General features: G+C 38.8%; 4 protein-coding genes and 2 pseudogenes across 9 annotated transcripts; 2 read left to right on the top strand and 4 right to left on the bottom strand.

Annotated features, from left to right (window-relative positions):
* Window positions 1–3,411, bottom strand: part of LOC129088117 (nucleobindin-1-like) — a 10,527-nt pseudogene extending 7,116 nt beyond the window's left edge.
* A 2,859-nt stretch (window positions 3,412–6,270) lies between these two features.
* FOXL2 (forkhead box L2) lies at window positions 6,271–7,401 on the top strand. The gene has a single exon (XM_054595110.1). It carries the CDS (start codon window positions 6,271–6,273, stop codon window positions 7,399–7,401), a length of 1,131 nt encoding a protein of 376 aa, XP_054451085.1.
* An 80,825-nt stretch (window positions 7,402–88,226) lies between these two features.
* LOC129088116 (uncharacterized) lies at window positions 88,227–90,781 on the bottom strand. The gene is made up of 2 exons (XM_054595267.1): window positions 90,776–90,781; window positions 88,227–88,928 (listed from the first exon to the last, which is right to left on the bottom strand). The coding sequence occupies exons 1-2, from the start codon at window positions 90,779–90,781 to the stop codon at window positions 88,227–88,229; spliced, it is 708 nt and encodes a 235-aa protein (XP_054451242.1).
* On the top strand, window positions 88,388–253,994 carry PIK3CB (phosphatidylinositol-4,5-bisphosphate 3-kinase catalytic subunit beta). Its single transcript, XM_054595555.1, has 24 exons — window positions 88,388–88,616; window positions 124,010–124,113; window positions 162,739–162,925; window positions 166,091–166,316; window positions 176,631–176,854; window positions 182,587–182,766; window positions 185,269–185,439; window positions 186,222–186,299; window positions 195,544–195,795; window positions 197,424–197,520; window positions 200,499–200,629; window positions 202,832–202,882; window positions 213,975–214,163; window positions 220,020–220,141; window positions 222,112–222,255; window positions 223,465–223,564; window positions 228,355–228,533; window positions 229,561–229,670; window positions 230,821–230,899; window positions 245,736–245,903; window positions 246,895–247,018; window positions 250,719–250,864; window positions 252,042–252,174; window positions 252,547–253,994. Exons 3-24 carry the CDS (start codon window positions 162,755–162,757, stop codon window positions 252,682–252,684), a joined length of 3,213 nt encoding a protein of 1,070 aa, XP_054451530.1. The 5' UTR covers window positions 88,388–88,616; window positions 124,010–124,113; window positions 162,739–162,754; the 3' UTR covers window positions 252,685–253,994.
* On the bottom strand, window positions 116,282–117,585 carry LOC129088292 (bifunctional phosphoribosylaminoimidazole carboxylase/phosphoribosylaminoimidazole succinocarboxamide synthetase-like; annotated as a pseudogene).
* A 4,746-nt stretch (window positions 253,995–258,740) lies between the features above and the next one.
* On the bottom strand, window positions 258,741–278,325 carry FAIM (Fas apoptotic inhibitory molecule). Of its 6 annotated transcripts, none has more exons than XM_054595208.1 (6): window positions 278,205–278,325; window positions 277,487–277,617; window positions 272,717–272,849; window positions 272,131–272,359; window positions 263,342–263,391; window positions 258,741–259,135 (listed from the first exon to the last, which is right to left on the bottom strand). In XM_054595208.1, the coding sequence occupies exons 3-6, from the start codon at window positions 272,825–272,827 to the stop codon at window positions 258,989–258,991; spliced, it is 537 nt and encodes a 178-aa protein (XP_054451183.1). In that variant the 5' UTR covers window positions 272,828–272,849; window positions 277,487–277,617; window positions 278,205–278,325; the 3' UTR covers window positions 258,741–258,988. The 6 variants fall into 6 exon arrangements, with proteins under 6 accessions (XP_054451183.1, XP_054451184.1, XP_054451185.1 ...); XM_054595209.1 differs by lacking the exon at window positions 278,205–278,325 and adding an exon at window positions 277,785–278,121; XM_054595212.1 differs by lacking the exons at window positions 277,487–277,617; window positions 278,205–278,325 and adding exons at window positions 265,644–265,716; window positions 274,286–274,334 and having other exon boundaries at window positions 259,000–259,135.
* Between the last annotated feature and the right edge of the window lie 10,033 nt (window positions 278,326–288,358).

Genomic DNA, 288,358 nt, shown 5'->3' with positions numbered 1-288,358 from the left:
TGGCATGTGTGTCTGTCCATCATCTGTCTGTCTAGCACTGTAGTTTGTTCTGCCACTCTGAAAAATTGTTTGGCAATATCTACTAAAACTAAACATATGCCTACTCTCTTAGGTACCTGCTCAAGAGTAAAGAAATGCCCTTGCCTGAGTTAGTGTGGCTCAGTTAGTTGGAGCATCATCCTGTGGACTGAAGGGTCACGGGTTCAATTCTTAGTCAGGGCACGTGCTCGGATTGCATGTTCAATCTCGGTTGGGGTGCATACAAGAAGGCAGCCAATTGATGTTTCTCTCTCTCTCCCCCCACCCAAAACCAATGGGGAAAAAGTGCCCTCCGATGAGGTTTTAAAAAAAAGAAATGCCCTTGACAAAAAGACATGTACAAAAATGTTGACAGCAGCTTTATTTATGATATCCTCAAACTGAAAACAACACACATGTCCATCAGATGAGATAGGCAAAGGGGTAAGTATATTGTGGAATATTACATAGCAATAAAAGGAAATGAATATCTGTCACATGTAACAAGATGGATGACTATCAAAAACATGTTCTTCAGAAGTCAGGCACATAAGTATACATCCCATTGAGTATCATATATGCCCCATTTATATGATACTCAAAGCAGGCAGGAAAAGTTAATCATTGGTCATAGAAATCAGAATATGCATTATCTTTGGTTCAGGTATTGATGAGGAAAAAACATAAAGGAAACTTTTGAGGTGACAGAAATGTTAATGTTTCATATCTGGATCGAGGTGGTGGTTACATGGTGCATTATATGTAAAAATACATCAAGCTCTATGTTTGAGATGTATATTGTTTATCATATATGAATTATGCAGCATATACATACACATACATCATTTTGGTATTTGTTATGAGGGAAATCTTCAGGAGGCCAGCAATACGAAATACAAAACTCAACCCTTCTCCCTCCCTTCCTCTGCCCTTCATCAAAGCTGCATCTAAAACTGCCCTCCTGCATGGAGGCTCTTTAGATGGTGCACATTTATGGAGAGAACATTGAGGTGGGATGATGACCAAGGGGAAGGGCTCTCTCAGGCATCCCCTCATGGGCCCACTTGGAGCTCCAGACAGCAGGTCTTACGCCTCGCAAGCCAGCTGCCACAGATGCAGAGGCCTCTCTACTTGTAAGAAGTTTAGTTTGAGTGAAATTTCAGACAGGTCCTCACCATAATTAAGGAACCAAGGTGTCCTGTGTCCTTGCCTAGAGTTCAGCAGCATGGCTGTGCAGCCATAATGACGAGAGAGCCCCAAACAGCAGAGGACTCTCAAATCCTGAGCTGGCCCTCCGTGGTCTAGCCACTGTGTTCCACCTGCAGTTCCGTTCTTGGAAATTCCAGCTTCATTACAAGGAAAGCGGCATCTCTCAAGTCTCTCTGTGGAACAGGGCCATTTTCCAATCCCACTAGAATGTATTGAGCCCACCGTGGTGGGAAGCACTGAGAAGTGGAGGACAGAGTCTCACCTGCCAAGGCTTACAGTCTAGGTGTGGAGAAAGGCAACAAGGCAACTCTAAACAACAACACATCGCACTCTTGAGTGTGTGTTGGGGCCTAGTGGTAGGGTATTCACTGTTTAAGAATGAACAAAATGGCTTTGGACTATTTCGGAATCATAGCCATGGGATACCAAAGGAAGCTGGCCAGCAGCTCCTGCCATCCTAGAATTCTCTCTTTTGGAGCATCCGAGAGGTCTTTAGAAAGGGGAGGACCTCACATGGCCCAGAAACCAGCCTCCTCTGCCTTTTTCCCTGAGTTAGGCTCAGCCAGGAGAAAGGCCTACAACTGCCCTGCAGTCTGCCTTGCAGAGGGTAGGGCACACACTCCTTAGGACAGAGGGGCTGGTGGAACCCAGTATCAGCAAAGGAAAGAGGAGCCCAGAACTCTGACCTACTGCCTCCCAGCCCAGCTACAACAAGGTCAGGGGTGTGGGATTTAAAAAGATACTTACCAACTGGAAACAGCTGTCATCTGTGAGTTCTTCCCCAGAATGGGCAATGCCATTGCCTGCCTCTGTGCCTCTCTCTCTCTCTCTTTCTCTCTCTCCCCCCTTCCCCTCTCTCTCCCCCCCTTCCCTTCTCTCTCTCTCTCTCTCTCTCTCACTCTCTCTCTCTAGCACATATTTGGGTAAGTGACTCTGCTAATCCCATCCAGGCAGAATAATTCCGGCTGGCCTAGGGCCTGGAGCTGTGTGGGTGTGTGCAGAAGAACTGTGCAACCATCTCAGCCTGCAGACTGACAGTGCAGCAGCTAGCTCAGCTACAAAACAGAGACGAAGCCTGCGTGAGTGGCCTGTGTGTGTTAAAGCACATCAGGGGTATGATCTGTGCCTAAGCTTCTAAAATGAACTCAGAGCAGTAACCTCATCATGGCAATATCCAGGTGGCCACCCAGTCACCCTAACCACAGACCAAGGACATCAGAGAGACAACATGTTCTGGGACTCAGACTCGCAGACATGGAGCCAAGAGGTGACTCTGTGTCATGAGATAGCTGGGTGACCAGTGTGTGAAGAAACGTAGAGTCCGGGAATTACACTGACATATTTTACACCAAGATGTGCAGGATCTGAACTAATATGTATTGTATAACAGGTGAGTGTGAGAGAGTAGTGGGGAAAAGAAGGGGAGGGGATCCTGGGTTGACTGGAAGAAATGGATGGACGGATGTGACCTGAGGAGAAGGCCCTGGAGTTCGTGGGGGTGGGGGTGGGGGTGGGGTGAGGGGTGGGAGTGGCGGGGAGGAATTGGGGTAGTGCTGACAGTTGAGGTGTGGAGTTGTGCGGGAATGTACTAAGAAACACAGTCCGGCTTCCCGTTTCCCGCGTGCGTGCCACAGAGGCCATGCCCACAAGAGAGGCCTGCAGAGGGCTCGGTGCCTCACCTACCCGGAATGCTTCAGAGCTCCGCCAGGAAAGGGGGCCGCAGGGCTTGGTTCAGGCGGGCGGCGGCGGTGCGGGACGAGTGGAGCCGCGGCAGGTCAGCGCTGCCTGCCTCCAGGCCGCGGGCCGCTCGCCGCTCACCTGGCGATGCGCCGTCAGGACTCCGGCCGCGGCGACAGAAGCGTCTCCCTCCATCCGAGCCGAGTGCTGTGCTCGCGCCGGCTGCCGGGGCGTCGGAGCCAGGGGGGCCGGTGAGGGGCCTCGGAGGCGCCGGAGAGGAGACCGCGCTCCGTCGGCGGGTCTCTGTCTGGCCCGGGGTCCACAGAAGGCGCTCCGGCGGCTCCTGAGCGGCAGCTGCAGGCCCCGCGAAACCAGGCGGTAGAGGCGAGGAGCTCCGCCCGGTCCTTGGAGGTGGGCACCACCCGAGGTCACTGAGTCGGGGCCCTGGGTCGCCGAGGCCCCGCGGGAAGAGGGGTCAGCCCTGGAGTCCCACATAAACCTCCGCATGGTTTGCCCCGCGAGGCGGGATCCCGACCTCCCCGGGAAGCGGGACCCTCCCCAGCCTGCCCAAGAGGGTTGAGAAGTAAACTAAGGCGCGCCCCGCTGCTTCCTGGAGAGATCAATACCTGGGGAGAGCAGGACTCCTCTTTTCCCACTCAGAAAAATCCCTTAGAGGCACTCCTTCCTTTGCCCCCATCCCCTAGACACACACACACACACACACACACACACACACACACACACTCCTTAAAAGGCTGAAAAGGGAGCCGAGTTTGGAATTCGGGGAAGTGATGACACACACAACAATGCTGTTACACCTGGCTGCTGCCGGCCAGAAGCGGAAATGCCTGCAAGGGGGAGAGAGGGACGGAGAGCCAGCCTGGGTGGTCAGAAAAAAAGAGCAGAAGAGATGGCAGCACCCCAAGGTGGGGCCAGCTCAAGCTGTTTTTTTTCCCTTGCCCAGGCCCTGGGGGACGAGGGGCACTGCAGTTAATCGGCAGCAGCCCAAACAGAACTCCCACCCATAGCCTGGGCACCCATCAAGTGAGGATAAAGAAAAACACCTGCACTCCTGCTCAGGAAGCGGGCACAGAGGATGTGAAGAAGTGCTGCTTTGCCCCGCTGTATGTTGGGAGCGGTCGGAGAAAACCACCAAGCTACTATGAGATATTTTCAATGGTGGGTGGAAGAGGGTATTTACTGAGATGAGTTTAGGAGAGCCCTGCACCCTCTTACTGAAGTGATCAGACCAAGCTTTTCTGCTGAACTCTCTGGAGTCATCTTCAGGATGCTGAATTCCAAGAGCCTCATCACCCTCTCCGCCTTTCCTTTAACCTCAGAATGCAGATCATAGGCCCGCGTGGGAAGAAGCAGCACGTGCAGGTGGGCTGTGACTTCCTCAGAGGCTGGACAGCCTGGGAGGACGAGGTGGTGACAGGCATTAGGCCAACCACTCCAGACATGCCAATCACTGACACACACCTGCAGGACATCCATTCAGTCCACCTTCCTCTACAAAGGATCCCTGCCCCCTCAGCACCACAGAGTTTAAAGCATGGGGACTCAAAACATGAGCCATCTCTCTCACACTTTGACTACAGAATTTTTGTAAGTCTGTTAACTGTTAAAAGGCACACCTGACTTCTTCTTTCCCTTTTTTTTTTTTTTTTTTGGCCGTCATTGACTTCCCCTGAGGCAATGTTTGTTCATGCACATGTAACTGGGTCCCAATCAGAATTCTGCTGAAGGTAGGTAAGAACTCACCCCTCAGTCCTGGAGAGAGATCAGAACAAATGGCTTGTCATGAGAGAGATTTGGAAAAGTGCCTCCCTCACAGCATGTTGTTCTTCCTCGTCTGTAGCAGAAATATATACACTGGCAGCGATGGAGGCGGGAAGAATTGAGAAAGAAAAGAAAGCAGGGAAAGGACATAGGGAAGGGAAGAATAAAGAAAGAGAGCGGAGGACAGAGGAAATAATAAGAAGAGGTAAAAACCCTGAGCGACATTTACTCTGATACATGACGTGATACATATATCATTACCCACATATGAGTGTAAATATTTTACCTCGTAAATCTCAAACCTTCTACATGCGTTTAAACGTGCACGTGGGCAGCCAGTCTCTCAAGTGTCGCAAGGCCAGAAGACTCGCCCTGACTTCTAGATGTACTACCGGTGCCCTTAGACACACAGTCACCCAAAGCTCCACGGGGGCAACCTTCTCGCCTGTGTCGGAGCAGGAGCAAAACGGGGTCTACTTGGTATTAAAGCACACATCCAACCGGTAGGCTACGCACACATTCTGAGGAAGGGTCTGGTGCCTAGGTCCTGGGCAGCTCAAGAAAGGGAGGAAGCCCTGGATGCCTCTTCCCAGCGATCCTCTCCCTAGCCCCAACCCGGCCCAGTCACACCGAGAGCGCGAGGAACAGGCCAAGCCGAAGTTTCTTCCTTCAGGGACACGCGTTTCTGGGCTGATTTTCCCAAAGCCACCGCGCGGCTCTCTCCACCCCACCCCCGTCCAGCCCCCTCGCCCTCCCGCCCCTCCCCCAGCCCTGAGCTAGAGGCTTAGTCCCAAGATAGCAGCAAAGGGCCGAGCGAAGGAGTCGATTTTCTTTCACCTGAAAGCTGCGAGGAGACTTGGCGCGCCTCTCCTCGCTAGGGCCCAAGCTCCCTGGACACGGGGTCGAGTGCGGACGGACCCGCAGAGCGGACGGACCCGCAGAGCGATCGGACCCGCAGAACGAACACCGCCAGACTTCCAGGGCTTGTGAGAGCGTGAGCCCGGCTATCCGCCGGGCCCCCAGGCTCGCTGGGAGGGGGAAGGCGAGTCCAGGCTGTGCGGAGCGTTTACAAAAAGTGACTTGGAGATGAACTCGCCCGTGCACGACTGGCCGCCCAGCTATAGGGGCGAAGGCGCCTGACGCAAGCGGAACTCGGCGGAGCCCATACGAATCAGAACAGAGCGAGGCTCCTGGCGCACTAGGGACTCCGGGAGGCAGCTCCGCCAGAGACGCGGGTCGTGCTTCGAAAACCGGAGCGTGGGGGAGGGGAAGAGAGCGGTGAAGAAAACCCGCCGAGGCGGGGACTGGCCTGGCGGGGAGGGGCGGCGAGGCCGGAGCCCCTTTCTGTTGGGCGGACTCCCCATGGCCAGAGGCTGAGCACTGCTCCCGCCGACTGCTCCCCAGGGGAACGGAAAGAAGAGTGGAGAGGGGCGAGAGGCCGCCAGCGAGCGAGCGCCGCGGCATCGGCAGGCTCCAGAAGTTTGAGATTCGGCTGAGAGTGGACTTGTGCGCCCAGGCTCTTCGCCGCGCCAGCGCTAGCAAAGAAGAGCAAGGGCTGCCTGGCCGCTGCGCGCCGGCTTTGTCATGATGGCCAGCTACCCCGAGCCCGAGGACGCCGCGGGGGCCCTGCTGGCCCCGGAGACTGGCCGCGCAGCCAAGGAGCCCGAGGCACCGCCGCCGCCGAGCCCAAGCAAGAGCGGCAGTGGCGCCGGGACAGCTCCGGAGAAGCCCGACCCGGCGCAAAAGCCCCCGTACTCGTACGTGGCGCTCATCGCCATGGCGATCCGTGAGAGCGCTGAAAAGAGACTCACGCTGTCCGGCATCTACCAGTACATTATCGCCAAGTTTCCGTTCTACGAAAAGAACAAGAAGGGCTGGCAGAATAGCATCCGCCACAACCTCAGCCTCAACGAGTGCTTCATCAAGGTGCCGCGCGAGGGCGGCGGCGAGCGCAAGGGCAACTACTGGACGCTGGACCCGGCCTGCGAGGACATGTTCGAGAAGGGCAACTACCGGCGCCGCCGCCGCATGAAGCGGCCCTTCCGGCCGCCCCCCGCGCACTTCCAGCCCGGCAAGGGGCTCTTTGGGGCCGGAGGTGCGGCGAGTGGCTGTGGCGTGGCGGGCGCGGGAGCCGACGGCTACGGCTACCTGGCACCCCCTAAATACCTGCAGTCCGGCTTCCTCAACAATTCGTGGCCGCTCCCGCAGCCGCCCTCACCCATGCCCTACGCCTCCTGCCAGATGGCGGCGGCTGCAGCGGCGGCCGCAGCGGCGGCGGCGGCGGCGGGCCCGGGCAGTCCGGGCGCTGCCGCGGTGGTCAAGGGGCTGGCAGGCCCGGCCGCCTCTTACGGGCCGTACTCACGCGTGCAGAGCATGGCGCTGCCAGCCGGCGTGGTGAACTCGTACAACGGCCTTGGGGGCCCGCCAGCCGCGCCCCCGCCGCCGCCGCACTCCCACTCACACCCGCACGCACACCATCTACACGCGGCCGCCGCACCCCCGCCAGTCCCGCCGCACCACGGGGCCACCGCACCGCCCCCGAGCCAGCTCAGCCCTGCCAGCCCGGCTACAGCCGCGCCCCCGGCGCCCGCGCCCACCAACGCCCCTGGCCTGCAGTTCGCCTGCGCCCGGCAGCCCGAGCTCGCCATGATGCATTGCTCTTACTGGGACCACGACAGCAAGACCGGCGCGCTGCACTCGCGCCTCGATCTCTGAGAGTCCAGCAGCGCACGCCGGATGCGAGGATGCAGGGACGCACGACGCCGGCCTTGGGCGCAGCCACTGCAGCCAAACAGTCCGCGCGCCCGTAGGGGCTGCCTCCTGAGCCAGCGCCCGCGGCCCCTCTTCGCCTCCTCGCGCCTCTTGGCTCCTCTCGCTCCTCTTGCTCCTCTTTGTCTCCTCCGCTTCTCCTCCTGTGCTCGCCTCCCTGCCTTCTATGCCCTTTCTCTCCTCCCTCCTGCAGGCCGCCTTTCTGCGCACTTTTTCTGCAGGCCTCGTCTTCTCCGGGCGCCGCAGCGTCCGGGCCGGACACCCCATGCCAAAATTCAAGGTGGAGAGAAGTGCCCGGGCTGAGGCGCAGCCAGGCGTCAGCGGCGCAGACCGCTTGGCAATCTCACACAGGTCTGTGCGCTCGCGCTCAGCTTTGCCCGTCCGGCTGCCGCGCCATCCTTGTCTAGAAGAGCGGGTCTGGGCCGACATCGAGCCCCGAGCCGCCGGGAAAAGGAACGAACGAGTATTTGCTCCGTACCCTCTTGAAGCTGTTCAGAAGTCGCTCGCCAGGTCCCACTGGGCTGAATGGGGGTTGGGCCCGAGCAGGAAGCCGGGCTGCCTCGCTGGGCGGCCTACGCCCGGGTTTACACCACATCCCGGCTCGGAGAAAGGCTGCGTTTCCTTCGCTCTGCATCCCGGCGCCTCGGGCTCCTCCAGGCCGGGCTGCTGGCTAGGTTTTGCTACAAAGATCCGGAGCGCTATTTTAGATAATGCTTAAAAATATATTTGTTAAAGAAAATAACTCACCGGGAAAACCGGTGAAGTATTGTGGTCGTGGAGTTTGCTAGAGCAAAACCTGAAAATCTCTTGCAGGAAACTTGAAGTAGAATTCCTGTCAGGCCTGCAAAAAGCTGTCTTCAAAGAGGTAGGAGAATATGCTCAGTAAAAGATGGTTTCCTCTACAAATGAGGGGATTTTCCCCCCTCTTCCTATTAAAACAAAAATCAAAAACAAAATTTCCCGGATCTTCCGATGCAAGCCCAGAGTACCGGGAGATCACAGCCTGCCTGGAGGACGCTGCAGGGACGGCTCGTCCCTGATTTTTGTTTTTCAAACGTCTTGCTTCTCGCACCTTGGGCAGCAGTCGGACCTAACGGGCTTTTGAGCCGGCCTGCCCGAAATTCCTAGACCTGGTTGTTCTGTAGTGTGTCGTTTGGAGGACCAAATTTTCTAGAGAGAAACTAGAGCACTTTTGTTGTTTTGTCAATTCTCGAATAAATTTCTTGTTCTTTCTTTTAACACGGACTTATATTATTTCCGTCGCGCCTGTTTGTGCAGCAGCTAGTTAAAAGAGAGAAATTTTCAGCAAAATGTTATCCTTTTCCAGATAAACACGAGAGAAGGGCAGCCGGACAGGGGGGCATTTGTGGTTGCTGCTGCGGCTTTATTTTGTCAGGGATTGTTTGTTTTCTGCGTCATCGCTAGTGTGTTGCGGCTGTTTAAACTCATCAGAGACTTTCCCGCGGTTTGTTCACAAGGCGCGACTGTAGGTAGGGTTCGTGGTGGTTTTTGCACCCATGAAAGTTTGTATTTCACCTCTCACACAGAGGGACTAGATGTGTGGGCTCTTTCCGTTTATAGTTCCCATACTTTAAAATTTTACCAGTCAGCTATAACAGCTAGAAAAGTATATTCCAAATATATAAAAATCCTGTTTGGGAAAACGCTCTGAAAGATGAAAACTTCTGTACAAATGTAACGAATGGCTTATTATTTTTAATAATCATAATTCACTTATCTTGAGCTGTATAAGAGATTTGGGACTATCAGAAAGGGGTGACCATACTGCATGGCTGTAGAAATCTAATTTTTTTTTCTTTCTTTTCCTTCACTGAGACTCCTCAAATAACGAATTAAGAACGGTGCTTCAGTACTTCAGCTCAGGGACACAGGCATTCCACCGGGTTGCAGTCCACAGCCCAGAGGCAGGATTAGGGGTGGTCCACCTTCAGTCCTCCTATGGGATAACAGATATCATCCTGCTCTTGCTAAGACTTGGTGCATCTTGGGCTGGACCCTATACCCAGCAAACTGTCCCTTGCTGCCCCCCACTTTGAACCTCCTAACAGTGGCTGCAGGTCCAGGCGGACTAATGCTCCCAAGGCAGCTGCACTCCTCATAAGGACTGAGCCTATACCTCCCACTTCAGCCTATACTGGTGGTCCTGCCATGGGAATGTCAGGGTGGGATCCTTGTTAGAGTAGCTGGGCCCAAAGGAAAGTGACTCCCACTCAGGGTGGCCCCCTTCTCCCTCAAGCATCCCTGGGAGGCTGGAAGGTAGAAGATGAAGCCATGTAGATTTTGAGGAGCATCACCCTGAGACAGGGATTGGAGCCTGCTTGGGCCAGGGGAGCTGGAAAGAATAGGCTGGAGAGAGAGGCTCAACTGGTGTGGGAAGCCCAAGAGGCTGGTCAGGGCTAGTGTCTGATCACTTCTGGCAACCTGCTGCGCCTTTGTCTGGATGACTAAGGGGAGTTTCAGAAAAAAAGTGGACTGCTCTGGGCTTGTTTGTTTGTGCTTTCTGTGGCTCGAACTGTATCCCATGGACAGTTGGGTAGTCTATGCTTGCTGCAAATGTGTGCATACAGTGTAAGTCAGTATCCTAGTGACAGGGTGGGCAGTGTATATCTTTGGACAGAGCATATGGCTCGTACTCAAAGTGCTTACTGAAACCCCAGTGTATGTTGTGTTCATAAATCATTGGCGAGGTGTGCAGTTATGTTCTGGGTATATAATCCTGGCTTGCTGAATGATAACAGAGAATACATAGAGTCTTTCCTTCAACTGGCTGAGGCTCTCTGTTCTAAGGCTGGCTCTCAGCACCTCCCAACTGCTATCCCCAGCAGATAAAGCAGAGGAGGCAGAACCTTCAGTGAGGTGGAGTTTGACCAGGCCAGCACTGGAGGACAGAACCTCTCTCTGCACCCAGTAACTGAAAGGCAAGAGGCACTCTTGGCTGTGGAGAGCAACAGCCTTACCAAGTACTGAAATTAAGGAATCGGTGTGCAATTCCTGGTCTACACAGTGACAGGGAGGTGAGAGAAGGGAGACAAGTCATACCCCACCTCCCCATGGTTGCCCACAAAAAGACATCTCTCTCTAATCCCAGCTCTCGGGGTTTCTCAGAACCCTATAGTTTCCTCATTTTCCCCCAGTGCTAAAAGTTCAGGACAATGGCTGACTTTCTTCATCTCTCATTTTCTTTCTCTCCTCTCCCTCTTTGCACTTTTGAGTTTCTGTTAGAGAAGATGAATCAAGGAGTTCCCTAAGTGAGGGCAAAAAGTATTCAAGAAGTTCCTGATATTGAACAGTTATGCCTTAGCTTATACAGTCTGGTCTAGATGGTCAGACCGCATGGGGGGGGTGTGTGTGTGTGTGTGTGTGTGTGTGTGTGTTTGCCAGGGTATACTGTAAATATAACATAAATAGAGTTTGATACAAATACCCTGCCACCTTCTGCATGTCCTGGATAAAGAGTAGCTACACACGGTATTGAATGAGGAGTATGTATGTGCTTGTATATATATAAACATCCTCACCACTGACAAGATGAGCCCCCCTCCTCACATTTACACACCAATTCTTGGTCACCCCTGCTCCCTAAGACTGACCAGAAAGAATACTTGGGTTGTGTTTGGAGGGGTGTCCTGTTTTCAGGGGGCCTCTGGAGAAATCTTTGCCAGTGCAGTACATGCACCAAGAGATTGTGGGATGTAAACCTAGGGGATTCTCTGGGATGACCCCACAACCTGCTCCAGAGGATATCCAGGGCCTGCTTCCTCTTTGCATAAGTAGAGTTCACTGCCCTGCATGTCCAGTTTGGGTGGGCATGAAGCCTGGCACCTTTCACTTGAGATTAGATGCCCTTGGCCCTTGCCTGGGCCTCCCACTAGCAGAGGATTGAGCTTCGGGATGCAAGGAGCCCCCTGGTGGTAGGTGGAAATCAGGGGAGGACCAGGGCTTCTTGCAGCCGGGGAGGCAGGAGAGGATGGGCCAGACCCAAGAAATTAGGTCAGACTCAGTAAAGTCTGCCCAAGAATGAGCTCTTTCCTTAATGGAGGCTTGGAGCACCCGAATCACTGGGCCAGGCTCCGGAGACCTGCAGTGCCCCCATTCTGTGGAGCTAAGCTCGTTGTAACCGTGCCTTGTCATTCCCCCTGCTTCCATAGGGCAGCCTCTGGTTCTTGGAGTAGCATGTGGAATCTATAGGAAGGGGTGGAATCTATAGGGAGGGATTGAACCAGGATCCCACACTTTCCTTGTGTGATAGGAACCAGAGACACGGAGCAGCTGGGATCCTTCATGTCCCCAGTTCTGCCTTAGGGACAACCAGAAATTAAGGATTCTTGAAACTAAGCAGTCTTGTCAACATTCTGCTTTCTGGAGAGAGGGTGCCATTCTGTCACAAAAAAAGAGTCTGGGCCTCCGATCTCTTCATTTACATTTAAGGAAACTGGAGTCCTGAGAAGAGAAGGAGACAGCCAGAGGTCATGTAACTCCCTGTGGGGCAAACAGCCTCAGAAATGTTAAGGAGAGACTGAAAGTGCTGGGCCCAGCTGCCCACTTTGGCTCTCCAAATGACACAGGCCCTGCCACCCAATGTTTGGGGAGCTCAGTGGGTAAAGTGGGAGCCAGCCAAAGGGGAAGGGAGAACAGGGGTGGGCAAGAACAGGAAGAACAGGAGCTTCTGTGATGGCTGCTGCACAGTCCCAGCTCGGCAATAAGTTCTGACAAGCTAGTCCTGGGACCATGTCACCCCAGGGATGTGGCCAGTGTGGGATAGGGCATGGACAGGGCCTTGTTCAGCTGAAAAGAACTAGTATGGAGCTCAGCAACCTCTTTTAATAACTCTGTGGCCTTGGGCAAAGCACCCCTGCTGAATTTTCGTTTTCTCATCTATAAAATACAACAAATTATAATACCGTGAAGCTTATTACAATAATTACATGTTCTGATGTCAAAACGCCTGGTTTATAGTAGGTGGTTTTCCTTCCCCTATAGAAAGAAGGAAGAAAGGAAAGAAAGAAGGAACCAAGGAAGGAACCGTTGATAGTACGAACCCCGCAGGGTCTGACATTCTAACCGAGCAGCCATGCATTTGTGCCCCAAGAGCCCAGACCCCCGATTACCTTCCCAAGTCGGAACCTAGGCATTTGCGTCCACCGTGCCCAGCCCCTTGACCTAGGAGTAAGGTACATCCTGTCGCCATCCTGGTGAATACCCCAGCCCGGGGCTCCTCCTCCAACCGCCCTCTCTCGCTTCTCCTAAGGCAATCTTCACCGAGAAAGGCCTGGCTGACCTGCAAAGTGACTCCGACCCAGGCCCTTGAGGGGCGGGGCACCTCTCTAGGCCCCGGAGCTGCGGTCTCCCGCCCTCCGGAGCCCCCCTCCCTGGAACGCGGGGCTGTTTAAACTCCCTCCCCACCACCACCACCACCTTTTCAGAAAAGCAGTAAGTAGCCACCGGGCGGGAGGTTTCGGAGGTCAGCTTGTGGGACAGGCGGCCCTCTGTCTTCGTGGAGAAACGGGAAACGTGAGGGGCAAACGCAGGAAGCGGGTTGGGCCGAGATGAAGCGGGCAGAGGCGCCGACCGAGGGTGGGAGCCGGGCGGCGTGGGGCCAGCGGCTGGGAAGACCCGGCCTGAGCCGCCAGAATCGCCAGATGCAGGCGCAACCGGCCTTTGGGTGGCGCTACAAGAGAAGATCGTCAGGCGCGGACGGGGAGCCTCTTGGCAGCTCTAAACCAAATTCGGGGTGAATAACTGTCCTGTCTGAGCACAGGGTGCTGCTCCCCACGGCGGGGCAGAGGAAGCGCAGGAGGCCAAGGTCATTCCCAAAGGTGCTGAGCGCACGCGGCACCGAATCGCTGCCACGTTGGGAAGCCAACTCTGGCTCGCCTAGTTGGGAACTCAGCCTGACTTGTCTTTAGTAATAATACTACTAAACCGAATAAAACAAAACCTTTCCCTGATTTTCCTCTCTGTACAAAGGAAAATGACTTCTGTAGGCAAGCAAAGGTCAGGATCCCAGGAAAATTTTATCTCTAGGGATAAGGAGAGAAGGGGAATATGCTTTTTGCTTTTGTGTGTGTTCGCGCGTATCTAACTGGGGGGTGGGAGGAAATTAACACATATTTTTAAAAATCTCCCCGCAACAACGGCTAAAGGCAGTGAGTGTGAGCAGAGAGTCAGGAAACCGAGCCCCCGCCCGCAGTGACATCGGGCCTTTGTCTTCTTTCCTGAAGCCCCCACGACTGCTGACCTCGCCGAGATAAAGGCCAGGTCACAGCCCTGTGGATTCCCGAGGGAGGGGGCAGCGGGGCTGTCCCACCGCCGTTTCCAACAGGCCGGTCTTGTTAGAATGGGGCAGCGGGGGCGGGGCGCGCGGGAAGGTGGCTACAAAGCCAGGGGCTGCTCCCCCCTCACCCTGCCCCAGACCCAACTGAGGAACCGATCCACATGTCCCTATTTGGCCTGAGAGTCTTCTGTCTCTAAATTCCTTGGACCCAGTTCCCACCAGCGTTACGTTCCTAGTTAAAGGCTCTGGGGTCGTGAGGAGACGTGGCTCCCCGCCGGACCACGCCTGACTTGATCCTCAGAAGTGGAACTGTGCGCAAATTTTGCTGCGACTCGCGTTCGCAGCTTCTGGGCTCGGTTGGCCAACAGGATCCGAACTCGTGCCATGTCTGTCGCAGCTGCGCCTCTGTGCCTTCTCGCGGAGATTCCTCCAACGCTTGGCATCATACTGTCTGCGTAATACTCACCTGTTGGCGGAACGGGTCTGCCGAGATAGCGGGAGAGATTCAGCAAGCCGATCCTATCGCTTTCTGTCACTTAGAAACCCGGCACTGCCTTTGCCTGGCGGTGTCCTTGGATTTCCCAGGGTACATATGGAGCTCTTTCCTCCTCAGATGCACCCAGGTGATGCGAGTGCTGTCCGCGCTCAGAATCCTTCCCAAGGAAAGGAGGGAAGACCAGTCCGGCCTCCTGCCGATGCCGAGACACAGAATCTTCCAGCAGCCAAACTGCGCACCTCCCAGGCACACCATGTGGTGCTCTGGGGTCCCTAGCCCCGGCAGCAGACGGGTATTTTCCCAAGCCGAGGGTGAATGCTCGGTTCGCCAGCCTTCATGATTGTTTTTGAGGATAGGGGACCCGGGCCGCCTTCCCCGAGCTGGTCAGGGCCCCTCTTCCTTGAGGACGCGACCTAGGGATGTAAAGAAACAACGACAGACCTAGGGAGTAAGGCACTGAAGCCTCGCGTGCCGGGATCGCCCTCCATCTCTTCCTTCTCTCCCCTTTGCCTCCACTAGCTGACAGGGGATGGTGGTACCCACTGTAACTGGAGCAGCCCGTCGGCCGGCAGATGAGAGATAAAGGAACCCAGCGGTGCCCAGGCGCTGACCGGATCCGGGCTTCCCCGCACCCTGGAGCAGCATGTAAGAACCTGCTTCCAAAGTGGTGGCACTGACCCAGCTAGAAAGAAATGGGTCGGCTGAGTAGCGTGTACACTCCACCTTCAGGCACAAACATGTTTGCTTGCAGAGCGTGCATACACACATCAGCACGAGGGTGTCACGTATCCGTGTGCATGTACATGCATAGGTGTGTGCATTTGTCATATGTCTAAGGAGACAGGCACACACATTTATACACGTATAACATGCATGTGCACACATTTTACACTGTTCTTGCATCTGTCCTGTTCCCACGCTGTTCGGGGACTGATGGAGCCAGCGGCTCCACATTTACACCGTTTTCAATCACGATTTTCACACTACGCTGGGAAATGCTCTTTTGGAATTTTAGAAGGTGGAAACAAACTAAGGGCAGCTAACGGGTGCTCATTTGCATACAGTTTGTGAGAGACCCAGTCCTGCCAACGACCCCGCCGACTGTTGAACGTGGATGTGCTTGCCGATGTGCTTGCCGATGTGCTCCGAGGTTGGCCTGTTAAGCGGCCCAAGCGACCCCACGTCCGTCCGGCGGGACTTGGCCCTTAGCCAGGCTTCCCTGGAGACCTAACGCGCCGAGTGCCAGGTTTCAATTCGTTCGCTGATAAGTGCACTCTTCCGGAGCTCGGTGACCCGGTTGCCCAGGGCAAGGGAGCTCCGGACTCGACCAATGACACGAAAGAGCACCGGAAGGTTCCAGGGCTGAGGCCCGCCTGGCACAACTCGGTCCCAAAGCCTGGCGGGCCTGCGTCTCCAAGACAGCTACGTCAGTCAGTCAAACGCGGGCGACAGGAACCTTTTACCCTAGTAACACACCCAGGAGCCCGGTGTCCTGCCAAAGGAATGATGAAACTTGAATTCATTGAACTTCTGTCTGGAATCTCTAAGAGACTGGAGCTCAACATGCCCATTTTACAGAAGTTATTAGTCGGAGGCGACAGTAGAACAGTGAGTTGCCCCAAATTCAACATCAAGGAAGTGCCCAGGGTTGGGGCTGCAATCCCCAGCTAGCTGTGTCTGGATCCCTAGCACTTGGTCCCTCTGCCCCCAACACGGATGGCCAGGTCCCTGCTTGCACAACATCATCTCTGTGCTGACCAGAGCTATCAGCTCCTACCCTCTGCCTTCCCTTGCCAAAGACACGAAGATGATCCTAGCTCTCACCAGCATCATTAAAAAGGTTCGATTCTGGGCATGGCACATGCATGAGTTGCAGGTCTGGCTGGTGAAACAACTCACTGATGTTTCTCTTCCTCTCTCCCTCCTGCTCTAAATAAATGAATGTATTTTTTTAAAGGTTCTTCTGTTGTTTAAATTCTCTCTCTCTCTCTCTCTCTCCCTCTCTCCCCCTCCCCTCCCCCTCCCCTCCCCTCCCCTCCCCTCCCCTCCCCTCCCCTCCCCTCTCCTCTCCTCTCCTCTCCTCTTCTCTTCTCTTCTCTCGTCCGTTGGGTTTTGCCTCTTGCTTCCTCTGCCTAAGCCCCCACTCTTCGAGACTGAGGTTGCTAAAGGGCTGTGGCTTGACTGCATCTCACCAGATGCTTTTGGGCCTCAAAGCCCGACTCCTGCAGACTGAGGTCATTGGTCTCTGGACTCCAAAGCCGCCCCCAACCGGCTGGGATCCCTCCGCTTGGAGAGGTCGACTTGCGGCTGCGCACCCTCGAGGCTGCCCTCTGCTGGCGCCAAACGACATTATCACTGTCTCCCTCCGGGGCCCAGGAGCTGCGCCCACGAGAGACGCTTGCACAGGCAGAGTGGGTGACCTCATTCTTGCTGGATAGGAGTGGCAGCTGGACCTTCAACCACTGCCGAGACCCTCTGGTACTTCTCAATCTCCGGCTCCCACCCCGCACCCGCCCGCAAGCTCTGGAGATTCCGGGCTCTCAGACTAAGGGCTGCTCAGAGTCAAAGCTCTGCGCTGGTCATCCAGCTACTCTGCGGCTTCTCCTGGATTCCCCGCTGACCTGCGCTCGTGTGAAGAAACGGGGCGGAACGTGGGCAGACGCTACCCGCAGGCATCCTCCAGGCGTCTCCCCTCAGGCGGCCGGAGGACTCTGGGGACCCCAGGGAGAGTCCGAGGCTGTACTCAGGCCCCTTTACTCTAAACACCATAGCCTTGATTGGCACCCCATTGGCCATGGCTTAGCCCAGAAAACCCTGCCTTCCAACCCTACTTAATAGTTGGCTTGGAGCTAGGCTCTCTCTGTTTCAATGCTCGTCTCCCCAGCCAAATGAAAAGCGCCTCAAGGTCCAGAAGGGGCCGGTTCCCTTCACGCACCGCATAGGGCCCCGCTCAGGGTCTGTCTGGTGGTGACAGTACTGGTTCAAGACGTTTCCATTCTCGCTCTTGAGAGAGGCCTTAACAGTGAGGCCAGAAGATATTTCGACATGCAAAAATCCAAGGTGGAGTAAAAACAAGTAATCATACCTGTGCACTTTCAGTGCTATATATTAAGACTTTGTACATGTTCACCTTTTTCCCCATTTACAAAGACAATTCAAATTGAAGAAAACTGAGTAAAAACTTTATGAAAAAAATTACAAGTAATCTCATCAAGTTACCACAGTTTTAACATTTTGGTGACTTTCCTCTGCTCTTTTACTTATACTCACATATTTTAATGAAAGTAAGTCTAATTTCCTTAAGTAAAAGAATATATTTTATATAGAATTTGCAATTTTGTATCCTGCTTCTTTTAACCTTACACTACGATGGTTTCTCCATATTTTATTCTTTGAAACATGATTTTCGGTGAATGCTTAAAAATCCATCATATGGGTGAAGCATATTTTTTTTTTCTATAGCAGCACAATTCTCTTTGTTTCAGGTCCAGGAAAGTCTCTGAGTCACCAAATATATAATCTGTAGTTAATCAATAAATCTTGAGTACTTTGTGAGTCCCCAAAGGAAAGTCATGGTCCCACTCTCGGGGATTGCTTTGAGCTAGGAGAAGGCCTTCCAGCCCCTGCTGACAGCTCTGTCCTTTTGTTGGAGACCAGTGGAGCCAGGTGCTGAGAGAAATGTCTTGAAAGAAAGCAGGGAGCAGCAAAGTGTCTGGCCTGCTCCCAGGAACAAAGTCCTGTATTCCCAGCTTCACACAAAATGGTGTCTGTGACTTGGGATTGCATGTGCTGAATCTTATAATAGTTAGGAGTCAAACATGCCTTCTTTTGAATCCTGGATCTTCCCTTAGAAGCTGTGTGACCTCAGAAAAGCTGCTAAGCCTCTCTGAACCTCATTCTAAAAATTGGAATTATAATGCTACCACAATGAGCTTTTTTTAAGTATTCAAATAAATAATTACATCACTTAGCCTGGTGCCTGTACAAAGAAATCCTCAATTCATAGCAGCTACTGCTCCTACTGCCTCTGCAGCTGCTACTGCTGTAGCTTCTGGCATTAGCTTTGGTCTTGGTGAACGCTGCAATTGCCCTTTCCCTCAACTCCTGACCCCATTGCTGCTGTTAAACACAAGCCTGAATCCTGGCACTAAGCCGGATCCAGGTTCTCAGAACTGAAAGGGTCATTTCCAGCACTCCAGTTGGACTGCTCAGGACCTACCAACAATCAGGCCTGGGCTTGGGCTGTTTATGCTAGAACCGTTAAAACAGGAAAATATGCAAACCCTTCATTCACAGGGATCCGGCTATTGTTGGATCAGATACGATATTTTTGTTTCTAAAATAAAAGGTACATTTGCTGCTTCACACACACTTTTTGGGGGGAGGGTGGAAGGGGGCTGTGCCTGAAGCTGAAAAGGCAAAGCAAATGATCTGGTTCATTTGACCACCTCAAGCAACCAACCTGGAAAGTTCCCTTTGGCTTGCTTGTTTGTTTATGTGTGTTCCAGCAAGCCCGAAGTTCACTGGGTTCTATTTTTTGTGTCCACAGACTATGCTTTTATCCAGACTTGATAAGAGCATCACCTCCATCTAAAAAACAGGCTAAAGAGGAATTTCATAAATTACATTAGTTCAGCCAGTCTTATCCCAGAAAAGTCAACTGTACATAAAAATCTCATACAGAGAGTTGTTAAAGCACAGATTTCAAAATTCTCTTCAAACTGGATAGATTTTGCCTCTCTGGGTCTGGTGCTTGCCAATCTATGTATGATCTGTAAGTCAGTTCCTCCAGGTGATTCTGATGAAGCCATGGAGCCACATTAGGGAACCACTGCTGTTCCCAATTGAATTGAAAGCTGAGGTTTCTCCAAGTGGATTCCGGAAAATACAGCTTCCAAAGAATCTTCCATTGGGACCACATGGGGTTACAAAGAGCCTGGTTCAAACACCGGATGTGTGTGTGAGTGTGTGTGCATGGGGGTGAATACATGTTTATTTTTGTGTGCTTTTGTTGTGCTGTGGTCTGTACACATGTCAGGCCTCTTTGGTCACAAGTATCATAAATCCACTCGAGCTGGCTTAAAAACAAACAGTGGAGTTAGGGGAGATCATTATAAGGATCTGCAGATGACCCCTGAAGCCTGGAAGCCCCAGCAGGGTGGCAGCCAGACTCCCAGAAGAGCTGGAACAGGAGCTGGGGGGATGGCAAGAACCCTGATAGCTTCCCTCTGCACACTAACTTTTGTTGCTGGTCTGACTAGGTCTCTCCTCTGCTGCGTTCAAAGGAGGAGCCCAGTTATAGCTATAATCTCTGGGTCCCAATTCCATTTTCCTGTGAGAGAGAAATTGGTCCACCTGGGTCAGGTACCCACCCCTGGTCCTGTATAATAGAGCTACTGGTTAAGAAGAGGGTCTAGTAGTGCTTTCTGATGGTCTCTGTGTGTGTGGAAAGAGCAGTCAAGTCTATGCAGACTCCCCCCAAAAAAGTCTGATTTGCTTCATTTTGGCACCTCCAAACCCTTAATCAGTAGCTCAGAGGAACTTGATGCTAGCTGTACTCCAAAAATCACCTGGGGAGTTTTTTAAAATATTGTGCCCAACTCCACATCTTGGATGTATCAAAAGTATTGGGATTTTTTCAAAGCAACCCTGGTATTTTCAATATACAACTAGAGTTGAGAATCATCGCAATAACCAAATAGGGAAGCTACAGTCAATTTAGTCATTTCCCAAATACACAGTCTCAAAGTACAACCAATTAAAAAGAAAATTATGAAAACCTAATGGGTTACACATGGTTTATTTTCATCTAATTTGGAGACTGACATCCTAATCCAAAAGAAATTGCGTAATTATTCACATTTGACATTTTCTAAACCTCTTGGTGTAAACATTCAGTTAAATTCCTAAAGAAATTTGCCTTTTCTAGGGATCCTGAGGCACTAAAACAAAGGATGGTTCGCCATGGTCCTGGTTGACCCTAGCCCCCACAGACCACCTGCCCTGTCTTTTCTAAGGTCTCCAACTTGTTGGGGCAGTCTCAGAGTTCCCAACACTAAATGACACTGACCTTACTTTCTCACACCCACAGAGGTTCCCACCGAGGAGCCTTGGACACATGAGACCAAAGAGGAAAGACTCTGCCTCCCCAGCCAGGCTGGCCAACACTGATCAAAATCTTGCCCTAGGCCATGGCAGCCTTAAGGAATATCTTCATTTTGTCTTGTTCTGTTTTCCCTCCTGGTAGTTTTCCCCAGATACTTAGCCAATCAGCAAATATTTCATAAATAGCAATGATGTGCAAATGCAAGGCACAGAATAAAGAGAAGCATTACCCCGGAGAGATCATCACGGGCAGAAGTGCAACAGCAACCCCACTAGGCCTGGCCTTGTATGGATCCTAAGGAGCATATTAAAGGGATTCCCTTCCCAGGCCTGAGATGCAAAGCACACCTAGAGGATGAGGGATGACAGGAAGGAGAAGGGAGTTGCATGCAGGAATGGAGATTAGGGGTTGGTAGATGCTGTTTTCCCAAGCCTGAACCACCCTGAGAGCTGTTCCTTTCTCTCAGAACCAAGTAGCACAGACAGCATTGTGTTCTGAAAGGTGGGAAGGGCAGTCAACACAAAGGCCAGTAACTGTATGAAGAAGGTTCAGAGGGTAGGTTGGGTACACATACCATGATCACTTTGAGGCTACAGCAAGGGCTTGGAGATGCCCAATAAAGCCTAGGTTGGGGCTTTCAAAGTTTGGAACCCAGACCATCACCTTGTTAGTAATGCAAATTCTCAGCCCCATCTCAGACCCACTAAATCAGTAGCTCTGGGTGTGGGGACAGCACTCCAAGGCCTCCAGGTGATTCTGATGCACACTCAAGTTTGTGAACCCACGGTCTACTCTAGGGAATGCAAGAAGGGAAGGCACTCGTCCCAGACATCCCACACCTAAAACTCATAGTAAGTCTAACTCTTCTAGGTTCTTAGATCTCTGAGCAAGTTCCTTGGACCTTAGATGTCACCTCAGCAAGAATTACTACTACTGTCTTCCACCCTGCCCTCCCCCTACACCTCTACAAACATACACATGCTCCCTGCCAGGAATGACTTCTGGCTCAGGCAGGGTGACGCAGAGCCAGGAACCTCTTTAGAGTCCAGGGATCTAGAAAAAATCATCACCTACAGGGGCTACCTTGGCACAGCCAGTGTGGTCCCAAGGCCTTTGGCAGTTGCCAGCTCACCTGCACAAGATGCTGGGAAATTCCAGTCCCTGAGCTTTGGAGTGAGACTGGGTTGGCTATCAGACAGAGGTAATCAATCAAAAAACAGGCTCCATATATAAAAAGGTAGACATATCCATCAGTTGATGGGGGCTTTGAGCAGTTACTGGTTAGCTTACCACCTGCAGACTTCTCTGGGACTCAGCCCATGGAATGTCAGGACAAGGAGACCAAGCTTGCTCCTGCTCCTTGTTTGTCAGGTAGTTTGTCAGGTAGAACTACTCAAAAGTGTATTCCTGAACCAGCAGCACAAGCATTAGCATTACTGAGGGAATATAAATGATCAGGTCCCACCCCATCTCAACAGAAAAAAAATTCAGTGGGGGGCACTCAACAATTTGTACTTTAACAAGTTCTCGGGGAGATTCTGAGGCTCCCTCACCCAAGTTCGAGAACCACTGGCATGGAAGTGACCGGCTAAGCCACAAGCCTGGAGAGCAGCGGAGTACCCGACTGACTTAAAGGATTAGGGCGCCGTGGCTAGTTGGCCCAGAGTCTGGAAACTCCAGCTCCCGGCCCCAGTGAGCATGCTGACCCCAGTGCATCATCCTTGCCAAGTGTCGCGGGGTCGGCAGGCCTGGGGCCGCCGGCAGAGGCCTTGCGGGGAGGCATGACGGCCGTGCGACTTCACTCTGACTTATTTTGTTCCATTCCGGGAGTAATAATTTGTTTCGTATTGGAATCAAAGCGCCTCTCGCGGCGCTTCCGTTTTATCTCCACCGCTCTCGGGCCCAGTGGGAGGACGAGGCTGGACGGGGCGCGGCGGCTGCTTCCCATTAGTGCGGGCATGGTCCCCATTACGCGCCCGTCCCGCGCAGGGCCTGTCCGGGCTAACGGGACGCAGCTGACCTGGCTCTGCGCTGCGGCACCCAGAGACCCACACCTCCCCCCGCCCCCCGCCCCCGCTCCTCCCGCGCCCCGCCCCCCTCCGCCGCCCCGTTACAGATAGTCCCAGAGAAAAGTGGGACTGGATCGCTGGAACTGGCCCCTGGCGATCCCAAGAGCTCATCTCCATTACTTGGCCGTCACAGTGCCTGCCATTATAGCGTTGGTGGCACTCCTTGGTCGGGGTCACGCTCTATCCCCTAAGGGCACTTACTGGCCCTATCTCTTCCGGGGAAGTTCACAGGGCTCTGGCTTTAGGACCTGGGCCACCAAAAGCAGCGCCTAAGGAGGAAAGCATCACAGGGACTCTCTAGAACCAGAGAGGAAAACGTTTACCTGTTTACACAGCACCTGAGCCAAGCCCCGCTCAGCGGCACAGGGAATCCTGGTACACCTGTTTTTCTCCTAGTTTGGTATCCATTTCACAAATAGTATAAAATGTTAATAAAGAGAATATTTTTAAAAGAAATCCACACCCAGTCCCCATGCTTGGTATCCCCCTGGTTAAGAACCACAGCTCTGAGACCTTGAACCAGAACTCACATAGGACAAGATCATAGATGATTCACAAGCACGTTAAAATATGAGAAGGCTCGCTCCATGACAACTCCAATCTAAACATTCACTCTATCCCCTGAACTCTCACAGCGCTTGCTGTCTGCACCTTTCATCTGACTGGTCCTCACAGCCCGTCTGTCCAGGCATTTAGCTGTAGTTGGGCTCCCAGCTTGAGCCTCACTTGTTCTCAATGCAGGGATGTGGGTGTGCCTGGATGTAGCAGGTACCTGAAGTTTTGTTCCTTCCTGGCATCTATTCTCCTTTCTCCCTCTAAGAGAACTTTGATTTTCTTTAGGGGAACTACCTTTCCTTCAATCTCATTCTAGTAGTTCAGATGAAGCTACAAATACCCCCATCTCTACACTCATGGGAGGGGATATACATTTTGTCCCCCATATTTCCTTGGCATTGCTTCTATAACAGGCAAGTGAATTAAGCCAAAGAGACCCAATTCTAGAACTTTCATAGGGACTAAAGGCAAAGAGAAACCCTTTTTCCACCCAGACTGATAGGTGTAGGGAAGTCAGAAGCCTGGATGTTTTGAGGGCACCAAGCGGAGAAAGCCTGCCTGAGAGTGAAGCCAACCCAAAGGAAAGCAGGACAGGAGAGAGGCTGGGTTCTGACTACATTGTTTGAGCTCCTGGTTCCAGCCATACATGGAGACTTACCATGAATTTTCAGTGATACAAACCAATAAATTTCCTTTAAAAAAAAATCACAGGCAACTTAAGTTGAATTTTTATCACCTGCAAACACCATACTTCTAATATGTGAGGTCCATCTAAAGAGTTAGATAATCATGGATGCATGTCAGAGTCATATGGAATCATAGGCTGAGGCAGAAGAGTCCTCCTCCGAAAGGCCCCAGAGCCCTGAGGAAGGCTCTACATCTGTGCCTAAAACACCAGATGCAATCCCGAGCTAGGGAGGGGGCATCCTGCCTCTTCTGCTGAGGTAGAAGCCTGGTTCCAGGGAGACCACCACTGTGTGGCCCCTCTGAATACTTGAGAACTGCAGCTTTGAGGGTCTGGCAAATGCCCCCTGGGCAGAAGACAGCCTCATAGCCTTCACAGTCCTGGGCAGCAATGGCTGTGAAGAGTCCCCACGCTCAAGTGGCTTCACAGGCAGCCAAATTCCACAAGGGGGCGGGGCAGTCCAGAGTAGAAGCTGAGAGAAATGTTTGTGAGCTTTCGCTAAACATTCCTGGAAATTCCAGAAGCACTGGGGTGGGCATGTTGGGGGACGGGGGACGGGGCGGGGGGGGGGGGGGGCGGGGAAGAGGCAGTTTTGCAGCGAGTTGAAGTCTTGCATTCCGCAGATGGAAACTGAAGCCACTGAAGTTAGGGTTAGAGCTGGATACACTTAGCACCCACAGACAGGAAAGCCTTAATGTATCTAAGTTTCAAAAAGTTTTCCAGAAGGTGCCCTGGGGAGGTGGCAGATGCTCAAAGGGGAAGACTGCCAGCTACATGAGTGATCTGGACACTGAGGTCCCAGCTTCACCAGCCTGGCACTGAAACAGCAGAGATGACAGACCCAAAGGGACCATGCAGTCTGGGACAGTGAACAATTTGGCAGTAATGTCTGAGGACTAATATCCCCAGGCCCCTGACATCAGACAGGATAGGAAAACAGTCAGAATGATGGTCATTTGAAGAGGACCACAGCTTGTGCTATTTCTTTCACACCTGAGTAGCATGAAGTCCTCCATGTGTGGTGTCTGCTCTTTCCTGGGCAAGCTGACAGGGAAGGAAAGGTCCCCACGTGCCTGAGGAGATTGAGAAGGGTATCCCAGCAGCAGAGACCTGTAGTAGCCTGGATTTTTCCATGCCCCAGGGCCTCTGTCCCTAGGAGCCTGGGTACAGCTGGGGATGAGGTCTGAGGCATCTTCTCAAGCCAGGGGGTCAGGGGCAGCGACCATTCAGCCATGTGGCCTCTCTCCTGAGCATAAATACAAGTGTCCGAACCTGCAGCCACTTGGGAAGCAGAAACCAAACTCCAGCAAGTGAACAGACTGGTGGGAAACCTGTTTTGCAAGTGGAAGCACCAGAGGAAACTCTAAACTGAGAGGTTCTGAGATGAAAAGTTCCTCATACATCACCCAGCGCAACCCCTTAGGAAGCCAAAAACCAGAGAAGGCAGGGAGTTGCCCAAGATCACACAGTGACATGGTGACACAGCCAGAAGCCAAAGCCAGGCCTCCCAACCCCAGGTCTAGGGGGGCTCTGTGCCCAGTGCTACAGAGCCCCTGTTCTGAGGGAAATCTCCATGTTTCCGATGAAGAAAGGGACAAAGATTTCTGTGCCATGCAATTATCTTTGCACCTGGACTTCACACTCTGGAATTTCATAGTGGGATCTCATCCTTATCATGTGCACAATGGGATGATGCCCATTGCCCTGACCCATAAAGCTGCAGCCTTATTTATTGCCCTAAACAGCCCCATTACTTCTGAGATAGATGGTAACAACAGTAGCCATCATTTATTGAGCACTGCATTAGTCAGGGTTTTCCAAAGAAACAGAAGAGAAAAAGAGAGAGAGATTTATTTTAAGGAATTGGCTCAACATGGTTATGGGGACTGGCAAGTCTGAAATTCTGAAACCTTCAAGACCTGCTGGCGGGCTGGAAATTCCAGCAGGAGTGTATGTTATGGTCTTGAATTCAAAGGCAGTCTAGAGGCAGAATTCCTTCCGCTTCAGGGGACCTCAGTCTTCCTCTGAGACCTTCAACTATTTGGTTGAGGCCCACTCACATTATTGGAAGATAATCTGCTTTACTCAAAGTCTACTGATTGAAATATTAATTATATCTGAGGGGAAACATGGCTTGCCACCCCAAAATATGCCTTTTGGGATATTGATTTTAAGCTGATTATTTTCAAAGAAAAAAATTACTCAGGAAAAAACTTTAACCTTCCTCCTACCTGCCTAAAAGAATTTAGAAAGAGAACCTGCTCAAGGAAGCTATTATCATCAATAACCATAGTTTAATAGGAACTAGTGTGTGATAGACAGGGAAGAACCTCACAAGGCCCACTTGACCAAAGAACTCTCTGTATCCCATTGCTAAAGATGGCCCAGCAAAATGTATCTATCAAACATTTGCTTTTCCTTCTCCATGTCAGTTGCCTTCTTCCCCTTTGAATTCCCAAACCACTACTCCTTTGCTCAAGATGGCATTGAAGCCTTATCTGCCAGACCTGTCCTGGAGTCCCATACTCTTGTAGAACTCTTGTATGTACATATATAATAGTTTTGGTCATTTTCTCCTATTAATCTGTCTCATGTTTATTTGATTATTAGTCCATCCAGAGAACTTAAAAAGGTTGGAGAAAGATTGTTTTCTCTCCCACACGTCTAAAAAAATAACTTCATATCAACATCTAGACTGGTGTTTGACCAATTAACTGAGTACCATAACCTAGACAAGCAACACATGAAACTAACCATCACAAGCACTTGCTTTGTGCCAGGCACTCAGGTAATCTCAGCAACACCGTATGAGGCAGTCATTATCAACCCAGTCTTACAGAAGACAAAACCACGGGCTTAAGCCCACAGAGGGTTGTAAACCAAGCCTAGAACCTCAGTCTCCCCTCCTGTTCATGACTTCCCACTACCTACTTTCTCTTCCTCAGTTGCTAGAACAAATAAAAGTGCTTCTAGGATATAGGTTCTTGGTCACTGATGCCCATTAGAATCACAGAGAAAAACATTTAAAAACAAACAAACAAACAAACAAACAAACATCAGTGTTCAGACCCCACTCCCAGAGGTGGATCTTTCAGCATCAGTATCAGTATCGCAACCTCCCCCAAGTGATTCTAGTGTATAATAAGGCGGAGAGAATCCCTGTTCTAGAAGGCAGGGCAGTGAAAAGCTTGAGTTCTTCTTACTGGTGTGTGAATTGCCTTACAGAACATACGCAACCAAAAGGAAATTAAGTAGCAATAAAATAGCCTGTGAGAAAACTAGCAAATATATTTTCTTTCTCAGCATGGAATTAGCCATTTTCCTCTCATTCTGAAGTAGCTTACAGTGAGTACTTCCTTAATGATTTAATTAGAAATACAAACGAGTGAAGCTGCGTATAATTCATTCAGGCAATAAGCATTTGGTGAACACCTGCTGAGTGTTGGGCACAGTGCCGGGCAACCAGCAGCAGATCTAATGAGGTTCCTGTCTTTAGTCAGCCAGTCATTCAGTGGGCAGTCAGAACCACCAAACAATGTGGAGACTGCAATGACAGAGATCTGCCCAAGGCCCCATAGCCTAGAGATGATGACCAGCCACAGACTGGGCAGGTAAAGTGGGTTTGATACTGCGAAGCCTGTGTTTTCAGAGACTTACCCCCTGAATGCCTATCCCCTCTTGGTCATCAAGGCCTCAGGATGCTTATGGCAGCCAGCTCCCTGTTAAGGGAATCAGCCAGGGCTCCCAGATGCCCTCTGGGACCCATTTCTTCTTCCCCTAGTCCTTGGTGAAATGAGAAAACTTCCATTTAGAGACTTTTGGTGTTAAAATGTCTCTTCTGATCTGATCATAGAATTTGGTCTTGCTAATGTCTAGATGTGTCAAAGCAACGATTGACAAGTATGTTGTTTTCCCATTAACTGTGGGGACTACTTTATGGGTTCATGAACTCCAAAAGCCTAAGAACCACCATAATAGACAATGGCCTGGGGCTTCTTATGAGCAGGAATCTCTGGGAACCTCAGCTTCTGCACCCAGATTTGTCCATCCATGGGCTGCCTGAATAAACCACATGATGCACACAGATTGTCAGCTCTTTGAAGAGGGTATCTATGTTTTGGAGCATGATATCAGCAGAATAATTGAACTGGGTATTTCCAGGTATTTATTAGGAACAAATAAATACAATTTTGTATTAATTAAGGTAGAAAATGAGGAAAACTTAACTTTGCTTCTGCTAGAACCTGGACTTCGGGGACTGCACATCCCTGACTAAATTGGAAGAGTAGACTACAAACCTTGTTTTCTGTCACTCAGACCTGGGGATACTGGTTCATCATTGATGTGGCCTTTTGTAAGATTAGATCAACTGAGAAAAGGTCTCACCTATGGTAAGAGGGGCTACTAAACATCAAGGAAAATCTCCTACAATAAAATTGTCTTTGAGTGGGCAATAACCTAACAAGGACCAAAACAAAACTACAATCAAGGTACGCAACAAGAAAAGTGAGAAACCTTGGGTGGGGGGAGGGGTGCCCCTTGCTTCCTCTCTGCTTTCAGACTCTACCAGTTCAAGAGCAGCCTCCGGCGTGGATGTAGCTCTGGAGGTGGATGGGCCAGTCCCACCAACATCAGGAAGGGAATGGACTTGACCATGGTCCTGCCAGGGTCAAGGAAAAAGAATCAGCAAACCTGCACTTTCAAGGAGCACAGACCTAATTTCCAGTGAAGGGGAGGACTTCCAACATAAGGTATTTTCTCCCTTAAAAAAAAAAATAATAAATTTTATAACACAGTGACTAAGCATTCTTTTTATAGTCACACAACATGCATTATCAAAACCAGAATAAAAAGAACAATATAGATGGTGTGGGGGTAGTAGAAAGAAAGAAAGGAAGACCACTTGGAGCCCTTATATCACTCAGGAAAACAGGAAATTTGAAAGTGCTACAAAGAAGAATCATCCTATTTTTGTCATTCCTCAACTCTGCAAAACCTGATTGCATTTCACCCTGAGTATTTTCAATGATAAAGGATTCCATTTCATAACTACCCAGTGAAATGGGCCGGGATCCCGCATTAAGGACAGGGCCTGGGAAGAGACCCCCCCCAACACCTGAAGAACGTCTGGGCTACCAGCCGCGACCGCCAGGAGGCGCCCTGACTTCAGCTCGCGCGGCCGCCAGCTTTTCCCTCGCAAGGGGGTCCACCTATACCTTGCCCAGGAGGACGCGCCTAGCGCCCGCGGACCGTAGAGAAGCTGGACCTCAACACAGAAGTACTGCCTGCTTTGACCCCCAAATACCTAGTGGAGGGCCCAGGGGAATACAGATTCCAGAGAAGACATTGGCACGGCCCTCGCCTCCTTAAGACCTCGCAACCCGAAAGGGCGTAAGGGGGCGCCGTAGGTGACGCTGGAGTTAGGCCGGTGGAAAGCAAGACTGTCTAAAAATGAGGGGACCTCGCACTGGAAAAAGCATGTGTTGTAGGAGAATGCTCCAGGACGCCAACCTTCTTCCCCCTTCCCCACCGACCTTGCCCTCCTCTCCTCCCTCCCACAACCCTCCTTCCTCTACCCGCCCGGGGCAAAAGCAGAAGTGTGCCTGAGCCCGGAGGAAACCAACGGGCCCGGAGCTCCCAGGGTTCCCAACGCCCGCAGGAGGGAGGGCCCGCCAACGCGGCGCCGACTTGGCCGCAGGGAAACGCGAGGCTCGCCAGAGGTCGCTGTGGGGCGGGCTGGCCACGCCGCGGAAAACCGCACGCTGTCGGGTTTAGATTTCCCAGAGAGGGGCCAAACGAGCTGGAGCCCAGGGGCGAGAGAGGCTCTCCCGGCTCCTACACCTGGGCAGGTTCTCTCTCCTGGCAGCTGCTACACCCCCAACTCCTCGAACAGTGAATAAATAGGTACCACAGTCATCAAATTTTTAAATATTTTTTTCATTGAATTTATGGGAACGACATTGGTTAATAAAATTATGTAAATTTAAGGTGTACGATTCTACAATATATTACATTATCTGTATATTGTATCGTGTGTTCACCGCCCCAAGTCAAGTCTCCTTCCATAATCATTTATCCCCCTTATACCCTCTTCAACCTCCCACCACCCCCCTTTTCCTTCTAGCAGTCACCATCCTGTTGTCTGAGTTCTGTTTGGTTTTGCTTAATCTCTTAACCTTTTTTACCCATACTCCAATCATCAAATATTGATGAAGCAGCCGCTAAGGCTAGGAAATGTCTTTGACACTGGGGAGAAATAAGAAACCAAAACAAAACCCCTGTGCTGGTGAGATATATATTATTGTTTTTTTCTTTTCTTTTAAGATTTTTATTTATATATTTATTTTTAGAAAAAGGAAGTGATAAAGAGAGGTAGAGACATCAGTGTGTGGTTGCCTCTCACGTGCCCACAACCCAGGCATGTGCCCTGACTGGGAATCAAACCTGAAACCCTTTGGTTTACAAGACAGCTGTCAATCAATCCACTGAGCTACACTAGCCAGGGATTTTTTTTTTTTTTTTAAAGAGTAGAAATCTAGAATGACAGAAAGCAGATCACTGGTTGCCTGGAAGGTATGGGCTGTAAAGGGGCATAAGGGAACTTGTGGAAGGACAGAAATATCCCATATCTTTATTGCGGCAGTGGTTTTGCAGGTGTGTACAACTGTCAAACTCACTGGATTGGGCATTTTATTTTTTCTTTAGGACTAAGTTGTATTCCAATTTAATGCTTCTATAGAGTTGACAATACTGTGCTCATTTTTCTGAATGTATGAGCCTATCCTTTCTCCTATTTATTCTATTAAACTTTTTCATTAATGTATTTATTCATTTTATATTATTTATTTATTTTCCCAACCTTCCCCACCTCCCTCCCCTTTAGCAACTGTCAGCTTGTTCTCTCTATATATGGGTCTGTTTCTGTTTTGTTTTGTTTATTCATTCATTTTGTTTTTTTAGATTCCACTTACAAGTGAAATTGCAAAATACTTGTCTTTGTCTAACTTATCTCTCTTAGGATAATACCCTCTATGTCCATCCATGTTGTCACAAGTGGCAAGCTTTCATTCTTTTTTATTGCTAAATAATATTCCATTTGTGTATATAGACCACATTTTCTTTATCCTTTCATCTACTGATGGACAGCTAGCTTGCCTCCACATCTTGGCTATTACTAGTAACACTGCAGTGAACATAAGGGTGCATATAAAGTCTGTCCAGAAAAAGTCAAACCATTGTTAATATAATGAGAACAGTTGGTACAATATCAATATAACCTAGCAGCCAAGGAGAGTGGCCTGGAATGCACACATGTGAACAATGACAACTTCATTGTACTAGTCAGTGGGTATGGTAGATGCTATTGAGTGCGCCTGTATGCTGTGTGGCCGTGGCATTCCAAATGACTGAGCAAGTAGAGCAACAAATCTGCATCAAATTTTTCATCAAGCTTGAACATTCCTCTGTGGAAACTAGTTGGATGATTCAGAAGGGCACAGCTATGGGCAACTAGTGATTGGCAGCCTCATCATGACAACGCACCTGCTCATGCATCACATCTCTTGCAGAGTTTTTTGGTGAAACATCAAATCATCCAGGTGACTCATCCCCACTACAGCATAGATTTGGCACCCTGAGACTTCTGGCTTTTCCCAAAACTAAAATCACCTTTGAAAAGAGATTTCAGACCATCAATGACATTGAAGAAAATAGGACAGGACAGCTGATAGCACTGGGAGAATTGTGAAGTCCCAAGGTGCCTACTTTGAAGGGGACTGAGGAGTCATTATCCTATGTACAATGTTTGTTGTATCTTGTATCTTCAGTAAATGTCTCTGTCTTTTTTATTACATGGCTGGATACTTTCTGGATAGGCCTCATATATCTTTTTGAACTACTGTTTTTGTTTTCTTTGGATAAATGCCCAGAGGTAGATGGATTGTATGATCATTCTTTTTATTTTTTGAGGAACCTCCATACTGTTTTCCATAGTGGTTGCACTAATTTACAATTCCACCAATAGTGTATGAGAGTTTCCTTTTCTCCACATGCTTGCCAAAACTTGTTTGTTGATTTATTGATGATAGCCATTCTGACAGGTGTGAGGTATCAATAATAGTTCATTATGGTTTTAACTTGCATTTCTCTGATGATTAGTGATGTTGAGCATCTTTTCATATGTCTGTTGGCCATCAGTATATCCTCTTTGGAGAAGTGCCTGTTCAGGTCCACTGTCCATTTTTTAATTGAATTGTTTGTTTGGTGTTAAGTTGTATTAGTTCCTTATATATCTTTGATATTAGGTCCCTATTGGATATATCATTGGTGAATATCTTCTCTCAATCAGTAGGTTGTCTTTTCATTTTGTTGATGGTTTCTTCACTATGCATTGAATTTTTAATTCAATGTAGTCCTATTTGTTTATATTTTACTTTGTTTTCCTTGCTCAGGAAAACATATCCAAAAAGATATCAGTAAGGACAATATCAAAGACTCTACTGACTGTTTTCTTCTAGGAGTTTTATGGTTGCAGGTCTTACAATTAAAGTCTTTAATCTGAGATTTATATTCTGTTGTGGGGGCGGTGAGCGGCGGCAAGGGAGATGGGAAATAAACAAATTGAAGTAGTAAAAAATAGTAAGTAGATATCAGAATGGAATAGATGGTATGAACCAAAACAAAGCAGAGTTATTACTTTATACAGGGTGTCAGTCAAGGCCTGTCTTATCGGAGGGATATACTGCAGCAGATACCTGAAGGAAGGGGTGAAGGCGGTCAAGCAGCTATTTGATGTAAGAGCAGGAAAATAAGGAACACTTCACATTTGTATTAAATTAATGAGGTTTTTTTTTTTAAGATTTTATTTATTTATTTATTTTAGGGGAAGGGAGGGAGAAAGAGAGGGAGAGAAATCGATGCAATCAGGTTGCCTCTCATACACACTCTGAACCCACATCCCAGATATGTGCCCTGACTGGGAATCGAACTAGTGACCTTTTTCACTTTGTACAACAATGCCCAACCAACTGAGCCACACCAATGAGGGATGAATGCATTTTTAAGACAAGACACCACACTGGGTAATGGGCCCTCCGATGCAGCCTAAGCGCCCTCTCTTCACAAGTGTTTGTCCCCCTTTATCCATCCATGCATTTCAACCATCCCTTTAGTCAGCAGTCCTCAGGTACCTACCTGCTCTATGCTGGACTTTATGCTGGGTGTATTTCACTCCCATATCCCCTACAATCAGGGTTTGGAAATGAAAAAGACATATTCCTTAGAAGGAAAAAGGGCCTTTACACTCACTCTGTTGGAGCCAGAGAATGGAACAGCACACAGTTTAAATGTGAGCACCCTCTGAGTCAAAGCCTCAGTCTGGGACTTCAGACCAGGCATTTGGGTATGGCGGTCAGGACCACTGACTGGAGCTGAATTAACTGGGTTTTAACCAGCCCCATCCTTTATCAGCTCTATGACTCTGAGGATAGTATTTACCTGTGTGCCCAAACTTTCACATCTGTGAAATTAAGCTAATAATGATAGTACCTAACACCTAGGGCTCACCAGGGAATTTTCTGTGGTGACTGAAATACTCTATGTCTCAATTATTTGGGTTATAAAGGTGTATGTGTCACCAAGAATCAGAAAACTCAGTATCTTTGTATTTTACTGTATGTAAAATATTCCTCAATTAAAAAAAAAAAAAAAAAAAAGAGGGAAAAGCATAGGTCTTCACAATAAGTGTCCTGAAGAATTTGAAGGAGGAAAAAAAAAGAATTTGAGAGGGGAGGGGACTGCTCTGGGAACCCCAGGAGGAGATGTAGTCTCGTAGCAGTGAGCTCCAGGAGGCAGAACCCCACTGGACTTTGCTTTGTTCTTCTCTCCACCTCAGTGCCCAGTACAGTACAGAGCGTAACAAGCTTTGCTGAGCACCACAGGGAAAGAGGAGACGATGGGACAGTCTCCTCTGAAGCTCACAACAAACAGGAAGGACAAAATGTGACCGAGCAAATCCTGAAGTGATGCCAAGTCACAGCTCAGGAGGGTGAGCTCCGTGGGCCTGCGAGACTGTTGAATATGCAGAACTCCAGACTCCAGTCATTTGGTCCCTGCTAGTGCTCCAGGCTGAGCTGAAGGAGCTTGTTCTGGGAGATTTAGGGCACAAGAGTTTGAAGCTGGCCTAGTGAGACCTACTGATTATCTCATGGCTCACTGAGCCCAAGGGCTTCCTGGTTTTGTCCCATCACACCTACCTTTTTAGGCTTCTTATCTGGTTCCTATAAATCTTGGCCCCCAGCCCATCTTTATGCAGAGGATCACCCTTATCTTAAACACCAGATGCTCCCCGCTTGATATCCTAAAGTCCATGGAGTTTAAATGAAGAAAGGCAGATACCTTGCTGCTGAGGTTTTCATTCCCAGAGCAGCCCATTCCTGAAATGACTAATAGCAGACCTGACCCCAACCATTATACCTGTCCTACTATGAGAAGAAATCACAAGATTCCTATATAACCTTGGAGAAGAAAAAAGAAGGCATTTCCAGCTATGGCCTAAATCCAGGAGTCATAAAATAAGACTGGTGAATCCAACTAAATAAAAATTTTTAAATAGTTGATTATAAACACCACTGTGAGCAAATTCAGAGGACAACAAGCTGGGAAAAGATTTTTCAATCCATTTACCGGAATAAGAGCTTAATTTCTCCTATAAATCAACAAAGACTAAACCCCAAATTAAAAAAAAAAAAAAGCACTGAAAACAAAGTTATAGGTAAATGACTCTTAAGATTAAAAAATTCTCAGTTTCACAATGAGTGGAAAAAAACACATAAAATTGCTGATATTCAACAATTAATTTTACCTAAGAAAACAGTAAGTTCATATAGCAAATGTTAATACAAATTAAAATATTGAGCTACTAGTTTTATCATTTTGTATCAGCAAAGATTAAAAGGTTTGTTAACACCTTGTGTTGGCAAAACTCTGGGGAAACGGGGACACTGAGAGCAGAAGGCAAATTAGTACCATCTATATTGAAGGTGATTCGGCAATTGTTTCTCAAATGACAAATGTAAATATGCTTTGATCCAGCTATTCTGCCTCAAAATTATTCTATAGATGTACTCACATACCCAGATGTACGTAGTTATTTATCACAACAATGCAATCTCAACAAACAGGAAAAACACAAAATGTCCATCTATTGGTACACTGGTTAAATAAAGTATGGTACATTCACACACACATACACACAACAAAGCATTAGTAAAAATGGAATGAGGAGTCTCCTTAGATATTTATTTAAAATGATCTTTAAGATACACTGACAGATTTTTTAAAACCATACACACAAGGTTCAGAACATGTGTATAGTATGTTACTATCTGGATGACCAAATATACCAAATATAAATGTGTATGTTACGATATCTGGAAAAACTGACAAAATTTGTGGTGCCTCAAAAGGGGAACTTGGGTGACTGGAAAATAGAGGTAGGAGGAAAACATTTCTTGAATCCTGTTTTTATGTCTTTTGAATTTTGAACTCTGTGAATAATTACCCATTCAAGGCAAACAACAAATGAAGCAGCCAGCCCTGGCTGACCTCTCAGTATATCCTATCAAAATGTCACACTCTAACCAAACATTAGCAGAAAAAGATTAGACAGATGGATAAACTCAGCGGTGAGGGTCCCTCCTCAAAAAGTCTGCCCTGTTCTTGTGATGTGTATTGTCCACAACATTTTGTCTGAGCAAAGACCTGTGGAAGCATTTGATAACAATAGACTTAAGGTCCTAGACAGGTGCTGGTCTGAACTTCCTGAACTCCTGCTGGGTGGGTTCTGGCCCTGAAGAACCAACGAGACTTCCCAAAGTAGGAAGACAGGGACCTGGTGACAGGAGCTTAGAGGCAACTGGAGGAGACAAAACTAATTCAAGCAGGAGACTGAGTTGAGAGACAAGGCAGGAGAGCTGCAAAGTGAGACTGGGGTGCTGATTGTCAAGAGACAATAGGTAGCTAAGCCAGAGAAGAAGGTTGTCTACAGTGGGTCAGGAAGTCAGCCTGGGTCTGGGAACCAGAGGGGCAGGAGGCCCATCTGCCATTGCTCCCATGATCCATTTTTGTGCTTTCAGTGTCTGCAACTGAGTTCTGCAAGTTTGGGGATTCTGGTCCCCAAGGGGGCTGCACTCTTGCCAGGGGATACAAGGGTCCATTGAACTACAAGCCACAGCTCTTTATCAAGGTCCTGTTGACAAAAGGCAAGAGTAATTGACCCTGGGTGCCCTGACTGGTGTGGCTAAGTTGGTTGGACGTTGTCTCGAAAAGTGAAAGGTTTGATTTCTGGTCAGGGCACATTCCTGGGCTGCAGATTTGGTCCCCAGTCATGGTACAAGAGTAATTGACCCTGACCAGAAAGAGGTAGAGCTGCATTTACATAGTGGACAAGGGGGACACATGTAAAACCCAGGCGATCCACTTAGATGCCCCCTGACACTCCCTTGCCTCATAACTATGAATGGACATGTGTAGGAATCCCCACTTGAAACAGATATGATCAAACCGCCAGGTAAGCCACAACCTGCAGAAGTAATCCATGAGGGGCATTTAGAGTAAGTAGTAAAGAAGGGAGAAGATGGTACCAGTCGCAACCCAGAGATCAGCTGCAGCCATGTCCAATAACCTCCTTTTACTGTTTCCTTTCAGAAAGAGGGGCATCAGGATCCATGGAGGGGCTGCTCCCTGGCTCTGTGTGGAAAAGCACGTTTGTGCAGTGCAAGAGGGTGGGCTGAAGTGACCACAAGAACGTGCCCCTCAAATCTCCATCTGTGGGAGTATTTGCCCATCATGACTTCCCACATGCAGCTGAGCTCAACAGGATCACTAAGGCAGGCCCATATCCAGGAGATTGGGACTCCTCTAACAGGTGACTTTGGCTCAAGAACCTCTCGTCAGCATAGCCAGAACTTCCTCAGAAATGTACTGCACTCTAAGACTTCCTCACTAACTTCCGTTCCTCTCCTCTCCTCCATGTAGGTAAGACCTACAACACAGCATGAAGATCTCCCAACCTCCTTCGGTTTCTAAATCATTTTCCTGCCAGGTCTTCTCCCTGTAAATTTCTTGGTCTCTAACCCCAGCCATTGCCATTGTGTATAAAACTTAGTTATGAGCTTCCTGGCATCAAAAGAAAAATACTGGATTATTGTATGGTAGTCATTAGTGAGCTTCATCAAATACTTTTAGTTTCCCCACTTCTGTGCACATTGTTAAGATTACTTCCTTGAACTGAGTTGCTCTAAGTCAATAAGATTTGGGGGATCCTTTTTATAACCTTAACCCAGCCTTTCCTAGCTAATATACATTGATTCTTTTTCTCTAATTCAGTGTTTGCCAATAGCAGCTCTATTGGTGTTCCGGAGCAGATAATTCTTTGCTGTGGAAGACAGTATTATGCACTGGAGGATGTTTAGCAGCATCACTGGCCTCTACCTACTAGATACCAGTAATACTCCCACAGTGTGACAACCAAAATGTCTACAGACGTCGCCAGATGTCACCGAGGTAGCAAAACCTCTTTCAGTTGAGAACCACTAATGTAAACAATAGCAGCAAAATTTTTCCTCAAAAAGAAATCAGATGTAAAATGGCATCATAGAAATGCTCCATTTCATTTCAGGGAAGGGCCCTGGTCAGGTAGCTCAGCTGGTTAGTGTTGTCCCAACAGATATGCCAAGGTTGCAGGTTCCACCCCTGGTCAGGGCACATACAAAAATCAACCAATGGATTCATAAATAAGTGAAACAACAAACGTTTTCTCTCTCTCTCTTCCTTCTTTCCTGTCTCTCTAAAATCGATGAGTAAAAATAAAAATAAATAATTTTTTTAAAAAACAGAAGGTAGAAAGAAGAGGGACAAAAAAATGAAGAATGTATATAGCAAATAGAAAACAGTTACAAGTGTGGTGGATAATAATCCAATGATATCATTAATCACTTTGCTTTCTGTATTTATTCAGTAATCAAGTTGTTGACAAAATATCAACAAAGCTCTTTGAGACCTGGCTGCGGTGGCTCAGTGCGTTGAGCATTGGTCTATGAACCGAAAGGTCTCTGGTTAGATTGCCGGTCAGGGCACAGGTCTGGGTGCAGGCCAGGTCCATGGGGGCATGTGAGAGGCAACTGACTGATGTTTTTCTCTCACATCAACGTTTCTCTCCGTCTCTTTCTCCCTCCCTTCTCCTCTTTCTAAAAAAAAAAAAAGAAGAAGAATGATAAAATCTTAAAAAAAAAAGTTCTTGGAAAACACTCTAACTTCTTTGTTCCCTGGACTGTGGTGAAACGGTCCAATTGGTATTCCAGGGAAAATTCTCTGCTGTTGCAGGGACCTACGGAGGACAAAGACCCTCCACACATCTCGCCGTCAAGGGCTTTGTCCAGAGATAAAGCACCTGAGAGAGTGTGGGTCCTAGTCGTCCACTACAGTGTAAGCAAAGCCATTCCTTAAGAGGTATTTATTGTCTATCAGCACTTTCAAATAATCTGCCTGTTTCTTTTTCATGAGTTCAAGATAAATCCAAGCTCTGTCTCTTCCCACAGCTGTCTTTAATTCTGGCAGATTTCTGACACTACTAGCTGTATCTGTTGTTGATGGACAAAGTTTCTCCACCAGCTCCAAAGGACCAAAGATTTCTTTTGGCCAATAAAAGTCTTAACTTTCAGCCCATGTTTGAGACACTGCTCTATCACCACGAAGAACTGCCGCAAGGGGGCATGGTCCACATCCAGGCTGAGGCCCAGGCCCAGGGCACACTGGAGCAAGACCTTGAGGCTGTGTCATCATGTGCATCAGGCTAGCATGCGCCTCTGTCATCCGGCACTTGGAAGCTGTGGTGCAGAAGCAGGGACAGCTTTGTCAGTGGACTGAATGTGTTCCCAAGCAAGGAGGTTGGACGCAGAGCAAGGGAGCTAGATAACTAGGAGTCCACAATCACCTGGCCCCTGATCCCTGGAGGTCACAGTTGCCCATGGACTGCCTGGGCATTGGATCAGACTCCAGAGCCCTCCTCAGTAATAACTTAAATGTGAACTGTCTCATGAGAATGAAAGAACAAGCCACAAACTTGGAGAAAATATCTGGGAACTCTGTACTTTCTGCTCAATGTTGCTGTAATTCTAAAACTTCTCTAAATAATAAGTATATTTTTAAAATAGTTTAAAAATCTTAACGGCCTCACCCTGACTGGTGTGACTCAGTCTGCTGGACGTCATCCCACAAATTGAAAGGTCACCGGTTGAATTCCCAGCCAGGGCACAGGCCTGGGTTGTGGGCCAGGTCCCCTGTTGGGGGCATGCGAGAGGTAACCAATTGATGTTTCTCTGTACATCAATGTTTCTCTTGCACATTGATGTTTCTCTTCCTCTCTGCCTCCCTTCCCCCTCTCTAAAAATAAATAAATAAACTTTTATTTAAAAGATAAATATAAATAAATAAAATCTTTTTAAAAATAAAAATCTGAATGGTCTAAATACAAAGACTAAAAGAGAAAGCAAGGATGTCTTCTCTCAACACTTTTATTCAACATTGTACTAAGACTTTTAGCTGCTACACTAAGATAAGAAAAAGAAATAAAAGGTAAATGATGTGGGAAGGAGTTACAGATTACGTGATTATCTACATAGAAAATGCCAAAACAACTTCCAGAGCTAATAAACAAGTATAGCAAAGTGGCAGTTCATACTGATATAAATAATAGCTAAAGTAAATAAATAAATAAATAAATAGGGAAGAATAATAAATATCCTATGCAGAAGAATTTCTAATAATTTATGTTAAAATCCTGAACCCTGTTTCTTGGGACCCTATTTGGAAACAGCATCTTTGCAGAAGGAATCAAGTTAAGAAAAGATCATTAGGTTCCAACTGGTGTTCTTCCAAGAAGAAAAGGGCACAGAGAACGACAACAGAAGAACAGTTATACTGATGGAGATAGAAATTAGCGTGATACATCAACAAGCCAAAGAACACCAAAGCAGTACCATAAGCTAGGACAGAGGCATGGATCAAATCCTCCCCTAGCACCTTCAGAGAGAACATCTCCCTGCTAACCCCTTGATTTCAGACTTCTAGCCTCCACAACTCTGAGAGAATAAATGCCTGTCATTTGAAGTCATCCAATGTGGTACCTTGGTATACAACCCTAGGAAAACAAGTACCTCCTCAAAGATCTAGAACATAACTCCTTACATGTGTGTTGGGCATAGTGACTTCCTTCCTTCCAAAGAGTATAGTACAGAAAGGACTGGGAGGAGAAAGAGTAACTTTACAGTGGAGAGACTACCTCAGCCAGGTGATCAAGGTCAGTATCAACAATGACCACTCATGTTTATAATAGGTCCCTTGATATGATGTGATGAATATAGGAATTCATTTTTGTGGTTGTCCTCCAAAAAACCTCTAACTCCTGCCTAAGCATGAGAAAAACATCAGACAAATTCCAATAGAAAAGCATTGTACAAAAGGGGCTAGTACTTCTCAAAACTGTCAAAGTCATCAAAACCGAGGAAAGTCCGACAAACTCTCACAGCGAAGAAGATCCTAAGGAGACCTGACAACCCAATGTAATGTGGTAGTGGTATCCTGACGGGATCCCAGATCAGAAAAAGAACATTAGGTAAAAATTAAGGATATCTGGATAAAGCATGGACTTTAGTTAATGATTATTTATAAATATTAATTCAGTAATTGGAACAAATGAACTAACTTAAGCTAATAATAGAGGGAAGTGGGAGTGGAGTATATGGGAACTCTTTATATGTCTAAAACTATTCTGAAAAATAGCCTACTTGAAATAATAATTTCAAAGATTTTATTTATTTATTTTTAGAGAGGGGAAGGGAGGGATGAAGAGAGGGAGAGAAACATATGGTTGCCTGTCACACACACCCTACTGGGGACCTGGCTTGCAACCCAGGCATGTGCCCTAGACTGTGAATCAAACCAGCAACCCTTTTGTTCACAAACCGGCACTCAATCCACTGAGCCACACCAGCCAGAGCTATTTGAAAAATTTTTAAAGATGACAAAATTCCAGTGCTGCAAAGATGTCAATATTCTCCCAAAAGTGCTATAAAAGTTAACAGAATTTTTTCACAAAGAGATCAAGTTTATTCTGGTACTTATGCTAAGAAAATTTGACACTGGATCTTTACACCAATGCTGGTGTTCACTATAATAGGCCATTTTGTCTTCTACTGAAGTTTTATGTTCTTTGTGGGAGAATTGTTCCCTGTGTGACTACTTTACTTGGTGATGATAAATGAAAGAGGAGGACCAGAAAGCTAACCGGCCAGGTGATCCCTTAGGAATACACAGAAATAATAATAATCCTGGCTAAACCATAGCACTTGCTATGTGAGCATTTCAATGATTAAAAAACATCTTTATGGGGTTAATACTATTACTTCCTCACATTATATTATGGAAACTGAGACACAGAACTTTAATAACTTGTTCAAATCATATAGCAAGTAAACAGCCTCGCTGGGATTTGAACCCAAGACAGCTAGCTCCAGACTCTATATCTAGACACTATGGCATAGTGTGAGAAGCCATAGTGTGGCAAATTGTGATAGAGAATTTCATGATACCTTATGAAATCAGGGGAAAATGGAAGCTGGAGAGATGTTTCATGCCGCCAGTCATAATAAGGTGTCCCAACCCCATGACTTAGTGCATTTGTAGAAGCATAACGTAGGGATTAAAAATGTGGGCCCTGGAACCAGGCTGCCAGAGCCCAAATTCAAACTCTGCTGCTGATTTGCTGTGTGATAAAGGCAGGTTACCTCCAGTGGTAGACAGAAAGAATAATGACCTCTCCAAAGATGTCCTTGTCCTAATCCCCAGAACCTGTGGATATATTAGGTTACAAAACAAGGGAGAATTAAGGTTCTAATCAGCTGACCTTAAAGGGAGATTGTTCTGGGTTATCCAGGTAGGTCTAATGTAATCACAAGGGTCCTTACAAGTGGGTCAGGGAGGCAGAAAAGAGGTTCATTCAGTTAGATTCAGAGGAGGAAACGTGACAATAGAAGCAAGGATCAATGTGATGTTACGTGAGGAGAACTCCACCCATCATTATTGACTTTGAAGCCTGAAGGTGACCATGAGCCCAGGAATGCAGGCAGCCTCTAAAAGCTGGAAAAGGAAAGGCAACAGATTCTTCCCTAGAGCCTCCTGAAGGAACCAGCCTTGATCACTACTTGATTTCAGTTCAGAGAGACCAGTTTCAAACTTCTGACCTCTAAAACTCTAAGATAATAAATTTATGTTGCTTTAAGCCACTAAGGTTCTGGTGTTTCATTATAGCAGCAATATGAAACTAATATACCTTCTTTATGTCTCAGCTTCCTCATCAAATGGAGAAAACAAAATTATCTCGTAAGGTTATTGTGATGATTAAAGGAGAAAATATAGGTAAAGCCCTTAGACAAGTGCTTAGTATACAGTAAGTTGCCCAATAAGTGTTGGAAAAATAATAAATATAAACAATTGAGGGATGGGACCACAATGAGAGCTAAAAACATCAGGTGAAGTGTTGTTCAGGAACAGGATGTTAGAATGGTGACCAAGGGTTACCCCATAGTATACATTCTTATTGCAAAAAGCGGAAGTGTCTTTACAATGGAGAAATCAGGCAACCACCATCTGAACTCTGTCTTCAACCATAAGATCACCAACAATGGGACAATCTGCTATTCATGTCCCACCTGATAAGATGTTATGTGAAATACGTCACCTTTGAAATACTTCATACCAGAAAAGTTAACCTGAATCTAATCAAGCTATAGAGCTGACTTTCAGTTTGCAGGAAATGCAAGAAATAGAGGAAGAAGTTGATAACATGAAGAAACATTGAGACAAATCCTGAGTGTGGGGAGAGTCTACAACTTGTCTCTTCAAAAATTCTGTGTCATGCCCTGACCCGTGTGGCTCAGTCAGTTGAGTGTCATCCTGCAAAGCGAAAGGTTGCTGATTTGATTCCTGGTCAGGGCACATGCCTGAGTTGTGGGGGCCAGTACCCAGCTGGGGCATGTGCAAGAGGCAATCAATCAATGTTTCTCTTCTCTCCTTCTCCATTCCTAACCCTCTCTCTAAAAGGAAATAAATGAAATCTTAAAAAAAAAAATTCTACATCAAGAAATTAATACAGTTGGGAGGGAGTGTTTGTCTACTGAACATAGTGATTCAGGAGCCCAGGCCTCTCCTGTCTGCGACGCTGTCATCACTAACACACCCTGTAAGGAAGGGGAAGAGAGTGTGCAGGACCTTGCAGGCTGGCTTTTAATAGACCACCCCTGAAAGAAGTATACATCAGCTTCCACTTGCATTTCTTTGGCCATAACTTCACCTGGCTCCTACTTAAATGCAAGAGGGCTGGGAAATGTGGCTGGAAGCTTGGGAAAAAGAGGAAATGTGTTTGGTGTGCAACTAGCCAGTCTCAGCACACACATAACACCCTTTATCCTGCAATAGTGCAGGTCTCAGCCTGGCCTCTGCTAGACAATCCTGAGCCAAGCACACCCTCAGTCCCAATGCTATTTTTTGGTCTGAGATGGACCAGCAACCAGCGTCCTTTCTCCCCTCATCCTCCACAGCCAGTCGATCACCAAATATGATTGTCTCCACCCTTAACATATCTTTAAATAGCAATCATCTCTCCGACTGCAACTTGCAGACTTTGTGCATCGGCCTTCTGTATGACCTCACTTTATGCAAGGCTTCTGCTCTCAGCAAGCTTATATTTTTATACAAGACTGCAATGGCACAAACAAATAAATGGACAACATGACTTAAGATGATCACAAGTGCTATGAAGGAACCAGAGGCTAAAACGATGAAGAATGGCTATTTGGTGGGGTGGCAGGGAGGAGCGGCTAATTTATTTAAGGCAGTCAGTGATAGCTGCACTGAAGGCAAAGCTCTAGCACATAGTATTACCCAGAATTGTCCAGAAAAGCAATATTTCTATGTTAGTGTGCTATTGCAGAACCCTGACACGCCCCCTTCAAGTGGTAGATTCTATGTCCCCTGCACTTGAGCTTAAGTCTTTTGACTTGCTCCATTAATAAAATACAACAGAATTGATGCTTTGTTACTTCTGAGGCTATGTCATCAAAGATAATATAGCTTCCACCTGAGTCGTTGGGGACATCTTCCTAGGAACTCATCTTCATGCAGAACCAAGGCTCCCAGGCTTCAGCCCCAGCTTAGCACGTAGATGACTGTCAGCACCAGCTTGCCAGCCATGGGAGTGAGCCGTCTTGGAAGCAGATCCTCAGTTCTTGGTTGATTTGCCCCGGCTGATGTTACATGGTACAAAAATGCATCTTCTCATCAAGCCCTGCTCAAATTACAGATACATAAGCAAAACAGATGACTGCTGTTTTGAAGCCACTGAGCTTTGGAAGGTTTCATTACAGAGAAAAGTACTGAGCTGAGGCCTAAATACTAAGGAGCCTGCCACAAGAAAATCTTCACAGAGCATCTTATGCATTGCCAACAACAATGCCATGGCTCTAAGACAGGAACAAGCTTGGCACACTGAAGGAGCAGACCAGGCCGCGTGGCTGAGGGGCAGAGCAGTAAGACATGTGACTGTGGAGAAAGGTTGTACCCACATTATGCAGAGTCTTGTGCACCATGATCAGAAGTTTGAAATGTATCCAAAGTTCAGCGGGAGCCTTTGGCGGGTGGTGAGCAGGGCATTTGGCCTGTGCTTGGTAGGTGGCTCTGGTTGCTGTGAGGAGAGTGATCTTCCACAGGATGTGAGTAGAAGCAGGGAGACCAGTTATCAGACCGCCACAGTTGTCCTAGATGAACCTGATTTTCACAGAGTGGTAAAGAAGATAGATTTGGGGCATATTTTAAAGAGGCAATAGATCTTATTGATAGATAGGATGAGGGGTGAGGGATTAAAAAAAATAAAGGCAAACTTCTAGGTTTGTCCCTCAAGCAGCCAGGTGAGTAACAGTGCTACTGGCTGGATGGGGAAGGCTTGGGGAGAAGCGGGGGGGTGGGGAAAACTTCCCTTTCCTTCAGGATATACAGTTCCTATGTGGTTATAGAAAAAATTCAAGGTTGTTAAATACTTCTCACTAAGCACTTACGAGAAGGCGAGTACACAGCGTCTGGGTCTGGTGAGAGCGGAGCTTCTAATAACTACGTGTCTTAAGAAGTCCTTTCTATTTGTTTGCCTATATAACTTTAAGAGACTCTATGCAGATTGTGGTTTTTATAATTACTATGGCAAAGATCCCAGTTGGAAGCTAAAACACACCCAAAGGAGGAAATTGAACTCAATATGTAAGAGACCCAGCCAAGCACTTCCCCCAAACCATACTTCATTAGCCAGTCTGGAGAAGAGTGCCTGAGTGACCAAGAGGAGGGAACCAGGTCTTAGGTGCTTCCTAAAAGAATGGCTAAAATGTGTTGGGGGACTAGCCATGACCTTTTGGAATGACTTTCACCGAAGGCAGACCTAGGTTGCTGGAAGCAGCTTCTGTATTTTCCTATGGGGAGAGGGAGAAGGAGGGGGTAAGGTGTGGCCCAAGAGGAGACGAAGGAGTCTTAGGCCAGGCCATACCTATATGCCTTCCTTACTTTTCCTCTCCAGCACCAGTTCGAAGAGCTTGCCCGATCTACCCACTACACTTCCTCTAGAGGATGCAGCCCCAAAGCTCACCAGGAAACTGCTCTCTCTACCTCACTTCAGCAAGGGTCATTCACCTGTCTAGGCTTCTTGGAGATCCTGTTACAGGACCCTGAGTTGGACTGATAACCAGAGGGAAGCAAGGTAATGGACAAAAGATGGGTAATAACAACAGCAGGGACAAGGCACTTAGTAACCTTTGCTGATCTCCATGGTGACTCAGAGTCCCAATTCTACTGACTCCTCTCTCCTGTATTTTTCCTTAAAATTTTTTTTTAATTGATTCTAAAGAGAGAGAGAGAGAGGAAGCTGGGGGCAGAGAGAGAGAGAGAGAGAGGAAGCTGGGGGCAGAGAGAGAGAGAGAGAGAGAGACATTGATCTGCTGTCCACTCATCTATGCATTCACTGCTTGATTCTTGCATGTGCCCTTACCGGGGATTGAACCCACAACCCTGGCATATGAGGATGACACTCCAACCAACTGAGATACCCGGGCAGGGCTCTCCTGTATTTTTCATGCTTGCTTCAGCTTTCCACTCCATTGTCTCTTCTATAGACCCATAGTACTTACTGTTCAAATACTACTTCTCCCTTTCTATTCCCAAAATATAGCAAGGGGTCTGAAGTTTAACCATGAGCCCCTAAAGAGCCAATACAACTCATACTTGTGCATTGCTTCATTTATTCATTTGCCAATTATTTAACGAGCTCCTACAGTGTGCTTGTTAAGGAGGCTGTTGCAGTAGTCCAAGTGAGATAGGATAGAGATTTAGCCCAGTATGATAGTACTAGTGGAAATGAGTGATTGGATGCTGGATATATTTCAAAAGGTAGAGCAAACAAGATTCCCTGAAGGATCGCACATGAGGTATGAGAGAAGAGGAAGGTAACTTCCAAGTTTGGGGCTTAAGCATCTGGAAGGTCTGAGATAGAAAAGACTACAAGCAAGCTGAACAAACTAAATCAACAGCCTGATTTTTAGACACGTTAAGCTTGAGGTGTTTATTTAGCATTCCAGTGACAATATTCAGTTAGCACTCTGGATTCCTGAGAAAGGTCCAGCCTGGGGATAAAAATTTTCAAAACCTTAGCCTGCCTTTCTCTGCTCATAAGCAAAAAGAAACATTGGAATCAGAGGGAGCTTGCAGGATTTCAACCAATAACTATCAGGAAGTATAAAACTAGCCAAGAGATCTAGAAATGTTGTAGCTAGCATTGTCTGACAGAGTTAAAGGATGGCTTCTCTTGTAGACAAAATGAGATAATGTATCTAAGAATACATTAGAGCTTCTAAGCTCCTTTATAGATGGTATCATTGAAAGTGTCTGCAGTAGTTCCCTGACCCATAGAGACTGTTGTGGGAATAACCTTACCCATGTAAACAGACCAGTGGCCTTTCTAGATCCCTTCACTCCTAAGGCCAGTATCGCTATGAAAATTCAAATACCCTTTCCTCCTTCAATAAACTTCTTTTCTCCTTCCTTCCTTCACCTTGGCCTATCCCTTTTCTTATTTACAAAATAAAGCTGCCAGGCATGTTAATGAAAACAAACAGAAGGGAACCCAGCAATAAACAACCTTAAATTTCTTGTTATGTGTATTTTTTTAATTTTCAAGAAATTGTTGTTTTAAGATGTTTGCTGTCAGTGTAATTATTGTTTTTGTGTTAGTTTTTTGTTTTTTCTTTCTGGATGCTTGGGTGTTCTTCTTTTCTTCCTTCAGTTGTTTTTTATTTAATTGACTTTATTTTTTAGAGTAGTTTTATTTTTTAGTTATATTTTATTGATTATACAGTTATTTCAGTTGTCCTGATTTTTCCTCTTTGTCTCCTCCACCCAGCACCCCCTGCTTCCTCAGGCAATCCCCTCACCATTATTCACGTCCATAGGTCATGTGTATAAGCTCTTTGGCTACTCCATTTCCTGCACTGTATTTTACATCCCCTTGGCTATTCTGCAACTACCTATTCATACTTCTTAATCTCCTCACCTCTTCACCTATTCTCCTCCTCTCCCCCAATTTGGCAACCATCTAGTAACTACTTTTCTCTTGCTGCTTTTAGGAGTCTCTCTTTATCTTTAACCTTTGACCTTTTAATTATGATGTGCCTTGGAGTGGGCCTCTTTGCAACCATCGCAATTGGGACTCTGCACTTCCTGGACTTTTTTGGCTATTTCCTTCACCAGTTTAGGGAAGTTTTCTGTCATTATTTTTTCAGATAGATTTCCAATTTCTTGCTCTTTCTCTTCTCCTTCTGGAACCCCTAAGATATGAATGTTGGACCTCTTGAAGTTGTCCCAGGGGCTGTTTATACTATCCTCATTTTTTTTTTATTCTTTTTTTCTTCTTGTTCTGTGTGGTTGTTTTTTGCTTCCTTATGTTCCAAACCATTGATTTGATTCTCGGCTTCATCCACTCTACTGTTGTTTCCCTGTAAGTTGTTCTTTATTTCAATTAGCGTAGTCTTCATTTCTGACTGGGTCTTTTTTATGCTGCTGAAGTCCTCACTAAGTTCCTTCAGCATCCTTATAAACAGTGTTCTGAACTTCGCATCTGTAAGTTTGCTTATCTCCATTTCATTTAGCTCTTTTTCTGGAGTTTTTATCTGTTCTTTCATTTGTGCTATATTTCTTTGTCTCCTTGTTTTGGCAGCGTCACCGCTTTTGTTTCTATGTATTATATAAAGCTGCTTTGATTCCGTGCTTGGTAGTGTGGCCTAATGTAGGAGGTGTCCTGTAGGGTCCAGAGACACAGCCTCCCCTATCACCCAGGCTGGATACTCGAGGTGTACCCAGCTGAGTACTGTGGGCTGAGTACACGCTCCTCTTGTAGTAGAGCCTTTATTGCTGTTGGCAGATCAAGGGAGGGATTCACCCTTGCAGCTGCAAGGACTGGCTGACCACTGACCACCAACCTCTGTCCTCCATGGAGGATCAGTTGTGCAGGAATAGGGTGGTGGTGCTCTGATGTGGCCTGTAGCTGTCCACTGGCTACATTGGCACTGAGGTTTCCTGCGTGGTGCAGGCCAAGGTCAGCCCCGACCTGTGTTTTGCCCAGGGCAACTTGCCTGAGCTGTAAAGGAATCTGAGGTGGCTGCTACCTGTGTTGGGCTTAGAGATTCCCAGGCAAAACCAAGCTGTGAATCTAATCTGGCTGCCACTAGGGCTCACTGAAGCCAGCTGTTGCTTGTTTGATAGGATTTAGGAGCCAAAACCAGCCATTTTTATGGAAAAGCAGCTAGGGTGGGCCCATAAATTGGGTAGGGCAGAGCCTCTGGGAATCTCTAAGGCAGGTCAAACAGTGCTAGCCAGGTTGTTGGAGTCTCAGATATGACCCCAGCTAACCTGCTCTGTGAAGGGAGGGTTAAGCACAAGGACAATGGCATCTGCTTGCCTTGATGCCAGACACGTCAGTTTCTCCCTGAATATCATTGATAATTTTCAAGCTGCTACCCCAGTGCTGGAGCTTAGAGAGAGTCTGAGCGGGTGAGTCCCTGTGTGGGTTCTTTAAGAGGAACTGCTTGTGGCCCCAGCAGTTCCTTCCCCCTGACTCAATCCCTGCTGGTTTTCAAAGCCAGAAGTTGTGGGGACTTACCTTCCTGGCATTGGAATCCTGAGCTGCAGGGTGTGATTCCTCACTCCTGGGATATCCCACCCAAATTTTTATCAGTGTGGATGTGGAACCAGCCCATTCCGCATCTGCACCCCTCCTGCCAGTCTGGATGGATGTGGTTTCTTTAATTCTGTAGTTGTCAGACTCCCATTCAGCTCGATTTCTGATATTCCTTGAGTGATGGTTGTTCTATATTTTAGCTGTAATTTTGATGTGGTTGTGCAAAAAGGTGAGCCATTATCTGCCTACACTGCCACCTTCACTGGAAGTCCTTAGAGTAGTTTTAGATTTACAGTGAAATCTAGTGGAAAGTAGCATTCCTATTTACATCCTGACCCCTATACACATACAGCCTCTCTCGCTATCTACATATTTCACCATAGTGATACATTTGTTACAATTGATGAATGTACCTTAACAAATCATTATCACTCAAAGTCCTCAGCTTATGTAAGAGTTCATTCTTGGTCTTGTATATTCTATGGGTTAAGAGAAATGTATAATGCTATGTATTTACTATTACAGTATCATACAGAATAGCTTCATTGCCCTGGGTTCTGCCTATTCATCCCTCCCTCCCTAGTAACCCCTGCCAACCACTGATCTTTTTACCATTTTTACAGTTTTGCAGAATACTTTTTCTCTTTTTAAACAATTTTTTAATTTTTAAATTACAGTTGATATTCAATATTATATTAGTTCCAGATGTACAACCCTGTGATTAGACAGTTATATAACATATGAAGCCATCACCCCTGTAAATCTAGTACCTATCTGACGCCATACATAGTTATTACAATGTTATTGACTGTATTCCCTATGCTGTACTTTTCATCCCCATGACTATTCTGTAACTACCAGTTTGTACTTCTAAATCTCTTCATCTTCCTCACTCATCCTCCCATCTGACAACCATCTAAATGTTGTCTGTGTCTATGAGTCTATTTCTGCTCTGTTTATTTATTTTGTTTTTTAGATTCCACATATAAGTGAAGTCACCTGGCATTTGTCTTTCTCTGTCTGACTTATTTCACTCAGTACAATACTCTCTAGGTCCATCCACATTATTAATTGCAGATAGCAAAATTTCATTTTTTTTATGGCTGAATCACATTCCATTGTGTATATGCACCACTTCTTTTTTATCCATTAATATATTGATGGACACAGATTGCTTCCATAACTTCGCTATGGTAAATAACGCTGCAATAAACATATGGATGTATATGTCTTTTTGTTTTGGGTTTTGTCAGATAAATACCCAGAAGTGTAATTGCTGGGTTCTTCTTACTCTCTTGTTACAGCTTTTGTTTTAAAGTCAATTTTGTTTAGTGTAAGTATTAATACCCCAGATTCCTTTTCTTTTTTTCACCCCTTTTCTTTCAGTCTGTATGTGTCTTTCTATCTGAAGTAAGTCTCTTAAAGACAGCATATGTAAGAGTCTTGTTTTGTTATCCATTAATTTTGTCTTTTGATCGAAGCATTTAATCCATTTGCACTTAAAGTAATTATTGATAGCCCAGGCTATATAGTTCAGTTTGTTAGAGCTTTGTCTCTTCACAACAAGATTGTAGGCTCCATCCTTGGTCAGGGCACATACAAAAATCAACAAATGAATGCATAAATTGGTGGAGCAACAAATCAATGTTTCTCTCTCTCCCTCTCCCTTCTTCTCTCACTTTAAAATCAATAAATAAAAAGTGTTTAATAAAAAATAAGTAAATTTTGAGAGATATGTATTTATTACCACTTTATTACTCATATTCTTTTATCTTTCTTCTTCTTCTTAAAGAAGTCCATTTAACATTTCTTGTAATGCTGGTTTGGTGGTGATGAACTTCTTTAGTTGTTGTTGTTTTGGGATGTTTTTTGTTGTTTTCTTGGATTTTTTTTGGTCTGAAAAGGTCTTATCTGTCCTTCAATTCTAAATGATAACTTTGCTGGGTAGAATATTCCTGGTTGCAGGTACTTGCTTTTCATCACTTGGAATATTTCTTGCCAATCCCATCTAGCCTGCAAAGTTTCTGTTGAGAAATTAGTGGACAGTCTTATGGGAGCTCCCTTGTAGTTAATTAACTGCTTTTCTCTTGCTGGTTTTAAGACTCTCTCTTTGCCCTGGCTGGTGTGGTTCAGTGGATTAAGCACTGGCCTGTGAACCAAAGGGTGCTGGTTTGATTCCCAGTCAGGGCACATGTCTGGGTGCAGGCCATGTACCCAGTAGGGGTGTATGAGAGGTAACCACACATTGATGTTTCTCTCCCCCACTTTCTCCCTCTCTTCCCCTCTCTAAAAATAAATAAAGTCTTTTTTAAAAAAGACAAAAAGAATTTTTTAAAATTTACTTATTTTTAGACAAAGGGGAAGGGAGAGAGAGAGGGAGAGAAACATCAAAGTGTGGTTGCCTCTCATGCACTCCTTCTGGGGACCTGGCCCACAACCCAGCATGTGTCCTGACTGGGACTCAAACCCGAGACCCTTTGGTTCTCAGACTGGTGCTCAGCCCACCGAGCCACACCAGCAAGCGCTCTCTTTGTCTTTTTAAAAATAATGCATATTTCACTTATTGGCTCTATGAAATAAAAGTGAGCAGCATGGAGAGTAAAATTTAAAACATTAGTGATTCAATTAATAGTAATGCAGTTAATCACACCATAAAAATGTTGAAAGTAAATCTTGACATAGAACCAGATGTTCTCAATGAAGGAGATACAGTAACTGTTCCAAATTTTTAGGGAGTTAAATTATTAGGGTCCTATAGCAGTTCTTAATTTTTTTAAATAACATATTGTTGGTTAAAGGGTTCAAAATTTTACTTGTAAGATGAGTAATTTCCAGGGATCTAACTTGAAGTACAGAGACCAAAAAAAGTAAAACATTTTATAATGGGGTGCAGAACAAATCAAGTACATCCTTGCTAATTTCAAAAACTACCCGTTCTTTATTGGTGAAAACATAAATCCAAATGGTATGGTTGTTCTGTGGGACTACCATGAGGATGGTGTGACACCCTATAAAATTTTCTTTAAGTATGGTTTAGAAATGGGAAAATGTTAATAAGTTTGACAGTTGGGATCTATTCCCTGTCATCGTAAATAGCTGCTGCTTTTTATCCACACACCAGGACTAACACTGATGTTATCTTGAGCTCTTCATTTATTTTAACTTTGAGTTGTTTGGCATGGAGGCATTGGTTTTAGGAAAACTTGTCACTAAGTTTGTCTAAAAATAAAATGCACTTACACTCATTTGAGAGAATACCTTTTAGCTTAATATATCATTTAAATCCATCCTGTATAATGTTCCTGGAGAAGTTAGAGCTTAGTTATAGACCACTACTGTAAAGCATCAGACTGTCTTTAGATAATTTCTACAGTGAAAACTACTTCAGGGACTGGAATATTAAAAAAAAAAAAAAAACCAAAAAACCAAAAAACAAGGATCAAAATCTTAATTCTGAGTTGAAGTAAAGGGAAAGACAATGTTCACAGCAGAGCCAGCATTTGAAGTAAACACCTTAGACATTTTATCATCTACAAACGGAAGTATTTAACTCTGGAAGAATAAAAAGAGACTAGTACAATTGGAAAAAAAGAAAGAATGTAGGTATGTGTTTATTTTTACTTTTAAATTTTAATTTATTTTTACTTTTGAGTTTCATTCTGATTTCTGAATCAGAGTGTTCATATTTCATTTTATTTTTTATTTTTGTAAAGATTTTATTTATTTATTTCTAGAGAGAGGTGAAGGGAGGGAGAAAGAGAGGGAGAGAAACATCGATGTATGGTTGCCTCTTGCATGCTCCCAACTGGGGACCTGGCCTGCAACCCAGGCATGTGCCCTGACCAAGGACTCAAACAGGTGACCCTTTGGTTCGCAAGCTGGTGCTTAATCTGCTGAGCCATACCAGACAGGACAGAGTTTTCATAGTTTACATCAATTTTGGGAAAGTTCTCAGGCATTTTGCCTTTGAATAGTATGTCTTTTCCATTTTCTTTATTTCCTTTTCTTCCAGAACTAGTTCTCTGTATGTTAGTCCTTCTCATTGTATCATTCATGTTTCCTAACATCTCTTTGTTTCTCTGTATTTCATTCTGAATAATTTCTGTAAATCTATCTTCTAGTTATTAATTCCCTCTTCAATTCTATCTAATTTACCTTTTGACCTATTCAGTGTTTTATATTTTTTAATTTTAAAAAGCGTATAACATAAAATTTACCATCTTACCCATTTTTAACTGTACATTTCAGTAAAGTCACATTGTTGTGTGACCAATCCGCAGAACTTTTTCATCTTACAAAACTTTGTACCCATTAAACAACAACTCCTCATCCCACCACCACCTCTGCAACCACCACTCAACTTGTTGTTTTTACAAATTAACTACTTTAGATACCTCATATAAGTGAAATGATGTGGTATACGTCTTTATGTGTCTAGTTTGCTTCACATAGCATGATGTCCTCAAAGTTCACCCATGCTGAAGCATGCAACTGAATTTCTTCCTTTTTAAGACTGAAGACTATTCCATTGTAGGGGTAGACTACATTTTTTTACCCATTAATCCATAAATGGACACAGGGTTTCTTCCATGTTTTAGCTATAGTAAATAATGCTGCTATAAATAAGAGAGTGAAAAGATCTCTTGCATATACCACTTTTAATTCTTTGGGGTATATACTTAGAAGTGTGGTTACTGGATCATATAATAATTCTATTTTTAATTTTTTGAGGAACTATTTTCCACAGTGGCTATAACATTTTATATTCCTACTAATAATGTACAAAGCTTCCAATTTCTCCATATCTTCTTTAATACTTATTCTCTGTATTTAGGGTTGCATGAAGTGTGGGACCGAAGAAAGCACAATTGTCTTGAATCAACAAATATAGACTCTTCCATTTTTAAGTTCCTCATTTTTGAGGGAAGTTTCCAACCACGCCACATGTGGTTAATTGTTCATTGGCCAACCTGAGAGCCAGAATTCTAAATGGAGTCTCATTGATGTGTGAGTGTAACTCTTATGACATTGTTTCCCCACAGCTTTGGGAGATTAGTCCTAGAGAAACTTGAAAATAGAACTCAGGAGAAAAGTTGGGGGAGGAACGGACTCCTGAGCTTCAGAGGGCCACAGCAACTTCCTCAGGGTGACCACAGACTAGCAGGTCCTTTGCACAGGTTTCCCTATTTCCTTCCCCTTCAAGGATAACAATTCCTCAGCCCTGGACAGAGAATAGAGGGCTGCTGTGTTCATCTGGAGAAGGATCCCAATGAGATAATACTTTTCAAATTTGTGACTTTCTTTGGTAGAAAGAACTCTGCTCTAGGAATCTGGAGCTCAGAACCTTGGGTTTCAGTTCTGGTGCTTTGGCTCTGAGGCTGTGTGATGGTAAATAAACATCCTCCAGAAATTTTCTTTTTTCAAGGAATACAACAAACTCACCTGCTCTGGACCCAAGGCTGAGATAACTCTCAGAGTTCTCTGAATGCCTGTTCTGGTTCAACTACTCCTTGATTTTTTATCATCTTTATAGTAGAGGGAAAAATTCACCTTTATGAGAAATATTTACATTACTATATGTTTTTTTCCATCACAGCAAGTCATGCAAAAATATGACTGTGTGTGATCCCCACTCGAGGAAGTATGTAGAAATGAAATGACTTGTGCTACGGTAGTGAGACTACTGGGTGGGAAGTGGGAAAGATACGCAGGGCATGAGAGTTTCCTTTTCAAAAGTTAGCTCAACATTGTTATTGTAGTTTCAATTTAATGATAATATTTAAACACAAATTTAAAATTATATAATAGATTCTTATAAGTTATTCAAGTTTACATAAGAGAGCAAAATGTGAAAAGCCCACCCACTTATCTTCCACCGCCGAATAATTTAACTCCCATTGTTATAGGCCAGCTACCCCAGGAAACAGACTCAGACAAACTTGTGAGTAGGTGGTTTTGTTACCAGCTGGGGGATCCAGCTCTGAGTGGGTCTACCTAGGGCCAGCTAGTAGTATATGGAGTCTTGATTTCATGTAGGGAAGATTTCACAACACAAGTCCAGGTGACCGTGAGGGTATGTTAATTAAAGTTAGGGATAGTGAAACAAGGAAGAGCCTAGCATAGAGAAGCAACAGGACAGCCTAGGCTGAACTGCCTTCGCTCACTGGGAAGTCAGAGAAAAAGGGGCCTTGGAGACAGGTTCAGGGGATTAGCTGGGGGTAAACTCTGCTGTTGCCCATTGCAGCCGTGGTTGCCAGACCCATGGGGACCCTTAGAATTTAGGAGATATGTGCCTATGGGGGAAGAAGAGGGGAAGGGAGTGGCTCAGGCTACCCCCCAGAGGAAGAGCACATGCTGGGTGCTTTGTCTTGAGGTTTTTATCTCTCTTTTGCAGGAGGGAATTTTTAGAGGAGGTTTTAGGGGAAGATTTCAGAAGAATATTCATCAGTTTTCCAGGTGTGCTTTTTCAGAGTCCTGGTCTCAACTGATTGGTTGGTGCCAGGAAAAGGGGTTGTTAGTCATTGCAGCTGGATCTGGCTTCGACCACATGATTTTGCTGCTTTTCTGGGCCTGGAGCTGAAATACAACTGAAGCCTAGATGTTATCTCTACGCAGGTGACCTTTTGTATCTCACTGTATATTGCTCAACCATTTGGTATTATGAATTTCTGTCTCAGTTTCCCTATTCCACTAATCCTGGCTTACTGGTTTGTAATGGGAAGTATTCTCAGAAACATTTGTAAGGGAGTGAGTGAGAAGAGAGATTAGGCACAGAGAGAAGTCAGGTTGCAAAGTAAATGTGGTTGCAACAGAGGCTGTAGCAATCCCTTGGAGAACTCTGAAACTAGGATGATCCTTGAGAACTGTCCCAAACTGAGGGAAAGGGGACCTGCGTTTGCACTGCACAAAACTGGTCACTGGATTCAATCTGTCCCCGGGGAAGGGCTTAAACTTGGCAAAGCAGAGACACGCAGCTGAGAGCAATGCCTGGAGAGGCACCCTGCGTAAGCAGTCAGCAGACAACATTCCTGGCAACTGGGTGAAGTGCTGTGGTGCTCAAGAGAGGCATCTGGATAACACCTCAGTGTCCAATGCACCTTGCATTCCCATTTCCCTCCCCAGAAACAAAAACTATGACAGTTAAGTGTGTATCCCTCCAGACCTGTGTTTTTAATTCATGTGCACATGTTTTCATACACAGGTGTATATGTAAATAACTTTTCTTTTTCCACTTCAAGAAATTCATTAGATATGCATTATTCTATTATTTTGTTCACTTGTGCTGGTAATCTTTCAATTAGAGTACAAATGACTCTCTCTCTCCTTTTTTTTTTTTTTTAAGCCTACAGCACCCAATACTCTCAGGTGGTCTCCCATCCAAGTACTGACCAGTCCTAACCCTGCTTAGTTTTTGAGATCAGACGAGACAGGGTGTGTTCCAGGTGGCATGGCTATAGACCTTTTCTCTTTTTTTAAAAACAACTGTATTATATTTCATATTGTGGATGTATACTTTCGTGAAAAGCTTTTTGACATTTATTGTAATGATCATATGGTCATCTTCAAGCTTATCTAATTCTCAAGATTGTTTGAGTTGCAAACGCATGAGTTAAAAAAAAGAACATTTTAAAAAAATGATCATCAATGAAAAAAGTTGTCTTATCAGATAGCAAATCATAGTAAAAAGCAACAGTAATTGACATAGTATGGTATTATCGACAGGAATAGACAGATGATAAGAATGAATAGAAAACCCCCAAACAGACTCTGCATATATATAAAAATATATTTAGTTTATGATAAAGATGGCATTTTCAAATAAGTGAATTCAAATGAGTATTCAGTGCATGGCATTGGGCAACTGACTATTTACAAATTAAGTTATATTCTACCTCATACCATATACAAATAAAAATCTCAGATATTTGAAAGTGCAGTATAAAAACACTGTAAGGGGCCCTGACCAGTGTGGCTCAGTGGCTTGGACATCATCCCACAAAGCGAAGGGTCACTGGTTCAATTCCCAGTAGGGCACATGTCTGGGTTGCAGGTTGGGTCCCCGAGTGTGAGAGGCAACCGATGGATGTTCCTCTCATACATCAATATTTCTCTCCTTCTCCTTCTCCCTCCCTTCACTTCTCTATGAAAAATAAATATGTAAAATCTTTAAAGAAAGAAAGAAACCAGAAGTATTAGAGGAAAATACGAAACTATTATCATAAACCTGGTTTATAATGGAAAGTTTTTCTACCCATGAAATGAAACCCAGAAATCAAGAATAATTCTGACAGTTTTTATCACATAAAAATGTAAAATTTCTGTGCAACTAAACACACACAAAAACAAAAAAGATTAAAATACAAGTGATACATTAAGAAAATATATTTGAGATGCATTTAATCAAACAAATCACTAACGCACAGAATATATAAGCAATAAAGAAGAGACAATGACAAATTACAAAAGATATGGGGGGAGCAGATTTTCCTACCCCAAAACATGATTTTGGGATATTGTTTATTTTTAAGAAACAAAAGACTCAGAACCTTTGAACTTCCCTCTACCTGCTTACAAGAATTTAGAGGGCCTGTTCGGGAAAGGGAAGGGAATTACTATCATAGATAACTAGAGCATAACATGAACTAGTGTGTCATGGACAGGGAGGAAACTAGCAAGGCCTGTTTAACCAAAGTTCTCTATGTGTCCCATTGTTAATAATGGCCCAGCAAACATTTCTCTACCAAACATTTGATTTTCTATCTCCATGTGAATTGCCTTCCTGCCCTTTGAAGTCCCAAACTACTATCCCCTCCCTTCTCCTTAACTCAAGATGGCATATAAACTTCAACTGCCCCATCTGTCCTCACTGATCATATTCTTATGGAACCCCCATATGCACATATGTAATAAATGTGTCCATTTTTTCCTGTTAATCTGTGTCATATTAGTTTCATTATCAGTCCAGCCAGAAGAATTTAAATAATAAAGATGTAATTTATAGAAGAGACGTAAATATTCAATAGAGACACTTTAAAAAATTACTATCCTTGCTAGTAATCAGAGAAATGTGATTTAAAATAACATAAAGAATAAATAAAATACTCATTCTAGAATTACTTTGGCATTTATACACAGGTTCTTCCAATCCACTACAGACTGGCTTTTGGCCTCATCATGCCACTGAAATCTCTCTCCCCTCCCCTACCATTAAAGAATTCTAAAACCAAAAAAAATATAATAACAATAATACAATTTGCGGGTGGGCATAACTATCAAGCATTTAAGCATCCAGTACATCCATTACTGGCAAAACTATGGAACAATGACTGCTCTAGTTTCTTGCTGACAGGAAAATAAATTGGCAAACTTTTGGAAGGGCAGTTTAGTAATTTCCATCCAAAATTTAAGTGGATATATCTTTGGTCCATAAATTTTACTTCTCTAAAATGACCCTAAAGAAGTATAATAGTGGAAAATTGTAACGTGGGAAATTGTAACCTGCCCCACCATTCTTTTGACATTGTTTCTTTAAGTGTGGACTCTGACCAAAAATGTTGGTATAAGAATCCTAGGAACTAACTTCAAAAGATACAATCTCTGACCTTCTGGCATCCCGATTCTGAGAAGTTTGTTGACCTTCTGTGAAGCCAGGATGACTAAACCAGGGTGATGCACACCAGACCATCACTTGCCTTATCAGAATGAACTGTGCTGGCCTTCACGTAGACAGCTTCTCAATCCCCTCCTTTGATCTCTTTGTTCTGTTCTCTCCATCTTTATTTTAAAAACCCTTTCTCCACTGAGATGGGGAAATGGGCTTTGAGATGTAAGTCCCCCATCTTCCCAGGTGTGGGCTTTGTGACATTAGTCCTCATCTTCCAGGTTGCCAGGACCTGAAAATACACCACTTTCCTTTACATCAGCACCTGCCTCTCAGGTACTTGGCTTTCACAGTGGCAGGCAGCCAGGCCTCCTTTCGGTTATGGAAATACACATGTATACAGGGAAGTACGTGCAATAATCTTGAATGCAGTACAGTTTGTAATTGCAGAACACTTGAAATTACCTAACTATCCACTAATGAGCACATTTACTCAAATTGCAATACATTTATGCTATAAAATACTAAACAGAAATTTAAAAGAATGAGATAGAGCTGACACTGAAGGCTTCAATGCATAACGTTAAGAGAAAAACGGATCATATGTTTAAATGTTTATATTCTTATTTAACTATATGTATGCATAGATGTATACACATACAATAAACTTTTATCAGTGGTTATAAACCTGGGAGGGGTCTGACATTGGCCCTTGAGGAAAGTGGCACTTTCACCTATATGTATTTTTCTACGTGACTTGAAGATTTTACAGTGAGCCTACATTATTTTGGTGATTTGAAAAGACAATTTAAAAAAGGAAAAGGTAATACCAACTGGTAGGATAATACAAAAAAGATATAAGGAAGAAAAACCAGCTGTAATCCCATCATTAAGAGAGAACCTCTGTCAACATTTTAACGTAAATCTTTTCAACTCCTTTTCTGTGTATAACTAATTTTTTAAGCTAGTTGAGATACAGACTAAACAGTATTCAAATTCTGTTTGTCCTCCTTTTTTTACTTTAACTTTCTCTAGAAGTTATTTAGTCTGGAATTCTCCCTCTTCCTTTGAAGTCATTGTCTTCACTCAGGCTCTGCCCCTGAGTTAAAGTCAAGCCTCTTGTTCTGGCAGGACTGTCCCCAGCTGATCATTAAGTGTGAAACTCCAGGTCCTGGGCACAGGAAAGGCCCGGTGGGAGCTGCCACCACCCGGTGCTGTGAGTCCCAGACTACCTTGGAGCACTTGGGAAGTAAAGGCACATCGAAGTGCAGGGCTGACTCTGCCTGGGAATCAGGGAGCTGAAAAGCCCAGGGCTGTAGCTGACCTTGATTGTTAAAAAGAAATAATTGAAAGACAATAGTTAGTAAAAGAAGTATTCCCCCAAGTGAGGGTTGGCACTGCTTCTGCCGGGGGAATCAGAACTTTGCTCCTTTCATCAGGATTGCAGGGCAGTGTGAGCTGGAACAAGAATTTTCTGCCCAGTGCTTTCTGCAGTATGGATACCTTACACCTGAGCCTAGTTCAATGAATGGAGAGAGTGTTTACTTATACATCAAGAGCGAAGCCACACTTCTGATTTACAAAAGACCCTTGAACAATGCTCCTGTACATTTAAGCAGTGATCGGTAGGAGCAGGCCAAGTTTAGGAGTGGGTCTTAGCCAGAAAACTGCTTGCACCATCCTCCCAGACCCCAGCTGCACAGAACTGAGTGTGTGCGGGGGGTGGGGGGGAACAGGGGTGGAGATGGTAAGTTGAGTGGGTCCTGGCATCCAGGGAAGAGGCCACAAGTTAGAGTAGCCTCTGAATTTAATCTAATTGTGATCTTACACAGCCTGTGATAAGAATTCATGCATAAATTTATAAACAGAAGAAATAAACATTTAATATACAAGAGTCAAGGAGAGAGAATCTGATTACATAATAGAAAAAGAAAGTTACCAAGATGGTGACGTGTTTTAAAATCTCTTTTCACTGTGCGATATAAACATATATCAAATCATTATGTTGTAGCCCTTAAACTATTACAATGTTACATGTCAATTTTATATCTCAGTAAAACTGGAAAAAATAAAATTTCTTTCCATAAAATAAAATGGCCCTGTCTTGGCCAGGTGGCTCAGCTGGTTGGAGCGTCATCCTACACACCAAGGCATTCCCGGTCAGGGCACCTATCTGGGTCACACTTCTGGGAGGCAGTTTCTTTCTCACATTGATGACTCGGTCTCTGTCTCTGACTCCAAATCAATAAAAATGTATCCTCCAGTGAGGATTAAAAAAAAATTGTCCTCTGCCCTCTCAATGTAGATTCTAAAAGATTTTAGAAGTTCCTTTAGCAAACATACTTTTTGATTTTTTAAAAATATTTTTTATTTACTGACCTGACTAGTGTGGCTCGTGGATTGAGTGCCGGCTTGCGAACCAAAGAGTGGCTGGTTTGATTCCCAGTCAGGGCACATGCCTGGGTTGCAGGCCAGGTCCCCAGTTGGGCGTGTGTAAGAGGCAACTACACGGTGATGTTTCTCTCCCTGTCTTTCTCCTTCCCTTCCCCTCTCTATAAAAATAAATAAAGTCTTTTAAAAAAATAACAAATATTTTTTATTTATTGATTTTGAGAGGGAGAGAGAGGAAGAGAGAGAGGGAGAAAGAAAAACATCAATTTGTTAATTCTTATATGTGGGTTCAAAGCCCTGAAGGGCTTTGTATGTATGTATTGTTTGTATGTATGTATTTATAAGGGTTGTATGTATTGCCCCACATACAACCTTGGTGTATGGGGGCAATGCTCTAAACAAATGAGCTACCAGGCTAGGACAGGACATTTGAACTGGCACTAAGGGAATGAGTGAAGTTCCTGGGTAGGGTAGTTGGAAGATGAGGTCTTAAAGCTGCCAACAGCTATTCTTCCATTCATTTGTAGGAACTTGTCTGAGAGAAAATGGAGTCAACCAATGAATGCATAGATAAGTGTTGATTTATATGTGAACACTACTGCAGTAAAATTTTCTTTGTGCCCTGATCAGTGTGGCTCAGTTGGTTGGATGTCATCCAGCACAGCCAGTGTCACCGGTTTGATTCCCCGTCAGGGCACATACCTGGCTTTTGGATTGGTCCCTGGAAGGGATGCATGCAACCCATCAATGTGCTTCTCTCACATGGATGTTTCTCTCCCTCTCTTTTTCCCTTCCTTCTTCTCGCCCTAAAAATAAGTAGATAAAATCTTTAAAAAGTTTTTTTTTCCTTTGGAATGGCCAAGATCTTCATGATTAAGGTCCAGACTTGCCACCTCTTTACAATCCCAACTCTTCTGGAGTGAGGAACTTCATAAATGTTTGTGGCTGATGGCAAAGCTATGAGTTTCTATAGTTAGATCTGATTATTCTCCCAAAAGAGTGGGGGGAAGCCCCAAATAGCCTCAAATAATTGACTCCATGAATATATTTGATTTTGAACTATATTGTGATAATTCTATGGTAAATTGTCCTTTGTATTCACTTTATTAGTAGCCCCTGAGCATGAATTAATTAGTTAATGCAGGAATCAGCCCTCTCACTAAGGAAGCTGTAAGTATCCCTACAGGATCCTTCCAATAGAAACTTCCATTCACCACTCCAGTGCAACATGTGATACAAGCTCCACCAATCAAATGCTCTCTCCTAGGGCTTTGGCATCTGAACAAACTGAGAAGAGGGCTATGACCTTTGGTCTCAGTGAGCTAAGAATAGAATAGGCCTCTAAAGAGGAAAGGGAACTTATTGTCCTTGTAGTAAACTCAAAAAGGGACAAGAGGATTCAATTCTTTCATTCAGTTGTTCATTTAACAGGCATTTACTGAGCATGCAGTGTATACCAGGCACTGTAATAGATGCTTGCACATACACATTTCATTTAACAGATAATGACAAGTTCAAAACTTTCAAGAAACATTCAAGGTCACACAGCCAAGCCAAAAGGGCTAAGATTCAAGCTTTATTTACTAGTGCTTCATTTACAATTCCACAAGTGTCTCCGAGGTTTGCCCACATCCAGTTTTAAGAGTAAACTGAAAAGAAAAAAAAAACACACTTTCTTTTTCAACAGATGAGGCTGACTTAAAAGGTAGAACTAAGTGAGTATTAAAACTTATTTGCAGTCCCTGAGAACACAGAGCTAGTAGGGGTGGAGCCTGGAAGGTAGAGAGATTTCCTAGGAAAGAATGGGTGGGGATGCACACACTGAATAGAAGCTTCCTAGATCAGAGGGGAAGAACCTCCAACAGCCAATAGAATGTTGAGGTGTTTGGAATGAATAAGGTAAACAGTCAAGACTCTTGGCAACAAGTGAAAGAAACTCAATTCTACTGGCTTAGACAACCACAGAAAGTGCCTCAAGGGCAACTGCAACTAAGACTGGTTCTCTCTCCCCTTCTCTGGTCTGGGCATCTCTCTATATGTCAACTCCATTCTCTCTCAGACAAGTTCCTACAAGTGAATGGAAGAATGGTTATTGGCAGCTTAAAGACCGCATCTCCCTGCTACCCCACCCAGTAACTTCCCTCATTCTCTTAGTGCCAGTTTAAATGTCCTGCCCTGGCTGTGTAGCTTAGTTTGCTGGAGCTTCATCTCCATATGCTAAGTTTGTGAGTTTGATCCCCGGTTGTGGCACATGTAAGAGTCAACTAATGAATTCATAAATAAGTGGAACAACAAATCAATGTTTCTCTCTCCCTCTCCCTCCCTCCCTCTCTTTCTCTCTCTTGCTCTCTCTTTTCTTTCTCTAAAAAAAAATCAATAAATAAAATTTTTTTAAAAAGTCCTGGTGTAGGACTGAGGGAGTTGGGGGAGGGAGGAGGAGGGCAGAAGAGGGGAAGGCGGAGGCAGCCACTGGCTTTGATTTTCCAGAAGAAATAGAAAGATATGAGCCTGGAGTGAAAACATTAAATGTCCTCCACATGGAGATATAATTCTAATTGGCCTCTGTTCTTTCTAATTATAATTACATCACTGTTTCCACAAATTCAGGAAAGATGTGGATGAAACAGGAGGTAAATGAGCTCAACTCTATCCCTCATCTACATTAACAGCATCATTATTTTCATTAATGGGTATAGTATATTCTGTTGATTAGCTTTTATGCCCATTAGCTCTTGATAGACTGATGCATGGAAATTTTGAGTGAGCTGATTATCTCTGATAACCATCCTAGACTCTTCTGCAGATGTTTTCTTTCTACATTGACTCTTATCTTCTATTTGTATTATGTGGTCCATTAACAAGAATAATTCCAAAGAATTATTACAGCATTTCAGAATTGATTAAGCATTGTATACCCCACTAGATAGAGTCAAATCTATGTTTGCTTACAAAAGAATTCATTAGAGCCCTAGGTTTGCATCGTTTTCCCCTCTCTTAGCATACAAAAAGAAAAACAGCCTAAACTAGGGTGAGGATGGGGGCTGGGTTGGCTCCCCACCTTATTATGCATCCTGGGACCTTGCATAAGTTCTTTAAGTTTCCATTTCATTCTCTCTGAAGTGTTTAATATTACCTACCTAACAGGAATATTGGGAGGAATAGAGATAACAGATGCTTATATAAATGGTGCCTATTGATTTTGGCCATAGCCATTTTCTTACAGATGCCCTGAGACATCCTTATCCTGGCTAGGAGGACTCGGCAGTGCTCCACTACGTACTCACCTGTCCAAGATACAAAGAAAGCAACCAATCAGCAATTTACAGGGATCTTCCCTCTCAGAGCCCAAATTGCCCTACATGGCTCACGGTCCGTTTGATCTTCCTATTCCACTGCCTGCTGTAGGGCATGTCTTGCATTGTTAACTCTGACTATTAACTCCCACTTCGTTCAGTGTTTCACCATCAGTTGCCAAACTGACCTTATTTCCTGCCAAAGTAACCTCATTTCCGTTTTTGATAGGGTTACTAAACTGGATGTGTTCCGAGAATACTGCAGACACAGTATAATCTAGATTCTGCAAGGGGGATGATAAGGTCCCGTGGTCTCTCTGTGGCCAGAATGGCCCCCAAAAAGTGGGAGAGAGGGTAGATAATAGGAGTCGTAACTGGCTGAACAGTTCTTCCTGAAGCCCTTTGATCAGGCCAAAAACAAGTTGTGGGAAGTAAGTAAGTGCAGAGAGATTACCCTAAGAATGGGAACTGATGTGGTCATGAAAAATATCCTGCAAGAATGAGAATAGGAAGCTCATCTACTCATTCATGTACAAATATTTATTAAGTGCCTCTGTGGGGCACTATATAATGCTCTGGGGACAGAAGAAAACAAAACAGACAAGACTGCCTTTTTGGAGCTTGCATTCTAGTTGGGAGAGAGAGACAATGAACACACAAATTATCTGGAAGTATCAAAAACTGATAAGTGTTACTCAGAAAATAGCATGACTTGGGGCAGGAGATGGGTGCTCCTGTAGGTATGGCTACATAATCATCTAAAGAATGGGTAGCCAGCTGTTGAACTTCTGGGACCATAGCAACCAAGGCAGAGGGAACGCCAAATGCAAAGGTCCTAAAATGAGAATGTGCTTGGTAGTTTAAGGTGCAGAAAGGATATCAGGTCCTGGTGGCTGAAATAAAGCGAGAGAGCTATAGAAGGCACGGAGTGGACCCTCTAATAAAGAGTCCCAAATGATGTGCCCCAAGGAGTTTCATATGAGCCCAGTGGTTGATCTTCTCTGTCCCCAAGTCAGCAGATGTAGAATTGAGGGCAGCCTGATTCCCTCCCTACCCTCACCATCACTTGGATTGCAGTAAGTTCCATCAACTTACCCCCAATGTTCCAGGGATGTATTATAATTTCTTCATGTTCCATGATGTGGAATGTTGGGAAGTGCTAGTGTACGTTTTTGTAGATCACATTAAACACTTTACATTTAACTCCTGTGTAGTCTCAAAGGACAAAAGTAGAACCATTGCTTGGAAAATGCAGAAAATCATGTACTTCAAAAGAAGGGGGAAATTTAAAAACTATCAGAACCATCCAATGATGGAATGGGTTGTCTCAAAAAATAGCTTGGGAGGAGGAGGAAAATATATATTATCGGATAGAAAGACTCAATATTCTAGAGAAGTTAATTCACAATAAATTGGTCTGTATATTTAACATAGCCAGGGTTAAAACTTCAAGTTGTTTAAAGTAGACAATTTTAAAACTTATATTCTAAGAATATCTGGGAAAATTCTGGAAAGTAATTCTGAAAGAAAAGGGGAACACTACCTCTCCTAATTATTAAACATAGAATAATTAGAACAGTACAGTATAGGGAATGACTAGGCAGGCAGACCAAGAAACAAAATTAAAAAGCCCAGAAACATAGATATGTAAAGTTTTGTATATAATTTATATATAGTATATAAATTTAGTTTATTATCAAGATGGTATTCTAAATGAATGGGGAGAAGATGGGTTATTCACTGAAAGGTGTTAGAGAAACTAGAGACCAATCTGGAAAAAATAAAAGTGGATCATTACCTCACATTTTATAGCAAAATAAATATCAGATGAAGTGAAAGACCAAAAGTGCTAGAAGAAAACATGGGGGAATATTTGTATGTATACAGTCTTGCTAGACAAGACTTTCTCACCATGGTAAAACACAGACACAGTAAATAAATAAAACAGGAAGCTACAAAAAATAAAATGCTAATAAATTCTACCTTTTTCCTCCCCAGCTTTATTGAAGTATAATTAAAAAATAAAATTGTATATATTTGAGGTGTACAACATAATATACATATACATTATGAAATGATTACCACTGTCAAGCTGCTAATATACCTGTCACCTCACAGAGTTCTTTTTTTTGGGGGGGGGGGTGATAGTAGTGGTAGTGGTGGTAATATAATAGAAAAAAATAATCAGTCTTTTTGATTCCATTTTGCTTGAGCCATATGAAAGCAGCACGTTTGTTAGCAACTTTTACTTAGTCCTGCACAAAAACATGGTGATCATTAAAGGAATCTAACCTGTAGCCTAGGGATTATTGAAACAATTCCCCAAGGAGACAAGGAAGGTATATACAAAAATAATTATTGTTTATCCAAAGATTTATAGGAACCTCTTGACTGAGACCACAGCAACTGGAGTTTTTGACCAAAAGTAAAGACATTTCACCCTCCTCCTTAGACACGTGCTGATGCCCAGATGTCTGCAGTCATCGATTACCTTCTGACTTCAAACTCTTCTGGTTTCTCCCTACCCTGATAAAAAAAAAAAAAAAAAAAAAAAAAAAAAGCCTGAATTCTGTATTTTGTCAAAATGGTTCTTTAGGATGTTAGTCCATCCTCTTCTCAGCTTGCTGGCTTTCCTAATAAAGGCACTGTCCTTCCTCCGACCCTTTGTCATTCGACTTCCCACGGGCAAGGAATTAGAGCTTTCTCTCGATTACAGGGAGAACCCCTGAGATCTACTCTCTTAGCAAATTTCAAATATACAGTACATTATTATTAAATCTAGCCACCATGTTATACTTTAACTCTCCAGAACTTATTCATCTTACAACTAAAAATTTGTACCCTTTGACCAACATCTCATTTTCCCCACTCCCCCAAACACGAAAAATCACCATTCTCCTCTCTGTTATTATGTGTTCCACTTTTTTAGATTCCACATGTAAGTGAGTTCATGCAGTATTTGTCTTTCTGTACCAGGCTTATTTTACTTAAATTCACTAAATTCAATTATTAAATTTTCTATTTAAATTGAGCTAATTAAATATATGTTAAAAGTCTATATGTTGATAAGAAAAGCAACAAAAAGAAAAAATAGAAAAATAGGTGAAGGATATGAACAGATTGCACACACACAAAAATCACATCTCTGACCAGCATGGCTCAGTTGGTTGGGCATCGCCCTGCAGAATGGATTGCAGGTTCAGCCCCTGGCTGGGACATGTACAAGAGGCAACCAGTCCAGGTTTCTCTCATGCATTGATGTTTCTCTCCCTCTCTTTCTTCCTCCCTCCCCCTCTCTCTAAAAACATATGTTAAAAAAAAACCCACAAATGGTCCCCATATATGTGTGTGTGTGTGTGTGTGTGTGTGTGTGTATGAAAGAATGTTCAACTTCATTCATAACAAGAGAAATGCAAATTAAAACAGCTAGGGGTAACTATTTATGACCTACCAAAATGGCAAGTTTTTTTAAAAGTCATTAATATAATAGCACAGGGGGAAAGTATTCTTATCATTGATGAAAGGAATGCAAATTGATACAGTTTCTATTGAGAACTGGCAAGGTCTATCAAAATAGCAAATGCATCTACACTTTGATCCAGAAATTCTGCTTTTAGATATTTATTGTACATATTTGTGTACACCCCTGGCTGGTGGTTCAGTTGGTTGGGTGTCATCCTGCAAAGTGAAAGGTTGTCAGTTCATCCCAAGTCTGAAAGCATGCGAGAGGCAGACGATCCATGTTTCTCTCAACCATGTTCCTCTCCGTTTTTCTACCTCCCTTCCCCTCTCTCTAAAAATAAATAAGTAAAATCTTTTTTAAAAAAAGAATATTAACATCTGTTTGCACAGACTGTCTGGAAGGATTCGCATGGAAGCGGTAATACCGATTGATGCTGGGGAGGAGGGGGAGGGGCTTGAGGGAAATGGAAGGGGATAGAAGGGAGACTTTCTCTTTATTGCATATTTTTATACCATTTGATTTTTATATTGTACACATGTTATCTAATTTTTAAAAACAGATTCCAGTTGAAATAATTTTTAAAAATAGATTACAATTGAAAGGGTGAAAATGTTCATCCCTATTTGAACAAGTACAGAAGAAAATAGTTAGCCGTCCTAACCATTCGTCACAGTCCTCGCCAGGTGGTAGGAGGTGGAAGATTGTAGGTGATATTTGACTTTTTACTTTTATACTCTTCCATATTGTTTCAACGTGTTACATTAAGCATATATACATTCTTCTAATTAAAAAAGTTAATAGATTCTTCGACAGAGAAGTGTTTGTACAAAGATGAAAAAAAACTATTTGCAGAGTATTTTGTAAGGGGAGTTTCACTTTGGTGGGGAATTTCAAGACCAGATGGATGTATAGGCAGCCTTCAATATAATATTAGTTCTATGCTCTATAATTCCAGCTGGACTGGCCTTGTTACTACAACTGGATTATAAGCTCTTTAAGGACAGGGAGTCTGAATTTTGTTTTTTTAAAAAATGCCCCTCATTCTTTAGCACAACGGTACATAAACTTGCCAAAAAAAAGTCACTGGAATGCAGGGACACCTGTTTTTTCACAGCTGATTTAGTGCAGACTTGGTGCACAGAACTGTAAGTTCACATATTGTTCCAACCTTTCCTAACACAAAGAGTAATGTAATGCAATTTTCCTGGTAAAGAAGCCTCAGTCAGCATATTTTGTTTCTGGTTTGTTAAAGCAAGAGTTTATTTGTTCAAAGTCAGTGGACCAAGAAGGGTTGGTCAGCACATTGCCATGATCTCGAGTTACACAACACCAACAACACAGCTGTAGGTCTACAACCTGGGACCTTTCTCTGGGCACCCACTTGGGTCTCTAACTAATTATTATTGATCTCTCTGGTATAAATTTTGTACTTAATAAATGCGTACCAAACAAAGAAAAGTTGCACTAACATATAAATACATGCCCAAATGAAAAGCTGCATTTGTCTGCATTTTTTCACCCACCTCCACCCCCTGGAAAGAGTCTAAGGGAGTGGTGTTCCTACTGTTCTTGAAAAATTCCTTAAAACACAGTAGATACTCAACAAATATCTGTTTAATGAATGAATTATTTAAAATAGTGAAAATGAAAACAAATGTGGAAAATAAATAATGATTATGCACATTTTGGCATACTCCTTCGATCAACTATCATGTAGTTATTATAAATTATAATATGTAATTATAATCACTATATATGTAATATATATTATATATAACTATGCGTAATTATATATAACTATATAATATGTAATTATAATAACTATATTAACTTGGAAAATAGACATATTGTTCAGGGGGAAAGCAAAATGCAAAATAGTATGCAGGTATGGTAGATTGTTACCATAATGGACACAAGAAACCACGGCTGCCTATATCTGGACTTCCACAATGTCCTCTCTCACACCTGACTCCGGCTTCACCATGTGACTTTCTTTTGACACAGAATGTTTCATTCAGAGAATGAGGCCGTGTGATAGCATCCAGCCCCAGCTGAACCACCAGAAAACCACAGTGGCATGAATGATGCTAGTTGATAACAGCAGAACAAATGCCCAGTTGAGCTCTGCCCAAACTGATGACTCACAAAATTTTGAGCAAGTAAAACTGTTGCATTTTTGAGCGCTAAGTTTTGGGATAGTTTGGTATATCTCCTTTCTAAAAATAAATGTGCATATGTAGAAGGAAAGTAGCAGTGCTGTTGACACAGAAAAAAACTCACAGCAATCTGTGATGGAAGAAGGTCAGGTGAAAAGACCTCTTGCCTAGTCCCCACCTACCAGAACAGAGACTAACATGTACTAGAGAAAAAGGTGAACAACACCAACAACAAACCAAGCACACAAGTGAGTAGAGGTTCTGTTTAGATAAAAATGTTTTGGGAAAAGATAGTGGTGATGGTTGTACAGTACTGTGACTATAATAAATGTCACTGAAATGTATATTTGAAAATGGTTAAAATGGTAAATTTGATGACATATATTTTACCACAATTTAAAAAATAAATCCAAAAATGTATAATCAAAGTCATCCATCACACGCTTCCTCCCCACAATGGAAATCTTTCTCTAACCTCCAGTACAAATGGCCACTCGGCAACCATGAGCTAACAGCTTGCGTAATGGGCCAATATCAGCTCTGGGTCACTTTCTGTTTCCATGCAGACCTACGCTGAATGACGCAACCCCATCCTGCCATCCCTTCAAGAGGCATGAGTGTCAGAAGTGGGTGGTGGGTCTTACCTTCCTCAAAGTGTTATCTGAGTGGATCTGACTAGGGCCAGCTGGTAGTGTGTGGGTTCTTGACTTTGTGTGGGAAAATTTCATAACATGATCTTAAGTGACTATGAGGATCTGTTTATTGAAGCTGGGGGACAGTGGAACAAGGAAAGGCTTAGTATAGAAGAAGCAACAGGAGAACCTAGGCTAGGCTGCCTTGGCCTACTGGGATGTCAGAGAAGAGGGGCCCTTGGGGACAGGTTCAGGGAATTAGCCTGGGACAAGCTACCAGCTGCCCATTGCCTTAGAATTTAAGAGGCTCATGCCTGTGGGGAAAGAAGTGTGGAAACAAAGGGAAAGAGAATGGGTAGGGCTGCTCCCCAGAGGGAGGGCAATCGTGAGCTCAGTCCTTTGTCTTGAGGTTTTTTCTTTCTTTCTCACAGGCAGGAATTCCAGGGGAGGTCTCAGGGGAGGGTTTCAGCGGCATATTCATGTTTTCCCAGTGTGTTCTTTTAGGATCATGGTCTCCACTGATTGGTCAGTGACAGGGCAGGGGGTCTTTAGTCATTGCAGTTGGTCCTGGTGTCACTCACCTGGTTTTGCTGCTTTTCTGGGCCTGGAGCTGAAACACAACTGAAGCCTAGATGTTATCTCCAGGGAAGAAAGGCCAGAAGAGGAAAGGTTACCCCTTCGGTGAGATCCTTGTTTTCCTGGTTTTGCCCCCAGCCAGGTACTCAGGGCCTTCTGCCTGGTGACCATCTGCACCTGGCAGTAAATCACTCAGCCACTGTGTTCAGCTCCCTGTCTCAGTTTCCCTATTCCACTTACCAAGGAATTTTCCTAGCTTCTTGCTATCCTATCTCAAAAGTAACTAGATGCCAGTTGGTGAGCTCCCCACAGTTCCTCCCTCTCCTCCAGAAGGCACCAAGACTCACTATGCACTTACAACCACACCCATGACCAAGAAGTTTCTTTAATTTCAAAGCACATTTTCTTGCCTCCTGCACCAAGAAGTGACATTCACAACCCTGGCCAGGTAGCTGTTTTTTGGAGCATCCTCCTGCGATATGCCAAGGTTGTGGGTTCCATCCTATGTCATGGAACATACGAGAATCAACCAATGAGTCCTGGCAGGGTGGGTCAGCTGGTTGGAGCACTATCCCATACATCAAAATGTTGCAGGTTGGATCCCTGGTCGAGAGGGGCACATATAGTTTCGATCTCCAGTTGGGGTGCATATGGGAGGCAACCAGTCAATGTCTGTTTCTCTGTTTCTCAAATCAATTAAAAAAAAATCCTCAGGTGAGGATTAAAAAAAAATCAACCAATGAATATATGAACAATGAAACAAGTCAATGCTTCTCTTTGTCCCTCTCTCTCTCTAAAATCAATTTTAAAAAAAAGATTCTAGAACTATAATAATGCCATTTTCTTTAAAAAAAAAAAAAGATATTACATTCATAACCATAATCTGGCCCTTACCCGTTTTCCTTCTGTACTATGTCACCCTTGGCTTTGGACAACTCTATGACACCGAATAAAGGGTTGCATATCTGGCTGAAACCTCCTGGCCCAGGAAGGGAAGTTTAAAACAGCATCCCATGCTCGGTCTTCATGCAAATGAGCCCTTCAGGCAGAATCCAGGGCCAACTTAGTTGCCTCAATCAGTGGGATTCCTCCTTGGAATGGCCAGCTGGCCCTCTCACTGAAAAGGTATTTGCCCAGTGCCTTCCCCGTGGCTCTTCCTCCTAAACTGGATCTGGTGAGCCTGACTCATTCCTCCCTTGAGGCACCGATACTCAATATGAAGTTACAGCAGCCACAGTAAAATCCCTGCCTGCCTGGTGGTTTTCTTTCTTCCTGCCACAAACCTGCCCTGGCCCCGTCCTTGCTGCCTACCTCAGGCTTCCCCAGTGCCTGTCCAATTCAGCACTGATATTTTTACTGTTTTGCTTCCCCATACAAGCGAATATTTCTTACTAATTTCCCCACTCATCATCTTTGTGTGCTGCCTTTAACGCTCCTTTCTGGGAGTTACTTTCCCTCTGCTTCTGGGTCCAGGTAATTACCCCTTCTAACCGAGTTACAGGACCTTTTTTTTCCCACTTCCTCTTTCCTTTCATTGTTATGCAGAGGGAGGGGAGGCTGCTGAATGAGCGCGGAGAATTGAATTAGGTAGCAGGATATCTCAGCAGCTCTCTTCCTGGTTCCACCTCTGCCCTTGCGGCCTCACTTCCAGCAAACCCGATCTGCACTGTCTTTCCACCTGCAAAAAAACTGCCACCGAGCCAAAGAGTGTGAAAGAAATGAATAAGGGTGCCTTGGCTGAGGCAGTGAAGGAAGGTTCTGGGAGAATTCAAAGGTTATGGCATTTTAGGGGAGGAAAAAGTTTCCCTCCACCCTCTTAGAGTGCTTGGCTAAGTCTGAAAATTAAACTGGCAAAGACAGAATAGCTGGAGGAAAAAAATACAGATTTTATTAAAATTTTACATGTACCTGGGAGCCTTCTGAGGGAATGAAGACCTGGAGTGGCTGCCGGAGCATTTGTGAAGAACTGCCAAGACAAGCAATTTGGGCTAGGAATAATAAATGGTGAAGAAGTAATTAACAAGATAAGGTTTAGTTTAATAAGGTTTGCCTGCCTATACAGCCTTGGCTCCAAATTCTGTCACTGGAGACGAGAATGTCCTTCCTCCTGGTACAAGGCAGGTACTTTCCGCAGAGAATTTTATGACCTGTTTCAGGGAGGAAGGGGAGAGATCTCAGAGTGACCCTCTTGCTTCTGCCACTTTTTAAAATTCCTTCAGCTTTAGATATTTAATATGCCATGGTGCCATATTTTCAGGGCACCATGTTCTGAATCCCATTAACATCTTGCTATCACTAAGGTGAATGAGAGATCCTGACATTACAAAATAACAAACGGAAGAGATTACATACAGGAAGAAAACAGTAGTGTTGGAAGGAAAAGTAATTTGGTTCAAAAAAATCAATGCTGAGAACATGTATATAGAAATCTCTGTCCTGGAACTGTTTTCTCAAATGATAACTCTTACCCTTTCTGGGGATAGACACCCCTTTGAAAATCTGATAAATTATGTAGAATCATTCCTCCAGTAAAATGCACATAAACATAGAAAACAAACCTTAGGGACTCACTGCCTCCTTGAATCCTGGGTAAGCGGTGTAAGGAACAGAGCTGCAATCAGGCTTTTCCTTCTTTGTAAGTCCCATCCAGAGTGCAGCGTAGTTGGGAGAAAGCATTCATTTGTTTGGTCATTCAACAAGTAACTCTTTGAGAAACTTCCAAGTGTCAGGCCCCACGCTGGGCCACATTGTGTAGCAAAAAGAGGTGAATCAGACACAGTGCCTGCTCCCAGGATGCTCATGGTCTGGCTGAGGAGACCTACAAAGAACAGACAATGAATGTACAGTGATTAGAGAGGCGGCAGGGAGAAGGGTGGGAGCCTGGAGGGGTGAGGGCAGAACTACTTCCCACAGCAGTCAGTTCATATACCTCAGACTACAAAGCAAAGTGGTTTGGAAAAGCCCAGCTATTCTCTGTGGGGCTAGCTGAGCTGTGCCTGTCAGAGCTCTCACTCCCACCTCCACCCCCACCCAGCCCCATCCAGCGCTCCCACCTCCGCTGGGATGGAGGCGGTTTTCCCAGCTCTCCCCACAGGCTCCGAAGTGCTCTCATAGGCTTCACAGTCACCTCCACACACCCGCACCTCGCCCTCGCCCCCGCTCCACGCTCATCAGAGGCCATTCTCAGCTCCGCGGGTCAGCTTTTAAATAGGTAACCAATCCCCTTGCATCTCCTTTTTTCTTTGCCTAAACCCTATTCATTTTACTAGTTGAGCTGCAGGGAAATGAGGAGTAACAGAAGTAAGTAGCTTCAAGGAAGTTACATACTTGCGGGAAACCTGGGAAGTCCTAGGGTAAGCTGGTCTTTATTCACAGGGCAGAAAGCTGGGCTTGGCTGGGCTGGGCCGGGCCGGGCCTGACTGGGCTTCCTCTCACCTCTTCTCAGAATTCTCCTTCTAGGGGGCCTTAGGGAAAGGTTGCTAGCTTCAAGTTTGGGTGTCAGCAATCCTGCCTGTCTGGGTTGGATGCTAGGCTCCACCTGCTCACCCCAGCTGCTCCCCCTGTCACACTTCTGGCCACTGTCCACAGAGCACACCTTAGAAGGATCTGGTTGCCCTGCTTCCCCTCCCAGTTCTACTCTTGCCTCCAAAGGGAGAAAGTTTTTTCTCTCTTTGATGTTAAAGGGCCTTCCCCAAGCCTTCTTTCCCAACTCACAGAGGTTTCTCTGACTTGGATATCTGAAAGTCCTACTGTAATATACATTTGCTTCACAGACCATTCGATTTATTTTAGAAAATGGTTAAGTTGATAGCTTGTAAGTAAAGTCAAAACCATTTAGAAATTTAAGTGAAGATAGTAAGTACAAGATGTGTTTCTATATAAACATTGGATGAGAGGACTAAGAGATACCTAATATTTTGGGGGTACTGAATATACATGAGCACTGGAACTCTAAATATTCATGACCCTAAATATTCATACATGAAGTCTCAGTGTTGAGGATGACAACCGTTCTGGCCCCATCCACTCCCCAACATATACAAATAAAATCTGTAGCTGATTAGCAGGCCAGCTGGTAAACTACCTCGGTGGCCAGGTATACTGAACGGTGTATTTCTTTGCCATTAGTGTGTCATTGATCCAGGGAAACTTCCATCTTGGGTACGCTTTTGTTCAGACCTCAACTCTAGTCCTTATGAAGTGCACCATTAGCAGGGAAAGCTGATGCGGCCAAGAATGTCCCTCAGGATTCAGTTTCTGTCACGCTTCCATCCCTTTGCATCCTACCCTAAATGTGTCAACCTATCCCTACTCTTTCCCGCTCGCTTTTCCCTATGTGTTTTTCTCTTGCTCTAATAAAACATTATTTTGATTTGACCTGGTTTGAGAGCCTTTCAGCTCCATGGTCTCTGAAATAGCTGACATGAAGAACACCTACTCTTACACCCTTTGTTTCTCCAAATCCATTTAGCTGGTTGTAACAATGAAGCTCAGTGTGGGCTCCCATCCTACAGACATTTTGCCCCCATCTTTTTTCCTTCCTTTTACCAAGTGCCCTCCCCGTGTGAAAATCTCCCCCTAATCAAAACAACCTTGGGGAGTGGCAGACCAGATTACCACAGTTAACATAAATCCTGTTTTACAAAGGCAAGCCTCATGCCCCTTATGTCTAGAAGGAATATAAAGCTAATTCTCTCAACTCTATGGGAGCCATTCATTATTCCTGGGGTTCTTAGGTTTTGTCTGTTTGTTTGTTTGTTTGTTTGTTTTCTGAATGTCATGATCTCCCCTGCTATAAGGTCCTTGAAGGCAGACCTTGTCCTAGATCCTACCACCAGGGGGTCTAAGACATACTGACTGTTCTGTTACTGTTGGACTCAGTACAATATTAAATTATCCATTTTATTCATTCATCTTGAAAGTTCAGCCCCTTACATCTATTTAACCCATGACCAAGTCCTACCACCTCTACCAAAATTGTTCTTAAATTTGCTTTTCTTCATCTCTATTACAACCACCACACCCTGGTCTAAGCCACTCTAACTAGATATTTTTATAGCTAAGAATATGTCAGAGTGTCCCTGCTTTCTCTATAAACTCCCCTAACATTTCTCCACACAGCTGATGAAAGAAGGAAAGAAAGAAGGGAAAGAAAAGGAAAGGAAAGAAAAGGAAAAAAAAGAAGAGAAAAGGAGAAAGAATGAGCCCTGGCTGCTGTGGCTCAGTGGACTCAGCACTGGCCTGCAGACTGAAAGACTGCCATTTCAATTCCTGGTCAGGGCCCACGCCTAGGTTGCAAGCCAGGCCCCCAGTAGGAGGCATGCAACAGGCCTATACAGTTGATGTTTCTCTCCCTCTCCTTCTCCCTCCTTTTTCCTCTCTCTAAAAATAAATAAATAAATAAACAAACAAATAAATAAATCCATTAGAAAGAAAAGGGTTACCAACCTCATAAGTCTGGAACATTTGAAATCTGGCATATTCCAGGCAAATTTCCTGTTCATGGAAGAATTGTGTCTGTTCTTATTTTTAGAAATAAATTAATTGGCTTTCAACTCTTCCTTTCACACTTGTACTCAGTTACAAATAACAGAGAACCAACTAAAACCAGCACTAGGGAAGAATGACGTTATTAGCTCGAATACTTCTGAAGTGTTGCTGATCTGCTGGCTTTTAGGCCTATGTGGATTCAGAGTTTCAAATGATGTTCTTTCTCTCACTCTTGCTCCTGCTGGTAGGTTTCCTTTTCTCTGTATTTCAGCTTCATTTTCTGACCTGTTCTCTTTATACAATGGAAGGCAGCTCTAGCTTCACTTAATCTTATATCTGTAGTTGCAGAGAAAGAGATACTTTTCATATACCAATTACAGAGATGACTTCGATTGGTCCAGTTGAGGTCACCTGCTCCTCACTGAACCAATCACATTCACCACTGTGGCCAGAGAAATGGAGATTTCTGATAGGCCTCCCTCAGGCCCAGGTGAAGCAGGGGATTGGAGTTTACAAAGGAAAAATGGGGACAGAAACAGCAGAGCTCCAGCCCCTTTCTGGAGAGGGATTTTACGTGTACCCAACTCCTTCTTGCCTCTGTTCAGTGACATGAATGCTCTCCTCTGCCTGGACTGCTCTCCCCACTTTCTTGCCTCTCATATCCTATGTGACTAACTCCTCCTAGGACTTTAGGTGTTAGCTTAAATGTCTCCTACTCTGAGAGATGCCTTCCCTGACCCCACACATTAAGTTACATCTATCTGACTGACATTCTCATAGCAATTTATAATTAAAAAAATTTGTTTTTGATTTAATTTAATATTGGTTGAAAGTCTGTCCCCATCAATAGGCTGTAAGTTCCACCATGGCAAGGATCCTTATAGCTTTGGCTCTCAGTTTTGGCCATGGTTGAATTCCTGGTTCCTAGTTCACTTGCACATGGTATTCACCCTCTCATTTATTCAGGAGGAAAAAGGGGATGATAGGTGCTAAAGACCCAGGTAAATGAACTGTTCCTGTTACTGTACTCAAGAAGTATCAACTTCTGCATATGTACTGGGCCAATGTTTTTCAAACTGCAAGCCTCATTTGGAGGTAAAACTAACTTGGTGGATTGCAACTACAATTCTTAAAACATGAAATCAAATAAAATAGAAAATAGAAATGGACTAGAAAACATCAGAGTGCATCACACATAATAAGGGTGTTACTCTATCACATTTTTATTTCAGCTTATATTACAAAAATGCATGCACATACACCACTATGGATTGCAGTGTAAAATGCATGTTTTACTGTTTTAGAGACCCTACATTAAGCTGCCTGGACTGAGGTGTGTTAAGATAGTATCCTCACTATTCAGAGCTCTAGATACTGAGTCATGTCATCCCCGGGAAATAACACCTGGGAAGCTCGTTCAAAGAATCAAAGTGGAAGTGGAGACACAATTTCAGGATGCTGTTGCAGGGTGAACTCTGGATTTTTGTGCTTTGGTTGGCTTGTGTTACATCCTCAAGGCCCTTTAATTATATGTACAGTCAGGTGTGTTTTTCAATTTTTTCCCCAGATAACAGATGGCTTAATGGTTTTCCAAGTTGAATACAAAATTAACCTTTTTTTTTTTTTTTTTGCTGCCATGCATGATCGGGCCAGAAATTGCATATTCCTAGAAAACAGAGAATTAACTAAAATCCTGGAGGAATAAAACTCAGGGAGGCCGGAGGACAGAAGTTTGTATGGTATAAAAGGCACAGGGGCTATTGTTCTGAACAGATTGTGTTTGAGTTCCTGTTTCAGTACATGCTGGCTATGTAGATTCAGGTGAAGGGAACTAATACACATTTACTGAAGACTCACTCAGAGCAACGTCCTGTATCAAATGTGGGGGGGTATAAAAATAAACACTATACCCTTACTCGGTCCCCAAGGAGTTTACAGTCCGTTAGGAGTGGGCCTAAGTTTCTTCATCTGGAAAATGCATATAATAATAGACCTACTTCATTTTGCTATTAGGAAGGTTAAATTAAAAAAATTCACATACAAATGGACATGTTCCCTCCTGCCACAGGACCTTTGCCTTGGCTGTTCTGATTGTGAAACTTTTTGCCCTCACTCTTTGCCTCCTCTAATGTTCTTTCAGACTGAAACAAGTTTACTCTTCCTTAAGGAAACATTTGCCTTCCCCCCTCTATTTCCTTATTATTATTTACGTTTAGCCTTGGCTCCCCCACCTTCTGGCACTCAGCTGTGATTTACAGTTAATCTTGCAATGACTTCATTAATGCTCTTCTTCCTCTGCAGCATATGCTGTAGGAATCCTGTTGCTTTGTTAACCCTTATATCCCCACCATTTATTCCAGTGCCTAGGACTGTTGCTGAGTGAATGAAGAAATGAATATTCTCTAAGGTCTGGGAATAATTTTTTTTAGCCTCCAAAGAGTCTGTATATTATTGGAATTTGAGAATCACTGTCTTGTATGAATTTCTCTTAGTAGCTGTTAAGAAGACACTTTAAAAATAAGGAAGACACTTGACAGACACTTGATTTCATTTTTTTTTTCTCATTCTGAAAGTTTAGTCTGGATAGACCATCCCTGAACTCTCTGACACTGTAAGCTTTGATCTTGTAAAACAAAAACAAAAACAAACAAACAAAAAAAACCCATTTATCTACCCCTTGACCAATCTGGAGGATTGAGGACCAGGGAAGTCATTTCACATTTGGCCCCAGTCCCCACCCTTTCGGATTGAGCAATCCAAGTTTTTGTTGTCCAGACCCGTCCTGTACCTACCAGCTTCCCCATTTATTTGCATAGGTATTTCAAGACTGCTCTAGATTTGTGAGCTCAGATTAATTCAAATACCAATTGTGCTAGAAGCCATACTGTCTTATCTACCTACATTTTGAAATAAAGACTTGATTAAGATGCAGAAGCGAAAGAAAGTCAACTCTTTAGTTTGTGTTTGTTTAAAGAAAAAGAATGTGATCAAGCCCATTTTTTTAGCTAAAGGAATTCCCTTTGAAGTTGGAGTTCATTTTGCAAATATAAGGCCTTGTGAGTTGTCTAAGGAGCTGAATCTAGGCTCTCCAATAAAAAGTTCAGTAACACGGTGAATTGGGGTGAAACGGCAAACAATCCACTGGCATTGGAGTGTGAGATACCTCTTCCTCTGACGCCTTCTTTTCTTTTTTTCTTAAAATTTTTTCTTTATTGATTATTTTAGAGAGAGAGGGAGAAATATTGATTTGTTGTTCCACTTATTTATGCATTCATTGGTTGCTTCTTGTATGTGCCCTGACTGAAGATGGAACCTGCAACCTTCTCATATTTGGATGACACTTTAACCAATTTAGCTACTCAGCTGGGGCTCCTCGGACGCCTTCTTAATGAGCCAGAAAAAAATGTTTAAAAATTTTTTTTAATTTAATGACATATCAGTTAATAAAATTATGTAGGACTCAAGTGTAAATTCTGTAATACATCATTTGTATATTGTACTGTGTGTTCACCACTCCAAGTCAAGTCATTCTCTGTCACTATTTATACCCTCTTTACTCCCTTCTACCTCCTTCTACCACCAACCCCCTAGCCAGAAAATTCTTGATTCAGGTGTTTAAGGTGGCAGGTTATTTAAAATGTTAATTTAATGACGTTACGTTATCTTCCATATTTATAAAAACAGGTTAACTTGGAGTCTCTGGTGGTTTGTCCACAACAACAAACAGGGCAGTGCCTTTGTTGATAAATTGTTCACATTCCACAAGGCAGGGTCACACCCAAACCCTTTGGGAACCAGGGCTACAATCTTTGATCTACCTAACCCTGCATTCCAGTGCTAATTGGTTTTAAAAGTGCCCGATTTATTATTTTCCTACATTCAGCTTATATTTCTTTAGTGAATGACACCATTTCTAGTGGTGCAAGTTAATAGGATTAAAGAATAATTGCACTTAAAATACAATGTGATCAGCCTTCTCGATTTGCAAGGCTGGTCCCGGAGCCTGTTTGCCGTCCGTCTACTGCCCCTATTGCCACGCCCTCTCACTCCCTCACTAGGTCCCACCCCTTCCTCACTTGCTTTTTGACCTCCTTTTTCTTAAATCCCTCTTGCTAAATACAGCCCTTTTATGTGACATATATATATAATATATAATTACACATAAACATAAATATATATATATTTAATACATGAGTGAAGAGGTGCAGAGTTTGACACACCAAAGTATGCCTTTATTAGGATGTCATTAAGTTTTTTATTTTTAAGAAAAATAAAAGACTCAGAAAGAAACTTTGATATTACCTCTAACTGTTGAAAAGAATTTAGATAGAAGACCTGCTCCCCTAGGGGAAAACACTGTCATATATAATTATATTTTAATATGTACTAAGTGTGGCGGCCCGGGAGGAACCAGCAAAGCCTTTTTGTTAGACTCTCCTCTGTATCATGTCCCATTGTTTCTGGGTAGCCCTGGCAAGAATTTTTTCACCAAATGTTTGCTCCTTCTCAGCTACCTGTGAATTGCCCACCTTCCCTTTGAAGTCCAAGCTGCTACTCCCCTTTCTCCTTAGCTCAAGATGACATATAAGCCTCAACTGTCCCATTTATCCTGGGGTCCCATAGTCTTACCAAACTCCTGTATGTATATACATAATTAACTTTGGTTATTTTCTCCTGTTAATCTCGCTCATGTCAATTTGATTATTAGACCATCCAGAAGAATTATGAGGGAAAAGAGGGGAAGCACTTATCCTGTGTGAGCATGATAAAATTTCAAAGAGAAATACCATAAAAATTAATTCTCCTTTGAACTCTTTTTTTTCTCCCTTCCATTCTTGTTTCCCAGCCTCTAGTTCTCCTTCCAGTCAACCACTATTAGTTTCTTATATCTATCTGATAATAATCTATGCACATATAAATGATAGCATATTTTACTGTTCTGCATCTTCCCTATTTCATTAAATATTTTGAAGATTGTACCATACCAGTACATGCAGAAATGCCTTATTCCTTCTGAAGTTGTATATCACATAATTCAGCTAAAACCTCTGTGTCTGTCTGTATGTGTATGCTCTTGTGTGTGCTCATGTATGTGTGTGCAATTATATTTTATTTTTTTGCAAAGCCTTATATACTTCTTTGTTTTCCAGAGCATGTAGTGTCTGGTCCTCCTTGTGTCCCTATACCTGGCATTCTCCTCTTCAGAATGTCCCCATATTCCTATAGGTTCCAGCCCTGGAGGTCATACATTGGTGTATCAGTACTCTGATCCCTTTCCTAAAACAATATGTCTAAAAAATGTGAGTAAAGGGGAGAAGTTGGTACTTTAAAAGAAAGCCTTCAATTAAAATCAACTGACATATTTGCTGAAGCTAAAGAATAGAACAGGGAAACATTCCAGCCCTCAAGGTTCTTGCAGCACACTGGAGAGACAGGCTAGAAAACCAATCATTATCAAACAGAGAGGTAGGAGTCTGTTGTACATTGGTTTGATATACTTTCAAATCCATTTGTTTATGACAAGTAAAATTGTTTTAATCCACTTATGGCCATAGGGCATTTAGACTATAAAAACTTGAAAGCTTGTGAGGACTGTTCAAGAGTTTTAGTCTGGGTTAGGGGATGCTTTCCTGACTTAATAGTTCTGCAGAAATCTCGAAACAGTTACTCTTGCCGTGGCCAAGTATACTGTTTGGTTGGCGGTGGTGCTAAATTGTGTAATGGTCTCTAGACTGGTAGCCCTCAAAGCAGCGTAGCCTGTCTGCCAACATTAGTGTCTTCATTCCCCAGTAACATGCTCTAGCAACAAGGGACTTTCATTTTGCTCTGGCAGCTGAAAGTCAGCTTACATATGATTAAGCCATCTCTCCCAAGAAATAGAACAAAATGGTACACTGTAAGTGTGGGCTTTGTTCCTTTTACCTCCTCTCCTTGCCTGTGATTAATCTCTCATTTGTTTGGACTATGTTATTTCTTTATTTGCCTTATTAAGATATATATTATCCTGCATGCTACTGGTTTGTGAAAGTATTATAATTCTCACAGTGAACCTGTGCTAAATAAATTACTGGCAAAGACAAAATCAGTCTCTCTGCATAACTTTGTTGCCTTCCCTAAACAAAAACAAAACAGAGTCTCCTGGTGAAGCAGGGAGAGGCCAACAGTCACAAGGAAGTGAAATTGAGACTGAGGCCTTGGAGGAGGGTTGGCCAAGATAATAAGGCAGACATGGCTTGGATTGTGGGGAGTGGAAGGAAAAATTTAAAAAACTGAACCTAAATACCCTGGGCCTTCAGCACCTAGATATACCCTAGGAAGGCAGGCAGGAAGGATGTCACCAAGCGGGATAAACCTACTCTCTGGTGCTTCTAAAAATGTACCTTGACTCTTCTGACAAACCTGTGTGGGTTTCACCCAGTCCCAGCAGCCCAGGGAAGGTCCCTCAGTATTCCTAGAGAATTTCTTATTCAACAAGGAATGTTGGCATAGACAGTGCTTGGGAACCTAAGAAGGCGATTTCAATGGATCATGAGAAGCAACTGGCAGGTACTTCAGTCAATTAGGAGCCTAAACAGCTGGGTTTCCATTACCTCTGTGACTTTGAGCAAACCCCTTAACATCTCTGGGCCTCAGTTTCTTGCTATATAATTCATTCATATAAAAATATTTAATAAGCCCTGGAAGGGCAGCTCAGTTGGTTAGAGTGTCATTCTGTTATACCAAGGTTGCGGGTTTGAACGTTGGTCAAGACACATGCAAAAGTCAACCAATGAATGCATAAATAAGTGGAACAATAAATTGGTGTCTCTCTCCCTCCCTTCCTCTCTCTCTAAAATCAATGAATAAATTTAAAAATATTTACTAAGCATCTACTATATGTTAGACACACATCTTGGTTCCAGAGAGGCAGTAGATAAAAGAGAAGAATGTGAAAAGACCAGGTAACTTTACTCCAAATATCCTATCTAAAGCCAGAATTTTATATTGCTAAGTGATATTACTGATAATCAGGCATTTGTGAAAATGTTTTTCTTGCCTGGAAAAAGGACAGAAATCCATGCCTTTTTGCCTTTCCTCTTCTCTCCAACATCACTGCCCCCCTTATCAGTTCCCCGTTTTCTTTTCTATTGCAGAGTTTATCTTTCTTCAAGAGGTTGCTGCTTACCCTTCCACCTTCCCCTCTGCCCTCCATCTGCCTTTCCCTTTCTGTCTCCTCCCTCCCATGTTTGGTGGCCCTGGTGTGTGTGGCCTTTTTGTGCTGGTCTTTGAAGACAGTTGGAGGAGGGGGGAGAGAGGGGCAGCATGCCAATAGCTGTGGGCAGGACAGGATGTTTGAGGCTTTGTTGGCTCTCTCTGATACCGGAGACCAACATCCAAGCCTTCTCCTTCAGAATCTGGGGATGATAACTAACTTACTCTCTGGCTTTGTGCAAGTCTTTTCACTCTTAAGGATTTCAATTTTTCTCTGTGTAAGTTGAGTGGGCTGTACAATGTGATTTCTAAGTCTCTAAGCTCCAAGCTCTAAAATTCTAAGAAAAAAAGCTCTCAAATTCTCTGTTGGCAAGAGTATAAAGGGCCCATCTTGTATAGAGGGTAATTTGGTAATATTCTTCAAAATTGCAAATACCTATCTATAACTGTTAACCCAGTAATTCTAAGAGTCTATTTTGTAGTTACACTTGCATATGTGCCAAATGATACAAATTCAAGGTTGTTTTTTTGCAGCATTGTTTGTATATCAAAAGATTGGAAACATTCTAAATATCCATCAATAAAGTACAGGGTAAATAAATTATAGTGTATCTTTACAGTGAAACATTACATAGCCATAAAATAGAATACAGACAATAATGAAATACTATATAGCAAAGAGTGAACAAACTACTGTCACATGCAGTAGTGTAAGAATATTGAAACAATGTGGAGGAAATGTAGAACAAATGAAAACAAACACAAAAAGAGCATACACTGTATGAATCTACTTAATTGAAGTTTAAAAACAAGAAAAGGGAATCTCTGGTTTTAGAATCTGGGATAGTGGCTACCCCTGGAGGCAGGGCAGTGACTGAACGGGGTCACTATTGGGTTCTGAGATGTTCATCATGTTCTCTTTATTGATTTAGGAACTAGTTACACAGCTGTGTTTAATATGTGAAGAAATTATGACGTGCAGTTTTTTGTATGTATTCTATACATCAATAAAATTTTTAAAAGAATACAGAGAACCTATTTCTACTTATATAAAACAAACTAGTGTATATTATGTAGGGGGGGAAAGTATAAACAAGCACTTTCATTTGTGTAAACAAAAGGGGGAATATATCTGTATTTGCTTATATATGCATGCAAAACTTCTGAAAGGATACTGAAGAAAATTACCAGCCCTGGCTGGTGTGGCTTGGTTGGTTGGAGCATTGTCCTATAACCAAAGGGTTGAGGGTTCAATTCCCAGTCAGGGCACATGCCTAAGTTGCATGTTGGATCTGGGTGTACACTGGAGACAACCAATTGATGCTTCTCTCTTGCATCAAAAAGCAATGAAAAAAAATGTCCCCAGGTAAGGATAAAAAGAAAAAAAGAAAATGACAACATTGCTTGTCTGTAAGGAGAGCTTCCTAGCTGTCTGGGAGAGAGGCTTTATTGCAAATTTAGTTGTACATTTTGGATTCCAAACCATGTGAATATATTACTTATACAATGAAATGAAAGCAATCAAATTTTAAAAAGAAAAATGAAAGAATTCTGTGAATCTATGAAGTACTCAGAAGTACTTGGAAAAAAAGGAAAATAGGGGAAAAACACCAAAAGAGTATGTATTGAAAATATAGCTCAGAACTCAGTGTAGAGAAGTGGGAGTCATGGAGAACAATGAATCCTCTGAAACTGGAGAGATAGGACCCTCTTTGTATGTTTACAACTTTAGCCACGATTTAAAAATTCAACACAATTTTTTAAAAAAAATACTGCATTTATTAGATTAAAAGAATAAGTACTGCTTATAACAAGTAAGATAATTGAAAGCTTTCTAAAGAAAAAGAACTCTCTTCTACCTACTCCCTCTTCTTTCGGCTCTCTGAGGTATCCCGTGTGATTGGCCTCGTGTAAATTCTTCCAATCCTCTCTCTCTCTGTTCACATGAGTATATAGATGTACACTCAGCAATATACTAATAGGATCATACCACTCTTCGTCACTCTAAAAAGTGCATTTTCCATGTTAGCAATATATCATGGATATCCCTCTGGGTCAATACAAACAGATCTAACTCATTTTCATCGTTGCATAATATTCTGCAGTTGTGGAGGCAGTACAATTGACTCATGGATTCCATTTCCTATAGATAATCAGGTTGTTTCCAGTTTGCTTGTGTTTGTTTCGCACTATAAACAATACAATAAGCATCTGTATTAGTTTCCCTTGGCTACCTTAACAAATTACCACAAACTGGGTGGCTTAAAATAACAGAAATGTATTCTCTTACAGCCCTGGAGTCCAGAAGTCTGAAATCAAGGCACCATTCCTTCCAGAGGCTCTGAGGGAGAATCCCTTCTATGCTCCTCTCCTAGCTTCTGGCAGCTGTCAGCAATCCTTGGCATTCTTGGATTATAGACGCAGCATTCCCACCTCTGCCTCATTCTTCCAATCTTCATCCCTGTGTCTTTGTATCTCAAATTTCCCTCTGCTTTTCTCTTACATGGACACCTGTGAGTGTATGTATGACCTACCTTATATCTAGGATGATCTTATTTCTTAATTACATCTCTAAAGATACCATTTCCAAATAAGGCTCTATGTTCATAGGTGCCAGGCAGACGTATCTTTGGAGGATCAACATTAAACCCACGATGGTATCGCTGTGTATATCCTTCCAACTGGCAATTTCTATAGTTTTTTTCTTTTCTTTTAAACTTACGTATTGATGAGAGAGAGAGAGAGAGAGAGAGAGAGAGAGATATCGATTTGTTGTTCCGCTTTTTCATGCATTCATTGGTTGCTTCTTGTATGTGCCCTGACCAAGGATTGAATGCGGAACTTTGGTGTATCCGGATGACTTAATGTATTTTTAGTTAACAAGTAGGTATGTGTATTTTAAATTTTAATAGATATTCCCTGAGTTTGTGGCAATTTACATTCCCATCATATCAGGGCTTGTTTCCATATGTATCATTGATTGCTTTTGTTAATGTTTGACAATCAAATGAGTAAAAAACTGCATGACTATTAGTGAAATAAACATTTTAAATTTGCATTTAATCTTCCATTAATTGCCTGCTTGTATACCTTGCCCATGTTTTTAAATCATTGAGCTATTTGGCTTTAAAAAAATCCATTTATAGAAATTCTTTTATGTTAAGATACAATGTGTTTGCCATATGTTTTGTGTAGTTCTATTCCGTCTATTGTTTTTTCTTTTTTTTTAAACTTGTGATTGTGATGTCATGCAAAACTTTAAAAATATTTATGGAGACAAATGTTTTTATTTTTTCTGTAATGATTCTTGGCTTCCTGTCTTGCTTAAATGTCCCCCTCATTAAAGTGATATTACCATTCTTTAAAAATTTTCCTCTAGCCCTGACTGGTGTGGCTCAGTGGGATGGGCGTCGTCCCGCAAGCGGAAGGGTTAGCAGTTCGATTCCGGTTGGGCACGTGCCTGGGTTGCTGTTGTGGTCCCAGGCTGGGGGTGAGTGGGGGTGGCAATAGATCGATGTTTCTCTCCCTTTTTCCCTCTCTTCCCCTCTCTCTTAAAATAAGTAAATAAAATCTTAAAAACCTTTTTCCTCTAAATTTTTGATTTGTGTATTTTATATCTTTAATGCTTCTGGAATTAATGTGTATATTTTCTCTTTAATTCTTCTGGGATTTTTTTAATATGGCATGGTTCTGTTTTTACTTATTATGAATAGAGAGTCAATTAAGCCAAGATCATTTATCAAACAAATTATTCCTTTATCACTGGCTCATTTGCCACCTTTGCTTTATAATAGGTTCTATACTTCTAGATTCTATTCCAGATTATTCAACTATTGGCCTGAGTGATTATGGTAGTAAGTTACAATAACTTTATAAATAGTAGCATTACAGTAAGTTAAAATTTGGTTTTCAGTAGGTGAAATTTGAGTGTGCCACTAAGAGGGCCATGAAATTTCCTGGTTGAGGTCAAAGATAACAGGAGATAAGGTATGAGAAAAGGCTCGATAAACCATAGGGCTCTGCAGCATATGTTAGCTGTTGTTATTCCAAAAATGAACATACAAAAAATTAATCTTGGACTTGGAAGGCTGTACTTTTTTCTTTTATGACCACTGACACTGCAGGGAATGAAGGGCCAGCTGTAGGGCAGCTGACCTAGCGTTCCCATCCTCAGAGCCAGAGTGACGGAGGCTAAGGGGTAAAAGCAAAGTGCTGCCTGCGCTCAGGGACCTAGGAACCCGTTCACTGCCGCAGAACTGAATTAGGGAGAGGAACTGGGAAGAGATGGCCAGCAAGGAAACCCAGGAAGAGAGAGGTTTCTCGGGATGGGGCTGCCAAGGTCGGGGCAGGTGGTGGGGTTTCTCCTGAAAAGCTGCTTGCTGGGCATTCCCTATCCCAAGGTCCTCGGGCAGCAGCATACCGTTCCAAAAGCGGTGCTGCCGGACGGGCAGCTAGAGAGGACTAGCGGGCAGAGTGGCTTCTCTCCCGGCCCCGCCTGGCCCGTCCCGTAGGTCTGCGGCAGGAGCTGCCGGGTCGGGGATTGGCCTGACCCGCGCGCGGGGCGGGATGACGGCTGCAGGGAGGCCGGCGCGGTTGTCGCGCACGCGCGCGCGCGCGCGCGCGACCATAGAAGCAACGCGCGCGTACTCCGTCGGTCGGTGCGGCGGCGGCGGCGGCGGCGGCGGCGGCATGGTGTAGCGCCGTGCGGGGCAAGCGTGCGGTAACTGAGAGAGGCGGGATGGGGGCCCCGCAGCTGGGCAATCGCGGTGGTCTGGGCTGCTGACCGCGCACCCGGAGCTTGGAGCCGGCGTCGGAGGCGGCGGCAGCGGAGCGCCAGGCAGGTGAGTGTGGCGGAGCGGGACCCGGATATGCGGAGAGGCTGAGGGGCGGCGCGGTCTCGGCAAGCCTGCTGAGGTGCCCCCGAGCGGGTCGGCGGCGAGCTCTTGCTGGCCGCAGCGGGCGACTTCGTTGCCCGCGCCGCACTTCCTCCCGGCTCGGCGGACTCCCGGCCGCCGGCCCGCGGGTGCACCTCGCTCGACCGCGGCCCTCCTGGTTCCTCCAAGGTGAGCAGCGCTCCCCGGCCTCCCGCGGCAGAGACGCGGCTGGGCGACTCGGGCCGCCGGCGCCGTTGGTCGTGCTCCTGAGGCGATCCCCTGTGGAGAGGAGGTGCCCTAGCCCCCTGCGTCTACGCTGTCAGCCTCGGAGCGTCCCGACTCTCGGGTGCCTTTTTGCGCAGAAGTGTCTTTTAGGGGCGGGGATCCTGAACTGTTGGAATATGGTCGTGTTTTCAAATCCTAGCGCCGCCACTGATCAGCCCTGGGGCCTTGGGCCAAAGTCCTGATTCGTTAGTGGGAATAATAACACGTACTTCGCAGACTTGTTGTGAGCCTAGGCTAGGAGGGTGTGTGCAAGACGGAACGGCAAGTGATCGGTAAATGGTAGGCTATTAGCAACCCGGGTGCATCATTTTGTCAGCTCTTGCTAATACCTGACTGCGCGTGTACGTTTGGGGGGCACATTATCTCTGAACTACTCTGGTGTTGCCGTAACCCCCGCTGGAATTGCTTAATGTTGGAGTGGCAATAGAAAGATTCCTGTAGTCTTATCCTAGAATACTGTAGTCTCTTGCTTCAGTTGCTTGGGAATATCTGTGTCATAGACCTAGTGAACTGTTGCTGAAACAAAACCTGGCGAATTTAGGCTTTGCTTAGTATGGAAGATGGGGGGGACACAAACTTGAAGTGCTTTGCTGTTTAAATAATCTTAAGTGACACTTAAACTCTGTCACTTGTTATGGAGTGTAAACACACGAGGAATATGGAAACAGACTCCTTTTTCTGCATTGCTACATCTGAAGGGAGTGACAAGTGCTTTTGTAAACATGATTGTGGGCAGTGTTACTGTCTGGTGAAGTCATCATAATTAAATTAGATGAGTACTTATTTTGAAGCACTGAATGGATGTTTGGAAATATGATTCCTAATTAAATCATCTCCAACGAGTCAGAATTCTCAGCAGTTCATTAATCATTTGGGGGTTTTTATGCTATGCTCTTAAGATTGTTATGGTAAAAGCAGAACTGGTTAAGTCGTAATGCAGCATAGGTGTTCAGAATAAAGATCTTAACCTAGTTCCAGGAGGCAGGCATGTAACTTAGCTTTAAATTAGAAGTGTATTTATGAAAGCAAAAATGACTAAAAACAAAAAATTTTGTTTTACACCCCCTTGTTCACACTCTGATGAAGGTCTTTTACCTTCAGGTTGCTCTTCAGAAGTGTAGGAAATTGAGTTGAGTTTTGATTTATTGCCATTTTGCACGTCTTACCTGCATTTTCTGCTTTTCCTAGAAACTCATTCATACAGGCTTTTGATAGAACTTACTTTATGAATGTGAACAAAATATGTAGAAAATAATTAAAAATGAACCTTGTAATTTAAATGATATTCTTCCCTGTAGCCCAATTATGTTCTTCCTGAATTATGATTTTCCCTGTTGTCTAACTTTAGGCTGGTGAACCCAACAGTAGAAGCACTGTTAGCCACTGTGAAAAGGCTGGGGGTCAGAAGTCACATCTTGGTTCTAGGCCTGGATGCCAGTCTCAAATATCTGGGGCTTTGGGGATGCCACTCAACCTTTCTGGGCCTCCCTTTTTTTTTTTTTTTTTAAATTTATGGAGTTTGAATGTGTATGTTACCCACAGGTTGGGAGGGTGATGCTAAGAGAGGTGTATAATACAGGGTGGGGCAAAAGTAGGTTTACAGTAGTGAGTACGTGATGAAAGTTTATCCTTGTATTATTATTGTATTGTTTTCCATACAAACAACTGTAAACCTGTTTTTGCCCTGCCCTGTATAAAAGCTATTCCAAGATACTATAATTTCCTTTACTCCCTTTCTGATGATCCTATTATGCCTGCCCTGTGGTTTAATTACTATCAACGGTACTGTTGACTCTTAGATTTTTATCTTAGGTTTTGAACTTCAGATTTCTTCTACTTACCGACATGATAACTTATTTTGTCTGAGGGCATCTTAAACATGTTCAAGTGTAGAGCTCTTGATTTCCATTCTTCAACCTATTCCTTTCCCCACAGTCTCCATTTCAGAAAAGCACCCCTCTGCCCATCTCCTTCACCCTGCTTAAGTGAAAGGTCTGGGGTCCAATCTCAAAGCACTCTTTTGCGTCACTCCTTCTCCACCACACAAATAAGCAGCAAAATCTGTCAATTTTACCTCCAAAATATATCCTGAATATTTTTACTTTAGTTCATTTTTATTGCCACCACCCCAGTTCTTCCTAGATAGGAGCTTTCTAACTGGCCTCTTTGCCTCTCACCTTGCTCTCCTACAGTCCATTTTCAAACAGCAATCAGAGTGATCTTTACTTACTTTCCTGCTCTAGTAGCTTCTTATTACAAGTAAATCCAGACTCTTTATCTGTATTATCAGCTAATTATTGTGCTTATTTTTTTGTCATTTGTTTATGACCTTTTCCTCCTACCGTAAGTTGTCTGATGGCAGGGGCCTTGTCAGTCTTCCTGGGCTTTTCTCAGTAACTAGAGCAGTGATTGGAACATTTAACTAATTGAATGAATAAATGTGTGAATGAAATAAGTTATAAAATACTCTAATTCCAAGTATAACATGTACTGAACACACTTTATACTTTTTTGGTCCTAGATTTGTGCAAATGAGGTAATCGGAGGGCCAAGAGTTATTTTGTTAGACACCCTTAATCCTTCAGTCTTCATTAACATCCTGTACTTCTGAAAAAGGCTAAGCATTTAGACCTTAAGCTACTGATAAGAAAACAAATGTGTATTTGTTCATTGTGTACTGGATCATTAATATTTTTACAGATAAGGAACCAAACTTTCTACCTTTGTATTACAGCTTTTTGGAGGCATTGAATTTTGGTCCTGACTGCAGGGGATTGGTTCTAGAAGGTGGTAGTTTGGACTATAATAATATTGCATAACAAATCCTGTAGGGTAGCATTGGGATTTTTAGAGAGCAGATGTTTTTTATTTCAATTACACTATTTAAAAAAACAACAAACCTGAGACTTTCCTTCCCCCACCTCTTGCAAATGTGTGCATATACATATATATCCTCAGAACCATTTTTTTAAAAAAAGATTTTCTTTTTAGAGAGAGGGGAAGGGAGAAAGAGAGAGGGAGAGAACATTGATCCATTGCCTCTCACAGGCCCCAAACCAGGGACCTGGCCCCCACCCCAGGCTTGTGCTCTGACTAGAATCAAACTGGTGACCTTTTGCTTCGAGGGGTGACACCCAACCCACCGAACCACACTGGTCAGGGCTCCTCTAAATCATTTGATTTGAAGTTATAGCTTACCATATCTTGGGGGTAAATCCCTATTATTTGGTATCTGTTAACTGCTCATTTGACAGCTTTGTCATGTTGTAGAAAGAGGCAAATAAGTTAGGATTTTTTTCCTCTGCTTGAGTCTAGCTCTGAAAGCTATCTAACAGTATGTGAACAAAGAAGGGTATGGAAAAATGAGAAGTGTACAATTCCATTGTCAAAGTAGAAATATAGGAAAAATACATGTTGGAGGAGGACATACTAGACTAGAAGAATAATACTGACTGAACACTTAGTAGAAGAGAAGAAAGAAGATTAGGGAAAATAACAGGTGTTGTGGCTTGAGTGAGACAACTTCTTTACCAGGCCTCTTACTTCTCACCCCCTCCCCTGATTGTTTTGTGTTGTTGATGCTATTATAGATGCCCCCCAAATTTTGATACTTGGGTATTTTCCCCTCTGTCCCCTCTCCATTCCCTGATATATATGGGCATTTTTCTAAGGAGTGTCTATGAGCCTACCGTAGTCCAGTGCCAACTAGAACACTTTGTGGGAGAGGAAACCAACCTTTTTCTTGAAGAGGCCTTTTTATTTTACTTTCTCATAATTAAGGTCCGTCTTAATGGGCTTTTCTACCATTGGGTCCAGCTTTGTGCTTTAGAGTGGCTTCAAACTGATGCACTTCCTTTTTCAGTTGTTGTTTTCCCATGTATTCTATGGTAGCTTTTATATTATTTTCAGGTTAAATAATTCTGAGTCACAAGCCTTTAGTTAAGAGAGGGAAAATGAGAGGGACTAGATGTATGATTGGGTTTGTACTGTATTGTGTGTCAGCTATTAGTTGCACTGACAAAGCAGATTGAATGTCTCTAATTTAGACCTTTTTTCCTGTATTAATAGACATAATTCGTTTTAGGTGATTAAAGATAATTTAATAAAAAGACATTTTTAAAAGGGGAGTGACATTGAATTTTAAAAAGAAATTTAAAAAGATTTTACTTATTTATTTTTAGAGAGAAGGGAAGGGAGAGAGAGAGGGAGACATTGATGTGTGAAAGATAGATCAACTGGTTGCCTCTCTCATACCCCCAACAAGGGAACTGGTCCACAACCCAGGCCTGTGCCCTGACTGGCAGTTGAACCGGAGACCTTTTGTTTCGCCCACTGAGCCACACCAGCCAGTGCTGAATTTAAAAAATTTTACATTTTACATTAAAGTTCACTTTTTTCATGTACAGTCCTATCAATTTTGACACATGCATGTTACCCCTCTGCAGTCACCTCCCCCCAATTCTTAACACTTGGTCTTAGTTGTTTTTTAAAGAGAAAATTTCTCATGTATAAATTATGTCAGAACAAGAATGAGTGGATAATTGATCAACCTAATTGTTGATTTTCTTCAGAAATATAAGTGAGAGAATTCCAATTTTCAACATAAAGGGTTTACATGCAATAAAGTATTTAATCTTGTAGATGGAGGAATGTTTATAAAGGTTTTAAGTTAAAAAACATATTTTTAAAAGATTTTATTATTTTTTAGAGAGAGGGGAAAGAAGGGAGAAAGATGGAGAGAAACATCGATGTGTGAGAGAAACATTCCCTCTTGCACACCCCCAACAAGGGCCTGGCCTATAACCTAGACATGTGCCCTGACTGGGAATTGAATTTGCAAGATGATGCCCAACCCACTGAGCTACCCCAGTCAGTACATTAAAAAAAATTATTGCATAATTTTTGGAGCCTGTCAAGTGATGCAGGTCTCATAATATCAGGTTATATAGGGACCGTCTAACAAATTTGGGAGCTAAGTTTGTGATAAAATCATAATGAACATCATCACATGTTCTCCAATCTCTCTTTAGTAAACCCAGAATTCCCATTTACTGCTATTATGGGGTAAAGTAGAGTTTAATTTTGCAAAGGATAATGTTATGAAGTCTCAGCTTTTCTCCCTGCTCTGTCTTTAGCATTGTCACTTTCTACTAGCCTATCCATTTTATGCCAGCACTTAGGGTTTTAGGTATTCAACTTTACCAGAAGAGGGAGAATATGTTACCTATATAGGTAAAATATATTGCAAATGCAGCTTTTCATTATCTTATTAACTTGGTTCTGGCCTAAAGAAGTTAACCTAGAAATTCCATCATTTTGTCAAAAAATTCACAAATCCTTCCCCTGGAAAATCTTGGCTTTGGGATTTATTTATATCTTTGCCCCGCCTCTTTGTCAAGAATGTCTATATCCTTATTTCCTTGAATATTTAAAGTAGATCACCTGAGGTCATTATTAGTTGACCCTTTAACTGTGAGTATTTACTGCTGAAATAATGTTAACCTGCACAGTCCCCTATATCGTGGTATTGCTAGAGCTAGGTCTGCAGCCCAGAAATCCTGGAGGAACTGCCACATTGCTCACTCTGTCATCCTTTGGTGCTCTGGCCTCTTGGGAGACCACCAAGCAAAGGCTCATTTGCCTTCAAGGGAAATGTGATCCTGATTATCCATGCCTTCAGGAGGAGGATTATGTGGATTAAAAGAAATCCTTGGGTAATCCAGAAGCTTTATTTAAACTGCAGTTTACCCGCATTCTTGACCGTAGTTTTTCTTGCATTTCTAATAACTAATTTACAATATTTATAAATTTCTTACCTATCTCCTTTTACCATTTAGAAGTAATGGCAGTTGTGAAGTAGTGAGAAGGTGGGAGGGGTCAAAGGAGTTAGATAATCATCAGGCATTGCCCCACATAATTTGGTGTTGACTGGGTGGTTTAACCAACCACAGTGCTTACTAGACCTTGAAGACCTAAATTCCATGAATTCCTTACCTGCTGAGCCACTGGAAGAAATTTGCGATGACTGTCAACAAGAGGTCATACTCCATTTTGAGACATTTGTACTTTACTACCTTAAATGACTGAGCTTTTGTAATTTAAGTAATGAGATTTTAATTGTTGTAGTTTTAAATTTAATGCGATTTGAACTTGTATTTAATGTTTATTTAATAATTCAACCTATTGATAATTTTCATAGGAATTAACTGAAGACCTGTTATTCAAAATACAGATGGTCAGTTTTTGTAGCCAGGCCACTAAATACTACTTCCAAGTTACACGTAGTTACACAGTAATTACTTCCTTTTAAGTAGTTGAAATATGATTATTTCAAATTGTGTACTCTTGCCCTGACTGATGTTTCTCAGTGGATTGAGCACTGGCCTGAAGACTGAAAGGTTGCTGGTTGGGCTCCCATTCCTGTCCCAGTCAGGGCACATGCCTGAGTGGCCAGTGGGGTCCCTGGTTGGGGGCGTGTATAACAACTGATCAACATTAATGTTTCTCTCCCTCTCTTTCTCCCTCCTTTCCCCTCTCTCTAAAAATAAATCAATAAAATCTTTAAAAAGTGAGAAGAAACATAAAAATAATCTTAGTAATATATTAAAAAAATAAAGTTGTTTACTCTTAAACTACTGATTTAATGTAGGTCCTGTATTTGTGTTACATGCCATTGTGCAGACTCCTGCTCCTGGTGACCCTAAAAGTGAGTGATGGTCCCCAGTGTCCTGTCCTCAGCAGCCCTGCCCTCAACAGCCCTGCCCAGCCCCTGTAGACCCATGCTTATAGCTTCTTTTATGGAATCAGTCCATCTCATATTTGGTTTTCTTTTTTCCTGCTGTCTTTTGTTTTCTTCAGCATTATGTTTTTTCCAGAGAACTTTGCCTTCTCATGATGTGCCTGAAGTAGGACAGCTTCAGTTTTGTCATTTTTGCCTCCAGCGATGTTTCAGGCTTAATTTGCTCTAGGACCCACCTGTGTTGTATTTTTCCCCCAACTTGTATTCTTTCTGGTGGTCCAGGGCATGTGGAGGTCTTTCCCCTAACATCAAAGTCTTGTGTTTGGTTACTGTTAAAATCAGTGTTTTCTTCTAGCTTTATAAATCATTACAAATTTCTGCTACTATGTTATCTGAACAAAAATTATAATTTGTGAGGTAAAACTTATCTTTGTTCAAAAATTAGGTTCTATATTTATCAGCTGTGTAGATGTCATTCCCTTTAACTAAGATGCATTATAGTTAATTTTTTTGGAGGCTGTCCTGAGGAGGAACAGCTGGAATTCTTTGAACATTCTTGTTTTTTTATGCAGTGAGAGTAAGTAACATCATCTGTAGGAGTAGATGGTTGTTGGTTTTGGACAAGGTTTCATCACTTGAAATTATTTCATTTTTGTTCTTTTGATGGCTGTGGAGATTTCACTTTATCATTGGAAATTATTAGTTTTCTTAAATCTTGATATACTTAAAAAATTTTATTTATTGATTTGAGAGAGAAACATTGATTTGTTGTTCCACTTATTGATGCATTCATTTGTTAATTCTTGTATATGCCCTGACCGGGGATTGAACCTGCAACCATGGCCTATTTGGGATAAAGCTCTAATCAGCTGAGCTAACCAGCCATCACCCACTATGTCATTGCTTGTGTTTTTCTTCGCTAACTGAGAGGCTTCTGGGTTTTAGGTCCTCATTCTTCCAACAAGGACTATATGCGTATGTTTATATAAATATTTTTTTAGAGAGCTATATATGCTATACCAACCACAACAATTATTTTACCTTTAACTTATGAAGAATTCACTATCTTCTCCTTGAGCCCCAGACAATTATTTTTTAACCTTTGATTTCTTTAATTCTGTGTATTGTCACCTGCTTCCTTTTATGTTCTTTTGTCATTTAAATTTGTCAGTATAGCCTATTAGGAAAACGCATCCGTGTGGTTTAGTACATGTAATCAGACTATAACAATAGTTAACATTAGATGCTTACTTATGTGTCAAGTTCATTTTACCTTTATAACAAACTTGTACTGAAGGTCTTAATGATACTGTCATTTCAAAGATGAGGAAACTGAAGCTTTGGGAAGATAACATGACGAGTGGAGACACATCGATGTGAGATAGACACGTTGATTGGTTGTCTAGTATGCACTTAGACTGGGGCATCAAACCTGCAACCTAGGTATGTGCCCTGATCTGGCATCTAACCAGTAACCTTTTGGTTACCAGGGGATGCTCCAACCAGCTGAGCCACAAGGTCCAGGGCTGGTTCCCATCTTATAAGTGCGAGAGTCAGGTTTCAAACTCAAGTCTGTCTGACTCTAGAATTTATGCTTTTAATGATTATCTCATATAGTTTTTTATTTTTTGGGGTCTTTCAAAGGGAGGTTGAATGAGACTATATAAGTTTAAAGTGTTATTTTTTTTTTTTTAGTACAATAATTACCATCTTCATTTCAGTACCTGTATATTTGGAAACACAAAGCGATTTTCCAGTCATTTATTTAACCATTAACTTTCTCTCACTACTCTTAACCAAGTTTAAATGGCTATAGTCCAGTTTTATGGGTAAGAGTTAAACAATGAATTAATTATTTGATGTAGTATGCTTTTGTTTTGAATATACAATAAGGTTTTCCTTTTGCCTTGGCTTTATAATTAGACTGTGGTTTTGTGGTTTATCATATATGTGTAACTAACAAAACTCCTTAATGTATGATCTAGTATAGTTAGATGTTCTAAAAGCTTGTGTAGATCATGTTTACAGAGTTTTCAAATAATAAAACTAAAAATATATTTTCCCCTTTTTGCTTAGGTAGTTTGTTATGGTGGTATATTGAAACATGTGGCTAAGCTTGATCCTCAAGTATTGACATTAGAGGAAGTAAAACATAAATTTACTTTCGAATAAATGAACCGATAAACTATAGTTATTAATCTTTAACTTAATGAATAGAGAAGCATTATACTATTTGGCTTTTTTTCTCCCATACTCATATGAGAATGGAATGTGAGCATTAACATTACATCAACCATTAATAGTACTCAGACACATAGAAGGAAATGCAAAGGACATTTAGATTTTTCTGTCTAACTGGAGCCCACTCCAGTAGTTACTTTGAGCTAACCACTAATTTCAAATTATTTATAAGCAATGGTTTTTATAGAAGGGGCCTGTGTAGTTTCAAAATTAAAAATATTTATTTCATCATTACTGGAGGGGGAGCCTTAAAAACACTAATGTATTATCCATTTTGAAAATGAACTATTTAATGAATTAGAGAAGTGTTGTACTTCACTACATTTAGCTGTACTAGTATGCTAAAGTTAGGATCTGATTTCAGTAAAGAAAATTGTTTTTAAGGAGCCTAGTCCTTTTTGAAGTTTTCATAAATTATTGACGGTGCTAATAATGTTTGCTTTAAAACGTAATCTTAAAAGGACCCATGGTAATGGGTAATAGAGTGGGGATTGACTGAGGGTGGGGGAATGGCTGGGGCAGGGGAGAGCAAGGCGGGGGGAATTGGGACAACTGTAATTGAAAAACAATAAAAAAATACAATCTTAAAAGGTAGCATTTTGGAGGTGGATTTACATAGTGAAATACTTTACTTTTAAGAAAAACTCAAATTATTTTAAATGCCACTGAAGTAACTTGAACCTATCAGTTTGGCAAAGATAAAATATTTTAGTACTTTTGAATAGGATTGCGGGAAAATATTTCTATACATTGCTCCTGGAAGTATAAATTGGTACAGCTTCTAAGAAGAGCAAGTTAGCATTATCAAAATTATGAAAATTATATTTTTACCCATTCTTTAAAAATTTTTAATTGATTTTTTTAAAAGAGAGGAATAAAGAGAGAAGCATTGATTTGTTGTTCCACTTATCCGTGTTCTCATCGCTTGATTCTTTTTTTTAAAGATTTTATTTATTTATTTTTAGAGGGGGGAAGGGAGGGAGAAAGAGAGGGAGAGAAACATCAGTATGTGGTTGCCTCTCACAGGCACCCAACTGGGGACCCGTCCTGCAACACTGGCACGTACCCTGACTGAGACCTGAACCTGCAACCTTTCGGTTTGTGGGAGAACACCTAACCCACGGACCCACACCGCTCAGGGCTGTAATAAAATTCTTGAAGTAACTTAAAAGTTCAGCAGTAGGGGATTGGCTTTTAAAAAGTAGCTCATCTATATGATTGAATGCTCTGTACCTATAAAACAAAATGAGGAAGGTTTCTATGTACTGATATCACATAAGTGGGTAAAGTTAAAAAAAAAAAAGGTGTGGTTACAGTATGTGTAGATTTCTACCACTATTATTTTTTTCAAAAGAAGGCAGTAGAATATATATATTTGCTTGCTTGTAAGTGTAGTATTCCTGAAAGGATACCCAACAAATTGGTATACGTTGGTTGCCTTTGGGAAGAGGAACTAAAGGACTTGAGTGGTAGGGTGCTTTCTTGTATATCCTCTTGTGCTTTTGAATTTTGAATAACATCAAAAAGTGAATATAATAAATGCATATAATTAAAAAGTAAAAAATTCAACTATTTTGAAGATTGAAAAAGACAAAGTTCTATAAGGCTCTACTCTTCTACTTACTATTTACATTTTTTTTAAAGGATTTTATTTATTTGTATTTTTAGAGAGAGAGGAGGGAGGGAGAAACAGAGGGAGAGAAACATTGATGTGTGAGAGATATATAGACAGGGTTGCCTCTCGCTTACTCCCAACTGGGGGCCTAGTCCGTAACCCAGGCATGTGCCCTGACTGGGAATTGAACCAGTGACCATTCAGTTCACAGGCTAGCACTCAATCCACTGAGCCACAGCAGGCAGGGCTATTTACATTTATATATACATATATACACAATTTTCAGATGACATACCTGGGAGTCATAGGTGACGCTAATTCTGTATGTTAAATAATAGTATTCAAATTCAAAATTAAACAAAATGGACGTTAATTACAATGTTTAGTTTAAGTATCATTAAAACTTTTTAAAAAATTGTATTTATTACATCTTCTACATTGACTTGTATTATACTCATACCTGTATTGCAGTTAATGCATAAGTGGATAAGACAAAGGTCTCTACTCATTTTCATTAATTTTGGATTGAAAACTAAAGCCTCCTCCACCACCATTCCCCTACTGGAAGTTGAAATATCACTGTATTGTAGAAATATCACTGGGCTTATTAGCAACAGAAACAAAACAAAACAAAACAAAAGTGAGAGATCTTAGCTTTACCACTTACCAGTAACTATATGATTTTGAGCAAGATGTTTAACCCTGAAGTGAAGGAATATTTGTTGAGCACCTGCTTTGGGTATGACTGTGTTAGGCATATTAAAAATGATTGTTGCCCTGACTGGTGTGGCTCATAGTTGGTTGGAGCATCCTCCCATAACCGAAGGGTTGTCGGTTTGATTCCCAGTCAGTGCACTTACCTAGGTTGTGTATTCAATTTCCAGTCTGGATGCATACAGGAGGCAACCAGTAGATTTTTCTCTTGCATCCATGTTTCTTTCTTTTCTCCCTTCCTCTCTCTCTAAAAGCGATGAAAAAAAATGTCCTCGGGTGAGGATTAAAAAAAGATAGTCAAAGTTTATGGAATGCTTTATAACCCCATTATGTCACTTTTTTATTACAATAAAAGTTTTCACTAAACTTAAAAAACAAATTTATGGAATTTTTACAATGTGCTAAGCACTATGCTAAGTCTTTTATAGGCATTATCTCCTAATCCTTTCATAAAGCCTGTGAAGTGGTGGTGTCTCCACTGTACATAAGAGTAAACTTGAATTTTAAAAATGGATTTTGTATCCAAGGTCACACAATTTGTGAGTAGTAGAGCTGGTATTCAGACTCTGCTTTGCCTGACTGTAAAGCCTCTTGCTTTTCTATAAAGACCATTCCCAGCTTATTGGTTCTACTTTTGTGAAACTTAATACTTTTGTGTGCTACATGCTGTTACGTTAATCTACTTTTAACTAAATTCACCTCAGTACATTCATTGCCTAGTAACTTGAAGCTCTTCAATGGCAGCACTGATGGTTTGCTGCTGCCCCTGTGGGGGAAAGGCTACTGTAAAGAATATTAATTTGGTTGCTTCTAATCAGATTATTTGGAGAGTTGCTCAATGGTCCTCCATTTTTTTAAGGTTTTATTTATTTTTAGAGAGAAGAGAAGGGAGGGAGCAAGAGAGGGAAAGAAATATCTGTCAGTTGCCTCTTGCACATGCCCCAACCAGGGACCAGGCCTACCAAACCCTGTGCCCTGATTGGGAATTGAACCAGCAATCTTTTGCTTTGCAGGGCGATGCCTAACCAACTGAGCCACACTGGCCTGAGCCATACTGGCCTGAGCCACATAGTGAGATGATGCTTTAACCAATGAGCTACCCGACCAGGGCCGGAACACAGATTTTTGTGTGAATGTAAGTTTTTGTTTTTTGGATAAATGCCCATGAGTGAAATTGCTGGATCATTTGGTAATTGTATGTTTAATTTTATAAGAAACCGCCAGCAGTATCTTTTATAATACAAGGAATAACAGAAAAGCCTTATATAAACGGATGCTAGCTCCAATATACACATATAAACAAATCCTAGCTGAGCTGCTGTTCTGGCAGAGTAATGGTTGAGTACCACCACCTGCTTGAGTGCCCCCCGGGGACTGTGCTAGCGTTGTCTGCTCTCCTAGCCCAGGTAAAATTGAGGGCCAGACCAGTGAAATGACTTACATTCCCTCCCTCCCTCCCTCCCTCCTTCCCACCCTTCCTCGTTTATTCTATTACAGTTGTCCCATTTTTTTCCCCCTTTTGTCCCCTCTCCATCCAGCCCACCCCTGTCATCCGCAGTCAATCCTCTTTCTATTGTCCATGTCCATGAGTCATTCATACATGTTCTTTGTCTAGTCCCTTCTTCCTTCCACCATTCCCCCTCTTCCTCCTCCCCTCCTACAGCTATCCGGTGTTCCATGTTTCCATGTGTTTGGTTCTGTTTTTCTCATTAGTTTATTTTGTTCATTAGATTCCAGTTGTAAGTAAGGAATGTGGTGTTTGTCTTTCGCTGACTGGCTTATTTATTTATTCATAATTATTATTTTTGAAGTGACTTTAAATTAAAAAAGATTTAGAAGTGATGTTAGGCTTGTTACAGGCAAAGCTGGTATTGGAACTCAGGTTTCTTGGTTCCAAGTTTTTTTGTTGTTTTTGTAGAGTTATACTTTTATGTGTATTGTTTGAATGATTAAGTCATCCTCCAAAGTTAGGAAAAGCAATAATATTCTGCTGCTGCACTCCCTTCTCACATAATTGTACTAGAGAATTAACTATTTGCTTATATACTATTTTGTAATATATTCCTTTTATTTCTCTTTTATAATATTGTTAGGATTCTACATAACATACATATATGAAATTATTTAAAATTATGTTTGGTTTGTCTTATCTATAAACTTTATTTCACAATGATAAATGGGATGTTATAAAATATATTTTTTAAAGATTTTATTTATTTATTTTCTGAGAGAGGAGAAGGGAGGGAGAGAGAGAGGGAGAGAAATATCAATGTGTGGTTGCCTCTAATGTGCCCCCAACTGGGGACCTGGCCTGCAGCCCAGGCATGTGCCCTGACTGGGAATTGAACTGGCAACCCTGAGTGTCACAGGCCCACGCTCAGTATTTGTTATTTTTAAAAGACAGAGCATTGGGTTTGACAGGACTGAGAATACCTAGGATAGATGGGATGTGGTGTTGTAGCACATGGGACAACTTGGGGGGAGGAAGTCTGGCATCTTGGAGAAACTTAAAGAAGCCATATATAGCTTGAGATGAGAGAGATGGGGCAGGTCTAAAATAAGAGGTGCATAAGTTGAGTCCAAGAGGGAGGGAGGGGCCATGCAGGACCTTGTAAGAAAGTTGGAGAGTTGTTTGAGTAGGACAAAAGCTGAAGAGTTGTGAGGTTTATGGTTGCTTGACCAAGTGGAATTTATAATTGAAATGGACTTTAAGATAGTACAATTTAACTATCCGATTTTACAAATAAAAAAATGGAAGTTAGGGGAACCTTCTCACACTCAATGGTGCTAGCTCATTGTTCACACTGGACTTACCAGGCAGAGGGGTTAAATTTTAGATCACAGGGAGCATTTCAGGTTTTGAGCAAGAGAATTCCAAGATAGAGATAACTGGAGGGCTGTGTGCACCCAGAAGGCTCTAATGGGAAGCCACAAAATCAGGGCCCCATGCATCAGGATTTGAATTGGGCCACCAGCTTACTAGAAACTTCGTTTCATCATCCTGCATTGACTTTTTATCTGGTTATGTAGACTTAGAGTTGCCTGCAGTTCATGTTCTGTATAGCAAAGCTCTTCTCCAGCAACATACATTGATGACTGTACTTTTAAGAAATACTGAAAATAAGGAACTAGGAGCTCTGTGGTTTAGAGCTTGTTTAGAAGATTATTTTTAAAAGGAGTTTATGTGTACTTAATTCTCTGTACTATTACTCATGGATTGGTCCTAATGTGGTGCATTATCTCCTCTCCCAGATGAGGTGAATAAGCAAGCTCTCAAGAGCCTCTGGTACCGTTTGGTAACTCATAGTGAGGGCAGTGCCATTGTTACGAGCAAGTAAATAATAGTCTCCAAGGAGACTTAACCACCTTCTGGTTTTTAAACATATTTTACTTAAATATATATTTTTTAATAGTTGATATGTGCATGTTATATAAAATATGAAATGAATATAGTGAAATGTAAGTTTCTTACATCTTTTCTCCCAGTTATCCAATTCTTGCAGGAGGTAATAACTCTTAAGTTTTTTTGTGTGCTGTGCATACCTATGCATAATATATACACAGAAAATCCCACTCTCACAAAGTGCAGAGCAAACTTTTTTTTTTTGTATCTTTGCTTATCATTCAACAATATATTTGATGTTATGTATCTGTAGGTATAGAACTGCTTTATTCTTTTCTGTGGCTTCTTAGTATTTCATTGTGTCAATATAATTTTTCTTTATTTGCATGTGAATGTATGTTTAAATTGTTTCCAATCTTTTGCTAGGTTTTGACTAGTTTTAAAGTCACCAGATTTGAAATCAACCTGTGGAAGGTATGTGTGGAAACAGTGAAGGAAGATTGAGTGAAGAAAGGGAGATGAGTAGAGAAAATCTAGAGAGAGCTAGAAGAAGATGAGGGAGAGAAGAAATTAAGGAGATAAGAATAAAGGATAGGTGTGAAATAGCCCATGTCTTCCCAAGGCAGGTGCTGAAACCCAAGACTCAACCTTTCTATTACTGTCTTGGAACCAGATTGAGTTCACAGTTATTAGGCGTGTGATCTTGGGCAGGTTTTCTATTCTTTCTGTGCCTCCCTTTCCTCATGTAAAATGGGATAAATCGGGTAATGACATCTCATCATGTGATAATTCATATAAAGCTGTTAGTATAGCATCCATCCACACTGAGATAGCTTTGTGCTACCCCCCACCCCGCCACTGTCCTTATTCAACCTTTTTTAGCTCATGTGTATTCCTTCCAGACACCATCCAGGTTATACTAAGAGCTCCACTTCTGTATCCTATACCTTTGTCTTACCTTTTACCCCATTCCTTTGAAATTTCTAATTATGTACCCCATCTGAAGGTGGGAACCATCTCTTGTAATGTCTTGTGTAATTTAATTTCACCCTGCAGCACCACTAAAATACTTGGCATAGTGCCTGGCATCTCGTAGGCACCTGATGATGTTTGAATTGAACTGGGGAAAGCCTTAGGCCTTAGAAACATTGAACCTAGAGAAATGCTAAATTTTCCCTCTTTCCCTAGCCACACAGTTTTCATTCTCTGAGGAAAAGAATGGTTAAAAGTGCATTTTCTTGAGTGTTTATATAAATAAATATGTATGTAAGTATGTATATGTATTTATATATCCCCTGTTCCTCCCTTAAAATAAATCAATGACATACTCTAAATATTGTTTTGCATATTGTAGTCCCCCAACAAAGGAATGATGTTCAGTTCTAGGTATCATTAAATTCTTTTTCTTATTTTTGAGAAAATTATAAATTTACATGTGGTTATAAAATAATGCAGAAGAATTTTGGTTACCCTTCGCTGATATTTCCCCAGTGGTGAGATCTTGCATAACTAAACAATATCACAACCAGGAAATGGACTTTGATATAGTTCATCCACCTTAAATTTCACCAGTTTTACATGCACTTATTTGTTTGTGTATTTAGTTCTGTGCAATTTTATCATGTGTAGATTTGTGCAATCACCACCACAATGAAAATACAAGTTATATCACAAGAATCTCTTGACGCTACATTTTTATAGCCCCAGCCACTTTCCTCCCTCCCACCTTTGTAACCTTTCGTAACCACTAGTCTTTCTGATTTTGTCATTTTAAGAATACTGTGTGAGCCCTGGCTGGGTAGTTCAGTCGGCTGGAGCATCATACCGATGGGCCAAGGCTGTGGGTTTGATCCCCTGTCAGGGCACGTACAAGAACCAACCAATGAATGCATAGATGGGTGGAACAACAGATCAATGTTTCTTTCTTTCTTTCTTAAATCAGTAAGTGAACAATTTTAAAGAAGAATATTGTGTCTGTGGCTGGTCTGGCTCAGTGGATTGAGTGTAGGCCTGCAAGCCAAAAGTTGCCGGCTTGATACCCAGACGAGGCACATGCCTGGATTGCAGGCCAGGTCCCCACTTGGGGCTGCGAGAAAGGCAGCCACTCGCTGATTCTCTCACACATCATGTTTCTCTCCCTCTCTTTCTCCCTCCCTTCCCCTCTCTCTAAAAAATAAATAAATAAAGTGTTTAAAAAAAATGAATACTATGTGAATGGAATCATCTAGTGTCTGACCTTTGAGGGTTTTCCCCCCGTAATTTCCTTTAATCTGAAACAATTCCTTTGCCTTTCTTTGGTCTTTAATAACTGATATAATTGGAAAGTACATATTACTTTATGTTGTGGAATGTTCCTCAGTTTGGGTTTGTCCAGTCTTTATGATTAGGTCCAGGTTATGCATTTTTGGCAGGAGCACCACCTAAGTGATGTTGTGTGTTCTTCAGCATACACAGGATGGCATTTCAGTTTAACTTGGATCACTTAATTAAACTGATGTTGGCTTATTTCTCCATTTAATTACTAATCTTTGCTTTTGTCATTAAAAAGGATTTTTGTGGGAAGATACTTTGAGTCTAAGTATAGAGCCCATTCCCTATCAAACTGTCATCAATTTTGGCATCCACTTAGTTTTTTGGTGGCTTAATCAGTTATTATGGTTGCAAAATCTTTTTTTTAAAGATTTCACTTACTTATTTTCAGAGAGAGGGGAGGGAAGCGGGAAATACTGATCAGTAGCCTCTCGTACACCCCCATCTAGGGGCCTGGCCCACAACTCAGGTATTTACCCTGCCTGGGAACTGAACCGGTGACCTTTAGGTCCCAGTCAGTGTGGTGATAAACTTTTAAAGGACAGCAAAAAGGTAAAGCTGACTTCTATTTCATTACCCAGTTAACAAGTAAAAAAACCCAATTTTTTCATGTATAGCAGGAATATAAAATGAAACCTAAAAAGGCAAGAGTTAAATTACATAGAAAATGATAATAAATGTAGGCCCTCCCAAAAGTACAATATTTAAGAGAAAAATGTTGAAATAAGGGGTAGTTTTCAAGAAGCTAAGATTTGATTGTGAATTATAAAAAGATAAAAGCAAGTTTGAGAATCTGAAGGCAGAGGTAGTCTTAAAAAAATTTTTAGAGCAGTTTTAGATTTACAAATAAATTACCAAGGTAGTCTAGAGTTCCCCTATACTCTGCACGTAGTTTCTATTCTTAACATTAATATGATACGTTTGTTACATTTAGTGAACCAGTGTTGATAAATTATTATTAAGGAAAGCTCACGTTTCATTCAGATTTCTTTAGTTTTCACTTAATGTGTTTTTTGCCCTGGTCTAGGATCCCATCCAGGATACCGCATTGCAATTAGTTGCCATGTTTCTTTAGAATTCCTCTTAGCTTTTTCTTAAAAGTTCCTTTTAGCTGCTTAGTTTCTCAGATAGTATTTGTTTTTGAAGATCTTGACAGTTCTGCAGAATGCTGACCAGGTATTCTGTGCAGTGTCTTTCAACAGAATTTCTCTGATGACTTTAAAAAATGATTAGACTGGGGTTGTGGATTTTGGGAGACCACACAGATAAAGTAGTATTTCATCACATCATATCAAGGTACTGATCACTGTTAATGCTGATTGTGATCACTTGGCTGATGTAATGTTTGCCCGATTTCTCCATTATAAACTTACTGTCCCCCCACCCCCCTTTCATGTTATACTCTTTGAAAGGAAGGCACCGTGTGTATTCCAGACTTAAGGAGTGGGGAGTTATGCTCCATCTCCATGAGGGACAATGTTTACATAAATTACTTGTAATTCTTTTGCATGGGGGATTTGTCGTCTTCTCTACACACTGTTTATCTATCTCTTTGTTTATGTTAGTGTAGACTCATGAATTTTTTTTATACTTTAGATTATAATCCAATACGACTTTCTTTATATTATTCAAAATGTTCCAGCTTTGGCCATTGGGAACTTTTCCAGTTGGCTTCTGTGTCTTTGACATACCCCATCATTGTGGGCTCGATTGTTCCTTCCCTCCCTCTCTCCGTCCCTCCTTTCCTTCCTTCCTCCTTTCCTTCCTTCCTTCCTCCCTCCCTCCCTCCCTCCCTTCCTTCCTTCCTTCGTTCCTTCCTAGCACTTTCTTACTTTCTGGTATGAAAAGATATTCAGGTTTATCTTGTTTCCTGCCTCAGTCCTAGGATTAGTTATTTCCCCACGAAGCTCTGGTTCCTTTTATCGGAGGATGGGAACTAAGATGTGGGGATTAGGTATACTCATTACTGGAAGATCGTTGCTTCTAGGCTTTCTTGGCTGACAGAACAAGGAAATATGGGAGTATGTTAAACTGTGTATTTAACTGTTTCTGTCTATGAGTTTATACAGATATTTTTTACTTTAATCCATTCTACCCTCCTTTCTTTGTTTAACTGTCCTGCTTCAATAATGGGAAAATTGGCTTTTGATTTTCTTAACACTGGCTTTCACGGAACAGAAGTTTTGAAAATAAAGTCCAATTTATCTTTGTCTCCCTGCGGATTGTGCTTTTGGTGTTGTCTAATAACTCAAATTCAGGGTCATCCAGATTTTCTCACAGAAGTTTTATAATTTTGCATTGTACATCAGATATCTGTTTGAGCTTTTAATGGAGAGAATTTTGATTGTTTCAGTAAGTAATATGTTTTGGCTGTTTTTCCCCCCTTGATTTCTTAGACATGACATAGATGCCAGTCATAAGTTTCATTCTTAGAAAAAGAAATGATGAAGTGAAATTTTAGAACTTCTTGAGGGGTAAATAAAAATTTCAAATAATGTCATAATTGAAATACAATATGTCATGGTGAAATAAATCCATCTTTTTTGAGCTCTTAATCTGATTGATGGTAGAAGACATATATAATAAAATAATTAACACTATAAAGCATTATATAGTGTAATGCTTAATTGTTTTTAAAAGCCCTAAAATTGTGAGGAGACCAAGGTTAGTGTCAGCTGGGCTAATGAGGCAGCGTTGAATTAGGTTTTGAAGGACTTGGTGATAAAATTTTTTCACCAAGATTTTTTCATCTAGATTTTGAGGGACAAAATCTAGATGTAGGCTGTAAGAGAGCTACTGGGAGGTAGTCTTGGCTGAAGAATGAGAGAAAGGAAAGAAGGAACAAGTGAGATGTGTGTTTTTGGAGTCAGAGGTAACAGATCAAGTTGGTAGGAGGGGATAGAAAATGCTAACAGGTGAGGTAAGTGAAGGAATTAAATGCCTCAAGATGCTGGATTTAGTTCTTATTTTTTAATTATTTTTTTTGATCAGGTAAAAGGTAATACATTCCCATGATTCAGAATTCAGATGGAAGCAAAGAGCATATACTGAAAAGTCTCCTTTCTACCTGTCTCCCAGACACCTAATTTTCATGAGGCAACCAGTGGTTTCAAATGCATTTTTCCCGAGTGCTTATATAAGCAAATAAATATGTGTTTACCTATTCCCCCTTCCTTTAAAAAAAAAAAAAGATACCATATTCTAAACATTGCTCTGCATGTTGCAATTTTTTTAAAACTGTGGTCCTTCCAAAATTTTAAAGACTTTTTAAAAAATAGCTGCAGAATATTACATTACATGGATGTACCATAATGTGCCTAACCAGTCCCTTATTGGTGGACTTTGAGTTTACAGTCTTGCCATTACGAGTACTCCTGTACTGAAAAAAAAATTTAGGTTTTACTTTGAAACATTTGGTTCACATTCTGTATGATCCAAAATATGAATTATGATCAGTGAAAGAAACAGTGAAGGCAAGTTGACATACTGCAATAAATGGCTCACATTCAGAATAGTAGTTAACACATCCATATGTGCGCATGTAATTTATGTATTAGAGGGCACTTCCACAAAGAGCTGTAGGAGCTGTGGAATGCTTGTGCACAATATAAAGCTTAAAAAATACAGAAGTTTATTGTAAAGACTAAGCATTTTGTTGTCGTCGTACAGATGCCTGTGATGTCCCAGTTTCTTGTGTTTTGATGATAGTGTTCAGCATTACTCCATTTGCAGTTACCAGTACTGGCCAGTCAATTAGTTTTGCAGGGTGATCCCAGGTATCTCCCATCTTCTTCCAATTCCCCTAATGTGAGTTTATTTTTCTGGGGGCCATTCTAGCTCTTTACCTCATGATGGTCTCTTTTCAAGTCTAATTTATTCCAGAGTAATTTTGAATAAATAGGCTCCAAGTTCCCTGAAATTCAGCGCCTCCTTTTTTTCAGTCCCAGCCTTGACTGGATAGGGTGTCAACTCAGTCGTTCCAGGGATTCCTTTTGGAGAGTGTATATAGTTATCATGTGGCTGAAGGACTTTAACAGTGATAGTCCTCCGTAATGTTTCAAGTCTGGGGGGAAAAAAATCACTGAACGTTTTATAAACAAACCACTGATGTGTTTATAATTGTGTGTTAACATAACTTTCTCTTAATCTATACAGAAACTGTTGCTTTGCTGATCTAATTAGGGAAATCCTGATTCTTTTTGTAAGGGGAAGAATCCTTTTAAAATGGGAAGTGCACTCTCTAATGCTGATTTTTATACTTACTGAGTTTTTAAAGACTGCTCACACTGTGCCTAGGAAAGAGATTGCAGAAATTAAGAATTCTTAAGGAGTTGTGTGTCTTGCATTTATTGGCTAGATTTTAGCTTATTTTGTAGGGATGTTCTTAACAGATGGTGAGACTATCAAATGAGAATAATAAACAATCTAAAGGTCATCGAAGACTTTTTGAATAGATAACATGAGAAATAAATAAAAATGAGAATGTAGTGAAATTTTAGTGACCAAAATGGATAATAGTTTCTCTTCCTTTCACAAGAAAAGCCTGTTTTCTAAATCATGACATTGTTATGGTTCTGTGAACCTTGTTTTAAGGGTATGCCAAAGTGAGTACCTTCGTATGGTGTCGTATTTACAAGTTGTGCTTTCAGTGAAAAATATGTTGTGATTATAACCACTAAAAGTTTAAGTGATCCTTTATAAAACATGATAGGAACTAGGAAGTTATTTTAATGACTGTCATTTTCTAAAATACTCACATGGCTTTTTTCTTTAAGAGGTCAAGTAATTTGCCAGGTTATCTCTGTTCCTATTTCCCTATCTAGAAAATCGGTCAACGGTAATAACCTGTATGTTGTCGTTATCTAACAGTATTTGAATTTTCTGCCAATACAATGTGGAATACTATTGCCCTGGCTCTGGTCAGAATTCAGAACTTTGGAATGTCAGATTTGTTCTGCCATGGGGTTGGGGCTATCCTGGGCAACATAGACGTCCTAAAAATTATGCCAGAGAGCCTCCGCATTTTAGAACTTCATTTTACAATTGAGAGTGGAGACCTAGAGAAGGTGGCCATCTAGGGTGTGCCGGCTGTAGTGGTTCTCTTTGAATCGCAGACTCCTTCAGCTCTTCATTCAGTTTCACCTTCACTTCTGAGAATTGTATCAGGAGAATAGTTTTTCTTATCCTCTTGGTGAGTGGGGTGCCATTCTACCCCAACCCATCCCAGACCTTACTGCAAAAGTATTTCTTTTCCCTTGGCACATGTACCTCTTCAGATATCCAGTTAATCAACAAACCTAGACATACTGGTTGAGCTTAAAGATACTGGACTAGTGTTACTGAGAGAGACAACTATGTGCCCTCTCTTCAATAATGTTATGATGGTGTTTCATTGGATTGGGAGGGTGATGTTCATTCATAGAAATAAAAAGAGGTATTTGAAAAACAAGGCAAATAAAGGCAGGAAATTTTAAAAAAAAATTCTGGTTCGATTGACAAAATTTCACGAAATTCATAATCTGAGAATACCTGTTCAATTCTAGTTGTCAGTCACTGGCATCCTACCTACCTTGATAGCAATACTCCCTCTCCCCACCCAGCCATTTTTTTTTCAAACAGTGGTGTAATTGTCTTTTAGCAGAGGTGGATACTTTTATTTAGTCAGAAGACTGGAGCTGTGGGTGTTTGTTTACAGTCTAAGAGTTTTTTTAGGATCTGCTTTCCGTGTTCCCTCAGGGCTGCACTTTGAAAAGGTCTAATCTAGTGTGGTTAAGCCAGGTCTGAATGTGTCCTTTATTCTACTTTTGGCATTGCTGTCAGTTTATCATAAGATTTTCTTTTATACATTTCTGTTAGCTAAAGAATTGGCCATGGGATAATTTATTTACATATACCTATCTATATTAGGGTGTGTGAACATTGTCCTATATTTACTATTTTATTCATGGAATGTTTATTGAGAGGATATATGCTATATGCTTTGTGAGATACTGGGATGCAAAGTTGAAGAAGGCGCATGGCTTTAAGGAACTTTAAAAGAGACTAACAGATAATTAACATACTGTGTGTATATGAGTGCAAATGATAGAGCCTATCCAGAGTATTGTGAGGGCAAAGAATGGAGCAGTGGTTCTCAAGTATGGTCTGGGGATTCCTGAAGGTCCGTGAGCTCTTTGCCAGACATCGGTAAGGTCAAAACTATTTTCATAACGTCAGATGTTATTTGCCCGTATTTGCTTACAAATATACAATGGAGTTGTCCAGAGGCAATATATAACTTGTGATCATCGCAATAGATTGAAGGTCGAAGTGGGGATGAGAATTTGTTATCTCCTATTAAGCTTGACATTAAGGGGATCTGCAGAACTATTGAATAGTATCACTTTTCTCACTAAAGGTTTTGTTTTGAAAAATGTGGTTTTTAAAGCAAAAAATATGCTTAAAATGTTTTAAAGTAAATATTTAATAGGCTTGTTTTTTACATGAATATATATACACATTTTTAAATAGAGAGGGGAAGGGAGGGGAAAAAAGGGATAGAAACATTGATCAGTTTTCTTTTGCAAGCACCACGACCAGGGACCGCCCATAACCTAGACATGTGCCCTGACTGCGAATCGAACTGGTGAACTTCTGTTTTGCAGGATGAGGCTAATGAATAAATATTTTTAAATATACAGTTTTAATTTCAAATTCAGTCGATATTAATAGATACAGCCTACATAGATAAGAGCTTTTGAGTCTTCAATAATTTTTAAGAGTGTGGAGAATTCTTGAAACCAGAAAGTTTGAGAACCACTGGAATGTAAATTCCAAACTCATCCTTGGGAGAGAGATGGTTAAGGAAGAATTCCAGTATGAGATGATACCAGGGCTTAATCACAGGTGTTTAAATAACTGCCAGCTGGAATGTAAAGTGGGAGGGAGTTTCAGAAGATAAGTAGGAAGGGGTGGATCACAGAAGGCCTTCTATGCCTGTCTGAGAAGTTTGTTCCAGCTCTCATAGTCAGAAACAAGTTTCTAAAATGTGTTAATTTCTACCCTTATGAAGTCTTGTTGGAAGCTATTTTACTATGTAAGTATTTTTAAACATAAAGAGGTTAGAAGAATGTGTTTCTGATTTTGTGTGATTTGTTAAATTGGCAGTCAGCATTTTGCATATCAAAGGGCATTCTATACATACTATTTTAACATTGACAACATGAGGAATCTGTGACTTCATGTCCTCAATACTTAAATGAATTTTTTGTATTTCCTGTAAAATGTAGATTTCAAGTCACCACTTGTCAGTGATACCAAATTCTTATAAATTGTTTTTAATGTATTGGTTATGGTTATAAGCTAATACTAACAGAGACCTTCTTCTGAACCTGGAAGTTAAGTTGATAGGTAAATGCAGACCCTAGCTTTCAAATAGTGGGCCAGTGAGAAAATGTTAGTAATGCTTATATCAAATAAGGCATATATATAGAGAACATTTACAAGCTAATAATAAAAATTTCAATAGTCCAATTTAAAAATTGGCAGTGTTTAAATAAACATTTTCCAAGGAAGGTATATAAGTGGGTAATAAGCATATGATCAATTGCTCAACATCATTAGTTATTAGGGAATTGCAAATCAACGCCATGATGAGATACCACTTCATATCACTAGGATGACTATAACCAAAATATGGACAATGAGAAGTTTTGCATGTGGAGTTGGAAGCCTCATGTATTGCTAGCTGGATTATAAAATAGCATAGCTGCTTTGGAAAAGCAGTCTGTGAGTTCCTCAAAAAGTGAAACTTAGAGTTACCGTATGACCCAGCAATTCCACTCCTGGGTATATATACCCAGGAGAATTGAAACACATGTCCATACAAAAAACAAAAACAAAAAACAAATATACGTGAATGTTCAAAGCAGCATTACTTATAATAGCCAAAAAGTGGAAACAACACAAATGTCCATCATCTGGTAAATGGATAAATAAAATGCAGTTCATTCATACAATGGAGTACTTTTCAGCCTTACAAATGAATGCAGTTCTTGTACATGCTACAACATGCAAGGAGGAACCTTGAAAATATTATGCTAAATGAAATAGGTTAGTCACGAATGATGATGTATTACATGTGATTTCATTTATATAAAATGTCCAGAATAAGCAATTCCATGGAGAATTGTTTTTGAAATAATTTCAGACTTATAGAAAAGTTTTAAAAATAATACTTAAAGTTCTATGGATTAAAAGACTTTCCCTATTTCCCAGTAGAAGAATAAGTATGTAAATAATAATGAGAATTGTAAGTACTAATAAGTATTATGAAGGCGATAAAGTGATAGAGAATGTCAGCCTAAGAACTTCTAAGCCTATAGAGAATTTTCATAAAAACTTATTTAACTCCTGACTGGTGTGGCTTAGTGGGTTAGGTGTCATCCTGCAAAACAAAAGGGCACACGCATGGGTTTCTGGCTGAGTCCCCACTGAGGGCCTGTGCCACCATTCAATATTTCTCTCCCTCTGTTCCTTCCTCCCTTCCCCTCTCTCTAAAAATAAATAAATAAAAATTTTAAAAAAAGTTTATTTGAGCCAGACAGAGGATACTTCTGGAAGAAGCAAGATCTCAACAGACTGAGAAAACTGCTTTTAGAATGAGTTTGCATCTTTTATGCATTTGGAAATAAGGAGGGAAGGAAGAAAGATTAAAAGAAGGTGGGAGGAAGCAAGGTGGAGATTGGATTACAGGATAGTTAACAGGGTTATAAGATTATGGGCTCCCTCAAGAATGGCTTCTTTGCTTCTAACGGGTCTGAAAAGAGGCATTTCAAAGGTGTGGTAACCTAGATGCACAGAAACAATGGACAGGGCTTGCTTAAAGGAAAGATAAACCCTTTAGTAAAGAGGTTCTATGCCTGCAGCATGAGTACCCATCATGACCTACCTAGTTAGGAATTTATGATTAGATTGCTCTGAAGTTACTTTCTGTTGAACCCAGGAATGATCCAAGTTACTATCTCAACTGTGGTGATACACAGAAAACCTCTTAAAAGAAGTAACTTTTGAGTTGAGACATGAATGAATATTAGAAGTGGTCAGTGAGCCCTGGCCAGTATGGATCAGTTGGTTGGGCCAAAAGGTTGTGGGTTCAATACTGGGTTAGGGCACATGCCTAGGTTGCAGGTTTGGTCGTTAGTTGGGGCACGTACGAAGGGCGACCCAGTTAATGTTTCCCTCACATTGATGTTTCTCTCCCTCTCTTTCTTCCTCCCTTCCCCCCTCTCTAAATAAATAAATATGTATTTAAAAAAAAAAAGAAGTTGGCCTATGACCTGGAGCAGAACATCTCAAGCTCAAAGAACAGCAAGTACAAAAGCTCTAAGATAGGAACAAATTATGCGATGAATGGATAGCAAAACCAGTATGGCTAGAGAGTAGTGAATGATGAAGGGAGTAGAAGATGAAGTCAGAGGTAGACAAATAACAAATCATGTAAGGTCTTTGTAGGTCATAGTTACAAATCAGGGTTACAATGGAAAGCTTTTGGAAGATTTTTAAGTAAGGCAATGGAGTGATCTAATTTTTGCTGTACAAGGTAGATTCTGGTCACTCTGGCACAGATGAATTGTGGAGAGGCTGGACTGTAGGCAGTGAGGCTTGATTAGGAGGATGTTAGAGCAAAGCAGTCAAGAAATGCTGATAATGGTTTAGACTGAGGCTATGTCAGGGACCATAGGAATGTTGGGTGAGTTTGGTATGTTTTGGAGGTAGAGCTAGTTTTTTCTGTTTGTTTTTGGCTGAGATAGTGTTTGAGGGAGAACAGGACAGGAGGATATCAATAGTTTACATTGTAGCATTGTAAAAATATTGGAAACAGTCTAAGTACCCATAAACTGTGATGTGTATATGTATGTATGTATGTATGTATGTATATATATATATATATATAACAAAGTACAGTGCAGATGTGAAATAAGACTGATCTCTGTGAGCTGATATACAGTGTAATTTCCAAAACATATTGTTAATGAGAAGCGTCATTTTTTCATTCAGTAATGAATTTTATTTGTTTGCTCTGATGTAAAATCTTTTCATTTTGCTTGATTTTTTCTGCATATACTCTAGAAATTACAGTTTTTCTCCTAAAAAATGGAATGATATTCTTTTTTTAAAAGATTTTATTTATTTATTATTTAGAGAGCGGGGAAGGGAGGGAGAAAGAGAGAAACATCAATGTGTGAGAGATACATTGATTGTATCTCCTACATGCCCCCAACTGGGGACTTGGCCTGCAACCCAAGCACGTGCCCTGACTGGGAATCCTACTAGCGACCTTTTGGTTCTCAGGCAGGTGCTCAGATCCACTGAGCCACAACAGCCAGGGTGAATGATGTTCTTTCTTATAAATTTCCTTCTTGGATTTTCTTGTCAGCCCGCTTTAAGGAAATCCATGTGTTTAGTATAGTTGCTCACAGTTTGACCCACACCAAATGGTTATTTAATCCAAATATCTGAGCAGCAAACTGAGCTAATCTTTCTGAAGAAAGCCTGATTGAACAGCTAAAACCACTGTGTAGTTGAAGAGAAGACCACACAGCCTGAGCTCCTCAGCCTGGACTGTGGAGAACAGCTGATAACTGGATATCACTGGCCCTAAACCATTGCTTCTGCCTGCCACTGCCACAAATACTATAGGACTGCCATCCCCTTTATACTCAGCTTTAATCCTCAGAGTTTCATCTGGTCCTTTATGGGCAGAGGTTACCTGAAGTTCACAGGGATGCCAGAATTTCCACAAGCCTTAATTTTTTTCACAGTGACCAAGATCAGAAGTTGAGCCCATCACTCCTACAGCCGTGCACATACTTTTTGATTTCAGAAACGACTCTACTCTTTCAACAACCCACTCAAAATTTTTCTTTACCATCTGGGACTCTTCAGTAGTTATTGTGATTTCCTTGAGGTCACAATATGACTGTCTTTCTGTCTGTTTTGATTTCTTGATGAAGAGTCTCCAGGAATCATTACCAATAACATCAGCAAGAATAATTTCTTTGGTGGTGACATCAACACCAAATTCAATCTTCATGTCAACCATTGTACAGTCCTGGAGCAGCTAGGATTTCTCCAGTATTTCAAAAATAGCCTGTGTAGCATGGGTCATGATATCCACTTCAGTTTGGCCTGTAGCAAGTCCAGCAAAGCAAAATTTTGCAGCAGTGAGCTGCTCCTCAGACCACTGTGGATCATTATTGACATCATCCTTAAAAAACATCTCCACTTTAGGAGGGTGAAACTTGTATCTTTCATTGACACCGGTATATTTTTGAGAACAGAGACAGTTGCTGTTGTTCTACAAACCCATTCATTTGAAATCATTTCACACTTAGGTGCAATGAAAGCTGTCTCCCCACATTTTCTGGTGAAAGTAGTTTTGATACCTGCCTCTTGTAACAACTGAAAAATACAACTAGTAATTTTACTTGAGATTGTAGCTTTTCCTTACAGGTGATTCTTTCTGGTTGCACTTCCTGCTGTAATCTTGTCCTTGGACTGCAGGAGGACTTTTCCTGGACTATCTAACAAATCCCTAAACTTCATTTGTTTTACCCTCATAGAGGGTTTGTTTTTTTTTTAAACCAATGTTCACTACCTCAGCTGTTGCCATTAACCTGGGTGGACTAGGGGCAGTGACTGAAATAGGAAGAGACATAGGACTTTGGAAAAGAAGAATTGACAAACATACTGGTAATGAGTGCAAAAGAATAACTATAGTGTGCTGCTTTTTAGGTAAGAAAAGGAGAGAACCAAGAATATGGATATGGATTTGCACATTTGTGCAAAAATATACTCAGGAAGGATAGCCAGAAACTAATGATATTGGTTTTCCTACAGGATTTGGGTGGCAGCAATGTGGAAATGGAAATGGTATAGTAGGGATGGAGAGAGGGATGCTTTTCTGAGCATATTTTTTTTAGATAGGTCTACTTTTGGAACGATATTAATGTTTCACATAATCATAAATAAATATACAAAATCTATCAGGATGGGAAGAAAAAAACCCAAGTGAAGTACAGACAAAAATGGACCTACGCAGCCTGAACCTGAGTCTCGGCCTCTCGCCTTTCTCCCTGAATAACATGAAATTCAGCACCAGCCCCAGCTTCTCCACAAACTACTACACCCTGGGCTCTATTCAGTCACCCAGCCACCAGGTCTGGCTGGTCAGCATTATGGCCATGCAGATGCAGGGGGCTCCCTGATCTTGGTGTTCCACACCACCAGTGTGCAGGGCAGCTGGGGATCTGGGGGACTGGCTGCAGGGATGGCTGGGGGTCTGGCAAGCATAGGTGGCCTCCAGAATGAGAAGAAGACTCTGCAAAGCCTGAATGATTGTCTGGCCTCCTACCTGGAGAAGGTGAGAAGCCTGGAGGCCGCTAATTGGAGACTCTAGAGCAAAACCTGGAATACCTCGAGAAGGAACCCCAGGTTAGAGACTGGGGGCATTATTTCAAGATCATCAAGGACCTGAGGGTTCTTTGCAAATGATGTGGACAGTGCCCACATTGTTCTGCAGATTGACAATGCCTGTCTTGCTGCTGATGACTTCAGAGTCAAGTATGAGATGTAGCTGGCCCTGAAAGGTCATTGATGACACAAATATCCCTTGGCTACAGCTAGAGACAGAGATTGAGGCTCTCAATGAGGAGCTGCTCTTCATGAAGAAGAACCACTAGGAGGGAGAAAATGGTCTACAAAACCAGATTGCCAACTCTGGGTTGATCATGGAGTTGGATGCCCCCAAATCTCAGGACCACAGCAAGATCATAGTGGACATCTGGGCCCAGTGTGATGAGCTTGCTTGGAAGAACTGAGAGGAACTAGGTAAGTACTGGTCCCAGCAGATTGAGGAGAGCACCACAGTGGTCACCTTGCAGACCTCTGAGATAGGAGCTGCTGAGATGACACTCAGAGCTGAGATGTATGGACCTGGACTCAGTGAGAGATCTGAAGACCAGTTTGGAGGACAGCCCAAGGGAGGTGGAGGTGTACTTTCCATGCAGATAGAATAGCTCAATGGAATCCTGCTGCACATGGAGTCAGAGCTGGCCCAGACCCGAGCAGAAGGGCAGTGCCAGGCCCAGGAGTAAGAAGCCCTGCTTTAGCATCAAGGTCAAGCCGGAGGCTGAGATTGCCACCTCTTGCTGCTTGCTGGAAGAAGGGGAGGACTTTGATATTGTTGATTCCCTGGACCAAAGCCACTCCATATTAACCATCTAAAAGATCACCATCTGCAGGGTTATGGACAGCAATGTGGTGTCTGAGGTCCATGGACCAAAGTTTTGAGGCAGAAGAGGTGGGGCACCCCTTAGCAGGGCAGGAAGACAGTAAAAAGTTTAGAGATTAAAAAAAGAAAAAAAAAAAAAAAGACCTAAGCGGATTTCTTGTGAATAACAATCTAGTTGAAAGGGAGAATTTAAAAAAAAACAACAACAATCCTAAACCAATTACCCACACAGAATTTTGACTGTAAACCCTAGGCTGAAACAAAAACTTTGTAAGCTGTCAACCAGTGGTCGTTGGTGTTAATTCAGCACCAAAAACAATCCCCAATTTGGGGTGCTGTGAAGAAGGAAACTTGGTTCAGCTCAATTGTGATACAGCATGACTGCAAGGTAGCCTAGGGGCCAGCTCCCTCTCTGGCTAGAGAGCTGTGTTCTTGAGAAACATTCTGTGTTACAGCTTAGATGTTGGAGAAATTCAGTCTATACTCTTCAGTGGAAAATGGGCAGTACTTTCTCTGAGCCAGAGGGTGACTGACTTTATAGACAGAAGTCCCTGCCCCGATTGGTTCCTGATTGGTGTGTTCTTTCGCAAATGAGGACTTCAAATCCTCACAGTTCGATTGGTCCAAAAAGCACTGTCCTGATTGGTTGGAATGGAGCCCATATACAAGTATATAATTGTGGAATAAATTCAGATGTGATATTGTTATTCAAAGGCTATGTATCTTTGTCATTTTGAGATGTTGCCAAATTGCCCTTATGTTTGGACCTAGGCTCCCCCACTAATAATAAGGGATAATGTATATTTCTTCTCCTAGCCCCAGCTTTGCGATGTAGTCGACATACAACATTATATAAGTATAAAGTGTACAATGTGGTAATTTGATAGTGTGTGCATATATTGCAAAATATTTACTACCATAAGGTTAACACATCCTTTACATAATTTACATAATTACCATTGTGGTGGTGGAATGGTGGATAGATAATGTATATTTCTTCACAGCTTGGCCAACAAAGTAACTTGCTATATAGGAATTGCTTGGCAAATGGGTATGTTGAAATGGTGTCTTACTGTAGCTTTTCTTTGTATTTAAAAAAGATTTTATTTATGAGAGGAAGGGAGGGAGAAAGAGAGGGAGAGAAACATCAATGTGAGAGAGAGAATCATCTATTGGTTGCCTCCTGCACAAGCCCAGACCAGGGAGGGACCAGGCATGCCCTGACTGGGAATCCAGCTGGCAGTCCTTTATTTTGTGGGATGTTGCCCAGCCAACTGAACCATACCAGTCAGGGCTCACTGTAGTTTTAATTTGCATTTTTCTAAGTAGCGAGGTTAAGAGTCTTAATCATATTTTAAAGACTTTCTTTTCTTTGAATGCTCATGGAGTTTTCAAGCAGGAATGAAGTTATATTTGTATTTCATTTTTTTCTAATTCAAGTATAACATGTACAGCAGAGTGTAATTCTTAATATAGTGAGATAGATTTTTATAACCCTGAATACTTGTCCTGGGGGTTTTGGTAATTTTTATCAGAAGATGTCAATAAAAATTTATTCTTACCTCAAATGTTCCTTGTGTGGTTTGTGTACAGAAATTAACTGAGTTATAGTTGTCTTATTTGGCCAATCAAGAAAAAGAATCAAGTTCTTTGCATGTGTACTCAGTGACCTATTAAACCTGCTGTCTGATAGTGACTGTAAGATGCATTTCTGTATCAGAGATGTTAAAATGTGAAAAAAACTCCATCTTAAAAATGATGTAATATTAACTGCATGATTGAGGCATAGTGTTTTTTGTTTTGTTTTCGTAGAAAAGTACTTTTACTTTAACAGGGACCAGAGATAGAACCTGTGTAGGAGTTTGGTTTGATCATGGGCAATTCTCAGTGTGAGCTTTTGAAATTCTCCCCCTGCCCCCATTCCTTTAGAGTTTAAAGGATATTTATTGTTTGTCTAGAACTTTTTCCTTTTAGTAAATTATTTTTTCCATAATGAAGTTGTGTGAGTGGATCTTCATGCGTTAGGTCATTAATGGCATTGTTTATACCTAAAGCATTATTAGGAACTTGAATAATTTTTCTTGCATTCTGTGATGAAATCAGTAATTTTGTTGACTGACCAAGAAGAATAAGCAATATACATACTTACATTCATTGTTAGCTGATACTGTGTCAAAGCTTTTTATTTCCAGCAATCAAAACATTGCCTTTTCTTTTCCCCTTTTTAAATAGACATTTTTCAGAGCAGTTTAGGTTCATAGCAAAATTGAGCAGGAAGTACAAAGAGTTCCCATATATCCCTGCCCCCCCCACACATAGCCTCCTCCACTGTCAACATCTTGAACCAGCAAATTGGTTAATTTTGAGTTGACTGATTCCTTTAACTTTTAGGAAAATAAGCAGTGTGATATAGTTTGACATCATTCTGAAATTTGTTTTATAACATTTCACTTTAAAAAGTAGTATTGCTCTTAATTTAAAAACAAAAAAACCATGACTAGAATTAAATTACTCGCTTCCTGGCTGAGTTTTCTTTTGAAGGTACAAAATGAAAAAGATTTTCAGCCTTAATAGCAACAAAGATGCCCTCCTTTGATTCCTACAAATTTTATGAAACTTGAAGATTTTTCAGCCTTTTATCTCTCTCTCTCTCTCTTTTTTTTTTTACATGTAAACTGTTCTGACTGGATGCTTGAACTTTTTTATTAAAATTTCTGACTTGGGCCTTGGCTAGTGTGGCTCAGTGGATTGAGCACCCTATTGCAAACCAAAAAGTTGCTGGTTTGATTCCCAGTCAGGGCACATGGCCTGGGTTGCTGGCCAAGTCCATTGTTGGGGACGTGCAAGAGGCAACCGATTGATGTGTCTCTCGCACATTGCTGTTTCTCATCTTTCTCCCTCCCTTCTCTTTTCTCCAAAAGTAAATAAATCTTAAAAAAAAAAAATTTCTAACTTGGAGTACTACTGACAAATGTAAATAATTCCAAATTTGGCATGTTATAGAGACTCCAGTCCAATTTGACCAGAAATGAATTAAATGATATTGATTAGGATGCAGCTGTCATAAAGGTAATGAATTCCTGTAGAGTGATATTAGTGAAGAATGGGACAAAACAGCTGAGAGGAGAGGGCTGTGAGCTCACCGATCCTTGGAAAGCACCCATGGTTTAGAGGTCAAGTGGAAAGGCAAAGCCATAAAACTTTATGAAGACTACAGGGTTTTTTCAATAAGACTAAAGAGTCAACTAAAAAATAATAATATTTTGATTACATTAAAATTAATGTTCATCTAAAGAAACCATACATACCTTGAAAAGATAAATCACAAACTTGAAAAAACAGTAAATACTATGTATAATAAAGAATTAGTATCCTGAACAGGGCTGCTTTATAGATGTACAACTTATGTAGTCACATAGGGCCCCATGCTTATTTTAATGCTAAGTTGTCACTCTCTTAAAATTCTTAATTTTTGGATAAATGGACCAGCATTTTTACTTTACATTGGGCCCTGCAAGTTACATAGTCGGTCCTGGTCCTGAATGTGTAAAGTCAACTTACTAATTAATAAGAAAAGACAACCCAATGAGAATGGCCAAAACCTGGGAATAAAGAAATGCAGAAAGGAACATAGATAATAAACATTCGAAAAGTTCTTCAACCTAGTCAAGCAAATATGATACCGTTTTATATGTTCTAAAATGCTACCAATTAAGAAATCTAACTTTACCAAGCATTGAGGAGGAAGTGTTATTAATTCATATACTGCTGGTCCATTATAAAGTGATACAATTGGAAGATAATTAGGCATTTTTGGTAAAGTTGGGAATTTGCATGTGCTATATAACCCACCCATTTAACTTCTAGGTTTAAAGCATGCCCTAAAGAAATTCTTGTTCATGTGCACCTGGAGACTTATATTGATGCAATAATGTTGATTAAAGGAAAAGTATAAACCATTCAGATGTCTGTCAACAGAATGGTTAATTACAGTACATTGTGACATGTTTATATAACGAAATACTAGAGATGAATGAAAATGTAATATGGATAAAGCTTAGAAAAATATTGAGTGAAAAAATTCAGGTCCTTGAAGACTTCATACAGTGTACTGACTTATTAAGCTGAAAAGGGAGCAGGGAACTCAGCGCCCCCCCAAAAAATTAGAGATATATACTATATGTGACAGTTATTTTTAACAAAGTAATAACAACTTTGGGTGGTGAACATACAATGCAATATATACAGATCATATATTATGGAATTGTACACTTGAAACCTATATAATTTTATTAACCAATGTCACCCCCATAAATGTGATTAAAATTTAAAAAAAGAAAAGAAGTAACAAGTACTCAGGATAAAAATCAAGATGAGAGGAGTACATAGGAAGATGTAATGTTACTTGTATTCTTCTGTAGGATGGCAATTTGCGGTGTTCATTTTATGCCTGCTTACCTGCACCTTTCCATATATTTTTGTGTGTGTCAAATATTACATTGAAGAATAAAAGGGGAAAAATGAAATAAGCTACTCTTGTTAATAGTTTATGATGTAGTTAGAGGAATGGATTAAGTAGGAAGAAAATTAGCTTATTATGGAAAATAGATTTCAAGAGAAAGGAGGTGACCTAAATGAGAGCATTTAGTTGCACAGGATGTCCACTTAAGTCCTTTCCAGTTCTAATGTTCTATAATTTTAACATTGTGGTTTATGTGTGTTTTATATTTCCCTCATATTTAAAAATATAGTTATGAACAATATAGTTATAAAAGTAATACAATTTATTTTATTTTTATCCCATTTAAATGTTAATACCTTTCCATCTTTTTTTTTGTAGTGTATCTTCTAATCTGAAAAAGTCTTTCATGAAAACTTCATTTTTAAAAAATAGTAACGCCAGCTGTTTTCCTAAAAGACTGAAATGGAGGCTACCATTTCGAGGTAAGTATTCAATTTTGTATCTTTGATTACTTAACATTTTTTTCCCTCAGAAGTTAAATAAATATAGAAAGATAGTGTGAATATTGGTTAGATTCTAAATCTTTCAGATTATCTGGGGCAGGAGGCAGGGTGGAATCCTAGGCTTTCTTTTAAGACAGTCATATGTTTAAGATTATTTTTACCACAGAGTTAACAGACTGTCATGAAAGAGAGAGGAGGGGCCAGTAGTGTTGAAAGCTTTTTAGAGAAGTTAATTGAAAACTAAAGAAGCTTTTTTAAATTTGGCAATGAGGAGGTCATTGCTGGCTCCAGCAGAGTCATTTCAGGGCAATGTTTGTAGTTTGAAATGGAGTAGAAAAATGTGGAGGTGATAAAGTGAATGTTTCAGCTCTTAGTTCATTTACTAAACCATAATGTAGTATGTACTCAGGATGCAGCAATCATTTAAGCCCTGGAGTTAGAGTTAGTATGACTATGTATCCTGATTTAAGGCTCTTGTAGATCAATTAATACCTAACTATTTTTTATCTTTAAGAAACAGTTTACACATAACATTGAGTAATTACCTACTTATTTTAATGCCTTCTTTTACCCTCAAGCCTACTGGTTTGGATGATAAATAACATGGTCCACGCTAGTTATACCGTTAATAAGGAGGGACGTTCCCTGCCTGAGGTTATCTTGCTTGCTAGACTGGGCTTCCTGTCTAGCAGGCAAGTAAGGTGCTTAACAAATAGTCATGAAATTAATTGGTTAGTTATAGCATTGATAAGTGCTGAAGAAGTGAAATAATGACTATCCAAATGAGTAATTGGAGTGAAAATCAGTGGTTTCTGAATTCATTTTGTAAGGTAGATTTCATAGGTAGATTTGGCAGGGAATATGGATAGTATGTCCGTAAATGAATGAATGAATGAATCAAAGATTTTGAGTTCCTTTGGTTGGAAATATGATGGTACCATGAACAGAAAAGTAAGGAAACCATGAGGAAAGATTGGTATTAGGAGTGAGAGGATGGGACTGTGACATGATGAATTCTGTTAGACACATTTGGATTCTTTTTAAAAAATAGTTTCAGAGAGAGGGAAGGAGGGAGAAAGAAAGACACGTCGATTGGTTGTCCTCTGGCAAGCCCCCAACTAAGGACCTGTCCCTCAACCAAGGCAGGCACCCTGATGGGGAATCAAACCAGTGACCTTTCGGTTCGCAGGCCAGCACTCAATCCACTGAGCCAGGGCGACGTGTTCGGATTTTTGATGTACAGGTAGAACACTGAGAATGATCTCCTTAAATGTGGTTACATGAGACTGAAACTTAGGAAAAAGCAATTTAAGGCATGAACATAACAGAATTTGGAGTAATTCACATAGCATTTAAGCTATTGAAGTAGGAAATATTTCCAGTGTCTTAGCAGAGAGTAGCAAGAAAAAGGTAGAGCACCAAACTTTAGGAGGTGTCTATTGTAAATGAGTGGCTGTTGGTAAAAAGAACCAGTAAAGGAAAAATAAGAAAGGTATGAAGGAAAGCAGAATCATGCAGTGTTTTCCTTTGAAGTGCATTAAAGGGTTTTAAGGAGAGGCTCTTCAGAGGGATGAGATACTGTAGAAAGATTTAAGGATTTTAATACTTTGGAAGGGACCATTGAATTTAATTATTAAGAGGTTATTGAACTGAGAGAACAGATGGAGTAGATAGACCAGGATGAATTGTAAGAGGTTAAGTAAATGGTTTTACAAAATATACAGCAGGAAGAATAAAATAGAATGTTTTTCAAGGAGTTTGTGCTAATGCTACAATGAACTCTTCAAGGAGTTAGCCATGTGGGAAGAGGTATTGTAGCATTAGCACTTGGTATATTTTAGGTAAAAGGGAATGAATGATCCCTTACAGTAGTTTAAACATGTAGAATAGCTTCCATATTACAGTGAATAATTGCCCAGAGGAGGCAAGATGGTTTGAGATCAAAGACATGAGCAAAGCACTTGACTTTTACATAAAAGTAGCAGCCTTTTTGCTTAGAAACCAGACAAATGGAAGAGAAGAATTTTTAGGCAATGAGAAAGAAAACTAGAATTTCTTAGGCTACTTTTTAAATAAGGTAGGGGTTGAGGTTATCTATTAGGCATATTACTAGTGGTGGGGTTGGTATCCTGGGAGAAGATAACATTTAGGAAAAATATTGTAATTACCAAATATTTATTGAACACCTGTTTTGTAGCAGGCACTCTTATAGACTAGATCTGTGTTCATATGGAGTCAATCATTGAAATGATAAGAAAACAAAATTATAATGTGATCTGAAAAGAATGAAAACAGGGCAGTTGATAGAATGACTGGGTTGGCTTCTTCTGAGGAGGTGAAAATAAGGTAAGGTATGAAAGACAAGAATTCAGTCAAGCTACTATAAAAACCTCAAGGTGGAAATGAGCTTGATGAGCTTGATGAGTGGAAAGAAGTCCAGTCCTTTGGAACAGAGTGTGTGAACACCATAATGGGATAAGATGAAGCTGAAGTAGGTAGGGCCAGGCCATGTTGGTCTCTATGGCCATGGTTTGGAGTTGAGATTCAGGAAGTCTTTTAAGGAAGGTTTTAAGCAGAAAAGTGCCATAATATAATACACATTTTAAAGATTCCTCTGGCTGCTTTATTGAAGATGGATATAGGAGTAGAGGGGAAGCAGGAATGTCAGTTAAGAAACTGTTGGAATTGATCAGGCCAGAGATGATGGTGAAGAAAGAGTATGTTCATAGGGGTAGAATAAAAAGGATTGCTGAGTAACATGAAAGGCCCAGTTTAAGGTAAACTTGTATGACATGGCAGGCAGTATGAATTTAGCTAGCATAACCTGTCAGATGGAAATGAAAAATTTGACATTGTTAGTTGGAATAACTGTCTATGGGATGCAGGGTTGGTAAATGGGAATACTGGAGGCCCTTAGTGATTCAGTATGTATTTTTTGAGCATATAGTAATATACAAAGAACTGTGCTAGCTGCTGGGGTTACAACAATAAAAACAGAGGTCCCTTTTCTCATGGAATTGATATTCTAATGAGGTAGAGAAGATAAACAAGATTATACTGTGTTGGGTAGTGATCAGTAATGTTTAAAAAATATATTAGGTAAAGATAGACATTGCTAAGGTTGCGGTAGGCTTATTAATTTATACGGTATGGTTAGGGAACATCTTAGTGGTCACCTAACAGTGCCCCTGCATATTGCCAACCTCCTCTCTGATTAGGTGACATTTGAGCTGACAGCTCTAAGTGAAGTAAGGGAGCAGCCCAGGTAGATATTTGGGTTAGGGGAAGTGGGGCAGCATTCCAGACTGACGGAACTTAAATACAAAGGCTCTGAGGCTGGACTCTGATGTGTTCTAAGAGCAGTAGGAGGGCCAGTGAGTGTGGAATGGAATTAGCGGGGAGGAGGTAGTAGAAGCTGACATTGTGAAGGTAAGGAGGCTTGAATCAAGCTGTAGACTAGGCCTTTGGGGTTCTTTCTGTGTGATGTGAGAGGAGTGAAACGCAAGGCTATACCTGAGAAGTTTAACTTGTGGCTAATGAACTGTGAGGCCAGGTGTTCGAGGTACCTGGAGGTGACGGCAAGCGAAAGGGCAAGCGAAAGGGATGTACAATAAAACCATTTTTTTTTGTGTACCACAGGGAGATAGGAAGAGTAGAAAAACGTGAGTTAAAGTCATGGAAGGATTATAGTTCCTGATGAATAAGTTTATTTGGATTTTTTATTGTAAAATAAGCATAACAAAATTGATCATTTTAATAATTTTTAAGAGTATAATGCACTGGCATTAAATGCATTCACAGTATTGTGCAACCATTGCCATTCTCCACCTCCGAAACTTTTTCATTATCCCAAACTTAAACTCTGTACCCATTAAATAGTAACTCCCCCAAAACTGAAACTGTGTACCCATTAAACAATAACTCCCCATTGTCCCCTCGCCTCCAATTCCAGATATCCACTACTGTATGAAATTGCTTATACTAGATATCTTATGTAAATAGAATCATAAAATATTTATCCTTTTGTGGCTGGTTTATTTCACTTAGCATAATATCCTCAAGGTTCATCCATGTCGTAGCATGTATCACAATGTTCTTTTTAAGGTGGATAATAACACATTTTGTTTATCTTTCCATCCATCAGTGCACAGGAGGATTGTTTCCACATTTTGTCTATTGTTAACAATACTGCCATGAATGGGGATGTACAAGTATCTGTTTGAGTCCCTGCTTTTAATCCTTTTGAGTGCACACCCAGAAGTGGAATTACTGGATCATATGGTAATTTCATGTGATGGTAATTCTATGTTTAATTTTTGAGAAACTCCTGTACTCTTTTCTACAGCAGTTGCACTATTTCATATTCCCATCAATAGTACACAAGGGTTACAGTTTCTTCATATCTTTGCCTTGATTTGGTTTACAGTGTACCTTTGCTTTTGGACAGTAGAATATTTTAAATATTTTCTTAGAAGAATGTTTATCATAGCTTGTTTTCTAGTAGTTTTGGAAGTAACACAAATCCCCATGCTCTACTATGAGGTAAAAACTAGTAAAGAAAGTTGTCTTCTAATTAAATTTTAGTGAGAAATCCTCACAGGAATTAAAACTCTGGAGCCTTTAAAAGAATGATTGCCAGGAACTTGTGAGTACTATGTCTGTGTAACTTAGCTGTGAAGTCTAATATCCTAAGTTATCTTCAATTGGTTCAGGAGCAAGCTATTTGTTTTAATTTCTAGGCAGGAATAATTGATCTCTCAGGATTGGACAAGATGATTAAATGAGCTAGAATGATCTTTTTCCTTGAAAAAGTACATTTGTTAACCTCTGAGATTGGATTTTTTATAAGTAGCTGGAGGAATTTTCATCTTCCTGTTGACTGACACATGATCTGTGTAACAGGTGGGAAAAGACATTCTTTGTTCAGATGGATAACTTAATCAAAGTTATTAAGACCAATAAAAGGTAAATATTGGTGGGATTACAGCCCCTGCAGAGAGATTTTTGAAACTTTGCATCTTGTTTGCAATTGTCATTCAGATTTGGAAATTTTGAAGTAGATCTTATTCATTGTTGTCAGTATTGATATACTTATGCTTTTCCTTGGTAAGTTATGTTTTAATTTGAAGAAGTTTACTTTAGAAGTCTCTTATCATGTTATATGAACACTGTGCATAAACAGAGTGATTTATACTTCCTTTCCAGTTTTTACCAGTTCTTCCTCCTCCAGTTCTTTTCTTTGCCCCAGGGTTCTTTTTCCTTAATTGCATTGGATGTTTATGCAGTTAGAAAAAATGTTCATAAAGATTATATTGTTGAGTGCCTACTGTTTCTGGTCCTTTGATAACATACTTTTTGCTTTTACTCAGAAAATAACTGTGGTCAGATTGTCATATAGCCTGTCATACACAGTAAGGATATTGTGAAAGAAATTCTGCCTATCTGTGTAGCATGACCTTTCAGAATTGTTTTCTTTGCTGCAAGCATCTCACTTAGCCTTTTGACTGCCACATGACAGAGGAAGTAGTATATAAAGGGCAACATAAATGACTGCCTTGTTGATCTCAATACAGTTATCTTACATAAGAGCATGCTAAACAGTCACATAACGTTATTAAGTGCCATTGTTTTGTTTATGTGGAGAATTGACTAGTTTTATGCATAATACAGAGTATATTTTAAGTGTAATTTTATAAATTTAAAAATGTTTATAATTTAAATAGAAAAACATTTATGACACTTTCCAAAAGGATCTAGATTTTTATTCCAAGTATTAAGAATTATTAGTGAATGGAGATAATTATATGTAGTCATGAGTACAAATCCATCATTTTTTTGGACAAAGATTTTAAAGCAACTTTGAATGCATCTTCTTGCTGTTCCTGAGCAATCAAAAGAGGCTTCTTTTAAAACTGCGATAGGACCTGGGGAACATGAATAATAAGCACAGGCCTGATTTTATTTTATTTTTATTTTTTTAAAGGTTTTAAGAAAAAATCCTCACCCAAGGATATGTTTATTCGGGGGGGGGGTGTCGGGGGGGGGTGTGTGTGTGTGTGTGTGTGTGTGTGTGTGTGTGTGTGTGTGTGTGTGGAGGGGGGTGGACAGAGAGAGAATACCAATGTGAGAATCATTAATCGGTTGCCTCCTCTACGTGCCCCAACAGGGGATTGAACCCGCAACCTAGGTATATGTATGCCCTGACTGGGGATGGAACATGCAGCCTTTTCATGCACAGGATTGTGCTTCAACCAACTGAGCAGCCGGCCAGGGTAGCACCAGCCTGATTTTAAACTTTAATCTTATTTTCCACTAGTAATATAGCTGTACAATGCATGTATTCATTTATTCTTTGTTCAGCAAAGAGGACTTGTTTCAGGCACTTGTGCAGACCCCTGAAGATGAAAGAGCCTGTTTCTGTCATTCAGAATATCAGCAAGGGTGGCAGAAATAGAGTTTAGTAGGATTGTAACTCCTTACTGTAGGTGCTAATGAATGACACTTTTCTTCTAGAATCTAGTGGTAAAGGCAAAGGTTATAAGGAGAAGCAGTAGGGGCATAAGGGGATGGTCAGGATTCTTAGATGAGAATAGTTCTGGTGGGTGACAGTAAAAAATCTGGAGCCTGGGTTTAATTTTCCACCAACACTGAGGTCACAGGCAGAGCAAAATGGGAATGGATTCCCATCAAATGGATTCTCCATGCCAGGTGCTGCCTACAGCGTTTACATATGTTATTGCTATTCATCCATTTTAAAAAGTTGTGAAATTTAGAATATGTACAGAAGAGCACATGAAAACTTTAATTTATAATTTGAATAGCATTAAAAAATAAAACATCTAGGTGTAATAGAGAAGCCAATCATATGTGCCTTTCTCTATCATATTTCACTCTCTCTCCCAAAGGTACTTTGCTGAATTATTTCCTTGTTTTTTTAGTATTATCACCTACATTTATATCTCTGAACAATATTTAACTTTGTATTCATACTTGAGTAAATGGAATCATGTTGGATATATTTTTTTATCTGTTTCTTTTAACATTGTAAAGTTTATTCATGGTGATGTTTTTAGCTGTATTTTGTTAATTTTTCATATTGTAAAATATCCAGTACAATTTATTGATTGATTCTGTTAATGTCCATTTAGGTTATTATGTCTATTTTTGGATATTGTGAAAAATTCTACATTGAATATTTATGTATCTGTGACATTCTTGCATAAGGATTTTCCTAGTATATAAACTTAGTAATGGAATTTTTGATGGAAACGCTTTGAAAGAGGTTGAATTGGTTTATTCTTCACCAGAGGTGATCTGTGAAACACCATATAGCATTGTGTTTAATTTACATTTCCTTGGTGAGTAATGAGGTTGAACATTTTGTCCCCATATGGTTATAGGTTTTTAATTATTTTGACCATTTTTCTATTGAGTTTGTGTTCTTTACATATTCATTTTCTCGCTATAATTTGTAAAAATTATTTGATCAATTTTCATTATCTGTTTAACATTCTTCATTGAGTCTCTTCTTCTTTTCTGTATTAAGAGCAACACTTTATATGGCCTACCCGAAGCTGGATCTTGACAGCCTCTCCAGTACCATCCTGCCTCTCTTTGTTCCTTATCTTTGAATTCCTCAAATTCTTAGTTTCTTAGGTCTTGGCATATATTTTTCTTCCTTTGCCTAGCTAATTTAATTTCTTCAAATCTGTTAAAATTCCCTTTTCCTAAGAAATTAGTCTTGGCTATACCCGCATCAAATTTACATACTTTGTACCTCTACACTTATTTTTGAAAAATATAGTAATTCTAGTCAGATGAATAGGCAGGAGCAGAAAGAGAGCAATCAATATGTTCATTTTTACCAGGGGATTGAAAAAATACATTGTGTAGCCCTGACCTGTGTGGCTCAGTTGGTTGAGTATCCTTCCACAAAGAGGAGGGTTGCCGGTCTGATTCCCAGTTAGTGCACATGCATGGCTTGTGGGTTTGGTCCCCAGCTGGGGTGTGTGCAAAAGGCAACCAGTGCTGTTTCTCTCTCACATTGATGTTTCTGCCTTTCTCTCTCTGCCTCCCTTCATTTCTCCAAAAATAAATAAATAAAATCTTAAAAAATTGCATTGTGCAAAGTGATAAACAAGAATGAAAGCTATTGAGTTTAAATAGGAGAGAATGATCTGCTAGTGTCACAGTGGTACTCTATTTAATGTTTTTTCCCAACTCCTTTTCATGATTCTGTTTTTTGTTTGGATGGAGAAAGGTGATAAGGAAAACACAGTGATAAAGTTGATCAAGCAGTGGACTGAATGTGACTGAGCAGGATATGTGGATTTTAATCATGGCCTTGTAGCTACTTAAACCATCGATTTTCAACCTCTTTCATCTCATGACACAAATTAATTAATGAAATTTTCCGGCACACCAAAAAATATATCTTTTGTTTATTTATAAAAGATAAATACAATTTTAATTGATTTATAAGAATTAGTAATTACCTATCTTTTTTGCTCCAAAGTGATTTTTTAAAAAAAACAGGTGCCTATATTTGTATAAGGATTTCTGGTACCAAGAATTAACCAGTCAGGTGCAACTTTATTATGTGATGTGACCAATAAGGTGCAACTCTATCATATGAATTACATATTTGTGGTTCAAGACCAGGCATGCACACTGGATGGCCATTATTTTGTTGCCACTTGTCATTTTTTAATTTGACAATCTAAGGGAAAAGAGGTCAGTGCCCGTGACTAAATAGTCAGGTATTGCATGTTTTAAAAATTCTTACGGCACACCCGTTGAAAATCACTGACCTGAGCTATGTATTTTACTAAATTAGTGTAGCCCAAATTGCTATAGCAGACTGAAAATGAATAATGGCTCAAACAAAATAAATGTTTATTTCTTACTCATGGAACAGTCTAAAGTGGATTGTTGTTCTTTGGTGGGTGGATTCTCTTCCAGTGGTGTCTTCTGTCTTATGTCTCATTCTTTACGAACAGTGGAAGAGAAAAGAGAAGGTATAGGAAACACACTAACTTTCTTAAAAGACCTCATCTGAAGTGGCATTTCCATTCAACATTCCACAGGAGAGAATTTAGTATGTGACTATTTCTTATTGCTCAGGAGGTTAGAATATGTAGTCTGCTAACAATCCCTCAGCCACAATCCCTTAATTGTGGAAGGAGAAAAGCAGCCTCTATCAGAGTGGCCCTGGTAATCTTACTTCTGTATATCCCACGTCTTAAGGTATAAAATAAGGGTTCTATACTCAGAAGATTTATAATATACACACCATTCCTCCTTAGAGATTAAATTTAAAAGGCACAAGTAAAGTGTTTCTGTTGTGTCTCTGTTAGCCTTGTTCAGTGCAATTTTGAAGGAATATGAGATGCTAAAGCTGCTTTTCATAACTCTTGGCTCCTTGTTATCACAACCAGACTACTTATAGCTCTAACTTTATCCAAGCGCTGGGTACAAACTGTTCCATGAATGGAAGTTTATTATATGAGATGAAACAATTCTGATGTTAAATGTTTGTGCAAGGTTATAGGCAAAAGTATTAGTTAGTTTTTAAGTACTAAATTAAGAACCTGTTTAAATATTCTATATTTCTGTTGGAAAATACACGAACTTTAAATATATTTATAAACAGCTTTATAAACTGACTAGAGCTTATATCAGTTTATTCATAAATTTGAAGTTTCAGCAGTTATTATGATTTCAAGGAAACTGCCTTAATAGTTGTTTTTGTAACTAAAGTTTGATAGATCAAAGTTGGGTAGTAGAAGTTTCATTTTTACATGAAGTCATTTTAATGACTTCATATAAACTCATTTACCATATGTGTCCCTTTTTTAGGGAAATGATAGCATTAAGATTATCAAAGGTAATTTAATTTTAGCTATTAGATCTCAGTTCCATTTTTTTATTGTATTTTTTTCCATTACTATTTATCCCCCTTAAATCCTCTTCTGTCACCTCTTCCTCCTTTCCGCCCACAATCACCACACTGTTGTCCATGTCCATGAGTCCTTTCCTTTTTGCTCAGTCTCTCCGCTCCCTAACTCCCACCTCCAGAGCTGTCAGCCTGCTCTCTGTGAGGCTGTCTCTCTATTTTGCTCGTTAGTTCAGTGTGTTCATTAGATTCCACATATGAATGAAATCATACGGTATTTGTCTTTCTCTGACTGGCTTATTATTTGATTTCAATAGATTTTTGGTCTGAGTGATTGTAATTTCAGAGGTTAACTTGTTTGCTAACATACAGAATCTATTTGTATGTCAGAAGAAAATATCTCCTACGAGAAATGCCCTTGAGAACAAAATATATTTAAGTGAATGCCTGTGTGCGTATATATATTTTTTAAAGAAACAGATGAACTCTTGGCTGTAATAGTTGCATAATTCAATCTTTTTAATAAGTCCTGATTCAATTATTGATTGCTTCAACAAACCACCCCAAAACTTACTGGTGTGAAACATCCATTTCATTATGCCCTTGTTTTATGGTCAGGAATTTAGTAAAGGCATAGCTTGTTTCTTCTGGTCCATGATGTCTGGACCTCAGGTGGAGAAGCTCAAAATCTGAGGGCTTCAACCGTGAAAGCCTCTTCACTCAAGTCTGGCTGTTGGCGCTTGTAGTAGTTGCGATTGGTCAGAATACTCACATATGACTCTTAAAACGAGCATCTCACAAGCTGTTGTCTTAAGAGATAGCATGTGGAAGCTGTAGTTTCCAAAATCTGGGTCCAGAAACTAGAAGAGCATTGTCTCTGCTTTATGCATTTGGTCAGACTTTCACAGAGCTCAGGTACAAGGGGAGGGACAATAGGCCTCACTTCCCAATAGGAGGAATATAAAATAATTTGGGACCTGTTTTAAAATCATTAGAGGTCATTAGACAGAACTCTTTTTCTATTTCCTCTTTTTAAAATTTCAGCCTTACCCGAGGACATCTTTTTTCATTGTTTTTAGAGGAAGAGGAAGGGAGAGAGAGAGACATTGATGTGAGAGAGAAACATGGATTGATTAACTCCGAACATGCTCTGACCGGAGAGTGAACCTGTGACCTTTTGGTTACAGGATGACACTCCAACCAACTAAGCCACATCAAACAGGGCAACATGATATACTATAAAGAAAACTCTAAAGATGTCACCACAAAACTATTAGAAATATGAGTTCAGTAAAGTTGGAGGATACAAAATCAATACACAAAAACATTTTGAATTTTTATATACTACTAATGAACTATCAGAAGGAGAAATTAAGAAAAGTTTCATTTATAATTGCATCAAAAAGAATAAAATAAATTTAATAAATTTCCCTGGAATTACATTTAACCAAGGGAGTGAAAGACCTGCACATTGAAAACTGTAAGACATTGAAGAAAAAAACTGAAGAAGACACAAGTAAATGGAAAGATATTTCTTGCACATTGATTAGAAGAATTATTAGACTGTCCATACTTCCCAAAGTAATTTACAGAATCAGTGCAGTCTGTACATTTGATTTGATTCAATATCAAAATTTCAATGGCAGTTTTCACAGAAATAGAATGAACAGTTTTATATGGCAACACAAGAGACCTCAAATAGTCACCATGATCTTGAGAAAGGACATAGCTGGTGGCATCATATTTTCTGGTTTCAAACTCTATTATAAAGCTATAGAAATCAAAACAGTATGGTATTGGCATAAATTCAGACACATGAATCAATGGAACAGAATAGAGAGAAATAAATCCATGCATATATGTTCAGTTAATTTATGACAGAGGAGCCACAAATATACAATGGGGAAAAGACATTTTTTTAAATGATGTTGGGAAAACTGGACTACTGTCTTATATCACATACAAAAATTAACTCAAAATGGATTAAAGACTTGGATGAAATACCTGAAACTATAAAACTCCTAGAAGAAAACATAGGGGGTAAGCTCCTTGACATTGGTTTCAGCGATGATTTTTTTGGATCTGGTGCCAGAAGCAAAGGCAACAAAAACAAAAACACATGGGGCAACATCAGACTATAAAACTTGAGGGTAGCAGGTGAACCATCAACAAAATGAAAAGGCAACCTTCTGAATTGGAGAAAATATTTGCAAATCATGTATTTGATGAAGGGTCAATATCCAAAATATATAAATTACAGCCCTGACGGGTGTGGCTTAGTGCGTTGGGCATTGTCCTGCAAACTGAAAGGTGACTGGTTTGATTCCTGGTCAGGGCACATGCCTGGATTGTAGACCAGGTCCGCATCTTGGGAGTGTCCAAGAGGCAACTGATTGATGTTTCTCTCACACATCGGTGTTTCTCTCCCCCTCTTGCTCCCTCCACCTCTCTCTAAAAATGAATAAGTAAAATCTTTAAAAAAGCCCCATATATATAAAGAACACATAAAACTAAGCATCAAGACAACAAACAACCCCAAAACAATTTGATTATAAAATGGGTGGAGGATCTGAATAGACATTCTTCCAAAGAAGACATACAGATGACCAACAGGGACATAAAAAAGTGCTTAACATCACTAATTATTAAGAAAATACAAAATACCATACAAAAAAACCATAGTGAGATTGCACCTCACCCCTTTAAAATGGGTGTCATCAAAAAAAGAAGAAATAACTGTTGGTGAGAATGTGTAGAAAAGGGACTTCTTTTACACTGTTGGTGGGAATATAAATTGGTGTAGCCACTGTGGAATACAGCAGAAGAACTACCATGTGATCCTGCAGTGCTACTTCTGGGTGTTTATTAAAAGAAATGAAAACACTAATTTGAAAAGGTATCTACACGCTCATGTTCATTGAAGCATTATTTACAATAACTAAGACATGTTAGCAACCTAAGTGGATAAAGATAATATATACAATGGGTATTATTCAGCCATAAAAAGGATATTTTGCCAATTGTGACAACATGAATGAGAACCTTCAGCGCATTATGCTAAGTGAAATAAGCCAGATGGTGAAAAACAAATACTGTATGATTTCACTTATACAGGGGTAAGCAAAAGTAGGTTTATAATTGTAATACAGTAAATAATACAATAATTAATAAATAATACAAGAATAAACTTTCACATACTCATAACTGTAAACCTACTTTTGCCAACCCCTGTACATGGAACTTAAAAACAAAAACAAAAGCAAGAAAACAAAGTCAAACTCATAGATACAACAACTGGTAGTTGCCAGAGGTAGGGAGTTAGAAGTTGGCAAAATGGGTGAAAGGGATCAAAAGGTACAAACCTTCAGTTATAAGTAAGTCATGGGGATGTAATACACAGCATGGTGACTATAGTTAATAACACAGTATTGTATATTTGGAAATTGTTGAGGAAGACTTTAAAAGTTTCCATCACAAGAAAAAAAATTGTGCTGGTTTAAAAATAATGTATTTGAGGTTTTGAAAATGGTATACTAACTACAGGGTAATGTTATAAATTAAATATAGGATATTATCCAGAATCTGCGTTTGAAGCATAAATAAAGATTTCAGATCATTTGGGAACCTAGACCTAGTGAACTGGGATGAATTATAATATTCCAAACCAGCGGTTTCCAACTGGTGTGCCACAAGAATTTTTAAAACATGATATCTGACTATTTAGCCAGGGGCACTGACCTCTTTTCCCTTAGCTTGGCAAATTAAAAAATGACAACAGCCAACACAATAGCTGTCCTGTGGGATTGAACCGTGAATACTAGGGAGGACCCTAGAAAAAGCAAAATTGTCTTCTGGAGGGCAGGCCCATTGTAGTATAGGCTTTACCCAGTAGGTGAGTGTTCTAGGAACACATCTATAGTAGTGTACCAGTTGGTGGTGTTGTGAGAGGCTGCATTCAGCTTCAGTGAAAAAAAATTTTTTTTTTGAAGGCTCTTTCAATGCATTGCCCATTTCATGATGGGTGATTTACAAGCACATCTGCCCACACCATGCTGAGTATTGAGCCATTTTTGACCAAAAACAGCATGAACCCCATACCCTACCTTCCCCATTCACCTGATCTCACTCTCAACAACCCTTTTTGTTTCCCTGGATGAAAAAAGTCCTCAAAGGGAAATGTTTTGCTGATGTGGGAGAGGTGAAATCAAAAAATGGCAGAAGCACTAAAAGGCATCAAAATTGATGAGTGCAAAAACTGTTTTGAGCAGTGGAAAAAATATCTCTGTAGGTATATTGCATCAAATGGAGAGTTCTTTGAAGGGGACTGAAGTTCCCCTCTCATAGGTCATGTAATAGAGCTGCATCTTTTTGGTCACGTTGCATAATGGGTTTGTATCTGATTGGTTAATTCTTGGTATGAGAAATCCTTATATACAAATATAGACACCTGTTTTTTAAAAAAGTCACTTTTGCCCTGGCTGTTACAACTTTGTGGGTTGAACGCTGGCCTAAGCATCAAAAGATTCCCAGTCAAGGCACGTGCCTGGGTTGCGGACAGTTTGGGGGTATGCAAGAGGCAACCAATTGATGTTTCTCTCACACATCGATTGTTTCTCTCCCTCTCTATCTCCCTCCCTTCCCTTCTCTCTAAAAAATAAAGAAAATCTTTAGAAAAAGTAACTTTGGAACAAGAAAGGTAGGTAATAGCTTATTTTTTTGTAATCAATCAAAATTATGTTTTTTATCAGATCAGCAAAAGGTATTTTTGGTGTGTTTCAGAATTTTACTAATTAGTTTCTGTGTGCCATGAAATGAAAGAGGTGGTAAATCACTGCTTCAAACTGTGTTACTCCAAGTATTCTTTTATGTTCATTGGTCATGGTGGGCTGGGGCAGTTAGGCAGGGAGGGTGGTTTCATGGCTGCAAAAATGTGGTGCTGCCTCAACTTTTCAGGTCGGGTATCTTAAACCCTAGACACTACCTTCCATACCTTTTCATGAAATTCAGGTAGTTATTTTATATATCCCAGTTGCAATATTTTACCCTTATTTTTTGTGGTTGAGGTTCTGTGGGGGGTGAGGTAGAAAACAGTACAACTGGTCATGTAAGCCTTTACTACCTTTCTTTGTTTTATTCCCCTCATAGCAGTCTAAGAAGCATTATCTGAATAAACAGAACAGTCGTAGCCACCACTTGTCTTTCTCAGCCGACCTAAGTGCTCTGGTACTGAATGGGTTGCAAATGACTCCATATTTTATTTTTATAATCCCATTTTCTTCCCAATCAAGTGTGTGATACGGTATCTTAAAGAGAGTGAGTACTTAAATATTTATTGACTTGAAGTCCAATCATTTTTTTCTTTCTTCCTCTCTTGATCAAGGCCTAGCACTGAGATGACAGTATCAGCCAGTCTCTCACTGTGTCCTCTAGAGAGAATCGGCAGTGAAAGAAGAGCTGGCACCAAGGACAAATATCTCTTCAATTTTCCCTACTTTTTTTTGTTGTTGTTGTTAAATTCTCATTTTATGTGAGTAGTGAAGGGGGAATAAAAGCTACACACAGAAGCATTTGTCATTCATGGCTGCAGAGCTTAGGAGGAAAATTGGTCTCCAAGTAAAAGCTTTACAACAGACAAACAAATATTTGCATAGACCAACTTAAACCAGGGTGCAAAGAAATAATCCTGAAATGGCTTGGGAGAAATGCCAGTTAGTTTTTTAGCATGCCCTATTAATTTTTATGTATTATAACTTATTTTAAAAATGACAGCAGACAGAAATAACGAAAAGGTTCAGAGTCTGGAATAGTGCTTTTTCTACAGCTGTAAGCTACTTAAAATTCTCCTCATGTTACTGTTTGCCATCCAGATGGCTTTCTGGCACTGGTTCAGTTCCTAGATGTGAAGGCTGTTGGTTATTTACTCACCAGCATCACCACACTCTTGTACAATTTGGCTCATGACTCATGCTCACAGCACTTACATGTGGGTACCCTGTGCTATACAGTCATTCCTGATTGTCATGATGTCATTTGTTATAAATAAGTACCAGAACTGATTGGACACCATTTCTGGGATGAAGATTTATTGACATTCAAAAGAACACCCTTGTTAGTCTGTTGGATCCATTGCCACTGGAGTTAGAAACAGAAACAGAAAGTCAGTCAATGAAACTTTTGTCAGAAACCCATGCAGGAGAGGTGCAAAAGTGTATCCACTTTTTTACTATTAACGAAAGTGATTGAAAAGCAAGAAAAGACTTAACTGCAGAAGTCAAGTGTTGTGATGAGAGGTTGGGGAGGGAGAGGGGAATGCTGTTTGGAAGGAACATCCTCAAGATGTTGGCAGTGTTTACTTCTTGACCTGGATTGATTTTCTTTACACTAGGTGTTTGCTTTTCAATAATTCATTGGGCACTTTTTTTGTTTATGTGTTATTTTAAATTAAATATGTTTAAGAATAGAAAATACCCATTATGTAGGTAAATTTTCTTCAATATTTTATACTAGAATTGTCCTGTTAATTTTATCTATTTAGGAAAATATCACTTTTGTCCTAAAACATAGTTATGGGGAACTAGTGATTGAAATAGACTTAACAATTAGTTCCCCTGTCCACAATACTATTTGGCTTCAGGGCGAGAGGAGACAAGGAAAGAATAGTGGTGATGAACTAGATCTTCCTTGGAAATATATGTCCAATTAGAATAATTATCTTTTGTTGTTGTTAAGCATGATCAGTCATTTAGATTAGAAGAGGAGAGGGCAGACTGAAAACTAGAACATTGAAAAAATTAATTAGCATTACTTAATACAAAATTAAATATTCTAATTCAAGTTAAATAATTTAAAGTAGAGTATTTTACAGAGCCTAGCTATATAATTTGGAATAGTGGGGTGATTTATGAACTTTTTGTAATCTTTGTAGGAAGATTAACATTTTTTTAGATCTGGTAATCTGCTGATTAAAAAATTCTTCATCAGCCTATTTGATCAGAAGAAATTATACCAATAATTTCCTCCCTCCCCACTAGAGCACCTTCGTTATGGATTATACAAAGATTAGCAAAGTAGGTTTATGATTGTTCGTGTGAAAAAAGGACATGATTATTACAATAGCTTTATTAACTTTGTGTTTTATATACTCACAACTGTAAACCTACTTTTGCCCAGCCCTGTATAGCTAAATTTCTATTTTAAAAGTCATTATTTAAATAATACTATTAAAAAGTTGTTGGGAATGTGGGAGTTATTTTAAATTCTCTGTCTTTTAACGAGACAATGCTAATTTATATGGCTTATTTGAAACATTTGCACAGAGATTATCAGAGGAGCAAGAAAACAAGGTAGGGTAAAAAGGTAGCAGTAAAAACATAGAGCACTCTATAGTTTGATGTTTCCCATGCGTTTTGAGATTCATTGCATTTCCAAATCTGTCCTAAAGTATAGACTACTGGTGAGATTTTGCTGCTGTGGGTGACCAAGATTTTATTTGGAAAGAAGACCACCTAGGAATCTCAGTGTGAAAAACTGGATTGCAGTCCTCAGACCATGGAGAGATTCCAGGCCTCTGGAATTATCCTTTACTATTTTTGATTTTCGAGAGGCCTAAATCCTTACCACATAAAAATCCTCAATAGAAAAAGACACCTTACCAATTAGAAATGAAAAACACTGACACTTCAAAATGGGCAGTGGAAAACAAAAGTTAGATTTTAAAAAGGATGTGTTTTATTTACATACTGAGTACTTTGTTATTATACAGAGTGTGCTGAGAATTTTTAAAGGAAATAGTAATAGCAACAATATAATTAAAATGAAAAAAAGAATTTCCAATATAGGACAGATGACATATACTACCTGAGATGTTTGTGAAGTCCACTTAGGGCATTTTATTATTTGATAAGCTGTAGTTTATTTGATAAGCTGTAGTTTACATCAGATGAATATTTAGAATTAGAATGTATTTGAAATATTTTTTTCTTGGAAAATAGGACTTTGTTACTAGGTGTCTTTTAGAGATATGTTCTATTTTATTACAATGAGAATTTCAAAGCAAATATTCTTTTTTATTTTAAGATTTTATTTATTTTTAGAGAGGAGAAGGGAGGGAAAGAGGGAGAGAAACATCAATGTATGGTTGCATCTCGCATCCATCCTTCTGGGGGCCTGGCCTGCAACCCAGGTATGTGCCCTAGAGTGGGAAATGAACCTGTGACCTTTTGCTTCATGGATGGACACTCAGTCCACTGAGCCACACCAGCCAAGGCCTCAAAGTAGATATTCCTTAAGATACCAAATTACTCAGTTTATTCACGTAGTATATTTTAACCTATTGAAAGTCACAAAGTCTAAGATAAGCAAACAACAGGTCAGTAACTCAGAATTCTAACATTTTCACAAATTGTTTATTGTGAAATGCAAAAAGACTATTAATGTTTAAGGAGAATGATTTCTAACCTATATATTATACTAGTGTGACCAAAAACTTAAAGAAATACTGATTCTAGTAAATATTTTGAAAGTTTATTTTACAGGTAATTAGAGAAACACAAATTAACTCAAGAACTCTTTTGCCTGTAGATGTTAAGATTAAGATGTTAAGATTAATTTTTAAGATTAAAAAGCTCTATTACAATCCTGTTAACTGATACTATATAACCATTAATGTAGTGGGAATACAAATCAGTTAAAAGTTTTCTAGAAAATTTGATTATATATATAAAGAACCTTAAAGAAGTTTATACCAGTGATCCTAAACCCTGTTAGACCAACCCCAGTCTTTTCATAGTATGTTCTGTAATACTTGTTTTACTATATTGAAATGAAACTTATAGATAATGTACTCTACCTATGCATGTATTTAAAAAAATACAGTGCTTTAAACTGTAATATATGGGAAGGTAATTTGTGATAAAATGTAGTACACATTTCAGTATGTAAATACTCAGGCACAACTGTAGTAGACCATAGTGAGATGCTTAAATCAGTATATAGATCACCGGGAGGCACTGGCTGCAAGTAAAGATTGACTTGTGGATGTTGTGTTGACATCTAAATTCCATGAATATTACATATAGCTTGCCACTTCTGATTCTGTATGAAGGCTCACAAAATAACAAACTTAAAGTCCTTACTCTCGTTGCATGGCCTTTCATTCATAAACAGAAGTCATTGAGCACTTTTCCCTCAGGACTCCGTGATAAACAGTCCTGGGGGTATGGCCTTCATAATTTCTACTAATACACTTGCATGGTGGGAATTGCTCTGATATACTGTATGCCATTAATACTATGCAATACCAAGTGTTGTAATTTGTAAAGTAGTTTTGCAGTAGCTTCGTTCTACTTTCTCTCTGTTCATTGTCACTAACTTTATCATGGCTTTGGCACTTTTAAGTAGTTGTATAAATTGAATTTGTTTTGCCACAGAAATGTAACTTTGAATTTTGCTTCTCTAATTTTGGTTTCTCCTTTGAAATGTTTTGAACCATTGATCCTGAAATGAATGATGTAATCACAGTAGTGACAAGAAATATTTAATGTGAACTCTGTATCAAAAATGAAGTAAAAATAATATTTGTTGAGGCCGAAAGCATCGCATTAACTACGAAATTAATAACATAGCTCTTCTAACACAAAACTATTTTTGTGGGATTTCTACAGAAACTATAATTAATTTTGGGAAATACCTGTAAGCAAACCACCTGGTAGTTCACTAGAGACTACCTTTTGAGAAACCCTGCTCTAATTTCTTTCTTTTTTAAAGATTTTTTTTGTTGTTGTTTATTTTTAGACAGAGGGGAGGGGAGGGAGGAAGAGAGGGAAAGAAACATCAACGTGTAGTTCCTTCTCGCACACCCCCAACTGGGGACCAAGCCTGCAACCCAGGCTTGTGCCCTGACTAGGAATTGAACTGGCCAACCCTTTGTTCGCAGGCCACAGCAGTCAGTCCACTGAGCTGCACGAGCCAGAGCTGCTCTAATTTCTTCCACACCTCACAAGCAGGGCTGATTGTGTGATGAAGAGAAGGAATGGCTGTTCCTTTTATTGGAAAGAAACAGGTCTTATTGTAAATTAATCTTAATCATCAATTATTGAGTGCTTTTTATATGTCAAGTGCTGTGCAAGGTGCTTTTCTGTATTGCTGTTTTATTTAATTCTTACACTAACTCTGCAAGGTGAATATTACTATTATTCTTGTTCATAAAATAGGAAACTGGAAATCAGAGAGGGTTTAAGTTATCCCAGGTGAACAACCAAACATTCAGGTGAAGCCATATTATGTAGAGGATCTTCTAGTGTTTGAATAATAACATTTCTGTGCCTTATACCACATTAAAGGGAATGATAGAGTGAAAAGTTAAATATTTAATGACTAGTTTATAAAATTAGATCTTATTTTAACCTTTCCAAGTTAGAAAAAGTAACATTTACGTGCTGGATAATTTCATCTGAGACAATTCCTTTATTGAATTTGAAATTTATATTTTGGAGCTTGTCTTTTAAGACCCAAAGACAACAATATGTTGTTGTTGTTATTGTTGTTTTTGGAATTTATATTTTGGAGCTTGTCTGTTAAGACCCAGAGACAATAATATGTTGTTGTTTTTTTCAGAGGGGAAACTTCAGTAACAATATATATTTTATTTAAATTTGTACTATTTTAGTTTTAGATATATGTTTTCCTATTTAGGATATTTACTTTGATGGCTACTAGCTGTTTGTGCATTGCAGACTGCAAATTTTATAAAGGAGGAATTTCTTAAGCAAGACAGGTTAATCACAGAGGTCATTTTAATATATTAAGTATATGTGTGGTAGTTTTAAAAAATTGCTCTACATTCATGGACTTTGAAATAAATTCAGCTTATAATAAATAGATTTGTTTTATATAGGTTTACTGAGTATTTATAAATTAACCTATTTATAGTTATGTTAAATACTAAGAATTTAAATCTGTAGTTTATAAGTACTAATGAACACAGACGTTATTAAGAATAGATTGTCTAGCTCTAACCTGAGTCCTTCCTTTGGACTATTCAAAATGTCCTGAAAATAGAACTTTTTAAAAAAAGTGTATAAGCTGTATGTTCTCATTAATGAAACATTGTAAAGGAAACACTTATTTCTAGTTATGGTTGAACTCTATTAATATATTTTCTTTCAGCCTTAACTTATGTGTGTTAGACTGTACTCATGGGTTTTTTTTCCTTTTTACAGTATCAGAATTTTAATTATACTTTTGTACTGTTTTATATTTTGCTGTTTTCATGTCATTTATAAACACTTCCATAGTGTTGTACACACTTGACAAACTTCAGTTAAATGACTGCTTAATAGTCCATCAAGTGGCTATATCATTGTTTATCTAAATATTGCTTCATGTTTGAGCAGCTTATTTGCAAGTTGTCATATTTGCATATTTTATTCTGTGCATAAAATTTTTCTGTAATCAAGTTTTTAAAAAAATTCTTTTTAAAGATTTTATTTATTTTTAGACAGAGGGGAAGGGAGGGAGAAAGGGAGGGAGAGAAAGAGGGAGAGACAAAAATCAATGTGTGGTTGCTTCTTGCACATCTCCTGCTGGGGACCTGGCCCGCAACCCAGGCATGTGTCCTGGCTGGGAACTGAACCAGCAACCCTTTGATTCATAGGCTGGTGCTCAGTCCACTGAGCCACACCAACCCAGGGCTGTAATCAAGTTTTTAAGTATGTAAATTACAGAATTGGAATTACCAGGTTAATAGGTATAAAATAGTTTAAGGATCAGAGCGTATTTGGAAATGTTTTTTCTTTTTTAAAAAAAGATTTTATTTATTTATTTTAGAGATACAGGAAAGGGGAGAGAGAAACTTCGGTGTGCAAGAGACACATCTATAGACTCCCCAGAGCCCCAGCAAGGGACCTGGCCAGCAACCGAGGCATGTGCCCTGACCGGGAATCAAACCAGTCACCCTTCAGTTCACAGGCTGGCGCTCAGTCCACTGAGCCACACCACCAGGGCTGCAGATATTTTCTAAAAGCAATTTAGAGTGCTGCTTTCTATCTGAAAATATAAATTTATATGTTTTAGTAATTATTCTTTAGTAATTTCCAGGATTACTTTAGAGATATTTCTAACATTGAATTACAATGATTTGGATTAAATAACTGTCTTATAAAATGAAGTTCTACACTGTTCAGTTTTTCATTGCTCAGTATAGTGCATACTTCACTGTAAGGAAATCAACAATTAAGGCTGATTTATTGTCTTTGAACAATTGGGGCATGAGGACTTAAACCCAGGTAAGTCAAGATCCCGTCACTTAAGTTGTCTCTGATTGAACCCTAAAGGTTAAAATAATGAATGTAGTGTAGTGCTCATCATCGGTGCTTGGCTCCTTCCAGTACTAATGTTCTATTCTTTTATGAACATGCACTTTTCTTCTAGCTATATCATATAACAGGAAAGAGAAATACTTGGTAAACACTGTTGCATTTAATTTTATTAAAATTCTCTTTCAATCTCTCTCAAGATTTCTTCTGTGATTTCCCAAAGTAGTTTTTGATTGAACTTATTCATCTATATAACTAGTTTATGTTAATTTCTGCTTGTCATTTAACTTGAAGTAAAATCCAATGGCTTTGCTGGCGTGTGCCAGGGAGGCTGAGAACATTTAAACAGCTTTCCTATCTTTCTGCCAGTGAACAATTGACAGGATATGGGTTTGTAATTACAATCTAAGGGTTTAGTTGAGCTAATATTCACCACTGAAGTTCTGGTGCCTTCTTAAAGCTTCCTTGAAAAGTTTTCATAATTGTTTCATGATTGTCCTCAGCCTTTGATCATTTGCATAGGTGCTCAAAGAGAGGGATACAAGACTGAGAACCTTGATGGGCTAGGTAACCCTGTAAGGAACATTTCCTTTAAAGAAAAAACAAATAAAAAAATAAGGGAAAAGAAGAATTTAAAAGTATGCTAATTGCTTGTGAGGAAAAAGTCTTTCTTTTGTCCCTGGCTCTGCCTCTGTGTCATCTTAGATAATTTACTTAATCTCTCTGGGTCTTAAATTTTCTTATCTTTAAAATGGGAAGGGGTTTGTAATGCTTAAGTTACCTGCCTCCTAACCTGAAACTCTGTTATGTTCCAGTTCCTTATAAAATAAGGATGACATAGGGAAATAGGAACAAGAACATGCATATTTATTTTCAATTATGTAGCAATAATTTGCTTTCTTCAAAATATCTCTACAAAAGATTATCTGTTAGCAGTTGGTTTGTTACCTCATTTGTTCAGCAGCTGTGTCACAGTTTTAGGTATGACAAAGGACATGCCATTTTATTTACAAGATAGCACATCATCTGAGTACCGCCCCCTCTCAGTATTTAGTGTGTTGTGCATGAAGCTCTGAATAGCTACTAGCTATCCTGTGGTTTTAGTTAGACCACCCCATCAGTAAGTCTGTTTACAACTTGCTTTTCATTCCTTTGATCAGTTGATGGGATTAAAGTTGTTGTTTTTTACTAAGAGTGTCTTTTACCCTTAGAGAATTAGTGCAAGACAGCATAGGTAAATACATGAAACTCCATTAATTGGCAAGTAGAAATGTATGCTGTTACGTTTGTTATATTATTTTAAATACAGGCTATAAATAGGTCTGGATAAATTGTGCAAAGAGCCCATTACTGCTTTGAGATATAGTAGCAATTGTCTTAGAGCATTGGTTCTGAAGATGGACAGTGTGAATTCCCCCCATAAGATGCTTTGGAAATTTGTGCTTGTTGAGGCTGTGGTTGAGGGAGGTTCTACTATCATAAGGAATAATTGGACATCCTGCAATGCTTAGGGCAGTTATTTCCCCCCTAGGGGTGTTTGCCTCTACAGGGCAAGATAAGGGGTCGAAAAGAGCATTTGGGGGATCTTCTGGGATACAGAGCAGTCATGAACGAAAAACTATCTCATGTATAACACAACTTTTGAATTTTGTTCTAGGTATTCATGTAGGTGAAAAATCTCTTTATTGTGTCTCATCATAGATCTGAACTGTATATTACATAAAAATATAATACCAAGTAATTTTATATGATTTTTATACACTGGTTTTGGAAGGCAAAGATTTGGAATACATAGATTTGTAAAAATGTATGGTACTAGTGCCATTTGTGGTATTTGATCATTACTACAACACTCCTAGGTCAGATGGCATTTATAGTTGTCATATCCATATGCATAGATGTAAAACTCTGACTACCTCATTAAGCAGTGGTATGGTCATGTCCAAGTATCCACATATTCAGATATACATTATTATCGTTACATTATTTCTTATTTCTCCTTTTTAGTACAGTTAGGGCATTATATAGGTTTATTTTAAAATTAAGTAAATATGTTATATATAAATTATTAATAATTTCATTTCAGATTTTAAAGTATTTGTAAAATATTTGTTAATAAAGAATATTGACTATGAGAGGATTGAAAACCATTCTTTTACTATAATGTACACCTGAAACTAATACTACTTAATATTGAATGTAAACTTTCATTGAAAAAAGAAAAAACTTAAATAAAAATAATAAACAAAAAAGAAAACCATTCTTCTAGATAATATTTAGCTTAAAGTACTGGAAAACCTTGATAACTGGTCTAATAAAATTGCTTTTATTAAAGGGACACAGAAGTACAACCTATATGTTAGGTTGTAATTATATACTGTATATCTCCCTGGAGTGTTTACAAAGTCCGACAACCAGTCTAATTGAGTTATTAATAAATTACTAATATGAAAATATCAAGGTCCAATTTTACATACCCGAGCACAACCTTGTAATATTCCCTTTGATAATTTATTCCTGGTTGACAAAAACATTTCTAGATGTCTTATTTCAACAGTACTGTTAACAGTACTGTATAAGCATCTTCAATATCTTGCTGAATCATCAGACCCTTTCTAAATCATTGATATTTTGAACATGAGAATTTTGTCCTTGAAATTGAACACAGAGGAATTGATTTTGGAGATTGGTGTGATGTTCTTCAGTAAGTAAAGAAAGAAAGAATGGTTAGCTGTGAAGCTAAAGGATTAAACTTTTCTTTCTGATTCATTTTGAGATGGCAGGAGAAAAGTACTTGATTTTTGCAATTTATATTGCCAGTTATTAAGTTTTCAGGACATTTTAATTGTGAAATATAGCATAGATATATAAAAGTACATGACATAATACAGAGCTTAGTGAATTTTCCTGAAGGGAAATTCTGTATTCTTTTTCTCTGTGTTAAAAATAACGGTTAGGAGTGCCCAAGTCAGTCTGAATTTAATAGGAGACACCATTTTATGGGAATAAGCAGTTCCGTAGTCAGTTGGAAATACATCATTTTTGGAAATTCCTGTAATGTTACTGTGATTACAACACAGTTGGAGTATAGTACTTTAGTTATAGGTGGGACTTGTTTTATGTTCCTCTTCATGTGACAGGAGTTTATGATTGGAGACAAGGTGGCCTTAGGCAAAGCCTGATCCACTACAACTAATAATGCAGTCAGATTCTGTATGTCTGTTAATATTTTTCTACTTTACTCTTATATGGAAAAATATATTTACTATAAAATATAGACTGAGGTTTTGTAAAGCCATATGCGAATAGACTTAAACGATATCTGACTTAAATTATTTCAATTTTTTAAATATAAGAAGTTCTAGGAGATCTAGGTGCCTGTGATATTATCTATGTATGATAAAACATTACCTTAGCTTCACGTAAAGATGTTTCCTTTGGAGGCTGTTTATGGTATTTCTTAGACTAGGACCAAAAGATTGGACTGAAGGCCACATAATTTTTCCTGTCAAGCATGATTTAAATCACATTTTTAATTATCTAGTATAATTGTCCTAGTGAATTCCATAGAATTTTTGCGTACAATCATTCACTCAGCCATAAGTAAATATTTTTTGAGAGCTTCATATGTTTCAGGAACTACAGATAAAGAGCTGGATATAGTAGGAGGTGGGGAGTTCTGTATTAGCAATGAACTTCAGTATAGTGTGCTCCTGCTCTGACACAGGTGTGCCCCAGTTCTTGGGTGCACAGGAGGAATATTAGGGTAGGATTCCAAGAGTCTGAAGAGTTAAGAATTGGTCAGCAGATACGTAAATGAGGAGGATATCCTAGGCAGTGGGAATGATATGTTTAAGGTAGGAGGCAGGGGAGACTATGGGATATGCTGACAAGTATCAGTGATGCACTTTGACTGGATTAAGGATAATTAGTTGTGTGAGAGTGTGAATGTCAAATCTCAAAATGAAGGAAGGTAGGGGCCTGTGAATTCATTCTTGTAATTCATTATAGGCATGACTACTTCATGAAGAAATTCTTAAATTTATGACGGTGCTTTTTTCTGTAATTCTCCAGAAATTCAGAATTTCGTATCTGGAGAGTAGATGCTATACGGTAGTGGGGTGCAATCAGTCTCTTTGAAAAGATTGCTACTCTGGGCTCCAGTTGTCTGGTAAGGGTGAAATCTCAGAGTTTTTCCTTTCTATAGTTTCATGCATCTGTATTAATACTGCTCTTCATTAGGTGACTTGGTTTCAGTTGTGCGACTCTTGCCAAAAATCTGTGCCAAAGAAATCAGAAATGTGTACAGGTTTATCGTGCTTGTAATTCTATGACCGATGGCTGATGTTTTCTAAACTTTCTCAATTTTAAATGCTTACTTTTGTTTTCCCCCTCCCTCAGCTTTTGTTAACTTTTGATTGATTCATTGTACTTGCAGTGACTTGATGTTCAGGAACTGGCTTGTGCAACCCTCTGTTTGTCTTTGTGTGGTGGTATTTGAATTTAAGCAAAGCATGGTTATAATTTGATGTAGCATGTTTTCACTCAGCAAATACTTCTTGAATGTCTAATATTTGCGAGGTTGAGAAACCTTCCACTGAAGACAATTTCCAAAGGCTGTCCTGAAGTGATTTGCTTAAAGCAATTCTAGAACCATTGACTGTCAGTGGCATCTGTAGTAATTTTGTGTAGCTTTATTCATTTGTATTAAAGTTTATCAGCTTAAACTTTGTAATCTTTCCAAAGTAACTTCTCTATGCTGTGGCAAGAGAAAGTACTTTAAAAAGCATGGTGCAAGTCTTTATGGAGCTTACAGTCAACACAATGTGGTTTATTATGGTTAAATGTCTCAGGCTTTTTTTCTGTTACTTCTGTAGTTACTATGTAGATCATGGTGTAGGGGTCACTTTCTGACATTAGACTCAATTTCAAATCCCAGGACTGTCACGTATTAGCTGTAGATTTCAACCTCAAAGCCTCAGGTACTTCTTCAAGGAGTAGTAATATTATTACCAAAGATGGTAGTAAGGATAAAATATAGTAATGCATGTAAAGAACTTAGTAGAACATTGAGACATAATAGTTAGTACTCACCTTTAGCCATTGGGTTGGCCAAAAAGTCTGTATAGTTTTTTCCATAATATCAAAGACACGTTTTTCATTTTCACCAATAACTTTATTGACTTGGATCCTTTGAGTATGTCGGCAGCCTCCTGTGTGGTATAATGTTGATTGTTCTCAGTTAATCTCAATTAATCTCTACTCTGTCACTATCAACTTTAACTGGTCTACCTGATTGTGGAGCTTTGTTCAACGAGAAATCTCCATGTTCAGTCATGTTCAGACTGACACATTCAGTCAGTCACAGCACCTTCCCCATACATTGCACAAATCTTTTTTTGTGTGTTTCAGTTGTGTTTTTACTTTTCTTGAAATAATAAAGCATAATATGCTGAGAATGTTGTGTATTTTCTTCCATCTTCAATATTAAAATGGCTACGCAAAAATTCACCAATTTTGATTATTTTTTAAATGCACCCTGATATAACAGCTGTCACAATACAATATAACAAAAATATTTCACATGAAGTTCAAAACAACTAAGTGCTCCTAGGGCTATCTTATGGACAAAGCCAAATGAACTTTTTGGCCAACCCAATATTATTAATTCTGTTACCCTGTGAGATTTATTTTTTTACTCATAGGAGTAGGGATAAAAAAAATTTGTCTTAAATTCATTAAATAATTACTAAATGGCTACTATGTGCTAATCACTTTTAGGGAAACAGCTGAAAAATAACACAGCTCAAAAGAAGTTATGGCTTTTGAATAAAAATTAAACTTAAAATTAAAAAATAATAAGTAGCAGTACTTACATTGGGCTTACTATACTCCAGGCATTCCTTATTCAGGTTGATATATGGTAGGTTTCATAACTATGCTGTGAGATAATTACTGTTGTTTTCACCATTTCACAGATAAGGAAACTTAAGTAGGGAGAAGATAGATGATTTGCCCAAGATCGCTCAGCTAGAGAGTGATGGAGGCAGGCTGTCTAACAAGCTGTTAGACTCTTAGATCACAATTTTTTTAAAAAAGATTTTATTTATTTATTCTTAGAGGGGAAGGGAGGGAGTAAGAGAGGTAGAGAAACATCAGTGTGCAAGAGAAACATGGATTGGTTGCTTCTTGCACACCCTCCCAGCTGGGGATCTGGCTTGCAACCCAGGTATGTGCCAACCAACTGAGCCATGCCAGTCAGGGCTGAGACCATAATTTTTAATCACTGTGCTGTTCTGCATACAGAAAAAAGACTGGTACTTCTGAAAGATTCAGGACCTGTGTGTCAGTATCAGGGTCCAGACTCTACGAGGCATAAGTTAGGAGGAAGAGATTACCAGACAATGTTTAGGGAGGAATGTTTAGGGAAGGAAGAGAGCTGTAATTTACTGCAACCTATGATGTGTAATGCCTTCAAACATTAGCTACTTTAATCTTCACAGTGATCCCAAGGAGATATATTTTATTATTATTCACTATTTTATTTTTACTTATTTTCCCCAACATTTTATTCTTCTTAACTCTTTATTTTTTTATTCCCATCATCTCACCTCCCTCCCCTTCAGCAGCCATCAGCTTGTTGTCTGTATGTATGGATCTGTTTCTGTTTTGTTTATTCATTTTTTGTAAAGATTTCACATGTAAGTGAAATCATATGGTGTTTGCCTTTCTCTTCTTATTTCATTTAGCTCAATACCCTTCAGGTCCACCTATGTTGTTACAAATGGCAAGATTTTATTCTTTTTTAAATTTCTGAATAATATTCCATTCCATATGTATATATGTTCCATATCTTTATCTGTTTGTCTATCAGTGAACGCTTAGGTTGCTTCCATATCTTAGCCTTATGAACATAGCGGTCTATATATCTTTTTGATTTAGTGCTTTTATTTTCTTCAGATAAATACCCAGAAGTGGAATTGCTGGATCATATAGCAGCTCTATTTTTAATTTTTGAGGACACTCCATACTGTTTTCCATAGTGCCTGCATGGATTACAATCCCACCAACAGTGTATGAGGGTTCCCTTTTCTCCATAATTCTCACCAGTACGTACCTGTCAATTTATGGATGACAGCCATTTTGACAGGTGTGAGGTGATATATCATTGTGGTTTTCATTTGCATTTATTAGTGATGTTTCCCATCTTTTCATAAGTCTGTTGGTAATCTGTATGTCCTCTTTGGAGAAATGTCTATGTCCTCTGCCCATTTTTTAACTGGATATTTTCTTGGGAAGGTGGTTCTAAGTTGTATGAGTTTCTTATTAATATGTATCTTAGATATTAACCCATTACAGGGTTTATCATTGGTGAATATCTTCTCCCATTTAGTAGATTGTCTTTTTGTTTTGTTGATAGTCTTTTTTGTTCTGTGTAAAAACCTTTTTAGTTTGATGTAGTCCCATTTATTAATTTATTTTTGTTTCCCTTGCCTTATGAGACATACCCAAAAAGATATTGCTAAGAGTTATGTCAAAGAGTTTATTTCCTGTGTTTATTTACCTCTAGGAGTTTTATGGTTTCATGTTTTACATTTTAGTCTTTAATTCATTTTGAGGTTATTTTGGATATGGTATCAGAAAGTGGTCCAATTTCTTTTCTTTTCTTTTTTTTTGCATATCTGTTCAGTTTCCCAGTACCACTTATTGAAGTGACTGTCTTTATTGTATATAAGCAAGGATTTATTTTTGGGTTTTCTGTTGTGTTTCATTAATCTGTATATCTGTTTTTATGCCAGTACCTTGCTATTTTGATTACTGTAGATTTGTAGTATGGTTTGATATATGGTAGTGTGATACCTTTGACTTTGTTCTTTCCCAAGATTTCTTTGGATATTCAGGGTCTTTGTGGTTCCATATAAATTTTAGGATTAGTTCTAATTCTGAGAAGAATGCCATTGGTATTTTAATACAGATTGCATTAAATCCATGTATTGATTTAGGTAGTGAGACTTTTTCACAACACTAATCCTTCCAGTCCTTGAGCCCTATATATCCTTCCATTTATTTTTATTTTCTTCAGTTTCTTTCTTCAGTGTCTTATAGTTTTCAGAGTACAGGTCTTTTACCTCTTTGGTTAAATTTATTCCTAGGTATTTTATGCTTTTTGATGCAATTGTAAATGGGATTGTAGTCTTAATTTCTCCTGATAATTTGTTATTGGGGTGTAGAAATGTAACAGAGTTATGTTGATTCTGTATCCTGCAACTTGATTTAATTTATTTATTATTATTAATTAGTTAATTTTTCTGAATACATTTGTCTCTGCCTTCCCCCCACCACTTACCCCTGCCCCCTCCCCTCTTTCCCTCCCTCAGTCCTTCCCCACTTTGGTTTTGTCCATGAGTCCTTGCTATATGTTCCTTGACTTGCCCCTTCCCTTCCTTTTCTCCTGCCCACCCCTCCTCCTTCCCTCTTGTCTCTGTTGGTTTCTTTCTTTCAGTGTTGCTGGTCTTTTTTTCCTTGCATCTTTGTTTTGTTGGTTAGGTTCCACTTATAGGTGAGATCATATGGTATTTGTCTTTCGCCCCCTGTCTTATTTCGCTTAGCATAATGCGCTCTAATTCCGTCCATGCTGTCGCAAAGTGTAGTAGTTCTTTTTTTCTTTCTGCTGCATAGTATTCCGTTGTGTAAATGTACCATAGTTTTTTGATCCAATCATCTACTGATGGGCATTTAGGTTGCTTCCAAGGCTTGGCTATTGTGAATTGTGCTGCTATGAATGAACATTGGGGTGCATATGTTCTTTTGAATTGGTGTTTTCGGATTCTTAGGTTATAGTCCCAGCAGGGGAATCACTGAATCAAAAGGCAGTTCCGTTTTCAGCTTTTTGAGGAAATTCCACACTGCTTTCCACAATGGCTGCACCAGTCTGCTTTCCCACCAACAGTGTACTAGGGTTCCCTTTTCTCCACAGCCTCGCCAGCACCTGTTCTTTGTTCATCTGTTTATGATGGCCATTCTGACCGGTGTGAGGTCGTATCTTATTATGGTTTTGATCTGCATTTCTCTGATGGCCAGTGAAGCCGAGCATCGTTTCAAATGTCTCTGGGCCCTCTGTATCTCCTCCTTGGAAAAGCGTCTGCCCAGGTCCTTTGCCTATTTTTTTGATTAGATCACTTGTCTTCTTGGATTCGAGTTGAGTGAGTTCTTCATATATTTTGGAGATCAAACCTCTATCTGATATATCATTAGCAAATATATTTTCCCATATGGTTGACTCCCTTTTCATTTTGCTGATGTTTTCTTTCGCCATGCAGAAGCTTCTTATTTTGATGAGATCCCACTTGTTTATTCTTTCCTTTATGTCCCTTGCTTTAGGAGACATATCGGTGAAAAAATTGCTGCGTGGGATATCTGAGAGTTTTCTGTCAATGTTCTCCTCTAGGACTTTTATGGTGTTGCGACTTATATTTGTCTTTTATCCATCCTGAGTTTATTTTTGTGTATGGTGTCAGCTGATGATCCAATTTCAATTTTTTGCATGTAGCTGTCCAGCTCTCCCAACAGCATTTGTTGAAGAGGCTATTATTTCTCCACTTTATGCTTCTGTCCTATTTGTCAAATATTAGTTGCCCATATAGACCTGGGCTTATTTCTGGGCTTTCTATTCTGTTCCACTGGTCTATGGGTCTGTTCTTGTGCCAGTACCAGGTTGTTTTGAGTATAGTGGCTTTGTAACAGAGTTTGATGTCTGGTATTGTGATCCCTCCACCCTTGTTTTGCTTTTTCAAAATAGCTGCGGCTATTCGGGGTCATTTATGGTTCCATAAAAATTTTTGAAATGTCTGTTCTATTTCTGTGAAATACGCCATTGGTATCTTAATAGGGATTGAGTTGAATCTATAAATTGCTTTGGGTAGTATGGACATTTTGATGATATTAGTTCTTCCAATTCATGAGCATGGTATATGCTTCCATTTATTTGTGTCTTCCTTAATTTCTTTCTTCAATGTTGTATAGTTTTCTGTGTACAGGTCTTTTACCTCCTTTGTTAAATTTATTCCTAGGCACTTTATTTTTCTTGTTGCTATATCGAATGGTATTTTTTTTTCCTGATCTTCTTCTTCTTTCTATTTATTTATCTTAGGAAAGAGGGGAAGGGAGGAAAAGAAGGAGAAAAGCATTGATGTGCCCGAGAAACATCAGTTGGTTGCCTCTCACATGCCGCCAACTGGTGGCTTAGCCCATGTGTGCTCTGACTGGAATCGAACCAGTGATCCTTTGATTTGCAGAATGACGTCTAATCCACTGAGCCACACCATTCAGGGCTTTTCATTTATTTTTAGAGAGAGGGAAAGGGAGGGAGAGACGGAGAGAAACATTAATGTGAGAAAGAAACATTAACCAGTTGCCTCTCATACATGCCCTGACTGGGGACCAAATCACAACCCAGGCACGTGCTGTGACTGAGAACCAAGCCAGTAACCCTTTGCTTTGTGGGATGATGCCCAACCAAACCACACTCTTGTTTTATTATACAGAAAGTAGTCTTATGTAGAAGCATTCTCTAGTCTTTATAGTACTGGTAGTTTGGCGAAGCCAGGTGGAGCCACACAGAGGCTTCTAGAACCTGAGGCACTTGCTTGCTGGGCTGGAGTCGCTCCAGGCAGGAAGGCCAGGCATGTGTGGTGATTGCTTCCTGTGTTCAGAGGCAAAAGGCTACAGGCAGTATAGCTGGGAATGTATTGTACTCATCTTGTTGGTAGGCGGAAGCACCAGAATAGAGGTCAAACCCACCATATCTAAGTGGAGTGGAACTAAACAATGACACTCACTGGCTCTTCCGGCCCGGAGAGTTCGCAGCTCCTGCCATCACCCAGCCTTTTCTATTCTCTCTCTCTCTGGTTTATTGTTTAGAAGCTGTTCATTCAGCTCTTAGTTGTCTTGTAGGAGTCCTTGCTCTCTATTTACTTCGAATTTGTCCATTGAGGACAAGTTCAGTGTCCTCCTATGCCATTGCCATCTTGGGCCTAGCATATTTCTTTTCTTTCTTTTTTTAGTTAGTGGAAGCTCAGAAGTTTCAGTGACTTAACAAAATTCACATAGAAGGTAAGTAGCATAGGTGGGATTTAACAGAACTTTTATTATGAAAAATGGCAAATATACACAAAAGTAGAGATGTAATATAATGTTACCTTTCATCACCTGGTTTCAACAAGTATCAGCATTTTGCTTTTCTTGTTTTATTCCTCTCACTTTTAAAAACAGCCTTATTAATGTATAATTAACATGTAGTGAAGTACATATACTTAAAATATACAACTAGATATATTTTGATATATGTACAGACCTTGGAACCACACCACAATCAAGATAATGAACATGTCCATCTCTCGCAAGAGGCTACTTGTGTTCTTTTTCAATTCTCCCTTCCTGTCTCTCCCTGCTTCTACCACCCCTTTCCCCATACAAGTCAACCACTAATCTATTATTATAGTCTAGATTACATTTTCTGAAGTTTTATGTAAATGAAATGATATGTACTCTTTTTGTCAGGCTTCTTTCAGTCAGCGTAATTATTTCGGGATTCTTTCATAATGTTGAATTTGTCAGTGATGCTTCTTTTTTTTTTTTTTTTTTTTTTTTACTGTGTAGTATTCCATTGTATGAATATATCACATTCTTAAAATCTATTCCTCTGTTGATGAACATTTGAATTATTTCCAATTTTTGGATAGTGTAAATAAAGCTTTTGTGAACAATTATGTACAGCTTTTGCAATGAAATATACTGTCTTTATTTTTGTTGGTATATATTTAGGTGTGGGATGATGGAATATACAGTAAGTGTATTTTCAGAAACTGCCAAACTGTTTTTCCAAAATTGCTGTATTATTCAACATTCCCACCAGTAGTGTATGAGAGTGCTTGGTTCTCTCTGGCATTCTTTCTAACACTTGATGATAAGTCTTTTTAATTTTAGTTTTTGGAATAGGTATATAGTGGTGTTTAATTGTGGTTTTAATTTGCATTGACTAATGATAATGAGCCCCTTTACTTTGATGAAGTGTGTTCAAATCTTATGCCAAATTTTAAAACAGATGTTTGTTTTGTTTGTTTGTTTGTTATTGTGTGTTCAGAATTCCTTATGTGTTCTGGATACAAGCCCTTTATATGATTTGCAAGCATTTTCTCCCACTATGTGACTTATCTTTTCATATTATGAACACTTGTATCTAAGGTCAGAAGTTTTCAGTTTTGATGATATTTATCAACTTTTTTAAGTTATGAATTGTTCATTTAGTGTCATACTAAGAAATCTTTGCTTAATACAAGATCACAAGATTTTCTTCTATGTTTTTTAAGTGTATTTTATTGATTATGCTATTACAGTTGTCCCATTTTTTTTTCTTTACTTTATCCCCCTCCATCCGCAAAACCCTCCTGACCCCTCCTCACAGTTGATGTCCATGGGTCATATATATAAGTTCTTCGGCTTCTCCACTTCTTATACTATTTTTAACCTCCCCTGTCTATTTTGTACCTACCAGTTATGCTTCTTATTCCCTGTACCTTTTCCCTCATTCGCCCCTCTTCCCCTCCCCGCTGATAACTCTCTGTGATCTCCATTTCTGTGATTCTGTTCCTGTTCTAGTTGTTTGCTTAGTTTTTGTTTTTGTTTTTAGGTTCAATTGTTGATAGTTGTGAGTTTGTTGTCATTTTACTGTACATAGTTTTGATCTTTTTCTTAGATAAGTCCCTTTAACATTTCGTATAATGAGGGTTTGGTGATGATGAACTCCTTTAACTTTACCTTGTCTGGGAAGCACTTTATCTGCCCTTCCATTCTAAACAGTAGCTTTGCTGGATAGAGTCATCTTGAATGCAGGTTCTTGCTTTTCATGACTTTGAATACTTCTTTCCAGCCCTGTCTTGCCTGCAAGGTTTCTTTTGAGAAATCAGCTGATAGTCTTATGGGAATTCCTGTGTAGGTAATTCTCTCCTTTTCTCTTGCTGCTTTTAAAATTCTCTCCTTATGTTTAATCTTGAGTAAGGTAATTTTGATGTGCCTTGGTGTGTGCTTCCTTGGGTCCAGCTTTTTTGGGACTCTCTGAGCTTTCTGGATCTCCTGGAAGTCTATTTCCTTGGCCAGATTGGGGAGGTTCTCCTTCATTGTTTTTTCAAGTAAGTTTTCAATTTCTTGCTCTTTCTCTTCTACTGGCACCCCATGATTTGGATGTTGGAACATTGAAAGTTGTTCCACAAGTTCTTAAGCCTCACCTCATTTGTTTGAATTATTGTTACTTCATTCTGTTCTGGTTGAATGTTTATTTCTTCCTTCTTGTTCCAAATCTTTGATTTGAGTCCCAGTTTCCTTCCCTTTACTACTGTTTCCCTGTATATTTTTCTTTATGTCACTTTGCATAGCCTTCACTTCTTTCTTTATTTTACAGCCAAACTCAATCATTATTGTGAGCATCCTGATTACCAGTGTTTTGAACTATGCATCTGATATGTTGGCTATCTCCTCATTGCTTAGTTTGTTTTCTGGAGTTGTGATCTGTTTTTCATTTAGGCCATACTTCTTTGTCTATATGTACCTGTTACACTGTAAGGGGTGGAGTCTTAGGTATTCACCAGGGCAGGGCAACCCACTTCACTTGGTTGTGGCCCTGTGTGCGGGGGAGGAGTCAGAGAGGGAACAATGCCACTCGCTTAGCTATGGCCTTGCTTTCAGTCACTTCCCCTGCTTCCCACAAGCGAATTGGGCACTTTAAGGTGCTGCCCTGGTGATGATTCCCAGGTGGGTGGGCATATGTCCATTCTAGGACCCCACGGACCCCTTCAGCGGATTCTCCTATGAGACTTGCAGTTTTTTCCACCGCCGCAACACCCACAGAGTTTTACAGCCAGAGATTTTGAGGCTTTAGTTTCCTGTGCTGGTACCCTGGATTGCTCAATCTGTCTCACTCTCTCCCCAGTTGTTCTTCCTGGCTTATCCACCTGCAAATGTGGGATGCCCGGGCAGCCAGCCCCACAGTCTTGCCCATGTGGTCTGCTAGCCGCGACCTTCCTGTATGTACTCTTTGCCCTGGCTGCCAGTCTCTGCCTCTCATACCAGTCTGAGCAAGTGTTTCTTCTTTAACTCCTTGGTTGTCAGACTTTTATACAGTTCAATTTTCTGGCAGTTTTTGTTATTTTTTGTTTTTAAATTGGTTTTACTTCTTTTGGTTGTGCAAGGAAGCAAAGCATATCTACCTACACCTCCATGTTGGCCAGAAGCTCTTCTTTGTTTTCTTCTTGAGGTTTTATGATTTTGGTGTTTACATGTGGGCCTATGATCCATTTTGAGTTAATTTTTATTTTTGGTTTAAGATGTGAATTGAGGTTCATTTTCTTAGTATATGGATGTGCATTTATTCCTGCACCATTTGTTGAAAACATTATTTTTTTGTCTCATCAGCTTACTTCTATACCTTTGTTCAAATCAGATCTCCATTTACTTTTGACAAAACTGGAAAAATTTAAAGCAAATGCCACATATAATGCTATATACCCATGTGTATACTACCATTATGCGTTTCTCGTGAAAAAGAGCTGATTTTTATAAACGTCCCATTATTATACATAACAAACATAACCTTAAAATTTCCTTAAAATATTCTAATATTCAATGCATGTTTAAATTTCTTAGGTTGTTTGAAAGATATTTTTTCATAAGAGTATTTGTTCAAATCAACATTGGATTTGGCTATGTCTGCTAAGTATTGTTTTATTCTTTAAACAAGTTCTTCCCCCATCATTTTCCTTCTTGTTATTGATTAGTTTCCTTTCTTGTTGATGATTTGTTTTATTGATAGTCCAACATTCTGGATGCTACTTACTTATTGCTTCCTTGATTGTTTAACTCTTTCCTCTATTTCCCCTTTTTTCTATAAAGTGTGTGTGTGTGTGTGTGTGTGTGTGTAAAAGATTTGAGACTTACTTAGATTCAAGTACAATTTTTTAAGCCAACTATACTCTGTAGGTAGTGGGTAATACTTCCTGTTGTATAACAGGAGGAGACATAACATATCTATATTATTCAGAGTTAGATGGCATCAGCTTGATATGTTAACTGTAAAGTTTCTTATTATCCTTTCACCTTACCCTGTGAATTTTTTTTAGCTTCCATTAAATGATCCTTGCCTAGGTCCATTATTTCATTAGAGGTCACAAAATGGTGATTTTCTAATTATATCATTTTGCATTTTTATTAGCTAAAATTGTTCTACCCCCATCATCAATTATGAATTAGTAAATAAGCAGGTTAAATGTTTGCTTTACTTCCCCATTTTTTATCGGTTTTCAAAATAATGAGTTGGTCTAAGCAGTTCCAGTGGTGATCAATAAAGAGTTTATTTTTTTGTATTATTACTAAGTCACATTTGCATATATTTGATTAGTTTCAACCTATGGATGTCATTATTGTTTTTGATGCTCAAAATGCTTTAAGAAGGCTCTTATGTCTTTTGATATGACACTTTCATACTTTGCATAAATGGGATTTGAATCTACGTATATTTGACTTCAAAGCCCATGTGCTTCCCACAGTTATTGTTGTGCCTTCTTGAAGAAAGCCCTTAAGGAATAGATGAGATATGAATGGCACAGTTAAAGGGTACATTTGTTGTGATGGAGATTTGATACAGGAGTGTCAAACTGTCAATGAACATAGGTCTAGCAGTGGGAAGGCAAAAGACACTTGTTGCACAAGAGCCTGGGCTGTGGAGTGCTAGGAAAAGCAAAAGAAAACAGGCCAGAAACAGCACCAAAGGCTTTGTTAGCTGGCGTGAGGGACTTGGTCTTTTGAATACTTAGGTGGTGTGGGTCATGGGACTAAGTTCATGAGACTTTATTTTTCACATGAGATTGATAGAAAATTATTTTTGAAAGAAGGCCCTCTTGATTCCCATTTTCATTGGAGTTTGTAGGGAGAAAAATCCATAAAACAAAAACAAAAACTAAAACAAAACCCCTCAGCCAAAGAAGCAAGTATCATCTAAGTAAAGTCTGGAGATACTTGTTTAGTGGTTGTTAACTTTCTCAGGACCCTGTAATCCTTAACTGTTCATCTTTTGCATGTGCTATTCTTAGGTTAAATTTAAGTCAAAGTGTGTGTGTGTGTGTGTGTGTGTGTGTGTGCGCGCGCGGTATTTATGTAGCAATAACCAAAGTAATTTAAGTAATTTATTTCTGTTGTCTTATTCTTGCTTGATTTAACTGGTCTCCTATAACATTACTGACTCTATTGAAATATAAGGAGTAATTATGGGTTGGTGGGCATTATCATATTTTACTGTAAAATCTGGCTAATTATCTGATTCATTAAATTTTACTTTCTGATTTCTAGGACCCCATGGTTATGAATGTGCTTCAATTTCATAATGCCTCCTGCTATGGCAGACATCCTTGACATCTGGGCAGTGGATTCACAGATAGCATCTGATGGCCCCATACCTGTGGATTTCCTTTTGCCCACTGGGATTTATATCCAGTTGGAGGTACCTCGGGAAGCTACTATTTCTTACATTAAACAGGTATGTTAATAGGTAGACTTTCATAAATGTAGCTTATTACTATATCACTTAGGGGAACACATTCTTCTATTGTAAATAATGTTCATAATGTAAATCATATGGCAAATTCGAGGGACATTGAACCTTTAGGTCATAACATTTTAAAGATTTTGATACAAAGATTTTTGATGCAATCTTTTGTAGACATATAAAACATCCTCATTCTTACTCTCACTTTTAATTAATAAAAAAATTTCTTTGTGCTACCTGAATTAAGAAAATCGGCTTACGTCAGCTAGTTTGACATATTTGTTTGGTTTATTAAAAGGAATTTGAAATTGTTAAAAAAAGTTTTGAGTTAAATCTTTGTAATTACTATCTTTGAGCTTATTATGCTTTTTAAAAATGTGAGTTTTGGTTGGTTATCCTTTTCCTCCTTTTCCTCCTTTTTCTCTTTCTCTTTCTCTTTCCCTTCCCTAAACCCACCGCTTTTCATGATGACTGTTGGGGGAAAAAAAGTTTTCTGCTGTTCACTAGATTTTTTCTCCGCTCGGTGATGAACGTTGTGTCTTCATTTGGAAGAAAATTCTTTTACATAACAAGGTTTGCCTGTTTTGTTAGATTATTTTTTCAAATGAATTGATGAGTGCTGTTGATTTTATTTGTTGTGAAAACTACAACAAATAAAATTTTTTCCTAAACTTTCTCTTTCATGTTTTTCAAATAACTGAACTCAAATATGAAAATCAAGGGTTATGATACTTTTAAGAAAAAATATTTATGACAAACCTTTTCAAAGCTCATGAGAGAGAGAAACATTGATATGTTGCCTCTCACATGCACCCTGATGGGACCAAATCCACAACCTAGGCATGTTCCCTGACCAGGAATCGAACCTGCGACCTTTCACTTTGCAGGACGATGTCCAACCAACTGAGCCATGTGGGCCAGGGTAGGATAGTCTTAACTCTTAACCCATGCTTCATCAGGGAGGCATGAAAATTCTAAAACTACATGATCCATGAACTTAAAAAAAAGAGTTCTTTTAGGCACCCCATAGGTGCAGAGACTACTTATTTTTATAGTGACCAGGGATAGGTGTGGATGCCTATGGCTTTACCTAAAGCTGGATTAGCCATTGATAATTCTTTCTCCTCCCCTTTTGTTTTAAATTATTGTAAAATATGTGTAACATAAAGTTGACCATTAGAGTCATTTTTCCATGCAAATAGCAAGTACATTCACAATGTTGCCCAACTATCACCGCTATCTATATCTAGCACTCTTTCTTCCTCATCACAAACACTAACTCTGTACTCATTAAGGAGTAAATTTTAATTTAAATAATAAATTTCCTCTTCTCCCAGGTAATCTTGATTTTAACTTAAATAATAAATTTCCCCTTCTCCCTGGTAATCTCAATTTTACTTTCTGTCTCTATGAATATTCTTGCTATTTCACATAAATGTTAATTATACAATAGTTGTCCTTATATGTTTGGCGTCTTTTGCTTAGCATACTCTTTTAAAATGTCATCCATGTTGTAACATTTATCTAAATTTTATTCTCTTTTAAGATGGAATAATATTACACTGTATGGATCTACCATGTTTTTGTTCATCCATTCATCTTTTGATTTTTGTTGTGAATGTCTTCTGGCTATTGTGATTAATGCTGATATGAACATTGGTGTACAAGTGTCTGTTTGAATTCCTGCTTTCTGATTTTTGTGTATATACCTGGAAGTGGAATTGTTGGATTATATGGTAATTCAGTTTTAATCTGTGAAGGAATTGCCAAATTATTTTCCATAGCAACTAAACCATTTTTATTTCCATCAGCAATGTACAGGGTTCTAGTTTCTTCATATCCTGCCAACACCAGCTATTTTCAGGGGTTTTTTTAAATAATAATTTCTTCATGGTTATGAAAGTGATATGTTATTGTAGTTTTTCTTTGTATTTCCATAGTGACAAAGGATGTTGAGCATTTTTTTATGTTTTTATTGACCATGTTTAGAATTGTCTATTCAAGACCATTGCCTATTTTAAAGTTCAGGTGTTTTGTTTTTATCATTGTTGAGTCATAGGAATGCATTATGTGTTCTCTATTAACTTCCTAACAAAATATATAACTTGGCAAATATTTTTTTCTAGTCTATGGGTCGCCTTTTCACTCTCTTGATAGTGTCCTTTGATGCACAAAAGGTTAAGAAGTCCAATTTACCTATTTTTTCTTTTGTTGTCTAACATTGTTGGGTTTTTAAAAAAATTTATGTAATTGAATATAAGGCTTGGCTGTGGTTTTAACCCCAGGTCTCCTACCTTCAGTTCCTGGCTTTTCTACTCATTATAGTTAAAATATGTATTTCCATTTGGCGTTTGTATGGTGATTATTTTATATGATTTCATCCAGCAGACTCAGTGAGAGATAATGAGAGATTGACTGTGTTCATTCTGACAGGGCAAGGTTAATAAAGAGACTCCCTCATGAATAAGAAAGGAACACAGGACAAAAGACAGTAACATACTTTATATGGGGATGATGATACATACTTTAAAATTTCTTTTTTTTTCAATTTAGAAGTTACTTATATTCATAGGAATGTTAAGTATGGAAGTCTTCAATGATTCTTACTCTTCATAGATACTCACTTTTAATAATTTTGTTTATACGAGTGTATTTTTTAAAAATAAGATTTTATTTCTTTATTTTTAGAGAGGAAAGGGAGGGAGAAAGAGGGAGAGAAACATCAGTGTGTGGTTGCATCTCGTGTGCCCCCTGCTGAGGACCTGGCCCACAACCCAGGCATGTGCCCTACACTGGGAATCAAACTGGATATCCTTTGGTTCGCAGACTGGCGCTCAATCAATCCACTGAGCCACACCAGCTAGGGCACAAATGTATTTTTTGTGTATTATACCATTATATTACTTTACAAAAATAGATACTTTTGCAATTTTCTACTAATGGAAAACTATCTTAATGTACCTTTGACGACTTTCCATGTTATGGAGTTTATCTATATTCCTAGTTCTTTAATATTTTATACTTTTATTTAATCCCTTATTGCTGAAACATTTGTCTTGACCTCAGGTTTTGAGGTTTATATCCAGAGCTAGATATGTCCTTGTACATTTGAGCAACCGCCATTTCAAAAAATGTCGTCTTATTTTTTTCCTGCAGATGTTATGGAAGCAGATTCATAATTACCCAATGTTTAGCCTCCTTATGGAAATTGACTCCTATATGTTTGCATGTGTGAATCAAACTGCTGTATATGAGGAGCTCGAAGATGAAACAAGAAGACTCTGTGATGTCAGACCTTTTCTTCCAGTTCTCAAATTAGTGACAAGGAGTTGTGACCCAGGGGAAAAATTAGACTCAAAAATTGGAGTCCTTATAGGAAAAGGTAATTTTAAAAAATTTTAGTATGAATTCTTAACGTGCCTTTTGCTATGTATACAAGTATGTGCAGTAAATGTGATCATGACATTGCTTTGCAAAGTGTGGTCCATAGACTAGTGCTGGTCTATAAATTGTTACCAGATACTGAGGCAAGTACAGGAATGAGGAGTAAATGTTTAGAAACTCCTCTAGCCATGTGATATTGCCTCAGTATCCAAGGGCTTATGTTTTGATTATCTTTTTTCTAGTGATTTATTTTTATTTTTAAAAATACTGTTTTTTGACAGATTGGAAAGAAAAATGTTCTTTTCCTCAGATAGTTTTAGAAGCCCCTACATAATTTATATATAACTCTCTATACCAACCAAGACTTTCAGGCGATAAGTTTCCATAATTAAACCACATTATTGACAAATTTTACTCCATAACTAAAATTATCTTTAGGAAGTTGATTTTGTAGTGAGCCAAGATACACAGCATGTCTACATTATTCTTTGCAAATTAATTTCAGGGGAAATTGTGAGTAATAAAATAAAAAACATTGCAGGAGTCATTCTTCTGTAGTAATCTTAGGTGTCTCAGAGGTGAATGGTACAGTACCAGTATCCTGCCATAGACAAGATGCTAACATGAAGTAGGTATTTTTAGGGGTTATTGAGGAGGAAACTTGGAAGTTTAAATACAAAACCAAAAAAATCTATTAGAGGTTATTGGATCTGGATTGGTTACCTGTATTGATCAAATTTAATACTAGAGGATAATATAATACCATCCCTTTTAAGATAAGAAGTATCTTTAAGATAATACAGGACTATCCCAGCTAAGAATCATCTTTTTTAAGATAATATTCTTTGATCTTGACTTGAGGTATTTCAGGCTAACCAGTGATTATTGCACTGTGAGATTGAACTCTTCCCTTTGAGCACTTAGAACCCTGTCAATTTATTAAATGACACCCTGTTCTTTAAAAATGTTTGATTACTTCGGAGAATAGCTAGTTTGCTTTTGGCAGTAATTTTCCTCGCACTAAATAGAGTTATAATTATATACCATAGAGATTTTTTTCTTATATATTAATGGACTCACTAGAAAGCATTCGTTTCTATTTTGTAATGCTCCAAAGATTTTTATAGGTTATTAATTTTTCTTCATTTGAATTGAAGAATATATGGAAAAGTAGAAAAAATAAAAAATTACTTGTAGTTTTGTATCATCTAGGTTAAGAATATCTACTGATAATATTTTGATGTAGGTAAAATTTTTGATAATCCAAAAGATTAGCACCACAGAGGGAGCTTTGTTCAGAATACAGATATCTTTTTTAAATTTATCATCCTTTCAGAACTTAGATCACTGTGCTCTCTTCTGGTCTTGATTTCCAAAATAAATGGATTTATTAGCTGCCATTACTTCTACCCAGACTTGCCAAATTTAGTAAATAAAAATATAGGCAATCTGAATATTACATAGGATATACTTACACTAAAAAAATGCATTTTTTACCTAAAATTGAAATAGAACTGGGCATGCTGTTTTACTTTTTGTAAGTTTGACAAAGCTAAGTTTACCTTACCACAGCACAGGGATCTTCTATATATATTAGAATTGAATTTCTCTTTTTATAAGCAATATATTATATTTTGCTCAGAATCATAAAGCTTATTGTATACTTTTTTTTTGCAGTGTTCCTTGCAATTTGAATGGTCATGATGTAAGGAGTGTAAATTAAACAGTTTATAAACACTTAACTGTTTATAAATTGTACTTATTCAGCATCTCTAGAAAAACTGGTGTTTTGATTGTACTCACAACTGTAGTGTTTTTAATTTTTTACTTTATTTTAATTTTTATTTATTGATTTTAAAGACAGAGAGGAAGAGAGGGATGGGGAGAGAGAACTGTCAATTTATTATTTCACTTATTGATGCACTCATTGGTTGCTTCTTATATGTGCCCTGATGGGGGACCAAACCCTCAACCTTGGTGATTGGAGTTATGCTCTAACCAACTGAGCTAACCGGCCAGAGCTGTATCCACAATTTTAAATGTTAACATTCATTAAAGAAGCTGAGTAAGTCTGTTTTAATATTTTAGAATGGATTTTCAGTTTAAATACCTAATAAGACCGTTTTGCAGTTGTTGATTTGTATTTCATGACTACAACCGGGAGTTGGTGTGGTCATGCCTCCTGGGGAAACAATAAACAATTATTTCAACTTAACTTCAGGAACAGGTTTGCTGCCTCTTCCCCAAAGAAAACAGTAGAACCTTTACAGACATAACTGCCTGTTGTGTTTAAAAATACCTTTTCTTAAATATGATGTGCCTGATCATTTTATTTTCTATGTTTAATTCTAAATTATTGTTTATCAGAGCAGTTGTTTGGTTCTGATTTTTCTCTGTAGTGAAGGTATGTCATCCTTGAATTAGTTTCTCCAAACAACCAGTAGTAAATCTGTGTTTTTAAAATCCTCACCCAAATATAAGTTTATTGATTTTAGAGAGAAATGAGGGGTGGGACAAGGGGAGAAACAGAGGGAGAGATAGGGAGACATCAGTGTGAGAAAGAAATGTCCATCAACTGTCTTCTCTATGCACTCCTATTGGGGATCAAACCCACAACCCAGGTATGTGCCCTGACCTGGAATCAAACCCACAATCTTTTGGTGTATGGGATGAAACTCCAACCAACCAAGCCACCTGGCCAGGGCAGCCAGTAGTAAATCTTGACCAGAGCATTTTTATCAGCACCCTGAAAAAAGCATTTGAAAATTCCCTTATTTCCCCTAACCTCTTTAGCATATCTTAAAGTGAAGGAAACATATAATATGCTGGATTTTAACATGTTTAGTATGAAGAAATTGTTCACTCAATCCATTTTTTAATATTAAAATTATATTTGACTGTAAGCTATATAGTAGTCTTATCTTAAAATTTAAGCTTGGTTTTCACATTTTCTTACCAGAGGACATGTAGGAACTTAAACTATGTTTAAAATTAAATTACTTAACCTAACTTCTTATTTTTGGTAGTTTCTATTTTTAAGAGAACTTGGTAGTGGTTCCCAAATTTAAGCTTCATCAGTTTTTTAAAAAGCAGTATCTCAGAGAAATAAATTAAAAAATTAAAAAAAAAAAGCAGTCTCTCAGAGACTGGGATTTAGTGAGTCTGAGATGAATTAAAGAAACCTGGCCCTGTTTGGTGTGGTTTAATGGATTGAGTACTACTGGCAGGCAAAACTGAAAGGTCACCAATTTGATTCCCAGTCAGGGTTGCGGGTCAGGTCCCCAGTTGGGGACATGTGAAAGGCAACCCACCTATGTTTCTCTCACACATTAATGTTTCTCTCCCTCTCTTTTTCCCTCCTTTCCCCCCTCTCTCTAAAAATAAATAAAAATCTTTAAAAGAATAAAAAGAAATCTGTACTTCTCAGATGATTCTAACAGTTATGTGAACAGAGTCCCTTATTAATGATATATTTTAAAAATTACCGACAGTAGCAATTGCAATTCAATTGCAACTTGTTGAGTGTTTATGTTTGGGACTATAGCAGTGAACTTTGGTGATATGGTCTTTGTCTGAGCTCATGATGCAATGGGAATTATGGATCAGTAAACAGAAAGTTATATGCAATGTGTAAACTGCTGTAAGTAAAGGAGGATCATTTAAATCAACTGGGTGGATTAGGGACAGGCCCTTAGAGGACGTACAGCTTATCTGACTGAACCTTCACTGCTGATTGGGAGTTGAGCAAGTGAAAGGAGTTAGATGAAGGAAAACTGAGAGGCAATTGCATGTGTAAAGGGTAGCCTGTTGAGGAATAAAAGAAACTGTTACTGTTTTTTAAGGGGGCAGCTAGGACAAATAGGAAGACCAGAGGGACAAGCAACTTCAGAACATATAAAAAGTAGAGACATACTCCTAAGAGAACACCTGGGAAGCTATTGAAGGGATTTAAAGAGGGGAGCAACATGATCACATTTACATTTTACATTAATTAATTAATTTTCTAATTACAGTTGACATATTAGTTTCAGGTGTACAACATAGTGATTAGACATTTATATACCTTTCAAAGTGCTCACGCTGATTAGTACCCGTCTGACACCATACACAGTCATTACATTATTATTGACTGTATTCCCTATGCTGTATTATACATTTTTTTACATTTTAATTTTATTTTTTTAAATTTATAAATCATGTTTATTCTATTACAGTTGTCTCAATTTTCCCCCCTTTACCTCCCTCCACCCATCCCACCCCCACCCCCCGCTCCCACAGTCAATTCCCACTCTGTTGTCCCTGTCCATGGGTCATTCATACATGTTCTTTGTCTAGTCCCTTCTCCTTTCCACCATTGTCCTCTTTCTCTATCCCCTCTGGTCACTTTCAGTCTGCTCCATGTTTCCGTGCCTGTGGTTTATTTTGTTCATTAGTTTATTTTGTTGATGTATTATACATTCTTGAGACTATTTTTATAACTGTCAATTTATACTCAAAAACAAAAGATTTTATTTAGTTATTTATTTATATACTTATTTTTAGAGAGGGGAAGGGAGGGAGAAAGAGAGGGAGACAAACATTGACACGCGAGAGAAACGTCAATCTTGCACACCCCCCTGGGGACCCGGCCCACAACCCAGGCACGTGCCCTGACTGGGAATCACACCCATGACTTTTCGGTGTGCAGGATAATGCACAACCCACTGATCCACACCAGTCAGGGTGGCAGTTCATACTTTTTAATCCCTATAACATTTTTCACCCAGACCCCTTCTCATCTGGTGACCATCTATTTTTTCTCTCTATTTGTGAGTTTGTTCTGTTTTGTTTATTTTGTTTTATAGATTCCATATATAAGTGAAATCATAAGGTATTTGTCTTTCTCTGACTTATTTCACTTAGTATAATACACTCTAGGTTTATCCTTGTTGTCACAAATGGTAAGACTTTATTCCTTTTTATGGCTAAGTAATACTCCTCTGTGTATATATATCATATCTTTATTCATTCGTCTCTCTATGGACACTTAGGTTGCCTCTATATCTTGGCTATTGTAAATAGTACTGCAATGAACATATGTGTGCACATATCTTTTTTAAATTAGTGTTTTGGTTTTCTTTGGATAAATACTCAGAGGTAGAATTGCTGGGTCATAAGATAGTGTTATTTTTAATTTTAAGGAATCTTTACAGTGGCTGCACCAATTTACAGTTTCACCAACAGTTCATGAGGATCCCCTTTTCTTCACATCCTTCAGTTGTGTTCTTATTTCTCAAGATTACTTTGGCTGCTCGGGGTGTTTTGTGATTCCATGTAGATTTTAGTATTATTTGTTCTAGTTCTCTGAAAAATGCTAGTGGTATTTTAATAGGAATTGCACTGAATGTGTAGATTGCCTTGGGTAATATGGACAATTCAATGATGTTAATTCCTCCTATCCATGAGTATAGTATATTCTTCCATTTATTTGTATCTTCCTCAGTGTTTTATAGTTTTCCCAGTGCAGGTCTTTTACCTTCCTGGTTAAATTTATTCCTACATATTTTCTTTTTGATGCAATTGTAAATGGGATTGTATTTTTAATTTCTCTCTCTGATAGATTATTATTGGTGTATAAAAATGCAACTGATTTCTGAATATTAATTTTTTATCCTGCTACTTTACTGAATTTATTAGTCCTAAAGTTTTTTTCTGGAATTTTTTAAAAAAATTACATTTCATTGATTATACTAGTAGAGTTGTCCCAATTTTTCCCCTCTACACACAGCCCAAATGAAAAAATAGAACAAAACTCCAGAAAAAGAATTACGTAAAATGGTGACAAGTAATCTTTCAGATGCAGAGTTCAAAACACTGGTTATAAGGATTCTCAAGGAATTCAGTGAGTACCTCAACAGCAGAAAAAAAGATCAAGTCAGAAAAAAAGGAAGGATACACTAATTGAAATAAAGAACAACTTACAAGGAATCAACAGTATAGTGGATGAAGCTGAGGATCAAATCAATGATTTGGGCTTCTTTGTCTCTTCATTTTGGCAACCTCTCTGTGTTTGTTTCTATCTATTGGTAGAGATGCTATGACTCCCTTTCTTGGTAGCATGGCCTGATATAGCAGGTGTCCTGTAAGGTCCAGTGGCACAGCCTCCCCTATCACCCAAGCTGGGTACTCGAGGTGCATTCTTTGTGTAGGCCGAGTACACCCTCCTCTTGTAGTTGAGCCTTGGTTGTTGTTGCCAGATCTATGGGAGGGATTTACGCAGGCCAGTCAGCTACAAGGACTGGTAGTGACCACTGATCACCAACCTCCACCCTCCATGGAGGATTAGCTGTGGTGGGGCCCCCTCCACAGAGCAGGGCTTACTTCAGTTGGGCTCTGATGCCCCCTTGTGTTCTCTCTGGAGCCGTTGGGCATAAGGTGTAAGGTGATCAGCAGCTGGTTGCTTCTTGTGCTGGTCTTGGAATTTCTTCTCCTTCATTTTTGATTTTATTTATTTAGGCCCTCTTTTTATTTTTCATGATGAGTCTGGCTAAAGTTTTATTGATTTAGTTTATCTTTTGAAAGAACATACTGTTGGTTTCATTGATCTTTCGTATTGTCTTTTTATTCTCTGATTTATTTCTGTTCTTTATGATTTCTTCTGCTCACTTTACCCTTTGTTTTCCCTTTGTAGTTTCGATTGTTGTAAGGTTAGATTGTTCATTTGAGATTTTTCTTGTTTCTTGAGGTAGGCCTATATTGCTATCAATTTCCCTCTAAGAACCACTCTGGCTGAGTCCCACAGATTTTTCTTTTTATTTGAAATTCTTGCCTGAGGACATGATTTTATTCATTTTTGAGAGAGATGAAGGGGGCAGGGGGAGGATAAAGAAACATCTATGTGAGAAAGAAACATTAATCAGTTGCCCCCCATATGTACCTTGACCAGGGACTGAACCTGCAAACCCTGATCGGGAATTGAACATACAGACTTTCAGTGCATGGGGTGAGGCTCCAACCAACCAAGCCACATTGGCCAGGGTGATTTTGGGTTTTTATATTTTCATTTTCATTTGTTTCAGTGTATATTTTGATGTCCTTCTTGATCTTATTGTTAACCCATTTATTATTTAGTTATTTAGGCTTTACATGTCTGTGCTTTTTAGCTTTTTTTTAATCATTGATTTCTAGTGTCATACCATTGTGATCAGAGAAGATGCTTGATATGAATCTGTCTTCTTAAATTCACTGAAACTTCTTTTTTGGACCAACATGTGGTTTATCCTGGAAACCGTTTCGTGTGCTTTTTGAATGTATATTCTGCCTTTGAAAAAATATTCTAAAAATATCAGATTTGCATTTTAGAAAGATTAATTAGGTTTTATAATGGATAATGGATAATGGATCAGAGGGAGTAAGAGAGGCAGTAGAGAAAATAGTGAAGAACTGTGGTAATCCAAGCAAAGAAATGATGATGGCCAAGATTAAATTTATGGCTGCAGGAAATAGGAGAAGTAGACAGAGTGGAGAAATGTTTAGAAAAATGGATTAAACATGACTTTTAGTTGATAAATGGTAATAAAGAATTTGGTTTTGTTAGATGTGTATTTTATTAGGTACTCATTTCCCTTTCCTTACCTGTAATACCATTATCCATAAGTAAAAAAGTTTGAGCAGTGCTGGGGAAGAAGTTCTACAATGTTCCAGCTGGTTATCGATAGATGACTTAGAGTTTTATATTGCTATTCCAGAACTAAATCTATCTGGGAAGTTATACTGAATCCTCAAGATTTTACCTTTGCTGTATTATGCAACTTAAGCATTTTTATTTTTCTCTATGATGTACCACCAGTTAATTCTAATATTAATGTTTGAAATAATTGTTTTAATACATAAAATATAAATGCATTTTAACAATGTAGTTAAATCCACTGCCTAGATAACCTTTGTTGACACACATAAGAGGTCTGTCCGGAAAAAGTCCAGCCATTGTTAATACAATGGAAACAGTTTACGCGACATTGGTGTGACCTGGCAGCCAAGGAGAGTGGACTTGAATGCGCATGCGTGAACAGTGGTGACTTCACTGTACTAGTCAGGGGGGTGATGGACACCACTGAGTGAGCATGTGTACTGTGTGGCTGTCACATTCAAAACAACTAAGCAAGCAGAGCAACGAATCTGCATCAGATTTTGTGTTGAGCTTGAATATTCCTTCACGGAAACTATTCAGATGATTCAGAAGGCAGCAGCCCTGGGCAACTGGTGATTGGCAGATTCATCACGACAGTGCTCCCACTCATGCATCATGTCTCATGCATCGTTTTTTGGTGACACATGAAATCACTCAGGTGATTCAGGCCTGCTACAGCCCAGATTTGGCACCCTGCAATTTCTGGCTTTTTCCAAAACTAAAATCACCTTTGAAAGGATAGATTTTTCAGACCATTGATGAGATTCTGGAAAATATGATGGGGCAGCTGATGGTGAAAACTGTGTGAAGTCGCAAGGTGCCTACTTTGAAGGGGACTGAGGCTTCATTGTCCTATGTACAGTGTTTTTTGTATCGTGCATCTTCTTCAATAAATGTCTATCTTTTAATAGTACACAGCTGGATACTTTCTGGACACACCTCATATTTTCAAATTGTATAGATTCAAATGGTATGGCATTAATCAGCTCTTTTGAACAAAAACTAACAGTTTGCCTCACTCTACTTCCCTCCCAATCATTATGAAATGCCATTAATATGGTCATCTCAAGTATATTTTCAAAAGAAAAATTTATATGCATTCTAGTTTCTTGCTGTCAAATTTACATAAAATGAATCTTGGGAGACCTGTTTTAAAAAGTTACTATCTCTGGGGCTTTTAGCATAATGACAATAGGTTTTACTCATTTTATTACTTGAACCACTGTATAATGGCATTTGGATATTTCTTATTTTTTTAAACCAAGTCTTAATGATTAACTTCAGCATTTTCAGTTTTTAATTATTATTAAGAAGACTACAGTGAACATTTTAGTACGGATGTCATGTTATTTGTATAATTATTTACACAGATTTGTGGAAATAAACAAAGACTACCAAATGAGAACAGACCGTTTACTCAGAGCTTGCTACCATGGTAAAGTAACTTTGTGTATGGCAGTGTTTCACTGGCAGGCAGGGTAGTGAATAAGTTTTATACTGATAAAAGGGGAAGGCTTCAGGTATTCCTGACTGGAGGTTGTTGGCAGATGTGAGCTTACTAGAAGGTGGGCATCTTATGTGATTGGTTTGGGTAGCATATTTATCTTTCTCTGGTTTGTCCTGAGTCATTCAGGTTGAAATTCCTGTTGTTTCAGTTTTGAGGTTAAATTATGTATATGTATTTAATGTATGTGTATAATATATAATTTAGAAATTGTAATAATTTGCTCGTTTTTCTCTACAACTTTCAGCACAGGATATTGCCAAACTGTAAAATATTTGCTTGTTAAAAATTAAGGCATGAATAAAAACTTTTACTCATGTTTAAGGCATGTTTATATTTTGTTTTTACTCATGTTTAAGGCATATTTCTAGAATTATTTATTAGAATAATCATAAGTTTATGAACAAGTTATCATGCGTAGTTGTCTTCATGGCTCAAGTGGTTTGTACTCAGGTACCACAAAGAATAATTTTATGTGTATGAGATTTTTGACTAATTGGTTTAGTGTATTCATTGGGGGAAAATCACAGTGAACTGAAAGTTAAATCTGTAAGTAAGTAATAACTTGAGCTTTAGGCTCAAGTATACTGAAAGTATACTAATTTGAAAGTATTCTCCTAATATAGTATATGAAAAGTTTTCAGATTCTTAGTCTTTCTCAGATATTATAAATGTGACTTAGTTTATAAAGAAAAACCGTGGATCTCTCATGTGGTTTTGAAATGTATACTGTGATTTTCAGTGATCATCTTCATAAAACTGTTTGGTAATCATTGGACAGCAGTGTGGTGATTGCTGGGGGGAAGGAAGTATAAGGGGACTAAATGGTAATGGAAAAAATATAATAAAAATTAAAAAACAGAAAATTGGTAATCATATCTTTATAAAACTAGTAATCTACTACATTTCTTTACAAAGTTTCAAGGTCATATTCTTTAGAAATTTAATTTTATAATTGTCTTCTGTACATAACTTTCATTATTATATCTTGCTATTTTAGATGTTATACAATATTTTTCTGCCCTGTTTTGTTTGCTTGATAAAAACCAATTATCCAAGTTTTTAAGTTTTTGTTGAATGTATTTTATACTTTAATTATTATTAGCTACTCAGAATGACATCTAAAAAAATGTGTTTAGGTTTGCAAGAATTTGATGCCTTGAAGGATCCTGAAGTGAATGAATTTCGAATAAAAATGCGCAAATTCAGTGAGGAAAAAATTCAATCACTTGTGGGATTGTCTTGGATGGACTGGCTAAAGCAAACATATCCACCAGAGCATGAACCATCCAACCTTGAAAACTTAGAAGATAAACTTTATGGAGGAAAGCTCATTGTAGCTGTTCATTTTGAAAATTGCCAGGTAATGTAATATTACTTTAATAACTATTTTGTAATATCCCTGGCCGGTGTGGCTCAGCTGGAGCATCGTCCTGTAGACCGAAAGGCGTCATGGGTTTGATTCCCAGTTAGGGCATATACCCTGGTCGCAGGTTCAATATCCGGTTGGGGCTCATATGAGAAGGCAACCAGTTGATGTTTCTCTCTCACATCTCTCACCCCCACCCCCTTCCTCTCTCTCTAAAGGTTATGAAAAACTGTCCTCGAGTGAGGATAAAAAAAATAAAATAAATATTTTGTAATAAATCTGTGACTTTTGCCTGAATACAGCTCCAGTCTCAGAGGAGGCTCTTACTTGCCTGGGAAACACTATTACAAAGAACATTTTTAGATTTTAGATGGAAATATATTTAGGATTATAGTAATAATCTAAAGGGATACATCCTTTGCTCATATATGATTTTTTTGATGCAGTGGTGTGTTAGCCTAGATTGGGTTGGCAAACTGTACTGTTTTTCTATGGTTTGTATATTTTTAATGGGCTGTAAAAAAGCAAAGAATTTTAAAGGGATGTTAGAAAGAAAGAATATGGGACAAAGATACATGTTGTCAAAGCTTGGTTCTTTACAGAAAATGTTTGCTAACTTCTGTCTAGATAATGTTTTTTAGTGTAGATATTGTATTATCTCTTTTGAATTTTCTCTTGTCTGTAAAATAAAATGTTTGATCAAATGACTTTTCCCCCATATTCTTGTATATGTGAATATGCAAATTAAGTACTGATATGGAATTGGGCATTGCAATGAGTGTATATACAGTTAATCCATATCTGACTGTTCAGAGCAGTTTTGCAAACTGCATTATGCTACTACTTTTGTATCAAGTATGGTCTTTTATCATCTAAGGTCTGACCTTAGAATTAGGGTAGGATTTTAAAGATAGTTTATTTTTTTCTTCAACTATTACGATAACAACTATGACAAAAACAATTATTTGTAGCTGTTTTATTTTGAGCACTAACAGTATGCCAGGAACTATCAAAGGAATTACATATTTGTCAGGTCTCACAACAACCCTATAAACTGTTGTTTTTTTCTCCCCACTTTACAGTGAAGTAACTGAAAGGAAGAGAAGTTTGGCTATTTATGCTGGCCTCATAACTGGCCAATTTTAGAGCCAGAATTTTATCCTGGTGTTTCTGGTTTTGTCCAGTCCCTTCTCTTTTATGTTACCAAGTATTTATTGAGACAAATGTGAGGAAAGGATCGCGCCTTCTAGCATTTTATAAAGGAAATTTGTCTAGAAAACAAAACCCATTTGTGACTCCATCCTGAGATATGTTGAGACTGAAGTTCAATTTGAGCCAAGATTTGGATATCATGAAGTGTCAAGATCAAGTTTAAAATACCGTTTAAGGAATTCTGCAGTGTTAGAAGATCTGGAATAGAGACTTTTATTGTTAAAAGATTATTAAAATTGAACTTGGAAACACTAGAATTTAACTTAAAAACAGTCTGATTTCTAGATCAGCCTGAATTTCATTACATATGGATCATATCTCTGCTGGACACAAATTTAATGTAATCATCATTGTAATGAAGTGTTTTGAAATTAGAAGAGGAATAGAGATATTGGGAAATCATATTGGATTCCTAGCCGTCATAGAATTTAATGCTGATAGGAGTTTAGAGATCAATCTATTCAGACTCTTTATATAATAATTATTTTCACTATTCCTTCTAACCTGTGCCTTTAACCAAATATGTCCAGTGATCGGGGGAGCACTCTGCCTCCTAAAGCAACACGTTGTCACCGTGGGCAAGAAAAGATTTTATTTTCAAAATAAAAATCCTTTAGAAATTCAAACTAGCCTCTGTGACTTCTGCCTACCTGGTTATACTTTTCTGTTTTGCATAACTGTCCATTAAATCTTCCCTTCATTCTATGTGCCAGATATTCAGATAGTAGAAATATAGCTATCATATCTCTCCCTTGTCTGCTTTTCTTCTGGTTAAATGGTTCCTCAGTGATTAAAACAAAAACTTCCAGGCTTTTGGGTTATGCAGACCAGTGAAATTATTAAGGTATTAAAGAATTTTGGGAAGTCAGAGTTTAAAGATTTTTATTTACACAAGTAAGGCAAGTCAAATTTGGATTTAAAAAATCCAAAATCATAACTTATTACCAACATTCTTTCATAAATGAATAAACATTTACCACCAAAAATACAGAAATAATCTCAGACCAAAGGACAGTTGGAAACTATCATATATGCATTTTTTTTGCCCCTCCCATTTCTATAAAATTCTCATTTGACTGTTTTACCATCATTGCTGATGACTAACTTTGGAAAGTAGCATGTGGAAACACTAAACTAAAAATAAGATGAAATGTAACAAGGTATTCATTTAGGCTAAAAATTATTTTCCAGAATTGGTAGGGGGAAAGTTTGACAGCAGTTTCTGTGAAAAACATGCAAAGATTTTAATGACCACATAGTCACTATCAGCCAGATGTAGAATATAGCTTCTAAGAAGCAAGATAAATATAATCATGAAAGTATCATGTCTCGATTTTACAGAATAGCCCCAGCTGCCAGATTGCAGATGCATTGTTTTTAATTTCAAGAATTGTAATTTGTAAAGAATACTAATAAACTTGAGCAGTACTTTTAAATTTCTTTTTTTACTTCAGCTAGCATGAGGTATATAAAATAATTCTATCAATAAAGGGAAGGCACATGTAATTTGAAATAGTTCCTGTGTGTTGGGGCATGGAGGAGGAAGGGTAAATGTATGTGGTAAAGCAAATGAAGAGTATGTTTTTTGGGAATTCCAGAAAACAAATCAGAAGCATAGGCAGGAATGTGCAGAACAGTGAAGCACGTAGAGTAAAACTATCGAGAATAAGTATTTTCCACCTGAGTAGTCACCTGAATAACCACAGTTGTGATGATACAGACATAGTCACTAATGAATTGTATTCCTCCCTGCTGAACAGAAGTATCTATTCCCACCCAAATGCCCAGTGTTTTTGTTGGATAATCTCTCATCTTAGAGCTATTTGTAAGCATGGAGCAATGCATAGCGCATGATTTTTAACTGATACGCAGCAGTAATTTTTAAAGCAAGCAAAACCTTGACTATTTAGTCATTAACACTGACCTCTTTTCCCTTAGATTGTCAAATAAAAAAAATGAGAACACTTAACACAACAATAGCCATCTGGTGTGAATGAATCAAAGTTATACCTATTTTTTGGGTCAGACAGGCAAAAGATATATTTTTTTGTATGCTGCAGAATTTTAGTAGTTTATGTGTGCCACAAGGTAAAAAAGGTTGGTAATTGCTGACATAGCAAATCGATTGCTGAAGAACATCATAGGTCTTCTAAAAGATACAATATTTTGTTAAGTATATGTAAGTGATGTTGGAAAACTGCTTCAAATATAGGAAAAGCCAGTCGAGTTCTGACCAAGGCAGTCCAGTTAACAGTTTATGTGAAGAAAATTAACAAGGTGATGATGACATACCAGTAAATCTTTAGAAGACATGAATTTAACCATCAAGGGATTATGATAGGCCCCTGGAGGAAAGATTGGAGCCCTTGTATACTATATACAATTCCACTATATAAATTTCATTGCCTCGATTGCATCTTGATCTCAACACTGATAAAGATATGCATGTCAATATTCTTTTGACATGTTTATGAAACATTTGTATTTCTGTTGGGTTTGTTTTGTCTTTTTTTAAATTGAGTTTTTAAATTGATTTGTATATACACCCAGAGCATATCAAGTTCAACATTATTGTTACATAGAATAATGCTGATGTATGTAATTCTGTTGCTTATGTGTATACCTAAACAAAACTGCTGAGTCAGGTGTACGTTTTTAATAAATACTCCCAAAATAGTTTTTCAAATATACATTCCTAACAGTAGTATTTTAGAGTTTGGTTTTCCTACATCTTTGCTAATACCTGATATTATCAGTCTTTTAAATCTTCTTAAATCTTCCTTTTTATTTAATATTAAATCTGCATTTTATTTAACATGCTTTATTCCTTAGGGCTCTCTTTGATTCTACTTTATATATACTTGATTTTTATTCATTTTCAAAGTGCTTTTAATTCTTGAAAAGCATTAAACCATACTTGCTGTATTTTATGACTATTAATTTTAATACTTGCAGTTTTTCAGGCCCAGTTCTGTTTTCTATGTTTTCTGCAGATTCTTATAGTCTGATAATGAGATTGTCTTTTATTTTTGTATTTCTGAAGAGTTTATGTATGAAATAGAGAGTAGGTGGGTTTCATAGAATAATTATATTAAGGAGCTTAATCATTCACACCTATGCTATTGAATACAGTAGCCAATAGCTACATGTGTAATTTAGTAGCCACTTACCAAGCCAGTTGTGTCCAGTGGTTATTGTATTGGACAGCACAAAATAAATGTTTTTATTATTAGAGTTCTGTTGTATACCACTGTTTAAGACAGTTATGAGCATGTGTATTATGTTAAAAAACACTCATATCTCCTTGCTGCTCTTCTTTTAAAGATAGATTATTTCATAAGCTGGGTTAAGGTTACTTTTGAGGTGGATAGTACAAGAGATAGATCAAATAAGAAGATACATTGCTCTTTAGGAGAGATGTAAAGAGTCATTGAAGTAGAAGAACATCATTGAAGATGGGAAGGTGATCATCGTTGTTATGGGAAGTGAGATGGGGAAAGAGAAGCGGTATGACTTCTCAGGTGACTTTGTGTGTCTTGTGTTTAGATATACATGTCATCAACTCACATAGAAAACCCAGGAGAAAAGAGTAAAAATGCTGGAGAAAATAGACTGGAAGACCCAGTAGGTTTAGGTTTTAAATATTTGAATTTGAGATACCTCGTGAAAAAGGGAGGTGACATAAATTAATTTGTTGGAAAATATGCAGAAGTCAATTTCAGGTCAGTATAGGGAAATTTCTAATAGTTATCCAGGGTAGCAGTTGGCTGTCTTGGGAGATGGTGAGCTTTCTTATATCTTTGATTGATGATCGTATGGTGGGGAATTATTTTGCTAGATTATGGGAGGATTCGGGTATTATTAAATAATCTTTAATATCTGTACTTTTGGGGTTTATGCACATGCTTAATATTCCATCACAACTATATCTTCATTTTTCACCAAAATGAATAATTAAAATTTCTTTGTTTTTACATGTTTATAAAATCAGATAATTGTTAATTTATGGTTGAACTGGTATAAAGATCTCTTCTTACTAGTGATAGATAACATGTAATTCTTTTTTAATATATACTAAATTTGAATATGTACAGGTTTTTTTGGTTTGGTTTACAGGCCGGCACTCAATCCACTGAACCACACCAGCCAGGGCTTTTTTTGTAACTTAAAAAATAGGATATTCATTGGGAAGTGCTTGTGATAAAATACATGATGATAAATTTAGTTAAATATTAGTAAACTTTAGTTAAATACTTATCTGACATTTGGAGACTGTGGCACTTTATAGTGTAAGATGAATTGAAAATTATCATCAACTTAAACATATTTGACATGGACAGATTATAGTTAGAAAATAGAAAAATTTCCTGACATTAAATGTAAGGTATGTGCATATATAGTAAATATTATGTATGGCTGTTTATAATATGGTAATAAGTACAATGTGAAGAGTGGTTTCATTTTGTTTCTAGCAAAAATATAAAATTGCTGCTTTTCTCTACTACCCCCTTTAGGATGTGTTTAGTTTTCAAGTATGTCCTAATATGAGTCCTATCAAAATAAATGAATTGGCAATCCAAAAACGTTTGACTATTCATGGGAAAGAAGATGAAGTTAGCCCTTATGACTATGTGTTGCAGATCAGTGGGAGATTAGAATATGTGTTTGGTGATCACCCACTAATCCAGTTCCAGGTATGTGTATTAACTATGAGTTTACCAGAGAAGTATGTGTGTATATATTTAACAGTTTGACAATTTAAATTTCTGATTACAAAATGTGTTACTATAATGGAACATTTGGAGCTCACAGAAAATTATACACAATTAAATAATAACATAATCCTACCGATCTCTGAGATAACGATTGTTAACATTTTGGCATGTTCTTGCCATTTTACTCAAAGTTATATATACTTTTGGCATAATAATTATATATGTTTATGTGTATATCTATAATGTTTGCATTCTGCTGTTTTGATTGTTTCAGTGTTATAATTTTCTATAGCATTGTGAATTCTTAATACAGTTCGTTATAGCTGATTACTATTTCATTATATAAACAGTGATTTAGAAATGCAATATTTGGGGGGAAGTAAAATATTATGATTCAGTTGCCCCTAATTGAATTGTATAAAAACTTATTTGTGATTATCAGTTAACTAGGTAAGGTAATGTTATAAATTTTTATTGTATATTGGAGAACTTTCCAATTTAAGTCTAATATTTATACCTATAATTCCCCAGCTCCCCTTTTCATGTTACTTCCATATTTGGTAGGAATTTTGTAAGCATTAGGTTTCACCATCCTTAGAAGTCTTCCCTTATCTTTGAGATATTTATTACTTTGATCATTTAATCATGAATTCTTTGATTGTATGCTTTATGGAAAACACTGACGTGCCTCAGATTGTTTTTGGAGTAGAGTTTAAATAGGATAGGTGCAGGTTTTCTCTCCGTCTTTCTCCCTTCCTTCCCCTCTTCTCTGAAAATAGATAAATAAAATCTTTAAATAAGATTCATGCAATGCAGCACCCATTCCCCACCATAATAAGGTATGCTATTTAAAGGATAGGATCCTGACTTTGCCTTCAAGGAATTTGAAGATAGTTTTGTTGAAATTACATTGGAGACTAAGAATTGGTTATTACATAAAGCATAATAAGCTGAGTGCCAAGTTAGATAAATAATACCAAGACTTTAGAATACAATGTGATTATTTTTTTTGTTTTAAGAAAGAGGAATACAGGCATGCCAGATAATTAAGTACTGTTTGTTTGAGAGTAGGAACTCTGATTTATTAGCAGGTAACAGAGAATTTTATACCCTTGTCTTTAGATTTTTGGTGTGGTCTTCAATTCTTGAGCTTTAGTAGGTAGAAAGTTTAACAGCAGTTATAATTTCTGTGTACAGCTTTGGGAACTGTGGCATTCTGATAGTAAGTTCTTGAACTCTAGCTCATAAGAGGAAGAAGAAAGATGTAAAGTGTTTGGTGGGAACATAGAAGTACTGACTTATTCCCATGTTTTGCCATCTTTTAAGTAGCCTCCTGCTTCTTTAACTTAACATTTTTTCTTAACTTGATAAGAGGAAGTTGGGGTTTTTATTGTCAAAAACAAGAATTTTTTCCTATAAAAAAATAAAGTTATGCATACATTTTTGTGCAAGGTCATGAGAGAGAAAGTATATAATGTAGGCAGAGAAATATGAAGGAAATGGAATGATATTTCTTTCATACGGAGAAGTTTTAAATGAATACACTTATTATAATGTCATATAATTTTATTTATAGGCCATCCTGGAAAATTTTTTTTTAAACTTCAAAAAAATGTATTTTTAGTACTAAATTGAATATAATACATTGAATTGCACTGTATATTTGTATAGGATAGTTTTTTCTTTTGAGTAATACATTGGATTTTATTCAGTTTGTTAGGAATCTTTGGTAATATGAATAACCACCCCTTTTTTTATATGCCTCTGGAGAGTCATCCCACTTTTGTGGAGTTAAAACAGCATCAAGCTGGGATGGCCACTAGGTTTTTCTGGAGAAACAGTGATGGTGGCCTGGAGCCCTGTGCTGAAATGGGACCAGGTCTGCCTCAGAGATGCATGGGAAGGTGTGAGTTGGCCACTTGATGACTTACGAAATGACCACATGGGTACAATACATGTTCCCTTACCTGACTGAGTGAAAGCTTGCACTGTGACATCAGTCAGCGACATTCAAGTCCTGCCCCTCAAAAGTGTGCCTGTTGTTCAAACTGTCAGGTATTAAGTGCAGAAAAGATAAAACATCTAGACTGAGGCATGTATTTCTTCAAGGTTTAAAAAATAATAGAAAAGAAAGTCAGGAAGGTGGATTTAAATCCAGGTCTTAAAGATACTAGGTATATAACTTAACCCTTCTGATTTTTATTCTTGAATCTTTATTAAATGGGGGATAATCACTCTTACAGAGTTTTTGTGAAGATAAGCTACAATGTATAAGAAGTGTCTATCTCAACTCTTATGTACTTAGGTTAATGGTAGCTTTTTTATGTTGAGATTTTAAATGCTCATATTCTTGAAATCAAATTGTTTAAGATATACTTTTCACAGGGCATTTTGATATAGTGTTGTTCACCTTAATTTTATTATTCTAGTCATTTAAGTATTTGCTTGAATATCCTTACCTTATTGTCTTGCCACTGTTAGTATATCCGGAACTGTGTAATGAACAGGACCTTGCCCCATTTTATGCTGGTGGAATGTTGCAAAATCAAAAAGATGTATGAACAGGAAATGATTGCCATAGAGGCTGCCATAAATCGAAATTCATCTAACTGTCCTCTTCCTTTACCACCAAAGAAAACAAGAATTATTTCTGTAAGTTTCATATGTTAACTTTTGGGAACCCCAAAAGTCATGTGATTTTTGTTAAGTTGTTTCCTTCAGTCTCACCTTTTTGTTTTGTTTTTTTTCCACCTTCTGTGAAAACCGGTGCGTATTTGCCAAATATCCATCACCATTTATGATTATCTGTCTAGTTATTATTGTTTTTCTCTACTCAAGCTATGTATAAATGTAAACATGACATTTATATTTCTCTTCTTTTGGTGCCAAAGAAAAATGTCATTAAATTAGAGATTTTTTGAGATTAGAGCTTAAACACCAGACTTCAGTAATTCGAGACATTGTGTTAAGAAAAGTTAGGTGTGCAGAAATAGTTGATTTATTAGTATATTTTATTTTTATCAGCTTAGTTATGATAGAGTTGTATTAATTTGCCTGTCTTATTGAATACTTTTAGACTTTAAAGGTATCAATGGAACATTTTTTTTCAGAATTTGATATATTTGTAAAAGACAAATTTTAAGTTTATGTTCATGGGAACATTTAACATATTTTAAATGGTTATTCAGTCTTAACAGATTATGTGTTTAAATACTCCTTGATGATTAAGGTATTATCTATAATGCTGCCTGTGTTTTACCATGAGAACTTAGTGGTTATGATATTTGATTTAATATACATGACTTTCAGTTGCTAGTTCAGAAGTCAGTTTTCATTATTTAGCCAGTGGACATGAGACCTGATGAGGTGATTTGTTAGCATAAAATATTCATGTTTTTCCTTAACATATTCTGTATTTATTTCATTTTTTACAGCATGTTTGGGAAAATAACAGCCCTTTCCAAATTGTCTTGGTAAAGGGAAATAAACTTAACACAGAAGAAACTGTAAAAGTGAGTACTTGCTAAGGTTTGAATTTGTCATCTCCATTATTTAAATAACTCACTGATATGCTCAATGAATGTCACATTGGAAATTAAATTTTACCAATATTGGTAAGTTAATACAAAATAGAATATAGCAATTTATTATAAGACAGTTAATAATTTTTGTTTTAAAGTATTCTTTATTTTTTAAAAAGATTTTATTTAAGATTTTATTTGTTTACTTTCAGAGAGAGAGGAAGGAAGGGAGAAAGAGAGAAACATCGATGTGTGAGAGAAACAGAAATTGGTTGCCACTCACATGCCCCTAACCAGGGACCTGGCCTGCAACCCAGGCATGTACCCTAGCTGGGAATTGAACCAGCGAACCTTTGGTTCACAGACCAGTGCTCAATCAACTGAGCCACACCAGCCAGGGCTAAAGTATTCTTTAAATAGTTGGTGATATAATGGATTGATTGACATTTTCTAGGTATACGAGGGGGAACCACCCCAAAAAACGAAATTATCTTCTGGAGGGAATTATCTTCTTGTAGTACAGGCTTCCTCTGCTGGGGGATTGTTTTAGGAACCCGTCTGTATCAGTGTACGAGCTGGTGGTGTTGTGAGAGGCTGCATTTGTCTTCAGTGAAACTTTTTTTATTTTTGAATACCCCTTCAGTGTGTTGCCCATTTCATGATGGGTGATTTTCGAGTGCATCTGCCCATGCTGGGCTGAGTATTGAGCAGTTTTTGACCAAAAAACAGCGTGACCCCCATGCTCCACCCTCCCTATTCACCCTGTCTTGCCCAAGTGACTTTGTTTCCCTGGGTGAAAAAGTCCTCAAAGGGAAATGTCTTGGCCAATGTGGAAGCGGTGAAACAAAAAACAGCAGAAGCACTGAAAGGCATCAAAATTGATGAGTTCAAAAACTGTTTTCAACAGTGGAAAAAAATGTGTCGATAGGTGTATTACATCAAATGGAAAGTAGTTTGAAGGTGACTGAAGTTTAAACATGTAAGAATAAATTCACAATTGTTTATAAATAAATTCTGGGTTTTGAGTGGTCCCCCTACTATATTATATAAAAGAAATTGCTTTAGATCAGGAATTTAGGAAATGGAATTTAAGTTGAAGCTTTAGGTCACATGTTCATATGCAAGCTTACTCTTCTTAGCCTTGCTTAGAGCTGCACCCAGTCCTTTTTTTTCTTTTAAACTTGCTGAACACAGAAAATGTAATACCCTTTCTTGGAAGAAAATAGATGACTGCATTATAGACCACAAGTTGTTAACACATGGGATTTATTGCACAACTCCATACAATTAAGTGAAGACTTAAGGCATTTTGTCTCAAAGTATAAAGCACACATTTTTCCCTGTTTTGCTTGGCAGGAAATTAAGTGAATAGTTTTGTGATCCAAGAAAGAGATTCAGTTAGTTTGAGATGTTTGTTAGCATGACAATATATTCAGGAGCACCTTTCCAAAAATTATCAGTAGTTTGCTTTTATAAGTGGACATTTAAGATTCTTTAGGTAGCTGTCATTAAGATAAGGGGGGTTTTTTGTTCTTATATTCTTAGCTAAATTTGAACTGTGAATGAGTGTGCTTACGCCAATTAGCTATTGTTTTCTATTTTAGTGGTAATTTTATTTTTTCCCCTGAATTTAAATTTATTTTATTAATTGTTTTCCAATTGCAAAACTATAACATTGTTGTAACAGGTAAACAAAAGTCCAAATATGATTTTTAAAAAAAGTTACTTTTATCATCATATGGGATTTAAGGTTAACCAGTGTTGTGAATGACCTCCATATTTATGAAAATACATAAACATATGATTTCAGGATCAAATGGTTTTGGTTGTGTTTATTTTATTGATTGCTTGTTTTGTTGAAAAGGGATGATATTATATACATTATTCTACAACTTGATTTACTTTATAATACATCTAGGAAAATCACAAATAGTCACTAGAGTTCCTTGGGTATCTCTGAAAGCAGAAATCACATAGAGGCAAATACTCCAGTAAAGTCATGTGGAATATTTTATATATATGTTATTTTCTGTGATTTCTATGTATAAATATGTAATTTATACTGTAGTAAGGGGATTTCCTACTTGTTCTTCCCATTTGAATTTTACTGTATTTGTCTTCTGTAGGTAATTTGTATTTAATTCTTTTGTAGTTATTAAATTCTCTATAGTCTGTTATTATCTAGTTTCTTCCTGAAGAAGACCAAAGAAGACTTCAGTACCTGCTTTATCTTTTTGAGTATTACATTTTATTTCTTTGGCAGAGACATTTTATTTTCATAGGTTTTTTCCAACTTCCATCAGATATTTGAAGCTGGATTGATTCTGTTGTTTGTGGTAATGTTTTTAGGAGTAATGAATGGTCTTTTTTTTTTTTTAAGATTTTATTTATTTATTTTTAGAGATAAGGGTGGGTGGGAAAAAGAGAGGGAGAGAAACATCAATGTGAGAAAGAAACACCGATCAGCTGCCTCTCATATATGCCCCGACCACGGACAGAATCTGCAGTGTAGACGTGTTCTGGTTGGGAATCGAACTGGCAACCTTTTGCTTTGCAGGATGATGTTCAACTCACTGAACCGCACGAATCAGGGCAGCTTACATTTCTATTGGTCAGTAGTTTGGGCATGGTTTAGCTGGTTTTTCTGCTTAACATCTGTACAAGGTTGAAATCCAGGTGTTAGTTGGGGTACATTCTTTCCTGAAAGCTCTGAGGAAGAATCTGCTTCCAAGATGATTCAAGTTACTAGCCAAAGTCAGTTCTTTGCAGTTGTAGGACTGAGGTTCTAAGTTCCTCACTGGCAGTTCGCTGGCAATTGCTCACAGTTACTGGAGGCATCTTTATGGTTCTGGCCATGTGGATCTCTCCATTTTTTGATCTAGAAAAAAGAATTTCTCAAGCATCAAATCATTCTCACTCTTTGAATCTATTGCCAGGAAGAGCCTGATCTCTTTTAAGGGCTTATAGGTCAGGCCCCTGAAAAATAATCTCCCTTAAGGTAAGCTATGTCATAAAGTATAATCTAATCATGAGAACGAGATACATATATTATATTCATAGTTCCAGAGATTTTACAGGACATGTGATTCTCTGGAGTCTGTAATGAAAATCCTAGCTGTTCTATGAAGTTCACTACTCTGCCTGGTGGGCACTTGAATGTCAACCCTGTGAGAGCACTCAGAATTCTGTAGCATACAGCCTCTTTTCCTGGTCAGTCTTTTTCCAACCTTGTGACTTCATTTTCCTCGTGTGCATCTTAATATTGAGCAGAAGTCTGAACTCAATACTGCATGGATCTAGAAGATGGTGTTAGTGCAGTCAGAGAGCACTAAAGACGCCTAGTTGTAGCTGTTGTGGGTCTTCTGAGTCTCACAGAAAGTTCTACCCATTTTATTCCTTTCTTTTTTGTTTCCTGTTCATTTCTCTGTTGTCATTTTCCCCAGTTTTTAAGAAGTCCTGTGATAGCAGCAACAGCAGTAGGGACAGGCTTAAAATGCAGGGTTGAACCTTCCTCTCTGATTAGAGGAGTTGTAATCTCAAAGAATGCAGTTAATTTTCATTGATTCTCTTCCCCTCCCCTCCCCTCTGCCCATCTGCTTTTTGTTAGTTTGTTATTGGCATATAAAAATGCAACTGATTTCTGGATATTAATTTTGTATCCTGCTACTTTGCTGAATTTATTTATCAATTCTAGTAGTTTCTTGGTGGATTCTTTGGGATTCTCTATTCCCAGTGTGATGTCATCTGTAAATAAAGATGGTTTTACTTCCTCCTTTCCAATTTGGATGCCTTTTATTTCTTATTCTTGCCTGATTGCTGTGGCTAGGACTTCCAGTACCATACATCCCTGTCTTATTCCCAGTCTTAAATGGAACACCAGAAGTCACAGGGTGCCAGATCTGGGCTGTAGGATGGCTGAGTCACCTGGTCAATCTGATGTTTTGCCAGAAAGCTCTGCACAAGATGTGATACTTGAGTGGGCACATTGTCGTGAAGAAGCTGTCAATCACCAGTTGCCTGTAGCTGTGGCCTTCTGAATCACCCAGATAGTTTCTGCTGAGGAACATTCAAGCTTAATGCAAAGTTTGATGAAGATTCATTGTTCTGCTCATTCATGTTAAATGTGACGGCCACACAGTACCCATGCTCAGTCAATAGTGTCTGCTGCTCCCACTGACTAGTACAGTGAAGCCATCATTGTTCACACATGTGCATTCCAGTCCAGTATCCTTGGCTGCCACATTACATCGATGTTGCACAAACCATTCTTGTTATATCAACAATGGCTGGACTTTTCCAGACAGGCCTCATATACACAGTAATAAGAATCTGCATAATTGCTTCATGTGCTATACAGATTTTGCTTTCAGCTTGCAATATAGCTAGTGGTCAAAGCAAGAAAAACATGATCAGTTACAATATTCAGAATCTCCTGAGATAAAAACAAACTAGTTATTAATGTATTTGTAGCTCATCCTGATACTGTAAATTCAGAGATGGTTACCAGTTTCTTATGAAGGAGAAACAGTGGGTGACAAAGTGAGCACCAGAGCCACTGGCAGCATCATTACAGTAGGTAAAATAACATTTAACATATTTGTCTCTTATTATATGTTTTATTGGATAGACTTAAAATATAATATTTACAGTACAAATCAGAAAAATTCATTCTATGAGAGACCAAAATAATTCAGTTTGAGCACTATACTCAACCATGTGATGGTTTATCCTTAAGTGAATGGTAATATTTGGACCTCCTAAGAAATAATTATATTGTGTGTTTTTTGGAAATTCTGTGTATATTTTTACTCAAAACTGAATTTGGGGTAAGGATTAGGCAGCAGAGACTTTGCTATGGTCATTTAAAGTCAGCTATAGAAATAAGAACAAAGCGTATATACTTTGATCATCACCTGAGCCTAGAGTAGAATTAAAGTAGTTTTATGATGGACATAAGTTCCTAAGTGGGGGTCTTGTGTTAATAGATGAAAACCTGCAGTTTTCCCTCCTTTATACATTTTCACATGGAGATTTTTGGAGTGTCAGGTGCAAATCGTATAACCTGCTGTTTTGGGAATGAAAAATACTCTTCAGACCCCCTGCTTCTCCCAACAATCCCATCCTCCATCTGTCCCACCTGTGACTTTATAATATTTAGTAACAATGATCTGTCTCTAGTTGGCAAGTATGGAATTCTGATTTTTATATTAGTTACATTATTTGATCTTCCTTATTACTTGTTTATCTTATAAATAACAGTGGACTAGTATTTTTATTGTTCTTATATTCTGTAGCTCCTAAATAGAATAGATTGACAGGAGATATCCTTCAGAACATGTTATCATCTTCAAGCAACAGAAAACCTGACCACAAAAGTAGGTTAAAACTTTAAAATTACTTTTATAGTTTTCTTGAATGTAAGGGAGGCTCATCTCACAGGATAGTACTATAAATGGCTATGGAAGTTTTCAGAAGTGAAGAAAATGTAATAAGTAGTTCTTGCAGTGATGAAAGAATAATTTTACATTTGCGATTGGTTAGTCATGGTGCTAGTTTGTCCAAAAACATTGGCATGGAAGAGAGACAGGCAGTTAGGTTTATCCAGGGTCTGTGCTTCAGAAGAGTATTACAGAGGGAAAGATGGGCACTTGGCGAGTTTTGGGGAGGGCGAAGGCAGACAAAGCTGATGAAGAGGGGGAGGTGTTTTGTTAGTCATTGCAATGGGGGATGTTATGAGGTCAAAGGAGTTTCCCTGTGTGATCGTGTGGCTGAAGGGAATGAGAGGAAATACTATGGAGTTTTTGAGGTCTGGAAACCCAAGAAATTAGATGGATTATTTGCTTTGGGCATGTGAGCCCTGCCTCAACACCACTTAGTGTTTTTCTCTCACTGTGTATTCTTCAGTTCTTAGAAAAAAACAGTTATTAATAACTTCTTTGTAAGAAAATTTTAGAAAAGCCTTTACTTATGATTCTCAAGCCTTTGCATGTAGCCCAGATATCTCTTCAGTTCCGGACTTATATTTTCATATACATTTTTTAAAGCCAACTTATATCTGATATCTCCAGTTCATTTCCTTCCCCCATTGAATGCCTTTCCTGTTATGTTTAGTAAAGCAGCTAGAGTTGCCCTTCCCTGTTACTTATCATTTCTAATCAATTGACCACATACTATTCATCCTACCTTATTAATATCCTTTATCGTCCCCATTCTTTTGTCTTCTCACTCTGTCATAGTTCCAGCCTTTATTTACTGTTTCTCCCTGAATTACAGCAGCAGCCCTCCTACTGCTTTTCTTGCTTCTGTTTTCACACCTTGGCTTATACCCAAGCATGTCTTTCCCCCGAAGAAAAAGGGGTCTTTTAACTGTTATATTCCTGCTTACTAGTCTTAAATGGCACTGACTTTTCTGTTAGCCTCTCCAACCCAAGCACTTAGTGACTCAAGCTGTGCTGGGCTGTTTTTGATTCTTAAGGCATGCCAGGGGAGCTTTGTCATTGTGCAGTCAGGAATTACTTCCTTTTTTTTCTCTACCTGTTAAACTCCTTTTAAGATAATGTTCAGTGTGTAACAGTGGTGGAACCTTTTCCTAACCTCCTGATGAATTAAAGCTCCCATCTATTGTGTTCTTTAACTGATGGTCAGTCTTTCTGAGGCATGTTAGGAAGGAAAAGAAAACTTGGAAATCTGGGTTTTGTGCTCTTTCTATTTTTCATATAATTTTACTCACACTAAATACCATTTATTGTGCATTTATGATAGGGCTATTTCTTAATTGTTTAGAAAATATTTGTTTTACAGTTCTTATAGACAACTAAATTTTTCTTTAGAGAATAAAGTAATTATGAAGTTGAGAAATTGTCAGTATGCTTTCTCTTATTCTGTCTTGACTGTTAAAAATACTAATATTGTCAGTATTTCGTAGTTTAGATACTTGGAGTATAGCATAATGGTAGATACAGAGATTTCCTAAAAGGGCTGTTACATAAATCTTTCTTTTTAATTATTCTTACCATATTTTTTACAAACTAAAAATGAAAGTCCCTAGACTTTTAGTCTAATTTTGGGGAACACAGGGAAATATCATTTAAGGCAGTTTAGAGATGTTTAAGCATAAACAAAGGTTGCTTAAGGCTAAAGCTGCTCAATCTTGAAATTGTTTAAAAACAGGGATTAAAACTTGAATGGTTGTTTTTAAAAAGCTATACCAAAAATATTTCCATTTTTTTCCATACTTTTATTGAATTGAATGAGTTTTCAATTGATTGTGGAATTTGGTGTTATGTCTGTGTATAGGATCTTAAGTTTAGACCACTGAGCTATTTTAAATTGTGGTACTCTGTAGAATATTAATTTTTAAATATTTAAAAATAACAAAATCCAAGGTTACCAATATTCTTACTGACCTTCTTGCTATAAACTACTTTTATTTATAATCTTTCCTTTACATGGTGAAAATGTGAATGTGCTTTTAATGAATATATATAGTATTTTGTTACTTCATTTTTCATTTAAGATTACATTGCAAATCATTTTCCCCTTGTATGCAAGACATCATGCTGTTGAAAGTGAGAGACATGGAATGTCTAAGTAGATCCTGGTGCCATTCTCAGTATGTCAGAGAAAATAGGTGGTTATGGTTAGTTAGATTCTAAGGAAAATTTTTGTTTACTTTGATATGGAAAAGACCTGCATAGGTTTGTACCTGCTGCGGGCTGGGGAAGTAGATTTTTTTCCCAATGCACAGGAGCAAAGGACCAAGGTCTAAGTACTTGGGAAGTTGAAGCATGGTGAAATAGTTCCTTCCTGTGAAGTTGAAGGGAATCAGCTGTGTGTTTAGATAAAAATTCCTGGCAGCCTTGAGAGTTTACTGCAAATGTTTTTAGTAATCCTTTATAATTCTTATTACTTTAATCCCTATTGTGTTATATATAATAGTTCATATTTGGAGTAAATAATTTTCTTCTTTAAGTTCAAAAAAAATTTTAAGGAAAATTTTGGACATTCATAAAAGTTGGGAGAATAGTATAATCAACTTCCAAAACAGAATAGTTATTTTGATAGTTTTTTTAAACAATTTTTCTTTTTAATTTGCTTACTATTGTAAAAAAAATTGAACCATTTAATCCATTTGTGTTTATTTTGCAGTAGTTAGATTAATGAATAATATTTATTAAAATAAGCCATTCCTTCCCTATTACCTTATGGAGTGTGTAGTCTACTATTGTTTTCTTTATGCTAATGTAACATTGTTTTAACTATTATAATAGATTTTAAACTCATAATTGTAATATATTATAAATATTTATAATTTAAAAATTGATGCTATTATCAATATTGAAATTTTGAATCACCATTTAAAATGTTTTAATATCTATAGGTAGATATTATTGAATTTTTCTCAAAATTAGGATAGTAACTCCTTTAACAAGTGAAACTTTTTTATTGATAAGCTTTTGTTTAAATTTAAGAAAGACAAACCTAAAGAATTCCACATAAGTATTCATTTATTCAGTAAATATTTGAGTACTACTGTGTGCCAATGTCACATCTGAATAATTGATGTAAAAATATTTGACTTTAATGTTTAATGTATTTCATTGAGTCAGTGTCTGCTTTTAGATCTACTTCTACCACTCACCTTTAAATTAGAGATAATTAGATTATATCTTTAAAAACCACTATATAAATGAATGAGTAAAATTTTCTAGGACATTTTACGTATGTCTGGCATCACTCTGGACCTGAGCCTTTGGAAAAAATGAAAGACAGTGATGTGTAGGATAGTCAAAATACAGATAGAGTATCTTTAGTGACTACTTATAATGACCAATTCATAAATTATTTAGAAGTAGAAAGAAACTTTGGAGATATTTTATCCATCCCTTCCTTCTCAACAGAAGAGTAAGACAAGGTCCCAAGTAAATGAAGTCAGTGACCGTAAGCCTATGATAATAATTTTTATACCTATGATCTTGGCTTACTCAGACCTATTTATACCATTTAGGCCCCTGGCATTTTTTAGCTGGACTATTTAGTAAGTGAAAAGTAGGTTAAACACTTTAGTTAATAAGATACTCATTAATTACAGCCTTATGCTCTGTGGCCAGATAGTCCTATCTGGAGTCGATGTGCTTCTTCTCCCAGTATATATTTCTTCATTCTCCAAAATTAGAGGTGTGTAAGTGATGTAGTATTCATGATTCTGTATTTATTTTTGTCTCTCTCATTACAGGTTCATGTCAGGGCTGGTCTTTTTCATGGTACTGAACTCCTGTGTAAAACCATCGTAAGCTCAGAGATATCAGGGAAAAATGATCATATTTGGAATGAACCACTGGAATTTGATATTAATACTTGTGACCTGCCACGAATGGCTAGATTATGTTTTGCTATTTATGCAGTTTTGGATAAAGTGAAAACGAAGAAATCAACTAAAACGATTAATGCCTCTAAATATCAGACCATCAGAAAATCTGGGAAAGTGGTAATTATGTACTAACTTCTGAAAAATTTTAAAAATGGAATAACTTATTGGAATATTATAATGGAATAATTAATTTTAAGAACTTTTGACATAATGGAGTAATATAAGTCAAATTATATAACTTTGGTCCCTAAGAACTGATTTTAAAAAGGCAATAAATATCCCTTTTTATATTATGCTCATTCATTTCTCTTTTTGAAAATTTATTTTAGAAAATATCATACTTTAAGTGCTTTATTATAAATGTTATATTTTTTAGAAGCTATAGGTAACAAACAATGAAGAAATTTTAAAAATTACTGGTCCACAGTCTCTTAACTGAAATTTCAGCTGCTACATGTTTGAGAATTCACAATATTGTGCAATTTTAAAAGATGATAGATCATACTTCACTTAGCACACCTTGTGGGGTCTGGAGCTCCTCTGTAATCAAACATATCAGTATCTAGAAGTATATGAATATCCACAATAAATGAGACAAGTGAAAACTATTAATTTCACATTATTTCTGGCCGTTTTTAAAAACTGTCAAAAAAGAGTTATGAATAAATCTTTAATTTTCAGTCTTTCTGATTCTGAAATTGTGGACAAAGGATGGTGGATTTTTTTTTCATTCTCTTTCAGTTAGTATTTTTAGTTAAGTCTTCATTTTTCTTTATGAAAAAATATTTTTGAGAGATGAGGACATTAAATTTTATACCTTAAAAAACTTGATTACTACGTTTAGTTACATGGATTTATATCCTTCTGTTCTTAACATCAGAATGTAAGTATTTTCTTTGGTTATTATTATAATTAAAAAAACAATTTCATGACGAAGTCAGAAAAAGAGTTACTTTGTTAGTGTTTCTTTCCCCAGTGATAATAGAATTTTACTCAAAGCATTTGGGTATTTATAAGATTTTTTTTTTTTTGACACACTGACCTAGTTAATTAGCCTAAGTATCTACCTAAAAGTCCTATCAGCTTGATGCTTCCTTTTTAGAAATATAAATAAATTCTATGATACCTAGGGACATTGCCTTTTCTAGTTATATATAATGATAGCTCTCAAAACTTACAGCCTGGCAATATATCACAAACATTTTCTTAAAAATTTTTTTTTAAATTTATTGATTGATTTTTGAGAGAGAGAAAGGGAGGCGGAAATAGAGAGAGGGAGAAACATCGATTTGTTGTTCCATTTATTTTTGCTTTCATTGGCTGATTCTTGAATGTGCCCTGACCGGGAATTGAAGCCACAATCTTGGCATATTGGGATGATGCTCTAACCAACTGTGCTACCCAGCCAGGGCAACGAATATTTTATTAAATCATTAAGTGTTCCTTATCATTTTCAGTGGCTGTACAACAAATATTCCGTTTCTTGGATATACTATTTTATTTCGAAATTTTAATTGTCTCTTAGAGTTTTCTTCTCAACCATTGTAAAGGTGTTGAACATTTTATCATATACATCTTGGGTTTTTTGTTTTTTTAATGGATTTTTTTTTTTTTTTTTTTTTTTGGATATCTCCAGAACTCTAGAAATTTCTAGGGCTAAAAATATTGAAACAAAATTCATGATCATGATCACACCTTAAAATTCACTTCTTAGCATATTTATGCAACGGTATCTTTTTCAACAGCATTATCCTGTAGCATGGGTAAATACGATGGTTTTTGACTTTAAAGGACAGTTGAGATCTGGAGACATAATACTGCATAGCTGGTCTTCATTTCCTGGTAAGATTTACTTTCTAGTTCTTAGTGTTAAAGAGTAACTTTTGACACAGTGGATTTGTTAATGTTTCCTTTCAGTTTAGTAAAGAAAACATCAATTTGTATCTTTATTGTTTATTTTAAAACAAATTCCCATAGATTATTTTAATGTATTCTAGTGTTTGTATCTGGATATTTTGTTATTTTAATGAATGTGTTCTCACTGTAAACATATTATATTTATAGGTTTTTGAGAATTTCTCCTATGAGATAATGTCTTTTATAACATTGTCTTTTCAAGCTCCTAGTTGTACTAAATTTTTATACTAGTAGAAGGAACATTCACTAATGTGGGAAGACTAGTAAAATGCTTTGGCCTGAAATATGAACTAAGAAGAGCACTTTTTACATGCCTGCACTTTTCAAATACAACTTAAAACACCCCTATAAGATCGATAGTTTTATCTCCATTTTACAGATGAGGAAAGTAAACCTCTGTCAGTCTTCCATAATTGGTTCAAATCTAGGATTTGTACAAAAGGACTGCTTGGCCCTATCCATTACTCTATACTCTCTCCCAAGTGTCGAATTTTTAGCGTAGAACTTGTATTATACTAGTGAGTTTTTTTCTGTCTTCATAGATATTTAGTAAAAATTGGAACTTATTTGCAGTTTTGAATTATTTTGTGGGGACAGACTTATGAAAATGTTCATGTATTAGTAGTTGCTACATGAGAAATTGTTTTTGAATACACACACAATTGTTTTGGACATAAATTACAATTATGAACATGTTTATACATGTCTAACATTCTAATTTATGTGTGTGCATATTTTGTTATCCCTATCCTTTTCTGCATGTAACTCCAATAATTTTCACTAATCACATTGTTCTCTAAATGTAGGGGAGCAGTGATGTACACATTTCTTAAGAGGAACTACAGTTTCACATTTAGAGTAAAAGTTAAGCATTTCAGCAATATATTTTTTTGTAAATCTTAATTTAGACTCACACATGTTCTCCAGAATCATCAAGCAACTTGACTGGTCTTTTTAGAAAAAGTTTTGATGGTATTAGCTTGGCACACCATGAACTTAGCTTTATCTCTAACAAAATGTAACATGAAAATAATAAATGAACACATTTGCACTGCATATATCAGTTGTAGAATTGTCACGTTTAACCCCAGTAGAAGGAAGACAGAAATGAACTACAAATAATCTTTTATCTAGAGTTCCTAGGTCATCAATAATCACTTTTATTGGTTGCTTTTGTGTTTTTCCAGAATTTTTTATGTATATACTAGAAAATTAAAATGTAGATTTTAATTTTTCTCCTTATTCTTCATAAAATAGCATATTCTGTGCAGTGTTCTGCTCTATGCCCTTTTAACCTTTTCTCTCTACATAATGTGCTGCTGCTTCGTCTCAAAGCAGAGCTCTCTTTTGATAGTTTTCATAGTTATAAGGAATAACCTTGCCTATGTGCAGGTATATATCTAAGATAAATTCCCAGAGGTGGCTTTATTGAGTGAAAGAATAAATACATTTGTAATGTTGATAAATAATCACAAGTTGCTGTCTTGTACCAATTTGTACTTTGCATTTGTGATATATTAGACTACCTTTTTTGTGATCTTTTTTTCTTAAATTACCACCCAAGGGCATGTCCATTGATTTTAGGGGGATGGGGGGAGAAGCATCAATGCCAATGAAACATTTGATTGGCTGCCTTCTGTATGTGCCCCAACCAGGGATTGAAACCAAAACCTCTAGGCATGTGCCCTCACTGGGGATCAAATCCACAACCCTTTGGTGCATGGGACAGTGCTCCGACCAACCAAGTGACCCAGCCAGGGGTTTGTGATCACTTTTAAATATGGCTACCTCCATAAAGTTTTGGGCTGATAAGAATACTAAAATGCTACATTTGACTTTAGGTAGGTTATAATTAGTAGGGCAAATAAGTATACTTAGCAAGTATAGGATCATAATTTACTGAGAAGGCAGCTTTAGAGGTATATAAATTATGAGAATTGCTTCAGTCCAGTGAAAATGGAATCTGAAATTGAGAGAGTTTTAAAAAGGATGAGCAAAAAATTAAGTAGCTGAAACTTGTAATTTTTAAAAGATTTTTTAGTTTTGGGAGATAATTCTGATTGTGCAAACTGTCTTTTCATTGGCCTTAGTCAAACTTTTTCAGGAAATAGAGAGTAACTTAAAAATCAATATAAGAAAAGAGGAATTAATTTTAGAGCGGAGAGACTTCAGGGGAGAGACATTGCTCTCGTCTTGGATTTCATGTCTCTTCAACAGTTTACTTATCTGTGAAATGAGAAAGTTATATGAACTCCAGTTTTATGACAACACTGAAATTCTAAGATTCTATTGAGCAGTGTTGTGAATGGACTATGTTTAGAGTGGTAGAGAAGAGGAAAGAGTGCCTTGAAGAAAGAAGCAGGTGGTGAGGTTAAAGGAGTACCACTTGAATGGAGTATTAAAGAAACTACCAGGGAAGTGTTTAGCTTGTATCAGCAGTTTGGCATAATAGAGGAATATTAAGTTTGTCAAAGGGATGTCATTGATGACTTTGAAAATCATTGCTTTGAATACTGTGATGGTCATGGAAATCAGATTATATGTGATTAAAAAATCTGTAGTGATGAAATAATAAATCCTGTGGGCCACCTGATTTTGATGGAGGGAGAGCAGTTTCAAGTAATTTTTTTTTTCCTAATTGAGAATACTTACCAAATTGAAGAAAGGGCTGAGGTAGCTATTAATATTTGTTAATTTTCTCACTTAAAAAATGTATGTAAACTCAGATTCAAATTTTGTGCTAAACATTAACAGAAAATTAGAGACTTACTGAGGAAATTGTTTGTCAAACTTCCTTAGGTGACAACACTTTCTAAAATAATCTTCATGGTCGAAATCCATTAAAGTTTAATTTTTAGTTTCAAAAATATTTTTTAAGAGATAAAATTGTTTGCATGTTTTAGATGAACTTGAAGAAATGTTGAATCCAATGGGAACTGTTCAAACAAATCCATATACTGAAAATGCAACCGCTTTGCATATCAGATTCCCAGAAAATAAAAAACAACCTTATTATTACCCTCCCTTTGATAAGGTAAGCTAACTTTTTAAAGGACTGTACTGTACATGGAATAATTGAATTATTCGTTTCTGGCTCTACATGTTTATAAATAAACTCTGTATGTCTATTTCTATTCCTGTTTCAAAATGTCACATAAATTGACAGCTTGGTTCAGTGGAAAGACCATTAAGCAGGGAGCCAACTCTATTTAGTTCTGGCTTTGTCACTTACCGTGTGTGATACGTTATCTTTGGAGCTCAGATTCCTCATTTATAAAATGAGGGAATCATGAATTGTTCTCAGGTTCTTTCAACTTAAAAGGACTATAAATGAATTTATATGTAATCCAGAACATGTGAAATGTACACTGAAACGTGCCAGCATGCTGCTTCTAAGATTAAAGACATAATCACTGCTGCATTAGAGTTGGTATTCAAAGAAAAGATGGTTTATGTTGAATATTACTGTTAGTAGGACTTCCTAACATACTATTATTTGAATCTATAGCAAGGATTTCCATTTTTAAATGTATTTCCTTAGTATAAAGCTGCATATCTTGGGGATAAAGAAAATATCTCATGGGGGCTTAAAATAGAGCTACGATAATTACATGCTAAGTGAACTAAGCTGTCATGTTTTATCTTCAGGTTTGGCATTTTTGTTTCAGGTATGATTGGTGCTGATTTTTATGATGAAATCTTCAAGCAAATTCTCAAATAATGTTTCTTTTATTTCCATAATTCATTTGAAAACCAGTTACCTTTAAAAAATGGTGTTAGACTAATTAGCATTTAAATTAATCCACCTATAAACTTAAATTGTATTTCAGTGTTCAACACTACCAGACCCATAGAGAGTAGATTTTAAAAGCAGTATGTAAATTAAATTTATATAACTTAATGTTTCTTTTTTTACTTGCATTTTAATTGAATTTTATCCACCTAAAAAGTAACTTTTCATTTCCAATTCTTGTAAAATGTTTTCCTGATCAATAATATTTTGTGATTATTGCAGCAGAAATCACAAATATATCAAGACCCCTATACCTTAGTGTACAATGAGTAAAAAAAGGTACATTTTGATTCATCCATTCCACTTATGTCATGGCTTTATTCCTTAGAATAGGAATAGTGGTCCTCGATGTGCCTATTTTTGTGTTCAATTATGTTTTGTTTGACAATCAGTCATACTTATTTTGGAATCAGATGAAATGCCTTTTGAAGCATTTTTACAAATATAATATCCTGTGCAAATACAAATGTTTTTAATCTAATATTTCAAGGGAAGTCTAGTTTTATAAGAATGTTTTATTTCAGCAATGCTTAAGTCATCTTGAACTTGTCATTGATCTTTCCTTTGCCTTTGAAGGTCAAGTTGGGATGAAGATTTTCATCTTTAAATGTCTAAATATGTTTATACTTATTGGGTTTCCTTTAATAGTACAGTTTTTATATGATCATTTAAACACCAACTCAAATATACTGATATAAAAAGAAAGTTTTCCACATTTTAAAAAATGTCTTCTTGCTGTAATTACTTGCATAATTTTGCTTTTCAAATCAATTTTATTTTTATTGCTTAATTTTAATAACCATAATTACATTTGATCATTAAAACAGCATTATGAAATCGGATGCTAATTGTCATCACATTTTACAAATGACGATACGGACAAATTATTAGTTGAAGATTACCTAATTCAGATAATGGATTCTCAGATTCTTTTCTACCCATCTTCTTCCTGGATCCTTAGGGTCCCATCTTTTCAAGACTTAGAGTCCTTTGGAACTTAATGATTTGAAAAATGTTTTTAGGGTCTCCATTGACATTACTTTACACTTTTGATATCTGTTAATCCAAAGAAAACATGACATGACAAAATTTACTTTATCTTAGTAACGCTAATGTACCTCTTTATTTTCTTAATTAGAAGACATTTACCTATATTAATTTTTTCCACATCCATATGCAAGCAGCTATTCATTTTATCTACAGACTACCCTAGTGCATCCCAGGAGCCACAGTCCTTTATAGTAATGCTTGATTCCTAGTTGTCAGGAGTTTGAAGATTCTGAATCACCGCATAATACCATTTTGCATTTAAAATTCATGTTTACATTATAAAGCATAGAAATGCCAGACTACATGTATTCTAAGTACAAGTGTAGTCATTTATATTTAAAATTTTACAAATACAGGAGCCAAAATTGATTTTTTAAAAATCTTTTTAAACAGATTATCGAAAAGGCAGCTGAGATTGCAAGCAGCGATAGTGCTAATGTATCAGTAAGTATCAAGGTTTGAAAATGGCCCTTTCTTATATAAAGTTGTGCTTATTATTAGCTACTTTCATCTTCCTTATGGCACTGAACTTACGGAAGACCACACTCATATGCAAGAACAGTCTGTGCGTGTGCGTGAGTATGTACATGCTAATGTTATGTTAAATGGCAGTTGTCTATAAGTGGTCTGTGTTCAGTGGTAAGCCCTTTTCTGATGTAAACACAAGTTCAGCATCTAGTTCATAAGGGATGTTATGACATCTCATAGATTTACAATGTGGTCTTTGTGAACATAATTCAGTTGAAGAAGGAAACTAATTTTTCTTTTTTTTTTTCCTCATGTAACAGAGCAGGCATGCCAGGCTGTAATTTTTTTTTTCCCTCTCTCACATACAGAGCAGATATAATCATCCCAGGTTTCTTCCATCTTGTTTTGCTTCCAAGTTGAACACGTAGTTTCTATCTCATGGTTTAATATTGGTGCTTGAGTTTTCTACAGCAAGAACAGGAAAAGCAAGACTAAAGGCCACACTCATTCTTTTTGAGGGTATCACTGACTTGCCTCATGTCTGCTTACATCTCATTAGCCAGAACTTAGTCATGTGGCCATCCTTAGCTACAGGCGAGGCTGGGAAATGTAGTCTTTAACTAGGCAGTCTTGTGCTTGGCTAAAAGTAAGAGATTGTAGCTATTTAAGGAGGAAGAGGAAAATGCATATTGAGGGAAAACAGCAGTCTTTGTCACACACACTATTCCCTTTTTTTTTCCTGCCCAAACACTACAAAACATATTACTTTGTTTACTCAGCTCATAATATATGTATAATATTTCTACCATCTATATTTTTAATTTAAAAAGCTTTTTTAGTTCAACACTTTGCTGAGATCTAATCTGATATTCTTTTTTCATGTGATCAGTTTACAACTTCTAAGTGTAAAGCCATTTTCAGTAAAGCCATTCCATATAGATTGGTAATTACATAGAGGCTGACAGGCAAAATGGAGATAATGTAAATGTCTTTGTCATTTGTAGTGACTCAACCCAATATTTAATGTTGGCTTCTTGGAGAAATGTCTGGCACAGGCTATCTTCTGCTTTACCATTAGAGTTCTCAAAAATTTCTATAGGTTCCCCTGACCAGCGTGGCTCAGTTGAGCATCATCCCACAAAACAAAAGGTTGCTGGTTTGATTCCCGGTCAGGACACATGCCTGGGCTGCAGGTTTGGTCCCTGGTCAGGGCATATATGAGAGGCAGTCAGTCAATGTTTCTCTCTCACATTGATGTCTCTCTTCCTCTCTTTCCCTTTCCCTCTCCCTCTCTTAAAATAAATAAATAAAATCTTCAAAAAATTTCTGTAGTGCTGGTTATCTGCTACTACAAATACTTTCAAAGTAGTTCTCTGTAATGGAGCAAAAGAAGCTTATTACTACTATACACTTATCAGTCAGGCAGTTTCTAAAACACATAATTATAGTTTAAGAGATAACAGTTATATAGGAATATCTTCATTCTAATGCCTATTTTTAGTTACCATTCATTAGTTTTAATATTGCTGTAATATTCTTGCCCAGGTTTGATATACACTCTTTTTTAAAATTGGGTACATAATGCAGTTAATAAATTGTGAAACCAAAAATAAAAGTTTTTTCTGTAACTCCCAGAAACTTTCCTCCTCAGAGATACCTCTGTAAATAGTTTAGTTTGTAGCTACCAAACCTACTGCTCTGTATGCATTTATATGCCTTTATGTGTAAATGTCAATATCCTTTTCTTAAAAAAATGAGTTTTTTATTATGTAATCTCTTCCCTTTTCATTTAATGCATGTTGTGGGTCTTATCTTGTCTGTATGTTAAGCCTTCTTAACATTCCATGGCATTAATTTTTAGTATCTGCATAACCTTAATAATGGATGTTTTGCTTTCTTCTAACTATTCTACACTAAAACAGTGCTGCAATTAATATTTTGAACATACTTTATTATACATATGTGTATTTCATAGGATGGATTCCTAGAAATGAAATGATTAGATCGAAAGGTATGTGCTCTTTTGTAAGAATTCTGCCAAATTACATACCATACAAGATGGAAAATTTACAACCCCACCTATGCCGTAGAAGGAGTTCTACATTTAACAATTCTTTTTTTAATTAAATTTTATCTTTTTAAAAAGATTTCATTTCTTTATTCATTTTTAAAAATATATTTTATTGATTATGCTATTATAGTTGTCCCAATTTTTCCCCCTTTGCCCCCTCCACCTGGTACCCCCAGTCCCTCCAGTAATTACCGCCCCCCACCACCATTAGTTCATGTGCATCGGTCATGCATATAAGTTCTTTGGTTATTCAATTACCTATACTGGTCTTAACATCCCCCTGTTTATTTTGCACCTATCAATTTATACTTCCTAATCCCTGCATCTTTTCCCCCTTTAACCCCCTTTCCTTCCCAACTGATAACCCTCCAAATGACCTCCATATCTATGATTCCATTTCTGTTCTGCTTGTTTGCTTAGTTTGTTTTTTAGATTCAATTGTTGATAGTTGTGAATGTATTGCCATTTTAATGTTTGTAGTTTTGATCTTTTTCTTCTTTATCATTTCATATAATAATGGCTGGTGATGAAGAACTCTACTTTAGTTTTACCTTGTCTGGGAAGCACTTTATCTGCACTTCCATTCTAAATGATAGCTTTGCTCGATAGAGTAATCTAGGTTGCAGGTACTTGCTTTTCATGATTTTAAATACTTCTTGCCAGTCCCTGTAAAAAGAAACTGCAAAGTTTCTTTTTACAAGTCAGCTGACAGTCCTATGAGAACTCCTTTGTAGAGTATCTCTCTGCTTTTCTTTTGCTGCTTTTAAGATTCTCTCTTTATCTTAAGCTTTAGCATTTTAATCATGATGTGTCTTGGTGTGGTCCTGTTTGGGTCCATCTTGTTTGGGACTCTGTGCTTCCTCGACTTCCTGTCTATTTCCTTCACCAAATTAGGGAAGTTTTCTTTCATTATTTTTTCAAATGAGTTCAGCTCAGAGGAAAGAGCATGCTTAACATAAGGAGCTGCTCCACCTGCAGATCACTTTATAACCCCTCTGATGATTCCCCAGCCTCCTCCCATTCCTTGGATCCCTTAATACTAAGCTAGAGTCCCCCTCAGACTGTTTCTTACTAGCTGCATGGCTCTTAGCAGATCTGATTCCTGGTTGTATCTGTTTTCTCTCAGTAAAGGAACCCTGTGTTAGGTACTCTTTCTCCTTTCCTAGAGCTGTTATTGATTATAACTTTTAAAAAGACATATCTTTTCTAACATGGTCTTTTGAATGACAGGATATGAATAGAACTGTTTTAATTGACTATTCATATATATGCCAAGGGCAGGTTACATTCCTTAATAAGATCAACACAGGTCAGCTTGCTGAATTGTGTGCGTGTGTATTTACAGGTACATATAAAAAACATGTATACATATGTATAATATGTGTACATACACACAGTTCATCAGTTGAATTTACTATCACCTTACTAACAGAATTAAACTTACTCATGGAATTAGAACTTTTTTTTAAAGATGTTGTTTATTTATTTTTTAAAGAGAGGGAAAAGGAGGGAGAAAGAAAGGGAGAGCAACTTTGATGTGCTAGAGGAACATCAGTCAGTTGCCTCTTGCATGTCCCCAACCGGGGACCTGGCCCGCCACCTAGGCATCAGGCATGTGCTCTGACTGGGAATTGAACCAGTGGCCTCGTGGTTTGTGGGACAATGCCCAACTCACTGAGCCACACCAGTCAGGGCTAAAAAATTTTTTAAAAATTTTGATAACATACACATAAAATTTACCACTTAATCATTTTTAAGTATATAATTCAGAAGTGTTATGTGTATATTCACAATATTCTTAACAATGTTAAGTGCAACTTATCTCTAGAATTTTTTTCACCTTGCCTAACTAAAGACTCTATATCCATTAAACAACTCCATATTTTCCTCCTCTCGCCACAGCCCTTGATATCCACTCTTCTACTTTCTGTCTATGAATAATTTCACTATCTAGATACCTCATATAAATACAGTACTTTATCTTTTTGTGACTGGCCTTCTTCATTTAGCATAATGGCTAGAGATTTTCTTGTCAGGACTCGGGAGGTTACTTCTGGCACCTAGTAAGTAGAGTTCAAGGTTGCTGCTAAATTTTCTACAATGTACAGGACTGTCTTCCTACAACAAAAATATCAATACCAAGATTCAGAAACATTGCTCTAATCTAAAACACTTATGTTATAAATAAAATATGTCTTAATTTTCTTATGGCAGAAACTCAGGCACAAAACCTTAATGGTTGACTTTGGAGAATGCATATCATGAATCAGCCTTTAGATAAGAGGTTGTGGGGTTCTTCTACGTAGACTTTTCTTTACAGAATGATGAGGAGTCTTCGCAACCTTCAATTTTAGGGAAAGGAAATATCAAATATTAAAAAAAAATTGAAACTTATTGAAAACTTGCATAAGAGTATAAAAGTTCCCATATAGCCTTCATTCAACTTCCCCAGCAGCTAGTATTTTATCACATGGTTTACCAAATTGTGTGTGAATGAAATTTTTTAATCATTTGAGATTAAGCAATATCCTGTCCATCATGTCCTTTTCACCCCTTATTTCTTCAGTGTGTATTTCCTAGAAACAAGGACATTCTCATACTTAACCAGAATCCATTTATAAAAATCAGGAAAATAATATCAATATACTTCTGTTGTCTAAACCATACATTACATTCACATTTAGCCAGTTGGATCAGTAATGTCCTTCTTAGGTATAGGATCCAACTCAGGGTTACTTGTTGCATTTTATTTTTGTGTCTTTAGTTTCCTTCATTCTAAGTGGCTCAGTCTTATTATAATGACTGACATTTTTTAAAGAAAAAGTTACTTTGTACAATGTTACTCAATTTGGATTTGCCTAATCTTTTATCATGATTCCAGCTATGCATCTTTAGCATGAAGACTATAGGAGTGATGGAGTGTTCTTTTTACTGCATTGTATCAGGAAGCACCAGTGTCAGTTTGATTACTATTGATGTTAATTGTTATCTCTTGATCTACTAGGTTTTTCTCTATAAAGTTAGTAAGCACTTTATGGAGGGTATATTTTGACTCTTAACTAGACCTCCTGTTTTAAATCAGATTTTTATCCAGCTTTTTAAATATTTATTAATGTACCTTGCGTAAATTGCTGTTATAGTGATTTGCCAAGTGCTGATTCTCAAATTTATTTTTTCCTTTTGGACTTATTAGTTGGCTTATACTATAAGAGAGAGATTTTACTTACTTTTTCTTTCTTATAGTAATAAGGATTCATGATTTCTATTTTATTCAGTGACTTATAATTAGTTACTGTCATTTATTTAGATGTTCAGAATGACCCAGATTTGGCCAGTGGTAGCCCATTCAAGCTCTCTCCTGGATCTTTTTGACATGTCCCAATCATTCTTTGAACATTTCCTTCTTTCTGACACAACAAAGTGTTTCAGGCTCATCTGGTATTTTCTCTACCCCAGTTTTAGAATCAGTAATTTCTCCAGGGAGTCCTGATTCCTTTTATTTGTGAAAAATGTTTCGAATCTAAGAACTGTGGACTAGGTATGCTCATTGTTACTGGCATTCAATTGCATTTAGTCCTTTTCATGAAGCAGCAAGATAATATATGTATGAGGTCTGTCCTGAAAAAGTCCAATCATTGTTAATAGAATGAGAACAATTTGAGTGACGTCAATATAACCTGGCAGCCAGGAAGAGTAGACTGGAATGCACATGTATGAACAATGGTGACCTCACTGTACTAGTCAGTGGAGGCAGTCGATGCCAGTGAGTGAGCATGTGTACTGTGTGGCCATCATACTCAAAATGACAGTGAATAGAGCAACAGATCTCCATTAAATTTTGCGTTATGCTTGAACATTCCTCTGTGGAAGCTATTCAGGTGATTCAGAAGGCTGCAGTTATGGGTAACTGGTGGTTGGCAGCTTTATTATGACTAATCTTCCCCCTCACACATCACGTCTCATGCAGAGTTTTTTGGCAAAACATTAAATCACCCAGGTGATTCAGCCCCACTACAGGCCAGATTTGGTGCCCTGCAACTTCTAGCTTTTCCCAAAACTAAAACCACCTTTGAAAGGGAAGAGATTTCCTATCAGTGAGACTCCAGGAAATATGATGGGGCAGCTGATGGTGATTGGGAGAATTATGTGAGGTCCCAAGGAGCCTACTTGGAAAAGGACTGAAGCATCATTGTCCTATGTACAATTTTTCTTTTATCTCATGTCTTTTTCATTAGATCTCTCTTTTTCGTAGTACATGGCTGAATACCTTCAGGACAGACTTCGTATGTCTGTGATTGCATATATTTGGGCGAATACAAGCGCAGATATATTTCTTTTATCTATTAAAAACTATGATTTCTTACCAATGCCTTTAATTTGGATCCCGCACTAGGAGATTTTTTTCTAGTCTTTGACGTTCCATATTTTTAATTTCCTCTTTGGCAGTGAGAAATCTGGATTCCTATTAATCTCAGTATATTTACTTATTTACTCAGTTCCATTTGTATTCATTCTCTCAGTCACATAACAATCTTCTCAGTCTCTGTCCCACCAGCCCGGACTTTATGGACTGTCTCTTCCCAGCTACATGTTGGTCAAGTCCCCAGTCAAGCCAACAAGTCATTAATTCTGTCCTCTTAAGCACACTGCTAAAGATGGCTGTTTGAGTCTCCAGCCCCTCTGAATATGACAGATGAGTTTTCCAGCCCTCTCCGTTGTAAAGGAGAAAGAACCATAGTCTTTTTTCCTTCTAATGTGCTTATTGCAAGGTGTATATATTTTGTTTTATTTGGTCAGTATCACTATTACGATATGTGTATATTTTTGAAAAATATAAGCATAAGGACAGAGTGGAGAATATGGGTACTAATTTTCATTACTTTGATCTATGATTTTCCCTTATTTTAGTTCAAGTATTTGAACATGTATGTAAGTTCACCAGTTATACTGTCCAATATAATTTTTAATTACTAATTGTTTTGGGTTTTGTAAAAGAATGCAAGATTTTATGTTTTCTTGGGCGCTCTACCACTTTCTGGTAGTTGGTTGTTTCTACCTTGGCATTATTCAACACTGCTTTTCATAGCTCAGCAAACAATCACAGTACAATTGTACATCCAACCCTCTGCTCTCCTCTTTTAGTTTACTTCTAGTTCTTCAGGATATTTACTTACAGTAAGTCCTTGAAGTCTAATTTTGATGCATGAAATTATAATAGGTCTGCTAGCTTTTTTGCAGTATTTTACTTAAAGCAAGACTGCCTTTCTTTCACGTGACCAATTTATACTGTGTTGTTAGCAGTAATAACTTTCACTTTAAGGTGTGGGTATAGGAGTCTCATGATCACTTTTCAGAGAAACTTAAGTCAAGCTTATCAAATAGAGAATACACATTTTATAGTATAATAATACATAGAGTCTTTGTGTGTCTGTTTCTTTTAAGCAAAACTTTCTGAAGAGCAGCTTTAGGTTCACAAGAAAATTGAGAGGAAGATACAGTGATTTTGCATATATCTGTGGCCCCTATACGTGCATGTAGCCTCCCCCATTATCAATATCACTCACTAGAACGGTACATTTGTTATCAAGACTGAGCTTACACTGACACATCATAATCACCCAAAGTCCATTGTTTACCTTAGGATTCACTCTTGGTGTTGTGCATTATATGGATTTGGACAAATGTATGACATAATGAGGTCTGTCCAGAAGGTATACAGGCATGTAATATGAAAATGGAGACATTTAATGAAGAAAATATAAAATACAAGAAACACCATATATAGGACAATAACACCTCAGTCCCCTTTAGAGTAAGCTCCTCGGGACCTCACACAGTTCTCCCAGTCACCATCAGCCGCCCCATGTGTTTTTCAGAATCTCATTGATGGTCTAAAATCTCTTCCTTTTCAAAGGTGATTTTAGTTTTGGGAAAAGCCAGAAGTTGCGGGGCACCAAATCTGGGCTGTAAGGGGGCTGAGTCACCTGGGTGATTTGATGTTACACAAAAAAATTCCATAAGATGTGGAACGTTGTTGTGATGAAGTTGCCAATCACCAGTTGCCCATAGCTGTGGTCTTCCAAATCATCTAACTAGCTTCCACAGAGGAATGTTCAAGCTTAACACAAAGTTTGTTGCAGATCCGTTGCTCTACTCTGTCATTTTGAATGCGATGATTACACAGTACACATGCTCACTCAGTGGTGTCTACTATCCCCACTGACTAGTACAGTGAAGTCACCATTGTTCACACTTGGACATTTCATTCTACTCTCCTTGGCTGCCAGGTTCCATCAGTGTTGTACCAACAGTTCTCATTCTATTAACAATGGTTTGACTTTTTCCGGACAGACCTTGGAGTATATGTGTCATTATAATACCATACGTAGGATTTTCACTGCTTTGCAAACCCTCTATGCTTTGCCTGTGCATTTTCCCACCCTGACCCCTATCTCTGGCAACCACTGATTTTATTTTATTGTACCTCTAGTTTTGCCTTTTCAAAATGCCATATAGTTGGAATCATACATTATTTAGCCTTTTCAAATTGGCTTCGTTAATTTAGTAAGATGCAGTTCAGGTTTCTTCAAGTCTTTTCATGGTATAAGTCATTTCCTTTTAGTGCTAAATATTTCATTGTCTATATGTATTACAGTTTATCCATTAATCTACTGAATTCTGGATATCTTGGTGCTTCCAAGTTTTGCCAGTTTTGATGAAAGCTTCCATAAATATCCATGTGCAGGTTTTTGTGGGGGCATAAGTTTTCAGTTCCTTTTGGTAAATACCAATGAGCATGATTACTGGATTGTGTGGTAAGAGTATGTTTATTTTTGTAAGAAACCACCAAGCTGTCTACCTAAGTGATGGTAGTATTTTGCATTCTTACCAGCAGTGAGTGAGAGTTGCCCCTGGTCTTCAACAGCATTTGGTGTTCTCACCGTTCAGAATTTTGGCCATTCAAATAGGTGTATAGTTGTATCTCAGTTTTGTTTTAATTAGCATTTCCCTGATGATGTGATATTAAGCATCCTTTCATATGCTTATCTTCCATTTGTGTATTTTATATGGTGAGGTGTCTGTTTAGGTCTTTAGCCTATATTTAATCTAGTGGTTCATCTTCTTATTGTTGACTTTTAAGTGTTCTTTGTATATTTTGGATAACAGTTTTTATCAGGAAAGTCTTTTTTGCAAGTATTTTCTCCATGTCTTGTGTTTCTCCATGACTTGCGTTTTCATTCTCTTGACAGTGTCTTTCGCAGAGCAGATAATTTAAAATTGAGTGAAATGCAACTTACCAGTTCTTTATTTGCAGGATCATGCATTTGGTGTTATATGTAAAAAGTAATTGCCAATCTTAAAGTCATCTAGATTTTCCTATTATTTTCTGTGAAATTTATAGTTTTGCATTTTATGTTCATTGTTACATAAGTTTGATAGTGTCAGTCTTTCAACTTTATTCTTTTTTCTTTAATATTGTGTTGGCTATTCTGTATCTATTGTTTCTCTGCGTGAACTTTAGAACCCCTTTGTTGATACCCAGAAAATGACTTGCTGGGATTTTGATGGATTTTGCAATGAATTTGTTCATTAAGTTGGGAAGAGGTGATTTTTTTTTTCCAATATTGAGCCTTCCTACCTGTGAACATGGGATACCTCACCATTTACTTAGTTCTTATTTGATTTCATTCATCAGAGTTCTCTAGTTTTTGTCATATAGTTCCTATATGTATTTTGTTAGTTTTATACCCAAATTTTCATATTTTGGGGTACTAATGTAAATGATACTGTTTTTAATTTCAAATTTAACTTGTTTGTTTCCGATATATAGGAGAACAATCTATTTTTGTATACTGACTTTTTACCCTGCAACCCTGAGTTTATTGCTGGTTAGTTCCAATAGTGTTTTGTTGAATGTTTGAGATATTGTACATAGATAATCATTATCCCTCTATCCTTTTTACATATGCATATACTGTTTTGAGTCTATTATTTTAGAAAATTAGTAATATGACTTTTTAATTTATTTTAATAATTATGTTAATTCTCATTTAAAATAATACCAAGTACAAAGTAATATAATAAATATAAAGCCTTACAGAATCTTGTCAGATAATTCTGCAGACGATTTTTTATGTGTTTGTTTGTTTTAATGTATTTTGGCCTAACTGGGTCTGTTTTTCTTTAAGTATAAGGAAATGCACCTCTTTCTCTTAACGCAGTTCAGAATCTAGATCTAGAAAAGAGCATGGATCTTCTTTATTTTAGTATTTTGTGTAAGAATTGGGAAGAAAAATGGGATAATTATATTTTTTGTGTGTTAAACCAATATTTAATTCCTAATCTAAATGGTTTTATGTATTCTGGCCAGTGGTTCAATTGGTTAGTGCATCAATCCTATATACCAAAACATTGCGGGTTTGTTACCTGTTAGGGAACATATGAGAGTCAACCAATTGGTGTTTCTCTGTCACATGTTTCTCTTTCTCACTCTCTTCCCCTTTCTCTAAAATCAATACATGATATCCTTGCGTGAGAATTAAAAATAAAATAAATGGTTTTATGCCTCTGGGCCAAGAAGGCTCCTATTAATTTTTTTTAACTTCGTATGTTTAGTTTTGTTTTTGTTTTGTTTTTAAAAATAGAAACTGAAAATTAATGAAGAAATTCAGTTCAAGCAATATATGACTTCTTTTTCATCCAAATTGCAATTCTGCCATCTAGTGTTTGCATGTGGATTTTTAGGGAACAGTATTTTCCTTCTTCAGAACTGTTTGAGAATGATCTTTAACTTCATTCTTAGCTTATAGATATTCTATTTGGTGATAAAACTTTTAAAAGGGAATCCATCTTTATTAATCTTATTGAGGAATTAGATTTTAAGTATCGCACATGTTAAAGCTCATAAATCACATAAATTCATTGTAGAAGTTTGCTAAGGTTTTGCCTAGATATTTGCACAATTCATTTCTATAACAAGTAATTTTACTTTCTTAGAGTCGAGGTGGAAAAAAGTTTCTTGCTGTACTGAAAGAAATCTTGGACAGGGATCCCTTGTCTCAACTGTGTGAGAATGAAATGGATCTTATTTGGACTTTGCGGCAAGATTGCAGAGAGAACTTTCCACAGTCACTGCCAAAATTATTACTGTCGATTAAGTGGAATAAACTTGAGGATGTTGCTCAGGTAACCAACGATCATTATGTAGCACCTTTTGGGAATATATATTACTTTGTTGATTTTGTGTGAATTTTCCTTTCCTACATAGATATATTGCTATAGGTTGAATAATTTTCTGCAGGAGAAATTTTTAAGTTTTAAACTCCTATATATAATATAAATAGTATTCCAGAAAGTTTTAAGATTTAAAAATCTCAGATTCTGTGTAAATTTTCTGTATCTTTCATTAAACATAATAAAAATAGTTGTCTTGGTGTAATTGTCTACCACCAGCAAATTGTAGTTCCCAGGCTACTTCTAACAGTTCAAGGTTCTCCAAAGTTTAAATCTTAAGACCATTTTGGAGTGAGTATTCTAAAATGAATATGTATTTTTTGAAAATCACCTATGTGAAATTAACATTTTAGAGCATAAACAGTTCAGATCTATTTTAACATTTTTCAGTTTGGCAGAGTTGAATGAATGCCTTTAGGCAGAACAGAGAAGAGGAAAGTATTTTGTTCTAAAAGGCTACTAAATTTTAGTGCCTTGATATAATTTTTCAAGACTGTCAGAAAGCACTGGCATCTACTTAATTTGTCCTTAATGCTCTATAGAAAGATCCTTGAAATGGTTTTTAATCAGAGCAATTATTTTTGGCATATTAAAATAACCAAATTTGTTTACTTGTACTTGAATTCACTCAATCTTTTAAAGATTTTTCTGGTCTTAATAAATCTATAATAATTTTAAATTTTTATTTTAGCATATGAATTTAAAAAATCTTTGTTGTTATAGTAGTCTCAAGTTAAGTGTAGATAGGATTTCTTTTGACTTTATTTCTTAATGTATTAATGACCTTTTGTATCATGTTACATAATTATATCATTATGGGTATTGTTTAAACTGCCTTCATACTTAGACCAAATGCATATTATTTACTCTGAAGAGGAGCTATTTTTGTCATTCAGATAGGTTTTGTTCTCACACAGTTTTCTTCTAATATTTATTTAAATTCAAGCTTAATTTAATTATCATGGCCTTATGCTACAGTTTGATATTAGGTAGCATGAGTCTTCCAACTTTGTTCTTTCTCGATTGCTGTTGCTGTGTGGGTCCTTTTGTAGTGCCATATAAATTTTGAAATATTCTAGTTCTGTGAAATATATCATTGGAATCTGAATGGGAATTACATTGAATCTATAGATTTCTTTAGGTAGTATGGACATTTTAATGATGTTAATTCTTCCCATCCATGAACACGGTATGTGCTTCCACTTATTTGTATTTTCTTCACTTTCTTCTTTCAGTGCCTTATAATTTTCTGAGTACAGGTCTTTTACATCCTTGGTTAGGTTCATTCCTAGGAATATTATTCTTTTTGTAGCAATTGTGAATGGGCTTGTTTTCTTAATTTCCCTTTCTGTTAGTTCATTATTGGCATATAAAAATGCAACTGATTTCCAGATTTTAACTTTGTATTCTGGTACTTTGCTGAATTCGTTTATTATTTCTAGTAGTTTCTTTGTGGAATCTTTGGGATTCTATGTCCAGTATCATGTCATCTGCAAATAAAGACAGTTTTACATCTTCCTTTCCAATTTAGAAGCCTTTTATTTCTTTTTCTTGTCTGATTGCTGTGGCTAGGACTTCCAGTACTATGTTGAATAAGAGGTGAAAGTGGACATCCCTGTCTTGTTCCCAATCTTAAGATAAACACTTGTAGTTTTTGCCGATTGAGTATGATGCTGGCAGTGGGTTTGTCATATATGGCCTTTGTTATGTTTAGGTATGATCCCTCTATTCCCACTTTGCTGAGAGTTTTTATCATAAATGGGTGCTGGATTTTATCAAATGTTTTTTCTGCATCTATTGATATAATCATGTGGTTTTTACCCTTCATGTTGTTTATGTGGTAAATTACATTTACTGACTTGCAAATGATATACCGACCTTGCATTCCTGGAATAAATCCCCCTTGATCATGGTCTATGATCTTTTTAATACATTGCTGTACTCAGTTTGCTAATATGTGGTTGAGGATTTAGCATCTGTGTTTATCAAGGATATTGTTTTGTAATTTTCTTTCTTTGTAGTGTCTTTATCTGGTTTCGGAATTAGGATAATGCTAGCCTTGTAAAATGAGTTTGGGAGCTTTCCCTCATCTTGAGTTTTATGAAATAGTTTGAGAAGCAGATGTGTTAGTTTTTCTTGGAATGTTTGGTAAAAGTTCCCAGTGGAGCCATCTAGTCCAGGGCTTTTGTTTGTTGGGAATTTTTTGGATTACTACTTCAGTTTCACTAGGTATAATCTGTCTATTCAAATTCTCTGATTCTTCCTGATTTAGCTTTGGAAGATTGTATGTTCTCGGAATTTATGCATTTCGTCCAGGTTGTCTAGTTTGTTGGCCTGTAGTTGTTCATAATATTTTCTTGTAATTCCTTTTATTTCATTGATGTCAGTTATTTCTCCTCTTTCGTTTCTGATTTTACTTGGGTCCCTCTCTCTTGGTGAGTCTGGTTAAAAGTTTGTCAATCTTATTTATCTTTAAAAAGAACCAACTCTTGGTTTCATTGGTCTTTTGTACCATTTTTGTAGTCTCTATCTCATTTATTTCTGCTCTGATCTTTATTATTTCCTTCCTTCTACTAACTTTTCACTTTGTTCTTTATTCTTGCTCAAGTGCCTTTAAGTATGACATTAGATTGTTTATTTGAGCTTTTTGTCTTTTGTGATAGGCCTGTAATGCTATGAATTTCCCTCTTAGGATTGCTGTGTCCCACAGATTGTGGATTGTTGGGTCCTCATTTTAATTTGTTTCCAGGAATCTTTTAATTTATACCTTGATCTTGTTGTTAACCCATTCATTGTTTAATAACATGTTATTTAGCTTCCAAGTCTTTGTGTATTTTTCAGTGTTCTTCTTGTGATTGATTTCTCCTTCAATCTTAAATTATAACCTTGCTGGGTAAAGTAGCCTTGGTTGTAGATCCTTGCTTTTCATTGCCTGAATATTTCATGCCACTCCCTTCTGTCCTGAAATGTTTCTGATGAATAATAAGATGACAGTCTATTTGGTGCTCCATTTTAGGTAACTGCCTGCTTTTCTCTTCTGGCATTTAGGATTCTCCCTTGTCTTTAAGTCTTGTCATTTTCATTATGATGTGTCTTGGTGTAGGCCTCTTTAGGTCCAATTTGTTTGGGCCTCTGACTTTCCTGGAGTTGTGTGTCTTTTTCCTTTACCAGATTAGGGAAGTTTTCAGTCGTTATTTCTTCAAATAGGTTCTTGATCCTTTGCTCACTCTCTTCTCCTTCTGGTATTCCCATGATGGGTATGCTTTGCACTTCATGTTGTCCAAAATGTTTATTAAGCTCTCCTCATTTTTTAAAATCCTTTTTTCTTTTTCCCTGCTCTGCCTGGGTGTTTTTTATACCTTGTCTTCCAACTCATTGATTCGATTCTCTGCTTCATCTAACCTCCTGTTTATTCCTCCCAGTGTATTATTTATTTCAAATATTGCACTCTTTACTCCTGACTGGTCCTTTTTTATGGTTCCTATGTCTTTTTTCATGCGGTTGATTATGCTTATAATCATTATTGTAAACTCTGTCTGATAAATTTCTTGCCTCCATTTCATCTAGTTCTTCTGGAGAATTCTCTTGTTCTTTCATTTGGGGTCTGTTTCTTTGTCGTCCCATTTTGGCGGCTGCTTTGTTTGCTGCCTTAGTTGTTGAACTAATCAGTTATTAAACTGATCAGTTGCTGAACTGATCAAGCTGTAATCAGCAGCCTGGATAAGTTCCACAGTGTGGGGCAGAGTAATTCCTTTGGGCAGGGCTCTGGCTTCCCTTCAGGCTGATGCTATTTGGAGGGGATTGCTCTACCTGAAAAAGATGGTACTATTCATGTTGTGGTGAAGTGGTTTCTTCTACCTGTCCATGGTTTTAAGGCTTCTCTCCAGTTAGGGTTCATTTGGTTATTTCTCTACAATTCCAGATTGGTCTGGGAGGGACCAATTACTCCTCTTCCACTTACTCCTCTGCCATCTTTGTGTTCAGCTCTAAGTACTTCCCAGTCTCGCCCTCCACTAAGAAATAAATGATAATATTTTGGGTAGAATTTGTAGGGTAGGAAATCTTAAAAGATAGCTGAGAGAAAGGTTTCTTTTGCCAACTGTCAGAAAATGGAATGAGGTAATTTATGGTTAACTATTTTTTTATTTGGATCATAGGGATAATGGCTTTGGGGGGCGTTATAGTTTGTTTAATTTTATTTTTGTCTCCAATTTGGGTCAGTAATTTTTATATTCAGAAATTTAGAATCCTTATCTCATTTCTAAAACATTGTTTTCAGCTATAACTTAATGTTCTCCACTTTGGTAGAAGAAAGCTAGTAGAATAACAACACTGAAGTAGAAATATCTAAATATGTGTAAACAAGCGTATGAAAGCATAAATTTCACAATCCTAACCCCCTTTTTCAGTAGCATAGGAAAAATAAAATAGAATAAAAAGTAATGTGGTTTGTCTTCTCTCCCAGCCCTATCCCATTGCCAGTTAGAGTGAACTGGTACAAGAGAATATAAATTATGTTTCCAGTGTATCTACTGCCTTGAAAAGTGAAGAGTCAGAACCTGATGCAGAGTTTGTATTTTGATTCTACAAGTATAAGACATGTGTGAAAATCCTATAGAAGAATAGCTTTTCGTTAATCCACAGGAAAATATTCTGTTTGCATAATGCAGAACAGGTTTCTATAGTCTTCACAGCAAACAGTTAATTAATTAGTTAGCATTGCTTTCACTATTTATATGGCTGGGTCAGATTTCCCTTTCCTATTGTCTTCTATAGGTTTTGGTAATTTATTTCTGTTAATATAATTGATTTTTCAATGATAATAAATAATCTTACCAAAATTAATTACTTTTCAGTAGTAGGGTTGTTTTTAGCCCATAATGTAGTTGAACCTCAAGTGTTACACAGTGTTATCTATCCTTTACAGTACTGATTTTGTGGAATAATGTATTCTAAGAGTTAACTGGAGATGCTAGGACATTTTTTTTTTTTTTACTATCGTTTTGGAACCCTCAGGAAATGATCTCCCCAAAGTCCTCTGTTCACAATGAGCACTGCTGGCCCATTAAGGCCTTGGGCAAAGTGGGATCCCCTATCAGTGATTAAAAAGTGAGGTGAGGTGGATATTTCATACTTTTAAACAAGTACTTCTCAAACTTTTTTATTATTATTATTATATTCTTCAGGAACCTTCTTAGTTGTTTTTTCCTCTAATACCCTCAGTTCCATGAGATTTTGATACCACAGACAAGCATACATTGGTTTATGTACTGTGTGTGTATATGTGCTTTATACATAAAAGTTGTGATTTAAAGGGTTTAAATGTATTACGTATTGCACTAAGTGATAAGATTCTCTTAAAATATTAAGAGTTAAAAGTAAACTCCCTCAAAATAATTTTCTGTTGTTATTAATGAACTTCATATGTAAATTGCCCATCATTAACTTGAGTATAGCAACTTATAGTTGTACTTTGAATTTTACCTTTAACTATTTCTTAATCATTTTGTGCATGCATACCCTTCCTTACTCCTTCCCTCTCTCTCTCTTTCCTTTTAAAAATTATTTAATGGCTGTTGATTGTAGAATTCATATATTCAGTGTATCATGTATTTCCAGGTAAGTACTTAATAGCTTTTTTTCCCTGCTTATTTATAGAATATCTCGACTGTGACAATCTTTATTAATCCACATTATCAGGAATAGATTTTTGAGGCCTCTGTAATTGCAAGTGTGCTTCTCATTTCTTTTGACCCATCTCTGCTCCTAACTCCTATAATTTCTGAACCAGTTTCAATTTTTAAACAGCTTCAGGCACTACTTCAGATTTGGCCTAAACTGCCCCCCCGGGAGGCCCTGGAGCTTCTAGATTTCAACTATCCAGATCAGTATGTTCGGGAATATGCTGTGGGCTGCCTGCGACAGATGAGGTATCTCCTGCACTTGGCTTTTATGGGGACAAGGAATTACTTGGGTGTGGGTAGAGAAAGTGATATCTACTTGAATGTCTCAAAAGAAAGAGGCTAGGAATTGTTCAGAGTTTATAGCAATTGTTCCTCCCTCCCCTGCTGCTCCCCCCACTCCTAATGTGTGTGTGTGTGTGTGTGTGTGTGTGTGTGTGTATGCTCGTGTATTTACTCTATATGGTAAAACAAACAAAAGCATAACTGGATCAGAGGTCCCCAAGATCACCCTCAGGTTCCATGATTCATTAGGAGGACTCGTAGGACTCCGTATATAATCATACTCTTGGTTATGATTTATTACAGCAAAAGGATACAGAGCAGAATTGGCTAATGAAAGGATTCATGGGGCAAAGTCTGGAGGAAACCAGGCAAGTTTCTAAGGTTTCTTTCCCAGCGGAGTCACACTAAATATACTTAGTTCCCTCAGCAATGAGGTATAACAACACATTTGAAATATTGTCTACCAGGGAAGCTCATTAGAGACTTAGTAGGTAGGGTTTTTAATGGGGGCTAGTCTAGCACATACCAAAATTCTAGAGTTCCGGGAAAAAAAAAAAAGGATATTCAACATAGACCATATGTTTGCACAGTTGAGGCACATTAAACCACTTTATCTGTTACAGTGGTAGAAAGCCTTTTGAAATCTGTTTCCAGATGCCCGCCAAGGGCAACATTTTTCCAAGGATACAAGTCAGGCCTGCTTTGTTTAACTCTTTTTCTAGCACTCAGAATTAATAAATGTTAATATTTTGTAATGATTATTTTTAAAAACTGTAAAAAAATTTTTTAAGCAAATAACAATTCCAGTTAAAGATGAGGTCCTCATAGTTTCCTTACTGAGTCCTGATTACCTCTTTCACTTTCCAGAGGCATCTATAATCATGAATTCGGTGTGTATCTTTCTATACCACATTTTTGTGTTTTTTACCGCACTTCTATATCTATAAAAATATACAGAATGATATTGTAATACATTTAAAATTTACACAAATGTGTTTTATAATATGTATTTTTTTTTTACATTTTGCTTTTTAAAAAATTAGGTTTTTAAGTTCAGTCTTTCCCATTACATATAATAATAGTTTATTTCTTTTACCACTGTGTAATATTCTGTCATAGAGATATATCTTAATTTTTCCATTTCCCTGTTGAGGAACATTTAAAGTTTTCTCCCAGTTTGTCTGTTACAACAGTGTTGCAGTGAATATGCTTGTAGAGTCCCCTTTGGTCAGTATTGTGTAGAAATCTGTGGGATTTATTTGAAAGTAGTGGACTTGGGATTAATATCTTACCCACTACTGGAATTGTCTCTGATGGGAGTGTGTTTATATGTGAATGTTTGGTGATGGCACCCAATAGAAAGCCACTAACCTTAATTAATTTAACTCAGTTTAATTACAATATTATGTTACATTAATTCACTGATTGAATTCCTACTTAACAAGTGCACTCCATTTTCTTACCCTTTAAGCTAAAGTTAAGATTTTAATTGTTCATTGGTTATCTGGGAGTAAGGATTACTTAACCCTAATGATAGGAAAGGAAAATAAACTGCTAAAGTACTGATATACTTTTTATTTTAAAAAACAGATTGGTTGACTGAGTACAAAACTTTCAGCATGTCCAGAAATTAGTACCTAATTTTATTGTAACTCTGGGAGATTGCAAATACAGTCATCAGTTCTATTAACCTGAATAATTTCATAAAAATGCCCCATATATCTGTTCTTTGCTCCCTTCTACTCTCCCTCCTTCCTGTCTGAAATCCTCAGTCTCTTGTGTGTTAGTGGAATACTGAATGTAAGCGTGCAACAGTCCTGACCCCCAAAAAACATTGTTTTTCAGTAAGTTAGTATTTGATAGTTTGATAGGAAGGGATCTTTTTCCCTGCACAGGGTGTTGAGTGACTTGCTATGTCTTTTATTTTTTTTCAGTGATGAAGAACTCTCTCAATATCTTTTACAACTTGTGCAAGTTTTAAAATATGAGCCATTTCTTGATTGTGCCCTCTCTAGATTCTTATTAGAAAGAGCACTTGCTAATCGGAGGATAGGACAATTTCTATTTTGGCATCTTAGGTAAGTGTTTTATATTTCAATTTGAGTCCACCTTGAGCTTTTATAGCTATAAATCAGCATAAGACAGGACATTCAGCCAAAACAGCTGCTTTAGCTGTTTCTGAGCCAGCTATTCATTGATACTCCTCTTGGTGTCTTCTATTTCTTGATAACCCAAATTCTTAATTTTCACTGTTTGGCAAAATAATTTAGATATGTATCCCTCCATGCCTCCTTGATTTTTAACTGAAACTAATCATTAATGTATTGCTATTTTCCTGTAAAGTGTACTTACTGTGGTAATATATTTGGACTAAAAAACAGACTCACTAATTCCTTCCATAAGTTTGTGGGTAGTAATATCATATCATTGCTACTGTTGGGTAAATATTTTAAAGTTTTCCCATAACAACAGCAACTTTATTTTCAGCTTCTTTATTAACTAGGTCATTTTTAGAAATACATAAACCTTATTTCACCCAGATTATATAGGAGTAAAATCAAGAAAGAGGACTAAAACTCTTTTGTTTCCTATGAAAAATGTTGATTTCTCATTTCTGGCTCTGCTGAGACCTTTCTGGGTTTTTTTTTTTTCATCTGGACTTCAGAGAATTGAATATAATGATTAGCAGAAAGTAAAATAACTTTCTTTCTTTTGGGCTAAACTTCCTAAGAAAAATAACCTATATCTATAATATTTTTATGTTAATTTTAAGGATTATATTTTTAGATTTTGATTTTCTTAAGAGAGTCCTTTCTTATTTTTAACTTGTCATCTTTTCTTATCCAGTTCAATTTTCTTATTTTAAACCTTTCTGGGAATCAGGTATTCCTTCCTGTTTCAGTTGTGCACACTATTCTTTAAATGAGAAAAAAATTGTGTAGAAGTTAATTGAGGGATTAGTCAATTGTGTGATACAGGTCAGATCTTTATCATTATTTCTAAATTGGTAATATGTTCACTCCAAAAGCAATAAGGTAAGATGTAAAATTTGGGGGTTTCTTGGAATAAAGAATTAAATAATTATAAAATCTCATCTTTTTTGAACTATGATGTTTAAAGAATTGGAAAGTTGACTGTCCCACTAAAATTTTTTCACAAGAGTGTATGTTCTTCTTTTCTTTGGTTGACATCTTAAGTTAATTTTATGATAGAATAAAGAAGTCAGTATTTGTATTGGTGATCTGAAGTGTCTGATAAACCAGCATAATATTATTAACTTTCTGCAGGTCAGAAGTACACATTCCAGCTGTCTCCATACAATTTGGTGTCATCCTTGAAGCATACTGCCGGGGAAGCGTAGGGCACATGAAAGTGCTATCCAAGCAGGTATCAGCTTGTTTGTTTGTTTGTTTGTTTGTTTGTTTTTCTGAGAACAGGTTTTATTACACAGAGGGGATGGGGTTCAGTCCTTCTTGGCTGCTGCCTTCCTCATGAAAAGGGTGAAGGATGAGATGAGAGCATTTCTGCCCTCAAAATAAAGCAGGCCTGTATCAGCACATTTTGCTGGAACCCTTCATTGACAGATAACAACAATATGCTCTTGTCCTCCAGCGGTGGTTTTTTTTTTCTGAAGTTGAGTATTATCTAACCTCACACAAGAAGGTTTTCTTAATGATTTAGTATATACTCAGAACTTATTATATGCCAGGGTTTGTGTTAGGTGTTGTTGTCAAGGAGTTTGTATTTTGTAGACAGGTACAAATCATTGATTAAGTATTAAGATAGAGGTGTTATGGGAGTATCACAGAAGCACAAGAGACACAAATAACTTACCTTATGGCACAGGGAAGAGTTAACAGCATAAAGGACTATTGTGGGTTTTGATGGTCTAGTTGGTGTTAGATGAAAAATGTTAATGTTCTACAGAAAAACTGAACCAGTGGGATACATATTTGTGTATATATTTAGAGAGAGAGTGAATGGGGTGGGATTGAGATTGAGATTTATTATGAAGAATTGGCTTATATGATTATGGAGGCTGAGAAGTCCCAAGATCAGTAGTAAAGCAAGCTGGAAACCCAGGAAAGCTGATGGTGTAATTCCAGTCTAAATCTGCAGGCCTGAAAACCAGGAGAGCAAATAGTATGTAAGTTCTGGAAAAAAGCAGACAAGCTTGATGCTAAGAAGGCCCATGTTTCAGTTCGAGTCTGAAAGGAGGAAAAGACCTATGTCCAAGTTCAAGGTAGTAAGACAGGTGGAATTTCTTACTCTCAGGAGGGTCTGCCTTTTTGATGTATTCAGGACTTCATGTGTTTGATTGAGGCCTGCTCACAATAGGGAGGGCAATCTACTTCTCTCAGTCTACTGATTCAGATGTTAATCTCATATGAAAACACCCTCAGAGACACTTGTAGAATAATGTTGGATTAAATATCTGGGCACTCCATAGTCCAGTCAAGTTAATACATAAAATTAAACATGACAGATCAATTAAGCGTCCATATATGGATTGTTAAACCATATTTAATCTCCAAATAAAGACAGTAACAAGGTGAAAATTTCACCTAGCATCATAAAACTACCCTGTGTATAACTAAAAATACAACGACCTCTTTCTCAGAAGAAGAGGTAATGAATGTCTTTGAGTAGTGTTTATTCTTCTTGACATCCTATAAATTAAATATTGTGATGTAAAATTAACGACACTTAAATACTATGACATAAAGTCAATTTATCTTATGTTACCTGATAAGGGAATAAGAGCAGGAAGAAACAAAGACATTTGATATAAACACACAACACAAACATGAACACGTAACAAAAAGACAAGATATTCATGACAATTAGTCATTTTTGTAAGTGGCCACATGATCATAGCTGTTATTTATCAATACTCTCTTCCAGTTTTGTTGTTGTTCTTCCTATTTTGTATTTCCTTTGCCTTTAACAAGCTCCTCAGTTGGCTGTGGTTCTTTACCTGCTGGAATGACCCAAACCTTCATTCTTGAAGGATCTATGCCATTAGTAGTCCTGCCTGGATTGGCTTATAATTTTGACCTTAATCACAGAACCTGATAATACCTAGAGATCTCCTATATTGTAGACATACTCTTCCTTACCTCCATTGTGGAGTAGTAGGTCAATTTCCCCTTGGCGGTCAGATCAACCACTCTAGCCAGCATTGTGACACCCTTCCTTGCCTATTGTCCCAGAGGTATGAGAAGTGCAGAATGGCTGGGAAGGAGTCTTCAAGTTCAGTGGCATCATTGTTGTGTCTCCCAGTGAAAGCATCCCTCCCTTTGAAACTATGACCACTATGCCAGCAGAGCATATGGTCACAGGAACAGGGAGCAAAAGTTTTGCTAGTGGTTCACCGTGGGAGTAATAGTAGTACCACCTCTATTTTCACACCTTGATTCCTGGACCCATTAATTCTGGCAATAGGAGAAACAGCATCATATATTGGCCACTGATTCAGAGCGGATACAGTCTTCTGGGGAACCTTGCCCCAGCCTTGCAAGGTATTGTCACCTAGTCGGTGCTGTAACTGAGTCTTCAAAACGCCATTTCATCATTCTGTCAAGCCAGCTACTTTAGGGTGGTGGGGAATGTGGTAAGACCAGTGAATTCCATGAGCATGAGCCCATTGCTGTGTTTCAGTTTCTGTGAAATGATTTTCTTGATCAGAAGCAATGCTGTGTAGAATACCATGACAATGGATAACTATAAGCCCATGGATGGTAGTTTTGGCAGAAGCATTGAGTGCTGGGAAGGCAAATTCATGTCCACTACACTTTTCTAACTCATTTGCATTGCCAGAGAAACTCCCATAGGTTTTCAGTGATAATTTTAATAGTGGTGATTTCTCATCCATGTTAAAACCAATTATATCTGATCCCCTCCCTTTGGAAAGCCCATTAATGATGGTTATAATAGCTAACACTTATTATAGACCATTCTTCACAATATGAGATTGATACTACTAGTCCCCTTAATTTTATAGTCCCCTTAAATCAGTCTCACACCTGTGAGTGTCTCTTGTGCTCCTGGCTGCCATGCTAGTCCAGTCTGTTATCCTCTCACGTGGACGTCTTCTTTAACCTCCTAAATTGTGCCCTTTGTTCCCGTTCTTGTCCCCTTACACTCCACCCCTATTCTCTACAGATAAAGTTATTCTTTGTAACTTTAGATGTATTATGACATTTCCCTTTTTTAATCCTTGCAGTAGTTTTCATTGCATGGAGAATAAAAATCCAAACCCTTTGTCAAGACCTGTAAGGCCATACTTGATGAAGTCCCTACTTCTTTGACCTCACTCATATACTCAAGCCATACTGGACATTTTCTTGGTTCTCTGGAAACCTCAGCTTGACTTAGAACAGCAATCATATGATATATGTATGATCACGTTATTCTTACTTTTTGTTTCTAGATAATGACTAAAAAGGGGAAGACTACCTTTTACGTGGCAGTTCTTTTTACCACTGTAAACCTATAAAAAGACAAGTTGTTGAAATATTTTACTTATGGACATAAGGGTATTCAGGACACTATTCTAGGAAATGAATACCAACACAATTAGTGTTCGGGGCATGAAAATTCCCAACTGTACAAACATGGAAGAAATTCAAGTTTGAAATACTTTTCTATAATTAAAGTTTAATTATTTAATTAAAATTTTAATAAACTTTTTTATTTAAACTTTTTAATTATTTAAATATTTAATTACTGAAAGTTCCTGTTTGCATAGCCAGTTTTTTAGCTTATTCCCTTTTCACCACTGTTTGTATAGCTTCTGAAATTGTTGAAATAAGGAGTGTCTGTGGTTTTGACAGGTAACTAACTTGGCAGGTTTTAGCCATCTCAATTTTGTCATGGAGCTGCGTAGAACTTTCCCAGTTGCCTGTGAGTGTGCCCTCAGCCTGTGTATAGAAAATGTGTGCCTGAATTCACCTCCCTACAGAGTCTTATTGGTTTCCTTGCATAGAAGCAGAGTTTGAAAATGAAAAGATGGTATAAAATAAATCTTCTGTTCATGGAAATTCAAGCCATGATATTCATAATGTTTTATTTTTTTAATTTTTATTCATTGATATGAGAAACAGAGACAGACACTGATTTGTTGTCCACCCATTTATGCATTCACTGGTTGATTCTTGTTCCACCTGTCTATGCATTCATTGGTTAATCCTTGTTGTGTGACTGGGGATCAGACCCACAACCTTGGTATATGAGGACGATGCTCCAGCCAACTGAGCTACCTGGCCAGGGCCCATAATGTTTTTTGTATAAATATTTTATATGCTTGTTATATACAACTTACATATACTCTGTTTTTATCTTTAGTTGTTTCCAGTTTTACAGCTATAATGATAAAATCTTAGGATTTATGGTTGGCCAAGGCTCTCTTATGGAATTTTACATAATACAACATCAAAACACCCTCAGTTATTAATCAAAGTTGACTTTTAAACACAGTGGATTTGATTAAATTGGCCACTGTTGATTCATGTTGTACCACTTGCATAAGGTTTTTAAAAATTTGCGTATGTTTTGATAGCCAGTTACCTCATTATAAAAACAGGTAATTAATTTCAACTTGGTCAACAAATATTATGTCTGTCTATATCTTAATTATTATGCAAACAATCCATTTTAACTTACTATCAGTGGAAAGAGAGAATATACTGAGAAGATGTCATATAAGAGTGATAACAAGAAGCAGGTACAGAGGTTGAATGTCAGGAACTCCAGGGTTACTTGTATTTAAATTTTCCTCTTATGCTATGGATTTTGCCAGATGGAGTGGTTCAGATTAGTTGTGTTTCAAATTCTATAACTCAGTGAGCTGTAGAGTTATGAGTAGTTTGTTTCATACTTTTCTTCTTACTCACAATCTATGTCCCTTTACTTTTCTCTAATTTATAAGGTTCCATATATGAAAAGGGTTTAAGAAAGTTTGAAGAATGGTGCTTTAAGTAACAAGTGATAAAAGGAAGTTTTTTTTGTACTGTCATATCTGTTTGTTGTAAGCCAAGCACTGTTTTTACTTTAGCTAGTTGGGTTATGGGTGTATGCTGGGATGGTTACTAATATGATAAAATTATGTGATAGTACTTTATATTATTTTTAATTATGAATAAATTTTGGTGATGCGGAAACTTATTATTTTTCAGGTTGAAGCACTCAATAAGTTAAAAACTTTAAATAGTTTAATCAAACTGAATGCAGTGAAGCTAAACAGAGCCAAAGGGAAAGAGGCCATGCACACTTGTTTAAAACAGAATGCTTACCGGGAAGCCCTCTCTGACCTGCAGTCACCTCTGAACCCATGTGTCATCCTCTCAGAACTCTAGTAAGTGACAGCCTGCAATATGCTTAGTGGATCTTATAAGAAGATAGCAATAAAGAAAGGATTTGTAAGTGACTGCCCTGTAGGAGGAATAAGGTCATCCATTAGCCCCAATAAGTGGAATATAATTAAGAAGGGAAATCTTGAAAGTCTTTGAAGGTTATTCTTGTGTACAATAGGATGCATGTCTGCTAGCTAAATTTACCTATGGGGTTAGTGAAAGTTATTACAAGTTAATTTCCTTTCAATTGTATGTAATTAAATTTGTTTTCTATTATTGCTTTATAAGAGTCAAAAGTCCTATTAAGTAAAATGTTGGCAACCATCATTTAATAGTTAACATTTTAAAATTATTTACTAATTAACTTTCCTATTTCAAAATGAGATCTTGAATAAGTTTGGAAAATTATTTCCCACTTTTTCATTCTCTACAAAAGTAATAATAGAAAAGTAATGTGTATTTAGTATACCGGTATTCAAAGTTGATCCTTTTTTAAGAAATCAAGAATGAATTTTTAATAACTCTAATTTTATTTCAATAATATATTCTGTTTTTAATGACAGTATATAACAACATAAAATTAAGAACAAAGAGAAAAAGAAGGAATTTAAAAAATATATTTATTGATTTTTGAGAGAGAAACTTTGATTTCTTGTTCTACTTATTTTATGAATTCATTGGTTGCTTCTTGTATCTGCCCTGACCAGGGATAGAACCTGCAACCTTGGCATATTGGGACAACGCTCTAACCAACTGAGCTACCCAGCCAGGCCTGAAAAAGAAGGAATTTTAAATGTAGGTAGTGAGAAGTGCAAACCTGGGTTCTCAGTCCAGTCCACCTGGCATCATTACATGCCAACCAAGACTGTCATCCAGGTTGTTTTTCTACCAGAGGAAATGTTCTAGTTCTAAATTCTGCAGACTGGGACAGGTGAGGGGTTCTCCCAAGCCTAATATATCATGGCAAAATTATAATCTTGTCATATCTTCAATTTGAAGTGGGCTAATTTTCCCCTTGTTTGATTTCAGCGTTGAAAAGTGTAAATACATGGATTCTAAAATGAAGCCTTTGTGGCTAGTGTACAACAACAAGGTGTTTGGTGAGGATTCAGTTGGAGTAATTTTTAAAAATGGTGATGGTATGTACTGAGGTTTTTACAGAACCAAATTCCTTAGTATTTCTTCATTTGTTGTTATTTTGCTTTATCTGAAACGTGATGTGTAAATGTGTAACAAATGGCAGCCAAAAGAACTAGCTATTAATATTTGTAAGGTTGAATTCAGCATGTCCTAAATCTTTTTTTTCCCAGCTTTTGGAAATTGAACAATTACATTGTCCTAATAAACTTTTCCTGCTTCTCCCCTACAAAATACAGTCTATTTCTTTGGTAAAAAGCTTGTGAAATACAACAAGATTTTCAATAATGTATTCACACATCTTATTTCAGTGATAGCAATTTTGATATTGATGCCATAGTTTTGTATTTTAAAATATCTAACTGGCCCATACTTTATAAAGGAAACGCCTCTGAAGTAATCACACCAGCCAGAAGGCAGCCACGACTGCCACCACCTAATAGTTATGTGACTACAGGCAAGTCGTGCAAAACTGATTGTGCTTCAGATTCTTATGTCCATGAGGATTATAACATATATATGTTGGGGTTATTAAGTGAATTAAATGAGATAACAAGTAAATGTGCTTAACATAATATGTGCTTAACAGCTATTTTTAAAAGAGCTTACCATATTTTGCTGACATTTAGCATCACTTGACCATATGAATGTCATTATGTAAAAGTGACTACTTTCACAGCCTTTGTTAACTTGAAAATCACCCCTGGACATTATAAATAAAATCAACTATTACTGTTTTATAAACCCGTCATGCAGTTATTACTTACGTAATTCTTAAGAACTTCCTGTTCCTGTGTATCCCTAAATTTAAAAAAAAATTAAAAAAGTGTGAATTGTGTGGATGCTTTAATACAGCATTATTGTGTTATAACTGCATTATAGCATCCCTACAATTAGTATAGTAGCTTGTACATAGTAAACATTAAAAATATTTTTACACTTAATTTCTGAAATAGTGGTACAGGGACATGCTAACAAACCAACCTAATCTTTGACATAACGAATATAGTCAACATTAAAATTTTGGAAAAAAATTAGCGCAGCATTTGTCAATCATTCTGGTTAATTCTGGCTGTAATAGCTAATCTTGATTTAATGTTAGCAGTCATAAAATGGAAAGCATTTTTAATAATACAGAGTTTTTTCCCCTAGATTTACGACAGGATATGTTGACACTCCAAATGCTGCGTTTGATGGATTTACTCTGGAAAGAAGCTGGTCTGGATCTTCGGTGAGGTTTCTAATGAATTGTTTTTGCTTCATATTATATTCCTTCCATAGCAAAATTGGAAAAACTTGTTGATTCCTTCCCTCTTGTTGTTAATTTTTTTATAATAAAATCTGTATAGCATTTTACAGTTTATAGTGTACTCTCAAATACAGATCTTACTTATACCTAATCATGTGTAAAACTATACATGTGATGGCAAATTGGGAAAAAAGGAATAGGTTTACTCCCAGTAAGGCCTGGACAAACAGCAAGAGTCACAGTCTAACCTCTATGGTTTTGAAGTTGCTCTCAGGGAGGATTCACTGGTGGTTATGGGAGTAACAAGCAGAGAAAGGACTGCTCATCTTCTTAGTCTAGTAACACTGATTTCTCTGCATTCTGAACTGTGAAGAGTTTAGGTGGACTTCAAGGATTTTTAGCTTGCCACAATTATCAGGGATAGACAAGAAAAGGATAAGCAAGACAAGTTTAGGGCAACAGACAAAAGGAAACATAATGGATTTTAAAAGTGTAATTACCAGATATTCAACGGTAAAGAACAGATAAAGATAATTGCAAACAAAATGTTGATATAGTTGCATAAAAATACAAGATTTGAATGTCAGCCAATAAAATTAAAAGTCAGCCCTCACACTGGGCATGATATCATAATGAACAAGATGGGAGATAGTAATCCGAAATATTTAGAGAGCTCATAAAAGTATAGGGGAAAAAGATGTGAAAAGGCTATTCATACAAGATAAATTAAGTAAATTAATAATTATGTGAACACTGTCAGTTCCAATGTAAAAGTACAAATTATAAGAACAATTGGGTATCATTGATATCCTAGAAAAGATTTTTGTTAAATGATACCCTGATTCCAATATTTCCAGAACTTACTTTAAAGTTAGAAATGTGAACAGAGATTTATGGATAAAGATGATTAATTCTTGCTTTATTTATAAATTTAAAACAGACCACTCTTTTAAAAATATTTTATTTATTTTTAGTAGTTTTGTATTGTATTTTTTCCATTACCATTTATCCCTTTTATACCCTCTTCCACCTCCACCTCCCCATCACAGTCACCACACTGTTGTTCATGTGCATGAGATTTTTTTTCTTTTTTTTGCTCAATCTCTCCACCTTCAACCAGCCCCCAACGCTGTCAGCTTGCTCTCTATCTATGAAACTCTCTTTTGTTTGTTAATTCAGTTCATTAGATTCCACATATGAGTGAATGTATGTGATATTTATGTCACTGACTGGCTTATTTCATAGAGGATGATGTTCTCCAGGCCCATCCATGCTACCCATCAAAAAGGGTAGAAGTTTCTATTCTACAGCCCAGTAATATTCCATTGTGTAAATGTACCATAACTGTTGTATCCACTCTCTACTGATGGACACTTGGGCTAAACATTTGCTCAATAGTAGAAAAAGGGTTTAAAAATTATGAGCTTTTTCAGAATGACCAGATACCTCATATTTTAAAAATGTCTTGCATTCCCTCGAGCAGCGCACCAGGGTCCTTTTCTCCACATCCTTGCCAACACTTGTTGTTTATTGATTTATTGATGATGGCCATTCCTACAGGTATGGGGTAGTATTTCATTGTGGTTTTAATTTATATTTCTCTGATGATTAGTGACTGAGCATCTTCTCTTATGTTCATTGGCCATCTGTATGTTGTTCTTATTAATCTTATTAAAGGTTTACTTAGTATTTTAAAAGAATGGGTTTCCTGTTTTATGTTTTCTCTTTTATCAGTTATTAACTCTGTGGTTTCCTTCCTTTTACTTGTGTTTATTCTGGTATTTTGATTTTTTGCGGTGAACACTGCAAACATTATTTCCCATTTTTATACATATAATTAAAACAGTAAGTTTTCTCCAACTATTGCCTTAACTGCACCCTCCAGGTTTAAAAATGTGCTTGTAAGCTTTTATATTACATCATACTATATAGAATTCAATTTTAAGTGCCTCATAATTTTCATTTTTATTTCTTCAGCTCTTGAACTCATTTAAATTATTTTAAATTCTAAGTACATTGGATTTTTTTTCTGTCTTATGATTTCTAGTTTTATTATGTTCTCAGATTATGTTGTCTGTATAACATAACTGTCATATTTCTTAAGAATTTCCTTAGGCCTTATATGTCCAATTCTTCTAAACATCCCATTTGTAAATGCCAGATGCTGTAGTTATTAGCTCTAAGGTAATAAATTGGACTCTTCTTTTAAATTTAATGCAGTTATTAGTTATAAGGTAATAAGTTGGACTGTTCTTTTAAATTTAATTATGTTCAAATGTATATTCTTGTTATGTTTATTTGTCACTTCAGATGTGTGTTAAAAACTTCCTTATAATTGGCATTTGTCAGTTTTCTCATTGTGGAATTTGTATTTCCCTAATGACTATGTTGGCCAGCTTTTCATTGTGCTGTCGATCATCTGTGGATGTTCTTCGGAGAAATATCTGTTAAAAGTCCTTTGCTTATTTTTCAATTAGGTTATTTGTCTTTTCATTTTTGAGTTAGAATTTTAAAAATATTTTAGACACTATAACCCATTAGATAAATTATTTACACATATTTTCTTTTATTCTGTTGGTTGTCTGTTTACTTTCTTGGTAATATCCTTTGAAGCACAAAGTATTTACTTTTGATGAAATCCAATTTATCTATTATTTCTTTGGTTACTTCTGTTTTTGGTGCTTGGTCTAAGAAACCATTGTCTAATCCAGTGTTGTAAAGATTGACACCTGTGTTCTAAAAGTTTCATAGCTTTAACCCTTGTAATAGAGGTCATTAATTCATTTTTAGTTAAGATTTTTATATGGTTGGTGGCAGAAGTCCAATTTTGTTCGTTTAAATTAGGATATCCCGTTATCTCAGCAACATTTGTTGAAAAGACCATTCTTTCTAAATTGAATTGTCTTGGCACTCTTGTCAAACATCAGTTGACTAAATTTTAGGATTTTTTTTCTGGACTCTGAATTTTACTTCATTGATTTGCATATCCATCTTTTTCACAAGCTTGACTGCTGTGGCATTTTACTAAGTTTTGAAATAGGAAAATGTGAACCCTCCAGGTTTTGTTCTCTCTCTATTTTTATTTATCTGGGAATTTCTTAATTTCTCCATTTCTCCTTTTTGTTTGAAGCATAGTTTTACTTGATACTGAATTCTTGGTTGAGTCTTTTCTAGCACTTTAAATACTGTCTTCTGGCCTCCAACATTTCTAATGAGAAATCCATTATTTTTTTAATACTCTCTAGAATATGTTTTTATTGATTTTAGAGAAAGGGGAAGAGGGAGAGGAACATCGATGTAGAGAGAAACATTGATCAGAGGCCTCCTGTACGCATCCTGACAGGGGCACATACCCACAGCTTTGGTATTGTATCCTGACCAGGAATTGAACCTGTAATCTTTTGATGTGTGGGGTGATGCTCCAACCAACTGAGCCACCCAACCATGGCTTACTTGTTACTTGTTAATTTTTGAGAGTCCCTATCGTTGGTAAGTCACAACTTAATTGCTGTTTTCAAGACTTTTTTAAAAAAAATTTGACAGTTTGATTATAGTATGTTTAATTCTACTTAGAGTTTATCATACTCTGAATTCCTTGAGCTTCTTGGATATGTAGATTATTGTTTTATATCAAATTTCAGGTTTTAATTTACATGTTTTTCCAAATATTTTTCTCTTTTTTTCCTCTCCTTAGGAGATTGCCGTTATATACTTGATGGTATTCTGGATGGCATTCTCCGGTTCCTCAAGGCTCTGTTCATTTTCTTCATTCTTTTTCTTTTGTTTTTCGAATTGGATACATGACCTATCTGTTCCTTATGGCTGCTTATATATCTGTTGTTGTGGATTTTATATTTTGTTATTGTACTTTTCCACTCCAGAATTTTTACTTGGTTCATTTTTAATAATTTGTACCCATTGATAGTCTCTACTTGGTGATTTATCATTCTCATACTTTAGTTCTTTAGAAATGGTTTCTTTTGGTTCTTTGAACATACTTAAAATAGGTGTTATAAAATTTTTGTCTGATATGTTAATCATGTGGATTTCCTCGGGCACACTTTTTATAGGGTGTTTTTTTGTTGTGTATGGGCCATATTTTCTTTTGACCTTGTTTGCCTCCATACTTCTTTTTGTTGAAACTTAACACTTTAAATACAATAATATGGCATCTCTGAAAATCAGGTTCTTACCTTTCATCAGAGTTTTTTAATTGTTGCTGTTTGTTGTTTATTTAGTGACTTTTTGAGCTAATTATGTAAAGGTTGTATTCTTTGTCCTATGTTGTCACTGATTTCTCTACATGTTTAGTTTATCATTCAGCTAATGATTGAACGTACATTTCCTTAAATGTCTGGAATTCTGGGACCCTGTGTGCATGTTGGGTCATGCCTTCAGCTTTTACCCAGATAGTTTTAAGAACTGTGCCAGGGCTTTAACTTGTGTAAAGCCTCAAAGTTAGCAAGAGGTGAGAGTTTGAGCTTTCTAGGTTCTTTCCAGTGCCTGTGCATAGCCGTAGGCATGCATGCAGCCCATTTTGTGCATATGGCCTTCTGCATTCCAATGAATATGTTGGAGTTTTTCCCCTGACCCCGTGGACATATCAGTCCCTAGGTTTTCCCTTTAAGCTTTCTGTTTAATTAGCCTATTGTTTACCCCAACTATTATTTATTCCATAAATTGCTGCAGTGTAAAATAATTGATTCTGATTATTTTTTAGAAACACCCCCAGGTAAAAGGCATTTCACACTAGGTGAGGCCCTAGGTCAAAGAAAACGGTGGGATCTCCCTGTGAAACTCTAGAGTTCAAAAAATGATGAGAATTCTGTATAAAGGGGGCTTTGAAGAAGCTCTAACCGCATTTTGCCCCCCCTGTTGGTTTCCAGATTGCTGTTTTCAGCATGATTGTGGACTGTTCATTATCAAGTCCATTGCAGAACTGGAAAGTGTGGGGTTATAGGAATCAGTTATGGTAGAACACAGCTGAGCTTCAGCCATTTTCTTTAGTAACACTCCCCAGATTTCCAGAAGCCTTTCTTGTATTTTTCCATATTACTGAAATAGTTGATTCTAACAGATTTTTTGTTTTTTTGTTTTTTGCCAATGTTCTTGTTATATTTATGGAAGAGTAGATTTTCAGAGGTCCTTAACTACCTGTTTTTGCTGGCATCAGCTGGTTCTATAAATTTAATAATCTAAATTGAGAGCTACTTTCTTTAGAAACCTTGAAGACATTACATTGTATTCTGACCTGTGTTGTTAATTTTTAAGAGTCTTCGGTCAGCCTAAATAATGTCTTTTTAAAAAACTCTACCACAGAAATTCTTTGGTTTCTGCAGTTTTACTACAGTTTGTCTCTGTATGGGTTTCTTTTTATTTTTTTCTTCCCCTTTCTCATCATATCTTCACAAAGAAAATCACATCTTTTAATTTCTACAAAGTGTATCAATATTCATTAATATCACAATTCTCCCATTTGCATTCTTCTGCAATTTTAAGAGATGTATGTTGCACTTTCCTGTTCTGCCCTGCCTGCCGTTACCAGTCTTTTCTATTTCCCATCTGTTTATCTTTATGTGACATTTTTCGTAGTTTCTTTTATTTTGTCTTCTAGTTCACTAATTATCCCAACATTGTCTAATGTTTTATGTACTTAATGTAGTCTGTTTATTCAATGACTGTTTTTATGTAGGAGTTATATTTGATTTTTTTTTTTGTATGTACTGTTTTTAAAGTATAGTTTATTGATTATGCTATTACAGGTATCCCTTTTTTTTCTCTATTTTATACCCCTCCGCTCTGAACTCCCCCCCCCCCCCCCCAGCATTCTCCCTTAGTTCATGTCCATCAGTCATACATATCAGTTCTTTGGCTTCTCCATTTCCTATACTATTCTTAACCCACCCCTATCTATTTTGTACCCACCAATTACGCTTCTTATTCCCTGTTTTCCCCCATGTCCCCTCCTCCCCCACCCACCGTTAACCCTACATGTGATCTCCATTTCTGTGATTCTGTTTCTGTTCTAGTTGTTTGCATAGTTTGTTTTTGTTTTTTAGATACTCTTGATAGTTGTGAGTTCATTTTCATTTTACTCTTAATAGTTTTGATCTTCTTCGTTTTCTTAGAGAAGTCCCTTTAACATTTCATGTAAGTGCTTGGTGATGATGAACTCCTTTAACTTGACCTTATCTGGGAAGCACTTTATCTGCCCTTCCATTCTAAATGATAGTTTCACTGGATAGAATAGTCTTGGATGTAGGTCCTTGCTTTTCATATCCCTGAATACTTCTTTCCAGCCCTGTGTTGCCTGTAAGTTTCTTTTGAGAAATCAACTGGTGTTCTTATGGAAACTCCTTTGTAGGTAACTGTCTTCTTTTCTCTTGCTGCTTCTAAGATTCTCTCAAGTAAGTTTTTAATTTCTTGGTCTTCTTCTCCTTCTGGCACCCCTATGATTCAGATGTTGGAACATTTAAAGTTATTCCAGAGGTTTCTAAGCTTTTCCTCGTTTTTTTGGATTTCTTGTTTCTTCATTCTGTTCTGGTTGAATGTTTATTTCTTCCTTCTGTTCCAAATATTTGATTTGAGTCCCAGTTTCCTTTCCTTTACTCTTGGTTCCCTCTATATTTTTCTTTATTTCGTTTTGTACAGCCTTTACTTCTTCCTTTATTTTGCAGCCATACTCAATCATTTCTGTGAGCATCCTGATTACCAGTGTTTTGAAGCCTGCATCTGATAGGTTATCTATCTGCTCGTCACTTAGTTCTTTCTCTTAAGTTTTGATCTGTTTTTCATTTGAGCCATTGTTTTGTTTCATGTTGAGCCATTGAGCTTTGTTTTCGCACACCTGTTCTTTGTAAGGGGCAGAGCCGTAGGTAACCCCAAGGCAAAGCAGCCCACTTCGCCCTGTTGTAGTGCTGTATGTAGGGGAGAGATCAGAGAACAATGCCACTTGCTTGGCTCTTCCCCACTTTGAGTCACTTCCCCCGCTAACCACAAGCAAATTGGGCCCCTCTGGTGTTGATTCCCAGGTAGATAGGTTTGTGTCCGTTCTAAGACCCCATTGGCCCACTTCCAACGGACTTTCCTGTGGGACTGGCAGTTTCTCCCACTGCCACCACCGCTACAGATTTTTACAGCCAGAGGTTTTGATGCTTTATTTCCTAGCACTGGACCCCTGGGTTGCACAGTCTGTCTTGCTCCCCAGTTATTCTTCCCAGTTTGTCCACACGTAGATGTGGGACTGCCTAGTCTTCCAGCCACCGCCTCGCCCACCTGGTCGGTGAGCCCCCACTACGCCCACCCAGTCTGCCAACGCCCCTTTGTTGCATGTCCTCTGCCGTGGCTGCCCATCCGCCCCTCCTACCTGTCTTGATGAATGTTTCTTCTTTAACTCCTTGGTTGTCAGACTTCCATACAGTTCAATTTTCTGGCAGTTCTGGTTATTTTTTTGTTTTTAAATTGGTTGTTGTGCTTCTTTTGGTTGTGTGAGGAAGCAAAGTGTATCTACTTACACCTCCACCTTGGCCAGAAGTGCAAACCAGTATTGTTCTTTTCTTATCCTTTTAATTCTTTCTCATGTCTTTCATCCTTTTAGAAACTCATATTGTTGTTTTATCTCTTGGGATGCCACCTTTTCATCTATCTCCTTAATCTTATTCATTTCCTTTTTCTCTGTGCCGAGAGTAGGTGGCAGACATTTTGTATTTCCCTTTTCATACACTTTGACAACCCTCTCAGAGCCCCCACTTTGTGTATTATCTCAAGTCCAGATCATGCCTCTCATGAGCTCATGGCCACATCTCTTTACTCATGGTTGTTAAAATGTCAAGTCAGTAACTTCTGAGCCACTACTATAAATAATCTGGGACCCGGAGGTTTCATTTTCTTTCTTTATTAACCATAACTAGAAAACTGTTTTTGACTTTACTGCCATTATTTGCTATATTTTTCTGCAACTTAGTTCACAAGCGAGCTGGAAATAGTTGAACTTGTGATTGCAAGATTATAGGTATTTCCTAATTAATTTTTTAAGTTGAGTTATGTTTTCTTTATATTTTCATTTTTAAAAACTTAAAGCAGTTGCTTTTTATTGACTGCATCAGGCATTGTATTATGTTCTGAGGTCTGTTCAGAAGGTAATGCGAGAAATAGAGACATTTATTGAAGAAAATACATGATACAAAAAAAAACATTGTGCATAGATGTCTCCCTCAGTCCCCTTCAAAATAGGCACCTGGGGACCTCACACCGTTCTCCCAATTGCCATCAGCTACCCCCTTGTATTTTCCTGAATGTCATTGATAGTCTGAAATCTCTTCCCTTTCAAAGGTGATTTTAGTTTTGGGAAAAGCCAGAAGTCGCAGGGCACCAAAGCTGGGCTGTGGTGGGGCTGAATCAACTGGGTGACTTGATGTTTTGCTAAAAAATTCTGCATAAGACATGATGTATGGCAGGCACATTGTTGTGATGAAGTTGCCTGTAGCTGCAGCCTTCTGAACCATTCAAATAGTTTCCATGGAGGAATGTTCAAGCTTAATGCAAAATGATGCGGATTTGTTGCTTTACTCACTCAGTTATTTTGAATGCAATGACCACACAGTACACATGCTCACTAAACGGCATCTCTGATCCCCACTGACTAGTCCAGTGAAGTCATCAGTTCATGCATGCTCTTTCTGGTCCACTCTCCTTGGCTGACAGGTTACATTAGTGTCACACAAACCGTTCTTGTTATAGTAACAATGGCTGGATTTTTTCCGGACAGGTCTCATATAATGTCGTGTGATCTTTACCACTCGATGATGGAGTGTTATTCCTTCCCCTGCCTGAGCACATTTTTCCATTGCTTTTAGAGAAGGGCAGGGGAGAGAGAGAGAGAAACACATATCCATGTAAGAGAGAAATACTGATTGGTCGCTTCTCATAGGCTCACCAACTGGGGAGCGAACCTACAACCCAGGCATGTGCCCTGACCAGTAATTGAACCCACAACCTTTTGGTGTACTGGACAGTGCTCCAGCCTACTGACTACATCAGCCAGGGCTGTGTTATTCCTTTTTCACAGAAGAGAAAATTAAGACTCAAAGGATTTTAAACAAATTGTCAAAAGTAACAAAAATATTAAGTACCAGAGTGAGAATCAAATCCAGCTTTGTCAGAGTCTAAGCTTGATGCCTTTCTATTATTTTACCATCTAAGTGGAAAACAATTATGGTAAGATATATATTATAACCCTTTGTTTATCAAAGTGTTCTGATGCCCAAAATATGTGGTTTTTCCCCCATTGTTTTTTTTTTAATTAAAGAAAGAGTTTTCTAGTTTTAAATCCTTCCAGGGTAAACTTTTTGCACTACTGTTAAGGTAGAAAGAACAGTTTGCTGTGGGTGTTGTTCCTTTCATGAGATCCGTAGATATGACTGGAATAAGGAAGAGGGATTATAGTTCATCCCTACAAACACCATGAATGATAGTGTTTTCTTTTAAATTAGGAGGAATTTCTAAAAATGGATAGTAGTTTTGAATAGGTAGCAAATTTTTTGGTCAACTGGCTTACCTATAAAAATATTGCATAAATAAGAGGAATGGGTGATTGTGAGAAACTCTGCCTGAGGAACATAATCCCAGAGGGATCTGGGCTGGTCTTTTTTTTTTTTTTTTGTAAATAAAGTTTTATTGACACATAGCCAGAAACCCAATTGTTTGCATAGAGTCTGTGGCCAGTTTAACTGCAGAGTTGAGTAATGCTGTTAACTGCAGAGTTGAGTAATGGCCTAATAGTCTTAAGTACCTGAAATATTTACTCTCTGGCTCATTCCAGCAAAAGTTTTACAGACCCTTCCAAAAAAAGTAAATCCCGATAAAAATGTTTTTACTTGACTTATACTATAAAAGATTGGGGAAACTTTTTATGCTTAGGCTAATAACTCCTTGATTCTTTTCAAGGTTAGCATGTAAACTACACAGTGGTCTCCTTTTGCTAAGAGCAGATTGAGGCCATAAGATGAGTCTTATTTAGTTACGTGTGTAAGTGGCTGAGCTAAAGACTTTGCCCTTAGTTCAGTCAGCCTAACTGAAAACCCCAACCAAGTTCTTTTCTCTTAGTTTTGACTTTACATTCTATTCAAATATAAAGCACATTTATCATCATATGAAGTTCACTGTGACCTCAGGCAAAGGGAGGCAGCAACATGTAGGAGTGCTGGAAATAAACCTGGTGTCTGTCTGATGGGAAGCAATATGTGTCTAACAAGAAAAAGGAACTTGTCTGTCTAGTGAGACCTTTGCTGACTTTTTGTACTCTGACCCCATGTTTAAAAAGAATATGCAGGACCTTAATTCTTTTGAGTTCATTTTTAAACTAGTACCTTTTTCTCACCAAACATTTTTTTACTGTTTCTATAAATATATGTGCTTCAGTGTTCCTTTTGTGTTTGTTTTTCTTTTGACCAGCTGGTCAGGTTAAACTGGGTCACACAGCACAAACTCTTTTAAGTTCAATCTAAAATCTAATGTACTTTCTATAGTCAGTACTATTTTGATTAGAATATTTCAGTACTTGTAACAGTGCCATTTTAGCACAAATCAAAGTGCATATTTCTTAGAGTTTCATATTTCCCCAATGTCTCAAAATACTCTTTTGGGTATCTTTCATTTCAAATTAGAACATTTGTAAGCTATCAATATGTTAGAACACCCTGACCTTCTTTGCTCAACAAATAATAGGCAGTTAGCCTTTTCTGTCAAGTCCAATATGTTTTCTACATTTAAATCTATCTGGCCTTTGTTAGAGTTGACAGTCCTTCACACTGCCCCCCCCCCGCCCCATTTCCAGCCACCCCCCTCCACACCCATAAATACATGTGACATTAAATTTTGGACAGTTGTCTTCATTGTGACTTATATCTGCATTGCTCTAATTGGGTTTACTTTGCTTTTAAGAGAGCTACACAGCAGTACTTCAATGAGACTGGTAGTCTCAGTACTTTAATGACACAGTAGTCTCAGAAGGATGAAGGAAGAAGGTAGAATTAAAGCAATCATTAGGAAAAGGTGTTACATTTTCCTTCGTTGGAGGCAATGGGCTAAGGTACCATGAAGACTTGAGTCAATGTGTCAGAGTCAAGGCCAGAGAAAACTTCCTACATAGTCATTTCGAGTAGGGTTATGGAGCTGTCTCCCACTGCAGAATTTATTTCATTTTTTAATTCTTGCTTAAGTGGAAAGGTAGCAAATTACTCCTTGGGTCAGAGAGTCTTAAGAAAGGAAAGTAAACATTACTAATGGTTGTCATGCTTTTATAAGAAGTGTAGAAGTTCAGTGCAAAGAGGGCTAATGTCAGATGGTCAGGGTTTGTCCCCAGCTTGACTTCTGTCAAATTGTCTCTCAGACAAGAATGTTTTTTCCTTCCCATTGTGAGTGTTCCATCCTCAAGACACTGAATGCTTTCATCGTTGCCTGCTTTTAAAAAGGAAGTTGTTGGACTTTTGCCCAGTTTGGCTGCAAGTGGGGTAGGAGGGATGCAGGAAAGTGAGCCAAAGTGCACTTTAATAGGCAATGTTTACTTCACATGTGCGTGTCATGATAAGCATAAGGGGTGTTGGTAGAAACCTTTCATGTACTGTAACTACCTTTCTTATTGAGAGGTAAATTCTTAAAAGGAGAAATAAATTAGTTATGAGACGTAAAGCAATCCATTGGTATATCAGACTGCCACTATGTACTTAGACAATTCTGCTCTTAACCTTATTTTTACTAGAACTAGGAAAATGCTTAAAGAGGCATAAACTAGTTAAATCATTGGTTGGAAGGAAATTTAGGACCTACTTTATAAAACTCTGCTCTTTTATTTGATTGTTACATGTACTAACACACTCACAATCTCACTCTTTCATAAAGTCCTTCAAAAGCTTTTTCATTGCATTTGGGGGAATGACAAGTCTTTACATGGCCTGTAGAGCCCTGCATAGTCTTTCCAACACTGACTGTTTCTTATCCTCACCTTGTTTTTGTGCTCCCCTTGCACTCTCTTCACAAAGACCTTACTTAACTCTTGGCATGTTCTTGTGGTACCTCTCATGCATACAAAGATCACAGGCAGTACAGTGTGCGTTTGTGGTTTGTCTCGATGAGAGGCTGGTTATTTGCTCATTTCTGCATCACCAGCAGCTAACGCAGTGCTTGGCACACGACTGCACCCAAATACTTATGGAATCCATGAATTCCATCCATTACATTTTCTGTAGTTACCTGACTTTTATTAGAACTTTCCAATGGTAGGCTTATTCTAATGAGGATACAGTTTTTAGAAAACAGGAGAAAATGTTTACAACCAGAATAAGAAAAGGATATTATTAATATACAGGGATGGGCAAAAGTAAGTGTATAGTTTTATGTGAAAGAAAGTTAATAAAGTGATTGTAATAATGATAGCCGGCATTTCTTTTCTCATAGGAATAACTAAACCTGATTCATAAAGAAAATCCTTCTTAAAATGGCTAAAAGAGAGTTGAGAAATTTTTAATTTTCACTAGGGATAATAGAAATGCAAATCAAAACAAACTGCTACCCATGAATTTGGCAAAAATTATTTTGCACAAGAAGCAGCCTTAGAGGCTTCTTATATATTCACTGACACTGCAGACTGTGTAAGGTTAAAAGTTAGTTTTAGAGCCATACAGGCATAGTTGTAAACATTGGATCTTTTACTTAGTTTAAATGTATGACTTTTTGCAAATTATTTTATTTCTCATTTGTAAAATTGGCAAATTCTAGGGATTTTGTTGTTAAATTTGTTTATTCATTCAGAAATGTTTACTGAGCACTAGCCATCAGAGAGATGCAAATTGAAACCACAATGAGATATCACCTCATACCTGCCAGGCTACCATCAATAAATCAACAAACAAGTGCTGGTGAGGGTGTGGAGAAAAGGGAATCCTTGTGCACTGTTGGTGGGAATGCAGACAGGTGCAGCCACTGTGGAAAACAGTATGGAGTTTCCTTAAAAAGTTGAGTATGGAACTTACTTTTGACCCAGCGATCCCACTTCTGGAAATCTATCCTAAGAATCCTGTAGCACCAATTCCAAAGAATATAAGCACCCTGATGTTTATAGCAGTTATTTGCAATAGCCAAACTCTGGAAACAGTCAAAGTATCAATCAGTAGATGAGTTGGATAAAAAGGCTCTAGTACATTTACACAATGGAATACAACACTGCCTTAAAAAGAATGAAATCCTACCTTTTCCAACAGCTTGGATGGATCTGCAGGTTATTATGCTAAGTGAAATAAGCCAGTAAGAGAAAGACAGATACCATATGATCTCACTTATATGTGGAATCTAATGAACAAAATAAACTGACAAAATAGAAACAGAGACATGGATACATGGAGCAGATGACAGCTGTCAGAGAGGGAGGAGGAAGGGTGGACTGGATGAAAGAAGCCAAAGGGATAAGCCAAAGAAAAAGCATAAGCCATAGACACAGACAACAGTGTATTGATGGCTAGAGAGGGGAGGGGCAGGGGCTGGGTGGAGGAGGGAGGAAATGGAGACATCTGTAATAGGGTCAACAATAAAAATAAACAGTATTTATTGAGTGCCTGCTTTGTGCCAGCCACATTCTCAGGCACTGAGGATACAGCAGTGAGCAAAGCGTCACTGCCTGATGGAACTTACACCCTAATGGTGAAGACAGACAAAAAACTAATAAATAAAATGTACAGGATATTGGATAGTGTTGAGGACTATAGAGGAAAATAAAGCAGGGAGGAGATAGCAAGTACTGTGTCACAGATAGCGTTCTTATTTTAAATAGGACGATCTCGGAATTTTTCGCTCAGATCATAATGTATCAGCAAAGATGTCCAAAAGGCAAGGGAGTAAGCCATGTAAATATCTTGGAAGAATGATCCAGGTAGAGATAATGACACTTATAAAGAAATGAGGGAGTATTGTCCCTGACATGTTTGAGGAATAGGAGGGAAGCCAGTGTTGTCTGAACAAAATGGGCAAGGAGAGGACTGTAGGAGAGGTGAAAGAAGAGTAGGCTGCCTTGTGAGTTATGGCAATCATACCGTCTCTCATTGTAAGGTGGGAAGCCTTGCAGACATTTCAGTCAGGGGGTGACATAATATGAGTATATGTTAAATGAATTATGTTGCTGTTGCATCTAAAACATACTCTGATGTGGAAGCTGGGAGTAATTGTTGAATAATTAAGGGTTGATGGTTACTTGGACCAGGATGGTAGCAGAAGGAATGGTGGAGGCAGAGAAGTACTTGGACTCTGTGTGCATGTTTAGGTACCTGTATGTATGTTGGGCCTGAGAGAAAGAGGCAAAGATGACCTTGAGGTTGTGGGCTTGAACACCTGGAAGGATAGAGTCACCATTAACTAAGCTAATATAATTTATCCTGCTATGTATTACCTATTAGGTGTTCCAGTAAGAGTGGTTCTCTTCCCCAAAATTTAGAGTAAAAAATGAAAGACCTGTCTTGTATCTAATGTGCTTCTTTCCGCCTATACAAACAAATAGAATATTTCACCAGAATAATTAGATAATGGATTATACATTTAGCTGGCATATTGGAATTCTAGTAAATTACTCCATCTGTTGGCCAAGAGAGTTCTTCCTAACAGAAGGTACAGCTCATATTTTTCCACATAATAATAATACAGAAATGGCAAGGGTATCAATAGTAATAAAACATTTTTAAAAATCAAAGAAAAAACTTAATACGTTAATATTTACGTTAATGGATAATATACACATGTGACTCCTTGTGCCCACTTTGTTTTTTCCCTCTTTCAGGATGTTGCCTTATGGCTGTTTAGCAACAGGAGATCGCTCGGGCCTCATTGAAGTTGTGAGCACCTCTGAAACAATTGCTGACATTCAGCTCAACAGTAGCAATGTGGCTGCTGCTGCAGCCTTCAATAAAGATGCCCTTCTGAACTGGCTTAAAGAATACAATTCTGGGTTAGTGTATTTTGTTTGATTATTATTTTTATGAACACAGACTCAAATAACTGTTAGAATTCTAACTGTTAGAATCATCAGTGTCCTAGAGGAAATATTAACTGTTATTTGTTGGTGCTTCATTTCAGGTTGAATCAAAATGACAAATAGGCCTTCCTAAAGTCTTACAGATGATTAGCATTGAATTATACTTTATCTAGATGTTAAATTCCAAAGTTTAACTATTTTAAAAATAACATACAAGTTTTTGTTTAAATGCATTAACTTCTGTAATTATGTGAATGCGTGAGCTTAAATGAGTTCTCAATAGATTTTTACAATAGAAGTAAATGACTTTGTAGATAGTGATCTCTCCACACTAAAAAAATAAAGTGCTTGGATTTGTGCTTTTAACCATAAAAATTAAGGACTATCACAGTTAGGGGAAAACATGCTGCAAGTATTTTTGACCAAAGACTTCAAAGTCAGACTTAAATTTTATTGGCATAAGTTAAATTACTCGTATGTATGAGTTTACAAATTTTGATCTTGTCTTTATTGGTTCTGAATTACTTCTCATTTAAGTCAGTGACCTGAATGATTGGAACTGTAATACTTAACTCTTAAATATGGAATTCTTTGGTCTTTGGTCAAAACTGACCAAAATATTCCAAAGCCCCAGCATTATCCAGCAAAGCTAATGGTACTCTCATTTCTATGCACACGAACCTACCTCCATCTGCACTGAAACATGACCCCAGGACACAGCAATTTGAATGGCTGAGGTCCAGTTACCTTAGGGCTTTGAGGTAGCCTGCTCACTCCTCTCTGCCCTTGCTCCTCTGATGATATGCTCACTCTTTTGGCTGATCCAGCATGTTCTGCTTATATGTTTTTGGCAGCTCTGTGTCGCCGTTCTCACAATAAAAGAGGAAACAAGTGTGGATTGGGTCTTATCTCACACATTTAGAGGCTGAAAACCTTTGTTGCTTCTATTTTTTCTCTTGTTCAGGGATGACCTGGACCGAGCCATTGAGGAGTTTACCCTGTCCTGTGCTGGCTACTGTGTAGCTTCTTATGTCCTTGGGATTGGTGACAGACATAGTGACAACATCATGGTAAAAAAAAACGGCCAGGTGAGCTGTTCCCCAGGCCCTCAGTAATGCTTATTTATGTACAGCACACTCTTTTGTGAAACTCAGGCAGATTCTTCAGTGATTCTTGGAGTCATGTGTTTGTCTTTATTTGATTTCCCACTCCTCATTTCATGTACCGTCTACTTCATATGTCCATTGGTTGATTTGCTTAAAGTTAGGTGATAAGAATTTACTTAAATGTCTAAAAATTACTGTTATTTAAAAATGATCTATTTCGGTATAAGAAATTACATTTTGGACACATATGTACCTAAGAGTAGAAGGAACAGATGATATGCAGGATGTATTAATTTTAAACAAGATAACTATTGCTTAAAAAGAGAAAAGTTGGAATGAACCCTGCTTGAGCCATTTTTCTCTTTTAGAACATCAAATATACATGGGAGTAGGAAGAAATGGAGTATAAGTCATAACGTTTTGGGATAGCCAGGGAACTAGATCAGATTGTTTATGAAGAAGCTGTTTTCAAATGAAGATTTTTTTTATTTTTCCGAGTGACTTATGTTTTCCTGTCAATTCTTTTGTAGTAAGCCAAGACAGATGAGATGTCTGGGATAATTTTTTCATTTTAGTTACCCTTGGAATTTCTTGCCACGAGAGGCACATTTCAGAATGAAAGTCTTTAGGTACCTGTGTGAAATCTGATTGTAGGTGGGAACCAGAGTTTATGCCTCCTGAGAGATTTCAGGCAGTTCTGCCTTGGGCTTTGATGGTTCAACTTTGTGTTCACACTTAAAAGGATTCCCTGAGACTTCCAGTGAATCAGATTGAGCACATAGGTTTTTCTTTATTCTTTCTGACACCCTTCTGATACGATCCTAAGGAATAAGAAATACGAAAATCGAAGAAGTCAAAAATAGTAGGAAAAGAGACCCCGGTGGGTGTAATCAGCAGATTTGGGGATGATAGAAAACAGGATGAAAAACTGGCAAAGACTTAGTATAGCTGAGGGAAATTGAAGCTTGTGTACTTTTAGAGGGGGTTGTCAGTCTGAGGAAAGCTTTGGAACCAGATGCACAGGATGCTGCGGAAGGTATGGATGGGGGGAAAGGATGAGAACAGGGTTGATTGGTAGTTTTATATATGGAGCAATTGGATGCTCATGTCTCCTTCCCAACTCCAAGATGGAATTAGATTTATTCTCTGAAGAAACTGATTCTTCTGACTTAAGAGTTCTACAGAAGGTGAGAGAAAGATGCCATATTAAAAATGGGGATGAAGTAAAGTTGGCACACTAAATAGTACGAACGGAGCCACTTCGGCTTGCTTTGCTCCAAGAACACTAGCAACCAGGAGTATACATCCCCACTCAGCAAGAGTCTGGATGATTCTTTTTAAGAGAATGTGATTGGTTCCAGCAAAAAGACCGATAGATTCTGACATTTGAGATCCCCCACCCCTAGTAATTTTGCAAGTAACCCCAGCAATCAATAGTCCTACCATGTACACAGTATTTTCATTCAGCTCTTTAGTGACTCATTGTTAAATATGAATGATTAGTCAAGCATTAGCAGAAATTTGAGGGAAGCCTCTAACATGAAAGATAGAGACCAAAACAAGCAAAAGAGGTAAAAAAAAGAAACCTGGGAAAACAGAATTACTGCTTTTCTGTAATAAGTGAAAGGATGAATAAAAAATCAAAACCGAAGAAACAGTACATCTACAAAGTAATAGGATTCAGTTTTTAAAAAAAACCAACACAGAAAATAGAATTCTTAGAAATTAAAAGGGACAAATAAAAAATTAAAATAGAATTAGTGTAATCTAAAGATTAGCTAATATTTATTGAACTCTTCACTTGTGTCAGGCATAGTTCTAAATTCTTTAGTTAACTTCTTCAATCCTCAGGACAACCTTACAGAATAAGTAATATGGGATTCACCATTCACGAGTGAGAAAATTGAGGCAGCAGACACACCAGGATTTAAATCCTGGTCATTTCACTCAGATTCTGAGTTTTTAGCCACCATGCTCTATATTGCCCCTTAATATCCCAAGAGAAGCAAAACATCTGATAAATAATCAAAGAAGGAATGAATATCCAGTAATGATGGTGAATCAGTTCAGGGAGGTCCACTGACACTGTACTAGGAGTTCCAGAAAGAAGTAACAAGGGAAGGAACTCATCAAGCAAATAATATTAAAAATTTTCTAAAGTTGATGTTCATGAATATCCAGTCAATAGAACACAAAAGTTCCCTTACAGTGGATGAAAAGACCCTCACTAAGGCCCTTTATCATGATATTTCATTGCATCAGGCATAAAGAGATGGTGCTGAAACCTTTCCAGAGACCCAGCAGGTCACATACTTGGAGTCAGAAAGACTTGGCTTCTTAATAGCAACATTGGGAACTATAAGAGAGTGGGAGTTAGCCTTCATAGTTTTGAAAATGATCTCTAACCTAGAATTCTAATCAAACTATGAATGAAGTTTAAAGGTGAAATAAAGAGATTTTCAAACATACAAGGTCTCAAAAGCTGTATCTTTGGTAAGGAGGCTACCAGAATAGGATATCGACCAAAACAAAGGTATAAACCTGTAGTTCATAACTGGGGTGCTTTTGCCCTCAAGAGACATTGGTCAATATTTGAGGACATTTCTGGTTGTTATAACTGGGGAGGTGGTATTCTACTGGCATCTAGTGGGTAGAGGCTAGGGATGCTTCTGAATATCTTATAGTGTATAGGACAGAACTCCACAACAGAATTATTTGGCCCCGAATGTGAGTGGTTGCCAGTATTTTAAAACTCTGGTCTAAACCAAAAGAGAATGGGATGTGGGACTTGGGAAACAAGAGTTAAAGGGAGAACGCAGTGTAATGGCTGTGCAGCAGCCCTAGAGAACAAACAGCCCAGAGAGCAACTAATAGATCACCTGACCATGTGGAAAAATATTTTGAAAATGATTTTTAGATTTTGAAGGAGATTATGGGAAGAGTTAATGATAGGGTCATAGACCCTATATAAAAAAAAAATTTTTTTTTGTCAAGGAAAAAGGTAAACAAAAAAAGAAATGTAGTCCTAGTATACCATTACTACTTGGCTTAGATTTGAAATGTATTTATGTAGTTTGAACAATATAAACATTGAATATTGATTTGACCAGAAATTAAGATATATCACATTGTGTGGCATGACATTAGCACAAGAGTACTAAACCTTTATCTTTCGTAATAGAAATAGTAATCCAAAATTAGGAAGTGAAAAATAAGTATAAATACACTATTTAGCAAAGTGGCAGCAGATACCAGGAAAAATACGTGAAACAGTTGGGAGATGTTATTGCTCTAGATAGTAGAACTCAAGGTGGGAAGGGAGCTGGTGAGGCAAAAATACATTTTTTTGTTATATTTCTATATGCAGAATTATTGATGTAGAAATAGTTCTGTAAGTAGAACTATTTGATTTTTTTAAAAAATCAGACATGTTTATTATTTGGATGTATTTTTCTTTTTAAAGATTTGTCTTTTCCACTGTATCAGGGTTATTGTTGAATATAAAAGACCTATGCATGTTCGACATACTCTCCTCCCAAGTGACCTTGGTAGGCTGTGGAAAGAGAGGAGAGCTCACTGAGAGTGGGTGTAGTGCGTGGGGATCTAGGACCACTGAGATCGTGCCTTTCTATTTAGAACCCACCGGAAAAATTAGGGTAATTAAATCCCTCTTGTTTTCCAGCTCTTCCACATTGACTTCGGACATATTCTTGGAAATTTTAAGTCCAAATTTGGTATTAAAAGGGAGCGAGTGCCATTTATTCTTACCTATGATTTCATTCATGTGATTCAACAAGGAAAAACAGGAAACACTGAGAAGTTTGGTCGGTAAGTGTTGCCCTCGTGTTAAGGGTATTCATACGTAATGTTTTCCTGTCTGACCAGCTAGACTTGCATTCCTTTGCTGAGGAATATATAGGTATGGAGGCTATTCAGTCAGCTAATAGCGTTTTGGTGGGAATTTGCCATTTTGATCCATGTTATAATTCAGATATACTCAAAGAAACTAGAACTTTGAAATAAGTTACTGTGTTTAATCGAATAGTATACCACCTTTTACCTGTCCTAGAAAATTCTCTGGAACTGTTAAAACATTTGCTAATGAGATGCTGAGAACAGGCATTTTGCTGTCATTCAGTGTGGAGTACAGAAAGAGAGCCAGGGTTCACAGATGGACTTCGTAATCTCTGGACTTCTATTCCTTGCTCCTTATATGTTTCCAAGCACATTACTTGTCTTCCTGTCTTTGTTTCTTCATCTTTTTTCAAGTGGATGTATATAGTTTAATATTTTTGTTCATTTTAAAATGGGGACAAAATAATTAAATTTCATGGCTGTTATAATAGAAGTATGTTATATGATGTAACCAATTCATATAATAGCCTTACCAAATAATTGCTATTATCATTTCTAGTTTGCCTGGGTTTCTGCAGAATATACCTCTGGGTTCATGTTTTTCTTTGGCAAAATTAGGTTTGGATGGTCCTCTTGAATGACCATCTGGAAGAAGAAAGAGAAGGATGACGACAGGGAGGCTCAGTGCAAAAACACTGACACTGATTTAGGGGACACCAAAGAAATTAGCTTTTGGAGTCAGACCACAAATCTAAAATCCAGAAATAGAAGTCTGTTCAGAAATCCTCATAATTATCATTTGTTTTAAAGTCATTTTTATTTGCCTCATAAAATTTAAGAGCCTCTATTGCCTTTTACCATAGAATTTCTATTTAGTTTTGTTTTTGAAAAAGATAAGTGTGATTTTAGAGAGTTTGATTTATTTTATGTAAATTTTAGTCCCAGAACTATTTTCAAAGAGGCCAGACATTTAGTTCAATAGGAAATGTACCAGCCCTGGCTGCTGTGGCTCAGTGGATTGAGCACCGGCCTGTGAACTGAAAATGGTTAGCTCTTAAGGAAAGTCTAGATATGTCTCTTATTTTCTTTTATGAAATTTACTGTCTCCTGTCTAACATCATGTTCTTGTGATTTGCGGCATCAACTAAAGGTTCCGCCAGTGTTGTGAGGATGCATATCTGATTTTACGACGGCACGGGAATCTCTTCATCACTCTCTTTGCCTTGATGTTGACTGCAGGGCTTCCTGAGCTCACATCAGTCAAGGATATACAGTATCTTAAGGTACAAACCCCTTCTTTGTATATCAGAGCTCAACTATACCTGCCTCTTTCATTCAAATGTTCAAAAAGGGAATGGAACAGCCATTTTCTATGAGACAGTTCTTACCCAGGAATGGTAGTGGGAAACCCTTGAGTAGCTGCCCTGCAGTAATCATAAATTCATTTCATCTTCAAAATCCTTTCATCAGAGGTCATATTATCACCCCACCTTGGTGTTTATTCTCCCTCCTGCAAATAGTATTTAAATAAAAGCACGAGGCACACTTCATGTTGGGTAGGGCAGCATGACCAAGTGATCTTCCTGCAGGCTTAGACATTTTCACATCACTTTGGAGGAAGTATAAAATCAATTTTTTTCCCCTTTCATTTTTAGGACTCTCTTGCCTTAGGGAAGAGTGAAGAAGAAGCACTCAAGCAGTTTAAGCAAAAATTTGATGAGGCACTCAGGGAAAGCTGGACTACTAAAGTGAACTGGATGGCCCACACAGTTCGGAAAGACTACAGATCTTAATTAACGATGAGCCATTGCTCCTAATGCATTTGTTGGTTTCATTTCGTTTTCATTTTGCACTTGCACTAAATTGAACGACCCTGCCAGAGATGTTATAAAGGGAATGAAATTCTGAACCTCAGTTAAATTAAGAATAAGGCATCCCACAGAACCTAATTTGAACAATCCCCGATGACCACCCCTCTGCTTTATGAATGCTTCCAAGATTCGTCATGAAAACTGTCAACATTATGGATAATCATTTCCCTGCTGACTTTGCACGCCAAGGAATGCTACTAGAGATTGTTTTTTGTCTTTCTGACTTTTTTTCATTATTTGGTACTTTTCCAGAAAGGTGTAAATACTTTTTTTTTGAATTGTGACCAAGTTATATTGCTCAGCCAACTTATTCACATCTGGGGACTGGTGGCTGTTCTTAATTTCCAAATAAGTCTTCTTCCTTTTTAAATTGTATAAACTACAAATTATATAATTTGAAATTGTGATTATTTTTCAAAGGAAATCTTTTCAACCCATGGAAACATTAGTTCTTTTGTTTATATTTATCTACCATGATAGCATCATCCTAACCAGACTTGCTGAAAATCTCCTGGTGAGGCAAATATAATATATTTGCTGCATATATATATTTATAAAATTTCTAGTGGAAGTTCTGTATAAAAAGTTGTGTCTTTGGTTTTCTTCAGCCTCTGTTTTACAAAAAGCAGAGCATTTTCCTAAGTTACTTTATAGTTAATTATGTGATCCAGTTCTTCCAACTGCTTCTGTAATGAGGCACATATTAATACAGTTTTTACACAGTATCTATGAAAACGTTCACTTCATAGAGCTTAATACTTGAGCAAATGTACCCAAGACAGAAAGTAAATGAAAAGGAAACTATTTATGGAACAAACTCTAGACCTAAAACTGAGTATTTTAGTAAAATGCCAGCTGTTCTTAGTGTATTTATTAAAACTTATAATAATGTGATTTTTTAAAAGGATATTAGTTCAAATTGAAATGATTTCATGCCACATGGAATTCTTTAATTTATTTGTTGAGGTACCATATATTTAGGGTGCTAGATGGCAAATAATGTTAATATGTGCAATAGGAACTACTGGTTTGAATGTGTAAATGGATGCTCTTTCTGAGTACTGGCAACCATCCAGCAAAACTACTGCTTATTCTCCAAAGACTATTGGGATCTCTCAGTCCTCAATGACATGGGAAAGAGAACTGAGTATTTGCCCTGTGACTAAGTTTTCTATAGGAACTTCATTAAAGATTGTTTGATTTTGTCATCTTCCTTCATGGTTCTCAAATAAATGGGTGAGCTGGTTTTGGCTACTTTTGGGATGTGTGGGCTGGTTTTGGCTGCTCTTGGGATGTGTGGGCCTCTTCCATATGGGCAGCACAGGTGTTTGGACCTTAAATGACCAAGACAAACGAACCTAAGGAATTGTGAGGCACATGGTCCCTTCCCTGACTTCACTCCTTGCTTCCCAGTCCCACTAGGTAGTATGGGAGGCCTCTTGGACTTTGGTGGGAGCCTGAGGCAAGAGGGTACCCTAATCAAGTTTTTGTATCTTGGGAGTTCCCTGAAGTCTGGGTGAATGCCTCTCCAGTTTCTCAATCTAAAAGCCAAGGCCAGACTGTACCACTTTGGTGCTCTCTCTTCCATGGGACAGATGCTCAGAGCAGGTCACAGCTTCTTGGAAATAATTCAGCTCAGTGTGGCGGTTGATGTCGCAACTTAGCATTCCCAGGGCTGGTGTAGATTCATTGAGAGTTCCGGGAATAGGACTCTAGAAGGATGGTTTGTGCAGGGGGTTTTGTCGGGTATCAGTTCATCATTATATGCACCAGGTTGTAGGTCAGGGGTTTGGAGAGTGGTGAACATTGCCAGGCAGAAGTATAGGGAACCTTTATAAATTATATGTTAAGTCAGTGAATATGAATATCGTTAAGGACCAGAAAGGGAAATGAACTTCCCCAGACAGTACTGGACCTGAGCCCAAAATGCTCTTTCCATACATTCCTTCCAACCCTCAAACTGTAGGCCCCTTAAAGACACCAGGACACTGTGGCACAGTAGCCCTCAGTAGCTGCCGAGCATCACTAGTAGGTGCTCCTATCTACTTGCTAAATCACATGTGTGATTCTCAGGAGGAGGAGGTGGAAGGCAGAGGATAACCAGCTTCAGGGATGGGTTGGGGTCTAAGGTGCAGGATGAGCTTCTTGCATGGGAGCTGGTTACTCAGTGACTTGGCTCTAAGTGCTCTGGTCAACATTGAATCTTACCCCAAAACTTTTAGCTCCTTCTCTCATTGGTACTTTCCCAAGTTTTCCCAAAACAGTTTTGGAAACCCTGTACATTTCCATAGTTGGGGACAGCATCCATATCTATCCGGGTCTGGGAACACACAGGATGACTGTTGAACAAGTAATCCCTGAGTATCTACCTCATGTCTGTAGACAGACCCTGGGCTGCAGAGGCCAATATTTGCAATGCAGCTCTGCCTCTGTGACCCTGAAGTAAGGTATTTTATTATTTCTTAGGGCCTGAGCTTCCTAGTTTATAAAATGGGACTGACAGTAACTGCTCCTCACTTTTGTGGAATGGGGAGAGGTTAGGTTAAAGCTGTGAGTGGGAACTGTCAGCACCAGACCTCAGCCAGTCAGCCTGTAATGTAGGGGTCACTCTTTGGCAGAAGGTGGAAAATTGGTTTTTGGGTTGGAAAGCAGAAAGGTACCATGCCATGTGACACTGACAAAGGGAGATGGGCAGCTCTTAGGAGGCGTCAGGGGCTGGGGTTTCTTGGAGGAACAGGCCTCTGAACTGAGTCTTCAAGGACAGATAGGAGCTAGGTGAAGGGGTGATGGGAACAGCAGACTAGGCAGGAAGGTACAGCATCTGTAAAGGCCTGGAGGTGAGAAAAAAGCAGGGTTCATGGGCAGTAACACACTCAACAATCACTTCTTTCCATCTGCCTCTTCCTCCACTCCAGAATGCTGCACCTCTTCTCAGGGATCCTGGATCTAGACATCAATCATTTGGCTTTTGTCCTTTGTGAAATGCCTGCTTAAGTCTTTTGTGCGTTTATTTGGCTACATGTTCCTTTGGGTTTTTTTGTTTTTTTTTAAATTTGGGATGGATTTTTTTAATTTTGTTTTTTGTTATGTGAAATTCTATATATATTTTGTATACAAGCCCTTTGTCAGTTGTGTGTGTTGGAAATGTCTCGTGTGACTTTCTCTTAAAAGTTTGTTCTCATAATTTTAATGTCAAGTTTATCATTATTTTCCTTTATGGTTAATATTTCTTGTGTAGTAGTTAAGAAATCTCTCTCTACCCCAAGCTAGGCATTTTCTCCTGGATTATCCTAAAAGCTTTATTTTTTACCTATTCCATTTAGATCTACAATCTGCCTGGAATTGCCTTTTATAGATAGTGTGAAGTAGCAGTCAAATTTTGTTTTTTCCCATATGGGCACCAAGTTGTTGTAGTGTCATTTATTGGAAAAATAATCCTTCCCCACTGTTCTATAGATCCGCCTTTGTCACAAACCAGGCGTCCATATATGCATGAGTCTGCTTCTGGATGCTAGAAGATACCCAGTAGATTTCATCTCCGTATCTTTAATTTTATTATCAAACTCATGCATACCATTAAGTATGCTAGGCACACATCTAAACTATATATATTTAATCCTTATAGCAATCTTATCTAATAAGTATGATTGTTCTTCCCCACTTTACAGATGAGAAAATTTAGGCACAGAAGGTTCAGTAATTGGTCTAAAGTAGAAGCCAATATTCAAATCCAGGGATTCTGTCTTGAGAATCGACATTCTTTACTCACAGTTATCGATGAGGCCTTCATATATATATAGAATCTCCTTGTTGAGATTCACAAAAAGAAACCTATGGAAATTTTGAATGGGATTGAATTAAATTATAGATTAGGCTGAGGTAAATTGACATCTTCAGAATATTGACTCTTCCAATCTATGACAACATAGTATGGCTTATCATTTTCTATGTGTAGTCTTGTATGTTTGATTTTAAGTTTAATTATTGCTCATATATAGCAGTACTTCTCAAAGAGTGGTCTCCTGACTAGGAGTTTTTGCATCATTTGGGAACTGATTTTAAGTGCAAATTCTTGAGCCCCACACTAGACCTACTTAACTGATTGAGAAACTCTGGAGATGGAATCCAACAACATGTGTTTTAATAAAAGTTTAAAGTTTCAGAGCGATCCATAGAAATACAATTAATGTTGTATTTAGCAGACTTAATAAGCATTCTTATTAATCCTATTTGTAGAAATTATTTTGATTTTTGTATATTATCATCTATAAGTAATTGTAGCTTTACTATTTCTGTCAACTTTTTTTTCTTGCCTTTCTGCCCTGGTTAGGAATTCCAACAGAAGTTTGAATAGAGGCAGTATCCAACCTTTTACTGATCCCAAAGGGAAAGTTTTCAACATTATGTATGGTGTTTGCCCTAGAATCTGGATCTTTCACCATCTTAAGGAAGTAAACTTCAATTCCCAATGGACCTTTTGTTTTTTTTAATTATGAAAGGGAGCTTCTGAATTGGCAAATGCATTGGCACACCTTAACTCCACAGGGAACAGTAGCTCCTGGGTTCAGGATCCACCCAGACCTTGCCCTATGGACCTCTTCATCAGTATGTTCATTCGTAATCTTTATGCTGACCCTTGTAATAAACTGGTAATAGTAAGTTTTAAAAAAATCATGAAAGGATGTTGAATTTTACCAAATGATTTTTCTTCTGTTTTACTAAGGTGATCATACGGTTTTTCTCATTTGCTGAGTTATAGTGATATGCAAATATTAAACCAAGTTTACATTCCTGGAATGAGCAACTTGATTGTGATGTATTATCTTTTTTTATATGTTGCTGGGTTTGACTGCCAGTATTTCATTTGAGAGTTTTGCATCTATTTTTATCAGTAGGATTGGTCCTTCTATTTTAAGGTCTGTGTCAGGTTTTGCTATCAAGATTTTTGTCATCTTATAACTCAACATTGATATTCTTCAAAGTTTGATAGTTTTGTGAGTGACCTTATGTTTGATGTTTTCTTTGAGATATGGATATTCTTTCTTTAATAGCTAGAGGGCTATTCAGATTTTTATATCTTGTGTTCATATTCTAATTTTCTAGGAAAGTGTCCATTTTGACTACATTTTCAAATTTTTTAAATTATGTTGAGTTTATTAATGTTGCAGGATTGATAGTGGTGTCTTTTTCACTCTTGGTATTGATTAGTGCCTTCTTTATTTTCTTAATTAGTCTCTAGAAGTTTTCCAATTACATTGGTCTTTAAAAGAATCAGCTTTTAGCTTTTTGATCCTCTGTTGTATGTTTTTCACTCTCCTTTATCCTTATTATTTCATTCCTACTTTATTTTTATTTATTTTGCTGTTATTCCGCCCCTCCAATTGGATAAGATGTTTGCTTAGCTGATCAATTTTAGCCTGTAATAGTAACAATCTTTATCTGTATCCAATTAGTTTTGCTATGAAGTCTTCATTACCATTCAGCAGAAAATATCAGCATTGTCCAGTAAACCAAAAGGTCTGGGTTTAATTCCTGGTCAGGACATATGCCTAGGGTGCAGGTTTGGTCCCAGTTTGGGTGCATGCAGGAAGCTGCTGATCGATGTTTTCCTCTCACACTGATGTTTCTCTCCATCTCTCTCTCCCTCCCTTATCCTCTCTCTGAAAATAAGTAAATGTTTAAAAATACAACTCTTGTGTACTCACAACTGTAAACCTCCTTTTGCCAATCCCTGTATATGTGACACTATTTGTCCTTAATATTAAGTTTCCAGATAGGAAAATGTTTCTCACTTTCTCCAATTAAACTAATAATTATATCCTTATGTACCAATTGCTTTGAACTAGAGAGACAACCTATCTGTACAAGTTAGAAATATAAGAAGACATCCATTTTTAAAAATACAAGCAGCACCAATTTTACTTCATAGTGTTTATTATAGTAAAAGTTCCTCTTGTAAAACATTAATGATTTTGGCCCATATCTTATTTTTCATTTGGCATTGGAACATTTTTACATTATTTACAAAGTAAATTGCAGGTTTTTTAATTGTACATAATTTTTTCCTCTGACCCTTGGAACATTACAGTTTCAAGTAACTAAAAACAAAAAACAAAAACACTGCAGACTAAATGTATGGAGAAGTACATATTGAACATATTTATTTACCACAGTATTTAAAAGTCCTGCTTGTTGCTTCTTAAGATTCTCATTAACATGAAGTCATTCAAGAAATCTCTGGGATTTCTCTATTATCCACAATGAGAGTGTGAATAATTCCTTCTTTCCGCTTCCCACTGCTGACAGCCTTTATGTAACAGTCATGGTTCCCAATACTGAAGTGAGTTTCCGTCCCATCATCTACAAACTCACCCTAGGCCAACAAAAGAAGGATGAATTAGTGTTCAAAAACATTAAGCTTCGTCTAGAGTATTAATACCATCTAAAAGGGTGGTGTTAATACTCTAGTGTTAATAGAGTATTAACACTCTATTAGAGTACTCTGGTGTTAATAATGAAGTACATATTAGTTAATGTTAAGCTTTGCAAAACTGTATCCAGATGATTTTATATTCGGCTATGGACTGAAAGTTTATTTGTACTCCCTACAATCTAAGAATCTTGTTTCTGAGAGAAAAAGAAAACATGCACCTCACAGCTCTGTGTCTACACCATATACTACACAGACAGAATATTTTCAAAAGTAAAAATGATAAACAGTCAGAAACAGTTACTAGTCACTTATTCTATACCAAGAACAGTTTACATGTGTCACTTCATTGCATCTTCACAATAACCCCAAAGAAGTGCTATTATCTTCATTTTATAGAAATGAAGAGGAAATTGAGGCACAGAGTGTCTAAGTAACTTGCTTACTAGCCAGTAAGGGATGGAGTGCTCTTAACCACTCTGCATGTCTGATTCCTCAGGATGTAAAGTGGTTTTACAATAAAATACACAGGTAACATAAAATCAAACACTACTCAGTCTAGACTAGCTCTGTCCAATGCAGCAGCCTCTAGCCATATGTAGCAAAATCGAGCACGAGGAGTGCAGTGAGTCTGACATGAGATACGTGATTAAGTGTCAAATCTGTACTGGATTTGGAATACTTAACATGAAACAAAGAATGTAAGATAACTCACTAATAATGTTTATATTGATTCCATATTAAGTAATACTACTTTGATAGACTGATTTAAATATATTATAAAATAAACTTCACCTTAAAACATGGCTACTAGAAAAATACACTTGAAGCTCACGTCTGTGGCTCATACTATATTTCTGTTGAATAGTACTACTGATCTGGAGTAAAAAGATAGGAGCCAAGTAGCACAGAGGATGAAGGAAGAAAAGGAGGATTAGAAGACAAAAAATGAATTAGCCAGAAAGCAAAGAAACCCCAGTCATACTCAGAACTTGGCTTTCTGGCAGCCAAAGCAGACAGAGCAAGGTCCTGTAGCTAACATTAGTTACCCAAAGAAAGCACAGCATACAACTGGGAGAGGAGCGTTTTCCCCGCTCTGAGAGGAATTTAGCCAATCGCTCTTATGGGAGGTGTACTGAACCTTCCAAAAGGACCGGGTCTGGTCCTTGAGTGCAGTGTGTTCTTTTCACTCTTTTATATTGAGCCTCAAAAAATGCCTTTATGTTGTACTTCTGTAAAGATCAATTTAGAGGGCAGGGCAATAGTTGAGAGAAAATCCCTCTAAGTAGCTTCTTGGCAATTTGACAGATACGTAATCTTAGTCACGATACTTGGAGATGAAAAGGAGAAAATAAGCTGTAACTCACAGGCAGCAAGAGCAGGTGTGCATAGTACTGGGGAGGCTGCCGGGTACAGAGCTGCCCAAATGGCCCTGCAAACTAGATTGTACTTGGAACCAGGTCATAAGGGGCTATTGTCCCACACACTTGTGGTTTCTGGTCAGTTATTGAGAAACAGCCATCATGGATTAACATTTTTAACTTCTTATTTACAACCACATTCTTAATATAAAACTATGCCTTCTTCACATTTGCACTGGAGAATTTCCTTGAGGATAGAAGGGAAATGCGATTCAAAACTGTTCATTCTCCGTCCAGAGAATTCTAGGGTAGGAAAGTAAGAACAGAAAGGACCGCTAGGTGTGGCATTGGGCACACAGTAGGTGCTCAATCCATGTTAATGGCAACCAAAGCTGTTTCAAAAGTGGTCATGAAATACTGAAGAGCTCTTCAAGCCTCTGCATAAGTCTTAGTCAGTAGATTGAACTTGGAGAGTGGCTCAAGCTCTGAGGATCAATTTTTGAGTTAGTCCTGGTTCAATTTCCCTTCAAGAATTAATACTGGGATTAAGAAAAAGAAAAGCATTCATCTTTGTAACTTTTGAATTCTGGCTTGGGCACTTCCTCACAAGCAGACAGCTGCAAGACCCGGCAGGTTCTAGGTGGTCTTAGTAAGTCCCTCTTCTCACCTTCCTATACCTACATTAGATAGAGGAGATAATGGCAGCAACTACAATTGTGCAACTTGCTAAAAATGTGACTAGAGAAGAGGGCATCTCATTCTGTAACTTTGGTGCACCTGAAGGCAGCAAGAAAGGCAGGTACCCCCTGCTTGCCAGTTGACCCCGTAACACATGGGAATTTCCACCCAGTGATTTCAGGTCCTGGTCCCACACTCCCTGCTCCCCAAAATAGTTTCTGCTTCCACTCCCTTCCTATGTTGTGTATACTACACCACTATTACTTCATTCCAGCTTGAAATTCACTCCTTTTATATCTCACCCACAGCATTAACAGTGCAAGCAGCTGACAGCAAAAGCCAAACACACCGGGGTTTAGATGGGGATCTCATCCTGCTTGGCCACAATGAGTGGGTAGCCTCTTGGCACAGCTAGTCTATAAATTCCACTTGCCTTCTGGGGGTTGTGACAGTGCCCTTTCCTGTCTGCCTTTGTGTTGTCATCTGACATTGTGTGCATCGTTTCCTTTTCAAAAACTTTGCTTTTAGGAAAGTACCATCTTTCAATTTGAGGGTATGGCGTAAAAGCCTTCTATTCAAAGTGTGGCCTGTGGATCAGCAGCACTGGCATCACCTGAGGAAATATTAAAAGTTGCATTTTAACAAGATCCTAAGTGATTCCTATGCATGCATGTTTGAAAAGTAGTGGCATAAAGCACACTTCAGGAAGATGCAATTTTGCCTGGGAAGAATTTTCTAATGTGGGAACTCTTTTTAGGAAAGAGCCAGGTCCAGGAACAGAAAGGTGGAGTGTCAGGCTGGTGCAAGTTTACAACTGAAATTGTTCCCAAACTCTTGCTGCTCAGGTACTTTCTAGGAAAGGTTTTAAGATTTCGGAGTCTGGAGTAACTCAACTCTTTTTTTTTTTCCCAACTAAGAGGATAGTGGTTTGTTGGGAAATGCCCTGTCTCATTCCAGGAACCGTAACCCCACCGACAGGCGGGAGGGCCCCAAGGCTGGAAATAATCAGGAGGCCTTGGAGAAACAGGGTCCCGAGGAGACATAACCTGCCCCCCCTGGCAGGGGCGTAGCTCCTGCCTTTCTGCTTTGCCGTGGATGACTGGTTATCAAGGACAGGTAAGTTACCTCGAGTAGAGGTATACAACCTAAGACAGATGCCAATCGAATATTGGCAGCAGACAAGAAACTGGGGGACATGGAGAAAGGGCAAAAAGGCCCTCACCTCTCAGCTCAGCTTGGACATGGCCGGAGTCCTCATTCTAGGCGAAAGAAGTCTCCTTGTCTCTTGGCGGCTCCCTCCCCCCGCCTGGCTCAGGCTTGAAACAATAAAGGAATCAGCCCTAAACCAGGTCTGGAGGTTCACAGGGAAATCAGGCCTAAAAGTAAAATCTTTAAAGTGTGCTTTGTTTTTCCCTCAAAAGCTCTAGCCAGCTCATGCTGGGAAGGAAATTTACATTATTCACAAACCCTAACCCTATTCCCTTGGGCACTCTTATGTTTACTACGCTCTCAAGTTTAGTCATCTCTTTTGTTTCCTAGTCTCCTCTCGGACCCATGTGAATTGGTGTGTTTCTGCAATTTGTTTTCTTCAAAACATCACCCATTCTCTGTGAGCATTAACATACTGATGTAATGAGATAACCTGTGCATTCCTGTTACCTAGCCCCACTGATAACCTTTTCAATAAAAGCCTTTGAACAAAGGGACTCTGGGCCTCCCCCACTAGAGGGATGTGCCACATCCCCTCTCCTGGCAAACAGAGAAGCATTTGCAACGATTCATGTTTATTCCCCTCATCTGTGACAATCCCGGGATGGGCTCTCCAGGATTCAGAGCCCTGCTCCCATCTCAGCCGGCCCCGGATGGTAACCCTCAGATCCCGGGAGCGCTGCGCTCCCCGCGATGTGCTCCATCCCTCCGACGTGGCAGTCGCTGCCCAGGCCGGGAGGAGCGGTGACCCAGGTGGCATTTCCCATGGCAGCGGGCCCTGTCTCACTGCCACGCAACACAACAGTGGTTAATTATAAAATCTTCATAATAAGAAAACGTAGCAGCATTTCAACAGTAACTTACACGCATGGTGCAAAGAGTAATCAAAATGTCAACTTACTGCTGTCTCCATTTTTTGACCATTGCACCAGACATCCATAGTATCTTTTTCTGTAAAAGTAATAAATTTTAAAATATTATAACCTATAATCTAAAGATAAAGTCAACTCTATTATTTTTTAGAAAGATTTGATACACTGGATTCCTAAAAGTCCACTAACTTTTCTCAGTTTTCAAATTCTTGTAAATTTGAAGAGACTGATTATTCTTTGTTCACAGACAAAATCAAAATGAAATAAAACAAGCTTTTAAGAGAAAATCCTGGTCCCAATAAAAATTGATGAAGACGTATTGTACAAAATAAATACTGCCCCACAATCTTTAAAGGAGGATCATACAAATCATTGTGAGGAGGGACACCCCACTTCTCACACAGACCCAGCTGGGTGGCAGCACAAACAGACCACCCCAAAATGCTGCCACAGGGTTCACGCAGGATGGGGAGCATGTCAGGGTTAGAAATTCAGCCTGACGTTTCTTACTGGATAGCACAGTAATCTCCATTCATTTTTGTCATCGTTTCAGTGTTGGGAAAAATTATTGGATCATAAGGAAAAAAAATATAGGTACACCTGGTAGAGCATGCTAAGTACAGTGCTAACACAATAGAGCCAAATGCCGCCATGACTCACCTGGGCGTTAAGTGACGCCGACATCGCTCACTTCAGGAGGTGGGTATATATGTGTGCACATGTGCACAAATGTACATGCATTTTGGGGACAGGATTCCCCGTACACACTTATTAATGTCAGTGTCCTGGCAAGTGGCAGGAGAAAAAGCAGCACTCAACAAGCAACCCGAAGATGAGCTTTGGGAATAATGACGACTACAGAGATGCTGGACCTGTGTCTGCACAAGGGGTCCAAGGGGCAGAAACTTGTCTGGGGACAAGGCTGAGGCGCTAGTCTGGCTTGACACAGGCCATCGACTCTGGAACATGGTCTAAAGAGGATTCTTTTCTCCCCATACCCGGACATGGGAGCCTCACTTAAAGGGAGGAGAAAGGACTCCGAGCCGGCGAGAGGCGGGGAAAGGCAGAGGGGCCCCTGCCGCAGCCTGAGTAGGAAGCATCTGCAGCCACCGTGTCAGGGAAACCCAGCGTGTCCCAACATGCGATCAGATCACACAGTGTTAAACCACAATGGGGGTGAAACTGGAATTTTACTTAGTATGCTTACTGAATGTGCGCATGTGCTCAAATTTTCTATAATAGCTATTATTAACATGCCTCTAAAGGACACCACTAATCCAGAAGCCATAAAAGAAACATGGAATAAATTTGACTACCCAAAAGTAAGAAAGTTTTCTGCATAAACAAAACCATACACACACATTAAGTAAAGTCATACAAGAAACGACAAAACAGGAAAAATATTCAAAACTCACAACACAGAGGGCTAAATTTAGTAATATAAGGACTCCTCCCTCACAATTAAGGAGAAAGAGGCTGACAACCCAAAAGAAAATGGGTCAAGGAACATGAACAGGCTTTATTAGAAAAGAAACTCAGAAGGGCCTTAAACACATAAAAAGGTGCTCGCCCTCACTGAATTTTGAGAAAGGCAAATAAAAGTAACACTGAAATACTATTTTTCACCTCACAAAATATCAAAAATCCAAAAATCCAACAACATGCTGTCTGGAGAACCTGTGGGGAACTAGGCAGTGGGAGTACAAAATGGTAAAAGCATTGTGGAGGGCGGCTGGGGAAAATCGAAGAAGACAAACGCAATTAATCTTTGGCCGAGCAATCCCACTTTCCCTCTTCTGAGAATTGGTCCTAAAGAGGTGTGTGCACTGTATCCCAAGAGGCATGTGACTGAACAAAGTCATTCAATACTGCTTCTAACAGTAACAGTAGAAACAGCCCAAGTGCCCATCAGTTTGGAATGAGTTAGAGAAACTATTTTATTTACTATTTAAATTCACTCTGCAGCTATGCAAAAAACTATGAGACTGTTCTTTATGTACTGATATAAGAGGATCTTCAGAATATAATAGTAAATCAATAATAAAGGTGATCTTATGTAATAAGGAAGTAATAAAATATTTATATTTGCTTGAATTGGAATAAACACTAGAAGGACTCTATTAAAAATGGGTTACCTTGGACATTTCTTGTAGCAACATTTTTTTTCTGATATGCCTTCTGACATTGTGTGCCTTGGGCAAGGGGAACAAAAGAGAAAAATAAACAAATGGGACTACATCGAACTACAAAGTTTTTGCGCAGCCTTGGCGGGCTGAATGGCAGGCTGCAAACTGAAAGGCTACCCGTTCAATTCCTGGTCCGGGAACATACCTGGGTTGCTTGATGTTTCTCTCCCTCTCTTTCTCCCTCTCTTCTCCTCTCTCCAAAAATAAGTACATAAAATCTTTTAAAAAATAAAAATTTTAAAATAAAAAAAAAGTTTTTGCACAGCAAAGGCAACCATCAATAAAATGAAAAGGGAATCCACTGAATGAATGAACATATTCACCAATGATACTTCTAATAAGGGGTTAATGTCCAAATTTTATAAAGAACTTATAAAACTCAACACCAAAAAAAAGTTCCAATTAAAAAATAGGCAAAGGACCTGAACAGACACTTCTTCAAAGAGGACATAGAGATGGCCAATAGACATAAGAAAAGATGCTCAATGCCACTAATCATCAAAGAAATGCAAATTAAAACCACAAGGAGATATACCTCATAGCTGTCAGAATGGCTACCATTAATAAACAAACAAAAAACAAGTGCTGACGAGGATGTGGAGAAAAGAGGATCTTCATGCGCTGTTGGTGGGAATGCAGACTGGTGCAGCCACTGTGGAAAACATTGTGGAGATACCTCAAAAATTAAAAATGGAACTGCCTATGACTCAGCAATTCCACTTCTGGGAATATATTAGAAAAAACCTGAAACAATAATTCAAAAGAATATATGCACCCCTATGTTCACTGCAGTGTTATTTACAATAGCCAAGATTTAGAAGCAGCCCAAGTGCCCATCAGTAGATGAGTAGATAAAAAAGCTGTGGTCCATTTACACAACGAAATGCTACTCGGCCATAAAAAAGAAGGAAATCTTAACTTTTGTGACAGCATGGATCAACCCAGCGAGTATTATGCTAAGTAAAATAAGCTAGTCAGCAAAAGACAAGTACCAGATGATTTCACAACATGTGGAATCTAATGAGCAAAATAAACTAACAAACAAATTTTTTTAAGTGGCTATATTTATGGAGTAAACAGAGTGGACAGGAATAGCATTAGAAGCATGGTTTCTCCATGTATCTTTTTATATCATTTTTATTTCTGAATTACATATCACTTATTCAAAAATACATGTTATATCCTGACCAGTGTGGCTTATTTGGGCAGCATCCACAAAGTGAAAGGTCACTGGTTTGATTCCCAGTCAGGGCACATGCCTGGGTTGCGGGTTCGGTCCTAGTTCAGGACATGTACGAGAGGCAACTGATCAATGTCTCTCTCATGCATCGATGTCTCTCTCCCTCTTCCTCTTTTTCTCCCTCCCTTCCCCTCTCTCTAAAAAGAAATAAATAAAATCTAAAAAACAAAATCAAAAATAAATATGTGTTATAAAAGAACATGTTGATCTGATAAAGCATCAAATCAGTTACATCTCAGGAGTGGATTCAGTGAGTCAAACGAGGTACTGAAGCATGTTCATCTTGGAGCCTGTCCTCTCTGCCTACCTGCAGATTCCATTGGCCCATGTGACCAACAGCTCTGGAGTCTACATCCCAAGCAGCAATGCACAAGGTTTCAGAACAGAAAGAAATTCCTCCCAGCATGAAGTTCAGCATAACAGTACTTTCCTCTTGCTGTCTTTCTTTTCCCCTCCCAGTGTTCAGCAGTGTGGCGACTACCAGGCCTAACAATGCTGACCGGCGCTATCTTCAGGCCCCCCCGGGTACCTCCCATCTTTTGGGTGTTGAAAAAGAAGGTACAGGATCTCTGAGGTCAGAGAGGCCTGTGTTCAAATCCCAGCTTCATGATTTACTGGCAGGACGCTTCTGCAAGTCACCACCAGTCTGAGTCTCAATTAGCCTCAGTTTCCTCATGGGTAAAATATGAAGACGATACCATTTTTCTTGTAGACTGTTACAAGGATTAGAAATAATTTACATAAAAGGCCTAGCATAGTATCTGACATGAGAGATAATATGGTCTCTCAGGATATTGTACTGTTTTTGTTATTAAGAGCTTTTTCTGGCCTTGCTCTGTTTTAACTTCTTAATGTAAAATTTAGAAAGCTACATAAATATGGTTACTTGAAATCTGTCAAATAGTAAGTATGGAGGTAGCTTTCATCCCAAGACTCTAGGTAAGTCCATTGTTTGCCCATGTGTAACAGTAATAACCACAAATAATGTTTTAGAAGAACTCGCTACTATGAGATACATTGATGTGTTTTTTTATGTACTCTATTAAGCTTCATCCACGCTACTCTGCAAGGGAGGCACTATTATTATCCCCATTTTACAGATGAGGAAAACAGGGCTCAGGGGGTAAGTAATGTGTCCGTCACACAGCTATGACCCAGGAGCCTGCATGCTTCATCACTGATTTGCAAAATGCAGGCCTTAGTTGGAAGAGTCTGGGATTTGGTGGATCCTGTAAGTGGAAGCTCAAGCAATAGGAATCCTCCAGACAATTTTGCTCTCACGTCAGTAAACAGTTCTTGCCCTGTCCTTTTACCAGATCAGCAAAAGGGACAAGTTTGGGCTGAATTTTTCTCTTTTAGGCTCAAAAGGAGCTGTAAATGGATAAAGAGGAGTGAAGACAGACAAGGAGTGGAAGGAGGAAATGAAGAGATTTTAAAGGCCAACAGAAGCCACAGTGGATATGCAGACTCTTGGGCATTTAAAAGAAAACTAACCATAAGATAGGCATAGGTTAGGTAGCCTATTCCATTTTGCCTATGAAAAGTTGACTGTATTACAATATTGGGAAAGTAGCTGATTAAGTCTCTAAAATTATTTTAAAGGCTTGGTTTCATCATATGAAACCCAGTATGTTAAAATGTAATGACGCTAATTCTAACCCTTTCAAAACCAAAATTTCCATTAGTAAGTAATGAGATAGAAAAGTTCTCAAACTTTATTGTAAAGTGAGGCACTACATTACTAAACACATCATTGTGAAATTTTGAAAAATAAAGATGAACCTCCAAAAGCTTCCAAAAACTAAATATACTCTTACTATATGATCCAGAAATCAAGCTCCTAGTTATTTATCCAACTGCTTAAAAAATTTATGTCCACAAATGCACAGAAATATTTATATAGCTATTCATAACAGCCAAAAATTGGAAGTAACCAAGGTGAACGGATAAACAAACTGGCTATTCCATACAATGGGATATTATTCACAATAAGAGATCAGCTATCAAGGCCTGAAAAAGACATTGCTAAGAAAAAAGCTCGTCTGGAAAAACTACATGTAATATGATTCCAACTATGTGACATTCGCAAAAGGCAAACTATAGAAACAGCAAAAAGATCAGTGGTTGCCAGGTGCTGGGAGAGGAATGAGGAGAGAGATGAACAGGGAAGAGCATGGGATTTTTAAGGCAGTGAAACTATTCCATATGATACTGTAATCCTGGAATATGACACTATACATTTGGCGAAACCCACAGAATGTACAATGCAGGAGTGAACTCTAGTGTAAGGTTGGATTTTAGTAAATAATGTGTCAATATTGATTTGCTAATTGTAATGAATGCACCACACCAATGCAAGATGTCAATAACAGGGAAAACTGAGAGGAAAGTAGGGAGGGAGAGGGAGAAGGGAAGAGAGAAGGAAACAGCAATGTGAGAGAAACATCAACTGGTTCCCTCCCATCTGTGCCCTGACATGGGGATCGAACCCGCAACCCAGGTATGCACCCTGACCAAGGATGGAACCTGCAAACTTTTGGTTACCGGAGGATACTCCAAGCAACCGAGCCACACCAGCCAGTGCTCAACGTACTTTTTGACAGAAACAGATTATGTCTGAAGACAGTGGAGTAATATACCTAAGATATTTTTAAAATTTCTTTATTGATTTGAGAGAGAGAGAATAATCGATTTTGTGGTTCCACTTATCTACGCATTCATTCGTTGCTTCTTGTATGTATCCTGATTGGAGATTGAATCCGTAACCTTGGTGTACTGGGATAATGCTCTAACTAACTGAGTTACCTGGCCAGGGCTCTAAGATACTTAAGGAAAGAAAATGTGAGCCAAAAATATTATATCTAACCAGGTTGACCTCCAAGTATAAGTGATACAAATGTCACCAACATGCCAGAACTCAGGCAATATTGTTAATATTCCTAAGGAATATACTAGGGAACAAGTTTCAGACAAGCAAAATGATCATAGAAGAGTAATATAATGACGTAGAGAACTAAGTATAGGTGGGAAGGAACAGAGCATAGTATATAATGGCTCTATGTTCATAGAGTAAATTGGAAAATGATAAGCAAAAAATGTTTTAAATTTTTTTGGTAATCACATTAATGGTGGTAGTATTTGTGATGTTAATGAAAACTATGTGTGTTATGTGGCACAAAGCAAATAAGTAATTATGTCATATGCTAATTGCCTCCTTCTTTGTGTCCTTGAGAAAGATTCTCAGTGTGGAAGAAAGGACATATAGATGTTAGATGAAGTCCATCCATCCATCCGTCCATCCGTCCGTCCATCCATCCAGCTATCCATTCATCTATGTAATTTCCTTGCTTCATACACTGAAAACCAAGATAGTAAATGTGCATCCTTAAGGTATGTTTACATTATGTTCTTGAATTAGTACTATTTCCCTCTAAGAAAAATCAGGTCTTTTTGGAAAAACAGGTGATTCCAGCTCTAGGCAGGAAATTTTCAAAATGATGAGCCTAGGGCATCTTGTCATACCAGATAGCAAGTAAACTATCAAAGGATGTGTCAAAAGGACTCAGGAGCCAATCTAAGGAGCATCCCACTGGCCAAAAAAGGGGAAAATTTGAGCATCAATAAAGATAACACCTGAAATGTATAGAAATACATAAAAAAAATTTAAATCCATGAGTTAATAATGATTTTTAAAAACCTAAATAATCACCTTTTGGAGGAAAATAAGGAGGCAATTCAATATATTGAAAACGAATAAAGGGAAAAGAAGCAGTTCCCTCCCTCCCTCCCCCCTCCTTCTCCCCTCCCTCCCTCCCCCCTCCCTCCCCCCTCCCTCCCCCCCTCCCTCCCTAGGACATGCTTCTGGATTTTACAGAGAAGGGAGGGGAGGGAGATAGACAAACATCCATGTGAGAGAGAAACATCATTCTGTTGCCTCTTGTATGTGCTTCCATTGGGGACAAACTTGCAAGCTAGACATGTGCCCTGACTGGGAATGAAACCCATGACCTTTCAGTTTATAGGACAGTGCTCCAACCAACTGAGCCATACCAGCCAGTTCCTGAATTTCTTATACAAATTTTACCACTGTGTAACTAAATAGTAGATAACAAGAAGTTTTTCATTAAAGAAGTATTTCAGCTAATGAATAAATGATAGAATCAGAATACCACATTTGGTAAGTGCTAATGAATTAATGGATATAGGCACTAGGCATTAATGGTTGTAAATGTCAAAAAAAAATTGACAATACCATGTGCCTCTTGATATAACAAACTATAAAGTGGTCTTGCCAGGAAAAATAAAAAATCCAAACAAACCTACATTTGACCAATTCTTCAGAGTAAACTACCAATGTACAGGAAATAGTAAGACAGAGGAACATCACAGGAATGCAATCAACAAGATCCAGACCACAGGAAACTCTTCAAGACAAACTGACCCAGTTTCTTTAATACATAAGGTGTACAAGAGTTTCTGGGGTTTTTTTCCCCCTAACTAAATGCATTTATGACTTAAACATTTTTCATCCTTAAAAAAAAATTAAGAGTCATTTGCCAGCACTGGACTGGACTGTAGAATCCTGAAGACATAGACAAGGTCTCTGCATCCATGTGTCCTCAGTGCCTGGTACACTAACCACCATTTAGTAGACACTCAATATTATCTAAGTAAATAAATCAGTGAATTAACGAGATGTTTTAAACAGTCTTAACTTTAGTGATATGAGGAGGAAAACAAGGAGAAACTAGAAGAGAGAAAAAGTAGTAATTGGTAAATATTTGTCCTGCAAGGTTTGAGGGCCAACAGAAACTGTGAACAGAGATGTTAATCTATAACAACAGGATTTAGCTTAAAGCACAATGGCTTGTTAGTTTTTATTTTTTAATCTGCTTTATCTGGACTCTGACAATTTTGATCTGCTGCAGTCCTAAACCTATCGCCACCTAGAGAAAAATTCCCTTCTTATTGATGAATCTTAAACTTTCAACTGCCTTTAGACATACCTTTAAAGTGAAATAACCACTTTAATAAGAGAAAAGCCTGAACTCACATATGAAGAATCCACATTAACAAAATCAACTTTCTCTGTATACCATATTTAAAAAGTAACATGAAATATCAAAGAACAAATGTCTATACCAATATCTGTTTTTTTAAACCCAAGTTTATAATCCTCATATCCATCATTATAAAATCTGTCTCTCATATATTTTATATATACATCAATTTATTAAATGACTACTTCATTCACACAGAACACATTAAAAATACACCTGCACTTACACTCCCGCTAGTCAAAGCTTCCATAAAAGGTCTTGACAGTTAGAGAAACTAATTGAACAGCCACCACAAAAGCCAATAAATTCTGAAGAAACAACAATTCACTTACCCAACACAACTCTAAAGTCCTCACCATCCAAATGTAATACCCAAGTATTGGTGGTTTTTGATCTGTTCTCCATATACTTCTTGAGACTTTTCCCATTAATTTCCAGAGTATATTCATAAGCAAAACCACTGACAGCATCTATATTTATGGTTGCTTTTGTCTTTGCAGCTCCAACATAGAAGGTTTCTTTGCCCACTAATTTGAACATCCATTCTTTTCTTATCTCCTCCTAAGTAATAAAACAGAAAATTGAAAAAGCACAAATGGGAGAAAATTTAATATTTAATTTTAGAAAAATAGAATTAAAGTGAGCAAATGACAATGCTAGTTAGACATAATTTTATTAATTTGTGATGCAACAGTTTTAGAAAATAAAGGCATTTTAAAAGTTTAAATATTAGATGTTATAGTCTATGAATTCTGTAACTATTACTAGATTGCCTTGTACAGCAAAATGATGTAGGCCAAAATATAAAGAGAACCACTTTAATAAGAGAAAAGCCGGAACTCGTATATGAAGAATCTACATTAACGAAATCAACTTTCTCTGTATACCATATTTACAAAGTAACAAGTTTTTTCCTACCTTCCCATCTACATATACCACTCGTTTGCCAGATGTAGTCCCATGTTCAAATTCAATCTTATGGACTCCATCACTTAGAGCAACATCCCAAACAGCGACAAGATCTGTCATTTTTTCCAGGCTATACGGAGGGCTAAGGGAATAAAATACAGCAATTACAATAGGCCAAAGACAATAATAGACTAGCCAATTAATCCGTCCAAGATGAAAACAGATTTTTAAAACCCCTGAAATTACAAAATATTAAAGTAATATTACCTAAGAAATCCTATATGTACATGTAACTATCTTCTCCCTCCTAGATACTCTTCCTTTAAGATAAAAGTACTTTATATGGGTACACAGTCGGATAATTCCAAAGTCACCTTAATATTAACAGGATTAAGAATCTAACAGTTTATCCATGACAGTATTCTAAGCTTGGCTACAGAATAATGCTTGGAAAGGTCAGTAAGAAGTCTCTACTTCTCCCTCCCCTCATTTAAAAAGCACACTATTTAATTTTGGATTTTCTTTTCCAGATCTAAGCACTCCGAAACAAGAATTCTACAAAACTTTCATTCTTAAACCAATGACTTGGAATTAATTCTAACAACAACAACCACCAAAAAAAAGGTTCTAATTCATTAAAGTAAGACTGAGAAGTCATGGAAGAAATGTCCTATAATACAAAGTACATCAACTGTAATAGAATAAACATGATTTATAAATTTAAAATAAAATAAAAACCAAGTACAATGTTATGGAAAATAGTAACTCATCATTACTACAGGAAACCTTATTAAAAAAATAAAGGATTCTATTTACTCAGAAGTTCCTAGACCAACTTAAACACATATTTTAATATAAAACATATATTAAAACATAATATAAACATTTTAATATAAAACATGTATTCTATGTAAATGACATGTATAATACAAATATAACAGATAAATAATATTTTGGTATTGATACAGGTTTTTAGCTTTGAGAGAAGTAACATTACAGCATTAATGATCATAGCTAACAGGTGAGTGCTTACTGTGTGCCAGTCACTGTTCTGAGAGCTTTACATACAGTAATTCATGGAATCCTCACCATGAGACAGGTATTGTTATTATCCCTATTTTAATGATGAGGAAACTGAGGCTCAAAGAGGCTCGGAGCTTGTCTTAGGTCACAATGACAGTAAGTGGCAGATGGGATTTAAACTTAGGACTCTGGCTCCAGAGGCTGTTCTCTTAACTACATCCTACTCTTCATTCCCTCTAATCTACTTTGTGTGTTCCATAGCAGAGATACTAAATGGGCTTTGTATCATTTTGAAGTGATTGCCAAGAACTTTGTGCTGAGAGCGATCTGGAGATCCTATATCAAGTCCTATAAAAGATGCCACGTTAGTGATGGCCACCTTCATACCAGGTGTTTACTACCCGTGCTCTACATCACAGAAAAGCAAAACCGTGCATTCTGCAATTTTACAAAATATGTCCTTTAAAAAGTAGCCTGGGTAAATAACTCTTCTGAATGATTAAAACAATCTTGAAAGTTCCAAAAGCTAGTTTTATTGCAATGCAAGACATTTACCTTTCATCATCTTCAAAGATAGGACTGTCATCTCCAGATGCCATGGTTGGCAAAACAGTCTTTAATCCAATTAGCAGCCAGGAAAGAAAAAAGCAGAATTGCAGGCAAGAAAGATTGAGAGCAACAAAGATGACATCTGCGATGGGTTTTTCTAACTTTGCAACCCATTTCTTAAATTGCATGCAGTTTCTGATGAAACAGCTTTTACATACATTAGAATTGCAATCACTAATTTTTAGGAAAAGAAGTCATGTAAATTGACTAATCATATTTTTCTGTTATGGATTTATAATTTCCTAAAACTAGAGAACAAGCTCCAGTTTATTTTAAGGATTGTATCACACCAGAGCTTCAAGAGACCCAGAGGTCCTCTGGGTCCCACACTTCTCAAACTGAGGCAGAAGAAGCCTCGTGGATATGAGGCAGCGGGTCAGAGAATACATAAAACTCCAGGAGAGACAGAATGCATCTCCTGGAAGCATCAATGTTACAGGTGACAAATGTTAAATTTGTCACCACAAATTTAAAATGCAGTCTTTATATTAAACTTTAGAAGGCCACATTATGGTAGAATATCTGATTTTTAAAATTTTTAGATAATTTCAAAGAAATGTTGAGTTTGCAGGAAGCAGCCAAGAATATGCTAGTTTTCTTTGTAAGAGCAAACAGAATTTATCCCTTTACTCAAGCGCACTTAATATACTAGTGCCAATAATGAATTCACAGAAGTTATGTGGCTTGCTCAGGTCACTAGCAGGGCCCAGGCAAAACTAGAGCCCAGTGCTTCTGCGCAACTGACTACACAGTAAGGGGGCAGTAATGCTAATTGAGTGTTTTTATTGAGATCAGAAGGAGAAATACACTCATATACATAGGAAACCCTCCACATTTGAAGACTTGGGATTAATGGTACTACCCCTGCCAAACCTACTAAAAAAACAGGCACACTCATTTTTGCTCCCAAAATCTACCCTAGCCTAGCTCTCTCCTTATAGATACCCAAGGATGCTTGCTCCTTGTTAAAAATGAGAGATCACCAACCTTTGGCTAAAAATAGCCAGAAGCCACAAGTTGTTTTTTAAAAAATGTTACGAGATTAGCATCCATAAAAGCAATATAACAGGAAAAAAAAAAAAGCAAAGATTTTTAGAATGAAAACTAGGTAAATATTCAAAATACTTTGTATCTAAAATGAACCCCTCTTTTTTTTATTAGCACCTTACAACTATCTACATTATTGTAGAAAAATCTGCGTACACTATTGTAGATAGTTGTAAGGTGCTAATTTGTAGATTTTTCTACAAATTTGTCGATTTTTCAATTTGTAGATTTTTCTAGTCTTAAGAAGCCCTAGCATATCTCCTGTGAAAGTGGAGGGTATCCTACAACTATGAAAGCAAAGAGTATACAAAGCAATAGAGTAAGCCAAACAGCATAATAGCAACTTGGATAAGGCATCCTTTGCAGCATAGTGGACTTAGGGATATTATTCAAACTGCTCTACAACTTTTAGAGGCTTAAGAAAGTTCAGTAATTTCAGCATTCAAACTTGAAAGAATTGCCCAGTTATGCATTTTAAGCAACTTCAAGTATTATCATACCAAGATAAGGCATGGTACCATCTTAACTATAACGACTTCTCATATAGGTATAAAAAAATCAACACAGCACATTAAAAGGGAGGTTAGAAATCAAGATAACATTTAAAAACTTCTTTTTATTGAAATTATCAACATTCATTCATATAGTCAACATTTATTTATGGAATACTTGTTTAAGGTGTAAAAAATTTTTGGAAATAGTGATGATGGTTGAACAACACTTGACTGACTGTATTTAATGTTACTGAATTGTTAACTCTTACAAGTGGCACATTTTATGTCATATATATTTTACCATCACTTTAAAAAAGTGTAATATACCAAAAAAATTGAATTGCACAATTTAAATGTGTGAATTATGTGGTATATGAATTATATATCAATAAAGTTGTTAAAAAAAATAAAAGACCCAGGTGCCCTGCCAGTAGTGTTTCTTGGAATGTGATATCACTTATAGTCAAGGGATGATCACAGCTGACCCTGCCCCTAATTCCTACCTTACTCATTTGAATGAGAAATTGCTGTCACACACTGATCTCTAACTTACAAATTGGACTTAATAAACACATGTCATATTCTAAATTCATCCACCATGGTAACAGTTATCAGTCACGTATATGCCGGGCACTAAACTGGGCACTAAGCTCAGGCTGAGGGACTCCACAGAGACCAAAAGATGATGACAGCACAGCCACAGGGGTGTCTTGTAAAGGGAGTAAAAGACAGAATGGGCCCACAGAGAAAGGATCCTAACCCTGCCAAATGTGCGGGAAGGCCAGGGAAGTTCTTGGTTTAAAATCTGGAGAAAAGGAATGAAGGTATTGATTAACTCTAAGACATATTTTTTAGGATCATGTGACCAAAAAGGAAAATGATCATGACAAAGAAAAATTCCTTCTATTTTAGCACAGAACTTTTAAAATGCAAATGAAAAGGATGGAAAAACAAATTCCCTTTATTTGTAGTGATGAGGATAAGGTCACTCACTCGAAGTGTTTTACAAGTTTTTAAAGAAAGCTCTTGATTATCTAGGGACTACCTATCACCATAATCTTTTAAAATCCCTTTCCTTGCAACCCAACACCCATGTTTCAGAGTATGACTTAAACATTAAAACGTATCCACAATTCATATAACCCCAGTTTGAATTTTAACTTAGATTTAACTTAGATTTAACTGTATCGGGACTGCAGTAGTTTGTCCAAGCTAAACCTAAATCAGTTTTTAAAATTACTAATATACTCATAGTTCCCCTTTCAGCAAAAGCTCTGGTTCTGGGTACAGCCAGCCACAAGGCAGGTCACTCTAACAAACTGGTATTGACATTTTGCCCCCTGTCTCCTGTGACACACTGGGACCTACAACGAAGTTGGTTAGATAGTTCCTTGAACCAGATATTCTCAAATGTTAGCGGAGGTACAAAAAAAACACAACACAACACAACACAACACAACATGAGAATAACTCTTCTAAGAAGCAATTCTCAATGTATATATACTACAAGCCTTATAGAGGAGTCATTGTAAAAAATGATGCTCAAAAAACCAGACAGAACAGTGCTAACAAATTGCTTTTGTAATAGCTTAAAACGGAAAACCACCTGTATGTTCACCATCAGGGAGGGAATCCATTAAGTAAATCACAGTCCTGTCACTCAACAAACTGAAGGTCAAGCCCGGGCCAGACTCCAGGGAAGGATGCAGAGGTCATCCTGGCACACAGGATCACGGTCTAGTGCGGTCAATAAGAAGAAACGTAGAAAAATATTTAAAGCCGAAGGTAGATGCTCATGATGTATTAAGAGAAAGAAGTTACAGCACTTTCTGACCCAGGTCCTGCAAAAACGTAGTCTGATATTGCTTATAGGGAAAAGGAAGGAAATACACCTTGATGCCAACCCAGGTGGTCTCTGGGCTGCACCCGTGCACGGATTCGGCTCAGGTGCTTCCTTCCTTGTGCTTTTCTTTTCCACTTTTTCGACAGCGATAGGTACAATCTTAACTTTACAGCTGGGGGACAAGGCCGGAGGCTGGAGCAGCTGGTCGCAGCGCCTGGCCGGGCAGAGGCGCGCCAACCCCGGGTCCCCACCTCTGACCACGGCTGGGCCGGCCGTTAGGAGACGCCCGGAACACACTCCGGTGGGCGCGGTGCCTCGCCGCGGGCTTGCAGGGGCCACGTAGACACCACCTCCCGGCTCGCAGCGCCTACCGCCGCCACGGGGAGATGGCGGCCGCCCGCGCTAGAGGGGGCGCCCGGGCCTGAGCGCAGGGGCTTCCGGGGGCCGAGCCGCGGCGCCCCACGTGGGCCTCGAGTCTCACCTGTACGCAGTGGGCGGTGGGAGGCTCTGGGCCAGGCCACAGTTCGGTACGGCCTCGGGCACGTACGCCAGCGGGACTTCTCCCTTTGTCGAGAACCAGACGCAGCTTCCGCGGAAGCTGAAGCTCGGCGAGCGCGAATACCAAGCGCGCCGGTTTGTCGCGCTTCAGGTCCCCTAGGGTGCCCAGCGCAGGCCGCCGGCCGCTCGCCGCACGGCAATCCAGCCCCGCCCGCCGCTCTGCGGATGGCTTTTCGCTTTCGGCAGAGGCCCTTCCACAACCCCCACCCAAGAAACACAGCCCCGCGCTGCATCCAGTCACCCAGCCAACAGTGTTGGGAAGAACCACCAGATGGCTGGCGCTGGGCTGGAGGCTGGGGATGATAACCTGGTGGGGCTAAAACGGCCCCTGTGCGTGCGCTGAAGACACCGGGCAGGTCAACCTGATGAGGGTATTTGCTCCTTGAAACCTCTTCATGGGTTCTGATTACTTCTTTAGTTTAGAGATGCAAACTCCTTTTGGGAGGCATAAGGCCCCGCATGTGATGTAGTTCTTGGCCTACCTGGCTTCATTTAGAAAATCAGATGATGCAAGCTCGAGCTCCCCTCAGGGCCTCCATAATGTTCCTGGCTTCTTCCCTTAGGTAATATCCATTTTGTTGTTGAGATTCCAAGGGTGTCCAACCTTTTGGTATCTCGGCCACACTGGAAGAAAAAGAATTGTCTTGGGCCACACATTAAATACATAGCTACACGTAATCACAAAAAAGCTCATAGTGTTTTAAGTAAATTTACAATTTTGTGTTGGGCTGCATTCACAGCCATCCTGGGATCCACGCAGCCTGCAGGTTGTGATCGGACACCCCTGAATCATTTCCTAAGGAAAACTATTCTGGCCCCTAAGTATTTCAGCATCTGTGATTCTCCTTCCTTTTCCCTTTCAAGGTGTGAAATTTTGTGTGTAATTTATGCTGAATGTGTGGTTTTTTAAAGATTTTATTAGAGAGAAGGGAGGGAGAGAGGGAGAGAAACATTGATGTGAGAGAGAAAAGAGAGAAAACAGTGATCTGTTGCCTCTCTTAGGCTCCCCAGCAGAGGACGGAACTGCAACCCCCAACCCAGGCACTTGCACCCACCAAGAATCAAACCTGTGACCTTTCACTTTGTGGAAGGGTGCCCAACCAACTGAGCCACACAGGGTCAGGGCCTCAACGGGTATCTTAATAGACTGAGACTCAGGGACATGGTCCCTGAGGTAAAGGCAGGGGCCATGGCTGCTTAGCTCTCACTCTTTTATCTTCTATGTTTGTATAGCGTAGGCTCATACAGAGTAGGCTCTGATAAATGTTTGTTGAATGAGAGAATCAAGATCAGGTCTGGGTAGTGTTTTAGGTGGCCTTGGGTTTCGGTTTAAGGAGGGGACAATAGCACCTGCAGAGAGGGAGGAAGGTTGTTGAGTGGGCCATCTGAGGACAGCAGTGAGTGGTCCCTGTGGAGAGTGGGCCCAGCAAAAAATCAGAGACATGTAAAGTGTTCTGGAGGGGTTCTGAGGGCCCAGCAGTTTTGGGGGCAGAGAGGCATCCAGGTCTCTTATGTAATTTCTTCTTGCAGCTTGATGTCAATGTAAAGGATTGTCTCACCTTTGGGGCTCATAAGGTGGATATGTTTCTACATTCTGGGCAAGTATGTGAGTGAAGGAGGAGTTGGAAGGCAATAGGGAATAATCTATTGGTTAGATTAACCAGTTTACAAAGTAGTAATAACTGAATTCATTCTTTCTTTCTTTCTTTCTTTTTAAGAGAGAGAAACATCAGATATGAGAGATATTGCTTGGTTATCTCCTCTATGCGCCCACACCCTGAATTTAAAGTGCCTGGACCTGGGCTTTAGCTCCTAGACCGGGGTTTGAACCCACAACCTAGGCATGTGCCCTGACTGGGAATTGAACTGGCAACTTTTCAGTTACAGGATGACACTCCGACCAATTGAACCACATTGGCCAGGGCAATAATTGAATTCTTAAGCAAATTACATTACAGGAATTCTGCTTAGTGAGCGCTGATTTCTTGTTTGCTACCCTGTATTGAAAGTCCCCTGAAGACAAAGACTTTTCATATTTGTATTTTATTCTCCACCAGTGTCTTGAACAGAGAATTTAAAATAGATGATTGCTGAAAGAATGAATTAAGGGGAAAAGTTAAAAGGCCCCAAAGTGGCAAAATTTCCAGAGCTGGGACAAGGCTAGGTGAAGATACCTCTTTAATTCTTTTTGCTAGTCCTTAGTTCTCCTTAGAAACAATCCTGAATTTTAGGGTTAGGGCCAGGAAATCCTGGTTGGGAAGTAGATAATGATGTATTAATGAAGGATCATATTTTCTTATAAAACTTTAGGAATCGGGCTACCTTTAACAAAACCAATGGAGTAATTTATTGGATGCTTGCTATGTGCCTTTATATCATTTCCTATAGTTCTTACAAGAGCCCAGTGATTAGACTGACACCAAATTACAGAGAGACTCAAAGCTCTTCAGAAGTTGCAGGGCCAGTATGTGGGGTCAGGCCTGTGGAATTTGAAAAGTTCACGTTAATAGGGCCTTATTAGAAAAAATGTTAATTATGATTGAAGAAAACTCTGAGCCCTGTCTTCAAGGCCTAGAAAGCAATTTTGCTCAGGGACACCAGAGTGAGCTCATAAGGTACACCCAGGTCTGCACCCAGAAGAGGCAAGACCCTTTGTGATTTTACAGGTGACTTGTTCTATGCCACTATTTTCTCTTTGGGTATAGTTTCTGGGATACCCGAAATTAAGGAACGTACCAGTTTGGGCTGTATTTTCCACCTCCTCATTCCCTGGACCAGGACACTGGAGAGAGAAATAGTGAATTGTTACCAGACAGGATTGTTATGGAAACAAAGCTGAACAAAACATTGTGAAAGGTGTTGAAATTGAGTACAAAATGTATTTGGTCAGACTGATCTTGCCTTTTGACTTTATTCTCAGTCTCAGGTTGTTTCCTTGTTTCTCAGGAAGTACCTAGATGCTGCTCTTTCTTCTTAAATGGCCTCTCACCAATTTGCCCATAGAAATTAGTGATTTATTTTAAGAGAGAAGTTAAAAATGCTTTCATTCACAATAGTCCATGTTTTTATTGAGCCTCCTTTTGCAAAGTGAATCGTTAATGGATTGACTGATTTTCTGAACTTACTTTTTAAACAGCACGAATAGAGATCAAAATAAAAGGAACAAGATAGATAGTCTGATACCTACAGATTTAAAATTTCAATGTGCCCTTCCAGGATTGTTCCAGTGTGACTGCTGGCTATGTGTTAAAGCAAGAGGCGCCAGCGCTGTAGGCAAAAGCCCAGGCCCAGGATTCTGGCCTCAGAGGATTGTGTGTCAGCGCCAATGCCAGTAGCCACAGCCTCATGCTGCTGGCCAGGCTCCCCCTCAGCTCCAGGAGGCTGTGGCACAAATACAGAAAGTGGAGAAGCAGCAAACCAAGGTGATTTTGTAGAACTTTCCAGACAGACTTCTTATATAAATGTGTCTGGAAAAAGTCCAGCCACTGTTAATGTAACATGAATTGTTTGTGCAACTTCACTGTACTAGTCAGTGGGAGTGGTAGATGCCTTTGAGGGAGCATGTGTACTGTGTGGCCGTCACATTCAAAATGGCTGAGCGAGCAGAGTAACAAATCTGCATCAAATTTTGCATTAAACCTGAACATTCCTCCGCAGAAACTGTTTGGATCATTCAAAAGGCCGCAGCTATGGGCAACTGGTGATTGGCAGCTTCATCACAACAACACCCCTGCTCACACATCATGTCTCATGCAGTTTTTTTGCAAAACATCAAATTACCCAGGTGACTCAGCCTCCCTATAGCCCAGATTTGGCACCCTGCGACTTCTGGCTTTTCCAAAACTAGAATAAACTTTAAAAGGGAACAGACTTCTGACCATCAGTGAGATTCAGGAAAATACAACAGGGCAGCTGATGGTGATGGGGAAAACTGTGTGAGGTACCTACTTTGAAGGGGACTGAGGCATCATTCTCCTATGTACGATGTTTCTTGTATTTTGTATCTTCTTCAATAAATGTCTTTTTCATAGTACATGGCTGGATACTCGCTGGACAGACCTTGTATGTGCAAATGTTCTTGGGCAAGATACAGTCCTGCTTTTAAAAATTATTTAAATGGCATCATGAATGGCAGCTGGGAATTTTTGTGAGAGTGAGACCAGATTATAGAGAGCTCATCCTTTGGACTTCATTTCACCATCACCACTACATGCGTTCAGTATTTATTGACTGTTATATGTGACAGGGAATATAACAGTGAGCAGCACTGATGGTTTTTCCTCACTCATGAAGTTTCCATCCTAGTGGAGGAGATAGTCTCAAAAAATGAGATTGTGGTTAGTTGCCTCCAAGGTGGCTCCCAACGATCCCTGCTTCCTGGCATTCACATCATGTGCAGTCCTCTCCCACATTTTCCCAGGGTTGGTTTCTGTGACCATTAGCGACAGGTTCTAAAAAAAGACTTCAGCTTCTGCAGCTGCTCACACATTCTGTTAGATCACTCCCTCTGTGGGAAGTTGCCATGTTGTGGGACACTCAGGCAGCCTGTAAAGAGGCCCACTTGACAAGGAATGAACTGAGGCCTGCCAATAACCACATGTGTGAATTTGGAAGTAAATCCTTCAGCCCCTGGTGAACCTTGAGATGACTGTAACTCTGGTCAATAGGTTGACTGGAACCTTATGGAAGATTCTGTATTTCTGACTCACAGAAACTTTAAGAAAGTAAATGCTTGTTTTAAGCTGCTGTGTTTAGGGATCACTTGTTGTTATACGTCAATAGATAACTAATACAGAAACAGATGAAATAATTAAAATTGAAAATAAGTGCATACATCAACTTGTAGCAGAGCAGGTGCCCATGATGAGAAGTAGCATGGTCAAGTGGTTAATGAAATAGGCTTTGGAGCCAGAATTTTAATTTCAGATCATGGGTCTGAAGTCCTTTTTTCCTCTTCTATTTCCTAGTTTGTAACAAAGATAATATCAGTATTTACACTGCAGTTGTGAAGAGTCAACAATTAGAAGATGAAGGTGCTTAGCCCAGAACTTGGCACATTTTAAGGGCTCAATAAATCTAATTATTGTTATTCTGTATAGATTATTGAGCATCTGTTATTAATAAATTTGCCTGAGCTTTTTGCTTATTGTCCTTCATATTAGAAAATGGCTATTGATGGTGAATGCCACCTGTATAAATCTAACTCAAATTTAACAATGCAATTTAACATTGCACTGAGCACCTACTGTATGCTAGGGACTATTCTGGATGAAAAAGTAAGATATGATCCATTTCCCCAGGAGTTCAAATTCTCATGAGGGAAACAGAAACAAATGTATTAATGTAATCTAGAAGACTTGTGAATTAAAGAATTTTCAAGAATTCATCACCAAATGCCATTCATATTTGGTATATTCCTTGTGGTGGGAAGAAACTTCGTAGTTCCATACATAGGAGAAAATTTGAGAACTAGTTTAGCAGTGTAGAAATGAAGAGGCCTGTTTTTATTGCTAATGAAGACTGTAATTTATACTAGGAAGTCAAAGCAAAGAGGAAAGCAGTAAGCTGAAAAGAAGACAGGCTTTGGATCTCAGCTTAAATGTCACTTCCTCAGAGAGTCCTCCTCTATACACTCCCATTCTGTTCCTTCACAGCACTTATCATAACTGTATACTTCTTTGTATTTGTTTCATGTTTCTCTTCCCAACTAGACTATAAGATCCATGACGGCAGGAGCCACATCTGGTTTACTTGCAACTGTAAACCCAGCATCTAGTTCAATCCCTAGATAACCCGTGCTTTATAAATTTTTTATAAAAGACTGAATGAATGTTAAATAAGTGTTTAGAACCATTAGAATCCTGGTGGGTGAATGAGGCCCCTCGAAAACTCTTGAGACCAATGCAGTAGGATGTGACATGAAGGCTGAACTTGTGTACAGAGTCTTTTCTTTCTCTAGCAAAGCGAGGTGCGGGACAGGCTATGCCTTGGTGGTCTAGAAGAAGGGAGTTTCTTCAGGAACAGTGCGGCAGATCTTCCTCCTCTCTGATTGCTACACACAAAATCCAGGAGTGATGAGAGTAACAATAGAGAGAGGTTCTCTATTGTTAAGAAATAGAGAGTAATCAGGCTTCTTGTGCTTTGAAGATCGTGGATGCTGGTGATCTATTCATCTAGCATCCATTGTCCTCTCTGGATGAAAAAGTAAGATATGATCCATTTCCCCAGGAGTTCAAATTCTCATGAGGGAAACAGAAACAAATGTATTAATGTAATTAATTACATTAATTAATGTAATCTATGTATTAATGTAATCTCTCACTGCTCTCAGGACTCGAGTTTCACTTAAGTAGTAATGTCTCCACCCTCCAACCTATGTGATTCAAGGAGCACCCAACCCACTGCTAGTTCCAATTATGGTAACTCCTTTCCCTTCTGGAACCCAGGATATGTTTGCATGGGGGCCAGACACAGCTGCCTGAAATAAGGATGAGTATGGGCCTGAAAATATTGTACCCAAATTTCTGTGACCCTGAGACCTTCTTGTGAGAGACACCGTGGTTGATGCTCGAAGCCCGTTGACCATTGTGGGACCTGCACTACTTCAAACCTGCATCATTTAACCAGTTGGAAAATACAGGAGGTCAACAGCGACACTCTGTGGCTATAAGATGCAATGACAGTGGTGGGCAGGTGAAGGCCTGTCCTTCTCTTTCAGGTGCGTGGAAGTTGGATTTTCCCTTAGAAATTTTTGGATCACTTAACCCTCTATGAGTCTTTTAAAACGGTGGGCATGGACCCTATTTGTATATCCTCAACTTATTAAACAGTAAGGAATTGAGCTGATTTTCTTTTGTGAAAAAAAAAGAAAGCAGTAATCATATTTGTACATTATGGAGTTGTTTTTTGGGGTTTTTTTTTTTTAACACTTTTCACCTATATGTCAGTATACAAGAAAATTAGGCTTGCAGACGCCCAAACACCTTTCCATTTAATACCCATTTTGAAGACTTGTCTATTGTTCCCTATCACCTTCTGGATGAAGTCCCAGCTCCTTAGCATACCTCCTAAGACTTTCTTCCTTAGCCTCTATAGTGATAAAACACATTCCTCAGCTTCCAAGGGAAGCCCTCAGTAAGTTCCCTTATATTTGTAAATGTTGTGGGACTTGTTTTGGTGGAGGGCAGATAAGAGCTGTCTGGAAGGGACCTAGGCTCAACCAGAAAAAAAAAAAAAAGGTTTATTGAGCACTTGTGATCTAGGCATTATAATAATGTGCTTTTGAGTTATTATTTTACACATGAAGTTTTCTCTATCTTTCTTCCCTACATCGCTGAGGAACTCTTTTCACCATTCAGAATCATTCTTCTAAAGTATTTCTCCATGTTTACAGTTCTCCAGCCTGGCTTGCACATTAGAACTTCCGGGTCCCACCCTGGAGATTCTGATTTAATAGGCCTGAGGCCTGAGTAGCAAGGGTTTTCAAAGTTCCCTGGGTAATTGTAATGGGCAGCCAGGGTTGAGCCCCAGTGGTCTAGGAAGACTTCTCTTTCCTTTCTGTGCCCTTCACACCCTTCTCTGATAATATCTCACGATCTTAATTTCAAAGTGTATATATACCCTTTCTCTCTAACTAGACTTGGAGCATCTCCTGTCAGCTACCTCTGCGTCTCTGGAGCCCGATGTAGGTCCTGACACTTTGTGCAGATTTGGCAAATGCTGAATGGAAGGGCAAAATGTCATAAACAAACACTTTTGGGGTCCTCCAAATGCCGGGCACTGTAGCGCTCGGCCAGCTTTGGAACACAGAGAACAGTAGCGGATCCCGCAGCAAGAGCTCGCAGTTAAGGAGGATGTACGAGTCTGGAGGGTAGTTTGTGGTGGCCACATAGTCCAGGCCTCACTTTCACCGACAGACTCGAATGCGTATTTCTTAAGTCATCCTGGCAAGTTGAGCTCCAGATAGGTGGTAAAACAGCTGGAAACCGAGGCCTCCCTGCCAGTGCAATGGAAGTGCGCAGGCGCAGGTGGCAAAGCACGCGCTGCACATTCGCTGCCACAGTGACATAAGACCCGCCCCCAGCAGCGTAGCCCACAGGAGGGTGTTGGCCTGTCCCAGCCTCCCAGTGCGGCCCGAGAAAATCGTTCCGGGTGTTCGGAGGTGGAGCAGAGGGAGGCCCCTCGACTTATTCGGGCTCGATTGGTCAGCCTTCTACAGCGCGGTAACGGTTGCAGAGGCGGGGCCCGAGGCGGCTGAGCCGGCCCCCGCAGGGCGCGCTGCTGGTGGCAGAGCTCGGTGGAGGAAGGTGAGTGCAGCGCTCGGGGTTCACAGACTTTTCGGCTAGAGCTCCTCCCTGAAGCACCCGGAGAATTGGCTCCACCCGGGCCCTGCGAGTGGCCAAACTGGCCCTTGTCGCGGCCCCCAGAGAGGATCCCCCTTGGACTGGTTAGTGTCAGTTAAAAATCAAAGTTTTATGATTGGGTACCTGATAAACCTGGTTTGAGTCTTGGCTCCCAGCCCTTTGTGATGCTTGGCTACTCAGGTAACGTCTCAGAGCCTCATTTCCTTCTTTTATCGACTACAGCTGGAAATTCTTGCCTAGCATGGTGGTTGAGAAGGTTAATGGGACAGAAGTGTAAGTCTTTGAGCAGGGATTTTCAACCTTTTTAATCTCATGGCACACATAAGCTAATTAAAATTCTGTGGTGCTCAAAACAGGTATAATTTTGATTCATTCACACTGATGGCTATTGTGTTGGCTGTTGTCATTTTTAAACTTGACAGTCTAAGAGAAAAGAGGTCAGTGCCCCTAACTAATTAGCCAGGTATTGAATATTTTAAAATTTTTTTCCTGTCACACTCGTTGAAAATCGCTCCTAATACTTGGCGCAGATGGATTCTGCGTAAGTTGTAGGTAATCGGGCGTCTGAGAAGGTTGCTTGGCTAGGGAAGACTGGGAGCAAAAGGAGGGGCGGTATACGCGAACCGGTAGGTGAGTATTCCTTTCAATCGTTTACTATTCTTATTCCTGATTCGGGGGGTCCTCTGACTTTAGGCGGAGTCTAATTTGATTCTGTTACGACAATCCAATAGGGTGGAATATGTAAGAGGCTAAGCGATCTGTAATATAGAGACCAACCAGAAAGGGTTTCTACTACCACTTTATTTACTATTGCAATGTCAAATACTGCATGTATTTTACCCATTTGCTCTTTTACATTCAGTTTGCCAAATAGACCTGGGCCTTCCCAACTCCACCCTGAGGAAGAGGGGCCCACTAGGGTTTTGCCTCAGCTTTTGCTTCAGAGGGGAGTGTGTTCTGGCCCTTTATGTAACCTCTCCTGGGGCAGAATGATTTGGTTGAGATGATATCCAGTCATAACTCCATTGCTTGTTTGTGGTAGATTCAGTTCTTTTTAGGAACATTAAACAGCATATTGGCATATGTTGGGAATAGAGCATTTGCATTTAATAGACAGTAGAGACTTTGAAAACAATGCATACTCCATTTGTTGCAGTAAAGTGAACTATGTGCTTTTGAGAAAGCTAATTATGGATTTTAATATGGTTCACTTGAGAAAGAACAGTTAACTCACCATGGTTTGTTATTTCCAACCCCCTCCCCCATGGTGAAAAAATAATTACGTTTATTGTATGGTGCATGTTACAGGGGCTTTAGACCTGTGAAGGTCAAGTTACCTAAGGGCTCTTGGAAAACCTGGACAGTGCCAGAAAATACAGCTGTGCTTTACTTTTTTGCTCTTGGCTTTGTATGCCATGTACAAACCAACTCGTACCCTACACCCCCTATTCCCCAAGTCTTACTTAAGGTGAGGTAACAAGAAAATAAACATTCATTAAAGCTACAGCTTCTGCCCTGGCAAGGCTTTGGTCTCTTTCTGAGATTCGAAGTTCCAGTTGTGTTCTGTGAGCCTGAGCCAGGAAGGGCTGCTGCAAACTATTGACACATTAATTTCAGAGTACTGACCTCTAGAAAGGAGGTCTTGGTTACTGGTGGAGTTGAGATACAGTTTTTCTTTCTACCTGTGCCTTTTGCGTTCAGTGGTATTTGTCTC

This window comes from Pteronotus mesoamericanus, unplaced genomic scaffold (genome assembly GCF_021234165.1).
Source record: "Pteronotus mesoamericanus isolate MK-2021 breed Mesoamerican mustached bat unplaced genomic scaffold, CSHL_Meso_final scaffold_54, whole genome shotgun sequence".
Lineage (NCBI taxonomy): Eukaryota > Metazoa > Chordata > Mammalia > Chiroptera > Mormoopidae > Pteronotus > Pteronotus mesoamericanus.
Note: the sequence above shows the minus strand (reverse complement) of the source record. Positions and strands in the feature narration are given on the sequence as shown.

Coding starts and splice junctions, on each gene's coding strand:
- FAIM (XM_054595207.1), bottom strand. CDS start 274,329: ATGGCATCTGGAGATGACAGTCCTATCTTTGAAGATGATGAAAG. Junction 272,850..274,285: donor ATCTTTGAAGATGATGAAAG/GTAAATGTCTTG, acceptor TTATTCCCTTAG/CCCTCCGTATAGCCTGGAAA. Junction 259,136..263,341: donor GTCAAAAAATGGAGACAGCA/GTAAGTTGACAT, acceptor TTGTTGGCCTAG/GGTGAGTTTGTAGATGATGG.
- FOXL2 (XM_054595110.1), top strand. CDS start 6,271: ATGATGGCCAGCTACCCCGAGCCCGAGGACGCCGCGGGGGCCCTGCTG.
- PIK3CB (XM_054595555.1), top strand. CDS start 162,755: ATGTGCTTCAATTTCATAATGCCTCCTGCTATGGCAGACATCCTTGAC. Junction 200,630..202,831: donor ATTACCCTCCCTTTGATAAG/GTAAGCTAACTT, acceptor CTTTTTAAACAG/ATTATCGAAAAGGCAGCTGA. Junction 214,164..220,019: donor AACTTGAGGATGTTGCTCAG/GTAACCAACGAT, acceptor ATTTTTAAACAG/CTTCAGGCACTACTTCAGAT.